Source organism: Tamandua tetradactyla, chromosome 5 (genome assembly GCF_023851605.1).
Source record: "Tamandua tetradactyla isolate mTamTet1 chromosome 5, mTamTet1.pri, whole genome shotgun sequence".
Lineage (NCBI taxonomy): Eukaryota > Metazoa > Chordata > Mammalia > Pilosa > Myrmecophagidae > Tamandua > Tamandua tetradactyla.
The window spans coordinates 7,058,826-7,268,772 of record NC_135331.1 but is presented as its reverse complement, the minus strand read 5'-3'; the positions used below and the strand labels follow the sequence as shown (position 1 = coordinate 7,268,772).

Here is a 209,947-nt window from a genome sequence, read left to right as displayed (position 1 = left end):
AGTCAAGACATGTTTGAAACAGAAGTAATGGCGACTGGGAACTGCTAATGTCTCTTTGAAAGAAAATCCGAAAGGACCAAAACAATGTGAAATTGTCTTCACTGATTTTGAACAAGTTCAAGTAATAGTATTTCAGGAACTCAATGTGAGTTCTAATTCGAAGCTATTACATGTCCCAGCAAAACCATGTTCTTTAATCCTCATTCAATATTGCTGGGTAGGATCTTTTTTAATGTTTCCATAGAGATAAGACACACCCAGTTGTGGGTGATAACTTTTGATTAGATGGTTTTCATGGAGATGTGTTACCACCCATTCAAGGTGGGGTTACTTACTGGAGCCCTTTAAAAGGGAACCATTTGGAAAAAGCTTAAAAGCCACCAGAATCAACAGAGCCAGAGACCTTTGGAACAGAAGGAAAATGCCCCTGGGGAATCCTTATGAAATGAGGAGGGAAAGCTAGAAGACATTGCCATGTGCCTTTCCAGCTGAGAGAGAAACCCTGAACATCATCGGCCTTCCTGAACCAAGGTATCTTTCCCTTGGACATTTTCACAGCCTTAGAACTGTAAACTTACAACTTCATAAATCCCCCCTTTTAAAAGCTGTTTCATTTCAGGTATATCGCATTCTAGCAGCTTGCAAACTAGAACACTGGTATGGTGTCCAGCCTCCAGAATGGCCCAGTGATCCCCACCGGCAGCCTTCACACCCCATGCAGTCCTCTGCCATGGCAAGCAGGGCTGGCCTGTGTAGCCAACAAAATGTGGCAGGAATGCAGGTGTGTGACTTCTAAGGCTAAGTCATAAATGACACTGCATCTTCTCCCTTGCACTTGCTTGAATTACCCGTGCTGGGGGAAGCAGCTGTCATGATATGAGGTCACTCAAATAGCCCACAGAAGGGTACCAGCAGTCAGCATTACCTGGCCACCATGTGAGTAAGCAGCAGTTCCTCCAGCCCAGATAAGCTTTCAGATGAGACTGCAACTTCATTTGAGATGCCAACCAGAACAACCCAGTTAAGCCACACTTGAATTCCTAATCCATAGAACTTGAGTGATCAAGCTACTGAGTTGTGGGGACATTTGTTATGCAGCATTAGATAACGAATATAGCAGGTACTTAGAGTAAGTAATCAGTGAACACAAAAGGTGTAGGGGATAAGGCTGGTTATCTGCCTAGCAATAACTTTCACCTGTCTTCATCCTCATGGAAACTCAACTTTGTTTTAAGAATTCTCCTTATGTCCATATGATTCAGGGAGGGTAATTCCACCTGCAGGAAAAGATCCTTGCTAGCCTTGGTCCGTCATTGGTCATTCCATTCCCTTTGCTGGAAAATGGTTCAAGAACAAGAATGCTCTCAATGTCTGAAAGCATGTGAATGCTGTTATTTTAAAACTTTCAACATTCCTTCTAATTCATCTTTTGAGGAAAGACAACTCTTATGAGTGTTTTGGTCCAAAAGAAAACCCAAAACTATATTCTGGAATGAAGTTTTAAGAACAAGAAGCGATCTCTCTAAGCCAACATGGCACATGAACTCACTGTCCTCCCCACTACATAGGACATAACTCCCAGGGGTGTAAACCTCCCTGGCAGTGTGGGACAGAAATCCCGGAATGAGTGGGGCCCTGGCATCTAATGATTGAGAAAGCCTTCTTGACCAAAAAGGGGAAGAGAGAAATGAAACAAAATAAAGTGTCAGGACTGAATACAAAAACTCAAAAATGGACAGCACAATACTACCTAACTGTAATACAATGACGTTAAAACACTGAATGAAGCTGCATGTGAGAATGATAGAGGGAGGAGGGCTGGGGACATAAATGAAATCAGAAAGAAAGATAGATGTTAAAGATTGAGATGGTATAATCTAGGAATGCCTAGAGTGTATAATAGTGAAATGTACAAGGTACAATTTTTTTATTAACGGAAAGAAAAAAAAAGAAATTAACACAACATTTAGAAATCATACCATTCTACATATGCACTCAGTAATTCTTAACATCATCACATAGATGCATGATCATCGTTTCCTAGTACATTTGCATCGGTTTAGAGGAACTAGCAACACAACAGAAAAAGATATAAAATGTTAATATAGAGAAAAGAAATAAAAGTAGTAATAATAGTAAAAAAAAAAAAAAAAAACCCTATAGCTCAGATGCAGCTTCATTCAGTGTTTTAACATGATTACTTTACAATTAGGTATTATTGTGCTGTCCATTTTTGAGTTTTTGTATCTAGTCCTGTTGCACAGTCTGTATCCCTTCAGCTTCAATTACCCATTATCTTACCCTGTTTCTAACTCCTGCTGGACTCTGTTACCAATGACATATTTCAAGTTTATTCTCGAATGTCTGTTCACATCAGTGGGACCATACAGTATTTGTCCTTTAGTTTTTGGCTGGACTCACTCAGCATAATGTTCTCTAGGTCCATCCATGTTATTACATGCTTCATAAGTTTATTTTGTCTTAAAGCTGCATAATATTCCATCGTATGTATATACCAGTTTGTTTAGCCATTCTTCTGTTGATGGACATTTTGGCTGTTTCCATCTCTTTGCAATTGTAAATAATGCTGCTATAAACATTGGTGTGCAAATGTCCATTTGTGTCTTTGCCCTTAAGTCCTTTGAGTAGATACCTAGCAATGGTATTGCTGGGTCGTATGGCAATTCTATATTCAGCTTTTTGAGGAACCGCCAAACTGCCTTCCACAGTGGTTGCACCATTTGACATTCCCACCAACAGTGGATAAGTGACAAGGTACAATTTTAAAAATGTTTTTGCATGAGGAAGAACAAAGGAATGTCATTATTGCAGGGTGCTGAAAATAGATGGTAATATTTTAAATGTCACCTTATGTGTGAGACTAAAGCAAAAAAGGATTATTTGTTACAAAATTTATATTTTGACTAGTGCATTTCCTAATATAACTTATGTAAATAGTTTGAATGAACGCCATAAGTACTTGGAATCTGAGGTAGGACATGAGATTTTGCTGGTTTGTCCAGAGTGATGCCCCGATGAATCCCAGAGTGATTTGATCAGTGACTGGAAAAGTATCTGCAAAGCCCCCTTTGGGGAATGGTGAGAACGGGGAGAAATTCAACTTCCCCAAGTTGAATTCTTGATATTCTCACAAGCAGTGTGGACAACCAAAGCTATAGGCTGAGCAACCAGTCTTGGGGTTTGTTCATATGAAACTTAACCCCACAAAGGATAGGTCAAGTCTACTTAAAATTTAGGCCTCAGAGTCACCCTCAAGAGAGCCTCTTTTGTTGCTCAGATGTGGCTTCTCTCTTCAGCCAACACAACAAGCAAATTCACCACCCTCCCCCTGTCTACGTGGGATATGACTCCCAGGGGTGTGGACCCTCCTGGCAATGTGGGACAGAAATCCTAGAATGAGCTGAAAGTCAGCATCAAGGGATTGAGAAAACCGCCTCCACCAAAAGGGGGAAGAGTGAAATGAGACTAAGTGTCAATGGCTGAGAGATTCCAAACAGAGTCGAGAGGTTATCCTGGGGGTTATTCTTACGCATTAAGTAGATATCACCTTTTTATTCAAGATGCAGTGGAGAGGCTGGAGGAAACTGCCTGAAAATGTAGAGCTGTGTTCCAGTAGCCATGTTTCTTGATAGCTTTCACAATGTGACTGTGTGATTGTGAAAACCTTGTGTCTGATGCTTTTATCTACCTTGTCAACAAACGAGTAGAACATATGGAATAAAAATAAATAATAGGGGGAACAAATGCTAAAATAAATTTAGTTTGAAATGCTAGTGATCAGTGAAAGTGAGGGGTAAGGGGTATGGTAGGTATAATCTTTTTTTTCTTTTCTGCTTTCGTTTTCTTTTTCTATTGTTTTTTTATTTCTTTTTCTGAATTGATGCAAATCTTCTAAGAAATGATGAATATGCAACTAAGTGATGATATTGTGAATTACTGATTATATATGTTAATGTTTTATTTGGTTTGTTAATTTTTTTTAATTAATAAATAAATTTAAAAAATAAATAAAGTGTCAGTGGCTGAGAGATCTCAAACAGAGTTGAGAGGTTATCCTGGGGGTTATTCTTATGCATTATATAGATATCCCTTTTTAGTTTATGATGTATTAGAGTGACTGGAGGGAAGTAGCTGAAACTGTAGAGCTGTGCTCCAATACCCTTCTTAAAAATGATTGTATAATGATATAGCTTTCACAGTGTGACTGTGTGATTGTGAAAACCTTGTGTCTGATGCTCCTTTTATCTAGGGTATGGATAGATGAGTAAAAAATATGGATAAAAATAAATAACAGGGGGAACAAAGGTTGAAATAAATGAGGTAGATGGAAATACTAGTGGTCAATGAGAGGGAGGGGCAAGGAGTATGGTATGTATGAATTTTTTCTTTTTTCTTTCTTTTTCTGAAGTAATGCAAATATTTAAAAATGAAGATGGTGATGAATACACAACTAGGTGATGACATTGTGAGGCACTGATTGTGCATCATGTATAGAATGTCTGTATGTTAAGAAGGTTTGTATGTTTGCATGTTGTTTTATCAATAAAAATAGTTTTTTAAAAAAGCAGCTAAATTACCTGCAAACTAACGTACTTTGTTTACAATGTTATTGTTACAAAATTATGATGGTGTCATCTTGGTGTGAGATAAATCTTTTTTCCTTTACTGGGCCCCAGAGAATGGAGTAGAGTTTGACTCCAGGTTTTGAGGATGCAGCCAAAAGTACTCCTACAGGGACAAAGAAAGATGTCAGGATAGGATCAAGGAAAAGTATGGCCTATTAGAGACACAGTTCTGGTCAATAAAGGCAAGTCTGCTAAAGGGATTTCTAGGAAAAGTTTTCTTGCTTTTAATAAGAGTCATAGGAAAGAGATTGTTTTGGTTTGCTACAGCTGCTGAAATGCAATGTACCAGAAATGGGTTGGCTTTTAACAATGGGGATTTATTAAGTTACAAATTACAATTCTAAGGTCATGGAAAATGTCCAAATTAAGGCATTATTAAGAGGATCCTTCACTGAATACAATCTGATAGCATCTGAGGTTCCTCTGTCACATGGGAAAGCATGTGGCAACATATTCTGGTCCTTTTCTCCAAAATGTCCCTGGTCTTCTGTGGGTTCTTGCTTGTTTCTCCCGGAGTATTTCTATCTTAGCGTCTCTGAACTCTCTTGGCTCTGAGCTCTCTCCAAAATGTCTCTCTGTTAAAGGACTCTGGCAAGAGGATTAAGACCCACTTTGAATGGGTGGGTCCCATCTCCATGGAAACAATTAAACAAAAGGTCCCACCCAACAATAGGCCTACCCCCCACAGAATGGATTAAAAGAACGTAGTCTTTTCTAGGGTACATAACAGATTCAAACCAACACAGAGATGTTACCTTTCCTTTGTCTAGATATCATCGGGCCTTCATGTGATGTATGGATCAGCATTATGGAACTGCTCAGCCACCTAGCTCTCAGCCTGAGATAAACAACCACATACACAGAAGACACCTGGGGAATCACAGAAAAATTAAGGCAGGAGCTGCCTTACCTAAAAGCCTTGATTAAAGGAAAAACTATATTTGCTAAAAATAAGATCCCAAATAGTAACTTGTAGTGGCTACATTTTATTTGTTCATGTATTTGAAGTTTCTTCTGCAACACTATTCTTAAGTACTGGGTTCGGTTGAAAAGTATTGCTTAAAAAAAGCATTGCACCCATTTAATCAATAGCAATGCTTTATTGCACATGAGATAAACCAGGAGAGAGTTTTTTTTAGTGCTGATGCCCAGGCCCAGTGCAGAGCAACATTCAGTGCCTCTTGAAAGCCCTCCAGCTCTATCTCCCCATGTACTCATCACAAGTCAGCCATACTGGCCCCCTTTCTGTTCCTCCAACATGCCAAGCTCCTCCAGGACCAGGGCTCCTGTACTATTTTTTGCAGCCTCACCTTTTGCAATGCTGCCTCCAGCTCATGTTTCAGATCTGAGCTTAAATAGTCTCTTTCCAGAAAGACCTCTCCAACCACCTGGTCACAGGCAGGATACTGAACTCTTCCCATTCAACCTGATGGGCTCACATAGCTCCTACGGCAATGTCATTATTTTCAAATAAAGGAACGGAGACAAGCCATTTGAACAAAGAGCAGCAGTATAATTGTTAGCACAATCCAGGAAGGCTTTTTGAAATCTTGGGAATTAGGTCTTGACATAGGGTAGGATTTGATTTGTTGAGCTGGGTGTGGTGGGATTTTAGGAAGTCGAAACAGCTTGAGTGAAGGAAGGTGGAAAATGGCAGAGTCTATGGCCAGCATATAGGGAAGCAGCATATAGGGAGAGCATTCTGAGGGCTAGGACCTAGTGAGATACAGCAGGAAACAGAGGGTCTAAATTGAACAAGAGATACTATGGATATTCTGAAGTAATTCCAGCTGTTGTGGAAAAGATGAGAAGGCTGCAGGACAAGAAGAGCAGCTCATTATAGACAGAAAAATAAAAGGCATTTGGGGTACAATAAATTAATTTTTCTGGTATAGAAACAAGCCTTTGGAAGGAGAAACATAAAAGCAAGAAGTGCTTAACCACATCCGCTTGGTAGTGCTGCAGGCTTCATGAATAAGCCCGTGTCCCAATAGCACCCTCTTCTTGCAGAAGTAAGAACTGCACACTAAGATGGCTCACCTCTTTAATCAAAATGCATTTGCCAATCCCTGAGAAAAATGTTTATGTGCCATATTAATAACCTAGTGAGGATTTTGTTGTGCTTTCGGACACAACATAAAAAGGAACATTGCTTTAAATAAACGCTTATTTTTCTTCTGGATTATTCAAGACTCACGACCACATCTAAATAAGTGAATCCCTTACATAGTATCAAGTGTGAATTCAAATATTGAGGTGCTTTAATCATCCCATGAAACTGAACAAGTCTAGCATCTGTCCTTTAAGTAGACTGAAGTCCCCTTGATGGCAAAAGTGCTATTTAATTCATCTCTGTATCTCTACAGTTCCTGTCATATTTATTTGTTGGATGGATGTTCATTGGGGATTCTGTGGCCATGGTGGTTTTATTTTTGAGAAAATGACACAAAAGTTCCTTTTCCTTCATTCACAACAAAAGAATATTAGAACTGTTAAAATTATGTAAAGTAAAAAAAGGTCAGGCAGACCATACAGACCACCATGCCACCTTTGGTGCGAGAGGGATTGAGTATATATTCTTAGTCTCCTGTAGATGGAAAGAGAAATTCTAAAATACACAAGAAATTAACACAGATGGGGCAACTGGGTGGATGGGGACAAGGATGGAAGATGTTCCATCACATACTGTTCTAAACTTTTTAAACACTTGAAATATTTTTAAAGTACTACCTATTCAAAAATCTCAACTAAAAATAGGAAAGTATCAATATGAGACAGTAACAAATATGGCAATTACTAATTTATTATAAAAATAAATTTTAAGGCTTTTAAATTATTCCCAAGAAACTCATTAAGTAGAAACCCCGTATTTATGCTATCCCTTAAAAATCCCAAGACATGTTTTAAGCAGGAGTTCATAAAAGCAGACTTAGCTCATTGCACTCATTTCCATTTGAAATCTCATTTCACATTTAAAAAATTTTGAAGTATGGTATCATGATTCTTTAACTCAGCAGTTCCAATCTTAGTCTAGTCTATAGAAGTATTAGTGCGCAAAAGATATTTGCTTAAGAATGTATTTGCAGCACCACTATTTATAATAGCAAAACTCTAGAAATATATTGGTAGACAAGTTAAAAAAAATTACAAGACCTATTAACAGAAGTATTTTTAAAAATGATATAAATGTACTGGCATGGAATGATGCTACAACTACCTGGCCCCCACCATTACCATAAAAAAAAAAAAAGCTGAGCCACATGTTGACAAAGGTCTATTTTTGTGCACACGTATGCATTACACATGGAAAGTAGGACAGAACACCAAACTGTTAATAGCTGCCTCTGCAAAGTAAAAACAGGTAATTGGTAAGCACATCTTTACGTGGATTCATGTAACTTTTATAAACCTGTATATATCATTATGCTCTTGACCTCTGTATTTGCTTTTCAAAATCAAGTACCTATACTCATAACTCCTCTCATTTTGACAAGAGCCCAGTGATGTTCTTGGACATCAACTGAGCAGCCCCGACTTCCCCAAACCCGAGCTTCTAAGAATACACCTACGCTCCCCTGCCAAGCGCTTTCTAGCTCTGAGTAAGGCACTCATCTCCATCTGCCTTTAGGGGCACGGCTAAAATAACCCAGGCCCATTTTCACAAACAGCATTATCCAAGCAGCCCAGACTTTTATCAATGTTTTATCTATATGCTGAATGCACGGGAGAGTTATACTGTACAACCTACATCAATATTAAGCTAAAAGGAAAAAAAAAAAAAGAACAAAAAATACCATTGAGCTAAAACCTAGGATGACTAATGGATTTCAACAGTCTAACTTCCTGGTTGATCTCTAAAGCCGAGACTGATCTAATCTGTCCTACTTGACAATTGATGGGTACAACAAAACATCTCCTAGAGGTGAACTGTGGATCCCTGAAAGTGGGCAAGTGGGAGGAGTGTGCTGTTGGGGTCAAACAATCCCTTCTTTCAAGTCCTTTCATGGGTCTGATTACCTCCCCATGCCTACCCGGCTGTGCTACTTACTTGTATTAAGCCAGCTTCACAGCACATTCCACCTTCGGCTCTAGATATGAGGTGCATGCCTGTCTTAGCATCATCTCAGGCCCAAACTTTAGTTTTAAAGGGCAAATGCCACCAGACTCGCACAAAGGAAAACCCAAGACCAGCTGTTTCACCCACCAATTAAGTTCCAAGTTACCAATAAGGTTATACAGAACTTTTCCCCTGTAATTACCACAGGGAATTCTGAGGAATCAAGCTCATATTGACGATTAATAAACAGTAATTCCCATTTTCAACCAATTTTTAACTTCCCAGCATAATGCCTGATGGCATACTTTTTAATAAAAACACACATTACCTACAAAATCCTCATTTTGGTCAAATTCTTTTTTTCTTAAATGGGCAGGCACCAGGAATCGAATCCGGGTCCTCTGGCACAGCAGGTAAGCATTCTTGCCTGCTGAGCCACCGTGGCCTGCCCAAATTTTGTCTTTTTATATAGCTCGATGCTTATGTTTAACTGCCTATATACTAAAGCTGCTTCTTCTCTAGACCCCTTTCCACCTCCCAATCCACTTATCTCCTTCCTCCCAGTGCTCTAGAAACTCTCCCACATTTCAGGTATCTCACATGACCCCAACACCACAGTACTTCTGAAGTAACTTACAAATGGACCTACATTTGTGAGAGTACACAGGAAAAATCCTAAACTTTTAACCTTCAAGTAAAAAAGCACTACGTAAGGCCAACATTTCTTACCTTAAGGTTCCCAAACACTTGGTGGACCAAAAATGTTGATACCCCTCATCATCCAGCCCCACCCTCAAACCCATAAACACTGGGGAAAAAAAACCCCACACTATTGGGAATGCAACAACTTTATTGAAAGAAAAGTGCAATGAAATTTCTTGAAAGCTTAAAAGGGGGAACTTATGACACCTCCCTTCAAGCAGAGAACCAAGTGCAGAGTAGACTCTTTCTGATGTTGTAGTCAGACAAGGTGCGTCCGTCTTCCAGCTGCTTCCTCTCAAAGATCAATCTCTGCTGGATTGGAGGAATGCCTTCCTTGTCTTGGATACTGGTCTTGACATTCTCAGTGGTGTCACCAGGCTCCACCTTAACGGCAATGGTCTTCCCTGTCAAGGTACTGTCGAAGATCTGCATTCCACCTCTAAGACGGAGGACCAGGTGCAGGGTAGATTCTTTCTGGATGTTGTAATCAGACAGGGTGCGTCCGTCTTCCAGCTGCTTCCCGGCAAAGATCAACCTCTGCTGGTCAGGAGGAATGCCTTCCTTGTCTTGGATCTTGGCCTTGACATTCTCAATGGTGTCACTGGGCTCCACCTCAAGGGTAATGGTCTTCCCAGTCAAGGTCTTGACGAAGATCTGCATTCCCCCTCTAAGACGGAGGACCAGGTGCAGGGTAGATTCTTTCTGGATGTTGTAGTCTGACAGGGTGCGTCCGTCTTCCAGCTGCTTTCCAGCAAAGATCAACCTCTGCTGGTCAGGAGGAATGCCTTCCTTGTCTTGGATCTTGGCCTTGACATTCTCAATGGTGTCACTGGGCTCCACCTCAAGGGTAATGGTCTTCCCAGTCAAGGTCTTGACGAAGATCTGCATTCCACCTCTAAGACGGAGGACCAGGTGCAGAGTAGATTCTTTCTGGATGTTGTAATCAGACAGGGTGCGTCCGTCTTCCAGCTGCTTCCCGGCAAAGATCAACCTCTGCTGGTCAGGAGGAATGCCTTCCTTGTCTTGGATCTTGGCCTTGACATTCTCAATGGTGTCACTGGGCTCCACCTCAAGGGTAATGGTCTTCCCAGTCAAGGTCTTGACGAAGATCTGCATTCCACCTCTAAGACGGAGGACCAGGTGCAGGGTAGACTCTTTCTGGATGTTGTAGTCTGACAGGGTGCGTCCGTCTTCCAGCTGCTTTCCAGCAAAGATCAACCTCTGCTGGTCAGGAGGAATGCCTTCCTTGTCTTGGATCTTGGCCTTGACATTCTCAATGGTGTCACTGGGCTCCACCTCAAGGGTAATGGTCTTCCCAGTCAAGGTCTTGACGAAGATCTGCATTCCACCTCTAAGACGGAGGACCAGGTGCAGGGTAGATTCTTTCTGGATGTTGTAATCAGACAGGGTGCGTCCGTCTTCCAGCTGCTTCCCGGCAAAGATCAACCTCTGCTGGTCAGGAGGAATGCCTTCCTTGTCTTGGATCTTGGCCTTGACATTCTCAATGGTGTCACTGGGCTCCACCTCAAGGGTAATGGTCTTCCCAGTCAAGGTCTTGACGAAGATCTGCATTCCACCTCTAAGACGGAGGACCAGGTGCAGGGTAGACTCTTTCTGGATGTTGTAATCTGACAGGGTGCGTCCGTCTTCCAGCTGCTTTCCAGCAAAGATCAACCTCTGCTGGTCAGGAGGAATGCCTTCCTTGTCTTGGATCTTGGCCTTGACATTCTCAATGGTGTCACTAGGTTCTACCTCGAGGGTGATAGTTTTGCCCGTTAAGGTTTTTACAAAGATCTGCATTGTCTGTTAAAACAGAAAAACAACACAAGGGGGAACCAAGACTTTAGCTCATAGTTCACGTTATTATATACCTAAGCCTAAAAAACATCATTTAATGTATTTCCGCAAATCAAGAAAAGAAAAAGAAAAAAATACCTCGCGGAGAAAATACCACAAATGACAGGTAAAAGGCTTAGTTGGCAAATAGCTCAAATTCCAGGCTTCAGCCACATCCGTGGGAAAGCACGGAAACCTGCCCAAAGGAAATTCAGAGCCTCACTTACCTTCCTCCCTCCCAGCATACCTGTCCCCTGTCAATTCGGCAGTCTACCCCAGGCCCAAACCCGTGTCCCGTGACTGAAAAAAAACCGACTACACACAAATACCGGCAGGGGGCCCCACCCTCGACTGTAAGTTAACAGAGCCCGGCGACGTCACCTAACCGCGCTAATGGGCGGGCGCCCTCCTCCCTGGGCTCAAGACCGGGAGGGCAGCCCCACCAGTTAGCACTTCCTCCCAACGAACGACGGGAAACCGAGTTCGCAGGCCGCTTAGAACACAGAATAACTCAACCTGAGCCAAACACTGTTCAATCCCGACAAATAATAAATCGGTGATAGTCTCGCCTTCCCGCCGTTAAGGTCAAAGCCCTTTCCTCCTTTCTTTCCACCCAAAACCCGCCATATTTCCGATTTAGTCTCTCCAACCTCACATCCCGTTTTAACCAGGCTTCTTTTAGTTAAGAACTGGGCGCTGTCGCCATTGCGCTGCGTTCGTCCCGCTCAAGCCACTGAAGTCGTAGACTGCGAGCCACCTGAAGCCTCGACTACCCTCTGCCCGCACCAGTGGCACCTGCCGCCCTCCTTCCTGGAGACCTGTGGGGTACCAGGCCTCCGGCCAGCCCCGCGGAACCCTCCTCACCTGGCGGCGGTGAAAGCAGCGTACGTAGGAAAAACGCAACCAAACGCCCGGCCTCAACGAGTCTCACTGCGTCTCGCCCGGCACTCCCTTATATAGTCATCGGAGGACACCGCCCCAGCGAGATCCCTCCGCAGAAACGCCGAGAAGGAACTATTTCCGTCATCCCGCCCTGCCCTCTCGGGAGATACCTAGAAACCTGAAATCATCCACTCCCACTCCTGAAACGTGCTCCTGTGAAGAATGGGGCTTTAGGGCAGAGTTCGGGTGGGGAATGGGTGGCCGACCTGACAGGCCAGGCGGAGGGATCAGTGCGTTCGCTGCGCGCTACGATTGGGACGTAGCCGGCGCACGGCTTGGGTGAGGGGACTTGGCGCGGGGGCGGGGGCGGGGGCCGGGTGGAATGAAAATACGGCGCGGAGTTAGCCGCAGGCCTGGAGCGGGCGCCCGAAACCCCACCCCTCTCCCTTCAGCTGCAACGGACCCCGCCGCTCGCGATACCCCGCCGTTGGCGAGCAAGGGGTTCGGGCCCAGCACCTCAAGCCGGGTTGCGGGGAGCGGTCACCTCCCCTCGCGCGCGCCGCGCCCAGTCCCCACGCGAAGCTCAGGGGTCTCTATTGGGGGTTACATTTAAGATACGGGGGAGGTGTTTGTTTTCCTGACCCCTAGGGAGGGGGTCAGCCGTGTCAGAACCCCCACCCCACTCCGCCCCGCCCCTCACTTGCGGCGGACGGGCCGCCTCCGCCGCCGGGCGCCGGGACAAGGCGAATGACTCGGCAGATCTCAGCTCTGCGCGCGCGCCGGGGCCGAAGCCTAAGCCAGGACGGCTCTGCGCCTCGGGACGGGGGTTTCCTCACAACAAATGAGGGAAAAATGGTTTTCCAACGGAGAACTGAGGAAACCATGTCCAGCTCTAATTGAGCGACGATAGGAAGCTCCTGTTAAAACAGTATTTTAAAACCGCACAGCGTTTTGAACGTGTGTGAGCCGACCTGAAAGCTGACATGCTCCCAGGCTGCCCCTCGGCCGCGGGTTTTGGGTTTTACTCGAGTGATCAAGGGGGCCTCGAAATTCCCGTTGTCTGGGTAGTTGAGGTTGGAAACCGAGCCCCTTTACACCTGATATTTTAAAAGACATTTATTGAGTCCCAGTTCTGTGTGTTTATGGGGGAAAAAAAAAAGGAAAAGAAAAATCCCAAATATGAAATTGGCTTCCACAGTTGATTCAATGTTGAAAAATTAAAGACGGGGGAAAAAATTACCAACTAGATCTTTATTTTTTGCCACAAACTATTTTGAGATGTGTGTCACTTCTAAAATATGTGGACGTGAAAAAGCCTAGACGCTTTTAAAACAAGGTTTTTAAAATTCACAGAGAATTTTCCCCCTACCCCCTCAAGTCCCCGTTCACCTTCCTTCTGGAACCTTCTAGAACCAATCCCTGACGCCACAATTATGTGTGGATGTGTTTTTTTTACCCTTGAAGGCGACAAGAAGGAAAAACCAACTGACTGAAATCTGTCTCTGTCACTCAAAAAATCATACCTTCATGTTTTAATCACATACTATAATTTGAACATGTAAGAGGAATCAAACTAAAGCCATCCTGTATGTTTTCTGTAGCAATCATGTCCGTCTGTGTGAAAACGCCAAAAAAGCTGTTCACAACAGACTTCAACCGCTCATTTTTAACTTCGCAAGAATGAACCGGTGGGAACTGGCAATTAAACAGGAAAGAGTTAAAAATAAACCGTCGTTTTCCCACTGGCACCAGGGACGTGCGCTCTCTCACAGGTTCTCCCGAAATTTCTGGAGGTTTCTGGAGAAACCAAAGCTGAGGTTCTTCCTGAGGGACCAGGCTCAGCTTCAAGCCACACCCTGCCCGCTTGGGGCTGCTGCTTTGCTGACAGCCTTGTGACTCAGGCTGCGCCGCTGAGTCACGAGCTGTGTCACAGGGTTTTCTCAGCGTCCAAACCTCTCCGAGAAAAACAGCCCCGTTTCAGAGGAAGAGGAGGAGGCGAGGAAGGGCGAAGGGAAAACAGGTGGGGGTGGGGGGTGGGGGTGGGGCGGGCCAACGATTACTTCAAACGGCGCAAATAAGATCCCTAAGAGTTACATGTGTCTAGAAGGAACAAAAAATCCCTAAAACGCCTCACCCAGTCTTCCCCAATTTAAGTCTAAATGTGTTTTGTTTTTTAATTCGGACAGAAATAACTCTGTCTCCAAGGTCTCTGAGGTGAGCGGGAGGAGAAAATGGCGTCCCAAGAGAGATGGCTGGTGCCTGTCTAGGGCAGGGGTTCTCAGGCAGGAGCGATTCTGCCTGCTCCCCTCCCCCAGGGATGTTTAGCAGTGTCTAGTTGTCCCAATTTGGGGAGGGGGAGGAGGGGGTTGGTCCTGATGGAGGCCAGGGATGCTGCTAAACATCCTGCAAGGGACAGGACAGCCCCCCACAACAAAGAATTATCAGGCTCCAAATGCCAGTAGCCCCCAGGGTGAGAAACCCTGTGCTACAAAAGGGTTTTTGTTGTTGTTGTTGTTGCCTGAGACAAACCCCAAAGCCCGTCCCACTTGGACTCAGGAGCTGGATGTCGAGTCACGTTGTCCTAAACTAAATCCTTTGACCTAGAATGCAGTGTACTAGAATGTGCGAGAAGCCGAATTAGTCATTGGATCCGTTTCCAGTCGGTTCCGGCCTCCGTCCTTTGCAGGCTCCCCACAATAGGCTTGCTCGCGAGCAAGGACCAATGGGAAAGTGACAAAGGCCCAGCAACGGGGCGGGATTGGCTGGCGTGCGAGGCCACGTGATGGGCTGAGCTCACAAAGGACCGGGTGGGCGGTGGCGGGCGTGGAGTACTGGGGTGGTGCCTGCGCGGCTCCCTTTCTCCCTTCCCCCACAAGGTTTTCAGGGCCCGTGAAGGTCACCTCACAGTGTGTGGCTTCCCTTCGCAAATGTCGGAGACCGCAAGGCCCGGCAAAATATTCCCCCACCCACCCAAGAGAAAGCGTGAAAGCAGAGGACTGGGTGATAGAGGTTTGCCTTGCTTTGTAGTCGGTTATATAATAAAAAAAAAGCTGGCCAAGGGGATCTTACAAAACAAAACCAAAAAAAAAGCCCGAGGGATTTTGTCTTTTCTTCTGGTTTACATCAGTACACTTGAACTTTCTGACTTAGAAGTAGCCAGTTGCATCTCCCACGAGGAGAAAATCAGACCTCAGTTCTGTTCTCCGAATTTGCCGATTAAGAGTTTAGGGACATTAGGAAGTTCTTTAACCTGTCGGGCTTTGGATTTTGAAATGTAAAGTGAACTGTAATCGTCGAAAAGGATCCCAATTCCTTTTCTAGGAAGCTCCGTTTCCCGGCACAAGACTGACAATGGCCAATTCCTTATTTTTTCCCCTTTCAGTGAACCGCCAGATATGTTCACAAGACAAAAATGAAATCAGCATAACATTAATTTCGTGCCAGGTCTGATCATTTTAGAAGTTACCTCAACGCTTTGTGTCCTTAAAAATCTTCTGGACGTTTAGGGAGTATGAACCTGCCCAGAAGCTCTTGGGAAACAAGCTGGTGAGTCACATCATGAATTTTAGTTTCCGCGTCGCAAAGATGAAGGCTCTTGACTAAGACGGGGTCACCAAATGGGAGCAAGGCTGTGGGGGTGAGTTATTTGAAATGCAGACAAAGAACTGCATCCACAGAAAGGACCCCTTTCCAGATAGTAGGCCTTTTATCATGGATGATAAACTATAGTATGGGGTTTCAGATACAGGGTATATGCTTCAACAGTGTGCACCACAGCGGCTCATTCATTATGTCCACCCTGCCCGTTGCTGGGGGGCGAGGCGTGAGTCCGGAGGGCTAGCTTCCTTTTGCTGCTCTGGAAATGGTGGGTGGCTGACAGCCCAAAGGAAGGGAAGGGGTCAGCAAAGAGGCTTGGACCTTGTCGATTTCCGATGAGTTCTGATGGCCAGAATGAGTCAGTGATACCCGAGGCATTTTGCTGCAGGGAGCTAGTTTAGTCAGCACCTGAAAGGATCATTCAGCTGGACTTTGCTTTGGTTGCAAACGTCAAGTTACACCTTTCCCTTTATGTACGTAGTTCTGCTACCTATTCCAGGCACGGAAAGAGAAGACCGTGAAAATCCTAGCCGACAGTATTACCAGTCACACCCATGGCGTCTCAATACTGAACGGTTCGATTAAAAACAAAAAGAAACCATGCATGGCGCTGCAGTCCGGAAAAAAACCTACTGGAGATGCCGGGGATCGAACCCGGGGCCTCATACATGCAAAGCATGCGCTCTACCACTGAGCTACATCCCCATTGCCGAAGATATGGCTCTTTAAAAATGTCTGATACAGGCTTTTGTTTCCCCGCCACCTGCCTGCTGAGCTTTTTAAAAGATACTGTGTATTTAAATGGATGTTAGGATTTAGCAAAAGCAAACTGTTCTAGTTTGCTAGCTGCCGGAATGCAATATACCAGAAACGGAATGGCTTTTAAAAAGGGGTGCTTTAATGAGTTGCTAGCTTACAGTTCTAAGGCCGAGAAAATGTCCCCATTACAAGTCTATAGTAATGTCCAATCAAAGGCATCCAGGGAAAGATACCTTGGTTCAAGAAGGCCGATGAGGTTCAGGGTTTCTCTCTCATCTGGAAAGGCACATGGTGAACACGGTCAGGGCTCCTCTCTTGGCTGGACAGGCACATGGCAAATACAGCATCATCTGCTAGCTTTCTCTCCTGGCTTCCTATTTCATGAAGCTCCCCGGGAGGCACTTTCCTTCTTCAACTCCAAAGGTTGCTGGCTCGTGGACTCACTGCTTTGTGGTGCTACAGCATTCTCTGCTCTCTCCGAGTCTCTCTCAATCTCTCATTCTCCAAAATATTTCCTTTTATAGGACTCCAATAAACCAATCAAGACCCACTCAAATGGGTGGAGACATGTCATCCCCTAATCCAGTTTAACAACCATTCTTAACTAAATCACATCAACCAGGGAGATGATCTCATTACAGGTTCAAATATACAGTATTGAATAGGGATTATTCTACCTTTAAGAAATGAGACTTATATTAAAACATGGCTTTTCTTAGGGGGCATACTTCCTTTCAAACCAGCACATTCCACCCTCTGGCCCCTAAAAAAGACATGTTTTTCCCATATACAAAATACATTAATTTCATAACAATATCAGATATCCTTAAACCTTTCAGTAGCAATACAAAGTATCAAATTAGAGACAGTATGAAATCTCATCAAATCAGTTACAGGCGTGGTCTATCCTAAGGCAAAAATTCTCTCCATTTGCTCTGGACCTTTGAAAACTCATGACAAGTTATTTGCTGCCAACATATAAAGGAGGAACATTCATAGGATACATATACACATTTCCATAGGGAGGAAGGAACACAGGGGTCACCGGACCCGTACAGTTTCGAAAACCTGCAGGGCAAAGTCCATTAGTTTTCAAAGTCTGAGAGTCATTTATCCTCAGGGCTTTAGAAAGTGGCAGTCCCACCCTTTCCAAATGCCTACGCCTGCCTCTCTCTGAATGCAACCTTGGGGGATATTGGGGAGACCACCTTTCTCTCGGCTCCACCCTCTCCAAGCATTGGGGCCGCACCCGGGCTCTCTGCCATCTCCGGGGCACACACTCAACCCCTCCATGTGGTGGCAGCCAGGCTCTCCCCACACCCCAAGGAATGTGCTTCACCTTCTCCAAGGCCTGAGGCGGCATGACTCTTCCGCTGCAACGAGGTGGAAGGCCCATTCTCTGCCTTTGGGGCAAACTCACCCTCTCCACGGGCTTGGGTGGGTCCACTCTCCTGGCCTGAGGCTTCTTGACTTCAGACCTCAGCCTCCACAGTTTTTCCTCTGAAGTTATTTTTCCTCCAATGTGTCCCTTCTCTGAACCCCTCAGTCCAGACTGGCAGCGGCTCTGTTTATACAGGTCCCACAGCACTCTCATTGGCTTTCTATGCAGTAGCCTTGGATCATGCCCATCAGACATAAGGAGTTTCCACAAATCTTTCCTGGATAACTCCATGTCCGATCCTGACTTTCTCTGAAATGGCTGGCTGGTTCCACATTTGGTTAAATCCACACTATACTCTGTAGTCTCCCTTTCTGTAGGCCCAGAATTTTCCGGGACCTCAACTTCTGGTTTCTTTTTACTCAAGAGTTCAGTTTTCAGCTTATCTCTTTCCTGTCGCATTTCACTATAAGCTGCAAGGAGAAACCAGACTGCACTTTCGACATTTAATTTGGAGATCTCTTCTGCTAAATATCCAAGTTCATGGCTTTTAAAATCTGCCTTCCAGCCAAAACTACCAGTCAATTTTGCCAGATTATCTGCCATTTTAAAACAAGGATCACCTTCCTTCCAGTCTACAATAACACGGACCTCATTTCTGTCTAAGGCCTCATCAGAAGTGTCTTTAGAGTCCACATTTCTACCAACAGTCTCTTCAAAACAGTCTAGGCCTTCTCTATCAAGCTTCTCACAATTCTTCCAGAATCTTCCCCTTATCCATTTAAAAAGCTGTTCCAACATGTTTGGTATTTGCAAACTACAGCAGCAGCACCCCACTCTCCGGTACCAAAATCTGTTCTAGTTTGCTAGCTGCCGGAATGCAATATACCAGAAACGGAATGGCTTTTAAAAAGGGGTGCTTTAATGAGTTGCTAGCTTACAGTTCTAAGGCCGAGAAAATGTCCCCATTACAAGTCTATAGTAATGTCCAATCAAAGGCATCCAGGGAAAGATACCTTGGTTCAAGAAGGCCGATGAGGTTCAGGGTTTCTCTCTCATCTGGAAAGGCACATGGTGAACACGGTCAGGGCTCCTCTCTTGGCTGGACAGGCACATGGCAAATACAGCATCATCTGCTAGCTTTCTCTCCTGGCTTCCTATTTCATGAAGCTCCCGGGGAGGCACTTTCCTTCTTCAACTCCAAAGGTTGCTGGCTCGTGGACTCACTGCTTTGTGGTGCTGCAGCATTCTCTGCTCTCTCCGAGTCTCTCTCAATCTCTCATTCTCCAAAATATTTCCTCTTTTATAGGACTCCAATAAACCAATCAAGACCCACTCAAATGGGTGGAGACATGTCATCCCCTAATCCAGTTTAACAACCATTCTTAACTAAATCACATCAACCAGGGAGATGATCTCATTACAGGTTCAAATATACAGTATTGAATAGGGATTATTCTACCTTTAAGAAATGAGACTTATATTAAAACATGGCTTTTCTTAGGGGGCATACTTCCTTTCAAACCAGCACACAAACGAAAACTTCTCCCAAAAGAGTCGTGTTCCATAGCATTGCAGCTAAAGTGCTAGCTGATACTGGAGCCAAGGGAACTGATCCCCCCCTTTTGTTTTTTTTTTTTTTTTAGTCTGCAGTATTTTATTTCTTTCTTTTTTCTTATTAATTTTTAAAAATTTTTAAAAATATAACAAACACGTTCTTTTGATCATTCCGTTCTACATATATAATTAATAATTCACAATACCATCACATAGTTGCATATTCATCATCATGATCATTTCTTAGAACATTTGCATCAATTCAGAAAAAGAAATAAAAAGACAATAGAAAAAAAATCGTACATACCATACCCTTTAGCTCTCCCTTTCATTGATCACTAGCATTTCAATCTAAATTTAACATTTGTTCCCCCTATTATTTATATTTTTATTCCGTATGTTTTATTCATCTTTGATAAAGTAGATAAAAGGAGTGTCAGACACAAGGTTTTCATAATCACACAGTCACATTGTGAAAGCTATATCATTACACGGTCATCTTCAAGAAACATGGCTACTGGAACACAGCTCTACATTTTTCAGGTAGTTCCCTCCAGCCTCTCCATTACATCTTGACTAACAAGGTGATATCTATTTAATTCGTAAGAATAACCTCCAGGATAACCTCTCGACTCTGTTTGGAATCTCTCAGCCATTTGCTTTATTTTGTCTCATTTCTCTCTTCCACCTTTTGGTCGAGAAGGTTTTCTCAATCCCTTGATGCTGAGTCAGCTCATTCTAGGATTTCTGACCCACGTTGCCAGGAAGGTCCACACCCCTGGGAGTCATGTCCCACGTAGACAGGGGGAGGGCAGTGAGTTTGCTTGTTGTGTTGGCTGGAGAGAGAGGCCACATCTAAGCAACAGAAGAGGTTCTCTAGGGGGTGACTCTTAGGCCTAATTTTAAGTAGGCTTTACCTATTCTTTGTGGAGTTAAGTTTCATATGAACAAACCCCAAGATTGGGGGCTCAGCCCATTGCGTTGGTTGTCCCCACTGCAAATCTGGGGAATTTTCCCCCTTTGTCACCATTCCCCGAAGGGGACTTTGCAAATACTTTTTTATTCACTGTTCAAATCACTATGGGATATATTGGGCCATCACACTGGACAAACCAACAAAATCTCATGCCCTACTAAAGGTTCCATGTACTTATGGTATTCGATTAAACTGTCTACATAAGTTATATTAGGAAATGCACTAGTCAAAGTATGAATTTTGTATCAAACACTTTTTGCTTTAGTCACACATAAGTTAAAATTTTTAAGTATTAATTACCATCTATTTTCAGCACCCTGTAGTAATGACATTCCTTTTTGTTCCTCATGCAAAAACATTTTTTAAATTTGTACATTTAGTCACTATCATTATATACCCTAGGCACTCCTGGATTATACCATCTCAGTCTTTATCGTCTATCTTTCTTTCTTATTTCATTTGTGCCCCCAGCCCTCCTCCCTCTATCATTCTCACATTCAGCTTCATTCAGTGTTTTAACATAATTGTATCATTTTAACATAATTGTGCAATCAGTCCTGTTGCACAATCTGTATCCCTCCAGCTCCGAGTACCCGATACCTTACCCTATTTCTATCTCCTGATGCTGACCCTTTCTTGAATGTTGCTCTTCACCTGACAGAAAAGGGAACACGGAAAATGAAAGTTGTTCCTAATAATTAAAGACGTTGCCCAGGTTGCACCTCCACCCGGAAATTTCTGTCTTCCCGTCCTTTAGAACCATTCTAAGTGATTTTGAGTTTGCACATTTGCTTGAAGACTCCCCTGCCCCCCCCCAAAAGAAACCCTTCTGAATCTAAAAATGGAAAGAAATAGATCCAGCCCCCCCAAATCATGTCTAAAGTCAGGAAGGAGTCTATTGCATCAAAAAGAGTCATTGTAAGTTAGCAGCTCTGTCCTGCAGAGAGCTTATTAAGCACATCAGGGAAAGAGGCTACAAATTTTAGTGTTCTTCACATCATCCAGTGGTGAAAACTCAAGTGAGTGAGAGGCAAGCAGAGGGCAGGAAACAGGATAACTTTCTTTCCACCAGGGCCTGAGATTTTCTGGCAGGAAATAGAGTGGTGTAGTATGAGGGGGGAGCTTGTGTGTCGCGCAGCTCCCTCACAACCTGCTGGTGCCTGAAACTTTGCAGCTGAAGGCGAAGTGGTCCAAGATTCTAGGCCTGGTCCCCAGAGCTTTGCACACAACAGCTGCAAATTTCTCCTTACCTCACCTCTCTGGATCCCAGTTTCCACATCTATAAGATGGAAATTTGCCTACTATCCACCTCATAGGGTTGCCTTGGCAACTCAACGAGGTACGCACAAAATATTTAGGACAGTGCCTGGCTGCATGATCTGAAACCCAAGTTATTATAACAGGAGTCATTGTTACACGAGTTCTGGCGTGAACTGAGCTTTAAGCTCTCTGTTTGGTGAGACACAGAGGACAAGTGCAGGAGGGCAGTGGGGTGAGGGGTGGCACGGGGCTCCTGCATGGACCATCCTATCCTCTTTGTGCCTCCAGCTGAAGTGGGAGGCACAGGAGGGAAGAGAGGGGTGGGCCCCCGGGTGGTGGCATGTGGAAGTGGTTTGTGAGTCGCATCCTGTTCAGCCGGTTTGCTTCAGACAACCCTGGTGATGGTTCCTCTTAGGGTGAGAGCCAGGCTCCTCACCTGGCCTGCAAGGTCCTCAAGGAGCTGGCCTCTGCTTTGAGCCAGGGCCCAGGTCCTGGCTGGGATATCAGTGGCCTTCCTGGCTCCCTCTCCAAGTGGCCTGCAAACCCACTAGTTCCCTGTGTACCCCACTGTTGTTGTTGATGGTGTGTTAGTTGGCTTCATAGCATTTGCCACTCTCTGAACCTGTTTCTCTGCTAGCAGTTTATTGACTGCCCTCACTAGATTGTAAATTTAGCAAGGCAGGGCCTTGTCTGTCTTGCTCCCTGCTATATCCCCAGTGTCTAGAAGGGTGCTTGGCACCTGTTTGTAGAATGAACATGAAAAAAACAAATGAGAAAATGAATGACCGGTTGAAAGAAAAGGAGTCTGGGAAGTATGCTGGCTACACCAGGAAGCTGAGTCTTTCTGCAACCCAATTGAAACAGGAAAACCGTTCCACTTAGGGCCACCCTACCTCACCTTCTTAAACCGGTGAACATGTGCTCAGGCCATCTTGGGGTGGTAGCAAGATATAAGATGATGAAATATGTGCAGCAGAATCAGCAGTTACTGGAGTTGATGATTTTAATTTTTTGAAACCATTATATAAATGAAACATTTTCACAGCAGCACCCTGAGAATGCAGGAAATGGAAAATTACGCTTTTAGTGTGAGATCTTTTTCAACCATGTGACTGACTATTCAGAATCTAGAGTGTACCAGGGTCACAGCACAGACTGAATCGTAGAACGAAATATCCCTATTTTGGGGGGTAGCCTTCCGGAGAATAGAGAACTTCTAAGAAACTTTGTTAAGAAATGAAAATGAGAATTCTTGATATCCTTACAAGCAGTGTGGACAACCAAAGCTATAGACTGAGCCCCCAGTCTTGGGGTTTGTTCATATGAAACTTAACCCCACACAGGATAGGTCAAGTCTACTTAAAATTTAGGCCTCAGAGTCACCCCCAAGAGAGCCTCTTTTGTTGCTCAGATGTGGCCTCTCTCTCCAGCCAACACAACAAGCATCTCACCTGCCCTCCCCTTGTCCACGTGGGGCATGACTCCCAGCGGTGTGGACCTGCCTGGCAATGTGGGACAGAAATCCTAGAATGAGCTGAGACTCAGCATCAAGGGACTGAGAAAAACGCTAGAATGAGCTGAGACTCAGCATCAAGGGATTGAGAAAAACGCTAGAATGAGCTGAGACTCGGCATCAAGGGATTGAGAAAACCTTCTCAACCAAAAGGGGGAAGAGTAAAATGAGACAAAGTGACAATGGCTGAGAGATTCCAAACAGAGTTGAGAGGTTATCCTGGAGGTTATTCTTCTTATGCATTAAGTAGATATCATCTTGTTAGTCAAGATGTAATGGAGAGGCTGGAGGGAACTGCCTGAAAATGTAGAGCTGTGTTCCAGTAGCCATGTTTCTTGATGATGATTGAACAATGATAGAGCTTTCACAATGTGACTGTGTGATTGTGAAAACCTTGTGTTGATGCTCCTTTTATCTACCTTGTCAACAGATGAGTAGAACATATGGAATAAAAATAAATAATAGGGGGAACAAATGTTAAAATAAATTTAGTTTGAAATGCTAGTGTTCAATGAAAGCGAGGGGTAAGGGGTATGGTATGTATAATCTTTTTTTCTTCTGTTATTATTTCTTTTACTGTTTTTTATTTTTCTGAATTGATGGAATGTTCTAAGAAATGATGAATATGCAACTATGTGATGCTATTGTGAATTACTGATTATATATGTAGAACGGAATGATAAGTTAATGTTTTTGTTTGTTAATTTTTAAATTAATAAATAAATTTTAAAAATAAATGTGTCACTAGAAAAAAAAATGAAAACTAAAGAAACTTTGTTGAGAAATAAAAGTGAAAAGAGATTCGGAGAGTAGAGAACTTCTAAGAACCTTTGTTAAGAAATGAAAACGAGCTTCCGGGTCAAGATGGTGGCTTAACAACGTGCGCGTTTTAGTTCGTCCTCCAGAACAACTGCTAAATAACCAGAAACAGTACAGAACAGCTCCTGGGGCCACGTCAGTGACCAGACACACAGCGTACCCCAGTCTGGACCAGCTGGACCGGCTGCGAGCACCCCCCAAAACTGTGAGTTCCCAAAACTGCGGCGGCCAGCGCCCCTCCCCCACAGGCCGCTTCCCAGAGGGGAAAGGAAAGGACTTTACCAGCAGCAGGGACTGGGCACAATCAAACGCCAATTGTGGAACTAATTAACAAATTCTGACTACTAAAAATAGGCCCCCAGTTTAGGTGAACCCGATCAAAGCGGAGGTTGCTCATTTTTGCCCTGGCACCAAGGGGGCAGGACTGACAGAAAAAGGGGGGGAAAAAAGAAGGAAACAGGTTTTTGTGGCTGTGTATCTACAAAGGCTTAACTGCCTCTGGATACAGCGGCAGGACTTTTCAGGCTGCAACTGCCCCAGGCATAGGCAGAAGTGAGCTCTTTTGGGGGCTTATCTGGAGCCTGTGCCTTCCCCAGGGGAGGGGTGAAGCCCCACCCAGGTGGAATCCCTCCATCAAGGAATTCAGACACCAGTGCTTGGTAATTTGAAGCCATTAAAACCAGCCTACAACCTCTCCTCCGTCTCCAACAAACCCCCAGTCAAAGTTAAAGGTACCGCATCATCTTATGTTGGTGGGACCTGCAATCAGACAAGCGCCACATACTGGACAGCATAAGAAAAACAGAGTCCAGAGACTTCACAGGAAAGTCTTTCAACCTGCTGGGTCTCATGCTCAGGAAAAACCGACGCAGGTGACTCTTTCCTCCTGATAGGAGGCCAGTTTGGTCTGGGAAAATCTGGCTGGGGTCTATAATATCTAAGCAGACCCTCCTAAGTGTGTGTGGGGGAAAGGTACCACACAAGCAGGGCAAGAAACAAGAAAACAAGAACTGAAAAATTCTCCTCTGTTAAACAAAACTTAAGCTAAAGGTTCAGATAAAGCTGAACAGAATGTCAAAGAACAGATAGACAACAAATTCATCCAGCAAGAAAACCCTAGATAAAAGTGAAAGCAATCTCCAGAATAAACTAATTAAGGTAATTAAATGCCTAGACGCCAGCAAAAAATAACAAATCACACTAAGGAAATTGAAGATATGGCCCAGTCAAAGGAACAAACCAACAATTCAAATGACATACAGGAGCTGAAACAACTAATTCAGAATATACGAACAGACATGGAAAACCTCATCAAAAACCAAATCAATTAATTGAGGGAGGATATAAAAAAGGCAAGGAAGGAACAAAAAGAAGAAACTGAAAGTCTGAAACAACAAATCACAGAACTTATGGGAATGAAGGACACAGTAGAAGAGATGAAAAATACAATGGAAACCCACAATGGTAGATTTCGAGAGGCAGAACATAGGATTAATGAACCGGAGAACAGAACATCTGAAATCCAACAAGAAACAGAAACTGTAGGAAAAAAAATGGAAAAATATGAGCAGGGACTCAGGGAATTGAAAGACAACATGAAGTGCATGAATATACATGTTGTGGGTGTCCCAGAAGGAGAGGAGAATGGAAAGGGAGGAGAAAGACTAATGGAGGAAATTATCACTGAAAATTTCCCAACTCTTATGAAAGACTTAAGATTGCAGATCCAAGAGGTGCAGCGTACCCCAAAGAGAACAGATCCAAATAGAAATACTCCAAGACATTTAATAATCAGAATGTCCAAGGTCAAAGAGAAAGAGAGGATCTTGAAAGCAGCAAGAGAAAAGCAATCCATCACATACAAGGGAAGCCCAATAAGACTATGCGCAGATTTCTCAGCAGAAACCATGGAGGCGAGAAGACAGTGGGATAATATATTTAAATTATTAAAAGAGAAAAACTGCCAACCAAGAATTCTATATCCAGCAAAATTGTCCTTCAAAAATGAGGGAGAAATGAAAACATTTTCAGATAAAAAATCACTGAGAGAATTTGTGACCAAGAGACCAGCTCTGCAAGAAATACTAAAGGGAACACTAGAGACAGATACGAAGACAGAAGAGAGAGGTGTGGACAAGAGTGTAGAAAGGAAGACTATGAGTAAAGGTAAAAAGAAGGAAAATTAGATATGACATATAAAATCCAGAAGGCAAAATAGTAGAAGAAAGTACTACCCATACAGTAATAACACTGAATGTTAATGGATTAAACTCTCCAATCAAAAGACATAGTCTGGCAGAATGGTTTAAAAAACAGGACCCATGTAAATGCTGTCTCTACTCAAAGGTCACGAGGCCAAGGACACAAATGGACATTTACATGTTTATAGCAGCATTATTAACAATTACCAAGTGATGGAAACAGCCAAAATGTCCATCAACAGACAGTTGACTAAACAGTGACATTTACATAAGATGGAATATTATGCAGCTGTAAGACAGAATAAAGTTATGAAGTATGTAACAACATAAATGGACCTTAAGGACATTATGCTGAGTGTGATTAGCCAGAAACAAAAGGACAAATACTGTATGGTCTCACTGACATGAACTGACGTTAGTGAATAAACTTAGAATATTTCCTTGGTAACAGAGACCATCAGGAGATAGAAACAGGGTGAGAGATTGGGTGATTGGAGCTGAAGGGATACAGATTGTGCAACAGGACTGAATATAAAATCTCAGATATGGACAGCACAATATTACCTAACAGTGAAATAAATTTAGTTTGAAATGCTAGTGGTAAATGAAAGCGAGCGGTAAGGGGTATGGTATGTATAATCTTTTTTTTCTCTGTTATTGTTTTATTTCTTTTTCTGTTGTCTTTTCATTTCTTTTTCTAAATTGATGCAAATGTTCTAAGAAATGATGAATATGCAACTATGTGATGATACTAAGAATTACCGATTGTATATGTAGAATGGAAAAAAAAATGAAAACAAAAGAAACTTTGTTGAGAAGAGATTTAAAATGCAATTGTTGAGGAAAGATTCAAAATGCACTCTTGCCTCCCCGTCGGGGAATCGAACCCCGGTCTCCCGCGTGACAGGCGGGGATACTCACCACTATACTAACGAGGAAGGGCTCTGAGGCAGTGCCTTCCAGGAGCCTATTTAAGAGTACTTACCTTCCCCTACCCCCTAGCAAGGGCCAAAGTTTCAATATTGTCTGTTCCTACCATAAAACAAAACGAAAAAGAAAGCCCGATTAACTTCACGCCATCTTGTGGACCTGGATTTAGCCGCGAAGGTTTCAGAGAGCAGAAATTAATAAACGCCAAGCAAAATTTAATAAAAGGGAAGTTCTAAAATATGACGTCGTATTAAAATGTTCACTATTTAACAAAAAATAGAGCAAAGAAAAGCATCAACAAACAAAATTTATTCATAAGCATTTATGAAATATAAGAAATGAAAACTGGAAGACCTTGACTTAGATTTCCAAACTTGCCCTAAGCTTTCGCCTGCATGCTGTCCCCGGTGTTTTAAATAAAGTGAGATCCCTTTATTAATTGGGTAGATAGAATTTGCGCTGCGTTTTTTTTAATCCCCACCTTAGGTCAGGAAAGAAAAGTTTGAGGTTGTTGCCGAAACCCGGGATCGAACCAGGGACCTTTAGATCTTCAGTCTAACGCTCTCCCAACTGAGCTATTTCGGCCACCGTTGGTAGAGGGTGGCGCTTTTCTCATCCACATTATTTTCACATCGCCAGGACGGGGGCCCACCTGGACCCTATACCCGGAATCTGATCAAGGAAACCCGCCACCTGCTGCGCTCGCCAGGCACCTGCACGAGAGAGCGTCTTTCCGTCTACCAAGTCCGCCTCCTCCTAGAAGCCGTCCTTGATTACACCTCCCCACATGTCACCAGACACTTACAATAATTTATTGTTAGCTTATTTATTGTTGTCCTTGTCCATTACCTGCCTCCCCAGTCAGAATGTCAGCCCCATGAAGAGCAAGGAGGTAGACTGCCTTGGTCACTGCTGTATCCCTGAGTGCCTAGAACATTGCCTGGAACATAGCAGGTGCTCAATAATAATTTGTTGACGGAATGAATGAATCCCACCTGACTCAAAGCTCAGCTTTTCCAAGCTGCTTCTCTGCGAAAAGTTATAAGCCCATTCAGCCCTTGGCTGCAACTCCCCAAACAGCCTGAGGTGTGGCCTGGATGCTGACCAGTCACAGCCAGGTAGGACGCGTCGCCCGGATGTGGCTTTCCTTGCGGCAGTGAGTCACTGACATTCGGCCTCCAAGCGTTGCCCGCACGTCTTCGGGCACCTGCTCAGTTTCAAGACATGAAAAAGTCAATAGGTCGGCACCCAGCTCGGCCCCTCCCTACTTCCCTTCCCTTATGGGGCGTGGGTGGGTGGGGTGTTAGCTGGAAGAGCACGAGGGAGTTCGGAGGCCCCTCCTTTTGTGGAGTCATTCCAGAGGTTTGCTGAGCACCTTATGACCGCCTGGCCCATGTGAATGCATTAACAAAATAGTTTGCTGTACTAGTAAATGTCAAGAACAATAAATCATGATGATGGGATGGCATACCTGGGTGGGGAGACCCGAGAAGACCCCAAGAATAAAGAGGCAGTCCAGTTGAGACCTGGAGGAAGCATTTTCCTGGTAGAGGGAGCAGCTAATGCATAGAGGCTGGTCAGAAGGAAGGGACAGGCCGGGGTGGGAGTGGGTGGGCAGGAAAATCAGCTTGGTGTGGAGGGGCAGGGCGTATCTGGATCACCCTCAAGGCCAAGGGGAAGAGCTGGCCTTGAGGAAGTGATGTGTTTACGTCTTTAGAAGTTTGTCCTGAATGTGGATAAATCTCAAAAACATCATGGCAAGTGAAAGAAGCCAGAAATGAGAAGTCACATATTGTATAATTGCATTGACATGAAATGTCCAGAAGAGGCCAGTCCACTGAGACAGAAAGTGGATTCATGGTGGTCACGGGCTGGGGAAAGGAGACTGGTGAGGGACTGTTGATGGGTACAGTTTCCCCTGGGGGTGAGGATAATGTTATGGAATGTGATAAGGTGATGTTTGCCCAGTATTGCGAATGTCCTAAAATCCACTTTTAAATGGTTAATTTTATATTATGTGAATTTCACATAAATTTTAATTTTTTTTAAAAAGAAGTCATTGAGGTATAATTTTTTTTAAAGTCTCCTCTGACTGCTGTGCGGAGAAAGGAGGGGAGGAGACAGGTGAGGCTACTCTAGAAGTCCTGGCAGGAGCTTACAGTGTCACAGACCCGCGAGGACCTGGAGAAGTTGAGAAGGGAACAAACTTGAGATATGGTTTGGAAAGAGCTGAGGGGACTTATTGATGGATTGGTTGTGCGACCTAGGGGAAAGGAAAGGATGAAGGCTGATGCCCAGGGGTTGGTTGGGCTGCCAGGTGGGTCATGGCTACCTTTGACCAATAGTGGGAGCACTGCAGGGTGAGCAGGGGAGCCAAGACACCTGTCTCAGACATGTTTCCTGTGAGATACGCGTTAGACTTCCAAAGGGGAATGCTGGGTCAGCCAGCCTCCTGAAATACCTGGCACAAGTCAGAACCCGTAAGGGTCCTCAAGCCCAGGGTGATACCTGCCCATCCTGAAACTCACGGGTGGTTGCATTTTCCTGGAAGTGGGGTGGATGGTGGATTTCTGATTCCAGGGGTCTGGGAGAATAGGAGGGTTTGTCTGCATTCTGTGATGCTTGGCTTTCTCGCTATTGAAAATTCGTCCCCCTCTGAAGATCCTTCAGCAGACGCCTTGCAAGTGGCCTCCAGAGGGTGCAGCCCAGTGCGCGCAATTTTGACATGGGTGTCAGGTTTGGCTAGCCCCAGCTCCAAACAGCCAGGCTGGCCATGGCAGTGCACCCAGGTTTCAGCCTCCGAGAGAAAGAACAGGCTTTGATGTTCATCGGGACCTCAAATCTTCAGCGACCCCACAGCCAAGGATGTGCTTTGGAGATGTCGTTTATGTCATTAGAGATTGAAAGGGAAAATGTTTCCCCAGTCTCGGAACCATTGCTAATACTTTTTAAAATTACATAATTCATTTTGTTGTTTCTCCGTAATTTTTTTCCAAATATTCAGTTCATGGAATTCTGTCTCCTTTTTCTCACTTGATAGTGTACAGCTCAGTGCCTAGCACATAGAAAGCTCTCCATAAATATTTGTTGAATGTTACAAGGTCTTAATTACCATCACCTTATTTTATTTTTATGACTTCATTTTTTTATTAAAGCATGCTTACTATAAAAAATCGTAGAAAAGTATAAAGACGTGAGTCAAATACCACCCATATGCTTCTACTGTAAAGTACCCTGCACTGATGGTTGTTGAACATAATTCTACATCTCTCTATTGAGATATATATAGAGAAGGAGAGATGGACAGTTGGACAGAAAATATTAAAGTGGGGTCATATTCTATATTGTTTTTAACAAAAAGTATTCACTTTTTAAAAAATTTATTAATTAAAAAAATTAAGAACAAACAAAAACATTAACATATAATTCTGTTCTACCTATATATTCAGTAATTCTCAATATCATCACATAGTTGCATATTCATCATTTCTTAGAACATTTGCATCAATTCAGAAAAAGAAATAAAAAGACAACAGAAAAGGAAATAAAACAATAACAGAAAAAAAAAAGATTATACATACCATACCCCTTACCCCTCACTTTCATTTATCACTAGCATTTCAAACTAAATTTAACATTTGTTCCCCCTATTATTTATTTTTATTCCATATGTTCTACTCGTCTGTTGACAAGGTAGATAACAGGAACATCAGACACAAGGTTTTCACAATCACACAGTCACATTGTGAAAGCTATATCATTATTCAGTCATCCTCAAGAAACATGGCTACTGGAACACAGCTCTACATTTTCAGGCAGTTCCCTCCAGCCTCTCCATTACATCTTGACTAACAAGATGATATCTACTTAATGCATAAGCATAACCTCCAGGACAACTTCTCTACTCTGTTTGGAATCTCTCAGCCATTGCCACTTTCTCTCAATTCACTCTTCCCCCTATTAGTCGAGAAGGTTTTCTCAGTCCCTTGATGCCGAGTCTCAGCTCATTCTAGGATTTCTGTCCCACGTTGCCAGGAAGGTCCACACCCCTGGGAGTCATGTCCCACGTGGACGGGGGGAGGGCAGATGAGATGCTTGTGTTGGCTGGAGAGAGAGGCCACATCTGAGCAACAAAAGAGGCTCTCTTGGGGGTGACTCTGAGACCTAAATTTTAAGTAGACTTGACCTATCCTTTGTGGAGTTGTTTCATATCACTTTTATTTTAAATTAACAAAATGAATTACTGAACTTCAAATGTTTTCTTCACCACACAAGAAAAAATAATTTCTGATAGATTCTTCTGTGTTAAGAAAAAAGATTATGAAGAAAAAGAAAGCATCTGAAGGGATTCATAAAAACTTATTTTAAATTTAAACGGCTACATGCTTTTCTGTCACCTGGCTATAGGTAATAATTTAACTGACTTCTGATCTGTGGCTATATAGGTTGTACGTAGGATTTTCCTTCTGAATTTAAGATTGGTTTTGTTAAAGGAAAAACTCTGCATGTGGGATTATAAAATTGGAGAGTGAGAGTCACAGGATTCCAAAGGACTGAGGCAATTAACATTCCCTGCCCCCAGTCTGACTCCTTTGTCCCCCAAATACGTCTTGGCTTCTTTTTTAAAAAAACACAATTTATTAATATAGGCCAAAAGTGGTAACTTATGTTTGTTTTTTTTTTTTGCCATAAAATGTGCATATTTTATTCCAGCTCTGGGAAATGCCAAAAAACAAAAGGTGGGGGAACATCCTTCCACGTATATAAATTTAGCTGGCACTAATTCAGAAAAGCTAGAGCAGATATATACATGCATGTGTATAAATATGCATGTGTATGTATGTATGTATGTGTATATATATCTATATATATAGATATATATACACACACACACCACACATGTACTTTTAGATTATAGTTTCATCAGTGTTCATCATAACTTTATTCCATTCTGTCTTTCATCAATGCCTTTAAAAGCCCTCAAAAGTACTCTAATCTTCTGCCTCTGCTTCCTCATCAATCATTTAATACTGTTTGGATTACATTCACAATTTGTGCACCTTAATCACTTATGTGATTGGTCAAAGTGTACATTTGAAGATGCAAGGGAAATATTAATTGATTATACTCTATACATCACAGTTACCTATTACATGATTGTTTCCAACATTATTTGCAACTTCACATATCTTGTGACTCTGTATGCAGTCTATTTCAGCTTCTAGTGCTGTACAAATCTTTATCTTCTGGGTGGGACTGCCCAAAATCCATGAGCTTGGAGTCAGGCATAAACTGTGTAACACCTGAGGTTGGTTTTAGTCTGGTCTTTGTTTCAGAGTGGAGGTCTGCTGGCAGCGGCACTGAGTGTTTCAGGACTTGATTTGTCATTGCAGGTATTTCTAAATCAGTATAGCTTCCTAGCTTGGTTTTTTCTTTAGATTCAGGGAGAGATTCTCTTTCATTGCTTCTTGTCCAAAATGATTTAATGGCTTCATAAATTTGCTGGCTTGTAGTATAGGCTTTTTTCCCAGTTACCTTTGCAATTTTTACTCACTGAACTGGGTAGCAAACAGTTGCTCCTAAAGTGGCCAGTCCCAGAGGATAAGCAATTTTCTTAAACCTAGAACCTTTTCTTGCTGAAACCAAGTCTGTTAATCCTGAAACTGTAATCACTCCAATTTTTGGAAGAAAATCTTGAGGCGGATTCTTCAGATAGACATACGCATCTTTTCCAAATTGTACTGCATCCATTATCCCATTTTTTTGCAAATAAATAAATGCCTGTGCACCTGTTAATATAATGACCAATTGTAGTGCGGACAGAAGCAAAGCCCATCTGTAAATGACCAGGCTGCTCTTCAACATATTTAGATTGGAGAGGTGGTGCAGTATACATGGGGAGCTGCTCTGTTTTTACTAGCAGCTTTTTGGGTTCCTCTTCTTTGCCTGCACACACACCTATAGATGTGCATATCGGACCTGCAGGCATGGTTGTCAGCTTTCGCATCGTAATGGTTGACACGTCTATGACCCTCGCTGCCCAAGTTTTTATCGGTAACTTATGTTTTACTTTCCTTTATTTAAATATTGTATGTGCAAATGCTTTCCTTGAATTTTCTGAACCAATCCCTCTTCCTTTTCAGCGATTCCATTGCCTGTTGCTTGTGATCTATTGGCATTTTAGGATTTTTCTTAGTGATTTGAATGCATTATTTCCATGACAATGATATTGCTCCTTTGCCAGCATTTTTAAAAACACTTTCTATATGTAACAAAGTAGTGCATGGTCAGGTTTACAAAGACAGTACTTGAAGACTTGCAGTGAAGAAAGGACATCTTCGGTCTTCCAGGGACGTCTGGCAAGGTTTCTGGATTCCCTGAATGCTTGTAAGACCTGACTGGTTGTTTGATGTGCTTTTGTACTTAGAGTTTCATTTCTTTTGCTTTTAAAAATAACTATGGTGATTTGATCAGTGAGTGGAAAAGTATTTGCAAAGTCCCCTTCAGTGAGTGGTGAGAACGGGGGGAAGCTCAACTTCCCCAAGTTGAATTCTTGATATTCTCACAAGCAGTGTGGACAACCAAAGCTATAGGCTGAGCCCCCAGTCTTGGGGTTTGTTCATATGAAACTTAACCCCACAGGGGATAGGTCAAGCCTACTTAAAATTAAGCCTAAGAGTCACCCCCAAGAGAACCTCTTTCGTTGCTCAGATGTGGCCTCTCTCTCCAGCCAACACAGCAAGCAGACTCACCACCCTTCCCCTGTCTACGTGGGACATGACTACCAGGGATCTTCCTGGCAGGGAAGTGGATCTTCCTGGCAGCGTGGGACAGAAATCCCAGAATGAGCTGAGATTCAGCATCAAGGGATTGAGAAAAACTCTAGAATGAGCTGAGACCCAGCATCAAGGGATTGAGAAAACCTTCTCGACCAAAAGGGGGAAGAGTAAAATGAGACAAAGTGGCAATGGCTGAGAGATTCCAAACAGAGTCGAGACTTTATCCTGGAGGTTATTCTTATGCATTAAGTAGATATCACCTTGTTATCCAAGATGTAATGGAGAGGCTGGAGGGAACTGCCTGAAAATGTAGAGCTGTGTTCCAGTAGCCATGTTTCTTGATGATGATTGAATAATGATATAGCTTTCACAATGTGACTGTGTGATTGTGAAAACCTTGTGTCTGATGCTCCTTTTATCTACCTTGTCAACAGATGAGTAGAACATATGGAATAAAAAGTAAATAATAGGGGGAACAAATGTTAAAATAGATTTAGTTTGAAATGCTAGTGATCAATGAAAGGGATCAGTAAGGGGTATGGCATGTAAAATTTTTTTTTCTTCTGTTTGTTATATTTTTCTGTTGTCTTTTTATTTCTTTTCTGAATTGATGCTAATGTTCTGGGAAATGATCATGATGATGAATATGCAACTATGTGATGATATTGTGAATTGTTGAGTGTATGTGTTGGGAATGTTTGTGTTTCTTGTAATTTTTTTAATTAATAAAAAATTAAAAAAAGAAACCAAAAAAAACTATGCCTTTTTAACAATAGATACTGTGTGACTCCACTTTTATGACCTGGTAAAGGTAAAATCAGAGGCTTATAATACAGAATATAGGGGACCTAGAGACACACAGAAGTTAGAGATGGGTGAACCGTTAGCTAATGAGGTTGAACTCCAATGTAAGGGAATAGATAGGAGTGAAGGCGGTTCTCTAGTGGGTCTATAAGTAATATTACCATATTGAAAGTGAACAAAAGGGGTTATATAGACCTATGTGTCCCACCGATTAACACTAGAAATAGAAATTAGTTCTCACAAGAACTACTTCAAAGGTATAATTTGTTTGTACAAAGGGTGCTTAAGTCCAGGGTACAGGGGGAGAACTGCTATTGCATGCTATGGGCTATGTTTAACAGAAAACATCAACAGTACCACAGCAGCAGCAGAGGTAAATAATGGGGGAGGGACAAGAGTTAAGGGGAAGTTTAGATTTCCTATTTCGCAAGGGTCTAAACACACATTGTTGTCGGAAACAATGAAATTATCTAAAATTGAGACTGTTGATGGACTGTGGGCTTTGGGCATTATACGTGATGCCCAATGAATGCAGGTGGCTGAAAGCTGCACTGACTGAGAGGTAGATTAGCGAACGATGGTGTGTACATATGATTGAATATTGTGCTGCTACAAAAAAGGAAACAAAATCGTCAGGCATGCAATGATGTGAATGAACCTGTGGGACATTTGAGTCAAAATAAGGGAGAAACAAAAGAAGAATTATTGTACAGTCTCCTTCAGAAAATTCTTATAAGAAAACAGGGGCCAAGATTATAAGCTTTTATAGCAGACACATTTAGTCCACAGCAGTAACTATTATTTCTGGATTTTGAGAGGCTGTTTTATATATCTATAACCTGGTATTTAGAGATAAGAATAAAGCCGATCAGGTCGGGATTAAGGTAATTCAGAACACAGGGGTAAGGAAGACATTTGTCTACATTTTAGAACTGCACCTACTGTTTGAGACCAAAGGAAGAAAGGTTTATTTTGTCTGGAACTTAAATTTTCTGTAACACATAATCTAACCTCAACCTGTCTGGCTAGCTCACTTAAGCAATTGAAACACAGCCCAGAAAAAGAATGAAGGCCTTTGCTGTATAGTTTAATGTAATCCCTGGATATATCCTAGAAAATATTAAGCAGATAATCAAAAGGTATTGGCAAAGTCCCTTGAGGGGTGGGAGAAAAAATATGAAACTATTAAACTTTACCATCAGGGAATCCCCTGATACCATGTTAAACACTGGGGACACCCAAGTCAATAGGCCAAGCCCTTGATTTTGACGCTTGCTCTTGTGAAGCTTATGCATGTAGCAGAGAAGCTTAGCCTACCTACAGGTGTGCCTAAGAGTTACTTCTGGAGGACCTCTTTTGTTGCTCAGATGTGGCCTCACTCTCTCTAAGCCCAACTCTGCAAGTGAAATCATTGCCCTCCCTGCCACATGGGACATGACATCCAGGGGGGAAAGTCTTCCTGGCGGTGTAGGAGATGACTCCCAGGGATGAATCCGGCCATAGGATCAACAATTCCATCCTGACCAAAAGGAGAAAAGAAGTGTAACTAATAAAGTATTAGTGGCAGAGAGCGTTCAGAGTTGAGAGGCTACTCTGGAGGTTGCTTTTACACACGCTGCAGTTAAACATTGCTACCTATCATAAGTTGCCAAACCCCAACCAAAACCATTCCAGCCAATTCTAAAGAACACCTAGGGCAATATATAAGATTCAACAAAAGCTTCATGCACTAGGGTAACTTTCCAGAAACCTCCAACCTCCAGATGGGTCCCTGGGCCAGTAAGCCCTGAAACCTAGAGGGTCCAGCCTCTCCAGAACATCAGCTAGTTCCACCTTCCTACCCTACATTATTGACAGCCCCTTCCAATGTGAAAAATTAGAATGGCCATAGCCCAAATACCCTTACAGAGTGGGATAAAAAGATCAAGGGTGATGGTGGAGTTATACAGAGAAGGTAGGATTTAACAAACAAATATGATTGCTGGATCACGGGAGTGATGTTTCTTCTAGTCTCCAGTATCTTAGAGCTGCTAGAAGCAAAAACCTAAAATTATGGAGTCTGTTCTATAACTAATTGTGCTGTGCTTTGCAATCTGTTCTACAACTGAAATCTGAAATCTGTTCTACAACTAATGGTGCTGTGCTTTGAAATTTACAGCTTTTTTGTATATATGTCATTTATCACAAAAAAGAAAAAAAAGTCAATTGTGATGATAAAGTATCTATTCCTTCTAGTTTCCTATATCCTGGAGTAGCTAGAAGGAAAAGTCTGAGAGTATGCAAGTGATTGGATTATGTTGTGGGTTGGAGATGTGCCTTAGTTGATCACAGATGTAAACAGCCACAGGTGCAATAAACTGACTGATGCTCTAATACACCAGCCTTCTGGTTTATCAACCAGCCACAAAATATCCTTGTAGCAATGGTCAGCCAGTGCTTGCCTGACCAGACCATTGGGCATCATCACTTGGCCAAGTTGACGCCAGAACCCACCCATCACATATGTTATATGACACAAATCAATTACAATCTCTAAAGTAAACTATTGCACTTTTTTTTTCTATTTCAACAGCATACAAATGGTCTTGAGATAGAAATAATAAAGTAGGCTTCTTAAATCAACAGTTAAACCTGACTTTATATGTTTTTTCAAAATAATTGGAGTTCACCTCTGCCTTGCCTTGGCAGTCAGAACTCAAAAAGCTCATCAATAAATTATAGCCAGTAGAAGATAGAAAGTACTCACTTTACACCAACATCTCAGCATCTTCATTAGATTATATTATACATAAATTCTAGTTTTACTTTACAGCATTACAATGTTTTTGTCATAGAGATGTACTTAAAATAAAACTGCCTTTACTTCTGGTAAGTCAAGCCATTGAAATAACTTTTCCCTACCTCAAATTCATTTTTAAATGAGGATTTCATATATGTGAATATAAAGAAAAATTTATATAGGATGCAAAGTTTCAACAGACTTTTTTCTGTTAAAAAGGCAATAGATTGTACTACCTAAGAATAGAGTATGGAGATAGATGAAGGAAATTGGGTACGCCTAGCAACATTATTGTACTATTTACACAAGATAGTACATATGAATGATTACCAAAATACCTGTAATGGATAGTTTATTAATAAATATACCTTTTTAATAATAATAAAAATAATACATAACTATACCTTTTTAATACATCTGGAAGTTAATTTTGCACAAGGTGGGGAGAGTCGAAGTTGATTTTTGTCTTCTATGTAAAAGAAAGAGGGAGGGTCCATGGCCCCAGGTTAGTGGATGGAAGTTTCAGTAGTTTCAGGGTTGCAATTAAATACACAGAACTATAAAGAATAAAAGAGGGAGGGAGGGAGGGAGGGAGAGAAAGAAAGGTCAGTAGTCTCTTTGCCCATATAAATCCTGCTGATCTTTAAAGAAAATAAAAAGGAATACATATAACATTAAAAATTATAATAGATTAGAGGCAAGGGAGTTGGGCAGGGACTTCCCACGGCTGGTGTTCATTAAAATTTGGGAGTTGTATTTGATTTCTTAAAACTATGAAGTGTATTATTTTGATTTTAAAAAATACAATAACGTAATAAAGAAAACAAGGCGAGCGAGAGGGAGAAAGGAAGGAGGCAGAGAGAGACGAAGGAGGGACGGAAGAAAAATAAAATCCAAACAGCTCGAAAGGAACAAAATGGAAAGCCGAAGGGGTCCTCTCGGCCCCGACCCCCTCTTCTCCGCCGAGGGGACGGTCAGCAGCCCCCGGCCACGCCGCAGCCTCCGGGGAGACGGGCCTCCGGGCGCGGGCGGCGAAGGCGCCTTTGCTGGTCAGACATGTCCCGGGAGAAGACGCCTCGGCGGAGGTGCCCTCGATCCCGTTTTCCAGTCAGGAAGGCGATAAGCCGTCTTGCGTTGGCGCCCTCAACAAAACACACCTTCGTCTCCCCGTCGGGGAATCGAACCCCGGTCTCCCGCGTGACAGGCGGGGATACTCACCACTATACTAACGAGGACTCGCGCTGCCACCTATCCTCTGGGTGGCTTTATAAAGCCTGAAGCCCTCGGGTTCTCCATCTGATCTCCTTCGGACCGGGTGGCCATAGCTGCGATGACGGCCGCTCCTGGCTTCCGAGCTCCGGCCAGCGGGGAAGGCCACCGGGGATGGCTGCGGGCGCGCAGCACTCAGAAGAGAGGAGAGGCGCCAGCAAGGGCAAGGCGACTTTTCTTGCACGTTCCTTCCCTGGAAATCACTCCAAAAAACTAAGGGACAGTTGTGAGAGGGTAGGGGATGTAGCTCAGTGGTAGAGCGCATGCTTTGCATGTATGAGGCCCCGGGTTCAATCCCCGGCATCTCCACCTTTTCGTCCCCAGTCTCTGGTCACAGGTTCCCGAACCCTGCACCCCTCGGGGGTCACAGGTTCCCGAACCCTGCACCCCTCGGGGGTGCCTATGCGGGTCAAACAAACACTCTACGCCAGAGCGCCTTATGCTGAGTACTGTGCCCGCGAGGAGCACTTTGTTCCTGGGTAAAGGGCCAAGAACCGTGGTACCCATGGTAGGTGAGGTTTTTAATCCTCCTTGAACTTCACATTCTAGTCCAGGGAACTAAAATGGGCAGTAGTGATAAATTTTATGAAGATATTAAAAGTGACGAACTTGAGGCCGCCGGGGGCGAGGGCTGCTTTAGATGAGCGGTCAGGGGAGGAAGGACTCTCAGACCCGCAAACAGCACGCCGGGTAGCGCGGGCAGTGCAAAGGCCCTGTGGCTGGGACGTGAAGGCGGCGTGTTCGCGCGGCAGAGAGCCCGGGACGCAGAGCTTGGCGACGGAGGGCGCGGGGCATTTGAGCCTTGTCCGGAGGCCACTTGGGCTGCTCGGCTCAGAGGAAGCCCCATGACCTGACTTGGATTTCAAAGGCTCCCTCCTGCTGCCTTAGAGAACAGCCCGCGGGCCGGCAGGGTGGAGGTTCGCCCAGGGTGGCGGCAGGGGAGGTGTGGAGAACGAGGGAATTCTGGACAAACCCCAGCGATGGAGCCGATAGAACTTGCAGGGAAGAGAGAGCGGCTTGGGCGCAGCTCTCCAGCACGCCTGGCGTGACGGCGGCGGCGGCAGATGGACTGAGCCGCGAAAGCTGAACACGTGCACGAGGGCGGGGGCGGGGGCAGCCTTGGCCTCTTTCGGCTGCCCACGCACATGCCCGCGCAGGGCGGGTTCTCTAGCAGCGATGCGGTGGGGCTACGCAGCCCAATCGCAAAGGAAAATGCAGGCGGGGCTGGGGGGCCCACGGGAGGGCTTCCGTCCGCTCTCCCTCCCAGGGGCCACACAGCTCCCCGACCCCCGCCCTGAAACGCCCGCAGCGTGCTGTGGCCCTCGGCCCAGAGAAGACCTTTGATTTTGCCCAGCGTTCTCACTGGGGGCTGGTCAGTAGGCGTCTCGTCATGGCTTGAATTGTGTGTCCCTAAGGACAAATGTGTGGTGCCACCTGTATGAAATACTGGAACTAGCACATTGGCAGAGACAGGAAATTAGAGGTTAGCAGAGGGTGGAAAGAGAGGGGAAAGGGGAGTTATTGTTTGGTGGGTATAGAGTGTCGATTTTGAAAAATTTTAAATAAAATTGAAAAAATATAGAGTAAAATTGTTAAAAATTTTTGTCACTTAAGGAGTGAGCCTGGGAGGAACTGACAAAGGCTGGCTGGGAAGGGCGGAGAAAAGCAAAACAAAACGGGACACTCAGGCTCTGACCACTCCCAGCCCCGTGCCCTGACGTTATCTGGAAATAGTGTATGATTAAGAAAAGGGCAAACTAGAGTAGAATGGACACTGAATCCGATATGGCTATTGTCCCAGTAAGAAGGGGGAATGTGGGCACAGATATCTGGGAGAAGGCCACACGCAGAGGGGACGGCAGAGTGTGGTGATGTGACAAGGACAGCCACCCAAAACCAGGCGGGAAGAGGTCACACAGGAGCCTCCCTCATTGGTCTCAAAGGGGGCCTGTCTCTGCCTACACATGGAGTTCAGACATGTGGTCTTCAGGACCAAGACAGTGTTTGTCTGAAGACATGCAGCTGGAGGTCCTCCGCTCCCAGCCCCAGGAGGCTGACACACCCCTGCCTGGTGGGCACCAAAAGGTGCAGGGGCTCAGCAGAAACCACCTTGTACAAATGGTCTAGGTGCAGTGAGTCACCCCCATCAGGGAGGGAATGGGGACCTTCCTACACCCAGTCCTCGGATGCCAGCTGCTTCTGTTTTGGTTTGCTAAAGCTGCCCAAATGCAACATACCAGAAATGGGTCGACTTTTAACAGGGATTTATTAAGCCACAAGTTACAATCCTAAAGTCATGGAATTACCCAAATTAAGGCATCAACAAGATACTCTGACTGAAGAAGGGTCAATGGCATTGGGGTTCCTCTGTGGCATGGATGGCATCTGCTGGCCCTTCGCTTCTGGGTTCCATTGCTTTTGGGCTCCATGTGTCCTTACTTGCTTCTCCAGGGACACCTATGGGCTCTCTGTGTCCTGTGGGTCTCCTCTTAGCATCTTCAGGGCGTTTTTCTCCCTCTGCTCTCCAAAACTGTCTTTATCCTCTCATAAAGTGCTCTAGTAAAAGGGTTAAGACCACTTTGAGGGGGTGGGATCACATCTCCATGGAAACAACCTACCCCAAAGGTCCCACCCACAATAGATCTGCCCCCACAGAATGGACTAAAGAACATGGCCTTTCCAGGGCATTTAACAGCTCCAAACCAGCACATCAGCCAACGGCCCACCTTGGAAGCAGGCCTTTGCAAGGAGAGCAGCAACTGCTAGGCACAGCGTGGTGACTCTTTTCTGCACAGCACGTAACTGGGTAGTGTCATGATGGCCAGTTTTGCCTCCATATTGCTTCCATGACTACACAATTACTGCATAGAACTGTGAAGTATTCGTGATATATTTGTACATAAATTACAATAACCAACCCTCCCAAGCCAAACTGCTATCCTCTCCAGTTTTGCTATCATCAATAGCAAATTTTGTTAAGATGGCAGAATGCAATATACCAGAAATGGGGCAGCTTTTAAAAAAGGGAATTTAATAAGTTGCAAGTATATCGTTCTAAGCCTATAAAAATGTCCAAATTAAGGCATCCAGGGAAAGATACCTCAATTCAAGAAAGGCCAATGGGCCTGGAACACCTGTCAGGGAGGATGCCACGTCGCTGGCATCTGCTGGTCTCTGGTTCCTGGGGTCCATTGCTTCCAGCCTCTGTTCCTGTGGGGGTTCCTCACTTTGCTTCTCTGGGGCTGGCCTTCATCTCTTGGCTTCCCTTGGCTCTCTCCAGGATCTGGCTTGCTTAACATCTCGGTGACATCTGCTAGGCACTAAGCATCTCCAAACATCCGTGCCTCGGTTCTCCAAGTGTCGGAATCTGTTTCTGAGCTCTCTCCAAAATGTTTCCTCTTTTAAAGGACTCCAGCAAATTAATCAAGACCTACCTGGAGTGAATGGAGCCACATCTCCAACTAATCAAAAGGTCACACTCACTATTGGGCAGGTCACATCTCTGTGGAGATAATCTAGTCATAAATTTCTGCCCTACAATATCAAATTAGGGTTAAAAGAAAGGGCTGCCCTGACAAGACTGGATCAGGATTAAAACGTGGCTTTTCTGGGATACATAATAGATTCAAACCAGCACAACGTGGACCGAATGCCCGCTACTTCTATCTTCCCACTCGTCTCCAATTACCTCAATGTCCTCTCTTCCCTTTGTTCTTCTATCTGCCCCTCCACAGCCCCACCTGCCCCAACCGCACCAGGCAAGGAGACCTAATAGCCATTTCCATCCCATACAGCAGCAACAAGACACAGGGCCCAAGTAGGCTTATTTTTATTCATGTGGAACTGTGCTTCCTCACAACTTGCTTTTTCTTTCATGACCTCTCACGGGAACCTCTCCAGGTCAATAAATACAATAAATAGATTCAACTCGGTTCTAAAAGTGAGCCACACTTCATTTGAGCACTCAGGTGACATGTCTGGGAACAGAGGTGACCCTTGCCCTGTGTTTCTAAGGGCTAGATTTCCATATTCAGCACCACAGGGCTAAAGAGTCTGGGCATTTTCATTTTTAAAATAGCTATTTCTAGCTAACATTTGGAAATCAGAATACAGGTTACCAGGGGCCAAGGTGGGGGTAGGGAATGGGGAATTAATGCTTAGCAGCTACAGCTTCTATGCAGAGTGATGGCAAATTTTGGTAACGGATGGTGGGGATAGCCGCATAACCCTGTGAATGTAATTATCGCCACTGAATTGCATACTTGGAAGTGGTGAAGATGGGAAATTTTATACTTGTATATATGTTAGTACAATCAAAATAAAAAACAAAATAACCCATGGACAATACACATGAAAGTGACCCCTAAGGTAAACCATAAACTAGTCTAGCTAATAATAGCCACCATGTTGGTTATCAGTTGTAAAAATCGATTTTTGTACTGATGCGAAATGATAACAGAGAACACGTGTGTGGGGGGGGCGGGAGGTGGGAACTCTGAACTTTCTGCACGATTTCCATACACGATGGGTCATGTTTTGCAATATCTCCCCTTAACTATTTTTTTGTCTTTCAACTTTGTTTATATCATTTTCCATATCAATTAAACATTTCTATGAGGTCAAACATCTTTTCCTCTTACAGCTCCTGGAATCTCTATCTTGCTTTAAATGCCTTTTCCCGCCTCCTCACAAATCCTCTTCACAATTTTCCTCTAAACATCTGTACACTCTCGTGTAGGGGAGGCAGGAGTGTGAGCGGGCGGAGGAGCCCCCATCACTAGGCTTGGTGCCCAGGGCGGAGGGTGCAGAGGGGCCGGTTGTATGGGGCATGCTTTGGCCACAAAAAGGCATGAAGTGTGGATACAGCGACAACATGGATGGACCTCCGCAGTATTCTGCCAGGTGAAAGATGCCAGACACGGGAGCCGTGTACTGCATGATGACATGTGATCATGTGAAACCCCCAGAGCGGACAGCTCCAGAGAAGTACGCTGGTGGTTGCAGGGCCAGGGAATGGGGGAAATGGGGAGGGGTGACTGCCAAAGGGCCTGGAGCTTGTTTTCGGGATCAGGAAAATGTTTTGGGATTAGATAGTGGTGAGGGTTATACAACTCTGAATATACTATGTATACTTTAAAAATGTGAATTTTATGGCATATTAATTACAGATCAATAAAAAAAATTATATTAAAAAAATAGAACTAATTGCAACGTTTTCTTCCCTGACTGCTGAGCATCCACAGGATGGAGGGACAGGGGAGCCAGGGAGAGGGATGGGAATTGAACTGTGTCTCTGTTCCCCTCACAGCAGAGCTGCCAGCACTTGTGTGTTTGAGTTTTCTAGAAAGGCTGGAGATCAGGATTTGGGAGACGAAAATCTCCCAATTTTTTAGCAAGGAATTCACTTTTTCCCCAATTGCAGGTGGGTCAAGCACCACGAGCATGTGGGCTGTCGCAGCCTCGGCGCCACCTGGACCCCCAGGGGTGTGCAGTGGGAAGGGCCCTGGGCTAAGGCACGTGGAGATCCTGCCAGGGTATTGGCAAATGGTTCTCCAGGAGTGAGGAGTGCAAGGTGGCAGCCTGGGTGCTGACCACAGGGAGAGGCTGATGGACCCAGCGCTGGGCAGAGGGACAGGAAGACTTCTATTTTGTGACTCCTATCACAGCTGCACGTCTGTGAGGGGAAGGAGCTAGGCCCAGAGTGGAACTCCCTGACCCTCCCAGCCCTCTTTCTCCCCCAGGGACCTACCTGTATCTCTCTTCCTTCCTCCTCTGCCACAAGGGAGAGGACAAGGGGGTTCAAGCTCCCAGGGACCCCTCTTCAGCTGACTGCAAGGTACGACCTCTGCAGCATGGAGAGGGGACGAGAGTGTGAGGTGTCCTGTCTGGAAGGTGACGTGGTCAGGGAGAGTGAGACCCTGCCCTTATGGCTGTGTCCCCAGGTGGTAGCAGCAGTCATTCCTTCACAGAAGGCTGTGGAGATTTGGGGACACCCCAGCCAGGTCCCGAGGATGGAACAGGACTGTGCACCACTTAATGCTGGGGATGCCCCAGGCCAGCAGCAGGTATAGGTGGATCTTCCTGCACACCCCAGGCAGACGCTCTGAGTCCCTCCACGGACTCTCTGGGCCTCTGGGCCGGGGATAGGGGTGGGGAGGGGGATGAGGTGGAGAAAGGGCTTGCAGCGCTCCTGCTCCCTGCTGCATTATTCCCTGCCACTGCTCTACAAGCGACAAACATAGCCCAAAGAGTCCACTGCAAACGGGAAGCAGTATGGAGATCAAATCCTCTGCTGTGTAATCAACAGTCACAGAACAGTCACAGGTAGGGGCAGGCTGCCCAGGGGTCAGGAGTTGGTAATGGGGGGCCAGGCTTTCTCGACGTCGGTGTGCATGGCCTGTGGGAGCCACTCGCAGTACTCAGCCAGCAGGTCTGCAAGGGGCAGGACAACAGGGTATCAGAGCAGCACTGGCCTGTCCAGGCCTCTCCTAGTCCCCTGGGCCAGGGGTGCCCTTGCTCACACTCACATTTGGGGTTTTTCTTCCAAGCAGCCAACAAGGCATCACGGCAGTCTGCCTTCTCGGCCACAAGGGCTCTCAGGAGACTCTCTGTCCTGGGCTGTAGCCTGCAGGGTGGGTGGGGCAGGAGGGTTGGGGGGGACCAAGATTGTGGGAGCCACTGCCAGGCTCAGTCAGGTGCAGGGGGGCTCCACCCTAAGTCAGCCCTGCTTGGAGGGTCATGGGGTGTCCGCAGGAGTCATCAGGGACCCCATCTCCCCCTCCAGCCCTGCCTGTGGGCCCTCTAAGCTGGCCACACGGCCCTTCCCCATGCTCCTGGGCTCACTCCCATCCAAGACTGCCTGTCCCACTGCGAGCTACTCCTCCAGCCCCTGCCACCTGTACTGATAATGTTCTGTTTAGGTCAATCTCTCAGCACTCGGTGGTCACGGCTGGGCAATGGGGAAGGCGTCCCAATACCATCAAGAACAGGCCGGGCACAGAGCAGGATACACAGGGTTTGCTGAGTGAGTCAAGTGGCTAGTCCCAGGTCACAGGGAAGGCTTGGTCCTGAGGGAGCTGAGTTGGTGTGCTGTGGGTGCAGGCACCCATGCCCTGTCCAGGACGTGAGCCTCCTGGGCTAGCCTCAGGAAGGGGAAGGCATCTTCCTGGGGCACTGGTGGGTGGGCAGCCGGCCTGCAGGGGCCCCGGGCTTAGGGCTCCTCCCACCAACATCTGCTCCTCCACCCTGCCGACCAGCCACTTGCAGGCAAAGGCTGTACCTGGCCCAGGTCTTCAGCATTGTGCTGGGGTTGGACAGCAAACAGCTTCGGTAGGAGGCCAGTGGGTGGAAGACCTAGAAGAGCGGCCAAAGGAAGGGGTAAGAAATCCCCTTGCCTTCTGCGCATGGCACTAAGCAAAGAGGCCAAGGGAAGCTGCCTGGCTGCATACCTGCCCTTCCAGCAGGAAGCGGGCAAAGTGTCTGTAGTAGTCAATGCCCTCGGGAAAATCCACCTGGACAGCGGGGAGTGGCCAGCCAACTCGATCTGGAGGGTGGAAGCCGGTGAGGGAAGGGCAAGGTGGGTTCCTGGGCCCAGCCTCAATGCACTGCCCACCCCGACCCCTGACCACCAGGGCCAGGCCACCCAGGTGTGACCGCCACTTACAGAACACACTTGTACGGTGGCAGAGCACCCGGCCCCTCTCGGGACAGTAGGAAGGGGACGGCTCCTCCAAGGGTTTGTTGAACTGGCAGTAGGTAGGCAGGAGGGCCGGGATCCACTGCATCTCCACAGCCGAGACACCTGGGGCACAGGCAGCAGCTGAGGTGAGGGAGCACCACGGGGACAGGGCCTCCTGTCACCTCCCCAGCAAGGTCCCGGCCCTCATAAGGGGATGCTGGCAGCCTCTAGGCCGGGCTGGCCACCAGCCACCTTACCTTTCATGTACATCTTGGTGGTTTCCACTATTTCCTGGTAGACCACAAACTCGGGAAGCTCCTTGAAAAGGACAGAACTGGGGTGGATGAAGACAGGATCATCGAGGAGTGGTGTCTGCAGAGAGAAGACGCTGCAATGCACAAGGCCAGGAGCCACCAAGCACCCAGGAACCCACATGCCGGGCCCAAGGAGAGAGAGGCCAGCTAGCAACAGATGGTCAGGCATGGTGTGTCCACCTGTATGGTGGGACAGCCCCCAGTCATGGAGAGGACTGAGGAGACAACATCAGCTACAACAAGGATGGACGAGCCCTGAGGCACCAGACACGGAAGAACGGCTACCATCCGATCCCACCCACAGGAGAACCCAGAAGCAGGAGGAGACGGCTCCACAGACAGAGCACAGGCCTGGGGTCTCAGTGCCAGGGGAGTGGAGGGAGCACCCTCATGGGTACAGGATTTCTTTGTGGGGAGATGAAAATGTTCCAAAAGTCATTTTGGTAAGGTGGCACAACTCCGTGAATATCCTAAAATCAACTGAACTTTTTCTAAATAGGTCAACTCTGTGGTATGTGAATTATATCTCAAATTGTTACAAAGAAAGTTGAGGGAAAAATGAGCCTAACCCAAAGGAAGATGAGACGCCACTGTACCCCAGCCCCCACCTCAGGTCCCAGAGGTTGCGGGGACATGTGTCCCAGGACAGGGCCACCAGACCCCTAAGGGTCCTGCTAGCCCAGCCCTTTCAGGGGCCACAAGTATCCAGGCTGGCCAAGGGCACAGGGATGGGGGGGGGGGGGGACAAGGGTGAGGGCGGGGCGTGGGACACAGCAACTGCTACATGGCTTGTCTGGGAGATACCTGTGCCATACCTCCCCTCACCCCCAGAGCCCACCTTGTAGGCGTTCCTCCACCTGTCATCCAGCAGCTCCTCACTCTGGACCCGGCGGGCCAGGTGGTCGCCCAGGCCAGCCGTCACAATCTGCCGTAGATAGGTTGCCTGGCTGTCAGAGGGTGGCTGCATCTTGGGGTCCACAAAGAGCCCGATCTCGGGGCATACGGTGTTGACTGGGGGTGGGGGGGAAGCAGAGCAACCTCACAGGGTGGCCTCAGCACAGCCAGGTCCAGGACTAGCTCTCACTGCTGACCTTCCAGAAGGCCCTGTGCTATTCCACATACTTCCGGGCCCAGCCACCTACCCCTCGCCCCCTTGCTGATGTTGCTAGGAAAAGGCAGAGCCCTAATACAATGGGCAGATCTGCCAGTTGCCCAGCCCATGCCCATTCCCTCCAACTCCTCCCTGAGCGCGAAGCCCTGGGCTGCCCTGGGACTCCTCAGGCCCATGACATGAACATGGAAGGAGCTGGCCGGACTTCTGGGAACGATCGTTAAGGAACAAGGAGGCTGACTGTCCTCCCTGCCCTCCACCTGGAAACAGACGTGATTAAAGCTCTAGCTGCCTTCTGGGCCCATGAGTGGACCTGAGAGTGGCCACTGTGTGCACAGGGCGGAGACACGGAAAGGCCCCGCGTCCATGGGGCTGACAGCCGATACCACCAGGCAGCTACAGTCGGCTGTGGGCAGCTGCATGCGCTTCTGACAGACACCCCTGCCCGTGGGGGACAGCTCAGAAAAGCCCCAGAGCCCAAGGGACAGAAAGTACAACAAAGAGATGCAGGTGGAGAATGTGTCAACCAGAAGGAAGTCAACTATGGCATCGAGTCCTAGAAGCTGTTCACCCGGAACCCGCACTCCCTGCCAAACCCTAGGAAAGCAGCGGGATCGGTGCAAGGGAGACCTGGGCCCAGAAGACCCCTCTGGGCGCATGCGAGGTGGGGACCACCTCTCTCTGCATCTTGGGTGCTGCTGACAGGAAAGCTAGTTGTTTGAGATATAAAATCTGGGCAAAGGCTCTGCATGAGCGGGGAGAGGGTCTGATGCTCGGGGGGCTGTTGAAGTGAGGAGACAGGAGGCAGTGGCTTTAGCACTGCTGCTAGGAGGGGAAGGTGACAGAAGGACAAACGACAGGAGCAGGACCCAGAGGGGAGGTGGAGGTGGAGGTGGATTTGATGGGGGTAGGTCTAAGGTTTGCAATGGAATCCCCTTCTATCTCCCCTACAAAGCCTTCAATGAAGTCTATGCTGTTCAATTTTAAAACAAAAGAAATGGAAGGAAGTGAGCAGAAGACCTCCCATGGCCAGCCCCGAAGTCACCTGGATGGCCATAGGTCCCAATTCATCCCACAGGCAAGCTGAAAGCAGGAGAAAGGAATAGTCCACACTCTCAGGCCCTCACAAGTAGCAAACCCTTCTCTACAGCGGGCCGTGGTGTGAGAGGAGGAGGGAAAAGCAACCCAGGCCAGGGGTACTACCAGGAGCAAGATGAGGGGATTCCAGGACAGGGCAAGGGGCCAACGGGCCAGCTGGGCAGGGCCTGGGACACGGCTGATTCAGGCCAAGGCAGGAACAGCAGGGGCAGGAGGGAGGCCGACAAGGAACCCATGAGCCTGAGAGATCATCTGGCAGGCACGTAAAGAGGGGATTTCAATTTTGGGGACATAGCTTGGGAATGGATTAGCAATGGGTGCATGGAAAATGAAGCAAGAGAGAAAAATGAGCAATCTTTAGAAGAAAAACAAAAAAGAAGGGTAAGACAGCCAAGGCTCAGTTGAGCAGTGTTTATATAGTAAACCACATCTCCTATCAAATGGGACGTTGGATTTTATGGGGCACAGCGTGTGGTGGTGTGTGGGAGGGGAAGGGAACGCGTTTCTATACTAGTTGGGTGATAGGTGCCTCAAACAGAAAAGCCCGGAAATGGCACACGTGTCATTTAGAAAGAGGAAGGAAACACCAGAAGAAACAGCTGGAGGGGTTGGAAGGCATTCCTTCAAGACAAGGGGTCTGGAAAAGCGTGCGGGGTGGGTTTTGCTGTCTCCCATAACACAGCTTGAGGAACTATCAAAACCACGTGCAGTCGACCCTTGTTATCTGTGGATTCCATTTGTGGGTTCGTCTAGTTGCTAAAATTTATCTGTAGCCCTCAAAGCAATACCCGCGACACCTTTGTGTTCATTCACGGACATGAGCCGAGCAATGAAAGTGGTGACCACGAGTTCAACGTCCATGCATCAGCCACAGGATGCGAGCATCTTTAAACGATGACACACAGAAAACGAAGTTATCCACTGACTGGCTGGCAAAACGTGGCGCCTAACCCCGCATCCCCCTAGGAGCAGCGGTTTGGTCAGCCGAGTTGAGTGGGCAGGGTCTTTACGGACCGGGAATAAAGACAACCCACTGCGCAGGGAGCTTGGCTCAAGCTAAGTTTAAACAGCACAAGGGGCCAGGTTGAGTTCTCAGCCTGACTGGGTCACAGGAGTGTCTCTCTGAGCAGCAGGACTCGAGGGGCCCCATGGAGGGCTGGCTGGGTGGGGGCATACCTGCCGTGGTTAGCTGGCCCCGCAGACGCCGTATCTCCAGCATGGCCTTGTACCGCAGCCCGTTGGCCTCGCAGAACTGGGGTGAGCAGCCAGCATACTCGCAGGCTCCCACAGCACCTGGGGGGAGCGGGAGGCTCACACACTGACCCCGCCTGGGCCCACGCCGGCCCCTCGGTCCCGCCCCTGCCCCGGCCCACACGCACCCAGCAGCAGCATGAAGTCCCCGAGTTTCAGAGCTGCTCCTCGGCCGGCCCAGGCCCTCTTCATCTGCGCCACCCGGGCCTGCTTACCCTTCAGCCTGGTGAGCTCGTCGTCGCTGGCGGCGGGCCTGCAAACACCCCCAGCTGGCTACTGCCCCGGCCACCCGCAGGGCCTCAGGAGCAGGGGCCACAGTGGCCCATCAGGGGAGAGGGCACCTGATGGGGTCACTGAGGGACAGAAGCCCTGAAGCTCCAGCCACCACTCGCTGCACAGTTTGCATGCCTCTGAGCTGGCACTCCCATGCCCACAAAGAACGGGGCATTTACTGCTGCGCTGCTTGCAGACGTGATCCAATGTTCAAGTGTGGACTGGGTAAATGAGTCACTCAGGGCCCCCAACCCAGAACATAAGATGCGTATGCCAGGGTCTAAGTGCTTTATGTAGGTTAACTTAATCCTAACAACAACCGATCATGACTATTCTCATCATTCCCAGTTCCCAGATGGGGCAAATGAGGCTCAGAGGGGTGAAGTCACATCCCCAAGGCCACAGAGCTGGGACGGGAAGTGGCAGGTGGAGATCTGATGACAAGCCCTGGGCCCAGTTACAGTTTCTTAGCTGTCAGGCTATAGGAGAGCTGGCGTCACTTGGGGAATTTCATTAAAAATAGGGTTGCTCGGGCCAGGAGACTCCGATTAGGAGCTTTGGGTAGAGGCCCAGATATCTGGGCTTTTAAGAAGTTTCCCAAGGAATTCTGAGGTACAGCCAACTTGGGAACCACTAAATTAGGAGACACCAGTTCCTTGTAGTTTTGAGACATTTACAGAGAAGGGTATTGACTCAGATGCACTAACCACTGGCAGGGATGGCCTGGACGCTTAGCGGGTAAAGCAAGCTGCAGAACAGCACGATTCCATTTCTGTAAGCCTCTACATGTACAGGGCACTGAGAAGGCTCTAGAACTGCACTGTCCATATGGTACTATTAAATATATGTAGCTGTTTAAATTAAAACTAATTAAAATGAAATAAAATTACAAATTCAGTTCCTTGATCACACTATCCACATTTCAAGGGCTACAGCTTAGCTTCCCTGTATTGACTCCTGTACTCTTGTAGCAAAGCAGAAAAAGGGAAAGCCACTGTCTGGCCAACCCCGGCCAGTTTCTCTCTATCCAGGCCCAGGAGGGCTGAAGTGTCTGCTCCGACAAGCAGGGGCTATAGGATCACAACACCCCAGCACTGTCGGTTTCCAAATCCACTGATGCTAAAAAGGCCAAATGACGGGCCTAAAACATCACCCGAGTTTTTTAGGGTCCAAGGCCTGCTGGGCTTCCAGGCTCTATATCTCGCTTTCTGCCAGCTGCTCATCGGTGATGGGGAAGGACATTTTAGGGAAGCCTCAAAGTGCTAGTTTTGGTCCTGAACACAAATGATTCTGGGCAAGAATAGGAAGAAACTGAGGGAAGAGGAGTTGCAGCCTCAGAGAAGAAGCCAGGGCTTTGGAGCTGCGGGGAGCTGCGCTCGTGGGGCAACACCAGCCTCCCAGGGGCCCTCCCTTCACTACCTGTCACTGGCAGGTAAAGGAGGACTCAAGAGTTTGGATGCTGTGCAACCCACGTCAGTTATGAGAAGAACCACCAAACTCAAAAACTGCCCTCCCTAAACTAAATAATGACCACCCAAATGCCCTGCATCTTGTCAGATGGTGCAGATTAGAAGCAGGTCGATCCCCAAGGGAAGCTGCAAATTTCACAAAAGATATAGTTTAGAAAGTCAACCGAAGTGATGCTGTGGAAATCTGCATCACTCACAGCTGATAAATGAGACACTGGTGTCCAAGTGAAGATGGGATGCCCAGGCCTGATGGCACAGAAGCCTCTTCAAAAAAATAAATAAATAAGATTCTTCCCAGAGGGATGAGTTGCACTTCAAAGAATTAAGAAGTCCTTAAGAAGCTGTTCAGAAATGTTTGCAGAAATGACCCCTTTTATAACTAAGCCAAAAGGCAGGTACCCATGAGGGGCATGTGACAGTCTAGAACCTACCAGTACGCTGGGAAATTATTTCATGAAGAACAATTTAACCTAAAAATTAGTAGTACTCAGAATTATCATCTATATTTTGTTAATGATATGTTAATATTATGTATACACAAGAAGCTAAATGAGTTTTCATATTTTTTAGTGCCATTCTTCAAAGGGCCTGCTTTCTCCTATTTAAGTTCTGGTCTTCATTTTAACTGGATTCACTGTAAGTGGCCTTTTTTGGAATCAATGACCTTCCAGTTACTGGGGTGGGGCCCTGCTAATGCCCAGGACTCACCATCTCCCTCATTTTTCACTCAGGGTGCACTAACTACCTTGTAGAGATCACAGCGCTGTGGGATCCAATGCAGGGCCCAGAGAGGGCAAGGCCACCCTGAGAGTCGGCCAGTCCCCTGGGGACGGGCCCATTCATCTTTCAGCCTGGGCATGGGGTCTGCTCATCTCCCAGTCTGGGGACACGGGTCTGCTCATCTCCCAGTCTGGGGACACAGGTCTGCTCATCTCCCAGTCTGGGGACACGGGTCTGCTCATCTCCCAGTCTGGGGACACGGGTCTGCTCATCTCCCAGTCTGGGGACACGGGTCTGCTCATCTTCCAGTCTGGGGACACGGGTCTGCTCATCTCCCAGTCTGGGAACACAGGTCTGTTCATCTCCCAGTCTGGGGACACGGGTCTGCTCATCTCCCAGCCTGGGGACAGGGTCTGCTCATCTCCCAGTCCAGGAATGGGGTCTGCTCATTTCCCAGCCTGGGGATAGGGTCTGCTCATCTCCGAGCCTGGGGACGGGGTCCGCGCATCTCCCAGCCTGGGGATGAGGTCTGCTCATCTTCCAGCCTGGGCATGGGGTCTGCTCATCTCCCAGTCCGGGAACGGGGTCTGGTCATCTCCCAGCCCGGGAACAGGCTCTGCTTATCTCCCAGCCTGGGAACGGGGTCCGATTCTCTCCCAGCCCAGGGACAGAATCTGCTTATCTCCCAGCCAGGGGCCTCCCCGCTGCCAGCCCCACCCTTGCACCTGTCCAGCTCCTCGAAGAGCTCCCGGACCGTCATGGCGGCCACAATGGTGATGGTGTAGGGCAGGCAGCCATGCTGTCGGCTAAGTGCCAGCATCTTGGCATAACGGGGTGCCACAGGAAAAGTGGCCATAGTTCTGCCCAGCGGGGTAATAGGGCAGCTCACCCGGGATGTCTGTAGCTGCTTCATCCTGGAGGAGAGAGGTGGCGATGGTGGGGACAGGGCTGAGAGGGGATAGGGCCAGCAGATGGGAGAGCCAAGGACAGGCAGGAACTGGGCCCTCCACCCTCCCACCCCACCCCTGCACTACCTTTCTGTTTTGGGGGGTGCCTGCAGGGCACCCAGTGAGATCAACAGCTCCTCGGCGGCGATGAGGGACTCCACAGAAGGAGGAGTTGGAAAGGGGAAGTTGATGACCTGGGGATACAGGGAGATGTGGTGGGAAAGAGCAATAAGTTCAGACAAACCCATCCAGTGAGTGGGGGGGGGGGGGCGGCGGGCAGGGATTGAGTGAGCTCCCCTAACCCCACCCCTGGCTCAGCAGCCTGGCAGGAGGATGGGGCTCCTAAGTGCCTGGGCATGCCCCAAGTCCACATGCCAGGTGCCCCGAACTCCAAAAGCCTTCCTCATTCATTTATTCATAACATACATCTACTCAAAGATATTTTGTGACATACTCCTGTGAGCCAGGCTTGACCTCTGAGGAGCTTTCACTTGGCTAGAAGGGAATGCCACCAATTAGGGAGTAAGAAAAACGGACTTTCAGAAGTACCTGTAGACGGACAGAAACTGACTCAGGGATTGTGGGGCTGTAGAAAGAGTGGCCAATTGAAAGCAGACATTCAAACCAAAACCTAAACCCCAGTGTTCACAGTAGATCTGTTTCCAAGAGCCCAAGGGTGGAACCACCCAGGTGTCCACCCACAGATGAACGGGGAGACAAAACGCGGTCCATCTACACAATGGAGTATCACTCAGCCGTGAAAAGGAATGAAGCTGTGATCCACGCTCCAATGCAGATGAACCCTGAAGACATGACGCTCAGTGAAAGAAATGAGACACAAAAGGACAAACACCGTATGATTCCAAATTCACAGAGACAGAAAAGAGGTCAGTGTTTGCCTAGGACTGGGAGAGCTGGGGGGATAGAGGGGTGATGGCTAAAGGGCACAGGTTACTTACTGATGTGATACAGATATTCTAAAATTGGTGCTGGCCCCACCTATCTGTGAACAGACTGAAAAACAGTAATTGCGTACTTCAAATTGTGTGGCATGTGGATTGTCTCAGTGAAGCTCTTGGGAAAAAAAAGGGTGGCTGAGAAAGGTTTCCGAGGCGACCTTGAACCTGGAACCTGAAGGAGAGATCTGCAGCCTTGAGGAAAGAACAGCAAGTGTCAAGGCCCAGTGGCAGGAACACGCTTGGTCCACAGAAGGAATGGCATGAGGCCCATGAGGCTACAGCTGAGGCGTGGGGAAGTGACAAGAGACGAGGGCTGGGAGGAAGGTGGGGAGTGGGGGCATGCTTGGGTCCTGCAGAGCCTTGTGGATTTTACTCAAAAGCTGGGGAAGCTGCAGAGAATTTTTCAGCAGAGCAGTGAGCTGATCTCACTCACGGAAAGGGTCACCTAGAACCAGAATGTCCCCATCTGTATATTGGGGACGACAGTAGCAGCCATCTCCTGGGGTTGCCGTGAGGACATGCTGAGATAGCACAGGACATAACCTGCACCCACCACACCCCAGTCATCACCAGGGGACGAAAACCAAGTCCAAGGCAGTACGCAAACTATCACCTGATATTTAGAAAATTGCAGGCTTAACAACGCAGGGAACTAGACATTTAAATGCTTAGGAAATGGGCACAGATGGTGGACAGCAGTGACCCAAAAGGCTGCACTTCCCTTTCCCTATGTTGTTTCTGAAGCATCTGGGTTTCTGCCACTTTGTATATATGGTACTTGCAGCCAGAGAAGTCAATGAGGATGTGTATTTTCAAAGCAACAAAAAGTAACTCGAGTCCACATCAGGTGATGCCCAGATAAAGACCTCTACTTCTCTGCCTCCACACCCTTGTTGGTTCAAATGGGGATCCAGGCACCCACGTTAGGGTGGGGGACCCCAGCGAGCCTCTGTGCACGGACCACTGTGTGGCGCAGTGTGCTCTCCCTGGAGCAGTAGGCGGTGGCAGCCCCATGGGCAGTGGAGGGCTAGGACACTGCTCCTGCCTCTGTTGGCAGGGGGCTGCAGCTAGGCGGAACCCAGAGACCATTCTGAGAGCCCCAGGACGCTGGCTGGCCCCACAAGCACTGCCTCGCGGCCTGCACGGTCTCCATCCCAGCAACTGCCCCCTGGGTGGCTCAAGGTGGCGGTGGCACTGGGGAAGGGGTAGTCCCGGCGGACTCACAGCCGTGGCCTCCAGCAGCCACCTACTGGTCAAGCGAGCATCAGCAGGCTCCGGCCCTGGCTCCCTGGCTGGGCACAGGATAACCCCGCATGACCACTGTCTCGCCGAGGGCAGCCCCACTGGGCATGCCAGGCCTGGGCGTAGCAGGATGCCGAGTATGCTGCGGGGACTCCATGGGGCAGGAAAAGGGCCTAGGGCTGTGACTGACCTTTTCGATATTCAGTGCTTTCATCTGAAGGATCAGGTCTTCCACGGGCCTCCGAGTGATTTCAGGGGGAGGAAACTGCTCAAAGTCGCCGAACACCGCGGATGAATACAGCCTGAGTGGATGTGGAAAACAGAAAAGAAAGGCTTAAGAAGAGCTGAAGAGGCTAGTCAGACCACCCGGGCTCCCTGTCCCTGGGTTCCCCTGTCACTGGGGCTCCCCTGTTACCAGGATCCCGTCACCGGGGCTCCCCTGTTACCAGGCTCCCCTGTCACCAGGGCTCCCCAGTTACCAGGCTCCCCTGTCACTGGGGCTCCCCTGTTACCAGGCTCCCCTGTCACTGGGGCTCACCCCAGTGGCTTCCATGGGAGGTGGGGGGGCATTATGTGGGCACTACCCGCCAAGTGCTCAAAACACTGCCAGCGTGTAGTCAGTGCCTGGTAAAGGTGAGGCACTGTTATTTCTTACTAGTTTCCTTTCCATATTTTCTAAATTTTCTATTTCTTAATTTCAGACACTGTCAAAAGAACAGCAAGACAGCCAATTAAAAATTAACAAACAGCACACAGAATGGGAGAAAATATTTTCCAAAACATATCTGACAAGGGAACTGTATCCAGACTATACAAAGCACAATTAGAAGGCAAGAGTCACAAGACAGAACAGCCCAATTAAAAAATGAACAAAAGATCAGAATAGACCCTTCCCCAAAGATGAGATACAAATGGCCAGTAAACACATGAAAACAGGCTCAACATCCTGGTCATCAGGGAAATGCAGATCAAAACCACAATGAGACGCAGTTTCGCATGCCCAGGCTGGAGATGATCAAAAGGGCAGACATAAGAAATGTGGACCGTGGTGGGGAACTGGAGCCCTCGGGGGATGCGGGGAAGGGGGTGTGAAACGGTGGAGTCACTCTGCAGGAGTCTGGCGCTGCCTCAGGAAGGTACGCACAGGCTTAGCCTCTGCCCAGCAGTGCCACTCCCAGAGCCAGCGGGTGGACACACGGGCACACACGTCCACACAGAACCCGCCTGGACACCCATGGCAGCGTTCAGGGCACTCGCTGAAGGTGAGAGGGAATAAACGAGAAGGCCACTGGCGGGTGAGCGGGGGAGGCGGAGTGTGGTCTCTCCACGGTGGGATCCATGCTATTCCACCATGAAGATGGGCATGTGAACCCCTGCTACGACAAGGAGGGGCCCCAAAGACACGAGGCTCAGCAAATGGAGCCAGACAAAATGAGTGCACTTTGTGAACCATCTAGAATAAGCAAGTTCCTAGATGCAGAAGTAGAGAGGGGTTGAGGGGCTGGGGAGGGGGCGGAGTGCCTGCGAATGGGATGGGGTTTCTTTTTGGGATGGTGAACATGTCCTAAACAAGACTGTGGTGACGGCTACCCAACTCTGCAAATACACTAAAAACCACTAAATTATATATTTTAATAGGCAAATTATTTCAATAAAACTGTTTAAAGAAAGCAAAAACCAACCAACCAACCAAAAAAAAAAAAAAAACACAAAAAAACAGTAACAGCCAAGAATAGGCCTTCCAGATGAGAGGAACCCTGACCATGTTCACCATGTGCCCTTCCAGATCAGAGAGAAACTCGAACTGTGTTTGCCATGTGTCTTCTCACTTGACAGAGAAACCCTGAACTTCATCGGCCTTCTTGAACCAAGGTACCTTTCCCTGGATGCCTTTGATTGGACACTTCTATAGACTTGTTTTAATTGGGATTTTCTCAGCCTTAGAACTGTCAACTAGAATCTGACTAAATTCCCCTTTTTAAAAGCCAAAAACAAAAAAATAGGCTTGACCCCAACAGAATACAGAAATGAAAGTTTTTGAAAGGCAAAAAGCAGAGGGCCTGTGCTGCGCCCTCAGGCTCGGGCTCTGGGGGCCAGTGGCAGGGCCAGTGGTGGACCCCCCGGGGCCTTGTCCTTCTGCTCCCAGCAAGTGGGCCCGGCTGGCAGGGCCCTGGGCACCCACCTGTAGCAGTGGCCGGGCTCTGTCCGTCCAGCTCTTCCTGCCCGCTGGTCGGCCGACGCCTGGGAGACCCAGGTGACGCGGAAAGAGGACACTCCGGTGACCCGGTCATAGAAGCGTTTCTTCACCTTCCCGCAGTCCACTACGTACTTGATGCCGGGGATGGTGAGGGACGTCTCTGCCACGTTGGTGGCCACAACACACAGCCGGGTGCCTTCGGGGGGAGGCCTGAAGACCTGGGAGTGGGAGGATGGCGGGGATGCCCCAATCGGGAAAGGGTTCATGGGGGTAGGGGGTGCGGAGCAAACTGTCTCTAGGTTTAGCGACCTCAGGTAAGGGGGTGGGCCTGGAAAGGTCCCTGGTCAACACCTCGGCCCCCAGTACTGCTACACCAGATGTAGGGTGCGGACGTGTGGGGGGACGGAGGTGTGCTCGTGCAGTTGAGAAGGGGTGCTAGGCACACCTGAGGGGGCAGGCTGCCCACCTCGCTCAGAGCTGCAGGGGAACCCGGGACCACAACAGCCAGAGCTTTCCAAGTTTTTCCAAGAGGAAGAAGAAACTCAGGTTTTTGTGTTAAATTGTCTTATTTTCAAATCTCCTCATTCTGGGGCAATGGACCCAATTAAAAAATACTTTGCAAGTCAAAGTATTTGCTGGTTGGAAGTCAGATGCGGGCCACAAATCACCTATTTTTAAAAAGAAGTCATGTTAAAAAAACAGTAGTATGCCACATAAACACGTGTCTTAACCTTTACATATTTATATTAAAATCTAGAAGAACTTGGTAATTTATGGAGGGAAGAGAGGTGCTTTTTAATTTGTTCTTTATAGCTCTTTAGCTAAGTGTTTTACAACAAGCACGTGTCTCAACCAAAACCAGAAAAAAACAAAGTTTAAGTGCAGAGAAACTTCAGGGGAACCAAAACCAAATACTGTGAAGCCAATGCTGATGCTGACGATGATGATAAGAACTGCTGGCAAACATTTAGCACTGTGAGCCAGGACTGTGCTTAGCCTCATTTTCCAGGAGAGGAAACAGAGACGTGGGGTGGCTTGATTTGCCCAAGGTTCCACGGCTAGGAGGCGGCCAGGCCAGGTGAAGCCCCCAAGGCCGCTTAGGGCCTGTTCCTACCATTTCACCAGTCTACCCTTGATGAAGGAATGGGGGTGTTGGTCAAATGCTGATGGTAGGATGAGCTGGGAGATTATGACGCCCTTCAGAGCCACCCCCAGAGACCAGGTGCGCCCCCGTCAGCCACCTGTGTGTGCCACCAGCTCTGTTACCTGGGCTTGTTTCTCTGGGGCCAGCAGAGAGTAGAGTGGGAGTACATGGAGGGGGAGGGAGGAGTCCGGCTGGTCACCTGGGGAAGAAAGCAGAGGCCAACTGGCACCCAGGGCCCCACCCCGCTCTGCTAGAGGGGGTCTCCCTATCAGCTGCTGCACCCATGGGGCTCCCCCTTGGGACCAGCACAGAAGGCACACAAAGCCTTGGTGGATGGCAGAGCGGGCCCAAAAGCTGTCCCTGCCCCTCTGCCCTGACCCAGATCTGGAGCACCCACCAGGCTCCACAATCCCATCCTTGGACTGGCCCACCCAACATGTCCCGACAGCATCGTGGGCACTGCATGCTCAGCATCTGATGGGCAGATCCCTGCACACTGCAGCAGTGTGCCCAGCAGGGAGCCCACACAAAGGGTGCATGTTCGGGCCCTGGCAAGCATGCCCCAGAGCTGGGCAGCTCCCCTGGCCACCTGAAGGGGAGACCATTGCAAAAACAGCAAGTGTCTGAGGGCCACCACTGCAGCAGAACCCCCGGGCCGGAAACAGGAAGTTCTGCCGAGCACTCACCTTCGTCCATCCCCTCGTCTCCCAAGTCCAGGTCAAGGTCAGAGCCCAGGGCCTCCTCCTCGTCGTCCAGCTCTGCCTCCCTGTCCTCATCACCTTCGCCCGCTGGCAGCACTGAGTAACTGTCCAGGTTGATTTGGGGCAATGTCTGCAGTAAAAAAGACATGAGTGCCACAGGTGGCCATGGTCCTGGGAGTAAATACAGACTGCTGTGGCTGGAAGCTGGGTCTCCACCTGCTTTGGGCAGGGCACTTAGCTGCATCCTGCTCCATGTCCTCCACTAGGACTGGGGGCAATCTTGGAGCTCCCCTGGGAGAGCTGTTGGGAGGATGCTACGAGGCTGCCACACATACAGAGCTTCGAAGCTGCCTTGCACGCCGTGCACAACACACAAAGGTAGTTTGCAGACGCCCCGGGCATGCCCACAGCCCAGTTTGGCTTTCCACACTGGCCGAGGGGTACCTCGCCCCAACAATGATCCCCTGCTCCGCCCGCCCATCCAGGGAGCCTCACAGGCCCTGCCTGGCTGATCAGGACTCAGCCTTCTGGAAGCTTCCTTATGACCCACAACTCAGGGTCATAAGGTCCCCCCCAGCCTCTAGAGCAGTGCTGCCGCAATGGGAACATTCAAGAGCCGCGCTGTCCCATACGGCTGCCACCAGCCCCAGAAATGTGTCTGAAGTGACTAAGGAACCAGACTTCTCATTTTATTTAATTACATTAAACTTAAATCTAAACAGCTATACAGAGTGGGTCGACTGTGTAACCAACCCCCAGGAAGCCATGCTGGCATCCTAATTTCTGGAATCCTCCAGTCCCCTACTGTGACCACCCTGCATCAAGTTGATATAAGGGTGTCCAGATCAGGGGGGCCCAGCACCCAGAGCTGGGGCCCAGCAGGGGAGGGGGACACGGATACGGGGGGCAACCACCTGGAGATGGAAGCAGACAGTGGCCCCGTGCCCAGGAGTGCGCAGCCTGGTGGGGCCCCCAGAAGCTGCAGAAGCCAGGAAGGACCTTGCTTGAACCTCATGGGAGCGTGGCCTGGCCACACCTTGAGCCCAGACTCCTGGCCCCCGGAACCCAAAAAATAAATCTGTTTCTACCCTCCCACTTTGTGGCAGTTTGTCACAGCAGCCCCAGGAAATCGGTACACCACAGACAGCTTCCAAGTGCCCGAAACGGGCCAGGTGCCTGTGAAGAACCGACTTCAGTTTTATCTAAAGAGCCTGAGAGATCAGCAGCCACTGTACCAGACACGACACCCAAAGCCCTGAGCACCCACGAGCCCTTACGGACAACTGCCTGCACCTTCTTTGTCTTTGCCCGTGACTTTTTAAACCTCCGCATCTCTTCTGCCGAATCTTGCTGATCTTCCTTTTCTGGAAAAGATGAGCGGGTTGGGGAGAAGGACACCAGGGAGCCGCTCTGCGTGTCCTGAGCATGTCACAGTGGTGCCATTTCATTGGGTGGACAGAGGCTGCACAGCTTAGGGAGGGGGCTCAGTGGCCAGCGCTCCCTATGGAAGGCACTGAGGAGCTCACGTGGGGCTGGGGCTGCGTCCCAGGGCTGAGCAAGGGTTACCTGGCGGCTGGTGCCGGGCATGTGGAAAGGCCCTCCTGAGCCTGCGGCACAGCGCGTGCACCTCGGCCTGCCCTGTCAGGAACACCAGGATGCCGCCTGTGGAGAGGATGGGGCCACGTGTCACGCTTCATCCGCTACGCCATGTGCCTCTAAGAGCTGGGGCCCGAGGAGTAAACGGCCAGACAGGGCCCATGGAGGCACACAGGTAGAACCTCCAAACCCATGTCCCAGGGCAGGGAGGCCAGGCTGGGGCCGAGGCAGGGGTGCTGTGACAGAGGGAAAGGGGTCCAGAGGTCCACCAGGGCCAGACCATCCTGGCAGAGAAGAGGATAGGGCCACCAGGGAGAACACAGGTGTCACCCGAGGGTGCCAGGAGGTGGAGGCACGGTCGCTGTGGCATAGGGGTAGGGAGCGGTCCATGGGGAGGGAGTGAGGGGCACAGGAGGACCTGGCCAGGGAAACGGATGTGTGTGGTCTGGCATTTGAACGCCGGGTGGCAGAGCACTCGGCACAGCCTGAGGACCAAATCTGGCTGTCCCCTGTCTTTGTAAACAGTTTTACTGGACTACACGCCATTCACTTACAAATCGCTTGTCGCCTACAAGGACAGAGCTGGGCAGTAGACAGAGGACAGAGATCGTGGTGCCTGTGGAAAAGTTATTACCTGGTCCTTGACAGAAACTTTTGCCGACTGCTGTCTAGAGGGTAAAATCCTAGGGCTTGGGGATGGGTCAGCTTATGGGGGGTCCAGACCAAGGCCCAAAGTGAGGGTGCTGGGGACAGCCGCCAGGAGGGTGCACAGGGGTAGGTGTAGGCATGAGGGGTGTTTAATGGGGAGGGAGGCAGCATGGGGGGAGCGGGATTCTGGGCAATGGCGTGGCACCTCTGGTCTGGGGAGCTCCTGGATGTCTGGGTCTGAAATCTGAAGACATGGATTTCGGGTCTGTTACCAGAGATCAGGGATTCTTAGGCTGGGGGCCGAGATCGGCCTTGACTGGCCTGGGAAGTCCCCAAAGCAACCCAGAAGTCTGCTTTTCCAGGTGCGGGTTCCCAGTGCTCAGAAGAGTCTTACAACAGGCCTGGGACCCAAGAAAGTTTAAAGACGAGTGATACCGAAGGTGGGAGGATGGGACACCAAGCAGAATCACAGCGCTGGGGGAAAGCAGGAGCAGGTGCAGTGGGCCGTCCTGCATTATGTCCCTCAACTGCACAGGAACCGACAATCATCTCAAAGTGAAAAGTTTAAAAAGAAGACAAAGAACTGCTGTGAGTGAAGATGTCTCACAGATCCCCAAGAGCATGATTATTAAGAAAGTACTAGTCTGAAATCTGATCGAGGGAAAGAATGAAATACCCATTGTGCTGGTTTGAACCTGTCACGTATCCTAGAAAAGATCTCGTTCTCTTAATCCATTCTCACGGGCAGACCTATCATGGGTGTGGGACCTTTGGGTTAGGTTGTTTCCATGGAGATGTGACCCCACCCATCCAAAGTGCATCTTAATCCTTTACTTGAGCCCTTTATGAGGATAAAATGCAAAGAAGTTCAGAGAGAGAACCACCGAGACCACAGCCCAGGAGAGACTGTCCAGCAAATGCCGCCATGTGCCCTGCCACGTGACAGAGGGGCCCTGGATGCCTTCACTTCCTCGTGATGCCTTCACTTGCAAACTAACACATTCTCATTGTAAAACCAACTCATGTCTGATATATTGCATTCCGGCACCTTTAGCAAACCAAAACAACCACTTCTCCTAAGCAATTTTTCAATAAGCAAAGACTTGAGGGTAAGTTCTGAGAAAAGGAGCCCACTAACTAAGGCAGGGAACGAGAGAGGAGACAGACCATACTTGGTAAGCTCAGATGAAAGAAAAGGCCGAGCAGCGATTCTCACTGGCTGCCCAGGCCGCCAGAGGAGAGGCAGATGGGAGCATCCCAGGGGCAGAGTAGGTCTGCAGGAGCTGGACCCACCTAGCACCTTCAACAGCCACTCGGGGCTCCAGAAAGGGAAGGTGAGGGTGTCGCCAATGAAGGAATTCCCCTGCCTCCCTTCAAAATAAAATAATGTACTTGGATCTACTCCAGGCACTCTGGTCAGCTCCTGGTCCCCAAGAAACAGAGAGAGACCAGGCATGCGCTGTCCTGGGAAGTGATCTACCACACACAGAATTTGGGAAATTGAACAGGACCAAGGACCCAGCTTCTTCCGCCTGCAAATGGTATGGACAGAAAGAAAGGAGAGAGAGATAGAGACGTGCACGCACTGTGGGGTCCTGATTCTAACAAACGAGCTATGAAAACACATGTTTGAGACAACCGGGAAAACTGAACAGCCCGGGTTTCTGAAAGCCAGCACAACGGGTCCCTATAGGAAGGCAGGCAGGTGGACAGAGCCGGGGAGACGGCATGGGAAGAGGGGGTGCTGCATCTACACGGTAGGGCACCAGGGTGACCGGCCCCACCAGCAGCCAGGAGGAGGGAGGAGCCCCTATAGGCTTCACCTGCAGATCCTTTGATTTTGGACTCCTGGCCTCCAAGCTGTGAGACAACACACTTCCGCTGTGCTAAGCCACCTAGTGTGTGGTTCCTTGTTGTGGCAGGCCCAGGAAACTAAGATACAAGTGAAAGAGGAGGGCGGCCTCCCGAAGACAATTCAGTGGTGTGAAGGGGCGGCAGCCAGATCTGAGTTGGGGGGGAGAAACAGAAGGGGGTGTGCGTTCAGGAAGGCCGGCTATGGAGGACAAGTGGACAGGTGGGGGCTGGCGGTCCAGGGAGGCAGGGAGGGTTTAATGCGAGAGTGGGAAGAAGATAGTGGAGCAGAGGCAAAGGGGGGACAGAGGAAACCAGGGGCCAAGGCACAGATGAGGGATACTTCTCCCTTCCACGGGAGGGAAGAAGGGAGGAACAGGTTCAGGAGGCCTTTAAATATTCGGTTTGAAGGCTCTTATTCACTCTGTGAAGCAGGTCTGAAAGAGAATTGTGCAGAGAGGTGGTGGGGTGGTGCCGGGCAGCGGGAGGCGGGACCTTGGGCCCATAGGGAGCACTCATCCACAGGGCAGGGGAGCTGGCTGGACACACCCAACTGGGGAGGCACTGGGCAGGGGCCACTGACCTGGCCGGGAAGTAAATTGGTAATGGCATTTGAGAAGGAGCCGAGGGAGAATCAGACATGGGGGGTGGTGGTGGTGGTTTCACCAGGGTCTAAGGAGGGTGTGAGGACACCATGGCAGCTATGGGATGACATTTCCCCGTGGCCTCCCCACCACACCTGCTGCTGAGACCTGGGAACTCTCTGCTCAAGCTGCCTCCCCTTCACCAGCTCAGCAAGCCCCGAAAAGAAGCATGAACCCCTGAGCCCCTGACATTGAGTGGGGACTGGGCACTAGGGAATGCCCAACATCAGCCTCCTCAAAGGACCAAGGCAAGCTTGGTGGGGGAGCATCTTCGCTGCTCTTCTTTCTGAACATAAGACAAAGCAGGCCCGGGTTGGGGCCGTCAGCAGGCGAGCCTCTGGGAAGAGTCCTTACACTATTCACTGCTACGCATATATCTTTTTGAGTGCATGTGGCTATTTTCTATTTCTGATAAGAGGAATTAGTTTCTACTAATATTTCATTTCTTTCACACATAAACGTACTCACTTAGAGAAGACCAAGTCAATTTAGATAGAAAGCATCATGTAAATCATTGAGCGACTGCTGTGGTGAGATGGTACAAACTAAGTGGGGCGCCCGGGGTGAAACCTGGGTGGTGTGCACTGCACACCTGTCCTACACCTTCTGGCACGTGCCTGTGCCCGGCAGACACCCACCCCCAGCCCCACAGCCAGTCACTGAAGCCATAGGGTAATTCAGGCCGAGCGAGGCAGGGTAGGTGCCGGGAACACTCTGGAGCCAATGAGGAAACTGAGACGCAGCAAGGACAAGAAACTTTCCTGGCCTGCTGACAGGCAGGCAGCAAGCGCGACCCTTCTGCCCAGACTGCCCTGACCTGTGGGTCTGGAACGGGGAAGACAACTCGGCCCGTCGCCTCGCCAGGGCCTCACCTGCAGGCAGCATCCGGTGGATCTTGCAGACCTTCCGGAAGCACTCGCCGCTGTAGTCTTCCAGTGGCGTTCGCTTGTTAAAATGGACCGTCACCGGGAACTGCCTGGATCCCACCTACAAAAGAGGCCCACAAGGGCTGGGGGTGGCGCCGGGAAAGGCTTCCTCTCGGCCCAACCCACTTGGTGTGAGTGCATGTGGCTATTCCCACCTGCCTCCCTAACACTATTAATCGTCCACATGGCGGAGTGAGGTCTCTGCAGCCTTGGGATCACTGAGGCTCTGAGAGGGCCTCACCTCACCAGCTGCCCAGGCCAAGGTTACCTTGATGACAGGGGGTGGTCGGGCGAAGAGCCGCGGATTCTGGGTGAAGTCCTCCACCCGCAGAGTGGCTGACATGACCAGCAGCTTCAGCGGCAGGTTCTTCTGTGGATGCAGAGACTTGGTGACCCATGGCATGGACAAGCTGTGCCAAGGATGCTGTGAGGGCAGAGGGGCTGCCTCTGGCCTCATGGACCCCCTCCTGCCCCACCCCTTAGTCCCATTTCTGGCAGCCAATAACCCCCTGGAAAAAAGGAGCTGACCGCAGGATCTGCCTCCCCCAGGGTGGTAGCTTGTTCACAGAGAGCTTTTAAAAACCCCAAAGTCAAGATGTAACATGAGACATGAGTTAGGGGGCTGAGACTGGGGCCCACCAGGCCTAAGAGAGCAGCAGGTCTGGCTGCTGTCAGCTTCCACCCTAGTCCTGTCCATCTGTCTGTCCCTGAGGTTGAGGCAGGAGCTACCCTCATTCTCTGGGGTGTGGCGGTTGGCCCCAAAGAAACACCTGACGTGCCTCACTAGCTGCTGCATGTTGGCTCTGCTCTCAGGCCCCTGGACGCTGTCTGTTGCTATGGTAAACCCACAGCCACAAGCTATGGAACAGGAGTGATTCAGAGGCCCAGGACCCATCACAGGCCCCTGTTTCATTGCCGCAGGGACCCCCCTCCCACTGGTCCCCCCTCACCTTTCTGCCCCGCCTAGTTCTCCCCCAGCCCCACTCTTTCTGCCCCACCACTCTGGGCAATTTGACCTTTCCCAAAAGACACAGGTTGGACCCGGAGTGAGAAAGCACTTCCCACTCACTGGGACGGCTCTCAGAATCGAAATAGGTAACAAGTGTTGGCTGGAACTCTAATCTGCTGTGGGAGACTGTCACACAGTCCCCCCAGAGGTTAAACACAGAATTACCGTACAATCCGGAAATCCCACTCCTGGGTCTGTAACCAGGAGAAATGGAAACATGTCTACGCAAAAAATATCTACATGAAACTTCACACCAGCATCATACACAGTAGCCAAAAGATGGAAATAACCCAAATGTCCAACAGCTGATGAACAGATAAACAAAATGTGGTCTATCCATACAACGAATGCGATTCGGCCAAAGGGATGCACAGATAATGCTACAACACAGGCACACCTGGAAAACACCATGCTGGGTAAAAGGAGCCAGACACCCAGGACCACGTGTTGTTGCACTCTGAGTTCCGCCTCAGGGCCTTTGCACCTGCTGCTCCCTCCTGCCTCCGCCCTCCCCTCCTCTACCTTCCCAGCTTTGTCCTTCACCAGCCCATGGACCTGGGGAGCTTGTTCACTGCCTGTCACTGTCACTAACATGGAAGCTCTGCCAGGACGGATATCTTTGTCAGCCTTGTTCACTGTTGTATTCCCAAGGGCCTCAAACAAAGCCTCACTGCACAGTAGGCACACGATGGATACATATTCAGCATATGCAAGAACAAGGCATAAATGCGAGTGACAGCTTCTCAGCAGGACTGGGGTGACCCAGGATAAAACTGCTCCGGGGAGCCCCTTCCCCAGGCAGTGCCCTTGACCTAGCCACCCCTGCCCTCTGCTTCTGCCTGATCCAGGGCTGGGTGGGGAGGTAGAGGGTGGGAGGTCAAGTGGTCCCTGGGCTCCAAGGAGGGAGAGGTCAGTGCTGGGATGGGCCCTGGGTTACAGCTCAGAATGAAAGGGCTGGGCCAGGTCGCCCCTTTGCTCTGAGACACTCTAAAGCTGACATCCAGCTTTAGGGAGAAGAGGCTAGTGCCAGGAGCCCCAAGGGTGAGGCCAGGCAGCATCTTACACCGGGAGGAATGGCCTCGCGTGGGAGCTGGAGGCCTTGTCCTCGGGAGACCCTCCCAGCAGCAGCCCCGGGCACAGATGCGTGTTGGCTGCAGAGCCCACCCAGCACCCCGCCTCCTGCCCACCTTCGCCCGGAGACGCACAATACGAGACAGGAGGCCGATGAGGATGTCGGTGTACACGCTCCGCTCATGGGCCTCGTCGATGACTACCACCTTGTACTTCAGCAGCAGGAAGTCCTGGGGGCAGAGGTCATCAGGGTCATCAGCAGGCCCCGCCGTGGTCAGCTGGCTGGGTCTGGGCCCCTGCAGCAGCCCATGTGCCCCAAACCTCCTGCTGCCCTATGGCCGCCACCAGGGACCCTGGAGACACATGGCCTGGCTCAGCCCTTTCTTGCCCCATGATTCCAGACAAGTTGCTTCCCTTCCCTGTGCCTCAGCTTCCTCATCTGTGCAATGGGGATAGTAATGGGTCCATATCACGAAATCACCGTGAAAAGTCAAAGGCAGTTAACGCCCGTAAGGTACTGAGCATAGTGTATGGAGAAAACGCCACAGAGAAGGGAGCTTCTACTTGCTAGAACTGAGCAACTAAATAGAGATGTTAGGGGGCAGGCGCCTCCGCCAGCCCTTGAGGGAGAGAGGGCAGGAGACACCACTGCTCTCCCTAGAGGGGACACCATGCAGCCAGTAGGCAGCTGTCTGCACTGGTTTTCCATCCAAGCCCTGGACACTCTCTGGGGACACCCCTGCCACCCCTACTTGAGGGGACTGCACAAGTGGGCCTGCTGGGGCAGCCCTGGGGGTTAGGAGAAGGCTGGGCTGAGGCGCGCCCAAGTACCTGAGCATCCTGTTTTACATGTTGACTGTCCCTGAACACAGCCCTCCAAGTCTGAGGAGGGTAACCTGCCACAGCTCCCTGTAGCTCCCCGGGGCTGCACTGTGGTTCCAGGGTCCCTGCTGTCCTATCACCTCATGGGGTGGAACCACATCTGCCTCTGGACCAGACACTCCAAGAGAACCGTGCTGTGCTAGGGCCCGCCGCTCCATCTCTAATGCACCACCATGCCTGCACACAGGTGTTTCATGTGCAATGGGCAAGTAAGTGCACAGACTCCAAGGCAAATCACAACAGAACTGTGGGGTCACATTAGGGGGTACCTACTTGGCACTACTTGTAAGTGGGTTTTCTGTCTTATGTAATTTCAGCTTTTGAATGGGTCTACAAGGAAGGCAGCAGCTTACAGATCAAGAAACAGAGGCTCAGAGAGGTTAAGCAACTTGCCTGAGGTCACACAGCGGCAGAGCATGGGTGAAGCTTTGCCAACCGCTGCCACGTTATTCCTCCTGGGTGGCCTCGTAACCCCCACCCTTTGCTGCCAGCCTTGCTCTGGGAGTCAGGATATACAGCTGACCTTCTGGATTTCTTTGAGCAAGACGCCATCTGTCATGAACTTGATCCTGGTGTCCTCGGTCACGTTGCCTTCATATCGGATCTGGTAGGAGATGACCCTGCTGGGACAGACTGTGTGGGTCAGGGCACAAGAAGCCCCCGAGCAGCGAGTGCTATGGATACGTGGCACAGCAGGTTCCACCGGCTCCAGATGTCTCCCTGGCTCCCGTGTGAAGAGGGTAGCGAAGGGAGCTATTTACACTTAAGAGTCACGTCAACCAAACACGCTGTGCGGACCCAGGCTGGAGCCATATGAATGAACTGTCAAAAAGATTTGGGTGCACACTCTGGGGAAGGCAACCGCAGGTGAGCGATCAGGAGTTGAGCACAGAGCGTGGTACTGCACACCCAGTCCTGACAGCGGGACTGCAACTATGTCACTAAACCCTTGAGACCAACACCACAAGCTGGTGGGGGTGAAAGGACATGACGGATGAGACTTGCTTCCAAACAACTTAGGGTGGGGGGGCGGCGGGGGCACAGATGACCAGAGATGGCCACAAGTTGACCATTACTCAAGTTGAGTCCAGGGTCATAGAGGTTGGTGGCATAATTATTTCTCCTTTTGACTATGTTTGAAATTTTCAAAACAAAAAGTTGTTTGTTTTTTAAAGGATGAGCAGCATTTGATGTAATGGAACAGGCAAGAGATACCACGGAGTGTCCTGTATGCTACCATTCACGTAAAAGACAGAGACTGACAGAGATGAACACGTATCTGTTTCTCTGTACACAAAATGTCTGGAAGCCTGCACAGGAAACTAGCAGGACGGCTGCTTCTGGGAAGGAGGTAGGGAGCTTGATGGGAAGAGACTCCCTTTCTCTGCTTTATTTTCTCCCAGACACCTTGTCCACGGAACCCACAAACCTAACCAGCCTCCCCCAGTGGCATGCCAGCCCCAGGGTACAGGGGAAGGAGTCTCTGTATCATTGGCATCAGCTCCTCAGTGCCCAGGACAGAGCCCAGCATACAAGAGAGTTGCTCGATGAGTCTCTGGCAAATGGACAGCTAAAGGAGACACACTTTCACTCTCCTTGCATTTGTGTCTTACGGATTTTAGGCCATACTGCATGAGTCATCTGTTCAAAACTACTTTCAATCATCAGGGCTAGGGCCCAGGAACCTGCATGTTTCCCAGGGTATTCTAGACCAAGGCCTAAACTGGCTTTGTTCAGACTGTTTTCACAAGTTGTATTGGCAAGCCCGGCATTTGCATGATGGAACCCTGAATTTTATGTTCATGTGGCAATGCTGAGTATGTATCATATGACAGCTCTGCACCCCCTCGAGTCCTGGGAGGCCCAGTTGGTCCCCTCTGTACATGTGTGATGTGAGCCGAGGGCCTGGCTGTCTTCCTCCCCGCTCCACACCCCCACCCAGGCCACCCTGGCTGTCCAGGGTATAGTGGAGACCCTGCGTTGAAGCGAAGTCCTGGCGCTGAGACGCAGAGGTGCCTGCCCAGGATGGACAAAGCCTGCGACCTGCTTGCCGCTGACCCTGCCCTGGGCATAGCCCGCTCTCCCCACCACTCCAGCCACCCCAACCCCGGAAGCGAAGCCCTCACCGCTGTGACAGGTTCATCTCCTTGGCCACTCGCTGGGACATGGCCATGGCAGCCACTCGGCGTGGCTCTGTGACACCGATGATGCTGTCCTCACTGGGGGCAGGGAGAGGGGACACACACACAACATCCACATGTCAGCAACACCTGGCCCAGCTGTTGGTCCCTAAGTCAAGTGCAGTTGCCAGTTGGAACTCCCCTACAACTTCCACCCAGCTCAGGGCCAAGGGGAATTGCCTGCAGGTCAGAAGGTAGTTCAACAGTTCAGGTGCGGCGGGATGCTACACAGCTGCTGAGAACAAGGTCCAGGTGGAGCTAGGACCTGTTCCCTAACTGCTTACCAGCAAACTGTCAGGACCGTCTGTGCAAACAACGCAGTTTAGGCTGTGAGTCCCTAATGAGGTCCCCTGGGACATTTCCCATGGGTTAGCACACATGTCACCGGGGGATAAGGCATGTCCTGTGTAACTCCATGAAGAAGGAACCCAGATTTCCTCTGGCCCTTGCCCCAGGCATCCTCCCCTTTTGCTGACTGTTCTGTGTGCTTTTGCTGTAATAAGAGACAGCCATGAGTATGACCACATGCTGAGTCTGGCAGTCCTGCTAGTGAATCACAGAACCTGGGGGTGACCTTGGGGACCCGAAAACATGGCCAGATGCATCAAAGAAGGCCATGTGTCAACACCAGCAAACACACATGCCGTGTGCAGGAACCGACTCCGCAGTTTCTGTGAATGTATTCGTTTAACCCACACAACAACGCTGTACAGAGGCACTGTCATCCCAAACTGAGGCACAGAGAGGTCGAGGAGCTTGCCCAGGGTCACACAGCAAATAAATGGAAAGCCAGAGATCGATCACAGGAGCCCATGTCCTCAATGACTTCCAGGGACCATGTCTTTGCTGCCCCTCATGGGCCCTGCATTGCCCCCTACTCCACATTGGGGGGGGGTTTCCCAGGGGCTGTGGAGCCAGCTCCTACCTGCTGTAGCCTGCTTCATAGAGGAATTGGGGCACCTGTGTGGTCTTCCCGCTGCCAGTCTCACCACACACGATGACGACGGGGTGCTCGGCCACTGCCTCCATGATCACTTGTTCTTCCGAGAGGATCGGGAGCTTCAGCCGTTCTTCCTGGCAGGAGAGAGGACGGCACCACTCAGGAGGGCTGGGCACCCGGAGCAAGGCCACACAGGGTGATGCGGTTTCTGCGGCAACGGCGGCTGGCATGTGGAGGGTGGTGTCTATGGGTGACGGGACCCATGCCAGGGTGAGGGGGGCAGAGGAGACAGGCTGGGCCTCAGCATGGTCCGGGCGCAACACCGAAAGCCCAGGTACAGCATGGCTGGTGTGGAGAGACTACGCCGAGAAACGCCAACTCTTGCCTGTGGCTGGCAGGGCCCTCGCTTACTTCAGTAAACGAGCAGGTGCTCATTTCATTAAAAGCAAGGACACGCAACCCGGCCACTCGTCACCGGGCTATGTTCTTGGGAGCAGCGGCGCTCAGACGTTTTCTCCCATGCCCCATGAGGAGAAACCCACTTTACGCTGCATCTCAGCATGTGTGCACACACCTGCACCTGCGTTACACACTGACGGAAAACTCCAGTGAACCAACAAACTCTTCCTCTATACGCTAGTGCTTTATATTCTGTTCTATTTCCATTTATTCCATTTGTGTAAAGAAATGTAAAAAGCTAATCATTTCGAGACCCAATGTTGGGTTGTGATGTCCAGTTTGCAGACACGGTCCTGGAGAAGCTGCTCCACATGTGCCCATGAGAGGAGGACAAGGAGTTTAACACAACAGTGAAGACAAGAGCAAAAAGCGAAAACAGCTCGGCTGCCTGGCAACAGAAGAGCACCTCAACTCGGGACCTTCACACAGTGGACAACCCCATGGAGAAGAACCCGAAATGGCCCAAGCGACGGCAGCACATGGTTACCCCCTAGGAGCAACACGCTCAGTAACAAAATCCAAAACAAAAACAAAAAGCAGGAAAACATACATGACACAATTCCACTCACAGCAACAGGCAAACCTAAGCAGAACACTGTGCCAAGGAAGATGCAAGTGGCCAAATCACCAAGAAGAGCAGAGGGTGAAGCCAGGGGATGGCAGGAAGGAGCCTGCCCCCCAGCCACCCTCCTGCTGCCAAATGGAACTGAAGATTTTGCCAAGAAACTGGCCTTTGTGGTGTGGAGCCGCTGGCCCTCTGGGGCTGTCTGTGAGAACGCTTCACTTACACTAATGAATGTATCATACATAAACACACAACGTACCCACAAGTGCAAGTACAAGTTCATTCAGCACCATTTATCCTCATCTGCAACAACGCCCTGATGACTAGAACTCTAGTCTTTTGTTCACCCATCCCACCGGAGCCAATCTATGGCTCAGCCAGCTGCTCTGGGGGCCCAGGAGCTGTTCTGCCCCAAGGCCTCTGTGCATGCGTCTCTCAGCATGAAACTGTCCTGGGCCCCTCATTCCTGCTCATCCATCAGCTCTCATTCCATGCTCCTGTCCCAAGGCACCTGTGCGGCCCTCTTCTGGTGCCCAGTCATCCCCTCCAAGGCTCCTGCCACTATTTATGACAATGTTTGGAGACGTCAGTCTCCCCCACTGGACAGAAGGTTACGGAGGGCGAAGAGCCTCTCACGGCCCATGGCCAACACCAGCCTGGCCCACAGCACCAGCTCAGTGAAAACATATGACCTGATGGACAGAATGACCACTGCTCCCTCAGTGAGCACCCCACTGGCCAGGCCCACTGCTGCTCAGCAGTCCGTGGTATCCACTAGCCAAATCCTTACCCACTCCAAGCCGAGACAGCGAGGCTCACACTGTGAAGGCTCCCCTGGCTTCGAATGTGGCCCATGGGCTTTAAACAACCCAGGGAGATCCCCGCGCTCCAGACGCAGGAACTGAGGCAGAGAGCACCTTAAGCAGATGGTGTACCCCCAAGTTTCAGGCGAAGAACCGAGCCTCAGGAAGTGAGCTAGAAAGTGGTGTGACCACATTCGACCCCAGGTCACACGATGCCCAAACTCTGGTCCAGGCTCGTGGCCACCTGGGCCAGCACCTGCATCGGGAGCTGCAGGGGATGGGGACGAGGACAAAACACCAGTGAGCACAGTGTCGAAAGCCCTGACTGCATCTGGGCCCTGCTCCTGGAACATTCTCGCGCGTATCTGCTCAGTGATCTCCCCAACAGCCCTGGGAGTGGGAACACCGAGGCCCAGTGAGGCAGATCCCCACAATGCCCTCTCGTCACCCCCCCACCCCCCCACCACTATAACCGGAACCCTAATCATACATCCGGGCACGACGCACCTGTATCTCAGGGGAGCGGTCCACAGGGACGAAGACGGCTGGCTTCGCCAGAGGCCGGGCCAGGGTGGGGGCTGCTGCCCACGGAGTGGGGCGAGTGACAGGGGCTCTGGCTGTGCTGGGCCGGCCACTGGGCACCGGGCTCTCGCCCCTGGCTTCTGGCGGAGCTGGCAGCAGAGGTGTTCCTGCTGTCCCCACACCAGCCTCTGCAGGCCCAGCAGACTCAGCCTCAGCCTCGGACTCCTCTGAGGACTCGGACTCCTCTCCTGAAGGCTGGCGGTGGCGCTTCCGGTGGGCCCCGCCGAGGCTGTTGATCCTCTCCTGGCCCTGGGCTGCGACCTCCTCGGGCCGCCTGCTGGGAGAGCAGAGCTGTCAGGCACAGGGCCCTAAGGTGGCCACATAACACCCGGGCAGATCTGGGCCACTGCTCCTAGGGAGCAAGGACCAAAACGCCAAGCCCCATCCCTTCCTCTGGGCCTTTGCACTCGCTGTTCCTATATCCCCGTAACACCCTTCCTGCAGATAACGTCTCCCTCACTTCATGCGTGTCTCTGTTCCAACGTCACCTTATCAGGGAGCCGTTCCCTGACCCCATAGCCTGAAATACTGCGCCGCACTCCCCAACCCTTTTCCTGTGCTTTATTTTCAGCTTAGTATTGATGAGCACCAGAAACATCCTATATTTGCTCATTGCCCATCTCCCCGCGAAGAAAGCAAGCTCCGGAAGGGGAGGGACTTGACTTGTGCACGGCTCTATGCCCAGCGCCTCGAGAAGTGCCTGGGACACAGTAGGAGTCACGGAACGAACACGCTTGCAGGGAGCAGACCTGCAAGAACAGGCCAGGTGGCAGAGTCTAGGGGGAGGGGCCCCACGCCCCAAGTGACTGCTGCCCTGCGGGGACGTGAGCCTGCTGGGGCCGGATCGTCCAAACAGTCCAGCCCTATTAGGGATCTGGATTTTAACATGCGATCCCCTTGTTCTTAAAGGTTGGCAAACAGTCCAAACAACTTAACCCTGTGTGAACCAAACAACACAAGGTTATGGGCCAGGGCTAGTCTTTGATCACTTGACTGCAGTTTCTGGCCTAATCATCTGGGCAAAAGCTGGGAGAACCTGTAAAGCACGACTCAGCACTGTGGGAAAACACCAGGATCATTGGCTAAGAAACTCTGCTGCCCTGGGCAACCTCTATGGCCCCTACCTTCCAGGGGCCTTTCAGAAGAAACTGCCATCAGCCACGTGGACCCCCTCAAAGGCATGCCCTTAAGATGCCATCCACCCAAGGCAGGGGCCATGACCTGTAAGGCCCAGCCCGGGGTCCTGGAGGAAAGGGCTCAGGACGGACAAACAGATTCACCTTTTGGTGCAGTACATGCGCTCTCCAGTGCCCAGTTTGGATGTGGTGTAGAAGAGTTTCATCTCAGCTTCTGAAACTTGGACTTCACTCAGTTTCTTCAGCATCTCTGCCCGCTGGGGAAGGAAACACACAGGTTACACATGCGGCGTCAAGAACTTTTCTTCAGAAGGGAAATGAGAGTTTAAGTAAAACGCTGGCACTGCTAACACCTACAGTCTTTTTAAAGAAAGGACAAAACACAATTCTTTTGCTGCTCACTGTTCTTATGTCATCTAACACAGGGAGCTTGGGATGCTGGAGTATAAACAAGGCTCTCTTTGCACCACTGTGTGAGATGGTAGATTTACTGACCATCCAGATGTGTGCACCAAAAGGAGATGGAGAAAAGGAATTGTGATCTGCTTGTGTAATGCAATCCTCCCAGCTAGTCTAGGGAATGTGGCAGCTTTCTGTCTGCTGACAGGCCCTTCGATTTTTCTCCAGTTTGCTCAGACTCCCATGAATGTTTCTTTTATTATTTTCGCAATTGTACACATATGCTTTATATACACTTCAATACATTGATTTCACAATTAATTTTAAAAAGCAAGGCATAGAACGGCAGGAGAAAAAACACTGAAACGGATATAAAAAAGACCCAGCCACAACAGCCAAAGCACTTCGTGTGGGAACTGGCCACAGAGCAATAGCTGCTCACACAGACTTGTCTCCAGGTGAAGAGTCCAACACCCTGAAGTAGCCTTGTCAAAAACCTCTGTGAATCTCATGAAAACTCTACACCAGGGTTTGCCAAGCTCAGCGCTGCTGAGGTTTTGGGCTGGCTGATTTGTTTCTTCTTGTCCTGTGCACTGCTGGAGGCTGAGCAGCATCTCCAGCCCCTATCCACTCTGTGCCTCGCAGACGTGAGAAACGAAGCATGCTTCCAGGCCTGGCCAAACTCCTCTGTGACGGACAGACTATGCGACACTACACACTTCTCAAAACCCAAAAAGGGAACCGTCATGTAACCTGCGGGCTCTAATGACTGACAGTCTATCAATACAGGGTCAGCTCACCTGTAACAAACGAATCACACTAACAGACAATGCCAACGACAGAGCAAAGGGGTGGCGGGGGTGTGACGTGGGAACTCTCTATACTTCCTGCACAAGTCTCTGTAAACCTAAAACTGCTCTAAACAATAAAGTCCATTAAAATAAAACTGTATAAAACACCAGTTCCTCAGTAGCGTCGTGTGGCCACTTTCCTCATCCCCGAAAGTTCTAATGGGCAGCGCTGCTCTGTGGGCCACGTGGGGGCCGCACCCCACCAGCCCCCCATTCCCCGCATGCTGGGTGTGGTCTGACGGACCGGTGCATACCTGGCTTTTTTTTCCCTTCTGTTCTAGGATCTTCTGGAGCGTTTTCTTCTCTTTCTTGGTTAGAGGTTTCTTCTCCTTCTTGGACAAGGGTGGCGCCTTGGCCTTCTTTGGCCTCTTCCCTGGCAGAACGAGCACGTTGCTCGCGTCGACTCCCTTCAACGTCCGCTTATCTGAAAAGATACTCTGGCTGTGTCCATGGCCCAGGCAGCCCGAGCCCGCAGACATCCGGGGTGCTGACCAGGCACTAAAGCTGTGAGACAGATGGCCCCACACCCGTGGTGCTGCCACCAGTGTGTGCGTGCAGACGTGGGGACAGACGACATGCGAGCAAGCCAAGGGGGGGGTCATCAGACCTCAAGGCACCGTCTCCCTCTCAGGGCTTCTGAGAGGGCAAAGCTAGTCTCATAAAACACCCGAGGCTTTCTCCTAAGAGAAAGATTACATCACGCCTAGTTTTAAACATAACAGTTTGTGAGTACACAATCTAGACCTTTTTAGAACAATTCAGTTGTCACACTACTCCTCAGATTCAGCCTGTCACCAGCCCCAAGGGAGGGGGGAGCTGGGAAATGACCTGCCCTGTCTCATATCTGACCCAGGAGTTTCCTCTCCAGCCTGCTGCCAGCACGAGCAGTATATGATTCTTTCCTGAGTCTCTGTGAATGTTGCAAAGTGTAGGAAATGTTCTGAGACCCTAATTAAGAAGAATGAGGTCGTCTCAAGCAATGCAAGCTGTCCGCTCTGTAGGTCTGAAATAAAATAAAAAGAAATGGTGTACAGTGGAGTTGACCACAGGCCCCAGATCAGAAGTTACTGTCGTTCTGACAGCTAGTAGAGTATGGCTCATATACTCTTGTGGTTCCAACATTTCTCCACTTCAATTTCTAATATGGCAAATGTTGATGGACATAACCCAAACTAACAGAAGCTCTTTGGGGGTCCCAATTTTCAAGAGTATAAAAGGGTCCTGAGGACAAAAAGTTTGAGAACTGCTGTGCTACAGGGTAAAAAAAAAAAAAAAAATAGGGAGATATGCTAAAAATATAAATAAGGGGCTCGTGGCAATACCGGTTGGGGTGGTTGGGGAAGGCACTTCTGAGACAGTGTCACCGAAGCAAGACTTGTATGGCAAGAGGCAGCCAGGCAGAGAACTGCTGAGCTGTGTTCCAGTTGATTTGATTTTTGAAGACGATTGTGTAACTATGTACAATTACAATGTGATCATGCAATTATGGAAACATTGGGTCCAATGCTCCCTTTATCCAGGGTATGGACAGATTAAAAAAATAAGAACTAAAAATAAATAAACAATAGGGGGGAATAAGGGGTTAGAAATTGGGTAGACTGCAATACAAATGGTCAATGAGAGGGAGGGGAAAGGAGTATAGGACACATGAGTTATTTGCCTTTTTATTTCTTTTCCTAGAGGGATGCAAATGTTCAAAAAACGATCACAGTGATAAACACACAACTATATGAAGGTATTGTGAATCACTGACTGTATAGTTTGGATACACTGTAGGTGAAGAGTATATGAAGATAGTTCAATAAAATTAAAATAAAATAAATAAATAAAAGAGGGAGCCAGACAAGCAGATAGCTGGGGGAAGACAGTTCAGTCTGCACAAAGGCCCAGGGGCAGGAGGATGCTCAGTGTGCCCGCAAGATAGCAAGGATGCTTGTGTGACTGTGGCAGAAAGGGTCACGGTGGGAGAGGGTGGTCAAACGGGGGGCAGCGGCCAGATCAGGATTTTATTCTAAGTGTGAAAAAAAGTCACTGGAAGGTTTTAAGCCAGGATGCAATCTGATTGTTAAGAGACCCCCTCTGGCCCCTGAGAAAGGTGGTGTCAAGGGAGAGGTCTCAGCCTGATGTTAGAAACAACTTTCCAGGGTGGGCCACAGCAGCTCAGCAGGAAGAGTTCTCGCCTGCCATGCTGGAGACCCGGGTTCGATTCCTGGTGCTTGCCCATGCCAAAAAAAAAAAAAAAGAAACAAACAACTTTCCGTAAATCCTTTGGGCCTGAGAGACCTCGACCCCTTTGCCCTGATAACCCAGTTCCAGCCATCAGCCTGGTCATCTCTGCCCTCCTGGGGGTCACACACGTTTTGCACTGTTACTGCTCTTTCACATGACACTTCCAGGGCCTTCTTGACTTCTCAAAGTATTCTCGTTGTAATAAATAAACACATCTTCCCATTACCATCTCCAAAACCCCAAAAGCACATGGATGGCTACTATTGTTGGCCCCACCTTACAGATGAAAACTGAGGCACAGAGATGTCAGATGATTTCTCTCAACTCCCAGCCTAACGGTGCAACTGCAAGGAAGGGAATTCAGACCTCCAATCCCCACTGGCAGCCATCTGGTACACTCCCTGCCTTCTAGATCAAAGAGAGTGGGATAGAATGCTGCTAAGTGTGGGTCGAGGAAAGCAGGCTTCTCTTCCTGCACCCCCCCCTCCAATTCCATAACCATGGCCCATTCTTTCTTAATGCTGACATCTGTCTGGACCTCACTGGTACTTACAATCACGCTGCTAGATAAGTTCAGTTCTGGAACATGTTCAATTTCAGGGGTCTGTACCACATCCTTGAGCCTACTCAATCTAGCTTGGCTCCCAGCTCTCCTCCAAAACTGTTCCCGTGGAGTGACCTCCCCAGGGATAAACCCAGCAGTCCTTCTCTCTCACCCAGACTCCACAGTAGCATCTGGCACAGAGGGTCAGTCCTTCTCGCTGATCCCAGGACCATCACACTTTCCTACTCTCCTCGCCCCTCACAGCTGCTCCGCCTTTGCTGCAGGCTCTTCCTCCTTTCCCTCCCTCCAGAGCTGGTGTGTCCCAGGACTCATTCTTGGAATTCACTCCTCTTCACTCACACTCCCTCCCTCGTAGCAGAGGACTTCGAGCTGCTGTCTCCAGCCGGGACTTGCCTCTCCTGCCCGCCCTCTCTCCCTGGGTCACTGACAGGCAGCCCCAACCACTCATATCCCAAACTGAGCTCTTGGTCTTTCCCTTTATGGCTAGGCTCAATGCCTAGGAGTCATTCCTGACACCTCCTTTTCTCTTACAAAGGTATCCAGACAGTAAGCAAATCCCAACAGCTCCACCTTCAAAATATATCCAGAACCGAATCACTCTGCCTGCCCTGGTGCACTGTCCTGGTCCAAGCACCATCAATTTGTGCCTAAATTAACTTAATGAGCAGCTCCTAATTGATGACCCTGGTTCTACCTTAAGCGGCTAGCATTTTTCTTCAACACAGTAGCTAAAGTAAAGCTGTTAAGACATCACTCCACATCATGTGTCTCCTTTGCTCTGAAGCCTCCCATGGCTCCCAGCTCACCTGGAGTAAAAGCCAAGGCCCTACCTGATTTGGTTTCTGTTTTTTTCCCTCAGCCACTCTGGCTTCCTTCAGTTCTTGACTCAAAAAGTCCTTTCTAGTGAGACCTTCCCCGGTAGCCCTATGGAACCCAGCCACCCCCCCAGCCACTTATTTTGCTTTATCTCCCTGGAACTTAAAGCCCATATATTTTACGTGTTTATCTCTGCCTGTCTCCTCCCATAAGCAGGTAAGCTCAAGAGGGCAGGGATTTTCTTAATTAGTTTTTATTCTTCTCTGCTCTGTCTCCAGCACCAAGAACAGTGCCTGGCACCCAGTTCCTACTTAGAGTCCAAGTGGAAACGCCCAGCAACCTAGGGATGAGCAGAAAGACTTGAGCTGAACAATGAATGAGGGCTCGCTGGCAAAGCGATCACATCGAAGTCATCGGAGTGGATGGAATGTCCCCATTTTCTAGTCCAAATTCTCCCTGCTCCTCTATATAGGCCTAGAGGCTAAACAAAAGAAACTCTGAGTATTGTTCCACATTCACCTCTAAAGCTAGGCTGTCACTGCACAACTCGTTCCCCTGCTCCTTCGTTATCATCTGAAATGGGGCAGGTTGGGTACAGTTCGGAAGGTCCCCCGGCCCCCACAGGCCGGCTCAGTCAGCGAGCCTCTACGTGAGTCCTCCCCCGGAAGCAAGTCCCCGCTCGGCTGCCCCTTACCTTCCAGTTCCAGCCGCACCGCGGGCGGCTCGGGGGCGCCTTTCGAGGGGCCAGAGGCCGCCTGCTGGCGCCCCTTCACGTTGTACCGCCGGCGAAGCTTCCCCATGGCGCACCTACTGGGCTCCTCTCCCGCCTGTCCAAGCCGCCGCGAGGCCCCAAGCCCAGCCCACGTGGATTCCCAACCCACCACCTTAGCCGCGCAACTTCCGGATAACACTCTCGCGAGATCTGCGGTTCATCAGAAAGGCTGAGGGGCGGGGCTGGGCACGGGGCGGGGCCAGGGCTGGGAATGAACCAAGAGGTAGGGAGGGCGGGGCAATTTAGGGGAGCGGGCGAGGCCTGAGGTCGCAGCGGAGACTTGAGTTGAAACCCAGGCCTGTCCTCACCCGCTGTAGCCTGAGCTTCTAAATGTCAAGTATCTACCAATAATAATTTGACCCTTTTTGCTCAGCTACATTTTCTGGTATTCTAGCAACAAGCATGTATTAGTTGTGTAGTAAAAAGGCACCAAGTATTTCCTTCACAGGGACGAAAAGTATAAAAACTTTCAGGCCTCATGACCACATCACCGCGTGGTCTTTATGTATTTCCCGAATCTTGTAATTATCTCACGAAGTGAACTGTTAGATCCTATTGCATTTTCTTCTGTTAAAAACTAATTCCTGGGGGGGCCGCGGTGGCTCAGCGGGCAAAGTGCTTGCCTGCTATGCCGGAGGACCTCGGTTCGATTCCCGGCCCCAGCCCATGTAACGAAAACGGAGAAACAAAAATACAATAAAACAAGAAAATGTTTAAAAGATGTTTCCCTTTCTTCCTCTCTTCCTTCCTTCTATCCTTCCTTCCTTCTCTCTGTCTTTCCTTTAAAAAAAAAAAAAAAAAAACTAATTCCTCAAGCAAACGTTCACATTTTATCATGCACACAAAAAGGTAAAGGCACTAAACGTTATTTTAGAATTTTAGGACCAGTGAAGTTATTTTTTAAAATGCCTCATGAAAAGTATTTTGCAGAACCTACCAACAGTGTCTGGCGGCAGAGTAGGTAAGCAATACATAGTTGTTGAAGGAAGGGAGGAATGAATGAAGAATGTGATTTTATTCAGCTAAGCTGCACCACCCCCCAGCCCTTTAAGTGGTACAGGAGAGGATTTTCTTAGTATACATATGAACATTTTCTAACAGTTATATATTAATTTCCATGTATTTTGCAAAAAATAAGTATAATTAGCATATCAAGTTTTCATGGGTTTTATTGTTTAGGATGATAGAAATCCACAGTTTCTTCTTTAAATATATTTACGTAAACTAAAGGTGCATCCATTTAAAAAATATTAAGTAGGTATTGGTACATTATCCTACATTTTCTTCTAAAATCTTGCATATCAAAGACTTTATTTAGCTTTTGATAGCCTAAAGTGGAAGTTAGCTCCCAGATGATGCAAAGAACATCCTATAAATGAGGAAGGTGCAAGGCCACATGGACAAATTTCATAAATACATCGTTGAACAAAAGAAGCCACGCATCGAGAGGGTATCCTGGAGGTAATTCTTACGCATTAAGTAGATATCACCTTGTTATTCAAGATGTAGTGGAGAGGCAGGAGGGAACTGCCTGAAAATGTAGAGCTGTGTTCCAGTAGCCATGTTTCTTGATAATGATTGAACAATGATATAGCTTTCACAGTGTGACTGTGTGATTGTGAAAACCTTGTGTCTGATGCTCCTTTTATCTACCATATCAACAGACGAGTAGAACATATGGGATAAAAATAAATAATAGGGGGAACAAATGTTAAAATAAATTTAGTTTGAAATGCTAGTGATCAATGAAAGCGAGGGTATGTATGATCTTTTTTTTTCTGTTATCGTTTTATTTCTTTTTCTGTTGTCTTTTCATTTCTTTTACTAAATTGATGCAAATGTTCTAAGAAATGATGGATATGCAACTGTGATGATATTAAGAATTACTTATTATATATGTAGAATGCAATGATATTTTAATATTTTTGTTTGTTGTTAATTTTTTAAATTAATAAATAAAAAAAAGAAGCCAAGCACAGAGAGTCATACCATGTGATTTCACTTACATCAAGCTCAAAAACAGGCAAAAAATGAATCCCCTGCATTTTGGAGGGATAGAATGAATGGGAGGGAACAAAAGAGAAATCCTGGAGGCTGGTAATGTTCTGTTTATTAATCTCAGTGCTGGGTACTCATGTCTGTTCAGTTTGTGAAAATTCATCACTCATGCTATGTATTTTTTTCTGCTTTTATTGTACATCTCAATAAGAAAGGAAGAGAATCAAGGGATTTGAGAATGGAAACCTCACCAGGAATGCTCCCCCAAAATTTTAAGTTAAAAAGTAAGAGGCATTGTTTTTACGCATCGGATTGGGGAAAAAAAAAAGAAAGAAAAAGAAGTTTCATCTCCCTGGTTGGTTTGATTTGGAATACAAAAAAGGTACCTGCATTATATTTGGTTATTAGGTTTTAAGTCTTTTAAAATCAATACCCCCCCCCCCCCCTTTATGCCATTTCTTCTTTAAAGGAACTGGGTCATTTGCCTTGCAGAATGCCCCACTTGATTGCTTCTTCTGACTTGTTCCTCCCACCCCACCCGCACCCCCACCCCGTATTTCCTGTAAACCGTTGGTGAGGGCTAACGGCCCAAGGATATTCAGGTCCAGCTGAGTTTTAGCAAAAATCCATCATAGGTGGCGCTGGATATTTCCTGATACGAAGACTGATCGGCGGGTTCAGGTGGAGACAACTTGATCCCCTCATTTTCAAGTTTGTCCTTCAAGCTTCTACCTCTGGGTTCAGTCTCTTTTGATGGCTGCGGCCTGGGTCCATAATTAAATTAAAGGGTGCAAGGGACTTTCTCGTGCTGTCACTCTCTCCTCATTTATTGGCTGGACTTTTGTAAAAAGAACTTTTCTCAACTCTTTGGTGATTCTGAAATGCAAATTTGTTCAGAAAGGGCAAGAGAGAAGCTTGATATTTTTCCCTTAAAAAAAAAGAATTCCAGAGTGATGGGTTGGAGCTCTCGCGATCGGCAGTGGTGTTCGGGGGGGATCATGAATCCGAGGCTATTTCACATTTCCAACTCTATGGCAGTCCTCAACCCGGTTGAAACTGTGGCAAGTTTTACAGGCAATAGGGGCTGCTTTTTACAGTAAAAAGTTAAAAATAAAGAAAAGTGTTTAAAAAAGATGTCTAAACTCCACCAGGCCAGGGCGGCTTCCGGGCGGATGGGGCCGGGAGACCACCGACGCGAGCAGCCGCGGTGCCCTGGGGCCAGGTGGCCGGCCCGGCGCGGGCGGCGGGGGGCGGGGCGCGGCGGCGCGTGGCGCGCGTGGGCAGGGCCGTTGCCGGGGAGCGCGGGGCGGGGCGGCGGCGGGCGCGGGCAGAGGCGCAGCGCGGTTCCCGGCGCAGCCCGCCGCGTCCCTGCGTGTGGCTCGTGTCCCGCAGCCCGCACCCCGCCGGCCGAAGATGGGCGCGCGCGTCTCCGGGGGGCCCGGGGCCCGGGCTGCGCTCGTCGCGCCGGGGCTGCTGCTGCTGCTGCTCCTGCTCGGGCTGGCCCCGGGCATGCAGGCGGCGCGGGGCCGCGGCGGCGCCGAGAAGAACAGCTACCGGCGCACGGCCACCACCTTCTCGCAGAGCGTCAGCAGCCTGTTCGGCGAGGACAACGTGCGGGCCGCGCAGAAGGTGGGCGCCGGGCCCGCGCCTGCGGTCACCTTGCCGCGGCCGCCGCGCACCTGGCTCCGATGGGCCGGCCTGGGCCGCGCGAGGCCTCCAGGGCTGCTGGCTCGGCCGGGGCGCGGGGCGGGGGTGCCGGGGACGGGGTCCCGGGGACGGGGTGCCGGAGTCGGGGATGGAGTGTCCGGCCGGCGCCTGGGGCCTGCCCGGAAAGTGTCGGGTCCCGGCGTTCCGGCTCCGGGCCTTGGGGCGTCCTCACCTACACTCAGCACTTCTCCTTGGACCTTGCCCCCGAGGGCGGCGTGGCTGGGACTTCTCCCGGGCCCCAGCGACGCCGGCCGCGCCTTTCATTCATTCATTCATTGACTGAGCACGTTTGCTGAGCACCTATTATGAGGCAGGCGGGTGGCCGCCGCCCAGGGGGCGCCCTGACCGCTTCCGCCCTCGCCTCGTCCCCAAGCTCTCCGAGCAGCACCGCGTTTCTTCTAGCCTCGCTCCCCTACCCACTTCCCCTGAGCACCTTAGGCCCTCCTCCTCCTGCTTTCAAATGATTTGGGTTTAATTTTGCTTTGCCGGAAAAGAAAGGGAACGATGCGGTTGGCTCTGTTGCTTTGGCAACTTGGCAAAGTTTCCCTCCTGAGCACCTAGCGTGCGCCCGGCACTTCGGGGCTGTCTAGGAAACTGCAGCCCCTGTGAATGGTGTCGGGCACTCGGGAGGGGGGCAGGGGCTCCCCCCACCGGACCCCCTGGACCTGGAGGGGAGAGGATGGGTGCACCTTTCTGGGTCAACGTCTGCCCAAGTTACTGGGGAGAGCTGCATGCGGTTCCCTGGTACCCCACATGCTGTTCCTTCTAGTAATCTCTCTATTCTATGCTAACCCTAGGGTTTTAGAGTTGTGGGAAGTTTGTGTTCAGGTCGTGACTTTGCCACCTTCTTTGAGCCTCCGTTTTTTATCTGCTGAAGGTGGGTGGTAATACCCCTTCTTTTTATGAGGCTGTAATGAGTTCCTAGTACTTTGCTGGTTCCCAGTATCAGCCGAATTCATGCTAGCTGCTATTATTAGTAGTACTTCTTCCTGACTAGGGTGCAAAGCCACATGGCTTAGTCCTTCTGGAGGGCTGGCCCCGTGCTAGGAGCAGGGTATGGCTGCGGCAGGGGGAAGAGACAGCCAGAGCACACAGGACTTGGGTTTTACAAAATAGAATAGGTGATGCCACCCAAAGGAACAGGACAAGAGGAGGAAAAGGGAGGGATTCAGGTCTCCTGCCTGGAGGGGCAGGGTAGGGGACAGAAAGCAAGGGAAGGGCTGGGGCATGGGGCAAGGTTCAGGGGGCTGCCTTGCAGTTTGCCTGCACCGTGGGTGTATCAGGAGCATGGGGAAAATTGAACTTGGACCTATGAGGTGGGGCATCTTGAATGTCAGGCTGAGAAACTGGCCTGTTTTCCCTTGTTCTTTTGCTTTTGTTGTTTTGTGTTTTAAGAAGCTTTTAATATTTATAGGTATTTTAAAATAAGGTCATTGTTGTGTGGAATATAATGTTAAATTGTTCAAAAGGTTAAAAACTAAATCTTCTTACCTCTGAACCCCTCTCTCCCATTTCCAAAGCAACCAGAGAGTCTGAGCATATTAAGCATAAGTATTAGATCCTTCTAACCCCATTGCTAGTTTTTTGGTATGTTCTGCACTCTGTATGCTATTCTGTGCCTTCCTTTTAAAAAAATTGATATATTTTGGGAGGTCAGACCTTATCAGTGCATTGAGCTTTGCTTGGTTCTTTTTGCAAGGCTGCAAAGAACAGATTATTATAAGAAAGCACTATAATTTGTTTAACCCACCCCTAACGGTTGGCCTTTTGTTGATTCCTATCTTTTGCCACTCCAAACTGCAGAGAAGGTCTTGCGATATATATATAAGGCGTGTGAACACGCTCACATTCATTGGTAAATTCTTAGAAATGGAATTGCTGAGTCAAAGAGTCTGTGTGTTTTTTTACAGCTTTCAACTGAACTATAATTTGTGCTCTTTTCTGCAAGTACAGATACACAGCATAATAAATTGTCACCAACTGTGACCCAGCAGCCATGTGTCCAGCAGGAAGTCTAGAAAAAGAACTTTCCATCCCCCAGAAGCCCCTCTGTGCTCCCTTACAGGTCACCCCTCAGGTGTCCATGCTCCTTACTTCTCGCAGCATAATTTAGCTTTGTCTGCTTGTACTTTCTGCACAGTTCCTGTTCCATGTGCTGTTTTAATTTTGAGAGGCAGAAAATTAAGATTTTTCCACTTAAGAGTTAATACCAGTTGACACATCCACCAGCCACAATTGAGACTGGTTCCCAAACTCAACAACCCAAAGTATATCATTAAACTTTTGGTTTTGTTGTGGATGAGACAGTCTTTTCATTTATTCAGAATCCACTGGTATTTTCTTTTCCTTGACATTTTCCTGCTGAACTGCTGGTCTTTCTTGTTTTTGCATTATTTGCTATTTGTAAGAAAGGATTTTGAGCAAAATAACCTTGACACTTTCCTGTCCTTTTTCTCACTAAGATTTTAACAGCTTTTCTTTCCCCTTTTTTTTTGAGGAAAGATTTTCTTTTTTTGACGTGTTAGTTGACATTATACCGCAATAGATTACACGTATTTAGGTGTTCACTTAGATAAGTTTTGACATATGTATACACCATAACCAAGATGGTGTTTCCTAACTAATTTTTTAATCCTCTAGCTTTTTTTAAAAGTGTGGTACATATATGTAGAACATAAAATTTGGATTTTAATGATGTTTAAGTGCAATTCATTGGTATGAATTAATTTGCAGTGCTGTGCCATCACCACTATCCCTTACCAAAACTTTCTCATCACTCCAGATAGAAATTCTGTCCCCAGTAAGCAATAACTCCCCATTCTGCCCCCTGCAGCTCCTGGCACTCTCTAATTTTCTTTTCTGTATCCATGAATTTGCCTATTCTAGGTATTTCCCCTAAGTGGAATCGCCATATTTGTCCTTTTGTGATTGGCGTATTCACTCAGCATAATGTATTCAAGGTTTGTCCGTGTCGTGGCATGCAATCCTTTAACTTTATTTTGAAGAATTTCAAACTACAGAAAAGTTGAAAGACTTAGAACGAGTGGTTGTGAACTTGTCACCTAGATTCACCAGTTGTTCACATTCTTTTCCCTAAACTTGTTTCTCTCTTTTTTTCCACAAATACACACACAAACACACACACTTTTCTTTGGCTGAAGCTTTGGAAATTAAGTTGCAGACATCCTGACACTCTCTCCTACAGAACCACTGGTCCAGTCTAGGAAACTTAGAAAACACAAGGCCCAATGACAATCGGTCATTGTATTTGTTTTTGTGCCTTTTTTTTCTTTTAATTTTTTGTTGATGAAACAACGTACAAACACATACATTCTTAACATACAGACCCTCCATATGTGGTGTACAATAAGTGGCTCACAATATCACATAGTTGTTTTCATGTCTTCTTTTTTGTCTGTCACAGGCCCCTTCCCTCTTGGATGGCTGGGGAGCTTTTATGTCATTGACATTTCTGAAGAGTCCAGACTTTAAAGAAAAAAAAAACAGCTTTATTGGGATATAATTCACATACCGTATAATTAACCCATTTGAAGTGCATAAGTCAGCTGTTTTAAGTATTTCACAGAGCTGTACCACCATCACCACAATCAATTTTAGATTCATCACCCCCAGAAGAAACCCTGTAACCATTAGCAGTCCCCATTTCCCCCAAACCTCCTGTCTTAGGCAACTGCTAATCCCCTTTTCATCTCTATAGGTTTGTCGGTTCTGGACATTTCACATAAGTGACGTCATAGAGTGTGTGGCTTTTTGTATCTGGTTTCTTTTCAAGGTTCATCCATGCCTTAGCATGAATCAGTCCTTCATTCATTTTTGAATGAATATTCCATTGTGTGGATGGACATCTTATTTATCCTATCTTCCTCTGATGAGCATTTGGGTTGTTTCCACTTTTTGCTGTCGTGAATGATGCTGTTGCCAGTATTATTTTGGGGGTATATACCTAGAAGTAGAATTGCTGGGTCACATGGCAGCTTGTTGAAGAACCAGTGGATTGTTTTCCACAATGGCTGAGCCATTTTACATTCCCACAGGCAGTGGATTGAGATTCCAGTTTTTCCGTATTCTCGCCAACCTTTTTTTTTTTTAAAATCCATTTTTTGGATTTTACTCATCCTTGTGGGGATGATGTGGTATCTCACTGGGTTTTTTGTTTTTTTTTTTTTAATTAAAAAATTTTTTTTTAAAATACCAGAAAACACCAAATGCAAACATTCATAACTTTTGATCATTCCGTTCTATATATATAATCAGTAGTTCACAATATTACCACAAAGTTGCATAGTCATCATCATGATCATTTCTTAGAACATTTGCATCTATTCAGAAAAAGAAATAAAAAGAAAATGGAAAAAATTCATACATACCATACCCCCCACCCCTCCCCCTCACCGATCACCGATCACCAGCATTTAACTCTAAATTTATTTTAACATTTGTTCCCCCTATTATTCATCTTTATTCCATATGTTTTACTTGTCTGTTGATAAGGTAGATAAAAGGAGCATCAGACACAAGGTTTTCACAATCACACAGTCACATTGTGAAAGCTATATCATGATACAATCATTTTCAAGAAACATGGCTACTGGAACACAGCTCCACATTTTCAGGCAGTTCCCTCTAGCCTCTCCACTACATCTTGACTAGCAAGGTGATATCTATTTAATGTGTAAGAATAACCTTCAGGATAACCTCTCGACTCTATTTGGAATCTCTCAGCCATTGACACTTTATTTTGTCTCATTTCACTCTTCCCGCTTTTGGTCGAGGGTTTCTCAATCCCCTGCTGCTGAGTCTCAGCTCATTCTGGGGTTTTTCTCAGTCCCTTGATGCTGAGTCTCAGCTCATTCCAGGATTTCTGTCCCACGTTGCCAGGAAGGTCCACACCCCAGGAGTCATGTCCCACGTAGACAGGGGGAGGGTGGTGAGTTTGCTTATTGTGTTGGCTGGAGAGAGAGGCCACATCTGAGCAACAAGAGAGGTTCTCTTGGGGGTGACTCTTAGGCCTAATTTTAAGTAGGCTTGACCTATCCTAGGGGTCTGTGTCCCCTGTGGCAGCCCTCTGGGCCTGTGGTGTCAGTTTGTCCCACTGCAAGGCTCACTCCACCATTTGATTGAGGCTAGACATACCCTCCGCCTTGGAGATACCTTTTCCCCTTTGTGATTCACACATGGTCGGCCCTCTTGTATTTTTTTAATCTTCCTTCCCTCAGAGTCTCAGCTCATTGTTTCTCTGCACTCTTCAGTAGCTTTGCAAACCCCTGAGCTGCAGAAATGCTCACACCCTCCCTGCTTGTTCATCAAGACATGTTGCCCTTGCAACAGGTGGGGCAGGCCAGTGTACATCAGAAGAGGACAATGCAGGAAGGCAGGATGGCCACCATCACCCAGGGCCCTGTGGTGTTGCAGAGAAGATGGGCTATGGAATCCCTGGGCCTCCAGCCGTCTTGTTCCCTCCCCTGGAGATGGCCCAGGCCTCGCTTCTCTGGGCTGTAGGCCTCCTGAGTCTGCTCAACTGGTTCCCTTTTCCCCAGATTACATCTCCCCACTCTGAAAATTGTCCAGCATACAAGAAGGCAAAGAGAAGAGTGTAATACTCCCTCCTCACCCACTACTTAGCTCGACCAGTGCTCAGCTTTCTCCCGTTCTTCTAACAGCTGTATCCCCAATTTTTAAAAAAATTTACTTCATTTGAATTGGGACCCAAGCAAGGTGTATACATTGCATTTCCTTAATATGTTTTTAAGTCTGTTTTTTTGTTTGTTTCTTGCACTAATTCCAAATTATTTTTTAATATTTTTCATTGTGAAATATATATATATACAAAAAAGCAATAAAGTTTAAAGTATATTTTAACAAGTAGTTGTAGAACAGATTTCAGAGTTTGGTATGGGTTACAGTTCCACGGTTTTTCTAGCTGCTCCAAGACACCAGAGACTAAAAGAAATATTGCTATAATGATTCAGCAGTCATATTCATTTATTAAATCCTATCTTCTCTGTTATAACTCCACCTTCTCCTTTGATCCTTCTCTCAGTCTTTAGGGGTATTTGGGCTCTGCCCATTTTAACTTTTTCATGTTGGAAAGGAGTGTCTACAATGTGGGGTAGGGGGCTGGAACTAGTTGATGTTCTAGAAAGTCTGGGTGTTCAGGGTTTCAGGACTTACCTGGCCTAGGAACCATCTGGAGGTTGTATGTTTCTGGAAAGTGATCTTAGTGCATGAAACTTTTGCAGAATCTCGGATAAAGTCCCAGGTGTTGTTTAGGATTAACATCAGGAATGGTGTTGGTTGGGGGTTGGCAAACCTTGGCAATTAACAATATCTAGCTGAAGCTAGCGTAAGAGTAGCCTCCAGAGTAGCATCTTGACTCTGTCTGAACTCTCTCTTTCTTTTTTAATATACTTTTTTTGTAAGCAGCTTTAGATTTGGAAGAAAATTGCAAAGGCAGTAAGTACAAAGTCCCGTCAACCCTACCTGGTTTCCCTATCATTACCGTCTTGTACTAGTGTGATGCATTTGTTACAATTAATGAACCAGTGTGTATACATTATTATCAGCTGAAGTCCACCATTTATTCAAATTTCCTTCGTTTTTCCTTACTGTTCATTTCCTGCTCCAGAATCTCTATCCAGTGTACCCCATTCCATTTAGGCATCGTGTCTCCCGAGGCTCCTCTGGGCTGTGACCATTACTCAGACTTTCCTTGTTTTCAATGACCTTGGCAGTTTTGAGGAATATTGGGCAGGTGTATTTTATAGAATGTTGCTCAGTTGGGGTTTGTTCCATGTTTTCCTCATGGTAAAACTGGAGCTCTGGGAGGGAGATGACAGAGGTGATGTGCATTCTTGCCCCATCGTGTCAAGGACACACACCATCACCTTGATTTCAGTCTCTCTTCGTTTTAATGGCTCACTTTCCCTCCCATCCCCTGTAGTCTCTTCCAAGCCACTTTATTTGGTGGAGAAGCTGCTTGTCCTGAAGAGTTTCCCACAGTCTGGAATTCCCAGGTGCGTCTTCATGGTGGTGTTTCCCACGTTCCTTGACCCCCCCCCCCCCATATTCCTTTGAACTCATAGAGCCACATGCCAGGTGTGATTCCGGTGCAGTTTTTCACCCCGTTTTTGACGGAACTGCTTCCACACTCTGGGCTTCGCTGGAACACCCCTTGGGGCTCTTGTTATCTTCACAGCAACCTAGTGGGTCAAAGTATCCTATGGCCAGAGCCAGTAACCAAGGCCAGCAGGGCCGGTCCCACATGGGAGGGAGGAAGTTTTCCAAAGTGAATGCTTACATAGGCAGTGATGGTACCTTCCCTGGATTGATCCCACCCCTTGGTCAGTGCTCTAGTTTGCTAGCTGCTGGAATGCAATATACCAGAAACAGAATGGCTTTTTAAAAGGGGAATTTAATGAGTTACTACTTTACAGTTCTAAGGCCGAGGAAATGTCCCAATTAAAACAAGTCTAAAGAAATGTCCAATCACAGGCATCCAGGGAAAGATACCTTGATTCAAGAAGGCTGACGATGTTCAGTGTTTCTCTCTCAGCTGGAAGGGCACATGGCGAATATGGTGGCATCTGCTGGCTTTCTTGTGGCTCTATCAAAAAGGGACTCTCTCCCAAATGTTTATTCTTTTATAGGATTCCAGTAAGCAGCTCCACTTTCAGTAAGTGGAGACACACCTGCATGGAAATCATTTAATCAAAAGTTACCACCCACAATTGGGTGGGTCACATCTCCATGGAAACAATCAAAATGCTCCCACCCAGCAATATTGAATGAGGATTAAAGGGCATGGCTTTTCTGGGGTCCACCACAGATTCAGATCGGCACAGTCAGTTTTCAGGGTAGCCTTGACCTTGGCCCCAGCCTAAAACAGCATATGGCCTGCACCATTCTTTAGCATGGCCAGCCATGCTGGAGTGTGCAGGCTTTCCAAGTGCAGCAGGTTTCGGGGCACCCATTTTCGAATGAGGGCTGCACGGCTAGGTGCTTGCTCCATTGTGGCTGGGCCTCTGCCATGTGGGCATGTCAGGCTGCCACCCAACCAGGTGTGAGCCTGACAATGACAACTGTGGCAGCTCTGCTTTGCTGACTACATGCTAAGTGCTGGGGTACTGTGCTGAGGGCTTTACAGGTGCTGGCGCTGGTTCCTCTGTTGGTGCCCTGTTACAGGTCAGGAAACAGAGGCACAGAGAGGTTCAGCGGTGAGAGTAGGAATAGCTCTTCCTCCCCAAAAACCTGCTGCTGCATGCCCTTTCTCGGGGACTTGGTGACGTTGAAAAGGCCTGCTATCCTTTACGCACAAAAGCCTTGCTGTGGACAACTTTCCTTTTTCTTCCGTTGGAACAAATTATAAAAAGAACTCTATATTGCGACATGGCTGTAAATCATATGTACTTTAAAGGATTATAATAGAATAGGCAAAATGTGGTACATCCATGCAATGGAATATTACTCAGCCATGAAAAGGAATGAAGCACTGATACATGCTGCAGCATAGATGAACCTTGAAAACATGCTGAAAGAAGTCAGACACAAAAGGCCACATATTCTATAATTCCATTTATAGTAAATATCTAGAACAGGCAAATCTATAGCAGTTGCCTGGGTTTATGGGAAAAGAATGGGGAGTGACTGCTAATGGGAATGAGGTTTGTTTTCGAAACTATGAAAATGTTCTAAAATTAGATTGTGGTGCTGTTTGCAGGGCTCTATGAATACACTGAAATTGTCTAGATTGTATATTTTAGACAGTTGAACCGTACGGTATATAAATTATATACCAATTAAGCTGCTAAAAGCAAAAAAGAATGATAACTAAACGAATCCCTGCATGCCTTCCACCCTGGTTAGGTACCAAAGCAAGCGGCCCGGGGCTGCCCTTTGCAGCCCGACCCCCAGCCCCACCCCCAGAGGTAAGCCCAGCCCTGGGGTGACCACTACCTAGCTCTGCTTCCCTGCTTTACCCCCTCAGTGTCTATCCCTGAGCAGTATATTGTTCCGTTTTGCCACATTCTGAATTTCATGTTAAAAAGTGATAACCCTGGATGCCCGCTGTCCTCTGTTTCTTGACCTGTGGGATTTACCTCTGCAGTTGGACCTAACCAGGGTTTGTTTATTTTCGCTGCTGTGACGTAGCATTCCTTTGTATGGCTAGGCCACCCCCTTCAGTATCTCTTCCTCTGTTGGTTTGCATTCAGGTTCTTCCGGACCGTATGCTCTAGTGCTCTGAACGCACGGGTCTCTCGAGTCCTAAGTTCAAGTGTTTCTAGGGCTACCGCCCGCTCGCTGGAGCCGCATCCGAACTCCTGCAAGGCTTGTGGCAAGGGAGGGGCCACCCAGAGGGTCTGCCACAGAGGGTCCTCGGGGGGCCAAGAATCTGCATTTCTGGCAAACTCCTGGGTAGTGTAGATGGTCCTGCCTGGGGATTCCACTTGGAGAGTCACTGATCTGGGATGTGTGCCCAGAGGTGGAATTTCTGCAAGGCCCTCTCTTCATGCGCTTGTTTTTTGTTTTGTTTTAAACATAACTGCATACAAACATTCTTACATTTGATCATTCCATTCTTGGTACATAATCAATAACTCACAATTCATCACAGAGTTATATATTCATCACCATGATTGTTTCTTGGAACATTTGCATCAATCAGAAAAAGAAATAAAAACAAAAAAAACTCATGCATACCATACCCCTTACCCCTCCCTCTCGTTGACTGCTAGTATTTCCATCTACCCAATATATTTTAGCCTTTCTTTCCCCTATTTTTTCTATGCCCCTTAGTACTCCCTTTCATTGATCACTAGCATTTCAATCTACTAAGTTTATTTTAACATTTGTTCTTGCTCTTATTTATTTAGTTTTAATCCCTTTGTTTTACTCATCTGTCTATATTGTAAATGAAAGGAGCATCAGACATAAGGTTTTCACAGTCACACAGTCACATTGCAAAAGCCATATCATTATACAATCATCTTCAAGAAACATGGCTACTGGAACACAGCTCTACATTTTTAGGCACTTCCCTCCAATCTCTCCAATATATGTTAACTAGAAACGTGATATCTATAAAATGTGTAAGAATAACCTCCAGGATAACCTCTCAACTCTGTTTGAAATCTCTCAGCCATTGACACTTTATTTTGTCTCATTTCTTTCTTCCCCCTTTTGGTCTAGAACGTTTTCTCGATCTCTTGATGCTGAGTCCCAGCTCATTCTAGGATTTCTGTCCCACGTTGCCAGGAAGGTCCACACCCCTGGGAGTCATGTCCCATTTGGACAGGGGGAGGGCAGTGAGTTTGCTTGTTGTGTTGGCTGGAGAGAGAGGCCACATCTAAGCAACAGAAGAGGTTCTCTAGGGGGTGACTCTTAGGCCTAATTTTAAGTAGGCTTTACCTATTCTTTGTGGAGTTAAGTTTCATATGAACAAACCCCAAGATTGGGGGCTCAGCCCATTGCGTTGGTTGTCCCCACTGCTTGTGAGAATTTCAAGAATTCTCCACTTGGGAAAGTTGAATTTTCCCCCTTTCTCACCATTCCCACAAGGGGACTTTCATGGTCATGATTTTGATTCATACTAGTTTTTGGCAGGTTTTCCTCCAAAATCCTTCCCCGTCCTACCCCCAGGAAAGCGAGGGCCCACGACCTCTCCTCTTTGTCAGGTAGGCTGCCTTCTGGCATTCTCCATTAGGTCTTCTTTTGGTTTTTATGGAAACCCTTTGATTTTTTAAAAATAACAGCTTTATTGAGACATAATTCACACACCATACACTTTCCCTATTTAGAGAACACACTTCAGTGCATTTTATTATTCTCACAGTTATGCAAAATCAGCACAATCAGTTTTAGAACATTTGCATCACCTCGTGGCACCTATCAGCTATCATTCCCTGGCTGCCACAATCCCTGGGAACCACACCTCTGTTTTCTGTCTCTGTGGAGTTACCTGTTGGGATGTTTCATGGAAATGGAACCAGACAATGTGTGGCCATCCCACCCAGCTTCTTTCACTCAACATCACGTTTTCCAAGGTCACCCCTGTTGTCGCACATATCAGAACATCTTTCTTTTTCATGACCAAATAATATTCCATCGTAGGGCCAGACTGCTTTGCTTATCCATTCGTCCGTTGATGGGTACCAGGCCTTCACATGTGCACATCCCACCAGTGCTTGCAGCTTGCCAGTTTTCTAAGGCTGAAACTTCGCTTCTGTCTGAATATTGGACATCAGTAGTCATTTTGAACATTTACCATGTGCTCAGACTGAACGAACAAGCCTTTCACATGCATTATGCCATTTTGGTAACATGAGATATATACCATTACTTCTGTTTGTTAGCTGAAGAACTGGACTCCAGGAGAGCCTAAGAATATTTATAATATGTCCTTACCACCCCCACCACCCCCATAAATAAGAGCTGGATTTGAACCAACAGTTGCATGCTTGGGCCTGTGCTCTAGACCCCAGAGCAATCACTGAAGCACCCAGCACTCTCCTCTCCTGGTCACTGGTTAATCCCTGCTTTTCCTTTCTCCCCTCTGTAGGGGAACAGTCCAACCAGGACCTCCAGTTCAGAATGATGTAGCCAGCACTTAGAAGCATTTATACCCCACGCATGGGCCAGATGGCACACGTGCAAGGATTTCCTTCCAGCTCTGTGACAGCAGAAAGTGGAAACAACCTAAGTGTCCATTGATAGGATATTTCCCAGTGGCTGCAAGTGCACCATCATTTAAAAAGCAGGAGGCGGCTCTGTGCCGTCTGAGGTTGAATGACTCCGAGAGAGAGTATGAGACGAGAAAAGCTGTAGCCCTCCGAGCACAGGCTTCCAGATGTGGGGACGATGTGTGTTTGCTATTATTTGCACGACGCCTCTAAGGAACGACAGACAGGTGTTGGGTGCACCTGGGAGGGTAGTCAGGTGGCCTGCCTGTCACTGAATACCCATTCATAGTTTCAGAATTTTATTCCACGTGTAAATATCACCTAGCAGAGTGGCTCTCAAACTTAGTGTGTTGCAGAGTCGCCTGGAGAAGGCCAGGGAGTTACAGGCAGACAGAGGGCCAGGTTCCCAGGAGGTTCTCATCCTGCTTGAATTTAAGAACCCCCGTCCCTGCGCTTCCAGGTTGCTGCCTGGAGGAGCCTTGGGTGAAATGGGTTGGAGGCAGAAACCAGGCGGAGGAAAGCAGAGAAGTTACCAAAAGAGAGCAGTCACAGGCTATGGGAGAAACTGGGAGTGGCATGAAGCAGCTTTGCAGCGAACTCCTGAGGCTCGGCTGATGGAGGCCAGCTGTCTTCTATCCCCACATTTCTCTCTGCACTTGGCGGAATGCTGCCGAGTCCCCAGCTGGGGGCATCGTCTCCTGGACCATGAGGCCACCCCTTGTGTGGTGGCCATCGTCCGCCTGGTGCTTTTTCCCATTGAAATGTGAAATGCAGAGCTCATGCCCCTGCTGGGCCGGGCTGGGATGGGGAGCGGATGTTGGCCGGTGTGGCAGTAACCATTTTCTTTTTCTTTTTTTAATTTTTATTAATAAAATCAATCAACATACAGCACAAACATTCTTTACATATGAACATTCCATGCTTGGTGTGCAATCTGTGGCTCACAATATCATCACATAGTTGTATATTCATCACCATGATCATTTCTCAGAACATTTACGTCACTCCAGACAGAGAAATAAAAAGAAAAAAGAACAAACTCATACATACCATCCCCCTTACCCCTCCCTGTCATTGACCACTAGTATTTCTCTCTGCCCAATTTATTTTTAATATTTGTTCCCCCTATTATTTATTTATTTTTGATCCATGGGACTGAAGCTTTTTGAGGTACATTCACACAGTCACAGACCTAGTCCATGCTAGAGATGTGAGATGTCCCTTAAACACACGCTTGTCCTTTGAATCCCAGATTCTGTCAACTGTACTATGCTGGTGAATATTTTCCGAGAAAAGGAAATTGAGTCTAAAGACAATGTTAGGTTCTCGATTGTGACAGTTTTTTAGACTTTTCTTGATTTTGATGACCGTTGCAACAGTATTGGTCAGGTATTTTGTAGGATGCCCCTTCTTGAAAGTTGGTTGATGTTTTTCTCATGATTAGACTGGGGTTATGAGCTTCTGTGAAGAATGTGTCAGAACGAGGTACTATTTTTATCACATTATACCAAGAGTATCTGTTGAGTGACTGTTTTCTTGTTTCTACAGTTTCTGGCCAGGCTGACCGAGAGGTTCGTGCTGGGAGTTGACATGTTCGTGGAAACGTTATGGAAAGTTTGGGTGGAGCTTTTGGATGTTCTTGGACTTGACGGTAGGTGTGGGGGCCTCAGGTGGGTGGGGAGGGCGGTGAAGCCATCAGTGAGCAGTTTAATTGTCAATGGTTGTGTCCCTAAATGGCACATCAGAGCTGCGATGTCATAGACACTATTTAGGATCAGTAGTCTTATCCTCTAGGCAAAGCATCCCAACCAGAAGTGCAGTCCTTTCGTTGATTGGGATCCATGATGGAAGCCGCTCCAGTTCCTTAAGCAGAAAGGGATTTGATACAGAGAATCAGGTGCTCCCAGAATCACCAGAAGGCCTGGGGGAGCGTGACTGAACCCCTGAACACCGCCGAACTGGCAGCTTCTACCCCAGGAAGGAGGAGGCTTTGGCTTGAACTGTTAAGTTTGAGGACACACAATTTTAGCGCTGACTCAAGTCTCAGGAAGCCGCTTCCACCTCCCCGGCAACTGCACTTTGTACACGGCTGCAGAAGCGCCCGACATTTCCAGCTACAGTAGGACGGCAGCTCCTGCCCGGCTCACCTTCCATAGCCCCCCCGACGGCAGCTGCAGGCCAGGGCTCACTCCTGCCCAGTGCCCAGCTGCAAGGGAGCCCGGGGGGCAGCGTTCTTGGCTTCCCAGCTTCTGGAAAGCAGGCCGGGAAGAGGCTGGGATGGATGCCACGAGAGCCAGGCCACCCTCTGTACCCGTGGGCAGGAGTCGAGGACACAGGCAAATGCTGGTCTTTTGGCCAGTGGAGAGCGTCGTGAGAGTTCAGGAGTGCAATTTAATGGTGTGTTGCTGGCCACGCAATTGGAGTCTTGACGAGCGCTTCTGTTGAGCACAGTCCCCTCCTCCCCACACTTCTGAGGGGCGCGTTTCTGGACCCTGAGCAATGGTGAGGCCGAGGCAGTGAGAGGGAGCGGTCGGCGAGGAACAGGTCTAGAACCGAAGCACGCTCTCGCTGGTTGAGGGCCCAGGCTGTGGGCCTCTAGGTGTCCCCACCCTTGCGTCCCCACCTTCCCAGGGGGCTCTGCTTTGCCCTCCCCACCTGCCTGTGATAGCGAGGAAGGTGTCTTCTGTCGGTAACCATAGCTAACCTGTGCAGACCCTTGCTGTGTGCTGGCCTCATGTCCACGTAAGGTCTTGCCCTTCCAGAAATTCTTCAGAGGCTCCCTCTGCTGCCAGGACAAGACTGCCGTTCGGTTTTAGCTGAGAGGCTGCCCCTGGTGGCTGGGTGCACGGGATCCTCCCACCCTCTCGCCTTTGTTATCATGGCCAAGGCAACTCTTTCCACTTGCTTCTGTCCAGAATAAATCCCTCGGCCAACACCGATTTCTCCCTCCACTACCCTGCTCCAGGCTGCCGCCTCTTCAGCCGGGAAGTCTGTGGGCGCCTCCTGTGTCGGTGTCCCCAGGACCACCCCTAGGCTTGGTGATGGCTGGGAGGGGGCCTCCTAGAACCCGGCATATCCTTGTGCCCACGACTGGGATTTATCGCAGTGAAAGGACACAAAGCACAATAGGCAGAGACAAAAGGCCCAGGGGCCACAGTCGCAGGAAGTCATGTGCAGGTTTCAGAGTCCCCTCCCAGGGGAGCCACTGAGTTTCCCCCAGCAGTGAGCACCAGCCTGCCTGAAATGTCGTCTCCTACGAGGCTCATCAGAGACCGTCAGCATTTTATTGGGAGGTGCTCACATAGGCCCTCTCTGCCAGGCATGCACCACAGTTGTCAACTCCCTGCAGGAAAGCTGGCGTTCAGCCTGAACCAGGCATGGGAGCCGTCCTTGGTGGGGAAGTCTGGGAGTCCAGGCTCCCGGATGCCAGCCAAGGGCCCATTTGCAAGCAGGCCTTTCTGTGGGTAGCAGTGAGCCCTGTACGCCTGCTCGCTGGGATTCCTCTCCCACTCTGTTCTCAGCACATCAGCCAAAGTGACTTTTCTTTAAAAACAGAAATCAGCTCTTATCACTCTCCAACTTAGAGTGCCCAGCTGACTTCCAGTATACTTGAGGTAAACCCACAGTCCACACTGCAGACCAGGATGCTCTAAGGGTCTGCCCCCAGCTTCCCGCACCCACCCCCTGGGTCTCCCATCTGCCCTGCATGCTGGCCGCACCTGCTTCGGTCCCGCTCCATGGACACAGGTTATGGCCTGTCACATCCGGTCTCTGTGCACATCCCTGCCTGGGGCACTTCCCCTGTCCTTTGCCTGCTCGTCTTTCCATTCTGTAGGTCTCAGGTATAGGACACCTCCTCCGAGAAGCTGACACCGATTGCCCCGTCCAAGGCAGCCTCCCCTTGTGTCCTCACGCCCCTGTCCTCTGGGATGTCAGCCCCTGCCTGCAGGGGTCTTCCTGTCCTCTCCAGGCTGTGTCCTCAGCTCCCCACTGCTTAGCCACCATTGTGGGTTGAACTGTGTCCCCCACAAAACAAGACCCATTCATGTCCTGACCCCTATGAGTGTGACTTTGTTTGGGAAAAGGGTCTTTGCAGGTGTGATTAGCTAAGGAGAGGTCGTGCTGGAGGAGAGTGGTCCCTAAATCCAGTGCCTACTGTCCTTCTAAGAAGAGGGAAGGTTGGACCTGGAGGCACTGAGAGACACACGGAGAAGGAGGGTGCAGAGCTTGCAGTGCCGCAGCTGCAGGCCAGGGGCGAGCCGGGGAGGACTCACCCCTGCAGGCTTCGGGGGAGGCAGCCCTGCCCACGCCTTGATTTTGGACTTCTGGCCTCCAGGGCAGTGGGATGATACATTTCTGTGGTTTGAAGCCCCCCAGCTTGTGGTGATTTGTTAGCGACAGCCATGGGATATTAAGAAAGTTGCTTGTCTCCTGGTATGTTCTCATTGGCTTCAGCACCCCATTTTCCAGATCAAAATCGGGGCTCTAAGGTTGAGTTGCTCACTGCAGGCTGCAAAGGTGAAGTGCACCCTTGCATGCTGTCTATTGTGGTCCCCCCCACCGCCTGGAACCTGGCTCCAGCGTGGAATCGACCTCCTCCATGTCTGGGGGGACCTCAGACTGCCTCTGGGGAACTTTGCTGCTCGGGCAGAGAAGCGGAGGCAGCACCACGACCGGCTGAGAGGGTACTGAGCAGCCGCTGTCTCCCGGGACCCGGCTGAGTCAACGCACAGCCCAAATCCGGCAATTTCATGCAATCCTGCTTCAGATCCCTATTGGCCACCTGCCCAGATTGTTAAACTCCCGGCATTTCCATTCCTGACCAGCAAGCCCTGAAGAAGCAAACCTGATTGCAGGAAATTGCGTGCAGCTTGGAATGAAAAACTGCAGAGTAGGAGCGATCTCCTAAGCACACAGGAGAGGATCAGCATCGCATCGCCGTGCAGCAGGGCCTGCAGACCCTGAATGCTCCCATCCGTGGTGAGAGCGTCTGGTACATTCTGCAGGGGGACGAACTTCTGGGTCCTTGTTCTCCAGTTTCATTTGATACCATAAGCTTCAGAATATCCAAAGGCTTTTGCCATTTGTTTCTTCGGCTTAAAAGTTGGAGTGCCCAAAGTATTCTATAGGCAGTTGAATACCAAAGTTGGGTATTCCTGTGCAAAATGTTTCTGTGAGCTCAATCCTCTAATTTCCTTCTGCAGAATTTTGCAGGGGGCTCATTACAGTGGAGAATCCTTAATGCAGCAGGGTCCAGTAGAAATATAAGACAAGTCACATATATGCAACTTAAAATCCTCTGGTAGCTGAAAGCAAAGAAGACAAATGAAGTAACTTTAATAAGATCTGATTTCATGGGATATACTCAAAATATCATCACCTCAACTTGTCATCAGTATAAAAATTATTAATGTGCTCTCTTGTATTTGGTTCTCATCTGTTATGGGCTGAGCTGTGTCCCTTAAAAAAACATGTCAAAGTCCTAATACCCAGGACCCAGGAATGTGGCTTTCTTTGGAAATAGGGCCCTTACAGATGGAATTGGTTCAGTTGTCTCCTGGCATGTTCCTGTTGGCTTCAGCACCCCATTTTCCAGATCGAAACTGGGGCTCTCAGGTTGAGTTGCTCACCCAGGCTGCACAGGTGAAGTGCACCCTTTCACACTCTCTATCGTGGTCCCCCCCACTGCCTGGACGTCAGCCTGGAGCAAGGTGGGCCCTTCACCCCACATGCCTAGTGCCCTTATGAGAAGCCAGGGGGGACACAGGGGCACCCCGCGGGGAGGCCACATGAAGACGGAGGCAGAGATTGGAGGGAGACGACAAGCCAAGGAGTGCCAAGGATGGCCAGCCTCTCCCAGATGCTGGCCAGGCAGGACCCTCCCCTGGAGCCTTCAGGAGGCACAGGGCCTGTCCACACCTGGACTCTGCACTCGTAGCCCCCAGCACCGAGAGCCCACGTCTGCTGTTTACAGCCTCCACCCTGACACGTAAGACTTCATTACCCGGCACACATCTTAGACTCCACATCTCATCTGATTCGGAACTGCCACCTTTCCAGTGCCCAGAAGCCACGCGTGGCAGTGCAGCCATCTTGGCCAGCACAGCCATGGCCCCACTCTGGGTCTGCTGAATTGAAACGCTCTCGTAGGACACAGGGCACCTGTCCAGGAGTCAGCAGACGACTCTGAGGCCCTCGTCTTGAGCCTGTCTTACAGTCTGTGGAGCCTCTGGGGCTTCTTCCAAGAAGACAGGGATGGTGTCAGCCCTGCTGGAGTGATGTGATCGGGTGGCACCGTGACGAGGACCGGCTCACCGGGTTGGAACACCACCCTGCTCATGGACAGGGTCTAACTGTGGACCCCTGGGTGAGCACACACCCTCTATCCCCAGAGGCCACATCTGGACAGTGCCACTGACCGCATGGCATGTTGCAAGGCTTGGATGATGCCGCGTGCGCAGTGCTGAGCATGGTGCATGCCCCTCATGCACCCTCCGTGGGCGCTCAGTGACCACCAAGGGGCTCTGCTCCAAGAACCAGCTGGTCGTGGCAGTTCAGAGACTGGGCGACTGTGGGCCCCCATGTCGAGGGCCTGTGAACAGCTGCAGGCCAGAGCCACCACCACTGCCCTGCTGGTGAGTGACCCCGAATCTGGCCCACGCTGGAGAGTGGGGCTCCCACCAAGCCGCTGGCATCTCTCTCTGATTTTCATCTTTTTACACTTTTAAAATTGATGTGAAGTTCACAGGGCATGAAATTAACCATTATAAAGGGAACATTTTGGAGGTTCTTGGTGCATTTACAGTGATGTGCAAATACCACCACTGCTAGTTCCAGAACCTCTATGCGGCTGCAAAATACACCCCCTACCCATGAGTGGCCCTTCTCCATGCCCCCCCAGCTCCCGGCCACTGTCTGTTTCTGTGTCTGTGGATTTGTCTCTGCTGGGCATTTTACATTAAGGGAATCATGATATGTGGCCTTTTGTCTGTTTCACTTTGTTTAATGCTGCTGGAATGTAATATGCCAGAAATGAGGAATGGCTTCTAAAAAGGGAATTTATTAAGTTACACGTTTGCAGTTCTAAGGCCATACAAATGTCCAGACTTAGGCATCCGGGAAAAGATACCTGCCTCAAGAAAGGCCAATGTCTGTCACATGGGAAGGCACGTGACTGGCCCCTGCTGGTCCTTGTTCCCAGTTCCATTGCTTTGCAGCTTCTGATGCCAGTGGTTTCCTCTCTGAGCGTCTGTGGACCTTCACTTAGCTCCTCCGGGACACAACTCTGGGTCCTGGCTGGCTTAGCATCCCATGGGAAGGCACATGGCGACGTCTGCTGGGCTCTGCATCTCCAAACGTCTTGTCTAGGCATCTCTTCTCTGTCAGCTCTCCAAGCATCTCCATATGTCTGAGACAGTGTCGCTCTAACACAACTGTGCTTTTCCAAAATGTTTCTGAGCTGAAAGTCCTTTTTAAAGGTCTCCAGTAAACTAAGCAAGCCTATCATGAATGGGTGGAGTCACATCTCCATCTAATCAAAAGGCCACACCCTCAGTTGAGCGGGTCCATCTTCGTGGAAACAACTTATTCAAAGGTTTCCACCGTACAGTATTAAATCAGAATTAAAGAACGTGACTTTTCTAGGTACAAGACAGTTTCAAACAGGTACAGTGTCCTATTTAGGATTGAGTGTCTGGGGTGGGTTCCCATTTTACTGACTTCCCTTGATTGAAATGGAAGTTTTTATTCAAGTCACTGAGGGGTAGAGAGGAGTTCGAATCCTTGCCTCTGGCCACTGTTCCCTGGCAGTGTTTTTGTCCCCACTGCCACCTGCCTTCACCCGTTGATGATGTAATAGTCGCACGTTGTGTGTGTGCTCCATTCCCCTGGTTCTCCAGTGAGGTCTAAGGACCTCTGGGGCTGGGGGCTCATGAGACCCATTCAGGGTGGGGATGCTGTGAGGTCCCCCCTTTTCCAGCGACATCTAGGTGAGGTCAGTCGTTCTTCGTGTAACTTTAGCTGCAGCATGTGGCAGCAGGGTGCTGCCCAGCAGAGCAGACAAGCCAGACGTTAAATAGATTTGCAAACACATTAAACAATACTACTCTTCTTGCTCCATTTTTTAAGAAATTATTTTTCATGAAAAATATGTTACTGTGTCCATCAATAACAGATTTGTTTTTTTTTAATGAATTGATAAACAACCATTTTAGAGGTTAATTTTTTTAAAAGTACCGTTAATTTCTAAAACAGCTAATAGCATTAGGTGGACTGTGCATAATGCAAGCTCCTTGGGGTCCTCAGTGATGTTGGGTGTGTGGAGGGACCCTGAGGCCAGGTAGGAGAACCTCATCTTACTCAGGGCTTAGGCTTGAAAGCGGGCCCCAGAATCAGAAGCCACGTTGAAATGGAGCTCCGTGCCTTGATCAGGACAGAGTGAGATGCTTCAGAGCTCCGTCCCACCAGAAAAGATTGAAAAACTAGCAGGAACCGGCAGAAGCATCTTTCTCAAAGTTTCAGAAAGCAGTTGAAAGGACTGCAGTAACAGAGCATGCACTGAATCAAGTAGAAGACTGCTGAGAAGTGGGACCTCGTGGGTCTCGGCTGGCCCCTGCCCCTCCCTTCAATGGCGTGGACAGAGCCAGCCCAGGCTCCCTGTGCAGACCCAGTCTGGTTCACTGAGAGCATGTGCTTTTGGGGTGGGGCCTGAGGCACTCATTGTCCCAGAACTTCTGCAGAACGCTGGGGACAGTGGGCAGGGAACTGCTGGCTGTAGGATGTACAGTGTGTGCCCAGGATCAGGGAAGAGGGGACATTCTTATTTAAATAAAGGAGGACATTTCTAGGGCCAAAATGTGCCTGCCCAAGACACGTGCACAGAAAGAATCAGGAGCCCCTATGCTTTGGCCTGGAGTTCTTTTCCAGACTCATTGTATGGCTACGCCCTGAAGGGGGCACTTGCACGGGTCAGTGTGCAGAATGTGGGAAAGGTGTTTTTTCTTTTATTCCCTTCATCTTTTTTTGTTTTTATTTTCTTGAAAGCTCTGTCATAGTACCAGCTAGGTAAAAACGTAAAGAACAGATGCCTCAAAGTCTAAATTCCAGCAATAACATCTTAAAATATCAAAGTGCCCAGGTTTGAACAAAAGATTACAAAACACAAAGATACCCCAAGCCAAGGAGAAGATGAAAGCATTAGGAACCATCCATTAGGAAGACCAGCCCTGGGACATACCAGGCAAAGACTTTTTACAAACTGGTCCTAAATATGCTCAAAGAGCAAGGAAATCAGGAAAGCAATAGATGAACACAAAGAGAAGATCAAAAGAGAGATGGAAATTTTGAAAAGAAACCAAATAGAGCAGATGACCATGGCATCAGGAACTAAAAATTCCCCAGAGGGGTTCAGTGATAGATTAGAGCAGAAAAAAGAGTCAGTGAACTTACCCATAAGACAGTTGAAATCATTCAACCTGAGGAGCAGAAACAAAGAACAAAGAAAAGTGAGTGGAGCCTGAGGAGCTTGTGGAAGTCTGTCAGGTGTGTTGTGGGGGCCCTAGAAGGAGAAGAGAAAAGAGCAGAGAGAAATAACTGCTGACACCTTCCCAAATCCCACATAAAACATGAATATACACATCCAAAATGCTCAACATCCCCCAAACAGTATGAATCCAAATAGATCCATACCATGGCATATTTTCATCAACCTGTTGATTGCCAAAAATAAAGAGAAGATTCTGAAAGCCACAAAAGAGAAGCAGCGTCTCATGTACAAAGGAGCCTTCATGAGACGAAGCCCCGATTTCTCATCAGAAATCCATGGAGGCAGGAAGACATATTTAAAGAGCCAAAAGAAAAAAATTACTAAACAATAATTCTCTGTCTGGCAAACCTGTCTTTCAAGAATGTGGGAGCATTTCGGTTTGTTCACGCTGCCAGGATGCAATAAACCAGAAATGAGCTGGCTTTTACAAAGGGGAGTTATTAAGTCACAAGTTTGCGGTTCTAAGGCCATAAGAATGTCCAAATTAAGGCTTCAACAAGAGGATACTTACACTCAAGAAAGGCCGATCCTTTCTAGGGTTTCTGTGTCCCATGAGAAGGCACATGGCCATGTCTGCTGGCCCACTGCTCCCGTTGCTTTCAGCTCCTGGTTCCAGTGACTGCCTCTCTCTGAACATCTGTGGGTCCTTTCTTCTCTGGGGCAAACTCTGGGTTTCATTTCTTGGCTTGGCATCTCCATGTGTCTGTGTCTGTGTCTGTGTCAGCTCTCCAAGCATCTGAACTCTGTTCTCTGTGTGGACTCTTTTAAGGACTCCAGTAAACGCATCGTGACCCACCTTGAACGGGCAGGGTCGCGTCTCCATCTAATCTAAAGGCCACACCCACAATTGGGTGTGCCACATCTCCATGGAAACAACCTAATCAAGAGGTCCCGCCCTACAACAGGTCTGCCCCCACAAGACTGGATTAGAATGAAGAGAACATGGCTTTTCTGGGGTACATGACAGTTTCAAACCAGCATAGGGAAGGATTGAGACCTTCCAGATATCCAGAAGCCGAGGGAGCTTATCACCACTAGACCTGCCTTACAAGAGATGCTAAAAGAGTTCTGCAGGATGAAAGGAAAGGACAGCAGACAACAAATGGAAGCTGTATGAAGAAATAGAGATCTCTGGAGAGGGTAATGACATGGGGAAACAGATATGTTGGTACCGTTGCAGTTTCGGTTTATAACTCCACTTTTTCCATCCTATGGTGTCCACACGGCAAATGAATAAAATAATGACAACTCTGTATCGTGTGTACATGTATAAATGTGTCATCTGTGACAACAATTACATAAAGCTGGGGGAACAGGTGGATATAGGAACATAATTTGTGTAAATTATTCTAAATTAATTTGGTATCAAAGCAAATAAGATTGTTATAGATTTAGGGTGTTAAATTTAAGTCTCAAAAAAAAATTTAAGTCTCATGGTAGCTACAAAGAAAATACTGGAGAATATGAACTATCGAGACAGATATCAGTACAGGTCGCCAGGGCTGGAAGGCAGGAGGGGTGGGGAGTGGGCGCACAGTGGGACAGGAAAGTGCTAGTATCGGAAGTGGTAAGTGGCTGGAATATTGTGAAGGTGACCAGTCCCACCGAGTGGTGTGCCGGGGGTGGCTGAGATGGGAAAACTGTGCAGTAGAAGTGTTTCCACAGTTAACAAGAAGAGCAACTAAAGAGAAAGATGACAGTGAACTGTAATGCACAATCCTGGACGGGCTCTAACGTGGGAGGAGAAAGATCGGAATATAGACCGTGAGCTTTTTATCAGTGTTAAACTTATCGAACTGGACACCTGTACCTAAGGTGGTTACAAATGAATGTCCTTCTTCTTAGGAAATGTGCTTGGCAGTAATAAGTTTTCAAGGAGCCTGATATGTCCAGCCTACACTCACATGTTCGGAAAATGGATTGATACACAGGCAGACAGGTAGATGGATGGATGGATGGATGGACAGATGGACGGATGGATGGTTGGATGGACAGATGGACAGATGGATGGATGGTTCGATGGACAGATGGATGAATAGATGGATGGACAGATGAACAGGTGGATGGACAGATGGACAGATGGATGGACAGATAGATGGACAGATGAATAGATGGAATAATATGGCAAATGTGGCAAAATGTTAAAACTGGTGGTTCTGGGTATCTGGGGCAAGGTGGGTCTGTGGGAGTCTCTCTGTGGGGTTTCTACTGTTTCTGTCACTGTCCTATAAGCGTGAAAGTATTTTGAAATAAAAAGTTATAAGCCAGACAGCACTAGCAAAACCACACTGAGTTGAAACGGCCCCAGTCCCTCAGGAAGGCTGTCCGGACCCCAGCGCCCCAGCTCACTGGGCACGGCCCTGGGCCCAGGGAGTGGCAGCCTGTGCACAGATCTCTGCCGCTGCAAACCCTGGGGTCCCTTGGGGTGAGGGGGTGAAGTTTTCTCACTGTATGTGTGATGAAGGACATGCGGAGCCCCAGCTTCAAGTCTGCCGTCTCCCGCCTGCTCTGGGCCCTCGTGTCCCCACTCAGAGTGGTCGTATCTCTTCCCCCAACCGCTACCACCTTTGCCCCCATGCACAGAGGTAAATGCGCATTGGCCAGTGCATCTCAGACCAGGGTGCTCCGGTCAGCGGCTGCAGGAATCTGTAAGAGGTCCCCATTCTTGGGGCCCCCTCACACCAGAGGGGCGGCAGATGTGCTCGGGTGAGGCTGGCCACCTGTTTTCACAGGCCAGGCGGGGGACTCACACACGCTCAGGTCAGAGAACCGCGGGCGTAAATTAAATGCACTTCGGATAGAACTGTTCTGGAACACAATAGATAGCACCATGAAAGAACAGTATGACACTTCCAGAAGGTAGAACCACTTACAAGATAAACTAGTACGGATTCTTCTAGATTAAAGGAGATGAAAGCAGCCTGGCTGGGGAGGCGGAAGTGGCTTTAAATATAACGTATCATGCAATCGTTAATATCCCTAGGTGTGGTGATGTCATTGTGGTTTTAAGAGAATGATGTGTTTATCCTTAAAAGGAACTGCAATAGGACGTGTGTGTGTGTTTGTCTCTTTCAAATGGTTCAGGAAAAGAAATTTGCCTAGAGACATAATGCAAAATATGGCAGAATGCTAATTATTGTTAAACCTAGGTGGTTTTGGCAGGAGTATTTTACTGTTCTTTCAACTTTTCTGTTTGCAAATCTTCACCGATCAGGCACCAAGAAGATGGAGCTCCTTCATTTCACGGGGCCAGAGCTTATACCTTAAAAGGTAACTCCATCTGTGTGTACCAGTTAGGATCAGGTTTCGCTGTAAGCAACAGAGACCCAGAATAACAGTGACTTAAACAAAAAGATGCTTATTTCTTCCTTATGTGAGAGGTCACAGGTAGGTGGTCACGCAGATCTGGCAGTGTTTTGCACATTGTCCTGAGCACTGAGGCACCCTCCATTGTATGACTCCCCCACAGCGGCCTCCCTAGGCCTCCCTTCCCTCATGGCCCAGTAGGCTGCTCCAGCTCCAGCCATTGTGCCCACATTCCAGTAGGAAGAAGAGTTTTTGGCAAAGGGCAACACTATTGATACTTCCAGGTGCTTTTTGAAGCTATCACAAAACACTTCTGCTCACCTGTCCTTGACCAAAGCTTAGTGACATAGCTGCAAGGGAGGCTGGGGAATATCTTTCTCCTGGGCAGCCTTGTACCTAGCCTAAAATTGGGCACTTGCTAAGTGTGGAGGGAAGGAAGGACACTTTGCAGGTTTTGGCACATGGTGAGAGGTGCTCTAAAGGCACGCAGTGGCAGGTGGTGTCTGCATGCTAAAGGGCTGCCCTCCGTCTTCTCAGAGGATTGCCTTGACAAGCTCAGAGTGGAGGTTAAAGGGGGTGCTGCTGACTTCCATCCCATGGGTGGTTGCAAAGGCCCAGTAAGGCAACTGAGCCATCTGTCCACCCGGTGCTCACTGAATGACCAGGCCCTGTTTCTCTCCTCTGTCCCACAGTCTCGAACATGTCCCAGTATTTCAGCCCCACCTCGGTGTCCAGCAGCCCGACCCGTGCCATGCTGCTCGTCAGTGCCGTCCTGCTGGCCTACTGGTTCCTGTCCCTGGCGCTGGGCTTCGCCTTCAGCCTCCTGCACCTGCTGTGCGGCCGCTTCTTATGGGTCGTGCGTGCCCTCCTGTTCTCCATGTCCTGCGTGTACATCCTGCACAAGTACGAGGGCGAGCCCGAGAGTGCCGTGCTGCCCCTGTGCTTCGTGGTGGCCCTCTACTTCATGACCGGGCCCATGGGGTGTCATTGGCGCAGCAGCCCCCCCGGGCCCGGTGTGGAGGAGAAGCTGGAGCACCTGGAGAACCAAGTCAGACTGCTCAACGTCCGTCTCAACCGGGTGCTGGAGGTCCTGGACCGCACCAAGGACAAGTGAAGGTCAGCCGCGCCGGCCAGGGCCCCTCCCGCCAGCGCGCGCTCTCGGGGGAGGAGGAGGAGGAGAAAGAAGTCAAGTCCCAAACAATCCTAATAAACGCGGCCGAGCAGGAAAGCGGCTCTTTGCGAGGGTGTTTCTGAGCACGCACACGTCGGCTCCTAGGTCGTGCGCCGAGAATTCAAGGGCCATTTCTGTAGACCCGCGCACCTCTCATCAGTGGAGAAAATATTTTTTAACCCAAGGATAGACCCACGTTAGCTGCACAGTACCAGAAGTTTATCTGTGCATGGAGCATCGAGTTAATTTTTTCAAGCATTTAAATACACATCTTTTGTAAGGTTTTTGTAATAAAGGTGGATCGAGTCGAGTTTATTAAAACTTTAAATCGAAGGGGAGGATATGCTCATTGGACATGTTTAGAAAAGATGAAATGCAAGCGTTTGCTTTCACGGCTAAGGAATGGGTGGGTGAGGTCTGTGCGTGCACGTGTGTGTGTGCACGCGCGCGTGTGTGTATTTCTTGTGCTCCAAAACCGTGAGCTCTGTTTCTGTTTGTTTTTGGTTGGTGTTGACTTAGCTGACAAATGTCATTGTTTCTAAATGTGGACAGTCAGGCTTGACAAAGCCGCTTTTGGATCCTGGGTGCCAGTGATGCCCCTTTCAGTTACACCTCTAGGTGAAGAAATCACTCTTGTTAGAAAACCTGAGGTTTCTTTTCCTCTGTACTTCACTGTATTTTTAACCTCAATGTTTTGTAAGGGAAAATGGGAAGACTAGGCAAGGAAATGTTTTTGGGGTTTGCTACCAAGAGCTCCATGGTTAAGTACAGAATCTATTCACACCAAGAATCTATTTGATTTTCCAATTTAGCCATTCAATAGTAGACTGTATATAAATGATCCACCATCTGAAGGCTTTTTGTTGATTTCTTTGATTTTGTTCTTGGTTGACTCAGGACCTTAGAAAGAAAATAAACATCTGCAGGCAAATCACATTTTCAAGTCTATTGTTGCTGATACAGCATTCTCAGGAACAATAAGCAGCAATAAGCAAGGGTTCGAGAAGATCTGGATTTTTTTTTCCCCCTGAACTTTCTACAGTACATTTGTTCCTGCTTTTTGTCTGAGGTCTCTTGTGCCCTCATTTTTGGTGGTCTCAGGGGACAGGCAGTGGCTCACACAGGGAGGACAGCTGGGGGGGGGTCCTGGAAAAGGGAGCTGTGCAAGGCTTCGCAGGAGCAGGTGGACACGTCCAGCTTTCTGGGGACCCCCCACTTCCCTTCTGGTAAGCAGCAGCCAAACAGGGCAAGGAAAGAGTTTGGAGGCTGCAGGGGGTTGCAGGTGTTCCCATGGTCCTTTCTCACCCATCAGAGCCCCCGCACTGAGGTTTGCAGGGACCCTTGGCAGGTCTAGCAGAAACACGACCTGATGGTCCTGCTACCAGTTTGAAGAAAATGCAGATGTCTGCCAACTCCAGGGAGGTGTTTCTGTGCTGCTTTTTTTTTTTGGTTGCAAAGTATCAGGGAACCAGAAGTAGACGTTTTTGAGGCTATTTATGAAACTTCTACTTTTGAGGTACAGGTAATGGGACCCCCAAACTTCTGAGTCTGGCTCACTTGCTCAACACACATGATCTCTGGGATTTGCTTGGGCAACCCTTTCTCAGTGGACATTTGCAACACGTGTTTCCTGGATTGAAACCGTGCCAGTTGGGCCGTTTAGGTACGTATAGATGACTCTATTTTGGCACAGGGTGTCAGTAACCGACTCCAGGAAGGTGGTCTTTGGCCCCCACCCCCCTCCTTTCGTGCATTTGGCTAGACTCTGTTTAGGTACCAAAAATGGCTTTGCTTGCGTTGGCCAGGGCAGAAGTGGTGTCTGCACAAAGCCGATCCCAATGCCCGCCTTGCCTCGTTCCTTTCCCGTGCACAGGCTGTCTGCCAGCAGTGCCCAAGTTTTAAGTCTCAAACTGTCATTGGATTAGGTGTAGTACCCCCTTCTGTCCCCACCCCCACCCCTTACACAAAAGCATACCCTGGTGGACTGACCCACAGCTGCCAGTGAAAACTTGTGATCAAGAACACACAACATTTTTTCCCCCCAAATTCCACGAACGCAGGTTGAGACCCATTTTATGGTTTGATGCATGCCATTGAGAAAATGTCTGCTTTTTAATGGAAGAGCCTACACTTAATTAGGTTATCACTTCAGGGCTGAACATCGTTTGAGATTCTGATGGAAAGCCTAAAAGCCAGGTCTGAAAACATCCTGTTTTTTTTTTTTGTTTGTTTGTTTGTTTTTTTAGTTTTTAAATTATTATTCTTAGAGAAGTTGTAGATTTATAGAACAATCATGCATAAAATACTGATTCTATTCTACCACCCTGTTATTCTCACCTTGCCTTGGCCTAGTCCATTGGTTACAATTGGCATCAGCACATTTTTATAATTGTCCTATTAACTATAGTCCATGCATAGTTTGAGTTAGGGTTTGCAGCGCAGTTCCATGAAATGTCTTGATTTTTAATACATAAATTTGTCTTTTATTTAGGCATGTTCTTAGCCCCGAATAGTTTGGGGATTTTTTCCTTCATCCCATGTAAGCTTATAGGGTATTTGGCCTCCCCCACCCCATCTCTTTCTTTCTCCTCTATTTTATATGTAAAAAAAAAATGTATTTTTGTACTGTGTCTCATGCCCAGAAGAGAAGTCTTTTTATATCTTCAGAGCTGTAGAATATATTAGTGCCGCACATGATTAAATGTGACCTGAACACATTACGATGAAAACAATGTGGCTCTACGATCACGAAGACTCAGTTTTTTTAAATGTCATCTTCAAGTTAATCAGTGTTAGTTTCCCACTGCTTCAGTATCACAATAAACACTCATTTCACCAGGAACAGAAAACAGAAAGAAAAGGAAAGAAGACCAACTGTTGTTAAATTGTGGGATTTCTGTGGATGTTTTGGGGTCGATGCTTAACGTGGCCTCTTCCTTGAGATGCTAGTGGAGCAGGCACCCGAGGCTTTCTTGAACTGCCCCACTTTCATAAATGCATTTTCTCATGCCTGTCAGCAGTTACCTGCTCTGGAGTTGTTTTTTTGCATCACGTTTCAGTCCCCATGTTGTTTCTGGTGATAGAGCACAGCAACGGCATTTCTTGAAAGCTCACCTTGCTGTAATGGGAATCCCAGAGGAGTCGTTCCACGCACCCCCCCCGCCCCCACCCCAGGCCTTCTCAAGGCACCTCTGACCAAGGTCATCTTCCTTGCTGGTGGACACCTCACGACTTCTCCTTTATGGGCTTTGAATTGGCTGACTTGTCCAAGTTCCCGCTCTCCATGCAGTTAGCCTTAAAGGAATTCCTAAGGCTCTTGAGCTGTCAATCTCCAATCCCCCCTCCACTTGTTTTTAAAATAACGGGACCATTCTGCACAGTTATGGTTTATGGTCATTTGACTACCTGGACTTCTGCTCCTCTCTTGTGAATAATAGAATTGTATCTCTCGCTCTCTTTTTTTTTTGCAGGATGTAACATGGTACTCTTAAAAGTAGTGTGACACACCCACCGGTAGCTGTGTAGTGTCTGGATACATGGACACTGTGGAGCAGATTGCGCTCTGTGCTTTGCTTCTCTGTGAGTCCTTGTCGCGTAGGCAGTGCTCCGGTACCACTTTTTTACCTTGTGGTGGCACAAAAAGCTGATTGTCATTTGCATCATCTCCTGAATCCCCGTGGCAGCTAATGATCTTACTGACCGTACGTTCTGATGTCTTTTTGCAAATCTAAAGGTTTTATCGTAGTTGTTGGTTTAATAACCTGCATGTGTGTTAAATCTCTGACTCCGTGTGATTAAATTGATTTCTTGTGGCAGTGATTCGTGCACACTTACAGCTCAGTGAAGCCATTATTTCCTTCTTCCTAACTGGAAATCGTATTGGTGGGGTATAGTCCGCGTTACCGATACCGTGGCCATGATTCAATCACTATTTTTGTGTATCTGGCTATAAATTTTCTATAGTAGTTAAGTTGACACAGTGGTGTGTGTGTGTGTGTGTTATGTGGTGTGTGCAGCTTAGTTCTCTGAGCCTTAGGAAACTGACCCTACAAACACCACACAATAGGCATAAATATAATAAGGCTTATTATTTTTGCAAAGCGACACAATATATACTCCTTTTATTTATTAAATCACTGGCTTTGGTATTCAGTAGAGTAATTTGTAGACTGATTTCAGAACAGAATTAAAGTATTGTGAAAATTACAACTCATCTAAATGTTTATTGTAATTTTGTTGCACGGGCTTCCTAAATCTATTTCATCACTTCCAGCCAGGTATTTGTGTGGTTTCCCCAATTCTGACATGTAACAGTGATCCTGTTTCCCAGCGGGAGAAGAGTCATAATAATTGGATTCAAGTGTTCTGTTACAGGTAAAGTTGCCAGATAAAATGCGGGCCACTCGGTAAAATTTGAGTTTCAAATAGACAAATAACTGATTTTAATACAATATGTCCCAAATATTGTATGGGAGAAACTTATGCTGAAAAATCATTTGTTTATCTAAAACTCAAACTAAACTGGGCACCCTGTGTATTTATTTGCTGTATCTGGCAACCCTAGCTGGATGATGCATCTGACGTCCTATCCTATCAGTGTTTCTTTTCTTTTCTTTTTTGATACCAGTAAGTCTTTATTTATTCATTGTATTATACCAGGGTAAAGAGGGGAAGGGGAAGGAGTCAGAATGCTGCTGATGTTTGTTTTCTTTCTAAAAAGCATGTGCTACAAAATGACGGCAGAAGGGAAGGGAAGTACCCAGTACAAAGTCAACCATCAAATGAACATACCCCACTGGTGGAGCCACCAGAACCCAAGGGGCCTCCGTCTCCTGCAGTTCAGGAGTGAGGGGTGGGAGGAGGGAAAGAACAGGTGCATGCCCCCCTCCCCTGCCTTCCTTCCTGTAAATTCAAGACTCCACACCAAGCTTTCGTTTCCAGCAGTAAACATGGAGTTACATTCTTCCATCTCTTGTTCAACAATCTTGTGGCCACTTTGACATGTTTCTTGTACCTGCAGAAAAGTTCCCGAGTGACTTGGACGTACACTCATCTTCCCTTTCTTGAGCTCTCGCCTCCACTTTGTACATGGAAACACCCCCTTCCCTTTATTCCTCTCTATCCTAGGATTGATGATGAAGGATGCCTGGTTGATTCAAGTACAGCAGCATTAATCATCGAGGAATGGTCTTAACTCAGAAGGCTGGGAATGAGAGATGGCGTGTTCCCGGATTCTTCAGACCTTTTGCACAAGTCAATGAAAAGTTGTGACGTGCCCCACCCCCACCCCAAATTAAATGTGTCTGGGGGACTGGGGAGAGGAAGGTGGAGAGGGGATTTGGGGTCAAATATTAGGACTGAATATCTAGTCCAAAATAGGAAATAGGGGAAGGGGGGCATGAAAGAAAGGATGGTTCAAGTGCCCCACTTCAAAGAGGGGCCCTCGAGCATGCTGCAGAAACTTCTGCCTGGTGCAGAATCTTCTGTGAAAGATGTTTCAGCTGTTTTCCTTTCAACACAGAAAAAGTTTGTAAACACTCAAAAGCCCAAAAGAAGACAGAGACCAACACATTATATTTACACAGACTAGGCCACCTGGCAATCACCAAGTCAACAACTTGTGAAGTTCTACAAAGCCCAGACAAATAGAATAACTAGGGGGGGCAGCATTTGGGGGAGACAAGACCCCAGGATCAGCCACATCACCCACTGCCTTCTATTGCATTTGCCCCGTTTCAACACAGCGAGGCAGGTTTGCAGCCTTCCCACAGCATGTAAACGAAGCCTTCTTTCTCCTCTAGCTACTATGACACTATAATCACAACTGCAGCAGGGTAGGACGTTGGCTGTGGGTGCCTCAAAGAAGCCCTCACTTATAGTCTCTCTGGAAGTCACACAGGAAAATTCCAGGATTTTGAAAGGTTCAGGATTTTAGTCTGCTTCATGCATCCATCCTTGCACACACACACACAACACACACACACCCACTGGCATGGCAGGCCTAGCCCAACCCAGTGAAAGATGGATCTGGTGTACCAAGCAAGTCCTGTGCTTTAGGATTACAAGGATGGAAACAGGAATCTCTCATTGCATATGTAGGTAACTCGTACCTAACCTTGGCTTCTCTTGACCTCTAACTTGGCCCAGCCTCTCCTAATCTCTGCATCATCTTCCCATTCAGACTAATTCCCAGTCATCCACTAGGAGATCGAGGCACAGGGTGACAATCAAAACCTGACCTCCCATGAAAGGGACGGGGATTGGCAAAAATGAGGAAGTTCCAACAGTTGTTCTTTGTGGTGACAAAGCAACGACAATAAAGAAGTATTCCTGCTGTGCAGGTCTGAGATTGCTCACGTACCTGAGGACACAGTGCAGGCATGAGGGCTTAGATTAAAGGACAGAAAAATACAATACCAGATTTTTTATATTAAGAAAAAAATTTTAGTGCACAAGACACATCGCCCACACACAGTTAGTGCAGTTGGCATCCTGGAGAAAGTGGGACGCAGGGTGCAATATCCAGAGGAGCAAATAAATAATGTATTGGCTCAGAATAGGGTGGGAGTGAGCTTAAGAGCAGGAGGTCTGCAGCTGTCCCACCTATCAGTCCCTTTGCCCAATCATCACAGTCCATGGCTTGGGGCAGTCCCCAGCACCTATACCAGGATGAGGAGACTAGACCTGGGAAATCCCTGCCCTGCTCCTGAGACATTCCCTCCCACAGAAGGTAGCATCTCCTGGGTTGAGTCCAATCTGCTCTCATACTTGATCTTTTCACTCTGGCGTGAGAAAGTTTTATAAATCCTTTCAAAGGCAAACAACTTCCCTATCCAGGCTGCTGTCAGAAAACGAGATTCTAGAGGCATATCGTGCAGGCTCTAGGGGTATGTCCCCTGAAAGCCATGACTTGCATTTGGATAGGGGCACGGTTAGAGTTCCTTTGCCTCACCCCTTATCCTCACCAAATCAGAAGAGGGGTCTGAGAGACACGGTAGTGCCAGCTGCCCCCTACCCACCCCCTCCCACTTTCTCCACCCTGAGAAAGACCCCACCAAGTCTAGGAACACGGAGACACCCCAGGACCCCAGGCCCTTGGCAGACTTCTTCCTTTTTTTTTTTTTGATCAAGTAGCTAAATGTGTTAAGTACACGTGCAGAGAAAGGAGCATGCAGGCACTCTCATAAGTAAAGAAAGGTGCAGAGCGAGATTAGCTTTACTTCTTCCCTCTTCTCTTCCTAGTCCCAGGCTCTTCTTCCCCTGTCCCACCCCGGGGGCGCCGCCCGGTGGCAGGCAGTCCATCCGGGAGGGTCCGTGGGCCCCACCCCTCTCCATCGGTGACTCCCCCAGGTGGGGTCCTTGTTCCGGGTGGGTGGGTGTCCCGGGCCCTCTGCCCGCCCCCGCCCCAGGCCCCTGCCCCAGGCCCTCTGCCCGCCCCCGCCCCAGGCCCCTGCACGGCTTTCCCTCCCCTCCTTGTTCTAGCCTCAGCCCCCCTCAGCGAGGTCTCCCCATTTCATCTCGGGGTGCTCCGGGACGACAGCCCGTCCTGTCGCCTTCCTGCTGTTAGGGGCATTGGCCGCCTCATTTACCGTCAGGAGTGAAGGCATGGGGGGTCGGAGGGGCTGAAAACCTTCGCCTCCGCCTTGCGAGGAGTGAAAGGCTTCTAGTCTGGAGGAAATGAACGTGTTGCGAAGCTTGAGAATGCAAATGCCGATGAATAAGCAGGAGGAGGATAAGGCGGGGGGCGGGCCTAGGAGAGGCTTAGAGAAGTGAGATGGGGAAGAGGGACCGAGATGACCATCCTTCGGGTCTGAGAGTGACTCAGCCAGGAGGCTCGTTCCTGCTTGCGGGGAGAGGAGGGCACAGGTGCTAAGGGAAGAGGCGCAGGGGTGCAGCTCAGATTGGGCTTGGCTGGGCTGCGGCTTTGCCTGCGATGTCAGCCTGGCTATTCCCTCGAGAGATGTAAGTATTATTCAGCTGATGGCCAGGGCGATGAATTACTGCTATTTTTTGTTGATAAACGCATGGCATTTAAGAAATTAAGTCTCTCTTGGTGGTATTTAAATGAGAGGAAGCTTCACTTTTTCCACGCTGCTGCCTGAGCAAGCAGGATACATGCAAAAAAGGCACAGGCTTTTTTTTTGCCTTTACTTAGTTTTAGAGCTCAGGTGAGGGCAATTAGTTTTGCTGTTTGAGCTAAAGTTCTTGAGGGCAGGGCTCTGGCCTATTAAATTGGGTGTCCTCGTGACTTAAGAGAACAGAAGGAATCCCCCAGGTGGGGAAGTTAATAGTTTTAGAATAAAGAAGCTATTTATCGAAGTAAGCATTATGTTGCAATATGGAGTAATACTGACTTTCAGAGATGGAGAACTTTTAACTCGAGTCTTGGGTGTTATGCAATGTTTTGGTTTGTTAAATGCTGCCAGAATGCAATATATCAGAAATGGAATGACTTTTTAAAAAGGAATTTATTAAGTTACAACTTTACAGTTCTAAGGCCATAAAAATGTCCAGACTAAGGTATCCAGAGTAAGATACCTTGGCTCAAGAAAGGCTGATGTCTGTCTCATGGGGAGGCACGTGGCTGGTGTCTCCGGGTCCTTGTTCCCGGTTCTGCGGCTTCCAGGTTCTGATGACAGTGGTTTCCTCTCTAAGCATGTGTGGGCCTTCACTTAGCTCCTCCGGCACACAACTCTGAGTTCTGGCTTGGTTAACATCTCATGGGAAGGCACATGGTGACATGTGCCAGGCTCTGTCCGTGTCAAGGCATCTGCTTTCTCTGTCGTCACTCCAAGGATCTCCAAACATCCACATCTCTTACAGCTCTGAGACAAATGCTCCCCAAGCATCTGTGTTAGCTCTGAGCGCTTTCCCTGCCTTAAAGAAAACTAATCGAGACTCACCTGGAATGGGCGGAGTCACATCTCCACCTAATCAAAGATCCCACCAGCAGCCCCGGCTTCTCACATCTCCATGCAAATAACCCAATCAGAATTTCCACCCTAAACAATAGATGTGCCCCTACAAGATTGGATTTGTAAAGACAACATCACTTTTCTGGGATACATAATAATTTCAAACCAGCACACGGCAAATACTTAAAGTTCTAGGGAATTACTAGGTTATAAGAAGAGCAAAGCATTTCAGAATTTGGAAATAACAACTGAAGAGGAGTAAATGTAATTGTTCTAAAGGTTTACACTTTATGATTTAATTTTTTACAAGCATTTTAAATGAATTTACTTTTGTTAATAAAAGCATTTGACAGTTGTTTTATATTGGGGTCGCAAACTATAGCAGAAGTTCTCTTTACCTTTACACCTCATTACGATGAGGTCAGTTAACAAGTAGAACATAATTTGTATGCTTGCCTGGTTTCTCCTTTAAAGTTCTTTTTGTTGGAGATGAAGTTCTGACTTATAGCTGACCACCTGTACTTTTGGAGAAGCTTTAAAGTAATGTAAATGTTAAATAAATTGGGTGTTATACAGATACATATTAGGATATAACATGGAAGTGAGAATATTGTTGTCTTTAGGAATTTTATACAATTGTTAAATACATGGATAATATTTTACCTATGCAAATTTAGCTAACAGAAAGATAGAAAATATTTTAATTATTAAAATATTGTTAAACATATTTTCTTTTTTATGGTGAAAAATAACATACAAAAAAAGCAATAAATTTCAAAGCATATCTCAACAGTTAGTTATAGAACAGATCTTAGAGTTTGGTATGGGTTAAAGTTCCACAATTTTCGTTTTTTCCTTTGTTCTAGTTTTCTAACTGCCAGAATGCAATATACCAGAAACAGGATGGCTTTTAAAAAGGGGAATTTAATGAGTTGCTAGTTTACACTTCCAAGGCCGAGAAAATGTCCAATTAAAACAAGTCTATTGAAACGTCCAATCAAAGGTATCCAGGGAAAGATACCTTAGTTCAAGAAGGCCGATGAAGTTCAGGGTCTCTCTCTCAAGTGAGAATGCACATGGCGAACACAGTCACAGTTTCTCTCTTGGCTGGAAGGGCATATGGTGAACACGGCATCATCTGCTAGCATCTTCTCTTGGCTTCCTGTTTCATGAAGCTCCCCGGGAGGCATTTTCCCTCTTTATCTCCAAGGATTGCTGGCTACTGGGCTCTCTGCTTCTCATGGCTATGTCCTTCTCTGCTCTCTCTGAATGGCTCTTACTCTCTAAAATGTTTCTTCTTTAATAGGACTTCAGAAACTAATCAAGACCCATCCAAATGGGTGGAGTCAGGTCTCTACCTAATCCAATTTAACTACCACTCTTGACTGGGTTACATCTCCAGCGAGATGATCTAATTAGATTCAAATATCCGGTATTGAATAGGGATTATTCTGCCTTTATGAAATGGGATTTAGATTAAAACATGGCTTTTCTAGGGGACATACATCCTTTCAAACCAGCACATCCTTCAGCTGCTCCAAGACACTGGAGACTGAAAGAAATATCAATAAAAAGATTCAGCAATCATACTCATTTGTTAAATCCTTCCTTCTCTGTATAACTCCACCTTTTCCTTTGATCTTTCTCCCAATCTTTAGGGGTATTTAGGCTATGCCCATGCTAACTTTTTCATTTTGGAAAGGGTTGTCAATAATAATATGGGTTGGGGGGATGGAACAAGTTGATGTTCTGGAGAGGCTGGTTCCTCTGGTTAAACGTCTTTTTTTAATGTAATATGTTAAACTATTTTAACACCTCACTTTTACAAGGTGAGAGAACAACTCCTTTGTAACAGTTTTCTTTAAGAGTGAGAAGATTTGGGAAAAAAGAGTGAGAAGATTTGTCTTCTGAAATAAAGGATGATAAGGTTAACATAAACATTAAGAAAAGGCTATTAACTTATTTTTAAGAGTACTCAGATGATTAAGAAAAATTTTTATGACTTTATTAAGAGCAGTTTAATAGAGAGCAGCATTGATGATAATTCATTTTTATAAACTTTCTAAAATTTTTGTAATTAGTGATTATAAACAAAACTTACTTTTTAATATTTTTCACATCCATCTGGGGCTTAAACCTGCAATTTTTCATATTTACTTAGGGCTTGTCACTCATGACTATAAAATTCACTTTTAAACTTTCTGCAATTTTCTATATCTATTCAGTTAGCAATGATTACAACAAACAAAACTCACTTTTATGTTAGGAATATGTTAGTTTACAAAGTTAACTTACCACTAGACTGTACTTGGCAGCTGGAAGCCAGTAAGGTATTCTTAAAGATCTGGGGATTATTTCCAAACTTCTCAGGCAGTACTGTTTAAGTGGGTGGAGTAGGAATTTTATCCTTAAATTCCTGCCCCTTAACAACAAATAAGTATTGAGAGTGAGGGTGATGAGGGATACTAAAATGTGTTTTTAAGATTTAGGACTGAACACTTGAATGCAATTAGGGGTTATTCTCGTGCTAGCCCTGGGATACCCTCATTCCATATGTACAGGTAGATTTGCTTACGGAGCTTCTCCGGGAAGCCAAGAGGCCTGGATCTAGTAGGGGCCTCAGGACAAATGAGCGGGTAAACACTAGCTGGGGTTCCTAGTAGTTTTAAGGTGGTGGCGCATTCGGGGACAGTGAGAAATTGATGGGACACTAGAACGTCCTTGAGCCTACAAAGGAGAGGGACAAAGAAGGTTCCAGTTTGCGCTTTACCGTCAACTCCCATAACTAGACAAGCCCGAGGAGAGCTGGGCCCCCAGTGGCAGTTCAGGACGAGTGACTGCGATCAAGAGCGAGGGTTGCTCAGGGAGAACTCCTGTCTGGGGGATACCCAGGCTCTCAAGGTGACTGCGCTCAGCCGACGAGATCCAAGGAGGTCCCCGCCCCGCCCCACTGCTCGGCTCTAATTGGGCACACCTTTCTCTGGATCCTCTTTGGGATTGGCCGAGAGGCGCGTCCCAGGCGTCGCAGCGTCTTGCGATTGGTTGGCGTTCGTACCGGACCTCGCGGCACGGTGGCTCTGGGCTGATATGGGCTCAGCCCTTCGTCAGCCAATCAGCGGGCGAGCGGATTGTGGTGCGTACGTGGTGCCGGGATCCCTCCGCCGTTGCTGACGCGCGCGCCTGTCTGGGGCGGGGCTGGAGGGGCGGGGCCTAGCCGGGGGCGGGGGAGCCGAGGGCTGGTCGCCGAGCCACGTGGAGCCGCCGCAGTCACAGCCCGGGTGCCTCGAAGGGGCGTCTCCTACTGCTGGTGGGGGTCCTGGCAACCTGAACATCTCGCAGGACGTCCTGAAGATGAAATATAAAAAGTAATCATGATTACAAATCAGTGAAAGAAATAATGGAACGCTAATAAAAATAAAACGGTTGCTTAAATTGCCCAAAATGCCCACAAGAAATGGCCAGATTGCTCTTAAACCCGGGAAGCCAGGACCCTGCGCCTGGCATTTCGCGTCCTGCACGAGGACTGCCTGAGCGCTGCTCTGTGCCCGAGGGAGACGGGCTCTGCCGAGCTGGAGCTTCGCTTTAGATGGCGATAAGTGCTCGGGCTAAAGCAAGGGGAGAATTTGGGGCTCCTTTGAATTGTGACCGAATGCTGTGAAATGGGGATGGGGGCGGGGAGGGAGGAGAGGTTTCCAAACTGGGAGCTCCTCTCTTGAGACCTGGATATATGCACAGCAGATGGCCAAGAAAAGGAAAGGGACATTTGTGTACTCGTGGGACACACTGGGGACTTTGTACTTTTCGTGATCCTTTTCCCCGAAAGCCTGGCTTCTGAAGATTGAACTTCACATTTACTTACGAGAAGGAAGGCAAACGAGGCCGAGGGTGGAGAGTCACCTCCTGTCACCTCGTCTTGCACTGTTATAAACGAGCAGGGGTGCTACCCGCAGCATGCCACGGGAAGCTGCTGGTGGCTTTTCCGGCTGGTTTCAATCTCCCTAGGATTAGATGAAGCTTCTGCTTGTGGGAACGCCTTTGTTTCCCCACCAGCAACGGGTTTGCTAGGGTTAGCAGCGCCCCCGTGCTTTTTAGGGTGTTCTATCTGGTGATGCCCAGTTGCTGGGAGCAAGCTGGCATCCACACAAACGCAGCCCTGGCCTCTGGGCATGTGCCGGGAGCCCACAGGGGCAGACCCCTGGCAGCCGGGCGAATAATGCATTCTCGGACCCAGGGCTTACTGCACGCCCACCACGTGGTGACACAAGCAACTTCCTTGTAATGGGGAGGAGAAAGGAAATAATAACGGAGGGAGCGAGTTAATAATCAACGTGATTTAGCTTTGCACTGTGAAGGAAATGAGAGAGAGAGAGAGTGCCTTTGGAGGCGCGGGGAGGAATGTGTAGTTGACAGGCTGGGGACTCTTAGAGGGGGTGACATTTGAATTAATGACAAATCTCATTATATTTGTCACAGCAGGAGAGGTCTGATTCAGAAAATCAACAGCCCAGAAGCCAATCGGCCAAATCATCAGTTCACTGGGTTTGCCAACTTGGCCAGCTTTAATAATGTACAAAAAACATAAAACAAAACAAAAAACCCACAAAAATGTGTTTTATGGCTGAATCTTCTTGAACGCATTCATTGGCTAAGAGTATAGTCTTCCGAGTTTTTCTTAAATGTAAACTATGCATCATGGATATTCTCGTACTGTTTATTCCGGGGACGCAGCCAGAGCCGGAGGGGCTCTGCAAGGCTCCGGCCGTCCTTGCCTGTCCCTGGCTTGTGAACGCCGGCAGAGGGGCGTGGGGAGGGGTCTCTCCCGGGCACCGCTGTAGCCCCCGCGTCCCCCCCCCCCCACGCTTTTGCATCCGTCGAAAACAATTTGTGCAATGAATGTGTTCCACAGCGGGGCCTTAGCCTCGGGCAGCTTTCCGGGCTTCGAGAAAGAAGGCAGAAAGCAAGTGATGACGTGGGGTGGGGACAGGACTGGGGCCAGGTGGGCGCCTGGAAGGGTCTTTATAAACCCTGCCTTTTACTTCCTTACCCCGGGGGTCTTCCCTGTGCCAGGCTCTGTGCTGGGCACCAGCCATAATGCTGAACAGAAAGAACTAAGGCTGCTCTTCCGGGGCGGACCCCCTAAGCAGGAGACAGGTAATAGGTGAGCAAAGATTTTTTTTTTTGTAACCTGGTGGCAGGTGAGAATTCTACCACTGAGCCATCATCGCACTGCCCGTGAGCAAAGATTTGAACTATACAAGGAACAACTGAACTCCTTCTCCGCACAAAAACCGGAAACATGGCAGACAAGATTAAGGTGTCTTTTGACACCGCCCCCCAATTCCTGAGCCCATTTTCCCTCCCCGGGAGGCAATCACCGTTATGAGTTTAGTAGAGAACCTTCTAGGTGGTTTTTTTTTCTGACACACACGCGCACACACACACACACACACACACACACACACATATATATATATATATACATACATATATATATATCATGGCTTAGGAAAAAAATACATATATATTATATAGCTCTACATATAATGTAGAGCTCTATTATATTAACTCTACAAAGAAAATACATATAGTTGAACACAAATGGAGTCCTGAATATATTTTTTCTGGAGCTGTAACACCATTTTCAGCTCCCTTTCCTCCCTCTGCAGCCTGTCTTTTAGAACCAATATATTTAAAATAAAATTTAATTTATTTTAAGTTGTGTTAAAATGTGCATAACACAGGAAAACCATTGCAACCATTTTTCTTTTTTTGGGGGGGGGGAGAACAGGTGGAGTGCATGGCCGAGAATCCCACCTGCATAGAAGCAGGTTCTACCACTGAACCATACTTGTTGCAGCCACTTTAAGTAGACAGTTCTTTGATATTAAGTATATTGACAAGCCCGCGTCACTTTCACCACTCTCTGTTTCCCGCCCACGGTCATCATCCCAAACCAAACCTCAGACTCACTTAGCAGTTCTCCATTTCCTTCTCCGCCCCCACCCCTGTGACCATAATTCTACTTTCTGTCTTGCAAATTTGCTTTACTCCGAGTATTTCCTATATGCGATGTCATACAGCGTTCACTGCTGCGTGGTATTCCACCAGACGGCAATGGCATGGCAATAGATCTTCAGTCGCTGGCCGCTATCCCGTGGAGGACCCTGGGGTGTGGGGCTGCATTTTCTCACTGTGCGCTCTCACGGTTGCAGAGGAAGGAGATGGCTGAACTTTGAACACCTCTCCAGGCACCTCTGGCTCTTGGAGAACTGACCAGGTTTCCAGAGCTCCTCGGCATCCACCCCACCCCCTCAGGCACACTTTCTCAGCTCATCCTTCCTTCTGGTTTTTAAAATCTGAAGTATTATATTTGTGTGTTTATCATGTCTCCGCCACTCTGTTGGCTTTGTGAAAGCACTTAAACAATACCCGGCTATGGTAGGTGCTCAATAAATAAATATGTGTCAAATGAATGAATTAATCTGTGATTTCGGATTGAGGCCTGCTGCAGAATTCATGTAAAAACATGGGAAAGGGTTTCCTTTTCACATTTTCTCACTATTTTGCTTTAATTTAAATATATTTAAGAAAATGTGGAGTGATGAAGCAGCAAGGAGGAATACCTGGATTTCAGGACTAGTCAGAACATCCTTGCCTCTCCTCCTGTAATTGGTGTGCCATAAATCCCCAGTTGTGATTACTTTGGCACATGCAGATTTAGGCTGTTAAATTGGATAATCCGGATGAAAACAGATTGAAATGCAAGCCAGGCAATGTAGGTGAGGCACGTGGGCTTGGTGGGGACTAGGGCAAATTAAGGTGCACATACTCATTTCCAGGAGCAAAAGCTGCTTCTGAGCGCCTGTCAATTGTCACTATGTGACATATGTGGGTTTGATGTTGCCCAAACTTCTGAGTTTCCAAAAAGAGCCAGAAATCCATATTCTAAAGTCAAATCTCCTAATTTTTAAACATTAAGTCAACAAGACATTCAAAACCCTTTACAATGAGGGGCAAGCAAAACACTCTTGAAGCAGTATCCATGTGATGGGATCACTGCCTTGTAACTTCTGATAGAGGCTGTTCAGTTGTTTTTTTAAATTATGGAAACGCGTATGCAACATAAAACCTCCCATCCCAACCCCTCCAAAGCACACCATTCAGTTGGATTAAAATGCTGGATGAGAGTGGTGTGATGGTGGCTCAGTGGCAGAGTTCTCACCTGCCAGGCTGGAGACCCGGGTTCGACTACCGGTGCCTGCACATGCAAAAGAAAGAAAGAAAGAAAGAAAATGCTGTATTAAAAAAACATGCACAATGCTACAACACTCTCACAGACTCTAACTTTCCCTTCACCCTAAACAGAAACTTATAGTCATTTTGCAAGTCTCCTGCCCATCACCTCTAGGAATCTGTACTCTACACTCTTTCTCTATGCGTCCGCATATTGTATTTTTTTCTGTGATTACTATGGGGCTTACAATTAACATCCTAAATCTGTAACAATCTAGTTTGCGTTCACACTAACTTAAGAACCTCAACAGTATGTTCCCCCACATTTATGTAGTTCTTGTCATAAATCACATATTTATACATCATGATTCCAAAACCAGTGAAGCCCACGTGCCTCACCTACATTGCCTGACTTGCCTTTCAATCTGTTTTCATCCAGATTATCCAGTTTAAGAGCCTAAATTTTCACGTACCAAGTATTCACACCTGGCGATTTATCACACCAATTAAAGGAGAGGCAAGGATTTCTGACTAGTCCTGGAACCCAGGTATTCCACCTTGTTGCTTCATCACGCCACATTTTCTTAAATATATTTAAATTAAAGCAAAATGGTGAGAAAAGGTGAAAAGGATCAATGGTTTTGGATTCAGTGATTTATCACTATATTTTATACATCTGCCTTTTAGATCCTGTAGGAAATAAAAAGTGGGGTTACAAGCAAAAATACAACATTACTAGTATTTATATTCATCCGTGTCATCTTTGCTGAAGATCTTTATTTCATCATGTGGCTTTAGTCAGTCATCTAATGTCCTTTCCTTTCAACCAGGAGAACTTCTTTAGCATTGCTTGTAGTGTTGATCCAGTGGTGATGAAATCCCTCAACTTTTGTTTATTTAGGAATGTCTTAATTCCTCTCTTATTTTTGAAAGACAGTTTGCTGGATACAGAATTCTTGCGCGGCAGTCTTTTGCTTTCAGCTCTTGAAATATGTTTTCCCACTGCCTTCTTGCCTCCACGGATCCCCTGAGAAACTGGAACTTAATCATATTGAGGCTTCCTTGTACCCAACATATTGCTTCTCTCTTGCAGCTTTCAGAATTCTCTCTTTATCTTTGGCCTTCTACAGGTTGATTATAACATAGCATGCTATAGGTCTTTTTGGGTTTATCCTGTTTGGAATTCATTGAGCATTTTGAATGTATATGCTCATGTCTTTTCTTAATTTTGGGAAACTTTCAGCCATTATTTCCTTGAATATTCTCTCTTCTCTTCTAGGACTCCCACAGTCATATTAGTGGTACACTTGATGGTGCCCCTAGGTTCACTTTTCCTCATCCATTGCTTTTCTTGGGGGGAGCGGGGAGGGGGGAGGGACAAACATCCTTTGCTTTTTGCTCCTCAGACTGGATGATTCCAATGGTCTTATCTTCAAGTGCATGGATTCTTTCTTCTGCAAGCTCCAATCTGCTGTGGCACCCCTCTAGAGAATGTTCAGTTTCTGTAACTGTGGTCTCCAGCTCAGTTTAGTTCCTTTTCGTAATTGCCATTGCTCTACTGATAATCGTTTTGTGTTCACCTATCATTTTCCTGATTTCTTTTATTTTGGCCATGTTTTCTTTTATCTCTTTGAGCGTATCTAGGACCATTTTAAAAAAGTCTTTGGAATGTCCCAGTGTTGATCCTCTTAATTGATGGAAAACTAAACTAACTTTTGATCTGCCATAATCTCTTGGAATATGCTAAAGCAGTCATTAGAAATACCCTCCATGTCTTTTCCATTGATATGTTACATCCTTGAGGTGTAGTCAATACATCATCATATAGGAATGGATTAAACTGAATGAGATCTTTCCTCTTCATTTCAGTGGTTGCTATTATAGGCATAAAAAATAATGTAAAATCTTCATTGGCAATATTTACTGTTAATGTGTCAGGTCCAATTATCTTTTTATGGATAAGAGGCCACAGATACAATCCTTTAATGTACAATTTCAAAATCCAGAAAGCTTTGAAAAAATCCGATGTATTTTATAATACTTTACTGCATTATAATACTTGGGTGTGTTATAAAACACATATAGGAGCAAAACCTGATTTGATTTAGTGTGACAATCCATGCCTTTCAGAGCAGAAGTAATTTGTTTTTGATTACTGAGTGCCTCTCTAGAATTGAACATGTTTTTATAAAAAGTGAGTTTGCACCATAACACCTTTATGCAATTAGAAATATCCTGAATTATGAATCACATCTAGCCCTAAGGGCTTTAAATGAGGGACTGTGGACCTCAATAGGTTCTGCATTATATTTATTTAGTAGGTGAACAATATTGTACATATGGTGTAGCAAACTCAGTATTTTAAAATCATAGCTTTTGGGGGCCAAGTCTTCAACTGTAGACTTTTTAATGGCACACTAACAGGTAATCAGGACTCCTCGCAACATAACGCAGAGAGTTAACAAAACATACGTGCCTTTTTTTTTTTTGCATGGGCAGGCACTGGGAATTGAATCCAGGTCTCCAGCATGGCAGGCGAGAATTCTGCCACTGAGCCACGTGGCCTGCCCCATACATGCCTTTTCACTTCCATACTTCCCCTATTGTAATTCTTGTTTACTTGTTCTGTATCCCTTATCCATATCTAGATGAGATGGCAGGAGCTGCAACCTTTAATCTAATTTACCAGTGATTCAAAGTGTGCTTGTCAGTGCTTGGTGCAAAACAGGCACTTGAGTAAAATAATAATTGGAGAGTAGAATACATTTATAAAAATAAATTTATGAACAAATCATTCAAGGTACTTTAGGAAAATGCAGGTGCTACTCTCATTCATTCTTCAATGACTCCTTTCATGATTTAAAGCTCCTTTTAGTCTTTTCTCACCAAAATATTTTAACATCTGTTGATGCACTGACATTTTTACTGTGACTATAATCATGCTTATTATGTCTTAGAAAAATTATTTTTTGGCAATTTTTCATGTCAGTGATTGTTCTTGTTTGCTAGCTGCCAGAAAGCAATATACCAGAAACCGAATGGCTTTTAAAAAGGGGAATTTAATGAGTTGCTAGTTTACAGTTTTGAGGCCGAGAAAATGTCCCAATTAAAACAAGTCTATAGAAATGTCCAATTTAAGGCATCCAGGGAAAGACACCTTGGTTCAAGAAGGCTGATGAAGTTCAGGGTTTTTCTCTCATCTGAGAGGGCACATGGCAAACACAGTCAGGGCTTCTCTTTCATCTGGAAGGGCACATGGTGAGCACCGCGTCATCTGCTAGCTTCTTCTCCTGGCTTCCTGTTTCACAAAGCTCCCCGGGAGGCAGGTTCCTTCTTCATCTCCAAAGGTTGCTGGCTGGTGGACTCGGCTTCTCGTGGCTGTGTTGTTCTCTCTGCTCTCTCAGAATCTCCCAAAAATATTTCCTCTTTTATAGGACCTCAGAAACTAATCAAGACCCACCCAAATGTGTGGAGACATGTCGTCACCTAATCTAATTTAACAACCACTCTTGACTGAGTTACATCTCTAAGGGAGATGATTTAATTACAGATTCAAACATACAATATTGAATAGGGATTATTTTGCCTTTATGAAATGGGATTTTGATTAAAACATGTTTTTTCTAGGGGACATACATCCTTTCAAATCAGCACAGTGATAGCACTTCTTTTTCTTTTAAAAATAAGTTTCAGTGTTTACTGATATTTTATCAATTAATTTGGTTGCATTTCTATTGCTGCTGATTTTTTTTTTCTTTTTTTTTGGCATGGGCAGGCACCGGGAATCAAACTGGGTCTCTGGCATGGCAGGTGAGAACTGTCTGCTAAGCTACCAGTGGCCAGCTACTATTGTACTATTTTTAGTACTATTTCCCTTAGTTCTGTTGTCCATGTTTTCCTTTAGGTTCTTGAGCTTATCTAGGATAATTTTTAAAAAGGCTTTTTTTGGCATGTCCATGTTTGGACCTTCTTGTTGATAGTTTCTAATGCTTTAATCTCCTTTGCCTGGGCCGACACTAGCCATTTCCTTGTTTGTTCTGTAACCTTTGTTGAAACAGTTCCCAGGCCTTGAGAAATGTCCAAATCAAGGCACTGCCAAGGACGTGCTTTCTGTCCAAAGCCCAGCTGCCAGAGACCCTGCACTCCTCTCTCACATGGCAGAGCACCTGTGGGCGTCCGGGGGTCTCTCCTTTCTCTTCTGAGTTTCACTGCTTTGGGGTTCTCTCTCAGCTTCTGTCCCTTCAGCTTTCAAATGCGTGATTCCGGGCCATTTCCCCGGCCACCACTTCGCTTGGGGAGGTGGAGAATCTTCAGTTCTTGACCTCCTTGGCCTATGGAACCCTAAGGCACAGGGGCTGGCAGAGAGGGGTTCTGGCCTGGGGATCTCGCCCAGTAGATTCTACTTCTGCCACAAAATACCTCCCCCTCTGCCCCCCACCTCCCACTGGACTTATCCCTGATGGATTCCTATCTTCTCGTCATCCTACCTGGGTGATGAAGGCCCTTAGGTGAACGGAGGGACCCCCAGAGGAAAGCACAGTGAAATGATCTTTGGAAATAATTGTTAGATGCTTTGGGCAGCGAGTTATGGAAACTCGGTTCACGGTGACTTTTAGGCCTCGAGAACATTGCCGATTGCCAACAAGAAGCCCCGGGTAGGCGTCCTGAGGTGCTCCGGCAACTCAGCGGGAGGATCCTTCCTCTGTGCTGCCATCCTGTTTACCGGCTTTCCTCAGCCTGGATTCTCATGGTCACAAAATAGCTGCCGCAGCTCCGCAGCAAGACTTCTCCATCAGGAAGGCCCCCAATTACCCTCCCCCTTGGCCTCATTGGCCAGAACGTGGTGACGTATATACCCCTGAGCCAATCACGTGCAAAGAAGAAAAAGGGGTCTCGTGATTGGCTTAGGCCACTGGGTCTTCAAGTGGACCCCTCCCCACTCCCCCAGAGGAGACCAGAGGTTTTCCTTAGGGATATGTGCACAGGTTCTTTAAATGAAATTAATTTACGGTTCTTCAACCTGCATATGCACCATTTTTTAATCTGCCACAGCAAGTATCTGTGTTCACAATGGCCATTCACCCACTTGAGAAAACAAAAAGCTTACTTATAATTCACCCTACCTCTTACAGTACAGTACAGAAAAACAAACAAACAAACCTGGCATCAAGTCTTCTTTTTTTTTTTTTTTTTTTTTTTTAGAGGGAGGAAGGGAAGGAAAGACAGAGAGAAGGAAGGAAGGATGGAAGGAAGGAAGGGAGGAAGAAAAGGAAACATCTTTAAACATTTTCTTGTTTTATTGTATTTTGTTTGTTTGTTTGTTTTTTACATGGGCTGGGGCCGGGAATCGAACGGAGGTCCTCCGGCATAGCAGGCAAGCACTTTGCCCGCTGAGCCACCGCGGCCCGCCCCCTAATTTTTTTTATTAATCAAAAAAAAGAAAAGAAATTAACACAACATTTAGAAATCATTCCATTCTACACATGCACTCAGTAATTCTTAGTATCATCACATAGATGTATGATCATCATTTCTTAGTACATTTGCATCGATTTAGGAAAAGAACTAGCCAAACAGCAGAAAAAGATATAGAATGTTAATACAGAGAAGAGAATTAATAAACTAATAAAAAATATATATATAAAAAGGAAAAAGAAAAAAATAAAAACAAAAGATACAAACACACAAACAAACAAAAAACCATATTTCAGGTGCAGCTTCATTCAGTGTTCCAACCTAGTTACATTACACTTAGGTATTATTGTGCTGTCCATTTTTGAGTTTTTGTATCTAGTCCTGTTGCACAGTCTGTATCCCTTCAGCTCCAATTACCCATTATCTTACCCTGTTTCTAACTCCTGCTGGTCTCTGTTACCAATGATATATTCCAAGCTGATTCTCAAATGTCGGTTCACATCAGTGGGACCTTACAGTATTTGTCCTTTAGTTTTGGGCTAGACTCACTCAGCATAATGTTCTCTAGGTCCATCCATGTTATTACATCTTAAGTACAATTTCAAGTTCAAGAAATTTAACACTGATATGAAGTCTATATTCCATTTCCCCCTATGTCCCGATAATGTCCTTTTCAGCCTTTTCTCTAATGAATCCAATTTTTTTTATTGGAAAGTAAATTGATTTATTGGTTAAGGTAGCAACTGTGGCACTGCCTGACAACAGCATAAATAAATGGAAAAATCATTAGAGATTGACTTCTAGATATTGTTTTAATTTCTTTGAAACAACATAATTTAGTACCACATGCTTAACAAGCACCCATTGTAGAAGTTGTAATTGTGAAATTAGCATTATTTGTATCTGATCAGCTATACAAAAACTCCAGTTTTCTCTTGAATGCAGATAGTACAGATTCCAAAGAATGAAGAAGAGACCACTGATTCAAGGTCGTGTTTACTAATCTAGCACCATAATTTCAGTCTTAGAATCTCCCAAGCAGCTGGAAGAAGGATAGGAAGAGGTGAGGAGGTTGGAAAAGTAAGGGTGGCCCTTGGCCCCATTTTTGTTCTAAAGCAACTCTGGTCTAGCAAAGAAGAAAACTCTTGAGGCCGGAGATGAAAACATAAGCTTTCTGTTCTGATGCTAAAGGGGAGGACAGTTAGAAGCAGTGCTTCCAGAAGGCAGCTGGAGTGGGCCTCAGGAAGGAGAGCACTTCTGCTTGGTAGTCGAGCCCTTTTTATTATCTCCAACTTTTAGCCAAGCTTGGTATGTCATACTTGTAAGCCAGATACATCCAGCCACGTTGCCAAAAGGATATCCAAACAGGAACTACTTTTTATTATCTCCAACTTTTAGCCAAGCTTGGTATGTCATAGTTGTAAGCCAGATACATTGCAGCCACGTTGCCAAAAGGATATCCAAACAGGAACTACAGCATGATGTCAAGGGAGGGAGGAGTGGGGCAAAGGGCGGCTGCAGTTTAGGGGCCACCCCACAAAAACATTTAATGTCATTTCTTTTAGGGTTTGGCATGTATTACTCAATAAGGTAAGATACAAATTGACTGTATGAGTTTCTGTTTGGGGTGATGTGCTCTTTGAAACTGTTGTGTACCCCAGACAAGCCATGCTCTTTAATCCTCCTCCAACATTGCTGGGTGAGATTTTTAAATTTTGTTTCCATGGAGATGTGTCTCCACCCATTCAAGGTGAGGCTGCTTACTGGAGTCATTTAAGAGGGAGCCGTTTTAAATTAATTTATTAATTAAAGAAAATTAACAAATGAAATAAAAATTAACATAGATAATCAGTAATTCACAATATCATCACTTAGTTGCATATTCATCATTTCTTAGAACATTTGCATCCATTCAGAAAAAGAAATAAAAAGACAACAGAAAAAGAAATAAAACGAAAACAGAAAAAAAAAATTATACCTACCATACCCCCTACCGCTCACCCTCACTGATCACCAGCATTTCAAATCAAATTTATTTTAACATTTGTTCCCCCCATTATCCACTTTTATTCCATATATTCCACTCGTCTTTTGACAAGGTAGACAAAAGGAGCATCAGACACAAGGTTTTCACAATCACACAGTCACATTGTGAAAGCTATATCATTATTCAATCATCATCAAGAAACATGGCTACTGGAACACAGCTCTACATTTTCAGGCAGTTCAGAAGGAGCCGTTTTAGAAAAAGCCTCAGAGCCCACGTGGCCAGAGACCATTGCAGATGCAAAAAGAAAACGCCCCAGGGAAGCCTTATGAAATGAGAGGCCTGGGAGAAAAAGTTAGCAAATATCACCGTGTGCCTTCCCAGCTGACAGAGGTGTTTCAGACCCAGCAGTCTTTCTTTTTTTGGGGGGTGGTGGTGCATGGTCTGGGAATCGAACCTGGGTCTCCCACATGAAAGGCAGGCATTCTAACCACTTAACTACCCATGCACCCCCCATCGGTCTTTCTTGAGCCAAAGTATCTTTCTCTGCATGCCTTAGTTTGGACATTTTTATAGCCTTAGAATTGTAAACTTGCAACTTAATAAATTCCCTTTTTGAAAGCTATTCCATTTCTGGTATACTGCATTTCAGCAGCTTTAGCAAACCAAAATAGGTGACAAAAAGGTTTTGGTAATGGATGGTGGTGATGGTAGCGTAACATCGTATATAATTAATTCACTGCCTTGTACACTTGAAAATGGTTAAACTGGCCAATTTTATGTTATGCAAATTTTACCCCAATAAATTAAAAAAATATATTTTATTAAATCACATCGGGGCATAGTTATTTCAATGCAGCCGCTCCCATCACATTTCATGTTGCAAAAATGCTCAACGTTTTTTACATCCATTTAAGTACAGGATGAAAATTTCTAAAAGTTAACTTAAAAAGCCAGGACCTCTTCCCTGGGGTTGGGCACAGTCCTTCCAGAAGAGGTTCCAAAGCTGGGATTCTGTTAGCAAGGGAGGCATGGCAGTGCTGGGGGTGGGCAGGCATGGGTGTCTGCTCTGGTGGTTTTCCTTTCGGGCTCTCGTCCTGAGACAGACATTGCAGTTTCCAGCTGTGTTGCAGCAGTGGTGTGCTCTCTAATACGTGTATAAAGAAATATCATTTGTTGGAAAAAAGAAGGGAGAAATAAGACCACGTTTTCTGAGCATACTGCCTAGTCTTGGATGGTCCTGACTTTCACCCTCTCCCAGCCCATTTGTTTGGGCTTTTCTTGGGAAACTCTGCTATTTGCAAATATCGATGACTTCCAGGTGAAATCCCTTTCAACATATTCCAGACACCTCAATCTGTTTATGCGGCTTACTGTATTTGTGAATGGCCAACTGTATAATACCGAGAACTTTATGGAAAGAAAACGGAGTACAGGTCATTTAGAGATGGAAGGGAGAGCAGAAGGTCAATTCCAACGAAAGGACGTGGAGGACAGCTGTGTCATGACAGCGTGAGTGCCTTTGGCCAGGTGAGGAGATGTAGAAGCTTTATCTGAACTGGATCAGGGAGGCTTGCGTTTTTTATTCCCTAAGTACCTACAATAGGATGAGGACGCTCAGATCAGGAAGGTTGGTATAACCAAAGAGCAGCTGAAGCCTTAAATAAAAAATGAGTAACAGGAAAAGACAGGGAACCTTGAGACTAACGTGAAATTAAGTCTAAGTGAAGGTCCTTGATCTAGAAGGGCTTCCCGGCTCCGTCCCCACTTTCATGACAAGGCTTTTCCTAAAGCTACCTCTTCTAGCCTCTCTGGTCTTAAAAAGGACATGGCGATAGCACAGCATTTTGAATGTCATTAATGCCACTGAATTGTAGGCTTAAAAATGGTGAGAATGTATTAAGCTTCCCCACCTTGGGAATTCCTGATAATCTTGCAAGCATTGGGGACTACCAATTTAATAAGCCAAGCCCTCGATCTTGGGGTTCGCCCTATGAAACTCATTCCTGCAGAGGAGAAGCCAAGCTACTTGTAATTATGCCTAAGAGTCGCCCCCAGAGAACCTCTTTTGTTGCTCAGAGGTGGCCCGTCTCGTTCTCTAAGTCAACTCTGCAAATAAACTCACTACTCTCGCCCCTACGTGGGACGTGACTTCCTGGAAACACAGGACATGAGTCCCAGGGAAGAACCAGGCCCTGGCATTGTGGGATTTAGGATTCCTTTGTGACCAAAAGGGGGAAAAGAAATGGAACAAAATAAAGTTTCAGTGCCTAAGAGATTTCAAATAAAATCGAGAGGTCTTTCTGGAGGTTATTCTTATGCCTTATAAAGATATTTCTTTTTAGTTCCTAGCGCATTAGAATAACTAGAAGAAAATACCTGAAGCTGTTGAACTGTAATCCAGCAGACTTGATTCTTAATGATGATTGTATAACTGTATAGGTTTTATCGTGTGTTCGTGTGATTGTGAAAACATTGTGACTGACCCTCCCTTTACCCAGGGTACAGGCAGATGAGTATAAAATAAAGACAATAAATCAATAAATCAATAAATAAAGGGGTGGGCAAAGGGTATGGGATATTTTGGATGTTCTTTTAAATTTTTATTTTATTATTATTATTTTTTGGAGTACTGAAAATGTTCTAAAATTGATTGTGGTCATGAGCACACAAATACATGATAATACTGTCAGCCATTGATTGTATACTCTGGATAGAGTATATGGTGTGTGAATATATCTCAATAAAATTGCATTGAAATGGTTAAAATGGGAAATTATAGGTTATACATATATTTGTTACCACAATAAAATTTTAAAACAATAACAACAAACTCCCTGTTCTGGTCTGCTAGCTGCCGAAATGCAATATAGGAGAAACGGAATGGCTTTTAAAAAGGGGAATTTAATGAGTTGCTAGTTTACAGATCTAAGGCCGAGAAAATGTCCCAATTAAAACAAGTCTATAGAAATGTCCAATCAAAGGCATCCAGGGAAAGATACCTTGGTTCAAGAAGGTCGATGAAGTTCAGGGTCTCTCCCTCAAGTGAGACGGCACATGGCGAACACAGTCAGGGCTTCTCTCTCAGCTGGAAGGGCACATGGCAAATATGGCGTCATCTGCTAGCTTTCTCTCCTGGCTTCCTATTTCATGAAGCTCCCTGGGAGGCATTTTCCTTCTTCATCTCCAAAGGTCACTGGCTGGTAGACTCTCTGCTTCGTGGTACTGCAGCATTCTCTGCTCTCTCTGAATCTCTCATTCTCCAAAATGTTTCCTCTTTTATAGGACTCCAGAAACTTATCAAGACCCACCCAAATGGGTGGAGACATGTCGTCACCTAATCCAGTTTAACAACCACTCTTGATCATATCACACCCCAGGGAGATGATCTGATTATAGTTTCAAACATACAGTATTGAATAGGGATTATTCTGCTTTTATGAAATGGGATTTAGATTAAAACATGGCTTTTCTAGGGGACATACATCCTTTCAAACCAGCACACTCCCCAAAATGGGGTTTGGAAACCTTGCTTCTAACTACCAAGCCGGGCCTTTGGTGGATGTGGAAATTGCATGCAAAGAACAAAGAAATACACAAATGTGAACGATGGGTTTTATTTGGGGGAAAAAAAAATGGATCTGCGGGAAGCAAAGTGGTGCCTGAAAAGGCACATTCAAAGGCCTGTGTGTGTCTAGGAGAGCACCTTTTGGCCTGTGTCCCACCTCTCCCTTGGGTTTCCCCATGGGTGCTGCAAGTGGTTGGGTGGGCCAAGCAAGAGGAATAAAGAATGAATCAATGGAGCCATAGGAAGGGATGAACTCTGCTCCATGCGCCAACATGGGTGAGCCTTGGAAACATTGTGCCGAGTGGGAGAAGCCAGATATGAAAAGTCAAACATTGTATGGTTTCACTGATATGGAAAAACCAGAACATGCCAATACATAGAGACAGAAAGTGGATTCGAGGTTATGGGTGTGTGTGGGGGGAACGGGGGGGAGTTAATACTTAATGGGTACAGAGTTTCTGTTTGGGGTGACGGGAAATTTTGGTAATGGGTGGCAGTGATGGTAGCATAACACTGTGAATATGATTAATGCCACTGAATTGTATACTTAAATGTGGTTAAAATAGGAGATCTTATGTTGCATATACATTGCCATAAAAATTAAGAAAATAAAATCATGGACACCAGAAAATAAAAAAAGAGAATGAATCAAGTGTGTGTGGGGTATATCAATCCAATTCCACTGCCCAACCTCCCATGAGAACTGGTCAACTCACCATGAGCTTCTGAACTTCCGTGCTGCGTGGGGGCTGCATTCATGCTTCCCACAGCTGGATCCCATTGTCTGCGACAACTGTAGGCCAGGCACTGGGGAGCCCGTGGTGAAAAAGTGGTAAAGCAGTAAGCATAAAGGCACAGATCTCTCAAAGATGAAGGTCTTTCATTTTTGACATGGTGGAAATGGGGTCATGCCTTCACCCAGCAGCTAACTTGGAGACAAAAAGCTAAAAGTGGTCCCAGGCAGGGGAGAGGGTCTATGTGGAAGTTGCACTGATATAGCAAGCACCCTGTTTCAGGTTAGATTCTATGTTTATTCGTGGTGACTGGGAGATTAAATGGTGAGGGTGGGAGGTTGCTTCATAAAATTCCAGCAATACGAAAACATCTGTTGTTGGGGAAAGCGGATTGGCTTGCTGTGAGAATAAATTAAGACTGTTAACATGGGAAGGTCGCTAGCACAGAACCAACGTACATTAGGCATACAATAAAGACACCTTCAAAAAATATACTGTTTCTTCTCTCCATTTACAGTCTCCATAGACATCCTGGTCTAGCTGTAATCTGTCATCTGTGGAACATCTCCGAACGTCATCGGACCATCTGTTGTCACATCTCTTGCAACATCAGGATGAATACATCTACCTGTTTCTGCCTTTGGCAGGTAGAGATTATTCTAAAGGCATCACCCAGAGGGGATCATACTATGACTACAGTCAGACCATGTACTTCTTCTGCTCAAACCCTTCAAGGATCTCATCTCATCCAGGGCAGAAGCCAGAGTCTTCCAATGGTCTGTAGCCCCCTTCCCTTCACTGACTTTATCTTCTCCGACCTCACCTCTCTCCACTGTTCTCTGAGTGCTCAGAACACTCTGCAGATAATGATACCCTACTCACCTTCACCGTCATTGGTACAGCTCACCTTCTCGAAGAGGTCTTCCTTGGCAATCCTATTTAAATTAAAACACCCCTCCCCTGCATTCTCTCCATAGCACTTAGTATCTTTTATTATGCATATTGTATATTCTTCTCCCATGCATATTATAATCACCCTTGGTATATATGCATGCTATTGTATGTATCGCACGCTGTTTAAGATTATTCTCTGTATTAAGAAGTAGTTACTTAATCGTTCTGTCTGCCTCCCTACCCCTTTCCCCCACTCCTTTCTGCTTTGTTCAATCGCTGTATCCGGAAAGCACCTTAAAGCGCTTGGAATACAGTAGGCGCTCAGCAAATATTTGCAGTGACAACAAATCACCAGTGAATGAGCAAATTGTGTCAACGGCCCAGCAGCCCGTGACGCCGAGCGTCTCTTGCTGCCTTAACCCCTTCCAGCCCCAGGTGAGGGGAGGGCGGGCAGCGCGAGCTCAACGCGCCTGCGCAGCCCCGCCCCAGCCCGGGAGCGCGGGTTCGAGCCCCGGGGCCAGCACTCTTTTGTGCGCGCTCGGCGGAGGGTTACCAAGCCGCAGGAAGATAAAGTACGCGAGGAGGCGGGCCTTGCTGGGGGCGGAGCTTGTGAGGGGCGGGGCGCGCCGAATGTCCCGCGCGGGGCGGGGGCGCCACGCTCAGTCAGCGTCCTTTTGCCACCGGCGCCGCCGGCGCCGCGGTCCCTGCTCGCGCCCCGCGTCGGACGCCTCTCCGCGGCCCCCTCGCCCCGGCCCAGCCGCGGTCCCGGCGCCGCCCGCCGCAGCCATGTCGAAGGAACCGCGGACCGAGCGGGAGGAGATCGTGGAGTGCCAGGTGATGTGGGAGCCCGACAGCAAGAGGAACACGCAGATGGACCGCTTCCGAGCGGCAGTCCACGCTTCCTGCGGCCTGGCGCTGGGTGAGTGCGGGGCGCGCCGCCCCGCGCCGCCTCTGGGGTCCCGGGCCTTCCTGGAATCGGGGTTCCCCTCGGGGGGGGGGTCGGAGGGATCACCTCCGGAAGAGGGGGGCGCCCCTCTCCTGGGCCACCGGATCGTCTTCGGCTCTCAGGCTCCCTCCTGGCTGTTGGGCTGGACACCTGGTTTCCAGTTTCCTTCTTCGGGGTTTTGGGGGCGCCTCCTCTGACAGCTGGGGTTCCCTCTCCAGAGGGCGCGGGCCTGCTGGCCGGCTCCCATGTGGGGCTGCCGTCTCCCTGGCAGGTCCGTTCTGTGGCCGCCAGGTCTCCTCTTTGCCTTCTCGGCCTTCCCACCCGGAGGTGCGCCCCGCCTTCCTGGGGTCCTGGCCTCAGCGGGGATGGGGTGCCCCCCCGCAGACAGGGCCTTTCAGACCGCGGCTTTTACCCCCTGTTTGGGGGCGGGGGGAGGTTGCTTGCGGGACCACCTTACTGATGGGTCTTGCTGGAAGGTGAGCCCAGTTTTCCTGTGCCTGGGAGAAGGGCCCACAGGTTGGAGCCCCGCATAGGGATTAGGCTAGAACCCCTTTCTCTCAGACGGACTCTAGTTAGGACCCTCCTTCCAGCCACCACCTGGCCACATGCGGGCAGCGCAGGGCATCCTTTCTGGGCTGAGAGGCACCACCATGGACCCCTTCCCGGGCTCCAGTGCTTTGTCCAGCTGCCTTCCTGGCACCCCCTGACCCTAGGCATCTGGTACTCATCTTGACCTCTTTCTCCCCTTCTCATCCGCTCACTAGCTGCAGGGACTGCTTGTCTCTGTCCACAGTTTCACCGTCTTTAGCTACACAGAGATGGAGACCTGAGTCACCTGCCTTGCATCACGGAGCCTCCTCCCCTGTAGCATCCCCTCCCTGTCTGCCTGCTTTTCCATTTTGCTGCATCAGTTCTCCTGGGGACCCTCAGTTCTTTTTCCCTGAACAGGAGTTTCACGCTTCCTGCTTCTCCTCCCTTCCCCGATCAGTACACTCCATGTACTTTGCCAGAGTATTCTGGAGGCACAGGCCTGACGTTGTCACCCCTTGGCCCCGAGGCTTACAGTGCCTCCTTCTTGGCTTTGGGATTGCAGACTGTGTCACCTGGTGGCCAGCGAGGCCCTCCCCGGCTTCCTCAGCATCGCACCTGTCCTACTCACTCGAGCCCGAGCACCTTGGGGACAGGTGCTCTGTCTTACGGTCATCCTGGGAGCCCAGGGCCTTCCAGGTGCTTGTAGTTGGGCGGTAGACATGTGTCGAATGTGGGGAGAGCTGGAAGGCGGCTGCAGCACATACCTCTGTGTTCCTTGCCGTGATGCCCTCTCTTCCTCTGCCAGCGATAACCCTGCTTTCCTGGTGCTTGTGTAGCCCTGATGCCTTCTGAAATGATTTTCTATAAGGTAGGTGAAACCTCCTTCCTCCATGGAAGGGGGTGAAGAGAAGGGATCTGTAATCCGACTACCTGGATTTCGCACGTGGTCTCACTGCTTACTAGCTGTGTGATGGACAGAAAGTGATTGCACGTCCCTGCACCTCGGTTTCTCATCTGTGAAATGGAATACTAAGAGGGCAGTGAGAGCTGATGATCCAGGCCCTTGGTGTGCAGTTGGCCTGTGGGGATAACCCAATTCCAGGGTAGCTCTCCCCTCTAACCTCCTCTCCATTCTCCAAGCTTCTGCCCTGGGCCAGATTTACCTGCAAACACGTTTCATGTGGCTCACACGCTGTCGAATCCCTGGATTTAAGGTTGGGAGACCACATCTGCAAAGTAAGACCTCCAGCTTGGGTTGAAAACCCGAAGCCTTTTGAAGTTGGCGATGCATTCCGTGTGGCAGGCATCAGCCAGGTCTGGGCGGGCTGCCTGCTTTGGACTGCAGAGGGGACGTTTAGAGCTTCATCCCTGGGGTCCCATCCGCACCCTGCTGCTCCCATGGTTAACACCCAGTTGCTTCTCACCTTTTTTCGTGCTTGGCCCCTCGAGGCCCTTGGGTGTGCAGTATGCTTTAATTTCCGGCTCCACGTTTTTCTCTTTGAAAAATTTTCTGTTCCTTCCCCAGGTGTTGAAGCGTAGCTCTCCTAGTGCAGGTCACTTGTACTTCCTGCTTTGCCTCTTCATTTCCTTCTGAACTTTCTTAGTGTTTGAAGACAGCGTCTGTGAACTTGGGCCCTTGGCCACGCCCCTGGCGGTAGCTTGCGAGTAGCTGCTCTGCAGCGGCAGTGAGATCCCGGGATCTACTTAGGGAACAAGGCACCCGTGCCCACGCCCCTCCTCAGCTTCCTCCAGCGCCCAGCATGGGCATTGAGCGGCTCACCGAGAGCTCATCTCCCCAGACCAGGGTGGGCAGGAGGCTTTCACCCTGGGCTTCAGGAGGACTGTACCAAGTGTCTGTCTTCCTGTGTACCACAAGCTGCAATCGCCTGTACGTGTAAGCAGCTGGGATAGAGTTGCCTACAAAGGAAAAGGCCCAGTTCTTCCTATCCGCTAGCTTATGTGGAGTTGGGATGAGAAAGCTCATGCACAGGTGGCAGGAGCTTCTAGTTAAATGATGAGCGCCCAGTGACTGGGATTAGAGCAGGGTCTGCATTCTGAACTTTTTTCTGGGTTTATCAAAGAATGTTTCAAAGGGTTGAAAAATCTTCAGCTAAGATTTCAGGATGTAGGCTGGTCCAGGGGAGAGGAGGTAGGGGTTGACGGTGAAAGCCAGCAGGCTGTGCAAGCTCAGAAGCCTGCAGGAGCCAGGCAGGTGGCAAAAGTCTTTGTAATAGTTCCCATTTAGTAAGAGCTGTCTGTATGCCAGGCCCTGTTCTGCCACTTTATGTATAACTTACATTTACTCAATTAGTTCTTATAATCAGCCTGCCAAGTTGTGCTACTTTTGTCCCCATACCACAGCTAAGGGAACTGAGGCATGAAATCATGGCTGAGGTGTCACACCTGCAGGGAGTGGAGCTGTGGTCTGGGAGCAGTGGTGCGAGCTGCTGTGTCAGGTCCCCTCCAGGATTTGGGTGATGGGGCCAGGTGGGCCAGCTGGGAACTAGCTGTGGCTGATGGTTGCGGTGTCACATGGGCGGTGCGTTAGTTATCTGTGGCTGCGTAACAAGTCTCCCCAAAACCTAGTGAAAGGAGCAGACTGCAGAACACAGGGTAGGCTACCATTGTGTAAAAAAGAAAAAGAAATCCTCTTTCTCCCAGAATCTCTCTTTGAAAAGAGAAGAACTATCAATATTTAGTTGTCTCCGAGAAACCTGGTGGCTTGGGAGAGAGGGAGGGAGATTTTAGATTTTAGGCTACAGAGCCTGTTGTCTGTTTTGAGTTTGGAGATACAAATGAATATATATCTTGTTAAAATTATATGTTGAGATTTAAAAAGAGAGACTTGAGATCGAAAAAAAGGAGGGCCCTTTTCCAGGGTCCCTGGATTAGAACCTGTTTTGAAGAGTGTGTGTCCATTTGTGTAAAAGGAGGGGATTAAATTTAGGGATACATTTAGTTATGCATGAGAAAAATCTGGAAAGACATGAAAAAATTTCTATAACTGGTTACCTCTGGGGAAGAAAAATGAGATGGTGGGTAAGAGGAAAGGAGGCTTTTTACCATATAACCTTTTATACTTTTGCAGTTTTGAATTCTGTGAAAGTATTACTTATTCACCAGTTAAAATCTATAATCCAAAAAATCCCCATAACATTCTATTGGCATGAGAAGTCCTTGAACCAGCTACCAGTTCTGAACTTCTGGGTTTTAAAGATTTCCTGGGAATTTGGATTTCCCAAATTCATGCTGTGTAATAACAGCAGGCCCTTACTGTGGTTCTGATTACATCCAAGGCCTGTTCTAAGCACTTTATCATGTGTGCATTTAAACCTCATGGCAGCCCTGTGAGGGGGGTACTTTTTATCAGCCCACTTTACAGATGGGGAAACTGAGACACACTGAATTTTGGCTCCTGAATCCATGATGTTAGGCTTGGTGGTTAAGGTAGAAAACCACTACCACATCGGTTTTGTTTTCTTTTGGGAAGTGGCAATTGTGTGTTTGCTTCAATAAAAATTAAGATCCATTCCCCCACCCCCACCCTGCACCAACCACCTTATTTATGAATAGCCAAACCTTTCCTCTTAAGATTTATCTGAGCTATATGCCATTTAATTTTATTTTTAGGAAATTATAATGACTTGTACCATTGGTCAGTGGAGTCCTATTCAGACTTCTGGGCAGAGTTCTGGAAATTCAGTGGCATTGTCTTCTCACGCAAGTATGATGAGGTAAGCAGAGCTCTTTGCGTATATATAATCATTTTTTGGTTGTGTTTCAAAATAAAGTGTTAAGCTTAGCGAACACTAAGTCATATCTTCTTTTAAAATGTCACATCAGTGGCAGTGCAAAGTCATTGTCCTAGAGAATAGACATGGAATTACATGACGGAAATGGTTCTCACTGAGACTGTGTGACCTGTGTGAGTATAATGGCTGAGGGGTAGGTGCTTGCATGCCATGTGGGAGACCTGGGTTCGATTCCTGGCCCATGCACCCAAAAACCAAACCACATCAAGCCAGAAAAACCCCAATATGTTATCTGGGGGCCCTTTCCCGAGAAAGATGGATCAAGAACTAGGAGATGGGTGTGGATCCCAGGCCCTGTCTTAAGAAACTGAATGACCCTAAATAGCAGGTCATCGTTTTTTTACACTGTAAATAGATTATTATTATATTTTCAACCTGAAACTTAGACAATGGTTCAACTCCTTACACTGAAAATCAGAAAATTATCTGGGAAAGGGAAGCTGTTATCAAACTACCATTTATTGTGTGTGTGTGTGGTTTGATTCTGTACTGAGCTGTTCTGAAGGTATATCTGCAGGCACTTTGGAAAGAAAATCAGGGTGCCAGCACCTGAAGAAGGAGGCAGAAAGTAAAGCTCCCAGAAAATTGTTGTTTTTCAGTGTTTTTGGTGAGACCCTTGAACACTAGACAGTGCCATGTCTGTTTATTTACTTTCTGTCTCCAGCATCTCTCATAGAACAGGTGCTTAATGCGTATTTGCTGAAAGAGTGAATTGATGGGGATGGTTGATTCCCTTGCATTAATTTCCAGCCTCGCCTGCAAGCCCTGATAATTCTTTGGGCCAGCGAGATAGCTTACTCTCCGGGAGGCGAGACAGTTTTCACTTGTTTATGATGTGGCTCTCGTGTATATGTACTTTAGTTTGTTGTCATTCTCTAGGTTGTGGACACATCGAAAGGGATCGTGGATGTGCCCGAGTGGTTCAAAGGCAGTCGCCTAAACTACGCAGAAAACCTACTGCAACACAAGGAGAATGACCAGGTCGCCCTTTACGTTGCAAGTGAGTCCTGGTGTCAGCTAAGTACCTCGTATCTACAGCCGTGCATTTGGAGAGGCCCCAAAGCATTCACAGACTACAGTGTATGGGTTTCCAAGCAATAATTTGGCACCTTTTGGAAGTAATTAAGACTCCATCGACTTCTCCCTCACCATAATTCTTACTAATGTGATACAGACAGCCAGGCATTCTTTTTTTTTTTTTTTTTTTTTTAGCTTTTAAAAGGGGGAATTTAATAAGTTGCTAGTTAACAGTTCTACGGCTGAGAAAATGTCCCAATTAAAACAAGCCTAGGGCGGGCCACAGTGGCTCAGCAGGCAAGCACGCTTGCCTATTGTGCCAGAGGACCCGGGTTCGGTTCCCGGTACCTGCCCATGTATAAAAAAAAAAAAAATTAAAACAAGCCTATAGAAATGTCCAATCAAAGGCATCCAGGAAAAGATATCTTGGTTCAAGAAGGCCGATGAAGTTCAGGGTTTCTCTTTCAGCTGAGAAGGCACCTGGTGAACACAGTCAGAGTTTCTCATCTGGAAGGGCACATGGCGAACACGGTGTCATCTGCTAGCTTCCTCTCCTGGCTTCCGGTTTCATGAAGCTCCCCAGGAAGCGTTTTCCTTCTTCATCTTCCAAAGGTTGCTGGCTGGTGGACTCTGCTTCGTGGTGCTGCAGCATTCTGTGCTCTCTCCGAATCGCTCACTTTCTCCGAAATGTTTTCTCTTTTATAGGCTTCCAATAAACTAATCAAGACCCACCCAAATGGGTGGAGATACACCTCCACCTAAACCAGCTTAACAACCACTCTTGATTGAGTCACATCTCCAGGGGGATGATCTAATTACAGTTTCAGGCATACAATACTGAATAGAGATTAGAAGAAATGGCTGCCTTTATAAAATGGGACTAGGATTAAAACATGGCTTTTCTAGGGTACATGCATTCTTTCAAACCAGCACATCTGGTCACTTGGAAAGTTGGTGATGAGCACACGCCCCCAGCGTGTTGAGCTAAATTCTCAGACACTGGCCACGGGCTGGACTCAGTCTCCATGAGATGGTGAGTGGTTGGAGACCCTTTCTCTAGGAAACTGAGATATAATTTATCCACCATAAATTCACCATTTTAAAGTGGACAGTTCAGTGGTTTTTAGTATATCCCGAGGTCAGGCAGCCAGTGCACTGTATAATTTTAGACCATTTCATCACCCCAAAAAGGACCCTGTGCCTATTAAATAGTCCCTCCTCTGTCCCTCTCTGCCCAGCCCTGACAGCCACCAGTTTCCTTTCTGTCCCTATGGATTTGCTCTTTCTGGTCATGTCATATAAGCAGACTGACGTAGGATGTGACCTTTTGTGCGTGACTTCCACTCAGCCTCGTGTTTTCAGGGCCCACCCATGTGGTAGCACGACTCGGCACCTCGCTCCTGTCTGTGGCTGGATCACACTGTACCGCGTGGACAGAGCCCGAGTTGTGATCCACAGGCAAAGCCTGCAGGGCTGCAGTGCCAGCCACCTCCCCGCCCCCGAGCCATCAGCGTGTCGCAGGGCTAGTGTGCGCGGTCACTGAATCTCAGCCCTGTGCCTGTGTCCTGGCTTTCCCAGTGGGAAAGCGAGGAAGGTCCAATGGGGCTCTTCTCAGAAACGACTTGAACATAAAGAACAGCCTTCCACCTGATTGTTGCTGGTAAAACCAGCCAGTCTTCCCGGACCTGTCAGGTGGGTTGGGTGGGGACAGCTCCAGGCCCTCTTGGTCTCTTCGGCTGAGTGTGGGTCTCTCTCTCGCTCATGGAATCCAGCAGGTTGTGTTTTGTTTTTCTTTTATTCTTTTAAATTTTCTGTTTCTTTGTAAGCCTAGGTCTTTCTGGAGTGTGGAGTCAGGACTGGCATTGGTCCTGTGTCTGTCTGACACCTCCCCTTCCTCTGTTCCCCATCCCTTCTCTTCTGCTCTTTGAGCCCCTCTCCTCAGGGAGCTCTCCCATTCCTCCTTTTTGCAGTGGGAGTAAGTCCCTTTAGCCCAGGGGTCAAGTTCAGCTTACAAACTGGGTATCTTACTTAAGCAGAGTCCTGAAGGGGGTTCTTATTGGCTCAAGGACTTTAAAGTTCATTGTCCTTGGTTGAGCGTTTTTCTGGCTTGCCCCTTCCCCTCCCAGCTGAGTGCAGGTGTGCCTGGGCCCTGCCCTGCACTTGCTTGGGCAGTGGTGGCTGAGCTAGGCCTCCCCACGTGGAATCTCGCATGAGGCAGGGGACATCCGACGGGAAAGAAAGTGTGTACCTGCTGCCTTCGTGCCCTGAGAATGCCCTAGCCCTCGCAGTGCCTGTGTCAGACGGCATGCCATTTTGTCTTTCAACACTGGATTTGAATTTCCTGAGTATTTTTATAGAACAGAGAAATATCTTGATTGGGAAGATGGGAGAGGTAACTAAAAGGCCAGCTGGTGAGACGAGAAAACGTCGATAGACAGTCTTTAAGCCAATGTATTTGATACGGGAAAATCCAGATTTATACTAAAGGGAAGTCAGGATGTTTATTCAATTTGGAAGAGAGATCCTCGAAGGTACAAAAGTGAAAAGCAAGCGGCAATCAGGAATAAGTTGTCTGCAACAGACACAGTGGCCAAAGGATCGGTATACTTTCCTGTACAAAGTGTATTCAAGCAGTCTTCCTGCGTCTTCACAGCATTGAGTCTTACCCGTCGGATTGCTTTTTTTTATCACTCTCTAACAAATTGCCTGAAAGCAGTGGCTTAGAAACAGCAGCCTGTGTTATCTCACCGTTTTTGTAGGTCACGTGTTCAGAAGCGGCTCAGCTGGGTGGCTCTGCCTTGAGTGTCTTGGAGCCTGTCACCGGGGCCTGCGACCCTCTGAAGACTTGGCCATGGCTGGAGGTCCTTTCTGAGGTGGCTGGCTGCCTCCACCTCTCTCCACGGGGGCCCTGCACTAGCAGCTGGAGTGTCTGCCCTGCTCCAGAGTGAGCAAAGTGCAACCCCAATGTCTGTTTTTTTTTTTCCAAATTTCTTCATGGTAATAACATATTTAATGTAACTGCCATTTTGGCCATTTTTAAGTGTACAGTCCAGGGGCATCACTTTCTTTTAACATCCCCACCACACCAGTGTTTTATTGACTGAGGCTCAGAAGCCCCCTCCTCCTGCGTTCCCACGCTCTCCTGCTGTTTTCCGGGCAGCCTGGGTGGGGAGCGGGGGGCTGCTGGGGTGTGCGGCCAGAGGTGGTCTGCACCTCGCCGTCGCCTTCCAATCTCACTAATCTGTTAGGGGGATTCCTGACTCACTGATTTAACAGGCAATTCTTTGATTACTAGTGAAGTTGATTGCTTTATTTTCCTAGTCATATCTTTTTGTAGTCTCAAGTTTGGCACAGTAACCTTCTATTATTTTATGACCTAAATAAAAAACAAAGACCACGATCCAAACCAAATCAAAGGTATAATGAAAGGAGCAGCAATAAATGGAGCAGACTCATTACATAACAGCTGGGCTGAACTCTGAGGGCATGGCACTGAGTGAAAAAGCCAACCTCAGAAGGCCACTCCTTGGGATTCCATTTATATAATGACACTCCAGAGATAACAGAATTACAGAGGGAGATGAGAGGCGCGGTCGCGGGGCCAGGATGAAGCTGGGGGGTGGCTGTGCGGGAGCTCTGTGGCAATGGAATGGCTCTGCGTCTTGATCGCGGCAGGGTTGGCAGGAGCTGATATACAATGACCGAGAACCTCTGTGCACGTGGCGTCTGTGGGAGTTTCCTGACTTCAGTGTTGTTAGTGTAGTTATGAGGTCCGATGTAAGCGCTGCAGAAACTGGGTGAAGGGTACCTGGACTCTCTGTGCTTTCTCTGTACCTTCCAGCGGATCTTCAGTATTTCACATAAAAGTGAAACAAACAAGTAAAACCCTCCACCAGAACCGAAGGAGTCTTCACTTAGTAAAAGCGTTTCCAACAGAAAGTCTTTAAACAGCGAATTCTGTCGGTGCCCTGGAGCCTGACTTTCTTCTTTGTAAGGCTCAGGGTCCCTCCTCTTGCCCGATATCCCCTGCATCTGTGCCGCGTCCCTCAGCACCTGTTTCTAACCTGCATCTAAACAGGTTGATTTGATTTCTAGTCCGTGGTCTGTGACTTGGATGGTTTTTTTTTTTTTTTTTTTGGACGGTGTGTGTGTGATTCCTCCTTTCTCTCTTCCCAGGGGAAGGCAAAGAGGAAATCGTAAAGGTGACTTTTGAGGAGCTGAAGCAGCAAGTGGCCCTGTTTGCTGCGGCAATGCGGAAGATGGGCGTGAAGACAGGAGATCGGGTGGTGGGTGAGTGTCCTTGGTGGTTGAGGCAGTCCCGGGCAGGGGACCGAGGCAGGGCGGTGTGGAGGGTCGAGCTGACGTCTGAGTCCGGTGGAGTTTGTGTCGTACTGAGTGGAACCTTGAAGACTTCAACTGTCTGTACTCTGCAGAAGACAAGCAAGGAAAGAAAATGGTCCTTGGCTCCCAGGGCCCTCTCGGTGCTAGCATCTCCCATGGCGGGGAGCCTGGTGTTTACAGACGTGGGGTTTGCAGGCGGTCCTCAAACACACGCTCACCTGGTGCTTAGGGACGTGCTGGGGGAGCCTGGCCCCTGGGCAGGTGAGGGCAGGACGTCTGCCTCCTCCAGGGTGCTCTTCCAAGGGGCGAGCTTCCCTCATGGGCTCGGCCATTCACACAGACACTGCCCTGCAACCCGACCGAGGGAGTCTTGTCCGGGGACAGATTCTCTGGGCCGATTTCCAGTGACAGACCCTAGAGCTATGGGGAGCCCTAAAAACAACCCCCTCATGGTGTGGGGGAGAGTCTGAAGCCAGGAGGAGAAATGTAAATTAGCCAGTTAATTTATTATTTATTTTTTAAAGAATCTCCTTTAAATCTGGAAAACACTGACAGTGAACTAAGTAAGCCTGGTAACTGAAAACCTCAGTCCACGAAAGTGGCGGGAATGAAGTGTTACTTTTTGGGGAGGCATGAAGTTTCGTGCCCTGAATGCTTAGAGCGCAGGCTTGTCGAGCAGCGTGGCTGGTAGCTGCTCCGGGCCACGACAGCTGCGGGACAGGGGTGGCTGATGGCACTTTTTTTTTTTTTTTGGCATGTGCGGGCTCCGAGAATTGAACCCGGGTCTCCTGCATGTCAGGCGAGAATTCTGCCACTGAGCTCCCCTTGCACTGCCTGTCCCTCTGGAGGATTTGTTGAGCAGGAGCGGAAAAGCCCCTGGCTGTTTGAAGTTACGAGACTCTATTTCAGGACCTGGCACTGTGCAGAGACTTGTTGCCTCTCTGAACCTTGAGGTGCTTTGTCTGTGCAGGATAGCAAAGAGAGGCTGCTCTGGCTGATTCCGCAGGTTCTAGGCCCCACATTTCATACCTGCAGATTGTTTGTCACTTCCAGTTGCTCCAAGTGCTTGTAGCTCCGTCAGGGTTCAGGGGTGTCTGAGCACAAGGGGGCCACCTCCCAGCACTGGGATGGGCCCCAGACACAGCTCTGCTGCCCGTGGCCAGTGGGCGACAGGAAGGGAGGCTTTAGAGGACCTGCTCCCGGGCCGGGTGGGGCTGCGCTCTCGGTGACTGCCAGCTCTGCCCTGCCTTTTGCTGCACCCTTAGCTGCTCTGCCGAGGTCAGCGTTTGTGTCCTGCATTCCCGGGTGAGAAATCAGGTTTTATTCTTAAGCCAGAGAGGAGGGTCTCTCTCTTCTCTGGGCACGTGGTCATGGGGACTTACACCAGTGGCATGTGCTTATGTCTGTCTGTCCCTTGCTTGAAAGCCTCTGCTGGCTATCCATCCGCCTCAGGCTGCAGGTGAGGTTCCGGAACCTCCTAGACAGGCCCTGCCTGCTCTCCCACTTGCCCTCCTGTCCCTGGCGCCCTGGCATGGCAAGGCTTGTGCTGGGGCACCGGGGAAGGATGGACAGTGAGGGCCAGCCATGGGGGCAAGTCCTCAGGGCTGGTCACAGAAGGACTGTTTGTGCTTGGACCCCATCTACCTCCGGTGTCCCAGTGCTCTGTTCTGACAGCCTTTTTCTCCCCTAGAATCATAAAGCCAGGGAAGGAAGGCAGGTCGAACCCATAGAAGGCAGGGGGTGCTGCCCGGTTGGGAGGTTGTTAGGAGCCTCTAGCTGGTGAGCGAGAGTCTTCCCGACCCACCTGGCCCTTCCTGGCCCCCTTGGGTATGGAGTGAATCGTGACCCCCCCCAAAACATCAACTTAGATGGTTTTCTTATACTTGTCCTTTCACCCTGACTTCTAAAAAAATTTAAAGGCCTGTAAGTAGACCTATTCCTTGCCCCAAGGGATCTCCAGTTAATTTAGATGTGGGTAGGTGTGTGCGCAGGTATGAGCAGGTAAAGGTAATTGTCCGGGAACTGGCAGGGACAGTGTGGGTGATGGGAGAAGCTGCCAGGCAGTCTTGGGCTCTGGAGTCTGTTTGACATGGGCGTGCCACACCAGCGAAACTGTGTAAGTGTGTGTGCAAAGAGGGAGGAGCGGGCGGCCTTATCCTGCGTGGACGAGGGGAGGGGCTGGACCGGTGGGGTTGGTGCCCCTCAGCCCTCTTGGTTAGTCGTCTGGGAAGGACTCACGCAGGAAGGCCCACGCCAGCCGCCTCCTGCCCCGAGCCCTGGCGTGTTCCTCTCCCTGCGTGTCCGCGAGCTCCCTGGGATTTCTCGGCGTCCCCTCTTCAGGCAGGGGGCCTTCCCGATTACCCTGGGACGCCGCAGCCCCCTCCTGGCCTCACCCGCTCGCCTCGGGCCCCGCTTTATTTCTCTTTGCTGTCCTTGTCGCCCACTTGAGACGACATGATTGTTTCTGATGTGTTCGTGTGTCTGTGTGTCGCCTCCCGCCCTGAAGGGCAGGCCCTCTCCATGCAGAGCAGCGCTGGGCATGGGGCAGGTGTGCAGTGAACATCTGCCGGAAGGGTTTTAGTGGCTGCACCCTCGCTTCCCCGGGCCCTTCGTGGTCCAGTTCAGCCTGCAACCTCCTATGGTCTGGAGAAAGAATGCAAAGTGTCCTGCTGCCCTCCAGTTTCTTCCTTCTCTCCAATTTTTTTTTTTTAAATCTTCTCTTGAAGCGCATGTTTCTGAGAGCGGGAGAAATGGGGAGCAAATTATGTTGGGGGACGACAGTTGAGAGGTGTTTTGGCTCTGCTTTCTCCGAGGAGCCTCTTGATGACTCTGATGTCCTGGGCTTCTAGAGCCAGCTGGCACCTCCTGCCTGGCCCTTTTTTGTCTCTTAGCTTGGCCACTCGTCTGGGCCGGCCAGAACACAAGGAAATGATTCCAGAGGACGATGGACTCAGGGAGTTGGGTTAAAGGGCTTCCAAAGGTGGAGTTAAACTGCCCAGCCCCGTGCTCTGTTGGCGGAGTGGTCCCCAGGGTCAGCGCCTCATGTGCCTCGAGAGGGCTGGCCCCGCGCCCCATCTCCATCACCAGGAAGTCCACTGGGCATGCGGCCTCCCCTGGGCCCCGAGTCTTCTCCTGCCCTCGGTTGTGGCCCTAGGAAGACACTTGTGTTGGCGCTCACAGCCGAGCGTGGACTCGGCTCAGCAGAGGTCTGTGCGCTGGCACCTGCAGGCACTGTGCCCACAGCCCCGGGGCTGGGCACAGCTGAGATAGCCCTGGCCCTGGAGGCTTACAGGGGACATGTCCCTGAGCCCACAGAGGCACAAATTGCTGTGGTCAGTAAATAGTTCCGAGGAGACGTTGAGGGGAGGCCAGCGGAGGAAGGTGGCCAGGGAGACCTGGGGTGCTGGACTCTACCTGAGGGTCACGATGTTACTGAGGGGGGCATTGGCTGGCTGCCTTCTCCTCGATACCCATGCCAAGCCTCTCCTCTGGAATATTTACGGTGATCTGTCTAGTTCATCATCATCATCTCTCCGGTGATAAAGATTCTTTTCCTCTATTGGTCCGTAAGCCCCTAGCCTCCTCTAGGTGGGGGGCCTATGCCCCCCGGCCCCTCATAGGTCTAGAGATGCCTCTTTATGTCCTTTGCACAGCACCCACCCACCCACCCAGCTCCCAGTATCTAAAGTCTTGAATACACAAGGCTTTACTAAACACAAAGCGGAGAAGACAGGCGCGGTCCTGTTCTCATGTGAGGGCCAGACAGTAGACCCAGGACCCAGGTGATTATTCATTCTGGAAGGCATGGCTCCAGTGTGCTCCGAGGCCAGCTAACCAGGGAACGTGAATTCGGGGGTCGGGGCAGAGCTGACACACGGGAGCGTGATGAGGGGGGAAGACCTGAGCCCGTGGCTGAGTGTTGTGGCCGCACAGGCAGCCTGCCCGGAGGCAGGTGATGAACGGAAAGGGGGAAGGCCATGGTGCCGGGAGCTGAGAGCTAGGCAGAGTGGAGGGAAAGGGACTTGACAGGGGGGCAGGGCTGGGCCATGGAGGTCTTGCTGATGGGGCAGATGGTGGGGTGAGCGGGAACAGGGCTGGCTGTGTCCAGGCCAGCCTCCCTCCACCCCCCTTGTCCTGGCCCCCACAGGTACCTCCTGGGAGCCCGCTGCCCTCGCACACATCCTGACCCAAGGCTTTCCCTCTGTGTTCCTTTTCACAGGGTATATGCCCAACTGTGCGCACGCTGTGGGGGCCATGCTGGCTGCCACCAGCATCGGTGCCATCTGGAGCTCCACGTCCCCAGACTTTGGTGTGAACGTAAGTGTGGGCCCTGCCCGGGGTGGGGGCGCCACCATGCCCCAGGCACTGCTGGGAAACCTTCTTTGGGAATGTCTGCAGGGAAGGGCTCCTGTCTGGGTCCTCCGGAAAGGGTGTGGGCAGCGGGGCCGAGCATTCCCGAGGGAGCTGTGTGGCCGTATCTGCGAGGCCAGAGTGAAATCAGGTCTCCATGGACCCCCCTCTCCCTGGCTGGCGGCATGAGAATAAGGGGCGAGAATGATCCAGAAGGAACTGAATCCTGCCATTATGTTGTATGCATTGGCAATGTGTTTGCAATCTGGAGCTGGATTGCCTTGGTTTCCTTTCTGTTGGCATCAAGTGACCACCTCTGGTCATGCTTCCTCATTGTTTATCCTTTGAAGACACTTTTGCACATTTGTTCTGGAAATTTTGTCCACCAAAGTTCCCCTGAGAGCCCCTGGCTTGGCATTGCTGTTCTGGCCTTGCGCTTTGGATTCACACTTAGTGCTGTGAATGTCTGTGTGTGTGTGTGTGTGTGTGTGTGTGTGTGTGTGTGTGTGTGTTTGTGTTCTCTGTGTCCCCTGTGGTCTGGAGGCAGAGCCAGGAAGCCTGTGCTGCACCCCCTCTGGTCAATCCAGTCTGGCCCTCGGGTGAATGTATGAGGAGCCAGCAGAGGTGGCGTTGACCCGGGTCCCCCTTCCCCAGCCTGGGACCTTTACTGGCCTGGGGACCTGCTGGAACCACAGGGACAGACCATTGTTTCAGGGCCTGGCGGCTTTCCCTGTCTGGCTGCCCTTCTGGCTACCTGGCCATTTGCTGCTCCGGCCTCAGCCCTTCCAGTGGGCGCTGGCCCATGCCGCTGCAGGTGGCCTGTCTCTGCTTGTCCTGTGCTCCTCTCTGTGCCTCAGGCATCCTCCTCCATAAAACAGGTATGGCCGTAAGAGAGAGACCTGTCACTTTGTGTTCTTGGCAAGTCACTCATCCTCTCTGGGTCTCAGGGTGTAGAGGGTAGGGGAAAACTGAGGGCTGCCAGCTGCCTGCAGATCCATCTTTGGCACCCTCAGGAGCCTTGCTGACACTTTGCCTACCTCTCACGGCTGCCTCCAGTACTACCAGATGCCCCGGGTCATTGTCCCAGGCGCAGGCCGCCCCTGGTTAACTCCAGTGCAGCACGTTCAGTCTTTGGGGCGCACTGGGACTGGCTCATCCTCTGGGGCACACCCCAGGGGGTTTTCTGGAACCACTGCTGTGGTGGGGGCTGCTCCTGGGCACACGAGGTGGCAGCTGGGCTCCACTGTGCCCACTTCTCAGTGCCTCCTGGGAGGGGCTTCTCCACTTGAGTGACGGGCTGTGTCTTAGGGAATGAAGACCACGGGGCCAGATTCCATCCTCTTAAGATGCTGTGCTGGTTGGGCCGCGGTGGCTCAGTAGGCAAGGCTCGCCTGCCATGCCAGAGGACCCGGGTTCAATTCCCGGTGCCTGCCCATGTAAAAACAAACAAACAAAAAAACCAAAACAAAACAAAAAAAGATGTTTTTGGCTCCCCACTCCGGGAGGCAGGCCTCAGCTGGTTGTCTCTCAGTGCAGCCCCTCCTGCATTCTAGAGACAGCTTGGCGTGTCTGCCATCCAGCTTCGTTGGCACTAGTGGTGAGGGTTGAGCCGGGCCGATGGTTATTTTGTCAGTGTTTGCTGGTTTCAGAGCAGGCATTGGTGTGCCAGTGGTCTTGGCATGCTGTGGCCCCTTGTCAGGCCCCGAGTGAGTCACTCAGCCCGGGAGGCCCCGGTTGTCACATGTGCAGAGGCCCCTGCCCAGGGGTGAATGAGGACCCGGATGGCTGAATACCTCCAGACCCCCGTATGGTGGCCATGCACATTCTCTTCAATCCTTTCTTGGGACCTAAAGCAACAGGGGCAGATTCCCTGAGTTGATGGTGAGGTGGGGGCTTGGAACTGAGCTGGGGCGGAGAGGCCAGGGGCTCGGGAGCGGCTCTCTTCCTTGGTTGACCAGTTTGTGTTTAAGTAGATTTTAATTTTCTGCTTTTCATTTCTGGCATCGCCATTTAAACTTCAGGTGGGAGCCCCCCCTCCCCCCTTTTTTTTCTTTTTTTTCGGTAAAGGTTGCTTTTCTGAAATCTGGAATGAAACAGGGAATGTTTTCCTGACTTTGAGTCATGTTTTCTGTTGCAGTCACTGAAGATTCATATAAGAAAGGGAAAGTCTCCACGTTTGTGTAGCCCTGGCTGTAATGATGTGGTGTCTCTGTGATGGTGGGTGCTGGTGCCCCTGGCCCATGTGTGTGGAATTCCTCAGCAGGACTTTGATCAGCATGGGGGAGGCACCGCTGCTCTCCTTGGCTGGCATGGCTGCTAGTGGACTCCCTCTCTACTGCCGCTCCCTGCTGCACGGGGGCTGCCCAGCGAGGAACGGGGGCATCTGTCTTTCCGTGAGGATGCTAGGAAAGCGTTTCCACCCTTTGCTTTCCCTTTCCCCTGTCCCTGCTTCTCCTCTCAGACTGTGTCCCTTCTTCCACCTTCACCTGCTTCTCTCTAGCTCTTTCTGTGCTCCCTTTGCTTCTCAGTTTGCACAACCATCGCGTCTGGTCTCAGAGGGGCATCTGCAGGGGAGCACTACTCTGCTCTTGGGGTTCCCAAGCCACCCAGCCTCCCCAAGACCTCCAGGAATTGTGTATTTTCTTCCCCGTTTTTTTCTTTGTTTCACCCTTTACCTTTGAGTTGGTGGCATCTTAAGAACACGTTAGGATATCTGCCTGCCTAAGGGCCGCCCACAGTCTGCAGCTACCATCCATGTTTTCAGGCCCCTGTGTGTGTGTGTGTGTGTGTGTCTGTGTTTGTGTGTGTGCTGAAGTAGGACAGGCTTCCTTCTCCTGTGTGGCTGCCCACGTGATTCAGCACGGGTCGTCGGCTTCAGGGCTCTGTGGTTGCTAAGCACCCGCTTCAGTTCGGATGCCCCTTCCTAGGTGAGTGTTCCGCTGCAGCAGGAAAGTGGGTCTCGGTGACTCTCTCCTCTCCAGATGCTCAGAGCTCTGACCCTTGCCTCAATGGCCAGGGGAGGGTCACCTGGGTTACAGAATCGCTTTTTCCAGGGCTTTGAGCCCAGACCTCTGATTCCGAAACCCTTGTCATCTTTGATGGCTGTTGACAGTCCCTGAGGCTGAGGGCTACCTCTGTGATGTTTGAACCCCCAGATCAGGGGCAGGTCAGGTCTGTTTGCCCTGAGTTTGTGGCCACCTGGCATAGTGGGGTAATTCTCTGTGACTGAGCTGGAAGAGGTGCTGGATTTCTAATAGAAGTTCTTGGCTGCCTCGTGGGACCTTCCCTGTCTGGCTCTGCCAGCTTGTCCCCCCACCCCAGGTTTTCTAGCAGACCTTGCTCTTCCCTGCACTCTGCTCCCCTGCTCTGGACCTGCTCACGGTGTCCCTTCTGCTGGGAGTGGCCTCTCCTCCATGCATCCTTGAAGCCCAACTTAGCAGGTTCGCTCTCCTGGAGCCTTCTGGGTTGCTCAGCTCACCATTTTCTCTTCCTTTTCTTGATCTGGGCTGCCCTGGGAAGCTTAGCCCCTGGTCGTCCCCTCCTGTTGGTTCCTGCATCTTCTCTGCTTTTTCGGGGCAGTGCAGATCCCGAGGCAGGCTGAGGAGGCTGCGGTCCCAGCTCTGTCCACAACTACGGAAACTCTGGGCCAGTTTACATGTTCATGCCTCAGTTTCTGTCCATGATGTGGGACTAACATCTAGCCATCTGCTGATTCAGTGAGGGGACGCCTGTAACAAGCTTGGGGTGGTGCCTCGCACACAGTAGACAATTGGTGAATGTTTGGCTTTTACTGGCAGTAATTTTGTCCCCAGCTAAGCCAGAGGCTCCCGAGGGCAGCCCATCTTTGAATTGTGGGCAGTGAGAAGGCGCCAGGACAGATGTGCCGTCTGTGGTGTGTATGTTTGGAGCATCCAAGGCCTGGAAAGTCCCCTTTGTCTGTGGCCGAGGGAGCCTGGGAGTCCTGGAGAGATGGAGCTGCGGGGCTCGGCCCCACTTTGCATCCGGGCTTCTGATGCCGAAGGGAGCCAGCTGGGTGCGGGACGCTGCAGGCTTGGCCACCCAGCCGGTGAGGGCAGGCCTGGGGCTACAGCCTTCAGGGTGACTGAAGAGCCCTGCTTGGGTGTTTGTGTAAACAAAGGTTCAGAAGTAAACTGAGGGAGCGCCAAGCCTACCTTGTTCCCACTAAGGGATTAGCTGTCCTGGAACCCGCGGGGTTCTGGAATTCGTGGCGTGTGGTCCCTGAGTGGTGTGTGGCCTCCTTTGAGGAAGGGCACTTGCTTTCAGAGGGGTTGTCTGGGTGGGGAGGTGAGAATATATTAGTTTTCTGTGGCTGCCGTAAGAACTTCCTGCAGGCTCTGTGCTGTAAAACAACGTAATCCACGGGCGTTCTAGTCCTGGGCGTCAGAAGTCCTGGATGGGTCTGTGTTCCGGGATTGAAATGTGGCTGTCATCAGAGCTGGCTCCTGGAGGCTGGGAGAGAAGCCTGGCCTGGCCTTGCTCAGCTCCTGTGGCCACCTGTCTTCCATTAAGTGTGTTAACAGAGTCACATGGAGGGTTTTATTATTCCTTCATCTTAAGTGTGATTTCTATTCTTGTATAGTTGCATGCCTCAGTTTCTTTATGTGCTACCTGGGATTAAGAGTAGTAGTAAAGCCGTAGGCTCCTCTGAGCACGAAACGAGTGAATGTTAGTAATGAATTTGGTGTAAATGTTAGCTAATACTGTATTTTTTCCTAATCAGACTTGTCAAGAAAAGAAAAGATTTTGATTTTATTGATTGATTCCGTTATATTTTCCCTTATGGCTCTAATTTATTCCTTCCTTCTTCCTTTTCTTTTCCCTGGATACCTAAATTGTGAGTGTGACTCTGAAAACAATTGGAAATTGAAAGCAACAACTTATTTGCACTTGTTTCTCTGTTAGAGTGTATGCTCCAAGGCCTCAGAAACCCGGTCTGCTTGGCCCTCTAGCCCAGGGCCTGCTTGGCACATGGCACATTGAATAAGCAAATACTCTACCCCTTAACTCTCTCTGCTAATTCAGTTTCTGGTTTGGGAAGTTGGACAATAATAAACTAGAGCCTCAGCCCCTGAACCTTTAGCACAGTTGTTCTGAAGCCTCAGGGTGTGTCAGAGTCACCGCGAGGGCTCATGGAAGTGCGGGCTGCTGGGCTCACCCCTGGGTGTCCATTCAGTAGGTTTGGGGCCCTGGTGATGCTGACGGGTGATGCCAATGGTGACGCTGATGGGTGGCACTGACGGGCGACGCTGATGGTGATGCTGATGGGTGGTACTGACGGGTGATGCTGATGGGTGGCACTGATGGGTGACGCTGACGGGTGGCACTGACTGGTGATGCTTATGGGTGGCACTGATGGGTGATGCTGACAGGTGGTGCTGATGGTGACGCTGATGGTGATGCTGACGGGTGACATTGATGGGTGATGCTTATGGTGATGCTGACAGGTCTCACTGATGCTGCTGGTCATGGCCCCTGACTGTGTTGTCGTCTTAGATTTGTACCGAATCAGCTGCCTGTTAAGAATTACCCAGGAAGCTTTGAAATTAAGATGCCTGGGCCCCTCTGGGCCCCTGTTAGCTTAGGTCACTTCATTGTCCCACCAGGGTGGTGCTGATTAACAGCTGGGATGGAGGCCAGGCCCTGCAGCTCCTCCTCTCCAGGACTCCCGGGCTCCTTCGGCCACAGACACAGAGGCCTTTGCTGGATGTTTCGCACATGCACACCATAGACCCCAGCCGGAGGCCTTACTGGGAGGCTCTGCCGCCGGCATTTGTGCCCCGGTGTTGACCTGACAGCTTTCACCAGGCTGGAGTGCACGGGGACGGATGTGTCCTCTGGCTGCTGCCTCACCTGGGGATGAAGGGGCTCCAGTGTCTTCCGCACATAAAGCTGGCTGCGGGGAACCACGCACAGGACCTGGGAGCGTGGCGCTCGGGCTGCAGGGAGGGCTGAGAGGCTGCACCCCTCAGCCCCATACATCCCAGAAGCAGGTCAGAAGCATCTGCACTGGAGGTGCTTCTCTCAGGGATGCTGATGGGTGACACTGATGGTGACGCTGACGGTGTCGCTGATGCTGCTGGTCGTGGCCCCGTCCTCCGACCGCGTTGTCGTCTTAGGTTCACACTGAGTCAGCTGCCTGTTAAGAGTGACCCAAGGAGCTTTGAAATTAAGATGCCCGGGCCCCTCTGGGCTCCTCTTAGCTCGGGTCACCTTATCGTCCCACCCAGGTGGCACAGTTCCAAGCGCGGGAAAAACAGATGCGTGTGTGCTGAGGTTGCTTTCTTCAGATGGGGCTTGTTGGCTAGTGCATCCACACACAGTTTTATACATTCGGTGGGCAGAAGTACTGTTTGCAGCATTCAGGTACCTCTTCAATTCAAGATAAAAAGAGAACCGGGTGGTTCCATGGTAGAATGCTGGCCTTCCATGCGGAAGACCCGGGTTTGCTTCCTGACCATGCACCAAGAAAAAAACAAAAACAAACTGAAAAGAGAACCAAAATATAGGACATTGCAGTGTAGTGTTGCCTTTCTGGCAGGTAAATCTTACTGTACATGGGCCGGAGGAGTCATGGTGAAGGAGAACCTTGCAGCGGCTCTTTTTGCAAAGTAAGGAATCTTTTTGCTAGTGCAAGCGGTCACCCTCTAGTTTTCCTGGTTTCTAAACTTGGATTTTTCTGTTTCAGGATCCATCTGTGAATCCTCTTGCTATTTCTTTATATCACTGCTTTCCTTGAGATGACAGTAGTTACTCTGGTGCAAGTAGCATTTAGACCGGCCCTCTTTATTTGGTCCTGGCCAATAGAACGTGGCCTGTGCACTGATAAAGCTTATTTTCCTTCACTTGAAATGCAGTGGCCCCGTTGGCAGCTGGAGGGCTTTGTCTTTTGAGTGATGGGTGATGGGCTTTTCTGTCCACTCCCAGGGTGTTCTGGACAGGTTTTCCCAGATCCAGCCGAAGCTCATCATCTCCGTGGAGGCTGTGGTGTACAATGGCAAAGAGCACAACCACATGGAAAAGCTGCAACAGGTCGTGAAAGGTCTGTGGGGCTTCCCAGCCTTGAGCCGGCGTGGTGGGGAGAGGTGGACGGGGGGCCTTCCCAGCGTCCCTGAAAGCTGTGAGCACTGCAAGAAACCTTGGTAGTCCCGTCCCTAAGTTGAGTTTCATTTTATTTAAAAAAACAAGTAACTGAGCAAGTCTCTGGTGTCCCGTAACCCTGCGTCTCTTCCCTTCAGGACTGCCGGACCTGGAAAAGGTGGTGGTGATACCTTATGTCACCGTCAGAGAGAACATAGACATCTCCAAGATTCCAAATAGGTGAGCCATGTTCTGCCCCTTGGCGCCAGCCGTGTGCAGCCCGCGTGAGATCCCACTGGGAACTAGACGTCTGGGGATTTTTAAGCTTGGAGCAGAATTTTAGAGGTGGGGGAGGTTCTAGTGAAAATGATCAAAGGGGTGGAGTACCTGGGACTCCCTCCCAGCCACGTGGCTAATGCCGGAGCAGGCCCCAGGAATCCTTGCTTTTCCAGCCTGGGGGACCTTCCATGTGGTGCTTGGGTGGGGCCAGGCCAGGCCAGGCCCTGGGATTGAGCACAACAGTTTTACATTGGATGTTTGTGTATATGTCTGTATGTGTAAGGGTGTGTGTGTGTATATATCTGTATGTGGAAGGGTGTGTGTGTGTGTATATCTGTATGTGTAAGGGTGTGTGTCTGTATGTGTAAGGGTGTGTGTATATCTGTATGTGTATGGGTGTGTGTGTATATCTGTATGTGTAAGGGTGTGTGTATAGCTGTATGTGTAAGGGTGTGTGTGTATATATCTGGATGTGTATATATCTGGATGTGTAAGGGGTGTGTGCGTGTGTATATGTCTATGTGTAAGGGTATGTGTGTGTATGTGTATGTATCTGTATGTGTAAGGGTATGTGTGTGTGTGTGTATGCGTATGTATCTGTGTCAGGGTATTTGTGTGTGCACACGTTTTTCCCTCTTTTAGAATCTATATTGTCCCCAGTACAAATGGCACCTTCCTTTGATTTCCTGACATTTATAAACCTACACGTCTTCATTACCAAATAGAATTGGGGGTGTCTAAATTTGAATAGAAATTAAGGGCATGGATTATGGTTTGGTCAGAACTGACGAGGTCACGAGTTCTTGAGTCTCTCTTGAGACAAGCTGTGTGGGTGTGCTCTGAGGCCAGGCGTGTCCCTGCCGCGTGGCCTTTGTCCCTAGCCTCTGTGTCTGGGCGGCTGCAGTTGCCTTTTGAGTGGCCGTTCAGAGACCAAGGCGAAGATGTGGCACAGACACACTGGAGGTTCCTCACCCTCGGCACAGGGGATAAGGTGAGGCACAAGAGATGGCCAGGCCTTTTGGCATGGAGTTTTTGGTGGGGTAAAGCATCTTTTCTGACGTCAAGGGGCTCGTAGCGTGGTTGGAGAGACGAGACCTATTGCAGGGTGGGTGAGTTGAGATGCCAGCTTGCTGCTGGTTGAGTGGGAAGGACAGAGAGTGCTCAGGATTTGGGGAGAGGCTGGTTGCTTATCTGGGATCTTGGGAGGGGGCCTTGAGGAATGAGTGGGTTTGGGGGCACTGAGTGTGCCAGGAATCCAGATGCTGAATGGGGATGCAGCTAAATGGTTGTTCCTTGAGAGCCATGGTCTTGGAACCACACTGCTCAGGTTTAAATCTCAGCTGCGTGATCTGTGTTATTAGCCTCTCTGTGCCTCTGTTGCCCCATTTGTAAAATTGGGATAATGTTTTCTTCCTCCTGGGCTGGCTGTGAGGATTAACAAAGAAATGCTGAAGCAAAGTGCCTGGCCTGTGGTCCCTCTCGCTGAGTGTGGTCTCATTATAAGTGGCCGGTAGCCTCAGGCTGTGGTGGGCTCTGTCCCCCGAGTGCGGTGGTCCTCAGTGTGTGTCAGGATGTGCAGATGCTTAAAAGCAGGCCCAGGTGCTGGGACTTGTCCCTGTACACACTACAGCCTGATGATGGAGTCCTTGTCCCCGGAGGGTTCTGCTCCTATATTCGTTGATGAGCCCAGCAATGCCCAGGGCCCGGGAGGAGGCCCAGCTTTGATTTGTCTGAATGTGTTTATCAGTAATGGATATAAAATGAGAGCATCCAGTAGAGTCACCTTAGTCGTTGCATTTAGCTTGATACAATGCAGGGAGCTCCCCTCATTCAGCTGTAGGAATCGGGTGGGCTCCCTGCCAATCACCTTGTGATTGCTGCGAGCCGTAGATAAACCAGAACCACCGAAGTGCCCGTGGGCAGAGGCCCGAGTAGGGAGAAACCAGCTTTGGGCTTTTCATTTTTTGAAGAACACCACCAGTAGTGGCTATTTACTGTGATTTACATGCTGTTTGAGAGAACATGTTTTTCTCAGTGTGAAGTATCTGATTAGACTGGGCGCTTGATAGAAATGGGCTTTGTGTGGGAGGTGGAAACAGAGCAGGGCTGTAAAGTTCCACCGTGAATAATTTTCCTGACCTTCTGGAGCAGGCGGTTTTGTTTGTTTACCACTCCTGGTTGAATTATTTTGGAGGCCCCCCCCTTTTATTTTAATTCTGGCATGTCCTTCAGGAGGCAGCCTCCTCCCCCAGGAGGCCTCCCCATGCAGGACAGCAGAAGACCTCATTTAGATTGTGTGCATGTGTTTCAGAGGGCTTCTCCTTTGCAGGTCACTAAACAAGCTCAGTTTAGCTGATTTTTCTCCCATTGAAAGAAGCTTAAGTTATATTTGTCAAAAATGGTAGTTTTTCCCCCTTTCCTTTTTAAACCAGTGGAGGAGCGGGCCAGTGTTTCAGGGTTGATGTTACTGCTGGTCTCAAGACAGACCACAGCCCCTGCCATGACGGCCTTGCGCATCAGCAGTCTCAGCTTCTCACTCGGCAAAGCCCGGCTCCTGCTCACGTGGTCCCATCCGGCCAGTGTTTTCTGTTAGCTCTGGGCGGGAGGCTGCCGTGGATTTCTTAGGTGATAATCTGGAGTTGGGATTCGTTTTGTTTGTTCTTGGACAAATGTTCGTATCTTGCTTTTATGAAACGTCAGGATCCAATGTGAGCTCTGTGATGTAGGAAGAGCTCATTTATCTAGAACCTTCTTCCCAGACCCCCTTGGAAGCAGGCATCTGCCAATCACATGACCAGTTAGCAAACAAGGGGTAGTGTCGCAGGCTCTCTGAAGAGGGCAGCAGTATTTGCACAGACTGTGGATGCATTCATTTTAAGCCTTCCTTCTCCGTGGTGTTTATTAAAGCACATAAAAAGATTCTCTAAAGATAGCCCTTGGCTCTATCAGCAGTGTTAAAGCAACTTACAATTTTTACAAGCTCAGTAAGTATGAATTCCCAAGATTTGACTTAGCCCATCCCTTCTTTGAAGCTCCCAGGCAAGTTTGGTCTCCCTTGAAAGGGGGGTGGCGAGCCCCCCAATCTCATGTGGGGTAGACCTTGGTAGGCCGATGGTGCTAACAGATGAGACGCGGTGCTGCAGGAATGGCTCACTGTTTGTTTCCTGTGTGTTTCTACCTGCAGCACGTTTCTGGATGATTTTCTTGAAACCGGAACAGGAGAGCAAGCCCCCCAGCTGGAGTTTGAGCAGCTGCCTTTCAACCATCCTCTCTTCATTATGTTTTCTTCGGGCACGACGGGAGCTCCCAAGTGCATGGTGCACTCGGCCGGGGTAGGTCTCCTTTCCCAGGGCAGGCCAGGCCTTTCCATCTGTCTGCTTCTTGTACCAGGCTCCTGGTGGGCAATGGTGGGTGTCAGAGGCAGCGGGCTGGAGACCCCCAGGTGCTGCCCCACTGCTGAAGTAGGTGCCAGAGGCAGGCTCGCTGAGTCCCGGGCAGTGCAGACTTGCTCTTCTGGTAGCCGCTTGGTCCCTGCTGTCACCATGACAGCTTTTGTTTCTGGGGAGCCTGGGACTACATGTAGACCTGCTGCCACCCAGGGCAGGTGTGCACTGGGAAGTTAGCACCTGTTGCACACCAGGTTGGGGATTCAACATCCAGGCCATGCCAGTATTTAAAACATGCATAACGTAAAAGTTGCCATTTTAACTATTTTGAATATACCATTCAGGGACATTAATCCATCCACAACATTGTACTACCCTCACTGCCACCCATTACCACAACATTGAACTACCCTCACTACCACCCAGTACTAAGACTTCCATCACCCAACCAAACTCATTCCCCACTAGGCAGCAACTCCCTCCCTGGCCCTTGGTAACCCGGAATCTATTTTCTGTCTCTGTAGATTTACTTAATCTGGATATTTCATGTAAGTGAAATCACAGGATACGTGGACTTTGCTTTATGTCTTCTTTCACTCAGCACCATGTTTTCAAGGTTCCTCCGCATTGCCTTGTATATACAACTTCATTCCTTTGTGGCTGAATTCCATTGCTTGGATCGACCACATTTGTTTGTTGGAAATACTTGAGTTGATTCCACCCTTTGGCAAATGCTGCTGTGAGCATTAGTGCAAGTTTCTGTTTGAGCCTTGTTTTCAGTCCTTTCGGGTATCTACTAGGCCTGCTCTCCTGGCATTTTAAAAAGAATGAAATATGATAGAAATAGAAAATGCCAGTGCATCTCTGCTTAGGAGAGGCATGTGAAAGTGTGGTTATGTAAGTGTATATATGGGTGTTTGCCTGTTTGGGTGGCACTGTAAGACATAGCTCTGACTGTGAGTCAGATATTTGAAAACCATTGGGTTATGTCATGAAATGTGTTTAAGAGCTAACTATTCTTTTTTTTTTTTTTTTTTTTCCTATCTCTCTCAGAAATTTTTTTTTTTATTAATTAAAAAAAGAATTAACAAAACAATTAGAAATCATTCCAATCTACATGTACAATCAGTAATTCTTAATAACATCACATAGTTGCATATTCATCATTTCTTAGTACATTTGCATCAATTTAGAAAAAGAAATAAAAAGACAACAGAATAAGAATTAAAACAATAATAGAAAGAAAAAAAACAAAAAAAACAAAAACAAAAAACCTATACCTCACATGCAGCTTCATTCAGTGTTTTAATATAATTGCATTACAATTGGGTAGTATTGTGCTGTCCATTTCTGAGTTTTTATATCCAGTCCCGTTGTACAGTCTGTATCCCTTCATCTCCAATTATCCCTTCTCTTTTTTTTTTTTTTAATTAATGGAAAAAAAGAAATTAACCCAACATTTAGAGATCATACCATTCTACACATGCAATCATTAATTCTTAACATCATCACATAGATGCATGATCATCATTTCTTAGTACATTTGCATTGGTTTAGAAGAACTAGCAACATAACCGAAAAAGATATAGAATGTTAATATAGAGAAAAAAATAAAAGTAATAATAGTAAAATCAAAACAAAACAAAACAAAAACCTATAGCTCAGATGCAGCTTCATTCAGTGTTTTAACATGATTACTTTACAATTAGGTATTATTGTGCTGTCCATTTTTGAGTTTTTGTATCTAGTCCTGTTGCACAGTCTGTATCCCTTCAGCTTCAATTACCCATTGTCTTACCCTGTTTCTAACTCCTGCTGAACTCTGTTACCAATGACATATTTCAAGTTTATTCTCGAATGTCCGTTCACATCAGTGGGACCATACAGTATTTGTCCTTTAGTTTTTGGCTGGATTCACTCAGCATAATATTCTCTAGGTCCATCCATGTTATTACATGGTTCATAAGTTTATCTTGTCTTAAAGCTGAATCCATTCTGCCATTCTATGTCTTTTGATTGGGAAATTCAGTCCATTAACTTTTAGTGTTATTACTGTTTGGATAATATTTTCCTCTACCATTTTGGCTTTTGTATTATATATATCATATCTGATTTCCTTCTTTCTACACTTTACTCCATACCTCTCTCTTCTGTCTTTTCGTATCTGACTCGAGTGCTCCCTTTAGTATTTCTTGCAGAGCTGGTCTCTTGGTCACAAATTCTCTCAGTGACTTTTTGTCTATAAATGTTTTAATTTCTCCTTCATTTTTGAAGGACAATTTTGCTGGATATAGGAGTCTTGGTTGGCAGTTTTTCTCTTTTAGTGATTTAAATATATCATCCCACTGTCTTCTAGCTTCCATGGTTTCTGCTGAGAAATCTACACATAGTCTTATTGGGTTTCCCTTGTATGTGACAGATTGTTTTTCTCTTGCTGCTTTCAAGATCCTCTCTTTCTCTTTGACCTCTGACATTCTAACTAGTAAATGTCTTGGAGAACGCCTATTTGGGTCTATTCTCTTTGGGGTGCGCTGCACTTCTTGGATCTGTATATTTAGGTCTTTCATAAGAGTTGGGAAATTTTCAGTGATAATTTCTTCCATTAGTTTTTCTCCTCCTTTTCCCTTCTCTTCTCCTTCTGGGACACCCACAACACGTATATTTGTGCGCTTCATATTGTCATTCAGTTCCCTGATTCCCTGCTCAAGTTTTTCCATTCTTTTCCCTATAGTTTCTGTTTCTTTTTGGAATTCAGTTGTTCCATCCTCCAGTTCACTAATTGTAGCTTCTGTCTCTTTAGATCTACCATTGTAGGTATCCACTGTTTTTTCCATTTTTTCTTCTTTGTCCTTCACTCCCACAAGTTCTGTGATTTGTTTTTTCAGATTTTCTATTTCTTCTTTTTGTTCAGCCCATATCTTCTTCATGTCCTCCCTCAATTTATTGATTTGGTTTTTGAAGAGTTTTTCCATTTCTGTTCGTATATTCAGCATTAGTTGTCTCAGCTCCTGTATCTCATTTGAACTATTGGTTTGTTCCTTTGATTGGGCCATATCTTCAATTTTCCGAGCGTCATCCATTATTTTCTGCTGGTGTCTGGGCATTTGATCAGATCTCCCTGGGTGTGGGACCCAGCTGGTTGAAAGGTTTTTCTGTGGAATCTCTGGGCTCTGTTTTTCTTTTCCTGCCCAGTAGGTGGCGCTCGTGGCGGTCGTTTGTCTGCAGGGCAGTCGGCCCGGGAAACCGCGCATGGAGGCGGGGGTCGCTGGCCGTGGCTTGGGGGAGTGCCGGTCCAAATTGCCCAGCTGGCCCGAGACGCCAAGCGTGACGGGAGGGCCCCGCTATCCAATGTTCCCAGTCAGACCGGGGAGCCACGTGCGTGGAGGGGACCCCAGACGCCAGCCACCCCAGCCGGGAAAACGTGCACCCCTCGGGTATCTCACAGCAGTGGATTCTCCCTACCCGTTCAGCCGTTCCAGAATGGGGTACGCTGTCTTTTTTGGTCTCTGTCGTGACTCCGGGAGCTGTTTTGTATTGTTTCTGTTTCTTTAGTTGCTTTTCTGGAGGAGGAACTAAGACCCGCGCGTCTTACTAAGCCGCCATCTTCTCCGGAAGTCCAAGAGCTAACTATTCTTTTCACGTATCTTTTAATTTCATTGGAAGTTCAACTTTATTAAAGCACCTAAAATGATAAATTACTACTAAGCATTAGATTTTGTGCTTATACCTATAGATCAGTGTCTTTGAACTTTATAGTTTAAAAATATTTTGAACCAAGAGAGGAATCAAGATGGCGGCTTAACAATGTGCACGTTTTAGTTCGTCCTCCAGAACAACTACTGAATAACCAGAAACAGTACAGAACAGCTCCTAGGGCCACGTCAGTGACCGGACACACAGCATACCCCAGTCTGGACCAGCTGGACCGGCTGCGAGCCCCCCCAGAACTGTGAGTTCCCCAAGCCGCAGCAGCCAGCGCCCCTCCCCCACAGGCTGCTTCCCAGAAGGGAAAGGAAAGAGACTTTACCAGCAGCAGGGGCTGACCACAACTGAACGCCAATTGTGGAATTAATTAACAAATTCTGACTACTAAAAATAGGCCCCAGCTCAGGTGAACCTGGTCAAAGCGGAGGTCGCTCATTTTTGCCCCGGCGTCAAGGGGGCAGGGCTGATGGAAAAAGGAAAAAAAAAAAAAAAGGGAAACAGAGGTTTTTGTGGCTGTGTTTCTACAAAGGCTTGACTGCATTTGGATACAGCGACAGGACTTCTCAGGCTGCAGTGGCCCCAGGCACAGGCAGAAAGAAGCTCTTTGAGGGCTTGTCTGGAGCCTTTGCCTTCCCCAGGGGAGGGGTGAAGCCCAACACAGGTGGAGTCCCTCCCTCAAGGAATTCAGACACCAGGGCTTGGTAATTTGAAGCCATTAAAACCAGCCTACAACCTCTTCTCTGTCTCCACCATGCCCCCAGCAGGGAGAATCTGCAAAAGTTGAAGGTACTGCATCATACGCTGGTGGGACCTGCAGGCAGACAAGTGCCACATACTGGGCAGGATAAGAAAAACAGAATCCAGAGACTTCACAGGAAAGTCTTTCAACCTGCTGGGTCTCACCCTCAGGGAAAACCGTCACAGGTGACTCTTTCCTCCTGATAGGAGGCCAGTTTGGTCTGGGAAAATCCAGCTGGGGTCTATAATACCTAAGTAGACCCTCCTAAGGGTGGAGGGGAAAAGGTACCATATAAGCAGGGCAAGAAACAAGAAAACAAGAAAAACTCTCCTCTGTTAAATAAAACCTAAGCTAGAGGTCTAGAAAAAGCTGAACTGAATGTCAAAGAACAGAGAGACAACAAATTCATCCAGCAAGAAAACCCTAGGTAAAAGAAGTGAAAGCAATCTCCAGAATAAACTAATTAAGGTAATTAAATGCCTAGACACCAGCAAAAAATAACAAATCACACTAGGAAAATTGAAGATATGGCCCAGTCAAAGGAACAAACCAACAATTCAAATGAGATACAGGAGCTGAAACAATTAATTCAGAATATATGAACAGACATGGAAAACCTCATCAAAAACCAAATCAGTGAATTGAGGGAGGATATAAGAAGGCAAGGAATGAACAAAAAGAAGAAATTGAAAGTCTGATAAAACAATTCACAGAACTTATGGGAATGAAAGGCACAGTAGAAGAGATGAAACAAAACAATGGAAACCTGCAATGGTAGATTTCAAGAGGCAGAACATAGGATTAGTGAACTGGAGGACGGAACATCTGAAATCCAACAAGAAAAAGAAAATACAGGGAAAAAAATGGAAAAATATGAGCAGGGACTCAGGGGATTGAGGGACAATATGAAGCACACGAATATATGTGTTGTGGGTGTCCCAGAAGGAGAAGAGAAGGGGAAAGGAGGAGAAAAACTAATGGAGGAAATTATCACTGAAAATTTCCCAACTCTTATGAAAGACTTAAAATTACAGATCCAAGAAGTACAGTGTACCCCAAAGAGAATAGATCCAAATAGACGTACTCCAAAACATTTACTAATCAGTATTTCGGAGGTCAAAGAGAAAGAGAGAATCTTGAAAGCAGCGAGAGAAAAGCCATGCATCACATACAAGGGAAGCCCAATAAGACTATGCGTAGATTTCTCAGCAGAAACCATGGAGGCGAGAAGACAGTGGGATGATATATTTAAATTATTAAAAGAAGAAAACTGCCAACCAAGAATTCTATATCCAGCAAAATTGTCCTTAAAAAATGAGGGAGAAATTAAAACATTTTCAGACAAAAAATCACTGAGAGAATTTGTGACCAAGAGACCAGTTCTGCAAGAAATACTAAAGGGAGTACTAGAGACAGATACAAAGGCAGAAGAGAGAGGTGTGGAGAAGAGTGTAGAAAGGAAGACTATGAGTAAAGGTAAAAAGAAGGAAAATTAGATAAGATATATAAAATCCAGAAGGCAAAATGGTAGAGAAGGGTACTGCCCGTGCAGTAATAACACTGAATGTTGATGGATTAAGCTCCCCAATCGGGGGACATGGACTAGCAGAATGGATTAGGGAACGGGACCCATCTATATGCTGTCTCTACTCAAAGGACATGAGGGCAAGGACACAAATGGACATTTGCACACCAATGTTTATAGCAGTATTATTTACAATTACCAAGAGGTGGAAACAGCCAAAATGTCCATCAACAGATGGGGCTAAACAAACAAGCAAACTCATCACCCTCCCCCTGTCTACGTGGGACATGACTCCCAGGGGTGTGGACCTTCCTGGCAACATGGGACAGAAACCCTAGAATGAGCTGAGACTCAGCATCAAGGGATTGAGAAAACCTACTCAACCACAAACAGAGTTGAGAGGTTATCCTGGAGGTTATTCTTATGCATTAAGTAGATATCACCTTGTTATCCAAGAAGTAATGGAGAGGCTCGAGGGAACTGCCTGAAAATGTAGAGCTGTGTTCCAGTAGCCATGTTTCTTGATGATGATTGAATAATGATATAGCTTTTACAATGTGACTGTGTGATTGTGAAAACCTTGTGTCTGGTGCTCCTTTTATCTACCTTGTCAACAGATGAGTAGAATTACAACAAGTCTATAGAAATGTCCAATCAAAGGCATCCAGGGAAAGATACCTTGGTCCAAGAAGGCTGATGAAGTTCAGGGTTTCTCTCGCATCTGAGAAGGCACATGGTGAACACCGTCAGGGCTTCTCTCTCAGCTGGAAGGGCACATGGCAAACACGGCGTCATCTGCTAGCTTTCTCTCCTGGCTTCCTGTTTTATGAAGCTCCCCGGGAGACATTTTCCTTCATTTCCAAAGGTCGCTGGCTGGTGGATTCTGCTTCTCGTGGCTGTGTCATTTTGCTCTGCTCTCTCTGAATCTCTTTCTTTCTCCAAAATGTTTCCACTTTTATGGGACTACAGAAACTCATCAAGACCCACCCAAATGGGTGGAGACATGCCTTTACCTAATCCAGTTTAACAGCCACTCTTGATTAAATCCCATCTACAGGGAGATGCTCTGATTACAGTTTCAAACATGCAGTATTGAATAGGGATTATTCTGTCTTTATGAAATGGGATTTTGATTAAAACATGCCTTTTCTAGGGGACATGCATCCTTTCAAACCAGCACAGTAACGTTCTACCCTTTTGCTTTATTGCTCTTTCTGCCTATGAATATATGTTCTTACTATTATTTTGTTTTTTTGAGAACCATTTTAGAGTCAGTTGTAGATATCATGTCCCTGGTCCCCACAGTGCTTCAGTACAGTACCACCCGAGAGCAAGAACATTTCTTTCACTGTTGTACAATGATCAAATTCAGAGAAGGTGACGCTGACATCACACTATCATCTAATGTCTAAAATTTGCCTTCCTGGTCACGTCCTCCATGGCATCCAGGCTGCATTGTGTTTGGTTGTCAGGTCTCTTAGGCATCCTTGACACCTTTCTTTGTCTTTCATGGTGCTGGCGTCTGGGAGCAGCCAGGCCTGGGCTCTGCAGAATCGCGGTCTGGGCCTGTTGGGTAGTGCCTCCCGATGGGGTCCTGCTGGCACAGGCTTGGCAGGCGGACAAGATGCTGTGCCCCAGGCGCCTCAGTGCCTCGTATTGAGGTGCACGATGTCACCTCTTTTCATTATATCTCTGGGTGGACATGGTGCTTTTCTGATAACTGCTGTTACTTTTTCTCTAGGCTTGATGAGGAAACTTCTTTCCTGTTAGGTTAAATCCTTATCTCAGGTGCAAGCATCTCTGGGCTGGTCCTTGATAGCCCAAACCCTCGCTGTATCTCATGCCTGGGGCTCTTGCGCTCACATTGCTGCCCACCTTTTAAAAATTAAATTAAATTAAATTTTTAAACGTTTTTTATCATGAAATATGACATGCATATAGAAAAGTGATAAATTTCAACGTCCAGTTTAACAAGTAGTTATACAGCAAATTTCAAAGTCTGGTAAGGGTTATAGTTCCACAATTTCAGGTATTTCTTTCTTGCTGTTCCAATAGACCAGAAAGCAAAAAGAAATATCTATATAATGATTCAACAGTCCTAATCATTCATTGAATCCTATCTTCTCTGTTATAGCTCCTCCCTCTCATTTGATCTTTCCCTCAATCTTCAGAAAAACTTGAGCAATGACCATTCTAACTTTGTGTTGAAAAGGGGTGTTGACGTTACGGGGTAGGAGATGCAGCTTGTTGATGTTGTAGGAGAGACCATCCCTTCTGAGTTTCAGGGGTTGTCTGGCTTAGGAACCATTTGGAGGTTTTAAGTTTCCGAAAAATAAACTTAATAAGTGAAACTTTTATAGGATCTTAGATAGAGCCCTGGGTATTAAGTAGGGTTTTCGGGAGTGCTGTTGGTTGGTGTTTGGTCCACCGGGTCACTTTTGTTGCAGGCTTTTTTGTCTTATCAGCTGTTCATCTCTGACTATAGTTTCCCCCTCAGTTGGCTGAGCAGGAGCCAGAAAGTTCCCAGGGAGAGGAGAAAAACTGCAGCGTCTTTCTCTTGGTCAAGCACACTGATCACCCCACCAAAGGTTAGATTTGTTTAAGGTCGAGAAGCTGCATGTTGTTCTCTAACAGCTTTCTAGCTATTGTTTGATAAGGTAGTGGTATTGAAAACAAATTATTAAATTGATCTTATTCCAGCTCATATAGCTTTTACCTCGATGTAGTTCGAATTCCTTTCATAAAAGGAAGCATTTAGATTTGAATCATCATAAAGCCTTTTACTTTTTTTTTTTTACCATGTTTTCATCAGAACCGTGGCTGTGTTATTACCTGGGCTTCACTGAGGGTCCAGTCACAATCTGTGAAATGGGACCACGGAATACAGCAGGAGCCTGCAGGAGCCCTGGGGGCTTCTCAAGAAACCTTAGTGGCGGGACAGGCCTTAGCCAGAGCCGCCTGCCTTTCTGTCTGGGGAGTGACTGTGATAGGGAGCCAGGCTCCTTCCTTCTGGGAGCAAGCTGCCCACACCCCTGTCCTGTTGCTGGAACCTGCTTCATTGGTGCAGGGCTGCTCAGGGTCAGCCCTGACAAAGGCCCCTTAGCAGATACAGAGACAAGTGTTTCCCAAAACCTTGACGCAAGATGTCATGGGGGTGACAGAAAAACAGACATTTTAGGAAAAATTGAGATGTATACCTATACTTTTATTTTTAGAGCTTTTTGCAGAATGAGCATCATTTTGCTTAGGAGAGGTGTTCTAGTTTGCTAGCTGCCTGAATGCAATATACCAGAAAAGGAATGGCTTTTAAAAAGGGGAATTTAGTAAGTTGCTAGTTTACAATTCTAAGGTGAGAAAATGTCCCAATTAAAACAAGTCTATAGAAAGGTCCAATCTAAGGCATCCAGGGAAAGATACCTTGGTTCAAGAAGGCCGATGATGCTCAACATTTCTCTCTCAGCTGGAAGGGCATGTGGTGAACATGGCAGTGTCTGCTGGCTTTCTCATGGCTCTACAAAAGGGACTCTCTCCAAAATGTTTCCTCTTTTAAAGGATTCCAGTAAGGAACTCCACCTTCAATGGGTGAAGACACATCTCCATGGAAAGCATCTAATCAAAAGTTACTATCCACAATTGGGTGGGTCACATCTCCATGGGACAATCAAAGTGCTCCCACCCAGCAATATTGAATGAGGATTAAAGGACATGACTTTTGAATCCACCACAGATTTAAACCAGCACAAGAGGACTATAAAAATATATTAGGTATAATATAGTTTGCTCATAAAGTCGTTGTGCTGGCATATTTAAAATGTGAAAAATTCAGGGAGAATGGTGTTTCTTCTGCTCTACTGGGTTCTTGCAAGTCCAGAGAAGTGACTGGCTTTCTTGTCCTTTTCAGGCGTTGTGTGGATAGCGGAGGTGTGAGCAGGCCGCAGCTGCTACTATGCCTGTGGCGTGCAGAGTGGGCTGTGTTATGGGGTGGTTGGCTTGTGAGTCCATAAAAGGTCTCAGAAAGCAGCTTCCCTCTTCTTTCTTTTAAATTAGCTTCATCTTACTTCTTACTTGAGATCCACAAAGCCAAGCTGCTTGTGCTTTCTTGCCCTCCTGGAAAACATTCACGCTCAGCCATAAATATTTTTAAATTAAGTGACAAACTATCGAGGGGAATTAAGATTCATACTGAGAAATTCTGGAGGAGCAAAGTGCTGTCTGTTTTGTGTCCTTTGAGAGAATGAGGAAGGGGTAACTGAGGGAGTGAATGAAGGTGGGTTTATAGACGGGCCAGGCTTCAGGCAGAGTCTGTAGGTGAAGATTAAGTTGTAAATCAAATACTGATTTTACGTGAAAAAAGATGGGAGGAGGAGAGTTCATAGAATCAGTGTGTTCCTTACTGTTGCAAGTGGATTCACTTGGTCAGCATTTACCTTTGATCCCAGGAGTTCCTGAGAAGTTCGTTAGGCCTAAGTTATTGCCCACCCAGCCTGAGCAGGACTTTCCCAGGGGCGCTGGGGACTGCCTGGGCCACGGTCCCTTCCACTGCGCAGTGCTTCCTGCCAGAGACTGAGCTCAAAGACATTGAAGGTGGCCGATAAATGAGCAGCTGGCCAGGGCTCGTCCCTCCTGTAGGCTCCCCTGCCCCTGGTGTCTGTGGCACTGTGGCTGGCCTCGGTGGTCCCCTGTGGGCCCAGAGGTGGCGGGGCTGCTCCGGGTGGGTGCTGACAGGACTCCAGGAGAGCAGGTCCAGCCTTGAGCACCCACTGGCTTGGCTGCTTTCCTTGACTTGGCTTGCTTCTTCATTTCCCTTGGGTCTGGTGGGGGCAGTGAGGCCTGGTCGTTAGAGCACAAGGTCCCGGCTTCAACCCCCATGGGTCCAGGATAGCCAGGGCTATTTTTGCTGTCAGCCAGGTATCCCCCTCCATGGGCCAGACAGGGGTGCCCTGGCCTGGCCTGTACCCTGTTCTCTCCCTCCCCTTCTGTGCAAGGGACAGTGTACCTAACTGGGACAGAGCTTCTGTGTGGGGTGGTGGGTGGTGAGGATGGTAGCTCAGCGTGGTAATGGAACTAACATCACAAAATTGTGTCCTGGAAAGTGGTTAAAATGGGAAATTTTAGGTTGGATAAATGCTAGCACAATACAAAAGGGGGCGGAGGCGGCGTCCCCAGTTCTGTCCTCAGGATAGTGTATGAATCCGGAATCTTGCAAGGGCCCCTGGGTGTGTGTGACAGTTCTCCTTGGCAAGGGGAGGCTTCCTGGGCTTCCTTCTGGCTCCCAGAGCGATGGGATCGTCTGGGCAGTGGGGCACAGTGTAGCTGCAGAAGCAAAACCACAGTGTGCTCTTAGAGATTTCCAAGCTGTGTTGTTAAGTGGAAAAAACAAAGTGCAGGTCGATATGTCCAAATAAAAAGTAGTATGCATAGATATTTGCTTGTGTCAGAAGCACTAGACCTGGGAACACGTGTAGGGAAATGACGGCATTGCTGCCTGTGGGAGAGTGGGGAGCCTGGGGCAGGAGAAGGAGGAAGGCTCTTCATGGGGAGTTTCAGGGTTGGGACTGTGCAGCTCTATTGCCCATTGGATGTTAAAATTAAAAAATAATAAAAAGAAAGTGCGTGTGTTTTGGGGGTGGAGGGAGACCATTGGGTCTTTGCAGGGCCTTGGGGGGGTTCCCTCAGCTGGGGAGCCCCCGAACTCCGATCCGTGGCCTGCAAACCAGATACAGAGGGTGCAGCAGCTCTGTGCCCTGGCGCAGCCTTCCCCACCCGTGGGGCCTCTGCACCTCCATCAGGCTGGGTGGACTCATGGCTTGTTTAACCACCAGCCCTGTCGGCCCATGGCGTGTTCCCTGAGCCCAATTCGTTGGCCCTTCTCTTTTATTTTGGTTCTCATCTCAGTCATTTCCTGCTCCGTTCAGCCCAAAGCTGTAGATTCCCCAGGAGGCCTCTAACTGTCATGGCCCCGACAGCTCACAGGCAGGCACAGCAGGCCAGGAGTGTCCCCTCCAAGTCATCATTGGGGCTTGGAGTGACCCAGTGGTGTGAGCAGGGCAGGCTGCTGGGCTCTGCATCTCCCCTCCCCTGGGCAGCGTGGCTGAGCAGAGCTTCCACCCACACTGTGTCCTGGCTTCTCCCTCAGGGCACCCTTCTCCAGCACCTGAAGGAGCACATGCTTCATGGCAACATGACCTCCAGTGATGTCATCCTGTGCTACACCACGGTGAGTTGGCGCTTCCAGAGCACGAGAGCACTGAATGGGTGTGAATGGACACCCCTCTTCTCCCTGCCTCCCCACCTAAGACTCACTTTGAAGGGTGCGGCAGAGTGAGGTTTGTGGCTTTGTTTGGCTTCTGTCTTTCCCTCTTCCCGGTCGCACATGTTACTAGGAAACATCCCAGCATGAGATGCTCAGGTGGTCTACGAAGCTGCATACTGCTGCATGACCCTTCTCTCTCAACCTCAGCTGCTCTATCCCTACCTTCTGGTCCTGCCTTCTCCCTCTGGACCAGCTGCTCACTTGAGTGTCAGCACCAAGGTGTGGCCCCTTAGTTTGTTTTGTGTCTCCTTTGACTGTGGTTGCTTCTGAAAGGCCTAGTGACACTGGGGAAGTTCTGGAGAAACCAAGGAGACTCACTCCAGATCAGGTCTCTAGCCTCTAGTGGCGAGGGCTAAGAGCGTCCATGGTTAAATCTATACTCTAACCAGAGAAACTTTTCAGTCTTTCCCTCCATTTACTAACTAGGTTTGGAGGATTGCCAGTTTTTAGATACATGAAGTACAAAGTTGAGTGGATTTAAGCCAAGAAGGAGTTAGTGGGAAGGCTTTTATGGTATTGGGTAGTGTGGTAGGCTGATATTGGCCCCCAGAGCTGTCCGTGTCTTAAAACTCTGAACCTGTGCATAAGTGACCTGATGTGGCAAAGGGGCTTTGCAGGAATGAGGACATCAAGGCCCTTGAGACGGGGAGATAGATGCTCCTGGCTTATCTGGGTGGACTCAGTGAGGTCACAGGGTTCTTACAAGAGGGCAGCAGGAGGTCAGAGGTAGGAGATGCAGTAATGGAGGCAGAGGTTGGAGTGAAGCAGGCCCACAAGCAGGTGGTTCCCAGGAGCTAGAAAAGGCAAGGCAACAGGTCCTCCCCTAGAACCTCCCGAAGAAGCACAGCCCTGCCAACTCATTTTAGACATCCACCCTCCAGAATGGAAGATAATCATGTTTGTGATGCTTTTAGCCACTAAGTTTGTGGTCATTTGTTATGGCAGCCCTAGGACATTAACATGGGTGGGATGCCCAGTTTCTCAGACAGCTGGGGAGATTTTACAAGCAGAATGCTTCTAGCAAAAAGGAAGTACCTTTGAGACAACTGCTTCCCATTTTTTAGTAATTCCTTAGGTATAGAAACCTGCCATTTTAAATCTATGTGTTCCAGGGAGGCAGCTGGGTCATACACCATTGTAGTGCTGGATGTTTCTTCAACTCATAATTGGCACCCCATAAATGTTGCACAGCTGGGGTTCCTGCCCCAAAGACTTCTGAGGAAGTATATCCCATAAAAAAGTGACCAGTGAGGTGGGCAGGAACACCTGGCTCACACCTGGCTCTTTGGAGCCTGCAGCCCCTGGTTTCCTCTTTGAGGAAAAACTCCCTGGTGCCTGGTCAAGTGGACTGAGCCCATGAGAGTTCCTTTTTGCCTCTGCTTCCTTGTTGGGTGCAGCTTCTGGCCAAGCCCAGGCCACCCACTCACATGCCCACCTGGGAAGTAAATGCACAGCATTCCCAGCTCTTCACATTAGGCATATGCACTAGAAAAAGGCAAAGACTGCGGTCCCCCAGGAAAGGACAGGGGTTCAGGGGTGAGTGACCCAGGAAGGAGGAACCAAATGCACCCAAGTCAAGTGCCTGCCCACAGACATTGTCTTGTGTTGGGAATGACACAGGACAGGCTGGGTCCCTGCCTTCCCCACATTTACAGAGTTCAGCATGGAGTAGCTGGCATTTGGCCAACGCTTGGGTTCAGGGTGTGGGAGGCATCCTGTCCTTGTTGAACACAAAGATGAAAGTTTAGGAACAAGTTAAAGGAAGTCACATTTTATCCCAGGGGTAGAGAAAACATAAGTGTTCCCAAGGCTGCAGGCATCAAGATGTTCCATAACAATTCAGCAGCATTTCCTCAGTGAGAATTCTGTGCTGAGCTTTTAAGGCAACAGGATGTAGGATGCGTGCTGCTGCCTCAAGCCTTGGTGGTGCCCTCTTGTAACAGATCCCCTGAGACCCATTCAGCCACAGCCACAGAGGGGGACTTCATATGTGACTGTGGGCAAGTCTCTATGCCTCTCTGTCCCTAGCTGTAAGGGGTTTGGGCCAAATAATTCTGGTTTCTTTGATCTGCAGGGATTTGTCCCAGTCCCTCCCCACCCCACCTGTGGTCTGTGGTGCCTTGGTTGCCAGGCACAGGGTCCTTTTTATGGGATATACTTCCTCAGAAGTCTTTGGGGCAGGAACCCCAGCTTTGCAACATTTATGGGGTGCCAATTATGAGTTGAAGAAACATCCAGCACTATAATGGTGTATGACCCAGCTGCCTCCCTGGAACACATAGATTTAAAATGGCAGGTTTCTGTACCTAAGGAATTACTAAAAAATTGGAAGCAGTTGTCTCAAAGGTACTTCCTTTTTTCTAGAAGCATTCTGCTTGTAAAGGATCGGAGCAGTTGCAATTTTCTGTGCCACAAAACTTGATCTGAGGTTGGTTTCACAGCAGTCTCAGGTGGAGGCAAACACTGTAGGGTGCCCCACTGGCCCAGGTCTGAACTTGGATCCTTTAGCGACTGGCATTTTAAGTTTTTATTTTATTATGGTAATATATTATATATAGACCTAAATTTTTCATTTTTACACTATTTTAAAGTGTATGGTTCAGTGGCATTAATTATATTCCCAATGTTATGCAACCAACACGCCCATCTATGAACAAGGATTTCCTATCACCCCAAACAAATCTCTGCACCATTAAGCAGTAACTCCCCATTCCCCCCACCCACTGGCAACCTCTCATCCACTTCATATCTCTCTGATATTTCTAGACTATCTTATATCTAAATATCAAGATAGCGTATTGTGGGTTTTGCATGTAAGTGGACTCACAGCAGTATCTTCCTTTGGTGTCTGGCTTCTTCCATGCAGCACCATGTTTCAGGGCCCAGCCGTGTCGTGGCATCATCAGGACTTCATAGTCCATTGCGTTCGTGGACCCCATTTTGTTTATCCGTTCATCTGTTAATGGATCAGTCTGACTTTTAACTTTTGGTGGCCAGTGAGGTGGGCAGGAACACCTGGCTCACACCTGGCTCTTTGGAGCCTGCAGCCCCTGGTTTCCTCTTTGAGGAAGAACTCCTTAATACAAGGAACTCAACTTACCCATGAAGATCTTTTAAATTGACGTTTTTGTGTGTGATCCCTAGTGCCTTCCTCCTTTTCTGAGGTGCAGGTAGGGAGGTGTGCTTGGCCTTTGAGGTGGGGGGTAGGTTTTGGGTCTCTGTCGCTGTAGCCCCTGCAGCTCTCCCTCAGCATGGAACTTGGGGTTGGTGAGCAGGAGGCCCCTTGTCGCATGGGCTGTCACGGCCCGCTCTCTCAGCACGCTGCTTTGCTGACCCGTTGGACTCCATGTTCATATCCTAGGAGTTGTTGCTTGGGAGCTCTTCCCCGGGGCGTATGTGAGAATCCCTTGGGTTGCTGGGATTGTGACGTCGCAGGTTTGGGGGTGAGGCCCGGGACACCCCAGGCCCTCTGCTCTGGTCTCGCTGGGTGGGAGCAGCAGCCGGTCCTTCTTGCTTCAGTGGCCGAAGCGGGTGGCCCCTCTGCTGTCCTCAGGGCGGAGGTGGCGTCGGCACCTCATCCTGCTCCTCCTGCTTCTGTCAGTCTGTTTGCTTAACTCTGGAGCGCTGCAGAGCGTTACTACCAGTGGGTATGTGCGCATCTTTTTTGGCTTTTAAAACAATTTGAAATAAAAAAAAATGCTCTAGTTGCTTATGATAAAAATTTCAAGCAGAAATTTAAAAACTTGAATTAATTCTTTTTTTGCAAATACTGAGATATAGTCATACACCATACAAGCCATCCAGAGTATATAATCAATGCAATCAACGCAACTTTAATTTAAATTAAAAAATTAAAAAACTCAAGTATTCTAGAAAAATTTCAAAATGCCTTTCAAGCCCAGGGATAGCCACATTAGTTGTTTTTTTATATACATACATGATTCCTGCAAATCTTTGGTGGGGGGGTGTTTCCACCTGCCGCCTTTCTTTACAAGAATGGGGTTGTACTGCACAGCCTTTGGTTTTGACCACAAAACAACATGTCTTGGAGATGGTTCCCGTCAGCCCCCGTGAACTTCACCCATCGCGGGGTGACTGAGCCAATGTCTGCATTCCGTGGTGTTTGACCCGGCTGTCTTCGTGGGGGTGGACGTCTGATTTTAGCCTTCTGCTACTCCCACAATGCTGCAGTAGACATTCTTTTACACGCCTTTGCACATGTGTGCAAGCACACCTGTAGGGTCACTCAAGTGGGCTTGGCGGGTCAGGGCACAGTGCGCTTGAAATGGGCAGTTATTGCCAAGCGTGGGCTCCATTTTCGACGGTTGCCTGGGGAGAAAAGAAGCCTCGTGGCAGAGGAGAGGGGAGTTTGGCCTCGCATCTGACTAGAACCTTGGTCCTTCTGCTTGTTCCAGATTGGCTGGATGATGTGGAATTGGCTGGTAACCTCGCTGGCTACAGGCGCGACCGTGGTCCTGTACGACGGCTCCCCCCTGGTCCCCACACCCAACGTGCTCTGGGACCTGGTTGACAGGCTAGGGTAGGTACCGAGAGCACCGAGGAGACAGTGGCGGGCATCTAAGCAATGCTTTGCCTTCTGGCCACTCCCTCCGGGGTGGGGTGGGGTGGGAGGGCCAAAGCAGGAGCCCAAGGTGTCAAGGAGGGAGGGGGCGATGGGACTCAAAAAGAGCCCAGGTTTCTTCCATGTCGAGTGGTGGGGCAGCTGTCCTGGTGGGAGTGAGCCCTGAGAACCCCAGGGCCTCCCAGGGAGGGGATCCAGTCTTGTTTCAGTAGTTCTGGAAACTAAGAACCACCAGAGAGGTGGTTCCCTCAGAACAGAGGGAAGTTGAGGACCAGTGAGGGTGCCATCTCCCCAGGGCGTGCCACACTCAAGAGTAAAGTAAAGTAAAGGCTGAGTGTGCACTAGACGGAAATTCTGGGCAGGCTTGGACGCGTCTGGCAGCAACTGTCCCCTAGAGTTGTCTCCAAATTGTCGTACATACACTTGGAAACGCTTTCCATGGTGCCCAATGCCGCCGCTGCTTCCCTGCAGCCCTGTTAATTGTTCCTTGGGAGAAGCCAGTCGAGGTGGAGCGTCAGGCCCTGTCCTAGTGCTGGAGAATGATGCAAGTGTCCTCCTACCCCTTCCTCTCCTCCTCCTCACTCTCAGGAAGGGTCTGGAGACCTCTTTTTAGCAGAAGTGCCTTCACTGCTGAGTCAGTCCCCTCGCTCTGGCTTTGCTTGTGCTGGTGCGTGTTCATCCCTGCAGTTCTTGGCCCCCGATGGCCTGGGGACAGCGTGTCCCTGAAGAGGCCTGTGGCAGCCAGCAGCTCTCCGAGCCTGCAGGTCAGCCCTGCTCTGAACAGTGATCTTTTTTTTTTTTTTTAACATGGGCAGGCACCAGGAATTGAACCCGGGTCTTCTGGCTTGGCAGGCGAGCATTCTTGCCTGCTGAGCCACCATGGCCCACCCTGAACAGTGCTCTTGACTTGAAGTGAGAACCCGTTCACAGTGGGGACACGAGGAGCCACTGATGTGTTTAAATCCATGGCCATCAACATTTTAAATGTAGCGTTGCTTGGCCTGTGTAATATGTAAAGCCTGACATTTGACTGCAGTATTAGTAAGGAAGGTCAATACCTGATGAGGCTGTTTCTAGAGAAAGGTTAATGAGATCCCTGGGAACTTAGGTGGCCTTCAGGTCTTCACTGCTGACACCTTTAAGCTGGACTCCACGTGGAGAAGCAGGACCGAGAGGGACGGATCCATCATTAGGGCCCAGGGACACCCAGCTGTGTGCATGTGTGCGTGGGTACGTGTGTTCACAGCACAGTGGAATGGTTCAGTGTCCCAAGTGTCAGGCTGTGGGGTGACAGGACCAGTGGACACCACCTCACAGGTGGCCTTTGGCCATGGGCAGCGCGGGTCTCCTTGGATTGCTCCTTTACCCTTGGCCGGGGCAGCTCTGCAATCCTCAGCGGGGCCAGCAGGTGCCGAGGGCAAGGGTGCCGGGAAGGACAGAAGGTTCTAGGACACACTCCGACTGCCAGTGGCATTCCAAGGAGCAAGTGGTGGACGATCCTCTCAGCATTGCCCCCCCTTCCGAGAAGTCACTGAAATTAAGTTGACGTGGTCACTTAAAACCCTTGGTTGTGGCAAGAGCGGTGGCTTCCAAATCGTCAGGGCAGATGGAGTCCGTGCAGTGCTCTCTCAGTGCCTCCTGTCTTTAATGTCAGTCAACTCAGGGTTGAAATCTTTAGTGATTCAGTTACCAGCTCACAGATTTGTTAGCACATTTGATAACTGAGCCTTGAAATTCCTTTAGAAGACTATGTGTATCCTTCACTGGAGGTATATTTATGGGCACTAGGAGCCTAGTGAGGGAATATTCTGGTTGAGTTGGGGCCAGAACTCGGTGACTCTGCTCGAGGTCTTGCTGGCGGGGAGGCAGGTGTGGCCCCGGAGTGGGCCTGGTTGGGGGTGACGATCCTAGTTGGCGGGTCCCGGGGGTGAGCACTCATCGATAGGGGAAAGTGCACTGGCTGGGCAATTCAGCAGTGTCACGTCAACCTACGTGCATTTGTGCATCTGCTGCGTGCCAGGTGCCAGGCTGCGCCCTGGGACTGTGCCTGCCAGTGGCTGGATGGAGCAAGCCCCTGCCCTCCTGGAGTGGCCTTCTGACAGAGGAAGGGGAGTCAGGAAGCAGCAGATGCCCTCAGGGTGTGATAGGTGCCAGACTGGGGAGTCATGCTCCAGGCAGAGGGAACAGCATGTGCCTTGGCCTGGCCAGAGACCAGCATGGCCCATGTGTGAGGGGTGGGGTGGGGGCTGGGGCGAGGGAGGCGAGGGGAGCACGGCACATTCAGGGGCTGGCAGGATCCGGTTCCAGCAGGGCCTCCTTTGGCCTTGGTTAGAAGGTGCATTTTGTTCTGAGTGCAGCAGAACACCCTTGGATAGTTGGGGAAGTGACATTTTTACAGCTCAGTCTAGCTGCCACATGGAGAGCATTGTGGGGATGAGAGTGGAAGTGAAGGGACCAGTTCTTAGGACACTGAGACATGCAGTCGTGGGGCGGAGCGGCTTGGAGGGCCATCTGTGACGTGGTCTTCAGTTTTGTGCAGGGCTTGGGCACCGGCAGGGTGCACCGGACCCCGCAACTGTGAACCCTGCCACATGCTCAGCTCCAAGTGCAGTGCAACGCCGGGGCCCACCGCAGGCTCGCGTGGCCTCAGGAGCCACGTGCTGGGCTCTGCTTTTCCCTTCCCCATCTTACCACCTCTTACAGTGGGCGGGGAAAGCTTGCCTCCCTTCAGCACCCAGGGCTGCAAATTCAGGCCTGGACAATACCTCCCTGAGTCTGTGCTTTGCCTGGGTCGGCTTCAGCGCTGAGTAGAGCTGCGGGGAGCCACCAGCCATTTTGGGGGGAGGGTGGGAATGAGCCTCTAAAGTCTGTGCCTCGCTTTGGTGTGATGGTGACTTGACAACTCTGTCCCCTGGGCTGGAGTTAGTCGCTACCATCTGGGGCCTGGCATCCCACCCTAGGGGCATGCAGGGGGCTCCCTGGTCCTCTGTTAAAATACAGATTCTCCCAAAAGTAGGGGCATCTTCATTCTCGGATCTGGCCTCGAAGGAGTCATTATCTGAGCTTATGAAATAAGCGTGGGGAGGGACGGGTGGGAGTTGCGGGGGGAGGGGGCTGTCCGTGCCCTGGGGACCAGCAACCGGGAGGTGCCTCAGCTTCACGACACGGGTTTCCTGGTGTGGGTGCAGAGACAGGAACAGTCGAGGCAGTGGGGTCCTGGTGAAGTGAAGAAAGGAACAGGTGCCCCCCGACCCTGCCCCAGCCCGCATGCCCTGGACTTGGTGAGCGCTCCCGCAGGGCGCCGCCAGACCGTCAGCGCTTTCCAGAGCGGCCCTGCCCCCAGGTGTGCGCGGAGCGTGGGGCAGCTGCCCGATGGGGCGTGGGGGTCTTACTTTTAGGTAGGAGAGTCTCCAGCCGGGAAGTCAGAGGCTGCATATTGTGGGCTGCATCACTGAGAGAAAGGCCAAGAAGGACAGCATATTAAATCACATTCCGCCTTGGAAACCGTGTTACATTCAACAGAATGCACCATTCTCTGAGCACAAGTACAGGGAAAAGGGCCACAAACCTTAAATGCTCAACAGGAGAAGGGCTGCAGTTCTTGGTCCCTAAAAGGGCTGCATGTTTAAGGAAGGGGGCAGGTCTGGAGGTCTTTGGGTGGCTTGTGCTTTAACCCAGCCTCCTGCCGTCGCTCCCCTTCCTTGGAAGATGGGCGGATGAGGTTAGGATTCAAGGGGTTCTTGATTTGGCAGCTTCCTTTGGTTCTCTGAGAGAAAATACTCTCTAATTTCGGGAAAATATCTGATTCACGTGCCCACGATTGCCTTACATAACACCAAATGTTAAAGACACCGTCGTTTCTGAAAGTAAACTCAGCAACTGTGACTTGCTTTCATGGCAATATTAATATTAAGTATTAACTCAGCCAGAAAAATGAGGTGTCTCGGCTTTATAAACTGGCCGGAACTGAGTGCCAGACGTTCAGAAGCCGCGGGGGGTGGCGTTTGCGACACCCTGAAGAGTGTCTGTCTCTCTCCTCCGCCACCCGCAGCATCACCATCCTCGTGACCGGGGCCAAGTGGCTGTCCGTGCTGGAAGAGAAAGACATGAGGCCAGGTACACGCGCCTCGGGAGCCAGGCCAGGGCAGCCCGCCGGGTCGGCGTGTCCCGTGGGCAAGGGAGGCCTCGGGCACTGCTGGATTCAGTTTGTGTATCTCTCGGTGGTTCTTCGTTCCAGTGGAAACCCACAGTCTGCAGACGCTTCACACGATTCTGTCCACCGGCTCGCCCCTGAAGGCCCAGAGCTACGAGTACGTCTACAGATATGTCAAGGGCAGCGTCCTCCTGGGCTCCATCTCAGGTACAGCTCTGCCTCCGGGCTCGTGCGGCCCAGCAGCATCCAGGGGCCTGGGCAGGCAGAGGGCGCTGTCCCAGCCCCCCCAGCCCTCTAGCCCTCCCAACCCCCCAGCACCCCCCAACTCCCCCAGCCCGCCCGGCGCTCCCTCTGCCAGAGACCACACTGGCACCACTCACCCCACTCACCTTTGACCTCCTAAGTTCACTTGCTTCTGAGCTTATCAAAAAAGTGGGAAACTGACCTGTAAGCCAGTGGAAGGGAATAATTGATAGCTCACGGCACATCCTTAATTTATACAGTCTGTAAGAGTGATATGGTGGAAGTATTGATTTCCATAGAAGTCTCTTTATTGACATTGAAAGGTGGTCATGATCTGATGACTGGAAACAGCAGGTTACAGCATTAGAAGGTGTGTCTGCCGGGTGGGAAAAAGGAACATCGGCCGTGTCTGTATAGACTCGTGTGTGTATATGGTGTTGATTATTCTACTTGTGATCAGAAAGCAAGCACCTCTTTCCACAGTGCCGTTTCCTATGGCCGAGGTGGCTCGGCCAGTCCCTCCCCTTTCCCACTGCTCACAGAAGGTCTTGGGCTGTCCCAGGCCTGCAGGGTGAGCGGCGGGCAGACCTGTCAGGAGCGCATGTCCCTTTCTCCTCTGTGCCTCAGTTTCCTCAACTGTACACAGAATGGTGGTGCCACATGGTCTCCAGGGGCCTCTGCAGGTTGACGACACGTTGACCTTCCCCTTATCTGAACAGGAGCTCCAGGCTTCCCGGTGTTTATTTACGCAGCTGAGTCATTCATTCTCGGTTGGGTGGCAGTGACATCTGTAGCCTTGTGCTGGTAGTGTTTCTAGCTCTGTATGTCCTGACACAAAATACCCTTCAGGTAGAGGGTGGGAGAATGCCTCTTGTTAGGCGCGTGTGGGGTTCCCCGAGGTGGAGGAGGGCACACAGGCCCACCTCTGTCTGCTGCTCCCTTCAAAGGAGGCGGAAGTGTCAGTTAGAATGTTCTGGAGAGCCACCCCCCTTCCCTGTGGCAGGCCCTGCTCCTGTCAAGCTTTTACTGATTGCCCCCCCCCCCCCCCCCCCCCCCCAGTTTGCGTTGTATCCCCGTGTGAAGGTTTGGGGTTTGGACACACTTCAGAGGGGGCTGAAGGCTCACCAAGTTCTCCCCAGACATACATGTGCTTTCCCAATGGGACACTCCCCTCTCTGCTCCCGAGGACCCCTCCTCTGGGCTCCCTCGCCGCCCTCCTGACTCTGCTGAGCTGGCCTCTGAGGCTACATGGGTGCCTTACGGCCACTGTGATGGGAATTGGGGTCCCCAGGACCAGCCTCATCCCTTGGGGACACTCATGTTGCTAGGGTCGAGGGCTGTCTTCTTGCACCCCACCACCTGCCCCAGCCCCGACTTTGAAGCAGCATCAGCAGGAGCGTCTGTCTGCCTGGGGTGGTGCTTGTGTGTCCTGTGGGGCCAGGAGACCATATGGTCACTCGGGAGGCCGATTAGGCAGCACTCACCCAACAGGGTGACGCTGCTCCTCTCTGTGATCCTGAGTCTTGGATTTCAGCGTGAGCACGAGGGGTCCTCCAGGCTATCCTCTAGTGAATGAATTCGCCAAAAGATAAGTCACCCAGACACCGAAGGGTCTATGCCATTTCTGAGCCACCACCCCCATGTAGTATTCCGTGCCGTAGCTGACGAAAGGGTGGTAGATATTGTCCCTTTGGGTCTTTCTTTTTTGTTGTTCACTGATAAAAAAATAAGTGAATTTCCTGTGTTTGGATTTGGAGTCTTCTTTTTACCTTTGCTCGCAGGCGGCACCGACATCATCTCATGCTTTGTGGGCCAGAATTATTCCATCCCTGTGTACAAAGGCGAGATTCAGGCCCGGAACCTGGGCATGGCAGTGGAAGCCTGGAACGAGGAAGGTGATGGCCGCAGTCCCGGTTTGTTTTCCTTTTGAGGCCCAGGTGTGACTGGTGAGGTGGCAGTTCCTGGATGGGTAACTGCGCCTGCTCTTTGTCCTCCAACACAGCCCGTCTGGGAGGGCCGCCCTCTCTCCTGCAGAGGAACACCCCTCCCCTGCTGCCTGCTCTAGCCCCGGCTCCCCCTCCCCCTGCCCCTGCTCACCTGCCTTGGGCCAGAGCCAAAACGGGGAGCTGGGTGCTCGGCATCGGCCTGAGGGCAGCAGGGCAGGCCAGGCCATTGTTCCCTGGGGAGGGATATGTGGGAGTGGGTCATCTCTGTAACTTTGCAGGAGTTTGTCTGAAATATTGCACAAATAATGGCTTAAAAAAGCAAGCCAGTGAGTGAGCCAGGGCGGCACAGGGGCTGGGGTGCATGCTTAGTTTCCTTTTTAATTCTTTCTGACCAGGAAAGGCAGTCTGGGGAGAGAGCGGTGAGCTGGTGTGCACCAAGCCGATTCCCTGCCAGCCCACACACTTCTGGAATGACGAGAATGGCAGCAAGTACAGGAAGGCATATTTCTCCAAATTCCCAGGTAGGTCGCGGGGCAGGCAGTTGAGCGGACTCTCACCCTGATGCGGCTTCTGTGTCTTACTCTGTACAGACCCCTCCCCACTGCCCTCTCCCAAGCCTGCTGAAGCTGCTCTTACCTCATCTTGCCAGCAGGGTGATAACAGAGCTGGGGTCAGTGTGTCATCATCCTAAGCCTGACGCCATCGTCTGAAACCACCGTGTGGGTTTAGTTTAATTTTAACCGCTCTCTGTGCTCACGGGCCCTGTAGCTGGGAGGGACACGACCCCCGGTTTGTTCCTGTGGGGTAGAGGCTGTGCCCTTAGCCAGGGTTGTGTCTTTCATTCCAGTGGAAAGCAGATTTGGCTTGGGTTTTTCCTTTTCAGTCTTGCATGGTATTCTTCCAAATGTATTGTGAAATGTAAAGGATCCTTTACATAGACTGACACCCTCACTTTTCATCTTTTGAGCTGTGCCTTGCCCCTAAAGTCTTTTTTTTTTATTTAACATTTTTAAATTGTGAAATATAGCATATATATATAAAACAGCAATAAATTTCAAAGTACATTCTAACAGGTAGTTGTAGAACAGATTTCAGAATTTGGTATGGGCTACAGTTCCACCGTCTCAGATTTTTCCTTCTAGCTGCTCCAAGACACTGGAGACCAAGATAAATATCCATATAGTGATTCAGCAGCCATATTCATTTGTTAACCCTAAATTCTCTATTATAAGTTCACCTTCTCCTTTGATCCTTCTCCCAATTTTTGGGGGGGTTCTTGGGCTAGCACCTGAAGTCTTTTATTTAAAGCTCTGATTCCTGCCTCCCTCTTACTTTATTTCATAAGCAACCTCAAGTTATTGCTATTGAATAATTCGTATTTACAAGCCTTCTCTTTCAGAGTTGCTTATGCTAAATGCTTGCTTTCTGCATTCTCTTGAGAGGTGATCTGATTTTACATAAACCACACGTGGAGCAGCAGGAAGTTGGCACGTGCCCTGTGGTGGTAGCCTTGGCTGCGGTCTGCCCTGTTCTCTGCCTGGTCTTGTGTGCCATGTGCATAAACCATCCCTCTGCACCGGGTGCTGTCCTTGTAGGAGTGGCAGGAGGGTCCCTCAGATGCTGCTGGGCCTGCCTGGGATTCCTGCTGCATTTCAGGCCCACCTTGGGCCCCGCAGTGCAGAGCTGAGCAGCCCGGCCACGGCAGGGTGGCCAAAGAATACAGGGAAATGCCCCTCGGAAGGCCCTGAAGAGGGGAGGAGGACGCTGAGGGAGGCCAGAGAGATTAGGACAGCAGCTCGAGGAGCCACCTGAGAAGTGACATTTCTTTATCTTCTGCGACACTGCTCTTCGAAAACTGTCCTACCTGTCATTTTGTCATTTATTTTATATATTTATTTTATAACACAGAGAGTGGTTAAAATTAAATGTGATGATACAAAGGGGGCCAGATGTGACGCAAACCTAGCTGCTGGGGAGGCAGAGGGTTGGAACTGCAGTCCTGGGGCTCGGACACCTAGAAGGTTCTCCCTTAGCCATTTTGACATGACAACCGAGCACCTAAGCCAGTAGCCACTGTGGATCTGCCCCCTTGGCTTTGTTTTGCAAGAGATGCAGGTGTTTGTGGGAGTGGGGTGGGGTCTTTTCACAATGAAAACTTGTTTTGGGTGTCTTTGTGTCTTCCCTCTTTGCTCTGTTTCCAGTGCCGCAGTCATTAGACACAGTCCTTAAAGAACTCAGAGAAACCAGAATTTCCATCACACGCAGGCTGGGGCCTGACTGCAGCAATGGCCCTGGCACCCAGCTTCCACATTGCAAAACGATTGCTGGGCAGCTGGGCCCTGCTGCCAGGTCCACTTCTGTGTGTCTCCTGCTTCCATTTTAGATGCACTTTCTGAGTAACATACGGGTTTGCATCTGGCGGGAACTTGACCTGCCTTTTGCAAGCCTGGAGATGGATTTTTTTTTCTGGTGTACTTATGTGAATCCTTTATTTAGAAGTCCAACTAGAAAGAAATGGCTTCATGCTTTAGCTTGGGGGTCCCAGGGGGCTCTTTGGGCCTCCAGTTCTCTCTTTAGACAGATGGATGAGTTAATGACTCATCTGCTTCCCAGCAGCTGTCTCCCAGGGATGGCAAGCTCCCTGAAGGCAGGTGCTGTGCGCTTCCTCTCCTTGGGAGCCGCGGTCTTGGCTCGCAGCTGTCTCCTGTTCACAACATTGAATGAAGCAGTGAACAGATGGTGCGTGCCGCCGCGGGGGTAGCACCCACGGCGAGTAGGGGGCTCTTTGGGCGAGCCCTTTACCTAAGCCAGAATGTGCTGGAGAACAGACAGCTCAGGTACCAGGAAGGCAGAGGTGCCCTCCAGGTTGCCGCCTACCGGAAAAGACGTTCAAGCGGGCTTTGGGTGCTGCGTTCCCCCCGGGCCGCGGGCTCTGTTGGTGGACTCACTGCGCAGGCATGCTGGTGCTCGGCACACGGCTTGCAGCCGGCACGCCAGGCCCAGAAGCGCGTTGCCCCCCTTCGTGCCGTGAGCGCGGCTGGAGGGGACCTCGGGCGGGGCCGGCCGCTCTGTGGGTAGCTCCCTCAGATGGCATGGGAGCGTGCGCCAACACTGTCCCCTCCTGGGTGAGGGAGTGCAAGATGTGCACCGGAGCCTTCCCGAGACTTGGAAGAGGCCGAGCTATTGCCAAAGCGTTGGGTTCAACCCACCCTTGGGCATGCTGGCTTTCCTGCACCCATGACAGGGGCTTCCTCTGGACGAAGCCAGCCTGGCACCCAGCTGCCCACTGCTGGCCGCTTGGAGGGCTCAGGGTGGCCTGTCTCAGCGCTGCCTGGATTCCGCCCTCTTCCCCCACCCTCTTCCCCCACCCTCCGCGTCCTCTGGGTGTCAGCTGCTAACACGCTCCCTGCCCACGGGGTGTCGCCTCCGATCAGTCCTCTGTGGCCAGGACTGTTGCAGTGGCCTCTGGCTGGGCAGTGCTGCTTTCTCCTCCCCAGATCTGGCCCCAGCCGCTCTGTCCAGTCCCACCCCGCCTCGGCCACCAGGCCCCTTGCTCTTCCCGCGGCAGCACCCACCCTCTGGGGGCCCGCCTCGACACCCTCAAGGCCTCCCTCAGGTGTTCGAGTCCCACAGATCTTGGGGTGCCCTTCCTGTGGCTTGCTAGGCTGTGTGCTCCCTGGGGGTGCTGGTGCCCTTCTAGCCCCTACCCCTGCCCCCGACCGTGCATCACCCCATTTCTGGGCCTCATCACTGTTGACAAGAGTCTGGATGCTGGGGGAGTCTGTCCAGGCACCTGCCTGAGCAGCATCTCTCAGGGTGGGCGCGCACTCTGCCTCCTCACAGGTGTCTGGGCACACGGCGATTACTGCAGGATCAACCCCAAGACGGGGGGTATCGTCATGCTCGGCCGCAGGTGAGGGGCAGTGGGGACCTTTTCCTTGGGCCCTGGTTCACCACACGGGAGTGACGCTGGCACCCTGCTTGGTGGCTGGGACCCCCACCTTCCGTTCTTGTCTCACCTCACCTCCCCAAGGCACCCTCCCCTCCCCGCTGTGGTGTGCGGGCTTCCCCCTCTGCCTTTGCGCCTGGTGTCCCTGGCTGCAGACACCCTGTCTGCAGGGTGCTGTGGTGGGCCCTCCCGGTGTCATGTGGGTGTCGGTGGGTGTCAGCTTGCCGAGGACCAGGTCCTGGCGTGGGACGGACTCTGGGCCCCAGAGTGGTGGGTGGAAGTGGTGGTGGTTGGGGGGGTCTGTAGTTCAGATTCGGCCAGCGTCCATGAGCAGTAGCTTCTCCAGGATTGGGGCGCTGTGGGCCTCAGGGTGAGTACGGCCAGCTCATGGCCTCTGGGAGGGAGGGCCTCTGAGTAGGTAGGCAGGGGCAGGAGGTGATTACCTTTAAATTTAGGGAGTGTGCGGGTCTGCTGGGCAGGGCAGGCACTGTGGGAAGAAGCTTTTTGTGGCCGGTGTGCGGTAGCCATGTGGAAAGGTCTTGTGACGCCCGGCCCTGTGGCCCCTGGGCCTCACCCTCTCGGGAGGGCTCTGTGTTCACAGTCTCATTTCTTCCAGTGACGGCACACTCAACCCCAACGGAGTACGATTTGGCAGCTCGGAAATCTATAACATTGGTATGCAGTTTTCCTTTCTCCCTGGGTTATTCTCCAGTTTCCAAGAAGGCAGGCGTATACTAGTGGGGAGCCCCAGGACGTGATTTCCAGAGATCCCCCCTTGTGGTGTAACTCGGGCTTGCCAGCCTACAGGTATGAGGGTGGATGTTTGTGAACTTCTACCTTTCCAGACTTGCTTCCTACACTTGCTAGAGTTTGTAAACCTCAGCACAGGGTGGGGTCTTAAGGCCCCATCCTTCTGCAGTGCCTCCTCACGAGCTCAGGCATGTTGGTTAGCAGAGAAGCCACAAGCCCAGAGAGGTTGTAGGACTGTGGAAAGTTGCACAGCGTTAGCAGTGTAGGCCTCATCCAGGCTCCCCAGGGGCAGCTCCTGGGGGCTTCTGCCGGCAGCCAGGGCTGAGATATCTTCTTCCTGCTTCTCTGCTTCCCCCGAAGTCCCCACCATAGGGACTCACTTTCCCCCGAAGTCCCCACCATAGGGACTCACTTCTTTTTTAATTTTCAGTTAATTTGCAATTAAGTCGACAATGGCCGTATAAGCACCTTGTGGAACAGTAAAACACCCCAGATAAAGCTAAGGTGCTCCCTGAGCGCCAGCCCCTGCGATTCGTTTCTCGGTGTTAAAGCGGCTCCTTTCGTATCCGCTTCCCCGAGGGGCTCTTCCTGGGGGTGCCTGGGGAGAGAGGAGGTGCCCTGCTCAGGCCCGGCCGCGCCCCCCTCCTGCCGAGGCGAGCCCGACGGTGACGGCGCCCCTCTGTGCCCGCAGTGGAAGCCTTCGAGGAGGTGGCGGACAGCCTGTGCGTGCCGCAGTACAACCGCGACGGGGAGGAGCGCGTGCTGCTCTTCCTGAAGATGGCTGCTGGGCACGCCTTTGGCCCAGCCCTGGTCACGCGCATCCGCGCGGCCATCCGCCTCGGCCTGTCGGCGCGCCACGTCCCCAGCCTCATCCTGGAAACCAGAGGGATCCCGGTACGGCCCGCGCCGGCGCCCCTGCCAGCCCCCGGGAGCCTGGCGCCGCGGGTGTCCCCGGGCCTTCACCCCTCGGCCTGCACGCCCTGAGCGCGGCCCCAGGTTGCCTGGCGACTCGGTCCCAACCCCCCAGTCCTCCTCCCCCGCCCGGAGATTGCATTAAGGCAGCTCCTGCGAAATGCCCACCTTCAGGGGGCGCCCCCCCCCCCCCACCCTGCAGACCCCCGGCTTCTCTCAGAGCCCTGTTCGCAAGGATGCTAATGAGCAAATCAGGTTTAGCTTTTAAAGGGCTGCTGAGGCGCGGCTGCTAGCTTTAAGTTCGTCTGTGGAAATGGATTTGAACCTGTTTTAGAGGTGTATCTTCAGAGAGCCGCTCCCACCCCCTTAAACTTTGTTTAGATTCTAAGCGAGGGGAGGGGCTGGCCCTGTTGTATCACAGCTTTAACTTGGCAGTACTTACAAAACAAATGCCCTGTGCACGCCGGAAGTGTGAGCTGTGTGCGTGTGCACGTGTGTGTGTGCACGCTCCTATGCCCCTGTGTGCACACACTGAGTAATCTAAAGAGAAAGGCATGCTATCGTTCATATTTAAAATTTTTACTTATTTTTACTGGTGGTAAAATATACATAACAGGAAAAGAATTTTTATCATTTTAAGTGGACAATTCTTCCTCCATAAGTACATTGACGACACTGGGCACCTTTCCCCACTGTCCATTTCCAGACCATTTTCATCATCCCAAACGGAAACTTACCCTCATTTAGTAATAACTCCTTACTCCTCCCACAGCCACTAGACTGCTTTCTCTAGCATTTGCTTATTCTAGTATTTTATATAAGAGAAATCATATAGCATTTGTCCTTTTCTGTCTGGCATATTTCACTCAACATCATGTCTTTAAGGTCTGTCCTTGAAGTGGCATGTACCAGCACTTCTTTTCTTTCTGTGGCCGAATGACTTTCCATTGTATGGAGAGGCCACATTCTGTGTATCTGTTTGTTCGTTGATGGACAATTGGGCTGTTTCTTTCTGACTATTGCAGTTGATGCTGTGATGAACTTTGGTGCTTATGATGTCTGCCCGAGCTCTTGCATTCTGTTCTGTGGGGTATGTGCCTAGAAGTAGAATTGCCAGTCCAGGTGGTAAATTTATGTTTAATGTTCTGCAGAACCAGCAAACTGTTTCCCACAGCAGCTGCACAGTTTACATTCCCACCAGCAACATACATGAGTTCTCCACATCCTTGTCACCACTTGTTATTTTCAGTTTTGGTTGTTTTTTTTGGTAATAATAGCTGTCCTAGTGGGTGTCAAGTGTTACCTCACTTTGGTTTTAGTTTGCATTTCTTTAGTGTCTAATGAGGTTGGGCCTACTTTCATGTACTTTTTGGCCATGTGAGTATCTTCTTTGGAGAACTGTTGTTCAAGTCATTGGCGCTTTTTTTTATGAAATATTTTTATCGATAAATCTTCACACGTACATTCCATGCATGGTGTACAATCAGTGCTTCACAATATCATCACATAGTTGTGTTCTCATCACTGATCATTTTGTTTTTAAAGAGGAATTTAATAAGTTGCAAGTTAACAGCTTTTAGGCCGAGGAAATGTCCCCAGTAAAGCAAGTCTATAGCAATGTCCAATCTAAGGCATCCAAGGAAAGAGACCTCAATTTAAGAAGGCTGATGCAGTTTAGGGTTTCTCTCTCAAGTGGAAAGATGCCTGGCAAACGTGGTCAGGGTTTCTCTCTCAGCTGGAAGGGCACATTGCGAATGTGGCGTCATCTGCTAGCTTCCTCTCCAGCTCCCTGGGAGGCATTTTCCTTCTTCATCTCCGAAAGTCGCTGGCTGGTGGACTCTCTGCTTCATAGTTCTATGGCACTCTGCTCTCTCAGAATCTCATGGCTTGCTTTCTTGTCATTCTCTAGCTTTTTCAGTGTTTCTTCTTTTAAAGGACTCCGGTAAAACCAATCAAGACCCATCTGGAATAGGTCTCCACCTAATGAGGTTTAATACCCACACTGATTGAGTCACATCTCCATGGAGATAAGCTAATTAAAGTTTCCAACATTTAATGCTGAATAGGGATTAGAAGGAATGGCTGCCTTTACAAAATGGGATTAGGATTAAAACATGGCTTTTCTAGGGTACATACATCCTTTCAAACTGGCATATTTCACCCTCTGGACCCTAAAAAAGACGTGTTTCTCATATACAAAATACATTTTTTCTATCATAGTATCAGAAATCCTTAAACCATTTCAGTAGCAATACAAATGAAATACAAAGTTAGAAACAGTACAAACTCCTGTCAAAGTTAGTTACAGGCATAGTCTGTTCTAAGGAAAAATTATTCTCTGGCTCTAGACCTGTAAAAATTTAAGACAAGTTATTTGCTGCCAACATACAAAGGAGGAACAGTCATGGGATACATATACCCATTTCTATAGGGAGGAAGGAACACAGGGGTCACCAGGCCCATACAGTTTCAAAAACCCGCAGGGCAAAGTCCATTAGATTTCAAAGTCTGAGAGCCATTTACCTTCGGGGTTTTAGAAAGCAGTAGTCCCACCCTTTCCAAGGGCCTACGCGGAGGCCTGCCTCTCTCCAAATGCAAACTTAGGAGACATTGGGGAGACTACCTTTTCCTCATCTCCACCCTCTCCATGCATCGGGACTGTACCCGGGCTCTCTGCCATCTCCGGGGCACACGCTCAGCCTTTCCCCGTGGAGAGGTTGCTTCACCCTCTCCAAGGCCTGGGGTGGCATGACTCTCCCACTGCCACGAGGTGGAAGGCCCATCCTCTGCCTTGGGTGGGTCCGCTGTCCTGGCCCGAAGCTTCTTGACTTCAGATCCCAGCCTCCATGGTTTTGCCTCTGAAGTTATTTTCCTCCAATGTGTCCCTTCTCTGTCCTGCTCAGTCTCGACTGGCAGTGGTTCTCTTCATACAGATCCCACAGCACTTTCTTTAGCTTTCTGTACAGTAGCTTCGGATTATGCCCGTCAGACCCAAGGAGTTTCCACAGATCCTTCCTGGATAACTGTGTCCGATCCTGGCTTTCTCTGAAATGCTGATTGGTTCCACACTTAGTTAAATCCTCATGTGGGGCACTGTTCTCTGGGGTCTCCCCTCCTGGAAGCCCAGAATTTTCCAGAGCATCAGTTTCTGGTTTCTTTGTACTCAAGAGTTCAGTTCTCAGTTTATCTCTTTCCTGTTGCAGTTCACTATAAGCTGTGAGGAGAAGCCAGTTTGTACTTTCCACATTTAATTTGCAAATCTCTTCTGCTAAATATCCAAGTTCATGACTTTTAAATTAAAATCTGTCCTCCAGCCAAAGCCACTAGTCAATTTTGTCAGATTATCTGCTATTTTAAAACAAGGATCACCTTCTTTCCAGTTTGCAATTACATGTGCCTCATTTCTGTCTGAGGCCTTATCAACAGTATTTTTAGAGTCCTCAGTTCTACCAGCAGTCTCTTCAAAGCATTCTAGGCCTTCTCTATCAAGCTCCTCACAACTCTTCCAAAATCTTCCCATTATCCATGTAAAAAGCCGTTTGTTCCAATATGTTTGGCATTTCCAAACCACAGCAGCATCTCACATTCCAGTACCAACATCTGTTCTAGTTTGCCAGCTGCTGGAATACAATATACCAGAAACTCAACAGCTCTTAAAAAGGGGAATTTAATAAGTTGCAAGTTAACAGCTTTTAGGCTGCGGAAATGTCCCCATTAAAGCAAGTCTATAGAAATGTCCAATCTAAGGCATCCAGGGAAAAATACCTCGATTCAAAAAGGCTGATGAAGTTCAGGGTTTCTTTCTCAAGTGGAAGTGCACATGGTGAACACGGTCAGGGTTTCTCTCTCTGCTGGAAGGGCACATGGCAAACATGGTGTCGTCTGCTAGCTTCCTCTCCAGCTCCCTGGGAGGCATTTTCCTTCTTCATCTCCAAAAGTTGCTGGCTGGTAGACTCTCTGCTTCATGGTTCTTTGGCAGTCTGCCCTCTCAGAATCTCATGACTTTCTTTCTTGTCATTCTCTCTATTGCTGATCATTTTTAGAACATTTGCATCATTCCAGAAAAAGAAATAAAAAGAAAAAAAAAAAAGCCGTCGTATATCCCATACCCCTTACCCCTCCCTCTCATTGACAACTAGTTTTTCCATCTACACAATTTATTTTACCCTTTGTCCCCCTATTATTTATTTATTCCTTATCCATACTTTTTACTCATTTATCCATACCCTGGATAAAAGGAACAACAGACACAAGGCTTTTACAATCACGCAGTGACTTAAAAGTTGTATCTTTATACAGTTGTCTTTAAGAATCAAGGCTACTGGAGCACAGCTCAACAGTTTCAGGTACTTCCCTCCAGCCACTCCAATACATCATAAACTAAAATGGAATATCTGTATAATGCATAAGAATAACCTCTTGAATCTATTTGAAATCTCTCAGCCACTGACACTTCATTTTGTCTCATTTCTCTCTACCCCCTTTTGGTCAAGAAGGCTTTCTCAGTCCCTTGATGCTGGGTCCCAGCTCATCCTGGGAATTCTGTCCACGTTGCCAGGGAGATTTACACCCCTGGGAGTCGTGGCCCCATAGGGGGCAGGGCAGTGAGTTCACCTGTTGAGTTGACCTTGGCCCACTTTTTAATTGGGTGGTTTGTCTTTTTTGTTGAGTTATAGGAGTTCCTTATGTATACTGGGTAGTCAAACCCTCTGTTTCCTTGCTGATCTTTTGTCTAGATATTCTGTCAGTTATTGAAAATGTATGTTGAAGTCTCCAACTGTTATTATAGGACTGTTTCTCCCTTCAGTTTTGTCTGTTTTTGCTTCATATCATTTGGAGCTCTGTTGTGAGGTACATATATGTTTATACTTTTTTTCTCTTCTTGGTGGATTTAATCTTTTATCATTATATAGCATCCTTCTTTGTCTTTTGTAATCTTTTTAACTTAAAATCTATTTTGTCTGACAGTGTAGCCACTCTGACTCTCTTTTGGTTGCGGTTTGCATGGAATATCTTTTCCACTCTTTTGCTTTCAACCTCTTTGTGTCTTTAAACCTAAAATGAGTCTCTTACTAACAATAGTATATAGATGGATCCAGCTTTTTCTTCCAGTCTGCCAATCTCTTTGTTTTAACTGGGGTGTTTAATCGATTGACATTTAAGGCAATAACTGAGAGGAAGGGCTTACTTCTGCCATTTAGCTGTTCATTTTCTGTATGTCCCACGTGGTTTTTGTTCTCTTCAGTTGGGTATTTAGTAGCTGTTTTTGTAGTGTACCGTTTTGATTCCTTTTTTTTTGTTTACTCTATAATTTTTAGTTACTTTATAAGTGGTCATCTTTGTAATTACCATTAATGTCTTAAAGTAATAACATAGTTTGACTAGTATTCACCTAGCTCCAGTAGTATAAACTCTCTCCTCCTCCTGTGTATCGCCGTCCTTCCCCCTGTATATTGTTATTGTCGCAGATTTTATTATGCCTGTTAACGTAGATTTTAAATATCTTTTTTACGTGTTTGCTTTTTAAGTCTTATAGGGGAAAAAAGCAGTTTCACATCAAAGTACTTTTATTTCTTCTTTTTAAAAATATTTTTATTGAGAAACCTGTCCACATCCAGAGTACACAGTCTGGCTGTTCCGTGCAGAGTGTGCAGTCAGCGGCTCTCAGTGTCATCACACTGTTGTGTATTCATCACCATGAGCATTGTTAGAACATTTTCATCACTCCAGAAAAAGAAATAAAGAGAAAACCCCATAACATCCCATACACTTTACCCTTCCTTCTCACTGACCACTAGTATTGCAGTCTACCCAAATTTCTTATCCCCTTCCCCCCTATTATTTATTTATTTATCTGTCCTTATTTTTTTTACTCATCTATCCATAGCTTGGATAAAGGGAGCGTCAGCCATAACGTTTTCACTTTATTTCTTCTTGTAGCTTTGAGTTGCTGTCTAGTATCCTTCTATTTCATCCTGAAGGACTCCCTATGGCGTTTTCTTGTAGGGTAGGTTTTCTGGTAATGAACTCTTTCGGCTTTTGTTTATCTGTAAATCTCTTATTTTCTCCTTCCAGTTTTTAAAAACATTTTTTTATTGTGAAATCTAACATATATGCAGACTCCTTCATTCTTAAAGGATACTTTTGCCCAGATATCGACTTCTTGGTTGATAGTGCTCTTCAAGGACTTTGAATGCGCCATCCTACTGTCTCGTGGCCTTCATGGTCTCTGGTGAGAAATACGCTGTTAATCTAACTGGGGATCCCTCGTACACGACATGTCGCTCCTGCTGCTTTCAGAATCACAGAATCTGCTTGTGAATTTTTACAGTGTTGCTCTAAGGTACCTTGGTTTAGACCTCTCATAGTCTGTCCAGGCTGGGTTATTTTGAGATTCCTGGATGTATATACTCGTGTCTTTATCCGATTTGGGAACTTTTGGACCATTATTTCTTTGAATACTTTTTCTGCCCCTTTCTCTCTCTCTCTTATTGTCCTGGGGCTCCAAAGATGCATATGTTGGCACACTTGGTGGTGTCCCACAGGGCCCTCAGATTCTGTTCATTGTTCTTCATTATTTTTCTTTCTGCTGCATAATTCCAGTTGTCTTACATTCAAGTTCGCTGGTCCTTTCTTCTGCCTGTTCAAATCTGCGGTTGACTCCATCCAGTGAATTTTTCATTTCAGTTACTATTGTTTGCAGCTCTAAAATTTGTTTGTTTCTCTTTATAATTTCTAGTTCTTCATTTTGTTAGGATACAATTCTCCTAATTTCCTTTAGTTCTTTGCATATGGATTCCTTTAGCTCACTGAACATATTTAATACAATTATTTAAAGTCTGACTAATAGTTCCTGTGTATGAGCTTCCTTGGGGGTGATTTCTGGCAAATTATTTTTCCCTGTGATTGGCTCCTACTCTCCTGTTGCTTTCTGTGTTGATAACTGAACATTCTGAATATTATCTTGTTATGACTGTGGAAATCTACTCCCGCTCCTCTGGGATTGCTAGGGTTTTTTGTTGCCATTTTTGCTAAGGGTTTGAGCCTTCAATTTGTGACTTTTCCAAATTGTTTTTACTTCAAAACAGGGAATGGAAAGAGAAAAGAGAGTGGAAAAAAGATGCTGCCCCTTTAAGACATCTGTGCTCTTACAAGGTAGCTGACGAAGAGCTGAGATCAGCAGTCAGACCACACCCCTCGGTTTTGGGTGTCTCCGTACAGCCCACTGTGGCATAAGCAAGCTGCACTCATGGCTCCTTGCCCTGTGGTGGGGATGAGGGGGTGGCTGCCTGGAGGCTGAAATTCACTGACAGCTACCACGGTTGATGGGCCTCCTCCCCCAGCTTTCCCCACGTTGTGCAGTGTTCTGACTCCAGAGTTTCAGGAAAGTTGATTCAGACAGCTGCTGTCAGTTCAGTGGTTGTCTCGGTGGAGGGGCCCTTTCCTGGAGCTTGCTGCTCTGCCATCTTCCCACAGTCTCCTGCAGTTTGCATGTGAAGCCCTCGGAGCATCTGCTCTCTAAGGAGAAGAGCAGAGAAAGCCCTAACTGGTCAGTGTGCAGAGCTGGTTATCGGTGTTGTCCAGGAATGGTGCCAATACGAGGGCTGCAGCCTGGGAAGTAGGGGGGCCATGTGGTCCCCTCGATTCTGAAAGCCTCAGAGGAGGGGAGGGCATTCTTTTGTGCATTAAAAAATGCCTTTAACATTGAGACAGTCTATCCAGGAATGTGATGGGGTGGGGGTGCTTATGATGTACCTACTGTGTGTAGGTTTCTCTGGGTCCCTACTCTGTGTGGGTACCTATGGGGTGCTATGTACAGGTGCCTCTGCGCCTACTGTGTGCAGTGCCTGAGTGTCCTGTCTGTGGGTACCTGTGCGCCAACTGTGTGTGGGTGCCTCTGCCTCTACTGTGTGCAGTGCCTGAGTCCCCGTGTGCCAACCGTGTGTGGGTGCCTGAGCACCTACTGTGTGCAGGTGCCTGAACACCCCTGGAGGGTTGACTTTTACCCAGCCTCTTCATTTGTTTACTTATCCTACCACGTGGGGCATCTGCTTCTCTGTTCTTCCAGCACCTGTCCATATTTCCAGTATGGTTTCTTGGTTGTTACAGTGTCCATATATGTGTTTTTTCCTTTTGGTTACTGTTCTAGTTTGCTAGCTGCCAGAATGCAACACACCAGAGGCAGATTGGTTTTTAATAAAAGGGGATTTATTTTGTTAGTTCTTCAGAGGAAAGGCAGCTAGCTTTCCACTGAGGTTCTTTCTTACGTGGAAGGCACAGAATGGTCTCTGCTGGTCTTCTCTCTAGGCCCCTGGGTTCCAACAACTTTCCCCGGGGTGACTTCTTTCTGCATCTCCAAAGGCCTGGACTGAGCTGCGAGTGCTGAGATGAGGAATGCCGAGCTGCTAGGCTGTGCTACCTTGCGTTCTCTCATTTAAGCACCAGCCAATTAAGTCAAACGTCACTCATAGCAGCAGACACGCCTCCTAGCTGACTGCAGATGTAATTGGCAACAGATGAGGTTCACGTACCATTGGCTCATGTCCGCAGCAACAAAACTAGGTATGCTCACCTGGCCAAGTTGACAACTGAATCTAACTAACACAGTTACTTACAAGAAGAGCCTTATAACTTGAGAGGTTTCCAGCTTTATTTTGGGTTGGTGGCTCTCCATGGAGATGTTGACCCTCTCAGGGAGAGAAGATATGCCTTGAATCAATGCCTTACGGTTTTCCTTCAGTGAGTTCTGTCTGCATCTGGAACATTCCACAGAATTAGCTGTTTGCTTTTTGTCCTCTTTGTTTTCTTTTTTGAGAATGAGCCTGTCTCCTTTGTGCCAAAATGATTATTCCCAAATTGTATCAGGAGATAGAGTACAGTTTATTAGAAAGAGGAAAATAATCATGTTTCTTTCCATTCTCATCACGGTTCTCGTCGGCCTTGCTGGGGTACCCACCTCAGTTCCCCACTCATCCCCCAGAGAGCGCCTTCTGCTTTGGTGGTCTGTGAAGTCCCTTCGAGGGTTGCCTGAGATTTGAGGATTTGGGACCCCGTGCTCACTGATGGGGGTACAGGAAGGGCCTCGTGGGAACTGGACGCGTGGCGCACCAGGGAAGGTTGATGGCATGCCAGCCTGTGTGGGGCAGGAGGGCTGCTGGCCGGCCTCGCTGTCTGCGGGGCGCTGCGTGGTGGGCGCGGTGCAGCTCGTGTCTGGGCCGTGGGCAGCGTCCCCTCTGTTCCCTTGGCTGATGACATCTGCCGTATTTGGTGAGAATCTCTGAGGTCCTGGAGACGTGCGGGCCTCCATTTGCTGGCCTCCGTGTGTGGGCTGTCCTGCCCTGCCCAGGCCCCGCCGCCTCTTCCTGGGGTGGGCCTTCGGGTGGCGCCGTAATGTCCCCAGCCCCGCTTCCTGCCCCCTCACAGGCGGCGGCTGCGGCCCCTGTTGGGAGAGGGCAGTGCCTGCCTGTGCACGGGCCTGCTGCTCCTGCTGCCCGCAGCATGCACAGAGGCCTCTCCCGCTCATCGCAGCTGCTTCTCCCTCAGAGTCCCCTCCTCACCGACGCCTTCCCTAACTTCCTGCTCGGAATAGCCTCCTCCTTCCTCCTCCCCGGCCCCCTTATGCTACTTTTTCTTGCTTTTATCACTGCAGGTGTTGGGTTATTGCCTCTCGTCTGTGATTTTCTGTCTAGATTGCAGCCCACTGGAGGTCACCCCTTCTCCCCAGAGCTCCGCACAGTGCCTGGCAAACTGTAGCGGCTTGTAAGGCCCAGTGAATGAGCTGTGATGGGGTGAATGAGTGAATGAGCTGTGATGGGGTGAATGGGTGAATGAGCTGTGATGGAGTGAATGACTGAATGAGCTCTGATGGTGTAAATGAGTGAATGAGCAGTGTTGGGGTGAATGAGTGAATGAGCTGTGACAGGGTGAATGAGTGAATGAGCTCTGATGGCGTAAATGAGTGAATGAGCTGTGTTGGGGTGAATGACTGAATGAGCTGTGATGGTGTAAATGAGTGAATAAGCTGTGACGGCATAAATGAGTGAATGAGCTGTGTTGGGGTGAATGACTGAATGAGCTGTGATGGTGTAAATGAGTGAATAAGCTGTGATGGGGTGAATGAGCTGTGACGAGGTGAATGACTGAATGAGCTGTGACGCTGGCCCTCCTGACACCCTGCTGATGTGGGACAGGCTCTCTTTTTCCTCCCATTTTACAGACGAGGAAACCCAGGGAGATGGGGGTGCTGCCAGGTCACTGGGACCATTTCCCCCTCTCTTTAACCCCGCCTCCAGGGCTCCAGTTCGGTCCCAGCCAAGGGGCCAGGCTCTGAGCATTTGAGCGTCCCAGGCTGGCAGGGCCCAGGGACCTGACCCCCGATGCCTGTGGACCCTTGTTCCCACGTCACAGTTGAATCGAGACGATGGCATTGCTCCTGACGGGGACACTGGGTGTGTTAGTTAGATTCAGTTGTCAACTTGGCCAGGTGAGCATACCTAGTTCTGTTGCTGCGGACACAAGCCAATGGTTCGTGAACCTCATCTGTTGCCAATTACATCTGCAGTCGGCTAGGAGGCGTGTCTGCTGCAATGAGTGACGTTTGACTTAATTGGCTGGTGCTTAAATGAGAGAACGCAAGGTAGCACAGCCAAGCAGCTCGGCATTCCTCATCTCAGCACTTGCAGCTCAGCCCAGGCCTTTGGAGATGCAGAAAAAAGTCACCCCGGGGAAAGTTGTTGGAACCCAGGGGCCTGGAGAGAAGGCCAGCAGAGACCATCCTGTGCCTTCCACAGAAGAAAGAACCTCAGTGAAAAGTTAGCTGCCTTTCCTCTGAAGAACCAACAAAATAAATCCCCTTTTATTAAAAGCCAATCCATCTCTGGTGTGTTGCATTCTGGCAGCTAGCAAACTAGAACACTGGGCCTTTTCCCTATCCAGGAAGCCTGGGCAGAAGCTGAGAGATGCCATCTCACCGGAGGACATGGGAGCAGGATTCTGCTAAAACAATGCCTTGTTTATCTCATCTGCTGATAGAAGTTATAAGTCATTAGCTCCCCTTAGGCGCACTTGAGGCTTCTGGATAAATCTCAGGAGCTCATCCTGCACCCGAGACATTTGCATTTCTAGGCCAGGGAGAGGCTGACGACACTGAGTCAGGAAGATGCGCAGCCCACTGGAAACCACTACATAGGTCCTTCATTAGTACACACATCAGCCCGATTTTTCCAGTGAATGAATTTCAATTATGTCTCAGGTGAAAAAAAAGAAGTTCCTGTGTGGCAAGAGACCAGGGTGCTGGCAGCTGTATCTGGCTGTCGCTTTAGGAGTTTCCTGGTCCGAAAGTGCCCCAGTGCCATTGAAAACCCATTTGGTCAGAGATGGAGCAAACATGCGGGTAACTCCGGAGTGGGCCTCTGCGAGGGCAGCGCATTTGACTGTGGGAAGGATTGCCACCATCTCACACAGTGTGCGGGAATATTCTGTGGGTGTTTGGTGGGGTCTCAGATGAGGCTTGCTTTCTAGTTACAGATAGATGGAGTCTAATTTTTCACTCTTGAAATAATAGCAATAGCTAATCTTCCTTTTAAGCAACTGCACCTTAGTAAAATTGATACCCCCTTTAAAGCAGCAATTCCCCATTTCTCCCTCCCCCAGACCCTGGTAGCTTCTAATCTCCTTTCCATCTCTGTGAATTTGTCAGTTTTAGATATTTCGTGTAAGTAGACTGACACAGCATTTCTCCTTTTGTGTCTGGCTTACTGGCTTATTCCACCCCAGATGGTGGCTTCGAGTTCATCCATGCAGTCGCATTAAGCAGCGCTGCATTTCTTCTTATCGCTGAGGCATATTCCACATTTCTCCGTTTATCCGCTGGCGGAGCTGAGCTGGTGTTCACTGCAGGCCACGGTGTGCCAGGCCCGTGTGCGAGCTGTGTGCGTGAGCCCTGGGGCCAGTGCAGCTGCCCTCTCTCAGAGAGGGGGGTAGTTTGCCCAGTCACCCAGGGATGGGGGCACATGTCACTCCAGATGCCTTCATGCGAAGCCACCTTCCTTAGGATGCCTCTTAGGATTCAGGCATGAGTTGTGGATTTCCACTCAGGTCAGATATGCCTTGAAGACCGAAAAAGAGGTGCTTTTCCCATTATTTTCCAGTCCAGATGGGATCATGGGGGCAGGGTCCTGGGCATGCTGCCGTGCACGCCAGCCGGCGGTGACACAGCCAGGTGGGTTCCGGCGGGGCCGCTGCTCGCACAGCCTTGGAAAGGCGCGTGTGCCCCCGCACAGCTCCCGGCAGCTTTGAAATCGCCTGCCTCCCTGGACCGCCAGGCTGGGGGCGCACGGGGACGTGCCCGGGCTGCTGCGAGCTGGGGGTTAAGGATTGGACCTTGAGATCGGTTTTCAGCAGAACAGATTCCCCCCAGTGGAGAGGGCACAATTGTCTGCCCAGGGCATGTGGGCACATTTGCAGCAAATCGTGCAGCCTGTGGGGGCGCGTGACGGAGCTGAGAGCTGCTCACTCCCGGCCGCTCCTCGTGAGCTCCATCCTCTTTGGATTTGGAGGTGCCTAGATATCAGAGCTGAGGGGGTTTTCCCTTGTCGGGTTTAAATGCTTTTCTTTCTTTCTTTCTTTCGTGTCTCCCGCCCCTTCCTTGCAGTACACACTCAACGGCAAGAAGGTGGAAGTGGCTGTGAAGCAGATCATTGCGGGGAAGAGCGTAGAGCACTGCGGCACCTTCTCCAACCCCGAGACCCTGGATTTGTTCCGGAACATCCCCGAGCTCCAGGACTTCTGAACCAGACTGGCTCGCGTGCCTTTTCACCACGTGCGTCTGTACTGGAAATCCTGTGTGTTCAAGAAATTACTCAGACAACCATGGCTCCTTTGCATTGGGCTCCACAAAGGAAATTTGCACCCAGCGCTCTCTGGTGGGATGAGAAGCAGTTCTGGTTCCTGGTTGAGTCTGGTGGGTGACTGGTCTTGCACAGGCAGGCATGGGCTCCTGACCGTCGGACGACACAAGGCATTTGCAGGGTCTGTGCAATGCCCCCCTGAGCGTGCGTGTGTGTGTGTGTGTATGTGGTGTGTGTGTGTGTGTGTGTGTGTGTGTGTGTGTGTGTGTGCGCACTTCAGTACGGGGCTCCATCCGAGAAGCTGTCTTGCTTCAACTTCCTAATCCTCGCGTTCCCTCTTGGGGTCAGGGCTCTTTGTATTGGTCTCAGGCTCCCGCGGCCCCCTCAGCACTGTCCTTCAGTTGTTGAGCTTTACCTGTTACGGGAGACACCTGGTGTGCCTGGAGGCCACCTCTGTCTCCCCTTGTGTCGTGCGTGTGCAGAGCGCAGGCTCCGTGCCCCCGTACGGCCAGGCCCCGCCAGCCAGCAGGACGTCCCCTCCGAACAGCGCCGGCATTCCACTCTTTAATACGAGCTCTCTATTTTATGGACTTTAAACGGTTTCAAAAATGTTAATGTTAATTAAGTGTCTGGTCTGCGTGGGTGTTTTGAGAACTGGCTGGTCCACCTGGCAGGGGCCGCGTCCTCGGGGTGGGGGTGACAGATGTGCTCCCCGCTGAGCTGGACGCCGGCCAGCCTGTTGCGCGGATCCTTCCAGACGGCGGCTCCCAGCCTGGGGACGGAGCTGCCTGGGCCTCCTTCAGCACGGCCGTCACTGCGCTTCCTCCACGTGGTCGCCCTTGGACTTGTAATACGAAGATTGCTTTGTTAGCCCTTATAAATCAAATCCCATGTCTCAGTAGCTCAGCAGTTGTTACGTACTTTGCAGTTCAGCCTATCAACAAATTTCCGTAATCCCATGTTCATTTTGTAGTTCTTAAAACTGAAGCCCATTTGAATCCCTTTTTTGCTGGATTACAAAATGTTGGAGGAAGTGCTATAAGGAATGTAATAAAATAAATCTATATCTGTGTATGTGTGCCCCACACTCCCTTGTTTGGTGTGCAGCCGCGCTGGGCATCTTCTCTGAAGGAGGTGACTGTGGACATCTGTGCACGGAGCTCACGCGCGGCTGAGAGCTGTGCCCTAGAGGAAGGTTTGGTCTGCCTGGTTGGGGCCTTACCTGGGCCAGTCGAGGTCCCTGTGGCCACTGGACCACGGGCACCTCTCGGCTGAAGCCAGCACCCCAGTGGGGGGGTCGACATGCTCACCTGGGGTCTCCGCCACCCTGGGGCCCCCCTGGCTCAGAGTGGGCAGCTCTTCCCTGTCGCAGGGGCTGGCTGGGTCTCAGGCCCCAGTGTCCAGGCTTGTTGTGGCTATCCCTGCAGGGCTGACGGGTGTCCGGGGGGACAGCAGTGCTCCCAGCCCTGTGTTCCTGTGCCCTACTGTCTCCCGTGTGTGACTTTTGTCTTCTTGGTCTCTGGTGGCTGCTCCACCTCTCGCCTGGCATCTTGTGCCAGGCAGGAAGCGGGTGAGATGACACGAGGGTCGGCTGACAGCACAAGCCCTTGTTGGCGGGAAAACCCAGCTCCTCGGACGCCCCGATGGGTTCATGTCTCCTTCTCTCGGGGAGAAGGGGGGTCTGGCACTGCTGTTTTCACGAGGCCGGATCGTTACCTTGTTTTGTTCGTCTCCGGTCACCGCGGGGACAGCCTAGCTCATGGTGGGTGGCTTCCATCAGCACAGACCGGATCATCCCACTGTCCGGGAGGTGGGTCTCTGCAGGCCATGTTCCTGCTGCAGGTCCCAGGGCAGAATCCGTCCCCTTCTCCAGCCTTTGGAGGCCGCCTGTGCTCCTTGGTCCGTGGCCTCTTCCACCAGCGTCACAGCCAGCCCCAGCTGTTGGGCCACCTCAGGCTGCATGGCTGTGACCCTGGCCCTCCTGCCTTCCGCTCACTGGTGCTGACCCCGTGATGACATCACATCTTCCCGCATAGCCCCCCTCAAGATCGTTAACATAGTCAGGGCTGCAAAGTCCCTTTCCCAGAAAGTCATGCGTTCGCAGGTTCTGGGGAGCAGGCTGTGGCCATCTCTGGGGACCGCCATCCTGCCTGCCACACCTGCACATGCAGCCGGGTCCCGGAGGTGTAAGAACAGCGGGGGCAGGCACCTGCAGCGGGAGCCCCGAGCGGGGGAGCTGCTGCCTGCCACCGGGGTGGGTGCTTCTGATCCCCAAGCCCCATGGGGGACGGGACTGCCACCACCTGCAAGACCCTGGCCCCCTGCGCGGTGCCGAAAGACTCACTTCCTCTCGCCGTGGGCCACACTGGGGGAGCCATTAAGGCTAATTACTGTGCCCTCTCCTTCCAGCAAGATGTCACTGCTGATTGAGCACACGTGTCCTTATTAATAAGCCACGCTGGACAGCTTCATTAACGAGCGACAGATGGCTCGGAACAACATATACTCGTGCACACGCTGTGCAGTGCTGTCCTCGGCCGTGCCCTGGCCGGGCAGGCATCTCCCCCAACCGCCCGCCAGCCAGCTGCCCACTCATACCCAGGGAGGCCACAGGTTGCAGCAGGACTCTGGGCCTTGTGTAGCCCTCAGGCCCCTCACACCTCCGTCGGTCTCACCAGGCACGTGTTGGGAGCTATGCTGTGTGTATGTGACAGGTGGCCGCTAGGTGTCTGTGCTCCTGCTCAGCCCCGACCCCCTGGTCCTCCCGGGGGCCCTTTCCTCCCACCTCCAGGAGCTCCCTGACAGCTGAGGGCTTCTTCCCAATCTCCCCACAGCTGGGCCCCCTTTCTGGCCTGGGCAGCCTCTGCTAAGGGGACCTGGAGTCCTGGGAGCCCCGGCTGCTCGGTGCAGGCGCCTGCTCTCTGCTCTAGCCTCCATTCGGTTGACTCCCTGGGTTCCGGGCCCTCGAAGCCAAGGCCAGGTCTGCTCACTCCTCAGTGTTCAAGCATCTAGCAGGGCACTTAAGGAAAGCTGTCCCCAACCTCCTGCCCTACCCTGACACCGTCTTAAGAAGCCTGTCCTGAGGACAAGGCTCTCTTAGGGAATGGAACACTGTTTGAGGACCAAGCCACGTTCCCTGGGCTCCAGCCTTCAGAGGGAGCACCCCACGTAGGTATATGGGGGCCAGGCCACTGCTGCACAGAGACCCCAAGCCCAACGGCTCAGTGCAGCAGCCCCGCAGTAGATGGGGGCCCAGGGCAGGTGACTCAGTTTTGCTTCACGGGGTCATCTTGGGCCCCAGGTTTCTTTGTGTGCGCTCACCGTCCCCTGGTGAGGGGGTCTCGTGCGTGGGGCTGAGGTCGTCTGGTCACATTCACTCTCAGCCCCGTGGGAACGGGTCACAGAGGAAGTGGCCCCACTCATGTCCGTAGACCAGAGCCTCACCACGAGGTCGCACCTTGCCAGAGGTGCCCCACCGCGTGCTGACCAAAGCTCCGGCGATGGGTGGAGATGGTTCTAGCGAAGGGACAAAGTGGAGGGTGGGCTTGGGGAGACTGGCAACCCCCCAGCCCCTCGTGACCA

General features: G+C 48.7%; 5 protein-coding genes, 1 long non-coding RNA gene, 5 other non-coding genes and 1 pseudogene across 26 annotated transcripts; 4 read left to right on the top strand and 8 right to left on the bottom strand.

Moving 5' to 3' along the window:
- Positions 1-9,535: 9,535 nt before the first annotated feature.
- UBC (ubiquitin C) lies at positions 9,536-11,600 on the bottom strand. Its single transcript, XM_077159568.1, is given in 3 exon segments — positions 9,536-9,657; positions 9,660-11,208; positions 11,469-11,600. Coding segments are annotated over 3 exon segments (1,635 nt in total). The 5' UTR covers positions 11,487-11,600; the 3' UTR covers positions 9,536-9,589.
- A 3,311-nt stretch (positions 11,601-14,911) lies between these two features.
- Positions 14,912-28,247, top strand: LOC143683507 (uncharacterized). 3 transcript variants are annotated; one of them, XR_013175501.1, is made up of 3 exons: positions 14,912-15,132; positions 15,506-15,669; positions 16,220-16,571. It is a non-coding gene; the product is annotated as an uncharacterized LOC143683507 (long non-coding RNA). The 3 variants fall into 3 exon arrangements; XR_013175500.1 differs by having other exon boundaries at positions 16,202-16,571; XR_013175499.1 differs by lacking the exon at positions 16,220-16,571 and adding an exon at positions 27,753-28,247 and having other exon boundaries at positions 14,913-15,132.
- Positions 16,354-16,425, bottom strand: TRNAA-UGC (transfer RNA alanine (anticodon UGC)). The gene has a single exon. It is a non-coding gene; the product is annotated as a tRNA-Ala (tRNA).
- Positions 27,050-27,121, bottom strand: TRNAD-GUC (transfer RNA aspartic acid (anticodon GUC)). The gene has a single exon. It is a non-coding gene; the product is annotated as a tRNA-Asp (tRNA).
- Positions 27,626-27,698, bottom strand: TRNAF-GAA (transfer RNA phenylalanine (anticodon GAA)). Its single transcript has one exon. It is a non-coding gene; the product is annotated as a tRNA-Phe (tRNA).
- Positions 28,248-31,778: 3,531 nt separating the features above from the next.
- LOC143682227 (MICOS complex subunit MIC27 pseudogene) lies at positions 31,779-33,159 on the bottom strand (annotated as a pseudogene).
- Positions 33,160-38,638: 5,479 nt separating this feature from the next.
- On the bottom strand, positions 38,639-38,710 carry TRNAD-GUC (transfer RNA aspartic acid (anticodon GUC)). Its single transcript has one exon. It is a non-coding gene; the product is annotated as a tRNA-Asp (tRNA).
- A 271-nt stretch (positions 38,711-38,981) lies between these two features.
- Positions 38,982-39,053, top strand: TRNAA-UGC (transfer RNA alanine (anticodon UGC)). Its single transcript has one exon. It is a non-coding gene; the product is annotated as a tRNA-Ala (tRNA).
- Positions 39,054-44,880: 5,827 nt separating this feature from the next.
- DHX37 (DEAH-box helicase 37) lies at positions 44,881-84,766 on the bottom strand. 5 transcript variants are annotated; one of them, XM_077159563.1, is made up of 27 exons: positions 84,650-84,766; positions 76,645-76,814; positions 75,285-75,397; positions 73,930-74,281; positions 71,581-71,729; positions 70,602-70,694; positions 68,999-69,095; positions 67,710-67,823; positions 65,782-65,883; positions 65,460-65,574; positions 61,415-61,510; positions 61,142-61,212; positions 59,834-59,978; positions 59,270-59,346; positions 57,989-58,221; positions 55,997-56,108; positions 53,693-53,799; positions 53,384-53,572; positions 50,325-50,449; positions 50,122-50,238; positions 47,575-47,747; positions 46,680-46,794; positions 46,408-46,545; positions 46,193-46,287; positions 46,024-46,097; positions 45,272-45,369; positions 44,881-45,176 (listed from the first exon to the last, which is right to left on the bottom strand). In XM_077159563.1, the coding sequence occupies exons 3-27, from the start codon at positions 75,386-75,388 to the stop codon at positions 45,091-45,093; spliced, it is 3,177 nt and encodes a 1,058-aa protein (XP_077015678.1). In that variant the 5' UTR covers positions 75,389-75,397; positions 76,645-76,814; positions 84,650-84,766; the 3' UTR covers positions 44,881-45,090. The 5 variants fall into 5 exon arrangements, with proteins under 5 accessions (XP_077015678.1, XP_077015675.1, XP_077015676.1 ...); XM_077159560.1 differs by lacking the exon at positions 84,650-84,766 and adding an exon at positions 80,695-80,876; XM_077159561.1 differs by lacking the exon at positions 84,650-84,766 and adding an exon at positions 80,695-80,876 and having other exon boundaries at positions 73,930-74,278.
- On the top strand, positions 84,105-114,407 carry BRI3BP (BRI3 binding protein). Of its 3 annotated transcripts, none has more exons than XM_077159565.1 (5): positions 84,105-84,399; positions 97,722-97,824; positions 107,563-107,656; positions 108,932-108,987; positions 109,716-114,407. In XM_077159565.1, exons 1-5 carry the CDS (start codon positions 84,184-84,186, stop codon positions 110,135-110,137), a joined length of 891 nt encoding a protein of 296 aa, XP_077015680.1. In that variant the 5' UTR covers positions 84,105-84,183; the 3' UTR covers positions 110,138-114,407. The 3 variants fall into 3 exon arrangements, with proteins under 3 accessions (XP_077015680.1, XP_077015681.1, XP_077015682.1); XM_077159567.1 differs by lacking the exon at positions 84,105-84,399 and adding an exon at positions 84,830-85,354; XM_077159566.1 differs by lacking the exons at positions 107,563-107,656; positions 108,932-108,987.
- Positions 114,408-120,013: 5,606 nt separating this feature from the next.
- LOC143683501 (uncharacterized) lies at positions 120,014-139,213 on the bottom strand. Of its 5 annotated transcripts, none has more exons than XR_013175496.1 (4): positions 138,929-139,213; positions 138,029-138,119; positions 126,332-126,367; positions 120,014-122,454 (listed from the first exon to the last, which is right to left on the bottom strand). XR_013175496.1 is itself a non-coding variant. In XM_077159559.1 (3 exons), the coding sequence occupies exons 1-3, from the start codon at positions 139,065-139,067 to the stop codon at positions 122,214-122,216; spliced, it is 471 nt and encodes a 156-aa protein (XP_077015674.1). In that variant the 5' UTR covers positions 139,068-139,213; the 3' UTR covers positions 120,014-122,213. The 5 variants fall into 5 exon arrangements, 1 of the variants encoding a protein (XP_077015674.1); XR_013175494.1 differs by lacking the exon at positions 126,332-126,367 and having other exon boundaries at positions 120,014-120,661; positions 121,405-122,454; XR_013175495.1 differs by lacking the exon at positions 126,332-126,367 and having other exon boundaries at positions 120,014-120,661; positions 122,084-122,454.
- Positions 138,677-207,439, top strand: AACS (acetoacetyl-CoA synthetase). Of its 4 annotated transcripts, none has more exons than XM_077159556.1 (18): positions 138,677-138,822; positions 144,048-144,151; positions 145,109-145,229; positions 149,423-149,536; positions 153,807-153,904; positions 160,883-160,997; positions 161,194-161,275; positions 164,499-164,646; positions 176,806-176,886; positions 181,398-181,522; positions 185,616-185,680; positions 185,802-185,924; positions 187,742-187,855; positions 188,302-188,427; positions 191,750-191,819; positions 192,472-192,530; positions 193,297-193,499; positions 206,170-206,385. In XM_077159556.1, the coding sequence occupies exons 1-18, from the start codon at positions 138,753-138,755 to the stop codon at positions 206,305-206,307; spliced, it is 1,956 nt and encodes a 651-aa protein (XP_077015671.1). In that variant the 5' UTR covers positions 138,677-138,752; the 3' UTR covers positions 206,308-206,385. The 4 variants fall into 4 exon arrangements, with proteins under 4 accessions (XP_077015671.1, XP_077015673.1, XP_077015672.1 ...); XM_077159555.1 differs by lacking the exon at positions 138,677-138,822 and adding an exon at positions 139,652-139,859; XM_077159557.1 differs by lacking the exons at positions 138,677-138,822; positions 193,297-193,499 and adding an exon at positions 139,650-139,859 and having other exon boundaries at positions 206,170-207,439.
- Positions 207,440-209,947: the final 2,508 nt, after the last annotated feature.

Bases quoted from the DNA above. Each gene is read 5' to 3' on its own strand.
- AACS (XM_077159555.1), top strand. From the start codon at position 139,727: ATGTCGAAGGAACCGCGGACCGAGCGGGAGGAGATCGTGGAGTGCCAG. The intron at 161,276-164,498 runs GTGAGCCATGTT...TTCTACCTGCAG, and splicing joins ATCTCCAAGATTCCAAATAG to CACGTTTCTGGATGATTTTC. The intron at 192,531-193,296 runs GTATGCAGTTTT...CTGTGCCCGCAG, and splicing joins CTCGGAAATCTATAACATTG to TGGAAGCCTTCGAGGAGGTG.
- BRI3BP (XM_077159565.1), top strand. From the start codon at position 84,184: ATGGGCGCGCGCGTCTCCGGGGGGCCCGGGGCCCGGGCTGCGCTCGTC. The intron at 107,657-108,931 runs GTAGATGGATGG...TTCACCGATCAG, and splicing joins ATTGATACACAGGCAGACAG to GCACCAAGAAGATGGAGCTC. The intron at 108,988-109,715 runs GTAACTCCATCT...TCTGTCCCACAG, and splicing joins CAGAGCTTATACCTTAAAAG to TCTCGAACATGTCCCAGTAT.
- DHX37 (XM_077159560.1), bottom strand. From the start codon at position 80,800: ATGGGGAAGCTTCGCCGGCGGTACAACGTGAAGGGGCGCCAGCAGGCG. The intron at 70,695-71,580 runs GTAGGAGCTGGC...CCCTGCCCCCAG, and splicing joins TATGAAGCAGGCTACAGCAG to TGAGGACAGCATCATCGGTG. The intron at 46,288-46,407 runs GTAAGTGGCGGT...TCCACCCTCCAG, and splicing joins CCACCGTACAAGTGTGTTCT to ATCGAGTTGGCTGGCCACTC.
- LOC143683501 (XM_077159559.1), bottom strand. From the start codon at position 139,067: ATGGGAGAAGAATATACAATATGCATAATAAAAGATACTAAGTGCTAT. The intron at 138,120-138,928 runs GTGAGTAGGGTA...CGGGCTCCCCAG, and splicing joins CTGTACCAATGACGGTGAAG to TGCCTGGCCTACAGTTGTCG. The intron at 122,455-138,028 runs GTGAGTTGACCA...TTTCATCTTCAG, and splicing joins CGGAAGTTCAGAAGCTCATG to GACGTCCTGCGAGATGTTCA.